We start from the raw sequence: 214,369 nt of genomic DNA on the forward strand, positions 1-214,369 counted from the left end.
AAGATGGACATGAACTCAACAGAATTATTCAAGTTAGTCAAACTTGATGGCTTTCTATCGAAAGTGCCGTTGTTAGAATATTTGAACAATGGCTTGAACTTACGACTGTTTGGTATAGCCAGGTCTAAAGAGAGAGAGACTATACAGCTGCTCAATTACATAGCATATTCCTTGATGGAAAAAATTTGCCATTTTTCCTTTTTTTACGGCCAATTATGAATGAGGTTCAAAGAGTAAATAAATTATTTCAATCTCAGATGGCGGATCCATGTAATCTGTTGAAAGATTTAACACTTTTGATCGAAGGTGGTGTCAGGAAATTTGTTCTTCCAACATGTAGGAAAGATTTCCTTACTGAGAATCTTGAAAGTTATGTACACTGGCATGCATACTTAGGATATGAAGTAGAAGAGAAACTGTATGAGTTAAAATTGCCTTCCAAGGAAGAAACTGAATTCAGGAAGTGATACATCACTTTCCTTTCAAGCTAACACAGCTTCAGGCAAGACAACCTGATAACGTTAAAGTTCTAAAAAAAAAAAAAAAAAAAAAAAAAAAAATGTGTCAATAATATCGACTTCAAATTCTTTGCACGTGGTAAAAGATTCTCTGATTTCACTAAAGAAACACTTTGAAATTCCTGCTGAGAAAATAAGAAAAGCCGAATGGCAAAATTTAACATCTGTAAAATGGAAGGAAACATCAGAGACACTGCGCTTCTGGCATGAGGTGGCAAACTATAAAGATAGTTCGGGTGTTAATCCTTTTGAAGATATATCTGAAATTGCAACCTCGTTCTTTCCTGGTCAAATGCTGAGGTGGAGACTTTTTAGTGTGATGAACATAGTGAAAAGCAAATTACGCAATAGAATATCACCAGAAGTGTTAGACACAATAATGACAATAACATCGGGACTTCGTCATATTTGTGAAGCAGAATCCAAAGAAGCATGAAAAATAAATTTTACAATGTTCAGGTAAAAATTATTGTGTACCTGTTGCTGCTACCATTATCCTATAGTCACTTACCAGTAATGCGCATTGGACACCCCGTAAAATAACAGAAGCAGCAGATATTGAGATTTTAATTTTTTCTGATATTTTATACGGGTATCGTATATTTAAGATGCATCTATTATCTTTATGGAGTAGTGAAGGAAAGGAAGTTAGTGTGCCTGCCCCCATGGTCACCTGAAGTGCTATCATGTTGTAGCATTGATGATCTACGTCAAAAAGAACATATCTACCAAAAGTAAGTCTTGTACATGGAGCCTTAAAAGAAAGGCAGTGAATGAACAATCTAGTTGCTGCATAGCAGAAGATATGTTTCCAGCACGAAAAACATTGCATGCAACAAATTGTCCAGTTCAGGCACAGGACAGAGAAGAATTTCATTCACTTCTAAATAAATGCCAGTATAGTTCAGGTTTCACGTAGCTGCTTTCACCAGAACCAGATGTATCATCTGTTGCATCCGCAGTTCCTTCAATGGACAGGGTTTTCTTCTGTGAAATATTCCACTCTGCTTCTGATAAGGTGAATTTCATTCACTTCTAAATAAATGCCAGTATAGTTCAAGTTTCACGTGGCTGCTTTCATCAGAACCAGATGTACCATCTGTTGCATCCACAGTTGTCCCTTCAATGGAGAAGGTTCTCTTCTGTAAAGAATTCCACTCTGCTTCTGATAAGGTGAATTTCATTCACTTCTAAATAAATGCCAGTATAGTTCAAGTTTCACGTGGCTGCTTTCATCAGAACCAGATGTACCATCTGTTGCATCCACAGTTGTCCCTTCAATGGAGAAGGTTCTCTTCTGTAAAGAATTCCACTCTGCTTCTGATAAGGTGAATTTCATTCACTTCTAAATAAATGCCAGTATAGTTCAAGTTTCACGTGGCTGCTTTCATCAGAACCAGATGTACCATCTGTTGCATCCACAGTTGTCCCTTCAATGGAGAAGGTTCTCTTCTGTAAAGAATTCCACTCTGCTTCTGATAAGGTGAATTTCATTCACTTCTAAATAAATGCCAGTATAGTTCAAGTTTCACGTGGCTGCTTTCATCAGAACCAGATGTACCATCTGTTGCATCCACAGTTGTCCCTTCAATGAAGAAGGTTCTCTTCTGTAAAGAATTCCACTCTGCTTCTGATAAGGTGAATTTCATTCACTTCTAAATAAATGCCAGTATAGTTCAGGTTTATGTGGCTGCTTTCACCAGAACCAGATGTACCAACTGTTGCATCCGCAGTTGTCCCTTCAATGGAGAAGGTTCTCTTCCATAAAGAATTCCACTCTGCTTCTGATAAGGTGAATTTCATTCACTTCTAAATAAATGCCAGTATAGTTCACGTTTATGTGGCTGCTTTCACCAGAACCAGATGTACCATCTGTTGCATCCGCAGTTCCTTCAATGGACAGGGTTTTCTTCTGTAAAATATTCCACTCTGCTTTTGATAAGGTGCAATATTTACAAGAGAAAGCAAGGATCACAGAAAGTGAAGTGAAAAGAGTGGCTGAAATTACAGTAGGTCAAGTGAATAATCCATTGTGGTTCCTTGCAAGAAAGCATAGGCTTACTCCCAGTAACTTCGGAAAAGTGACTGCTTCCAGCAAAAAGAACAAATTTCCTTCTCCTATTTTTAAAAGACTGAAAGAATACAATTTAGGTAAAGTAAGAAAATGGAAGGAAGATAAAGGAAGGGCTTTGGCTCTTTGGCTGCACACTTCAGGTTTGCTGGCTGCAAGTCCTGATGGAATACTCCCTGATGGCAATGCTATGGTGGAAGTTAAGTGATCATATTTGTACAGGAATAGTGCTTCAATAAAAAAAAAAACACTTAATGTTGACAAGACATATGTGGTGTTTGTGGATGACAATGGTCAATTTGTATGGAATACGGAATATGAATATTATCACCAAATTCAGGGAGAAATGTATCTTACAGATACAGAAAAATGTTACTTGATTACTAGTGGTTCCATTGCATGCTTGGCAATGAAGGAACTTAGTTGGGAATCAAATATAGGCATTTTAAGAGATTTTTATTTAAATAAGTACTTAAAAGAAATAGAGTAAGAATAGGGTCATGACTTTATGACTTATCAAATAAAGGATTTTACATTGCATAATCTATTATTATTATTTCCAGAGAAAAACCCTGCAACTCAAATCAAACGCCGTTCCATCTATATTTCAATGGACGAGATCCACAGGGCAACCACAAGGGAGAAGACCTATCAAAGTAGGAAGAAATTCTTGAACAGATCTCCCATCCAAGAATCAGGAGAAATAGAAATGGCAGGATATCAGACATCTGCCTATGAAGAAACTGAATTGTCATGCGAACATGAGAAGAAACCTTCTGCAATGATGAAATATCAAAATATGGGAACGCAGAAAGACCAGGGTAGTATCCTGGACATTGATAAGGTTATATGTAACCCAGCTGCTGTGCTGCTTTTCACTTTCTTCGTCGACAAAAACCATTTTAATGTAATGTTTGATGCTCTTGAAGGAAATCGTTTCCAATTGTAACTGTTGCTCCTTCCACCAGAACATTGCTTTTATCTGACAGTAATGAAGCTTAGAACCAACAAGTCGAATGTTGAGTTAGGGCTAGCATTTGGTACAAGTAACTGTGGATCAAATATTCAATGTCTGGTTAAATTTTATATACATTCAATTAAAAAAGCTGAACATATGGTTTAATACGAAAACTGTTTTGTCACATATTTAGCCTGCATTAAGGAAAAATATTCCACAATCAGGGTCACTAAAGATGCTACTGTGGTGTCTATAACGAAACCAACAAATCCAACAACTCAGCAAGCAACATTTTTTAATTATAAAAACTGTAATATTGTTAAAGTGTTAACAGGGATCAAACCCTCAGGTACCATTTCTTTCATTTCTGATGTATATGGGGAGGCTACTTCAGACAGACATTTATATGATCTGGCTTGTTAGATCTCTAGGAAGGAGACACAGTTATGGGTGACAGGGGTTTCATCATCCAAGATCCATTTCTTGTGAAATGGTGTGTCACAGAAGATTCTTCTGAAGAATAAAAAACAATTTTCCCCATCAAGTGGTATATTTGAAGAGTATGAAGAACATCGAAGAACTCTAACAAAAAAAAATTCGCCATGAAGTTACAGAAATGTCTGTGGACATGTTGCGTCATGCAATGGGAAACATACAACTTAGACTTTGAAGAATGTGTGCAACGAAATGGGTCCCACCTGCCACATGTAGTTTTCAGAAAATAAGAATTTCATGAAGTACAGTAAATGCTATTTTGTATACTTTAAATGTAAAGTGAAAGTATAGTTTAAAAGTAATCAGTGCAATAATTATTAAAATTTTTAAATCACCCTTTTCATTGGCTCACCCTTTATAAGAAATTCAGTGGTCGTAAAGTGCTAATGGAACAACAAAATTATTCTAATGTGGCATTGTTTCCTTTGCACTATCACCGGCGTAGAATTCATGTGATTTTCATGGACGAGACCTGGGTGAATGCTAACTATGGTGTCTTGCAGATAAAGACATTCCACCCTGCGACTGCCTGTAGGGATCATAGTGTGTCATACTGGATCACTTTATGGATTTTTGGAAGGTGTTTTATGGGCCTTTCAGTCCAAGACAAGCAGTGACATCATGAGGAGATGGATGCGACCCATTATATTACCTGGTTTTCTGAAAAATACTGCCAAATATTCCTCACAAACAAATTATCATCGATAATGCCAACTGCAATTCCACCCAAAATGACAAGCCCTCAACGATGTCATCCAGAAAGGCGGATGTAAGTAATTGGCTGCAACCTAAATAGATTTCATGTAACGAGGATGTGATAAAATTGGAACTACTACAGATCGTGAAACTTCTCAAACTGAGTTCCCCATATACCAGATAGACATCTTCGCACAGCAAGCAGGGCACACTGTAGTTCGCCTCCCTTCTTATCATCCTATGTACAATGCATTTTAAAAAAAATATATGGGGCCTACTTAAAAGAATAGTGGTGAAGAAAAACACTCTTCCACCTTTCACATCAGCCAGAGTTTTGACTGAAGAAGCTGTGAGAGAAGTGGCACCAGAAAATTGGCGTGCAACTGTGGAACAAACAAATAACATTATGTTTGAGGCGTGGGAGAAAGGTGTGGCAGAGCAGCAGATGGAGAACTGCATCATTATCCTTGAAGAGGAATGGTGCACTTACAACGATAGATAAGTGCTTGAATAAATGGCAGAATACAGAGATAAAAAAAACCTGTTTAATATTTATAGAGTTATTGCAGAATCGAAAATATTGTATAATATAGAAATTTGGGGTAATGATTTATCTAGTCAGCTTATTGATAGAATTAGATCTAAATTTTGTAAGAAATTTCTAGGAATCCTGTGGAACTCCTCTAACCTAGATTCGAAATGGGGGTAGATAGTATTATGGGAAAGATACTAGTAAAGAAAATAAAATTCTTAGGTTATATTATGGAGAAGGAGAACAGTGCTATTGAAAATAAGTGTTTGGAGTTTCTTCGGGACACGAATTTGAAATCAAATTGGTCAGAAGATTTAAAGAACAAGTTGAGTAGATTAGATCTAAGATGGTTAAGGGAGGAAATTGGAGTAATGAATTTAAATGTAATTTGTAAAATCGTAAAAGAGAGGTGTAATGAAAGTAAGAGACAGAAATTACATAAAAATATCAACAATTAAGAGCATTAAGTAACTATAAGGACATTAAAACGTCATGGTACAAGAAGAATATGTCAGAATAAATAATAGGAAAGTGAGGATGGGCTTAGGTAGGTGGAGACTAGGAATATGGAAATTGAAAAATAGAAGGGGTACCATAGAGAAGGATATATGCCCCTTTTGCGGCATGAGATAAGATGCTTTCCATATATTATTAGAATGTCAAGAAACAGACAATACAAGGAAAAAGTGGATAAACAATAAATTTTTGAATATGAATAGATATGTAGTATATAATAAAATATGTAATATAACTAACATAAGAGAGTTAAATAAATTGGGCAAATTTTTAATGATAGTGAAGATGAAATGGGAAGAGAAAATTAAAAGTAATGGTGTATTAAATTGATCCTGTAGTGTGTATGTGTGTGTGGCATGTCATGTGGCCACACGTAGCGACATTTGTAGCTAGTTCTTTTGCGTTTTGCAGCACTCAGCAGTAGTGTAGTGGAAACTTTATTCCGAGATGGAGTATGAAGCCAAAGTCGCTTTGTGTGTGTTGTTAGTTCGACGTAGATGCCGTAGACAAAGACGATGGTGGATTCATCCCATCATAAATGACAGAACATCTCATGGAAAATTTGTACTCATTCATGAGAAATTAAAACTGTATCCAGACAAATTCTTGGAATATTATAGAATGTCTTTGGACTCATTCAACTATCTGTTGTCTGCTGTGAGTGAAAACTTGATGAAACAAGACACTGTAATGCGACATTGTATCGGAGTTGAAGAAAAACTAGCCATTACATTAAGGTAAGTTTATTACAATATAAACTACAGAGTAAATTTCCTCTGCACACACAAAGTCTCTTTCGAATCTAAGCTACATCCAGTATGTTGTAACACCTTAATAACACTCGAAGTTAGTTCCGCAGCTAAGCTACAACCGTGATGTGAGTAAAATCGTGTGTCACTGTGTATGACTGGGGTGTTAGAAGACGTCAAATGCGGAGTACTCCATGCAGCTAGCATTGTCTTCCCATATGCCACATGTATGTCCATGAACACGTGTGTTGTATCTTCTGTTTCTTTATTTCGCAGTGTGCATTACTCTTTAAAAGATCTCCTTCTTCACCTCACCCTACTTCCATTTTTATGACATATCTTAGGACTGTACATTATTACGGTCACACACAATTGTAAGGTCATACACAATGTAATGCACATGAGAAGAAAATTTATAGCAGTGCCATAAGTTAACTTTTATTCCTGTGTCGATTTTACAACAGGCAATATTGTTCATCAGTAACAATCGGAAGTAGGTGTGAGTGAAGGGTTTGCTGAAAGGCTGTACGAAGACCTAATTTCTCGTGGTTCTGTAGAAGGGTCATTGGGATTGTACGACAGATTAGACATGCTCTTCCCTTGTCAATACATGAATTTCTGAAGCATCTCCAAGTAAAAAGGAGTTTTAAACATGACCCAAAACACAACTCAAAGAGGCAATCTGTTTGTAACATATTTGAGAGATCTGTCTTGTAAAAGAATTTTTTTTTTTTACCAAATGAAGTTGTTGTGAAGGGTTTACTGGAACGCTATTGTATAGATTTTATTATTGAAGGAAACCTTTAGTCGAAAATGAAAGAAAAAAATGTGTACTCTCAAAGAACGGTATTTCGAAAAGAGTATAAGTAAACACATCTATCATAAAAGTTCTCTTTTTCTTGGTTTTGCAGAATGCTTATTGGATGTTGCGGCAATTTAAACTTGACCCTTATATCCGAAAATACAACTCAAAGTGGAAATGTCTTTATAACACAATAATATTTATAAACAATACAGATTTGTGAGATCTGTCTTGCAAAAGAATTGTACGTTTTTTTACCAAACAAAATTGCTGTAATTGCTTTTGTATAATTTTATTATTGAAGAATTCTTTAGGTCGAAATTGAAAGAAGAAAAATGTATGTACTTTTAAAGGAAGATATTTTGAAGAGAGTTAAAAAATAGGGCAACTTATGGATCCTGAACTCCTTTTGGGGTACTTAAAACAGCCTGCAAATCGAATTCAAATGCCAACATTGTTTTGTCATTCTTTGCTTTCTCTTTATCAACGTCTTTCAAATTACAGGCAGCTTCTTTCCTCTCCACATGTTCTTTGTACGATTCTTTTTCATTTTCAGTTAATTCCCCTATTTTCTTTTTTTCCACGGCCGTGAAACCAGGTGTCCTGGGTTCGATTCCCGGTCGGGGCAAGTTACCTGGTTGAGGTTTTTTCTGGGGTTTTCCCTCAACCCTATACAAGTAAATGCTGGGTAACCTTCGGTGCTGGACCCCGGACTCACTTCACCGGCATTATCACCTTCATCTCATTCAGATGCTAAATAACCTAAGATGTTGATAAAACGTCGTAAAATAACCTACTAAAAAAATATATATATATATATTGAACAAGTTTTGCAGCGATCCTTCTTAGGAACATTTAAGGTAATTTTGTATTCACGGAAAATTCTCTTGTACTTTTCAATACTTGCACAATATCTTGTTTCTGAGTCACGACATTTCTTTTCGTACAGTTCATACATTTTTGTAATGTTTAGATTGGGTTCCAGATATCTGTATTCACTTTTCCTCCGGCAGGAGTGTGATTCTACGCTCGGGAAAGACAGTATGTGTTCCCTAATGAATGCTTCGTCTTCTGTATTAAGCTTGTTCTTTGGTTCATGTGTCCCTCTCATCTCAGGAAGTAAAATTCCTTGTTCAGTGACTTTACGTAGTGCTCCCCTGACTAAACCTTCGGAGATATTTAATGTGTCCAGAAAAAACTCGCGACAAACAAAAACCGCGGGAAAATTCTAACAATCACACAGCTGATCCGACACTTTCGTTAATTTGCTGTAGTGAATGTTGACGAGTTCCACAATAATGACTATGGTAAACTAACAACAGTGCAGATTCGCTACTTCTGCATAGTTTAATATACTAGCTTCATAGTTCGGTGAAAAAAGCACAGCTTATTGTAGCCATAAAGAAGGAGCTGCAGATACGATACTTTGCCAGAGTGTAGTTCTTATATAGATTGTACAATGTAGACCTTAAGTGAAGATTCGCTAATTTGTCACTTTTGCTAGTTTGCCAGCGGGGGGACGATATGTAAGACACCTGAATCTTATGTGTATCATACAACAAAATATTCTGCGATATGATACACAACCTGATCTGAATGAAAATGAGGAAAAGTGCCGTGCTGAATGTCTCATGTTATGTGCCCACTTCAGGGTTTTGAACATGACAACTATATTCAACAGTAGCTCAACAAGAAAAGTGTCATAGAAAAGAGATTCATAAATAATAGATCAGGAGCAGAATGTTTTCACTGTTTTATGAAACACAATCCTGAATTTGCAGCGAAATTTGCCCAGAACATTAAGAGGTCAAGCACTGCTTTGACACGAGACAATTTGAGCAGATGGTTTGATGCATCACGTTTTAGGAATGGTTTTCAACTGTCATTATTCCTTACTGCAAAACACTAGCTGGACCAAATCTAATGATAGGGACAATCTAGCCAGTCACCTTACATTAGATGTGGTGCAAGAATGTGAGCGGAATAACATCCGCTCTATCCTGTTTCCACCCAATTTCACACATTTACGCCAATCCCATGATATTGCCTACTTTTGGCCATTGAAAAGAGCCTGTCGAACACAACTGAAAAAAAAAAAAGAGTGAGAGAGAGAAATGCATAGCTCACTTCCGAAAATTGAATTTCCCTGGTTATTCAAGAAGGCATTTGATTATATTAACTTCACTTCTGCTCAGAATATTAAATCTGGTTTTGAGTCTTGATTCTGAAGCTTCATCAGAACAAATGCAACAACTATAGACTCAATCTGTAATTGAACGCCTCAAGAAGCTAGATCCAATGAAACTGCCATCCTTACAGCACTAAACAGTTGCATGTGTAAGCAAATCAGTAAACTGCAATAATTATTGTAAAACTAAACTCTGTCTTGTAAATGAACTTGAAATAGAAACCCAAGTTAAGAATATAATCATTATTATGACCGCTCGATAGACAGGATCTCAAATGGCTAACAGATTTTGTTTCATCACTGTCATTAAACACCAACTTTTTCAGTTTCTCATTTCCAAAATGTATTAGTTAGAAATCAAATATCATTAATTACTATATCTCAGTGTGGTTAGAATTATGTGCAAGTACAGATATTTTCTCTAAGTGTGATGCTTGTGGTGCAAGTAAGCATCTAGTGAAATAAAATATAAAAGTGGTGATAAACATTTTTTGAACAACTAAGTCTATACAATAATGAGAGTTCTATAAGTGCAGAAAAGAAGAGGAAATTACAGACTTACAATTAGGAAGAAATGCAGATAATTCGTAAGTAATTTACATTTGTAGTCTTAAAAATAATCAGATTACGGAAAATTACTTCCAATTTAGAAAGCATTGATCACTGAATAAAACAATAAAAGAATAACACATTTCCCAATATTCTAAGTAACGAACAAGTTGAATTAAGGAATAATTAATAGTTGTAATTATTTAAATGTAACAAATAATCAATTTATCTGCATGTACTTGAGTGACTATTTTTTATCATCTTGCAATCACTAGGTGACAGCTATCACAGTCGGTCGTGTGTTGTGACATCACCAAGTCAAGACTTCAGGTCTGTTACATACCGAGGGCATTGACGTGATCACGTGATCTGATGTTATTTGGGGTTGATGTGTTAAAACTATTATAATATCCTAGAGAGAATAACACATTTCCGAATATTTTAAGTAACAAACAAGTTGAATTAAGGAATAACACTGGCCAACACACATTTTGGTGTCTCCAATGTTAGATCTGTTCCTGAGTATATTTGACTCGCTGATTCCAAAAATGGCACCAGTTTTTCCCTATCAGCTCCAGTTCTTGAGATACAGCATAAATGCCATATACCTCTATTCACTCTGGTAGGTCATCAAAATTCAAGATATTTTATGGTACTGTTTTAATTAATCTCTTTGTAGCATGAGAGAAACACATTAAGAATTATAATAAACGTGAAATACATCTAATCTACTTATTTGAAACGAAAAGCACGAGTTTACAAATATTCCAGTCATTCGACACAGAAGGGGCTCCTTTTGTAGTAAGACTTCCGAGTGTGGAATCTGCCAGGAAAATCACGCATAATGTTCCAACAGTAATCTGCCATCATGTGTGCATCCCATTTTCCTTGGTATCTGCCTTCTATTGATTTTATGTACTGGTGAAATCTTTCAACTTGTTCTTCGCTAAAGTCACCAAGGTTCTCTGCAAACGATGCAAGTGTATGTGCAGAAAATTTACTTTAATGCTCATTTTACATCCAAGCCCATTGAAATGAAAGAGCATATCCTATACTAATTTAGTATAGTTGCCTGCCTTCTTGCTGCCAAGAAAGTTTTCACAAGAAGAACAAATGAAGATCAGGCACAATATTAGATTTCATTAATCGATTCTATGACATGTGGATCATTTATGAGCTGCCTCATAGTGGATCATCGAAAATTTCTGTTTGTTTTTCCGTGGTAAGTCCACGTGTGCTATGTATTCAAAACATGAACCATTTTTATTTATATTTATATTTTGTGCCTCATGGTGACAATGATTCTGTCTCACGCTATCAAAGGAGCATTTATTACAACGTGTTCTCCAACCACAATATCTTCCCTTGGAGGTCAATCCTTTCTTAACCAACACACATGTTTGGCCTTACTATCCCTAAGGCATAGAAAGTCTAGCCACTTTGTTGACTTAAGAGAAAAATGAACCATCTACAAGCCTGCACAGATGCTCATGGTAATTTACATTTTCCAACACTAAAGAGAAGGCGTTATACTCTTCTTTCATTATGGTGGAGTGACCGATTGGAATCGAGGCATATCTGTTGCCATTGTTTAAAAGAATCATTTCAAACTACGTTTTGCACTGTCAATTAAAAGGAGCCATTCACTTGTGGTATATTCTCATACTTTTTATCAGTGAGATCAGAAAAGATAATCATATGAATGCCGATTTTTTGTGGGGTACATTGAGTAGTCCAATTTATGTTTCAGTATGTTACTAAAGAGATTTCGATTTATAACAAATTGTTTGAGTTTCGATGACGAGCAGACCAGAGAAGCCAGAAAAGCTGGAGATCTTTTTTTGAATATTCGAGACCTATGGAATAAATTTTTCGTTCACTACCAAGAATATTACAAGTCATCAACAGAATTTACTATTGATGAACAGCTTCTGGGATTCAGAGGTCACTGCAAATTCGTTATGTACATCCTCAATTAACCAGTAAAATACGGCCTCAAACTTGTGTTCATGTGTGACTCTCATTCTAAATGTTTAGTCACAGGAATACTTTACAGAGGAAAAGAAACTTACAATGGGCCTGAACCTTTAGCACAGTACTTGGTGAAGGAATTAGCAAAACCAATTTATGGCACCAATGCCATTATAATTGCTGACAATTGGTTTACATTTTTCCCTCTCCCGTCAGAGATGTTGACTCATGGTATAACTTATTATGGTTGATATAACAAAAAGGAGATTCCTCTGGAAGCTCTTCAGACCAAAGGACAACCAGCAAATACAACAATGTTTCTCTTCGACTATAATACTAATCAACAACTGATATAATTTTCACCAAAGAAAGGTAAAATTATATTAGTAGCCTCGACCATGCATTATACACCAAGAGTATCTGAACAGACAAGGAAACGTGCAGCGATTGCTAAAGGAAATGAATTGGCAGCCATGGAAGCCAAACTTTGTGTAAGCTCTGTCATGTGAGGATTGTGATATCAGAATGGAGTTTGTGGAGTCTCTACTAGCATGGATTCAAGAGGAATCTAACCTTTTGCGACACATCCTTTGGTCAGTTGAGAGGAGTGCGGCCGGGTGCCAAATGAAATGCTTGTGAAAGCAGTACAGAACATTCACCCAGGTCTGGAAAAATGTGCAGCAAATACTGGTGCATATGTCGAATTTTAAGCAATCCTAATGACTGGACTATTAGTTCATGCTACTTTGATCCTGTCATGTTAATTCATTTACTTGTGATAAACGAATAAAAAGTTGGACATAAATATGGGTTGCCCTGTATAAAGCAGTCATAGAATCCAATCCATAGAAATTGGGTGGGAAAAGAAGGGTGACAGGGAATATTATAGACAAATTGCATGATTACTTTGTTATGGATCTGAGAAATAACACTTCCAACACTAATGCAATGTATAAGGCATTATGAACTAGCTGATAGGATACGATTGAAAGAGTTCTCTGCAGAGCACACCAGACCATAAACAGAGAAACTACCTCCGAGGAAGCCAAGGATCTATAGATGTCATTTGTTTCTTGCGACCTGCTGTATATACATATGAGAAAAGAGAGTGAGATAAGTGCCTCGTGAGATTACATCCACAACAGAGTACAATCCCAGGACCGGGAATATTGCTGTGGACAGTCTTATTATAACTTAAAAAGTGATAGAGTGCCAAATCTGAACAGTAATGTGTACCAATGCAACAAGTGATGGATTTTCTCAAAGGCAGCTCTATTTCTAGATATCATTTGTTTCTTGAGACCTGCTGTATATACATATGAGAAAAGAGAGTGAGATAAGTGCCTCATGGGATTACGTCCACAACAAAGTACAATCCCAAGACCGGGAATATTGCTGTAGACAGTCTTATTATGACTTAAAAAGTAACAGAGTGCCGAACAGCAATGTATATCAATGCAACAAGTGATGGATTTTCTCAAAAGCGGCTATATTTGTAGATGTCATTTATTTCTCAAGATGTGCTGTATATACTATGAGAAAAGACAGCCTTATTATGACTTAAAAAGTAATAGAGTGCCAAATCTGAACAGTAATGTATATCAATGCAACAAGTGATGCACTTTCTCAAAGGCGGTGGCTCTATTTGTAGATTCTTTGTTTCTTGAGATCTGCTGTATATACTATGAGAAAAGAGCATGAGATAAGTGCCCCATGGGATTATGTCTGTAGACAGCCTTATTATGACTTAAAAAGTAATAGAGTGCCAAATCTGAACAGTAACGTATACCAATGCAACAAATTATGGATTTTCTCAAAGGTGGCTCTATTTGTAGTGGTCATTTGTTTCTTGCGACCTGCTGTATACAGAGTGTGTCACGAAGTTTTACCGCCAGTAATAGAGCATGTTCCTGCCATTATTTGGAACAACTTTTCCTAATAAAATCTTTACGTATCTCAAATAATTACGGATTATTGTAGATTTGTATGAAAGTTGCAGTGTGAACAGAGCTCAACATACGTTGCGCGCATGCCCACGTTGTATTGACATCCAGAGCCACCAGCAGCTAGTTTAGTTGACTATCGTGCAGTATAGAGTGAACACCCGACTGTGTGTTGTTACTGTTTGTTGTCTATACATGCCATTCAAGTTTACAACGGAAGAATATGCTGATATGGTATTTATTTATGGTGCATGTTTAAAGCCAACATAAATTGAAATAGATATAGGATGGAAAATGAGGTATTAAATGTATATTTATTGCATATAATTGCTATTCGTGTACCTATATGTTATTTGTGATTTATTAAGTTTATGTACTTTTTGTGAACCATTATTAATGAATATCCATATCCATATTTATGGTATATGTGACGGAAATGTATCAGCTGCTGCAGCAGAATATCAACGCCGCTATCCGAATCATAGGAAGCCCAAACCTAAAACCTTTAATGAAACATTTAACACATTAAGACAAAGTGGTTCACTTCCCAGTGTTAAAATCCAGTATGAACGAGATCACAAACGTAATGTAGGGGAAGAAGAAAACATTGTCGACATTGTACATGGCAGCCCTAAAACGTCAATAAGACGTGTAGCTCGGCGATTAGATTGTAGTTATTCAAGGGTATGGAGAACGCTTAAAGAGAATGATATGTACCCTTATCATACCCAAACAGTTCAACATCTACAACCTGTCGATCTTATTCATCGCGTCGAGTTCTGCAATGGTTACAGGGAAATGGTAGAGAATTCTTTCATCTTATCATGTTCACTGATGAGTCACAATTCACATGGGATGGCATAAACAACTTGCACAACTCACATGAATAGACAGTAGGTAATCCTCACGCCACGGTGGAAACTAATTTTCAACACAGGTTTCATGTAAATGTGGAGTGTTACATGATCAACTCATTGGGATATTCATTTTGCCCGGAAATTTAACCGGTGGTATGTACTTACAGTTTCTACAAAATGAACTGCCATTATTACTGGAAATGAGAGGCCGATGTACTTCCAGCATGATGGAGCGCCCGCTCATTTCTCCCGTGCCATGAGAGCTCATCTCAACAGTTATTTTCCAGAGCATTGGATTGGCCGTGTAAGTCCTCATCAGTGGCCAGTGAGGTCTCCCAATTTAACACCACTGAATTATTGCATATGGGGGTGGATGAAAGATATGGTGTACGAGGTGAAAGTTGACACATGTGAAGAGTTACTTGTGCGCATTATGAATGCTGCAGCAATAATACGGAATAGTCCTGATAAATTACGGAACGCGCGACAAAGTGCTTGGAAGTAGGGGGAGGCATCTTTGAAAATCTGATGGCAAACTGAGATAAAGAGCGCAATGTATGTTAAGTATGTGAATTAAACCCATTTTGTTTGTTAACTTCGATTTCTGTGCCGATTTATTGCTATGTTGTCACGAATTTGTATATTTCAAACACCTACGACACCGTAACTATAAGTCAGATCAAAATTTTTTATTTACATTTTGTGTTCCAAATAACCTCAAGAATGCACTCAGAAAGTGGCGGTAAAACTTCGTGAAACACCCTGTATGCCATGAGAAAAGAGCATGAGATATGTGCCTCGTGGAATTACGTCCACAACAGAGTACAATACCAGGATCGGGAATAATGCTGGATACAATCTTATTATGACTTAATAAGTAATAGAGTGCTCAACCTTAACAGTAACGTGTATCAATGCGATAAATTATGCATTTTCTCAAAGATGGCTCTATTTGTATATATGAGAAAATAGCGTGAGATAAGTGCCTCGTGGGATTACGTCCACAACAAAGTATAATCCCAGAATCAGGAATATTGCTGTAGATGGTCTTATTATGACTTAATAAGTAATAGGGTGCTCAACCTTGACAGTAATGTGTACCAAAGTGATCAGAGATGCATTTTCTCAAAGGCGAAGGAACGGGAAGTGATATGGGCAGACCAGACAGATGTCGTATAGCATACGTTATCATAGACTGGACAGAACTTACTGCAGACCAAACAGACTTTACTGCAGACTAGACAGACCTTATCACAGGCCACATAGAAGTTATCGCACACCTGACAGATGTTATCGCAGGCCAGAGAGACGTTATCCCAGGCCAGACAGACTTTACCGCAGACCATACAAACATTATTGCAGGCCAGGTAGACGTTACCACAGACCATGCAAACATTATTGCAGGCCAGATAGACACTATCGCAGGCAAGACAGACTTTACCCCAGACCTGACAGACGTTATCACAGGCCAGAGAGAAGTTACTGCAGACCAGACAGACTTTACTGCACAACAAATAGACATTACCGCAGATCAGACAGATGATATAACAGAGCAGACAGATGTTATAGTGAATAATGGGACTTTTGGCTCACACTGTATGTTTTCAGTGAGCATTTGAATAGATGGAAAGCTAAATCACCACATTTTATTAATTACTTATTCTCCTAAAGCAAAAATAAATATAAATGATGCATTAATAATAATCGCAAGTTTTTTAAAAGTATTTTGTCTACAAAGAACAGCAAATTGTTTAATATTATTTCAATGAAACTGTTTAGGCATTTTGTGCAGAAGTTTAGTGAAGAGGAGAACTTACTTCTGGTGATAATTAGTGATACTGCGCGATATATCGTAAAGGCAGAGAAAAATCTGAAAGTTAGTTCGTGTGTATTAATTTAATCATAAGCAGTAATTTTGGTTGTCGTGAAATGGATCGATCATTCCTGTTGCGTTTCTGGTTTAAGTCTAACTACTGCAAAGCACCACATAGTCTACTACAGTTTTGAAGTTCCTGAAGAGAAAATATTAAAGGAAAAATGATCATTTCGAACCTAAGTTTGAGGATAGGGAAGATGCTTTCCCTGTGCAAAATGGTGAACCTAATCACGTTTCAAGGAAAATTCCAAACCTGACTAATGTTTATACCACAATATTTCCTATTCAAGCAATATATATCACAGCGAGATTTAGCAAAAACAGAAAAGATTCTGAAGAGCTTGTGCAGCAGATATTACAGAGATGAAGATAATTTTAATGAATAGTGTTAACAAGATATCATAGCATATTCTAAATCTTTCACAAGTGAGATTGAGGGAAAATATGTTAATCCATTTATAGCTATCATCAAGGAAGATCACAGCCTTTTCATTAAATTAGATGATGGTGGTATAGTGACGTTTTATCTATGTCAGTGAGTTTTAAAGTGTCGAGTAATTTAGATGTGAATGTTTTTGACAAAAATCTGTGCTTGTCCATAGGATCAAAGTGTTAGGTTTGCTGAAACTAAAATCTGCAAAGTTAGATGAATTTAATCTGAAGGATCTTGCAGTTACGATTAGCCAAGAAAGAGTTGCTGAAAAAAATTGAGACAAATTACAATCTACATTGGACAAAGTGCCACAAAAATAATTTAAATTTTCAAATCCAAAATTAAACAACTCATATGACAGACTTCCCTAGTTATAGTCTATGTACCATGTATTATGCCCCAGGGCTAAAGAGCGCCCTGTAGCATTATTTCCTGTGGAGGATTAAATGTGAAACAGGAACAGTGTCAGCGGAATACACAGTTAAGACGTGCAATGCAATCCCAGCTTGCAAAGTAAATAGATGCTTAGCCAGCGTTATAGAGTTTGTCGCGCGTGTGGTAAATCACTGGCTACGATAAAAGTATTCTTACGCCACAGATCATTGCTGGACTAATCGCATTGGTCCAGTAGAACAAAGCATGCATTTTAATTGGTTAAATTATATCACGCATTGTTCAAACTCTTTTCTTATGCGTAGTCTCATCAAAGCGACTTATCGCTATATTGTATTATATCAAATTAAATGTAAGAGATGTTTGATTAAGACGACATCTGTAAGCACGTGAAATCAAAAGGGGTTTTAAGCCCATCTCACCTGGTGGATGGCGTGGTCGGTACCCCGGGCGGGAAACCAATAACAAAACATAAAAAGTGTTGGTGAGGAGATTCCGGAGGTAGTGAAGATTTTCAGGGAGTGTTAATCGAGAGACTTGGTAGTGGCATGGCATCAGCCAACGAGATACCTTGTAAGTAATTAAACTTATATGTACATTGTGTAAATATTTAATAAATCTAGTAGCATTTTATTCGTGTGTAATACAGTCTAGACCTAAGTTCAGTAACCATGTAGTTTTCCTATAGTATCCTGAGAGCTCCAGCTCTTCAAGTAAAATAGTTTCCATTGTTGAATAAAATGGTGGTGTCAGAAATCCTGTTATGTATGAGCAGAAGTCGAACGCAGTAGCCATCCGGTTAGCAAATAGTGCGACCTAAGTGACGGATGCAAAGTACATGTATTGTAAAGCAAGTTTACTTCTTCCCTAAGTATATTATTACTCTCAATCTTATCTTTGTTATTATATCAACATTATTTACTACTAATTATACTAATAACAATATTAATTCATCACCAATCTCTACATCATCTCTTTTCCAATCTAAAATTGTGATATAGATTATCTCAGTTATTACTAGTATTATTGTTACTAACTTTATCACTATCATCTTTATGTAGCCTACTTTTTAAGTATCTTATTCTGGTGTTTAAATGATAATCTACAAAGTTGTATATCTGTGATTTATGTATGTTTTTGTCTATCTAGTCTTCTTAAGAATGTGATCCTAGTATAATAATTTTAAAATTTATTTTAGAAACAACAGAGACTTTTATTTTTGTGAATTATGTATAATACATGTAATACTCTGGTATCAGAATGGTAAATTTTAACTCAGAAAATAACAGATATGTTTATGAATTATGTAAAATGTTACGTCATTTTCAAGTCTTTTTGTCAAAATGAAACTGTCCCCATACACGAACTTTGCTCTTTCGGGGTACTTTCATGTAGCATTTTTATGTATAATATGTTATTACTAAATAAATAAATAAATTGCGTAGCTAGTTTCACAAGCATGAAAGTTTTGAAAAAGTTAGGGAAGAATGAGAAATGTACTGATTGTAAGCAAATGAAAATATGAAGATGTGATCTCCAACTGTGACAGGGAGAAACTTCTTTCCTACTTCGGTGAATTAAACAGAGGTGGATTGGAAGTGTCCTTCCTCTTTCTTGAGGTCTTCATGCTATGAAATTTATCAACTCATGTAAGTAGGCCTACTGATCAGCATCAGTTATGAGTCTGGATTAAGTACTGATCAGCATCAGTTATGAGTCTGAATTATTGGTTTTAAAATCAGAGGGATCATGTGATAACTAGAGCAGAGAATGTGAAGCACTACAAAATGAATGTTGCAACAGAGCATGGGTTTGAACCCCACCACACGCGTCACTTGTGTTGGCAGAGATTACTGTGCTGTGTAGAGAGGGTAGCTGGTAGCGTCAAGTGCAGTACAGTGAAAGCAATCGTCAATACAGACAGTTAATATCTCCACACTTAGACGTGCACTAATGAAATGTGAACATGACGAAAAGTTTCCTTGTATTTTGAGCCAAGTTTTCAATCAAGAAATGTGTGATGCATTGGTATCAGCAGATATACCACTTAACAAGCTTAATAACAAAACTTTGGGTAATTTTTTTTTTTTTTTTTAAATACACTGGGAGATCAATTCCAAATATTTCTACACTACACAAGACGTACGTTCACATAAGTTATGATAGATGTATGGATCATACACGACATGCATTAAAGGATAAAAAAAAATATATAGATCTCACTTGACAAGACTACAGATTCAGTTGGTCGACATGTGTTTAACGTCACTGTTGGTGCAATGGATACAAGTTGTTGCACAAAAGACCACACCTTGCATGTGAAACAGTAGATATGGTGAGTGTTGTTTGGATTAGCAGAAATAAAAATTAAGGAAATTTAGTGAATAAAAACATTTACAGCGTAACAACTCAACAAAGTACAATGCCAATGCTGACATAAGTTATAAATCACTTTCTTTCTATGATTATAAAACCGTAATTTTCTTTTGTTTCTTTTCTAATCTGCATTTGAAATAAAAATAAATCTTCTATGGACTGCTGCACAGCCCCTTCACTGTAAGTTCATACAGATATCTCATGTGGTAGTTATATGAAGAAGTTGTATTTTTGTCATTTTATTGAATGAAATAAATAACACAATTCAAGTGTTGTTTAACCTCACTTAGCTTCATATCTGAGATAAGGATAGCACACCATCTCCAGATGCACCATCAGAATCTCCAGCTTCATTTATAATTTTCCTTTCATTAGATCATCGAGCCAGTCAATCTCTTCTGCAATGGCAGATTTTTCACCACCCTTAATCAGTGTCTCATGATACTCCTTGATTTCAATTTTATTTTTCCAATCTCTACTTCAACACTGCTGTCAATACAAAACTTTCTTGCATGCTTTGATTAACGAAGAGGGCACTATGTCATTCTCTATGGCCACAAAATTGAAAATCATAGATTTGAATTTGCATAACTATATTTTGCAATGTTTTCCTGGCCCTAGCAATACAAACTACAGTATACGAAAACTTAAGCTTCATGGGACTACAAATATTTTTATATTTTCTACATCAAATTTTATTTCTTCAAAATACCTGTCCAGATTAAACAATATCCAGTTTATCAAGGTCCGACTTAGCAGGATCTTCTTCAGTTTCTGGAATTTCACGAAAACTTCGAAATCGACATTTATAGGATCACAATATCTAAGATGGGAAGTAAATTGAGAAAGCAAAACTAGAACAACATCAAATACTCTACTCAAACAATTTTAAATAATTTCATAAAACGATATTGATAAGCAACCAAAATTTCTTTCCATTATTTTCTCTGAAAACAAATGGGCGTACAGTCACACGCCACACACAGTTTTTGTAAACTGTTTAACTGTGACGGTGTACAACTACCATTAGACTCTGATCATGACCCAGTTCAATCAATTTCAAGCACCTTCTCAAAGGAGAAAGTATTGATCACAAAAACTGCACTACTGCAAACTTACACAAACTAAACACTGTACTATAATGTCTTTTAACTGTTCTCATATATTAGGCTATATGAGAAGTTGTAAATACATACAACTGCCACTATTAACACAGTCATTCAAAAGTACAAAAACAGAGACAGAACTGTTCGACATGGCAACTAAACCTAAATTTAGAAAACGAGTACCAGTGCTTCAGGCTGACTGACAACCTACAAGTAGAGGAGTATTTAGCAAGGAAATATGTTAGGATATGTGCACCATAATAGTTGATTTGCTGAAACAATAACAAAGAGCTTGCATTAGAACAAAGTTACTCAAACATCTCCTATTCTACTGTTCTAAGGTTATTTAAGTACATTCCACAGTGCCCTCTTATGAGCAGTGATATCTGTGACATTAGCAGTTTTAAGTAGAACAAATTATACAGTATTAATTTCAAACATTGGTAGATACAAAATGTATATCATATGAAGAATATTTTAAACCATGGTTCCCTTCAAGATTAATGTTAGTACATGTTCAATTTTGCAGCAGCTTCAAGACACGTTGGAAATAATACAATATTAAATAAGATAGAATAATAGAAAATTTCAGTTATAAGTAATTACAAAATTCAAGCATAAAAAATTATTTATGGACATCAGTTAAGAGGAAACATACCATATTTTATATTTTATACAATATTATAGGACTTAGCATCACGAAAAAACTATATAATGAATTAAAGGGTTACATAAACCTACATCTTTGGGTCAAAAAAATTTATCATTTTTCTTATAGTAATTGAACATTTAATTTAGTTTTAAGTGTGAAAGAAAATTTATGATATATATAAAATTGACCAAGTTACGATTCCTCAAACATATACTCTCAAGAGTCAAAAAATTGATTTTTCATTTTTCTTATACTGTATTAATTTACTGTAGAATGTACTTTCAGCTTTATAATTGTGAAAGTTTCATATATATCTGTAAAACCAACAAAGCTATGCAATACATGTCCTGTCATGCAACCATAATACCAACCAGTAATCTGTAGGTTTATTGCTCATTTTCTCCAAACTGTTTAAATCGTATCTTATACAGTTTTTTTTTTTTTTTTTTTTTTTTTTTAGATAATTGCGTGAAATTTTGTGTGGCCCTTTCTCTTAATTAAGATCAACAATGAGCTTCGTGACTGTAGCTATTTATCCTACCTTTAACAGAAATGTAGAAACAAAAATTTTCAATGAAAAATTTCTTTATAATTTAAATATATGAAAGAAAGAAAAAAGTCTCACCTCTTGCAGTGCAGATGTTCTAACCACTGAGCTAAGGCTCTGTTAATATGAATGTTATCTTTAAGGCAAAAAAGAATTATTACTAAAAATCTTGGAATTAATTTTTTAAAGAGCAATTTGGTACAAATTGCAAAATGAAAATTTAGAAAATTCACAATTCCAAAAACATTTTACATAGGCAAATATTATTTTTTTTAAATTGAAGAGCAATTTTCAAACATTAAGCATACATACAATCCGAGAACTAACACTATTACAAAAATGATGCAATGGCTCTAGATATATAACGCATGCATTACTCACCACACTGCAGGACCTCCCACTTCTCTGTGCACTGCCTCACAATGAGCTGCAAAGAAACACTTGAAGTCAGAAGAATACAGTTACTTCAGAACTGTTATTAGTAAAGACAGAATTTCCATGCAAATGCATGTTTTTTATATAAGGCTACTACTCTTCCCAAACTCAGACAGAGTTGCTCACATCTGTAACATTCTCTCAAGTTGCACGTGTCCCCTGGGTAGGGCAAAATGAACAATAATTCTGGCCACAAATAAAACTATAAGTACTTAGACATTAAGTATCAAAATTAAAACTAAGTAAGCATAAATATTACATAAATATAATCAGGAATCACAAGGGAAAAAATGGGCAGAAATAAATTAATTAAATAAACAGCCTAAAACCACAGTCTAGTATATACAGTCAAGAAGCTTGAGTTTATGAGGTTACTAGGAACAATAGGCTGTACAGTACTATTTCACATTGTCTGTAATGAGGCGACAGTAGCGATCCTAGTGGTTAGTAACTATCTATGGATGCATATTCACTACGTATTGAGCTTCGTGACTATATACTAGACTGTGCTAAAACCTAGAAAGGAAGCCATAGCTATTTTCAGGTTGAACATAGGACATGACTACATTGCATCATATTTTTGCAATATTGGAATTTACAACACAGAAGAAAGTCCACTGTGCAACATACCAAGATCATCAATGGACAAAGAACATCTGCTTCAGTGCACTAAACTGAAGAAAGAAGAGCAGCAGTGCAGAAATCTGAGCGCTCTTTACTGGGAGGCAAGAAAAAAAAATTGGATTAAATGGTCCCAAAAGTGGCAATTGAAAGCAACAATTCTTCTCAAACTTTGTAAATGTCCGTTTCATGGTTTAGTGACTTGGAATAACTATGCTTTTCCCATGCATATTGGCATGTTTTGGTCTTTTCAGGGATAAATACATGCATAGTACATGTTTTTAAGATCTTAGGTTTAATGACGCATATTTAGAGGTTTATCTTGGATATTATGTCCATTTTTTTAGTTTTAGTACTTATCTTACATTAAATCACATAAACATTTTATTTCAAAAAGCATATGACTACGAGAGATGATTTATATAATATTCTTATTGAATCTGGTATTCCCAAGTATTTAGTTTGATTAATTAAAATGTGTCTCAGTGAAACGTACAGCAGAGTCCGTAAAGGCCAGTTTCTGTCAGATAATTTTACAATTTACTGCAGACTAAAGCAGGGAGATACACTATTACTACCTTTACTTTTTAACTTTGCTCTAGAATATACCATTAGTAAAGTCCAGCATAACAGAGAGGGTTTGGAATTGAACAGGTTACATCAGCTGCTTGTTTATGTGGATGATGTGAATATGTTAGGAGAAAATCCACAAATGATTAGGAAAAACACGGAAATTTTACTTGAAGCAAGTAAGGAGATAGGTTTGGAAGTAAATGCCGAAAAGACAAAGTATATAATTATGTCTCGTGACCGGGGGCCATGAAAACCATTCTCACTGCAGCTATGGAAGCACTCTTAAACTTGACTCCATTAGACACAATAGTAATGGAGGAAGCGAGAATGGCTCTCTACAGGCTGCAACATTCTAAGCAACTGAAATTCTCAGATGTAGAGTCAGGTTTGCTGGAATTCAAGAGATTTATGAAGATGACACTCTGTGTAAGGAATCAGAACATATTAATCCTATTCGACATTATACAAAGAATTTCAGAGCCATCACTGATTCTGAACTTTGGAAAAACAAAACTCCAAAATTTCCTGAGAAGTCTTTGATGTGTGCTTCTCTTCCACTTAAGGCTGTACAAAACTAATGCAGCATACCATTACATTAAACATTTCAAATCAAGTTAAATATGTAATATAAGCATTCATTTGATCACAATGGCTTTGCACTTATTATAAATAGTCACTTATAAACTCCAGATCGCCTATACTGTTTGGTCAGGACGAGTCTGTGTATATTACGATGAATACTATTACTACATAAACGTGAAGCAGTTACGAGATGATACGAGATCCAAGACAGACTCAAGAACTGGATCAGGAGTCTATGGCATCAGATCATCAGCTTAAGCTTTCCCACTGTTTTTCAAACAGAAATATACGCCATTATTCAATGCATTCCTGAAAATATAAGAAGAGCTTATATAGGGAAGCAGATTCTTATATTCTCGGACAGCCAGCCTGCCCTTATGGCTTTAAACAGCCATATTGTTACTTCAGGACTGGTTTTTAATTGCCTCAATATACTTTCGACCCTGGCAGAACAGAATGAGGTTAAACTCATCTGGGTACCAGGACATTGTAGTATTGAGGGAAATGAAAAAGCTGACGAACTTACAAGACAAGGTGCAGCTACAAAATACACTGAACCAGAGCCGGTTGTTGGAATACATAGATGCTCTGTCAGTGAGGCAATTAAAAAGTGGTCCAAGGCTTAACACTACAAAACCTGGATCAAGACACCAGGTATCAATCATGGAATACAATTTCTTATTAGACATGCAACAAAAGAGCTGAAATATTACTTCAATGTAATAGATTTCAGCTAAGAGTAATTGCAGCTTTTCTCACAGGTCATGCTCCTGTGAAAAAGTATCTTAATATAATGAATATGCTTCAAGACAACCTAGACTATAGATTCTGCAAGAAGGAGACTGCAACAGCCCAGCACATCATTTGCTCCTGCGATGCAATGGCTTGCAGAAGATACTTTATCTTTGGAAAGAATCTCTAGAACCAAAAGATTTTGAGTTCTATATCCGGACTGTACACCTTAATCAAGGTAACAGGGCTGATGAATTGGTATTAAATCATTAACAAAGGTAGCATAATAAGCCTAAGACTGCAGAGTGTCCAGAGTAATGACAGTCCTAATTGTGGGGGAGGAGTCTCGTGACCAGAACATAGTACGAAATGGAAATATAAACATTGGAAATTTATCCTTTGAAAAGGTGGAAAAATTCAAGTACCTTGAAGCAACAGTAACAAATATAAATGACACTCGAGAGGAAATTAAACGCAGAATAAATATAGGAAATGCCTGTTATTATTCAGTTGAGAAGCTTTCATCATCAAGTCTGTTCTCGAAAAAACTGAAAGTTAGAATTCATAAAACAGTTATATTATCGGTTGTTCTGTATGGTTGTGAAACTTGGACTCTCACTTTGAGAGAGAAACAGAGGTTAAGGGTATTCGAGAATAAGGTGCTTAGGAAAATATTTGGGGCTAAGAGGAATGAAGTTACAGAAGAATAGAGAAAGTTAGGCTACACAATGCAGAACTGCACATATTGTATTCTTCACCTAACATAATCAGGAACATTAAATCCAGACGTTTAAGATGGGCAGGGTATGAGAATGTATGAGTGAATCTAGAAATGCATATAGTGTTAGTTGAAAGATCTCTGGGAAGACCAAGGCGTAGATGAAAAGGATAATATTAAAATAGAATTGAGATGGTAGGGACTGGATTAATCTTACTCAGGTTGGCGGCAATGAACCTTCGGGTTCCTTAAAAGCCATTTGTAAGTAAGTAGGCCTAAATACTACATTTTACAAATATTACCTCCTGAGCTTACAATATTTGAGTATATGTACTGAAACATATATGTGAAAGGACTAATGGTTTGCAGTGCTACCTGAGAACTCTTGGACCTTACCAGCTAATCCCTCTTTGTATTGTCACACTGTAATTCTAAACCTCAACTCTTGTTTTATACAAGCCTCATCCTGAGGCTAAACTATTAGAAGAATGCCTACTATGCATCCCTCTCATACTCAGTAAGAGTAGTTTGGCGACAATACCACTAACATACTTCCCCTTACATACCTTTAATTTGGACTGGTAGTATGTCTTTATATCCTTAAGTACATTTTATTTGTGAATTGCTGTATTAATGTTCTGTGATGAATTGTGAAGTATAAAGTGTTGCAGTGCCCGTGATTAAATGTTTGAATGGTCAAACTTTGCAAAATTGTCTATCTCAACAACTAAGTTGGAAACTCTGAGTCTATCACTTGTCGATTCCCTCGAAGTTATTGAAGACATTCAAAAGTCTTTAGGTTCGACTATTTGGATATGGGTACATCATCTGAGACAAACTGGACAAAATCATTAATGGAAATCCTGATTATGAACATGTGTTCAAAAAAAATCATTATTTGTGATGAAAATGTTGAAGACAAAGAATTTGACCTCACTTCATCTCAAATTTCATCATTCAAATATGCGTCTGTTACTCTTTATATTGTAGAAACATTATGACAGAAATGCATGAACTTGACTGCTGAAAATTTGGAAAGACTGTTAGTAGTACAATGTACCATTAAAAAATAAAATTTACGTTTCTATTTTGATAGTGCATATTTTTAGTATTTCTCCCCTCTTCATTGCACATATTTGCTCATTTGACAGTGCATAAATGCACGCATATTTTACGATTTTATAATGCATGATAATCTTGTCTCTAGTTATTAGTATTACTTTAGTTGTATTAATTCATCTATGACTTGAGATGGTTGACAGTCAAATTTAATCAATAACACTAACAACTTTGTTAAAACTTTGCAAATAGCAAGCTGTGGAAGATGTCTACCTATAGTGATTCAAGCAAAAGGGCCATTTAACCATTTCTCTATGCACTCACTGTTAAAATAACTAGTATTGACACTGGTGATCCAGCAGAGCCTCTATACTGTTGTAAGGCTGCATGCATCAGAGTTTCACCTAGTGTCCTGAAGAAATCATTCACAATGTTGTTTTAAGGTAGGCGCTCACTTGGCCATATCCCTCTGTCCGCAAGACCGGATTCCGATCAGAATTCTTGCCAGAGAATTCTAAATGGATTTTGATACAGTCCAAGATCGAAATATAGAATGTCATGACACATTATACAGATTGCAAGGCCTCCAATCGCGGTAATATTGAAGGTAAAAGTTATTTTATAGGTTCAACAGTATGAAGAGTGTTATGAAATTAGAATTAAAGCCATGTAAAATGGAGAACATATGGAATGAGATTGGGAAAATACTAAATTAACCAGGTATGTCCTTCATAGTTTATTTAAGTTACAGAGCTATTCATTTTATTTCCAGGTTCAGTTCAGAACACTGCAATGGAGTAATGTGCTTTAGCGGTAAATTACAACACTGTATGATTATTCATTCGAAAATGCGAACAATGGGCGATACTACAATAAAAATCCGAATTAAACAAACGAATCTTTTCTGGTAAGTGAGTGCCTACCTTTAGACTCCAATGTTATTCATTGGTGCTTCCAACTGGGAGCCTCTAGGTTTGCTTTTAGATGTTAAGCCGCTTCTTAGTCTAGCATCTTATTCGTGACCTGCCTGGCATGAGTAACTCCACCAGTGCTATGCATTGCCAGTATAGCTCATGAGTTCATTGATGCACTCAAGCTCCACTACCAACTTCAAAGTTTTGCAGCATCTAGAGGACTTTGTGTAGTTAGAAATGGTATACTGTGGTGTGTCAGTTTGCAAATTGATGGACAATACAGAATATGACATGTTTCATCATTTCCCACAAGAGGACATACAAAGAAAGAAGTGGTGTTCAGCCATTACTCAGTCTCTGTAGCAGACATTTCAAAGAAGCTGATTTCAGCATTGGCATAACAAAAAAATGCCTCCTTGCTATTGTAATACCATCTGTGTGAGTATTTCCCAAAACATGAACAAATTTCTTCAAACATAAATAGGGGGCACAAAAGAAAATCATTAATAATAATAATAATAATAATAATAATCTCTTTATTTATACTGGTAGAGTTAAGGTCATAGGGCCTTCTCTTACACTCTACCAGGTCACAAAGTAAACATGCAGTGAAAATTTAACAAAAAGTTAAAGAACAGAATACTAAAATATTTAATCTAAAATAACACTATAATATGCTTGGCATATAACCTTCGTCCTCAATCAGTAATGCCCAATTAATCAAATATTTTATGATACAGGGTGCTTCGTAACTGCATTAATTTTCATTTTATTACATCAGGGTAAACCTAGTAACAGAAATTGTAATGACTCTCCATAACCCAGTCGTGTTCAGTGTATATGGCTACCTTTATGGCTACCTATTATGTATGCAGTGGTAGGAACAGGCTGTAGAATACAGAATACCTATCTCAACAAAGACAGTTAAAGAATACATATTTACTATGTTAACTGTTGGATTGAAGGATTGTGTGTTCAGAACTGGTCGAAGGCGATAAATTGGAAAAATCATATTAAAGAAATTACTCCCAAACTAAATTCAGCATACGATGAAAGGGTAATGGAACGGAGAAAAATTCTCTCCGGTGCCGGAATTTGAACCCGGGTTTTCAGCTCTAAGTGCTGATGCTTTATCCACTAAGCCACACCCACCCCAGCGTCTGACAGAATCGTCTCAGATTAAGTTCCAACTCTTGTGTTCCCTCTAGTGGCCACCCTCTGCACTACGTCATAGATGTCTAGGAATGTAGGACTGAAATCCACACATGTGCATGGAAATATCAGATGTACTTCGGTACATTAAAATAATATAAATTCAGCCTGTTTTGCTATTAGATAGTAAATATCAATAACTTAAAAACAATATACTTTGCATACTTCCACTCGCTAATGAGTTTTGGAATAATATTCTGGGGAAATTCCACAGACAGTAACAGTATATTCCTACTACAAAAAAAGTGTAATTAGAATAATAGTAGGTGCCAAATCTAGGGGATCATGTAGGACTATTTTAAAAAGACTACAAATAATGCCCATGTCAGTATATTTTTTCATTAATAATCTTCCTTGTATGTAATCATGAAAACTTTGTAACTAATTGAACAGTTCACAGAATAAATACGCATCAAAAAATGACTTTCCTACTCCATTGGCAAGTCTATCATGCTATAAAAAACGAGTAAAAATGTTTAATAGCCTCCTTATCAGAAACTGAAACTCAGAACATAAGATTATTTAGGGCCAAATTAAAGAAGTATCTAATTTCTCAATATAATAAATGAAACTCAGAACATAAGATTATTTAGGGCCAAATTAAAGAAGTACCTAATTTCTCATGCCTTCTATTCTATAGGTGAATTCATGACATTCAACAACGCTTCATGAAATTGATACCAAAGCTTTTCTTGTACTAGTGGACTATACTGTAAACCTCTTCTGTTTATATTTCAACTAGACTGTGACTATAAATTAAGACTTTATAGTAGTATTAAGTGTTTTGACTTATTCCATATTCTAGCTATGAAGCAATGTATAAATACCATGGAATGTTAATAAATACAATTCTTAGGCTTACATGGTTTCTTCCTAAAGTGAAAAAAAAACTGTGAGTTCTATGTCATAGATCTGCACATAAAATAACCTTATCACTATTAGGGGGCTCAAAGGTTGTAAATGTGATCACAACAACAAAAATTTCTCTCAACATTTCTCCCTCTTTTCAAAATTAACATCTTATTCAAGTATTCCTTTGTTGTGTGCTATTTAAAATCTTTCTTAAAATCCATAGATCTATAATTTGTGTTGGGCAAGCCTGTAGTCCAGGCAGCATCTATGAACCACACTTGTAGAGTTGGGGTGAAAAAAGCAAGATAAAGATGCTGCCATTGCACACAAAAAAAATCTTTAGATCTATGATTTCTTTCTTAAACTTTTGAAACCCTCAACAGATAATAATTATTTACATATAATAAATGCGTCACTCAGTTGTTATTCTATAGTAACTTTCGTAATGAGTAGGGGCAATATTTTTTGGTAATAGCGATATGTGCGAAATTTTCCACAATAGCTTTCTTTGTTACATTTATCCTTCCAGTTACCTAAAATACTGTATTTAAGCAAAGCAAACTCGCCAAATTTGGATCATTGTGCGAAATATGTCAATAACCACGAAATATACTCCCTCTATCGCAAAAACTATGAAATATGCACCAAAATTTTATTCAATAGTATTAAAAAATGTGAGGTTTTTGTTTTAGTTAATTTGTCAATTGCTTGGTGGTTGTTGTTTAGTCGACTGTCCGAAGACAGGTTTGAACCTCACAAGTGACACCAATAAGGCATCATTCATGAGGCAACTAGGCCAGGAGATAATGGGGTAAGATAGCGAGTTCCTTCCCTCTCCATTGCATACATCACTGACTAGCTACATATTACGCTAGGCAGACTTCAGATTTATACAAATAAAATTGTTCTTCCTCTGACACATATCGTCAAGTGAGATGTACTGCCTGATAATAAATGTACTGTACATATCAGCCAGAATCTCAATTAGAGGTAACTTGGTAATGCCAATATTTCTGTATTTCCTCTATGGATATTGTGTACACTCACTTCTACTATCTCTTATGGCTATCGAAAAAAGGTCGATTTCTGTAGTTAAGTGTAGCAAAAATTGAAAAAGAATGTTATTTGCTGCAGTATATTATGCAATGGAGGCCAATTTTCATGCAAAGAGATTTGGGGGGGACTAATAGTGGACCACAGTGAATTTGGTGTGAATTGTTTGCAGGAAGAGTGTTTCTCAACATCTAAGGTGGACAGTAGGGCGGAGTGAAAATATGAAGTTTATGGAATCAAAATGTAATACCAGGGAAAAGTTGTGGTTTGATATCATAAAGAATAGTGCAAAATATTTTTTCTCTAGCTTAATATTTAGAGGTGCCCCAAGAGCATCACATTTTGAAATTTTCACAAAATTTGGCCTTTCAAATTTTTTAATGAGGGAATATTCTCCAGAGGTTTAATCTGAACAGGAAAATACTTAAAAAATACATGTTAAAAGACTCTGCATATTTTTGGTCCCCTGTTATTTCATCTTGAAGTGACTTAGAAACCTCAATTTATAAGAAAATTGGGCATAATCACAAAACTCTTAGATATAATATAATATAATTAATGAAAATTCATTTTTCTTATGTTGCAGGGTATTTAAATCAGAATAGTGGCTCTAATTAATGCAAGAACTCTGACCTTCTGCCCTGAATTCGGAATGCCGGAGGGGCTGAACCCATCACAATTACCTACCTATCATGACATAATGAAATATTATCTAGGGTCAAAAATGAATTAAAACCTGACTTAAAATCAAAAGAACCTACTGTTGGAGAGATTTCAGAAAGAGTTGCTATCACAAGTAAGGAACTTTGAGTAAAGGCATCTATTCCGACAGTCAGTCATATAAGAATAGTACAACTGGTTCGTGCTTACCATAATGAATGCAGAAAAATACTGTATTCTGCAACCCTAATTTAGAGTCTTCCAAATAAAGTTTAAATATGTGATCTTACAGCAATTCACTAGCTGTATAATGAAAAACAAAATAATAGAACAAATATAGAAAAAAAATTTCACATTCCTAAGTAAAGAGACAGATTTTTGCAACTATTACATTTAGAAAAAAGATTAAAAAAAAAACAACTTCATGTACAGATTCACTCCACCCTAGTGGACAGTGAAGGGGACTTTTCTTCATACACTAAGATATTGACTGCCACACAAATCCTGCTTGGTATAGAATTTGGACGCACGCACGCACGCGCGCGCACACACACACACACACACACACACACACAAATTTATATTAACCATAACATAATAGGCTACAATCGAAGAGCTTTCTCCCAAAACAAGTTAAGTCCACAAAAATTTAAAAAGACTTTGCTATATTCTTAGTATTCTTTACAATCATCAGAGATCTGCTGTATGTTTTCCCTCGAAACTCACTTCCATTATGTAGATATTGAGGCAGAAATATGACTAATTCATGGAAAACAAGTTAAGTCCATACCCAATTTCCATTGAAATACTGTACTTAAAGTCCTTCCCGCATTTGGTAAAAAAACAGAAGTCTTTTGCATCTTCACATTTGTTCAGGAAACAAAAGTTCTTTGTGCATGCACATTTGTTCAAGAAACAGTTGAGTAACTACTGAGAATTTAGAAAATGTGTAGCAGAGAGATGCAGAGAAAACACATGTATGCTGCAGACATGCAGTACCGTGAGGGAGTCCAGTGTGGTACAACATCGTTCAAACAAATGTTGCACCGCTGCTGTACTGCTGCTGCACTGACCCATCAGGGACAGCCCTTAGGCATCAATGCACCGAACTATTAAGGTAAGAGAGATTGATGTGTTTGTCAGATTGATGCCTAAGTCGAAATTTAGGTTAGGTTAGATTAGGTTAGGTCATCTCGCTATTTTTTTGGAGAAACTTTAGACAATTTCCCACTGACATCCGCCATGTTGCCTTTTCTTGTGTTACCAACAGAAGTAACTATACCATGCCAGTTTGAAATTAATGTAGGCCATGAAAAAAATTCCTATACCGGTACTTCATCTATCATTATTTGTTATCAGATTATTCGAATGAGAACAAGCTCTAAAAACCTTAACAAACCAAATCTAACCTTCGTCATATTAATCAACGTTTCATATCGAATTTAGTATTTAGAGAATTATTACATATTAGCATTACTTTTGACGAGTTAGTATTTAGAGAATTATTACATATTAGCATTACTTTTGACGAGTTGTTTATGTTGGCGACATTGCTTATATCCAATTGTGTGTAAAAACGGCATAACTGCAGTAGTGTGAAATGGTCTAAGGAATAGCCCTTGTCTTTCTAAGTTATTTTGAAAAAGCCGGTCAAAAATTGTTTAAAAAAAATCGATGGACTGGATCTCCGCAATTAGATTCATATAATGTAAGGCTTAATGTGAATATAGGCTACACTAGCGTGAAACTTTCCTAATGTCACCAAAGTTATAACGGTATGAGAGGTAAGATACTTGAATGTGCATAAGCGAAGTGGGGAAAGGAACTACCTCAGAGCTCATTTAACCAAAACTTATTACAACATTAACATTTTCAGCATTATAACAAAACATGTATCGTAGTTTAACTGCGCAGTTCTCGGCAAGGACCATAACGTCTTTGGCAAAGACCTGCGCACCGGTATAATATCCGTAAACCAAACCGATAACAACTCTGTTGCAATAACGAGAAAGACAACTCCACTGTTATGAATTACACCTCACATTAAAAAACAATTTTAATTATTTACCCACCTGTACTGGTAGTGCTAGCCATTCTGAAGAGACGACATCACAGTATCTGGAATTAGTGGACGTGTTCCATGGTGAAGCACACTGAAACAATGATAACATCGACAGTAAAATCAAAATGTCATACCATCATTCACTACAGTAACCGTTGCTAAGCAACTATAATAACAAACATAACCGCAAAAATACTTGGTAACTATGGAAACATATTGTCATTGCATCATATTGTTGTACTTCAGCGTTTTACGATTGTGTACTGTTCTGGAGTTTATCCGTCGATTTTCGCTTGCATCATTAGGCCTAAATAGAGGCAAACAATTTCAACATTACTTTTTTGGGTATATACTGTTAACTGTAATCGCTCAATCAACTTGATCACTGAAGTCCTTCTCTATAACGATTTGGGCAATTTTTCAACTCGATGACGAACACAAAAATTTTGGGTCAATGTAGAGTATCCACTGCCTACTGAACGAATATTTCACATTTTTATCACTGCCAATGCTGCGCTATAAACCAATTTTCGGCAATCTAATGTAAAAGACTGCCTACAGATATTTGAAAACTTTCAGAGAAAATACACAAATTCAATCTTCTAACACGATTTTTTTGTTTTTATGAATTAAGTAATTTGCTGGGAGACATCGTTAGATATAGACCACTCTTACACTAAACCTGGAGTAATTTAATCTTACTAATCAGATATGATTCTACTTACTGTTTTTTTATATGCTCACCTATATGTAATTTCTATTTTATACATATTTCATTCTTATTTTCCATCCAAAGATCATTAAGAACGCTGAATATTACTTCATATCTCCTATCTTTCTTCAAATAGTGTTTATATGCCATGTTAATTTTCATTTGTTTTCATAAGTTAACAATGATGCACATTGGGAGCAATATAGGCTATAAGAAATTATTTTCCTACACAATCCACGCTATATTCACGTTGTTTTGAAATGATTAATCGAAGATGGTTTGCTTATTGTTTATTACACGCACATTAATTGTATGTAATTTCTATGCCATACGTTTTTTTTCTATCCCAAGATCATTAAGAATGGTGAATAATATTCATGCTTGTTTTCTGTATTTCTTAATTTTTATTTGTCGTTATTTACGTAAAAATGATGCGCCAAAAAATAGTAATAATTTCGTACTCACTCCACATCCCTATATTCACATTTGTTTTTCAGTGATTTATTAAAGAATGTACCGGTATTTAAAAGACTAATAATTTAGAAACATGTTACATAAATGATCCTTGTGCCAAAAGAGAATGCTCCCTGGACCAAATTATATTAAAGAATGTACCGGTATTTAAAAGACTAATTTAGAAACATGTTACATAAATCATCCTTGTGCCAAAAGAATGCTCCCTGGACCAAATTGTCGTATTTTGCAGTGGTCGTCAGTACTCCTGAAATGGATAATAATATAATATAATTATGTTGTACGTAGGAAGATCGATTATTCAATTGATAGGATATTTTATGAGGTTGTCATGACTTGAAATATCTATTGTCTATTGCTTTTATTTGTCAGAAGGCCTTGACTGACGAGTAGACAAGGACTGGCGGTCTTAGGGGTGGAGGTCGGGGTTTGGGATGGCCCATAAGCAACACGTTATACTAAATATGTTTAGCATTAGTGTAAAACTGGCCTATGTCTCCTATAGTGGGTGGGACATAAGTAACATTCACCAAATTTTGCTATCATTATTTGTAAACCTTTTCCCCCCCAACATTTGCCCCCTGCTCAAACAGGAGCATATTGAAAAATATCGCTCACGTTCGAAAATGATCATAATGTATCGGCTTAAATTAGAAACAGGCTATATTATTCAAATAAGTCATTTGCTATACGTCAGAATACCGCGTACTTATGTACAATAACTGTACCAATTAAAAAAAAAAAAAAACTTTATTGCTGGTACAAGGGTAAATAAAGGTAATTTGCTAGTAGACATCGTTGCATATAGACCACTTTTACACTGAACCTAAAATTTGTTTTTGCAAGATATACTAAAACTCTAACCTAACCTAACCTTTTCTTTACTCTGTGAGAGGTTATGTTAGTGTTTTGGTATACGTTCTATCCTAGGGTTCTATACACTAAGGTTAGGTTTAGTATAAAAGTGGTCTATATGCAACGACGTCTCCTAGCAAATTACCAAATGTAATTACTTACGCGGTATTCTGTTTTAAGGCACGTTATTGCCCATAAATAAACTATCCATATTCACCTCTGTATGATTACATTTCGGTAATTTCTGCATGTGTGGAACACAAGAAGTCGATGACTAACTTATCACAGTGACCACAGTGTATCATACACACGAAAACTAACGTCACACTTTGTAATGCCTATTTCCAAATAAGAAACCTAAAACTTGTTTCATTCTTCCCGATTATTCCCGCGTTCTGCAAATTCAGCATGCCAAATGCGGGGTTGCCAACTAACTATGCAGCTAGGAAAACCTCGCGGCGTAGTGAATGAAGTTCTTGAAAACAATTGACTAATGATGGAAAAGTCAATGAATAATGTATATGTTTCAGTATACTGCTGAAGTCGGTAAAACGTTCAGTTAATTCGGTACGTATACAATTCTGATATAACGATAACGAACATCATAAGAAACTCCGAAACGTCTGCAGGAAGTAACAAACACATCACGCCTCACGGTTAAACACGCCTTCACCATCAGTGTTGCCAACTCAGAATTCCATTTACCGCTGCACAAGCTTAAAAAAAACCACTAAACTGTAGTTAAAAAGCTCCAGATTTTTCTTAACACATCTTTTCCAAATTTGAAATACAAACTATAGGGAAGACCAGGTAACTTGATACCCTAAGGGTGAAACCTAACCATTTTTCCCCCATTACTACAAATGCTAGTGGATTATGGTGATTTTCTAGTTTGAAGGTTGAATTTTCTTTTGCCAACTTCGTTTCGAATTTCGATACGGACAAATACTATAAATGGTAGTGATTTTGTAACCGGTATGTTGGCAGCTGAGGCAAATATCGACAATATTTGCCGGTACTGGAGTTCCATGAAATTAAAATTGTACTAGATTTCTCAGCCGGTTACTGGAAGATAGTGAAATTCGAACTTATTAATAATTAATTAATATTAGTATTAATATTAATACATAATAGTTATGTTATGTGTTGCGTTGTGGTTATAATTCAAGAATAGTCAGATAAGTACGAATGAATATAATATACTTGGGCGTGATAATGCACGTGGGTAATGGATAGAAATATTATTTCAAATTTTAATGAATTTCTTTCGTGTTTAGATTTTTATTACTATGTCAAAAAAATGAAATAGTGTTGCAGTGACTCCTCCAAGGAAGAAAATGTGTGGCATTCAGAGTACGCTTCAGAAATCTGTAGTTCACGTGTATAATGAGTTGAAGAAAGAAGATAATGAAGAAGGAATTATGCTAACGGAGACAGCAATTACAACCAGAATAGGACAATTATTAGGAGTAAGTATTCTTAAGCATACATTTCAAAGTGGTATTCAGTTTTAGGAGTTTGCACTAATAATTTCATGACTGTGGGCAAACAAAACAAATTTTTAGGTTAGGCCTAATGTTTAATCAAGTCAGTGATTTTCATATTGCCAAACTAAATACATTTAAGATACTGTAATACTGCAGTAGGTGATAGCTTAAATACATTTACAAATTAGACGAACAAGTAATCAAACAGCACGAAAGTAAATTTCCAGTTTTCTCTTTTGGTATTAAATTAACCGTTCAGATCACAATTTACATGCCACATCGGCCGAAGAAAATACAAGTCATATTGTAATTATTAACTTGATATTGCAGCAAATATTACATGAATGTTGGCCTGTTATGGTGCTTAAAAATAATTCAGTTTTATATAATAACTATATAACATACTCTATAAAGCATAGGAACGTTGACTCTGGCTGAATAATTTATTCATGACTGGTCTAAGTAATATTAAATATGGTGTTTCTTCAGAAAAGCTACCCCACCCAAAGTACTTGTTAAGATATAACACTCGAGAGGACGAGGACGCACTACTGGGAAACTAACCATTTCTCTTCGTCCTGGACCTCTCGCATGTTATATTGGTAATTAGTAACAAGTTTGAGGGAGGGACTACAACAATGCATTAGAATATACAGGTAAGTGTCAAAGGATTTTTGTGCTGAAAGTATTTGTGGCTGTGCACTAAAACCACGTGTTCATCACTATGTAAATATCACAGAAATCAATTAAACAAAATAAAATTATGCCTTCTTTGGTGTAGCTTTTCTGGAGAATTACCTAAATATTAGCCTACTTAAACCTATCGTAGACCCAACCTAACATGTTGATCATTTTCTATTCATATAGCTGTAAATGTTGGTATTATGCATGAATTTTATGATATAACAATTTTTAGAAGTATTATGTTATTGTTTGTTATTACAGCTTGGCTTAACTACAGCCACGAAAGTGATAAATTCACACAAGGGGACCCCACTCGTGACACCAGGAAAACATAGACTACGTAAACATCCAGTGACTGATGCTGATGATTTTACGAAAGATGCAATTGCGAGATTTATTTATGACAAGTTACATAAAGGTAGGGAAGTTACAGGAATTATTGTGTTGATTTATGCAATGTAATTCTGATATTAGTCATAGGCCTATGTATAAAAATATGGCATAATTTTCATTTACTGTTACAGGGAAGTACTAACAGCAGCAAAAGTTCTGGAACATATGAATGATGATTATGAAACATATTTATTTAGAGTATCCTTATCATCGGTGAAAAAAATTTTGAAAGAGATGAAATTTCTATGGAGCAAAGGGGATCCTTATACACATGTATGAGAAAGTGATGTTATTCGTTTTTAAGAGAATATATAAGAAATGTGGAGCGTGAGAACCCTAAACCCGTAGTATTCTTGGATGAGACTTGGATTTTTATGAATGGTAAATTTCAATGTATTGTGAGACATTGAGTGATTGAATTTTTTACTAACAAATAGATTAACACTTATGTGGAATATGAAATTGCAATTAATATAGGCTACTAGTAATGAATTCAGGTGGGAACAACATGTTTTGCAATTAATAGTTTCATATTATAACTAGAGGTTAGTTATAAAATTCTTGAACGGTTTTCCTGTCTTTAAAATTTTTGTGTCTCTTAGAGTGTCAATGTGAATTGCTTTTCTCTCTCTGTTTTTTTAAGTATGATCACCCACTTATTCATGAAATAAACCAGGTGAAGTTTCCAGTGACATGAATGGTGTTATTCATAGACCAACAAATGAGGGTGGAAGATTAGATGCCGGAACGAAAGGTGGATTTATACTCGGTAAGTTATATTGATTTATATTTTACATAAATTTGGCAAGAGTAATTTTTTAAATCAGGGTACAAAAATATAAAAATTGGTGACTAAATAAAAACGTGGGAAAGCCTTTCACCAAAGAGGATCTCATGTCATGTCATGTTATGTTATGTTTTATTTTCTTTATTTAAATGCTGTGAATTCATGTGACGTAATTATATGCCCAGGTATAATTTTTATTGCAGGTGCTGATTTAATTTTTTCATGCAATTGAAAGAAAAGTCAGGACTACCATAGTGCTATGAATAGCCCTGTAGTTGAGAAGTGGGTGCAAACACAGTTGTTGACCTGAGAACATTAGGGCAATGCGTTATTGTCATGGATAGTGCTGCATATCATAGCAGACTTGTGAAAAATCAGCCAACAACAAAATGGAGGAAAGAACAGCTACTGGTGATTGCAACTGAATATAATAGATTTGTTGTACTAAATGATAAGAGTTGTACTAAATGATAAGAGTTGATGGTGTGAAATCACCTTTTGATATTACATTGCAATATTAATTTCCATACTTTACAGTCATTATTATTATTATTATTATTATTATTATTATTATTATTATTATTATTATTATTATCTTTACTACTACTACTACTACTACTACTACTACTACTACTTATAGATGCTACTTTTTTCTTTCAGGTGAAATTGAATCTACATAAGAATCCTAAAACAACAGAGCCTTGCCAATTACTGTTCTGAAGCGGCCTTGTCTTATGTGTTGTGTCTATATACAATTAATTCTTTCAGTTTTTTTTCCCCTTTAATGTAATGAAGTTGTTGGTTGATTGATACCAAGTGTTCAGCAGTTGATGTCATTTGTTATCTTGCACTCCAATATTTAACCAGATGATTGAAAGCTGTGTAAAGTTAAACAGTCAAGACAATGATCCATATCTTCATTGAGATTTCAGAAATGGCATGGGGAGATTCTGAAATATCAGTTCTTTGTAAATATTTGAGACAATCATGGCCTGTGATAATATGAGTACTGCCACTGTAGATTTTCATAGAAGTTCAGTTATTAAATTAGGTGTATTATTTTTACTATGTATTGTACTATATTTTTGTTTCGCTTAATTGATGAATTATATATGCTGTAAATTGAATAGTAGGCTGTAGGTCTATAGCTTAACTGATGAATTGTATGTGCTGTAAATTAAATAGTAGGCTGTATACCACAAGTGATGAATTGTTTATGCTTGTAATGTGAAGTAATTTGCATGATATTTATTATCAGTTTCTGTATATTTCAACTGATTGAATTGTTTATACTTTTAAATTGAATTAACTTGCTTGCTATGTATTATATTTTATAGCTTAACTGATGAATAATTGTTTAGGTTTGTCAATTTAATAATCTGAGTGCCATGTACTTCATATTTTTAGTGGAGCCACCAATGTAGCTTAGTCGGTAGACTCGTTGGCCTGCAAATTCAGAGCTGCACTCGAGGGTAGTTTGGATCCCCCATTTGGTCTGATTAGTTGGTTTCTTCTGAGGATTTTCCTCCATTGTGGAGCAGACGCCGAATGGCCTATTGCAATTTTTTCATTTGCTTTAGAATCATTCCGATTTTTGTTACCACATTGTCATGTTCTGATCTTGTTATTCTTTTAACAGTGTGGTAAGATGCAGGTATAGATAACCTTACAGTAATTTTGCTACCTTTCAGCTACCTCATTACCTCCCACTCCATAAAGTTCATGGATCCACGGAACTACCAGTCGTCGATGTAATTCGACCATTTTGCTTAAAATATTAAAACACTGTAAAATATTGAGATTTCATGCTGTTACGTCCATTACTGCAGCAAGAACATCTGATTTTGAATCTGATAGTATGACAGCCTTCTCAGATTTATGAAGTCGATACTGGAGATTTTGTAAGCTTAAAAGTGTATCTAAATTTTCACTATCAAAATTAGTCAGTGTTTGAAGTTAGTTAGTTAGTTAGTTAGTTAGTTAGTGGCGTTTAAAAAGGACGCGTCAGCTACTATGGCTATTTGCGCCCTTATCTAAAATCTTTCACTAAACACAAACACAATACAATAACCAGAATGTTTAAAAAGCTAAAAAGCGTTGTCACGGTTAAAATGGGGCAAACAAGTATTTGAATATAATTCCCTGTAAAAGGGAATATACTGGTATTGTACTACAACACCACTACATCTATGGCTTGGTAAACAGGATCCATCTATAAAAAATACTGTATGTAGTCACTCACTGACCAGATCATTTATCGTTTCTAATGATTTTTAAAATGTCTGGAGAAGTATCACATTTCTTAACATCATCTGTTAAAGTTAACTTATATACTATTCATTTTGAAATAACTTGGGATTGTGTTTTATTAGTAAAGTTTCCCTTAATTGAGCAAGTTTGAGTTCTCCAAGTAGAGTCAAAAAGTCTGTTGGGATTTTGGCTCAGTTTATTAATATTTGTGGACTGTAATTTTTTGTTCTAGACAACCATATTATCTGCAAATGATGAGATTATCATAAGATCTATTTCTTTAGTTAGACCATCGACATTAATATTGGAAAATGTATTCCTGAAAACAACAATGTGGGAAGCCCAGATGAATCTGTCTCTATTTACATATTTGTGACAATGAATCAAATAATCAAGTCACTGACCCAGTGTAACACTTTATCATGGACACCCTAAGTTTGCAATTTCTTAAGTGATTTATATCTACAGAGCCATATGATCCTTGAAAATAAATTAAAATTGTTAAGTTGTTTTGTTTTCTGTTTAAAATATCTTTAATATCTTGACTAAAATTTAAAATCTGTCCATTTGTTGAATGCAATTCTCTAATGTCAACCCAATAAAATGAAAGTTAGTTACTAGATTCCAGGAACCAATTCAATCTATGAAATCATCTCTTCCATAATTTTGGCTATCATACTAGTAAGTGGTATCTGTCGATAACTCGAAAAGATATTAGTTGAATAATTGCTTTTCAAAATTGATGTTATGATAGATTTTCTCCAGACAGATATTGTATTTTAGATGAGATTACAAGATAAAAGTAGTGAGTTTGCTTGTTTGCCAACATGTTTAAGAAAATCAGCATGTGTATTGTCTGGACTTGGAGATGTTTTGGGTCTTATGTTATTAAATTAATAGTAATATTCAGTTCTTGATTAAATATTGTTATATAAAGTAGATAGTAGATTTAATATTTCTTTCAGTTTTTCCTTAATAGTCTGACGTACACAGATAAAACTAACAACCACACCACCAACTAATCTAATAGAAATTAAAATATAATTAAATGTAGAAAAAGTAATTAAAATTATAAATACACGTAATAAACCATAACCCCCTAATTTCAACAATATACTATTTTATTCCCTTTTACAGCTTGTAGATAATTATTAATTATAGTTATTACTTATTAGCATAATATTTATTGAACTTATTGGCTATTTCACTTCGTTTGAAAGAAGTTATTGTGTACAAAAAGCATTTTTTGATGATCGTTTCATGCTGTATGTTGTGTATAAATCTATGATTTCTGGCCATCTGTTCTGTGTAATCCATCTTTTGTATAGAATAAATAAAATATTCTTTTGGTAGTAATTATTTTATTAATTGAGTATTTAATTTTCACCAGCTCACATTTCTTGAATCATTTGCTTTTTCTTATTTAAATTTAGGACACAAGAGCCAAAAAGAGACTTCACAGTTATGTATCATACATTTTTTCAATGACAGACGTGGAGTTGCAGAAATAATAAGTGTAAGTGTAGCATTATTAAGCAATTTACAAACAAATGAAATCTTTAAAAAGGTATCTAGAAGTGAAATTACTTATGGCTTTTAAGGACCAAAATTATTTTTGTAAGTTGATTTATTATTATTTCAGTTTTAGCATAGTTGTATTATCCATTTCCTTACTAATTTCAAAAGATAATCAGAAGTTCATTCGAATTCCAACCAAAAGTCAATTGGTTATTAATTTATCTACCTTTAGGAAGTACAGTATATGTATGCTGGAATCTTTGAAGTGAAGTGACAATAATTTAATTGGTCTTGGAACAGATTTGATTCTTGAATATTATATACTATACTTTGTTGTATATTTACGTCTAGTAACCTATTAATGCTAATACTAATACTAATGTAAAGGAATAAAAGAATAGAACATAGCAATACATTTCTCATTATTATTGAAACTATTTAGAATAACCTTCCAACATTAAGGTAAAGTACGGTGAGTAAAGAAGTCATTCAGTACATAGGATCGTGATTTTACTACATGTGGTGATATCTGGTAACAGTTGGCAACACTGACAAGGCGGAAATATTTGCTGTTTGGGAACTGAACTTACGTGATCCTCACTATATATAGTTTTAGGAACTGGAGAATTTTAGGTTTCAAATTTTAAAAAATTCTAATATTTATAATACTCTGGAAATTGAAATAACACTTACCTCTGCCCAGAAGCTTGTTGTGAATGGCAATATTATGTTGTCGAACAACAGAAAAACACTCGCTACTCTTTTTGTGTGTATAATTATCAGCATGGGTAATTAAATCTGAGTATTTTGCATTTAATATCACCTTACACCATTTACACCGAGCTTTTGAACTATCACCGGTAACTTCTTCTACCCAATCATTCAACACATTGTTTTTTTTAAACACATTTCTGAACTTTTGTACAGCTGTCAAAAAAAAAAAAAAGTGGTCGCACTCGTGAACAGCGAATATTTTCAAAGTCCACTTCGGGTCGCGGCGATGTTACACGATGCATGTGCTTGTACAAGCAGTTCCGGAACTATGAAAGTATTCCATATCTGCTCCTCGCAGACCAGCGGTAGAGTGCTTGTTTAATGATTCAAAGGTTCTGGGTTTGCGCCTTCTTCAAGTTTTCATTTTATTTTTTAATCGTTCTTTAGCGATGTAAATGATATTCAAATTATCATTTATATCCAGTTATCGTTCTTGATGGATATCACGTTATTTATATTTTGTTATCGTTCTTTAGAGATATGAATAAAATTCAAGTCATCATTTGTATTCTGTTATCGTTTTATAACGATATGAATAATAATTATTACTATTGTAGCTACAGTATCTCCAATGGGGGTTAGCCTTATTTTACATATGTATGTTAGGGCTATAGTTTTATACACAAAAAAGATAAGCATAAAGAGAAATGGAAAAGAAAATTAAATTAGCTTACGCGATGTAAACAAAACATAAACAATCCGTAAATTAGGCATTGCGATTGCAAAACAAATATCAGTTATCAATTTGAAACATACAAAAACATTAACAACACACATACGTAACACTTCTATAACACAAATATGCAGCTTTCCGTACCATACATAATAAATTAATACACAATAGTCAAACAAACACAATCAAACTATAATTACGACATTGCGACGACATCAAGCATCCCATAACTGACTCACATACATAACAAATCAAGCATCCGTTGCAACACATACACTTCAACATAGTAACCACACTTTTAAAAGTTACAAATTTGGCTCCAAGAAGAATAAATAGGACACTGTTACTAATTACTATTCTTCTACAATTTCTTAAATACATGTGTAATAAATCTGTGAAATTCCGATATGAATAATATTCACGTTTTTTTATATTGTTATCGTTCTTTAGCGATATAAATAATATTCAAGTTATCATTTATATTGTTTTCCTTCATTAGCAATATAAAATAATATTCAAGTTATTTATATTGTTATTGTTCTTTCGCAATATAAATAATCTGTATTTTATGTAGGTAATTATTATAACACTAATAAACATCTTTCTTTGTAAAATGGATTATTTTATTTAGATAATTAAACACGTATTATATAATGTCTTATATTAATTAAACAAACCGATATTTATCATTTATATTCTGTTATCGTTCTTTAGTGATACTGTATAAATAATATTCAAGTTATTATTTTTATTCAGTTATCGTTCTTTAGCGATATAAATAACATAAATTTAATATTAGGTTTGGAAAAATCCAGTTGTATAATACTGCTATTAGTTTTTCTTTTTGTATTATTACATTATACTATCTTGAACCACAATAAAATGAAAAGGAGTAACGAGGAATTGAACCTGAGACGTTGACATCTAAATTCCGACGTTCGTCCGCTGAGCTACAAGGGCAAAAGTGTGGAAACATTTTCGGAAAAATTGGCCCAATCACACTCTAAGATTTTCTGATGATTCGTAGAAGCTAGTCCAGGATGCGGGGGGCAAAGGCTAATTGAGATTTCCCGATCTCTGATCGGGTCAAACATCCTGATAGAATTAATATTTAACCCTTGCCGTGACTTTCGGTGAAGTCCGGAGGGCCCAATTAGTCAAATCCACTCTCCTCATCTCCACGCTTGGGCCCCCTGGAATTTAATAAGATGCGAAAGAGATAGTGATGTGCGGAAAGCAACGGGATGTTACCGCATTTAGGCCTATCCTTCCCAAGAAAAACTGCAAACATGAACAAAGGAAGCTTTTAATAGAAGAAGAAGGATCTTCTGCGGACCTCTGGAAAAAGAACTAAGGAAGAGACTAGTGAAGTGCTTTGTGTGGAGTGTGGCATTGTATGGGGAAGGAACATGGACATTACGACGAAATGAAGAGAAACGAATTGAAGCATTTGAAATGTGGATGTGGAGAAGAACGGTGCGTGTGAAGTGGACAGATAGAATAAGAAATAAAATTGTGTTTGAAAAAGTGAGTGAAGAAAGAATGATGCTGGAACTAATTAGAAAGATAAAAAGTAACTGGTTGGGTCTCTGGTTGAAAAGAATAATAGACGACATTAGGATATGTGGATCATATGCGGAGACTAAGAGGAAGGCAGAAAATAGGAAAGATTGGAGATTGCTGGGTTTGCAATGAAAGACCTGCCCATGGACAGAACACTTATGTATGTATGTTCAGAATGCCTGGAATATCGTGTCTAAAAACAGTCGCTATTTGCAAAGACTAGTCAATTCCATGCCCACTCGACTGCAAGATGATCGAGATAAGAGGAAGATAGACTAAATATTGAATTGTGGCTTTTTGTTTTGTTTTTTGAACACTTAATTGTTTGAATGTTTTAAGGCCGACGTCAGTAAATTTGTTTTGTTTATGCCACGAAAGATATTTTTATTGAGAATAAAATCTTTTTTCTTTCCATTTGCAGCCACAATATCATAATGATAAAGTCATGGCATAATATATTAATGAACCTGATGTTAATTACTAAAATAAACGTAAAAGAGAAAGGAGCCATTATGTATAGTTTGTCTCTCACAAAAACAGAACAAAAAAGAACATAAAAAAGCACGTGGTTGTAATCGAACGCAGGACCTCATGAATAAGAGGCCTGAACGCTACCATTATGCTATCGATAACACACAGAATACTTCAATTATAACTGTAGATATCAGGCAACGTGGTCCAACAACAACATCACCTGTCTCCGAATTGTAGCGAAGATACCCGAAGGGAACTTTGTTTCAGGAGAGCGGCCACTTTTTCTTTTGACAGCTGTACGTATGTAGTTTTATGCGGCACATTTCTTCAAAATTGAATGAAGTAGATCAAGAATATACTGGACACTTCGGAAATAATCACATTCACAATCACACCAGTCGGTTCGAAATCTGATTTCACATTGAGCTGGAGACGTGCCTGCCAACAATGAGTTTGGTTTTAAGTTTTCAGTATGTCTGTGTTACATAAACTATAATGCGGAATATAAATTAAATAATAACCTATATAATATATCATAAATGAAAAATAATTATAATTCAGTTCATTATCTATTCTTTATGATTAAATACATCAATTCGTTTACAAGAACAATGCATACATTAGATTAAGAGGTTAACGAATGCGCAATACCTATTTGTACAACAACTATGATTGAGGAATGAAATGTACGTGCAAATCAAGCTTTCAGGTATAACTCCCTGTAAAGTTAATTTGAATAATTTCGAGGGAAAAATTGTTCCGTTAACTTTACAGGGAGTTATACCTGAAAGCTTGATTTGCATAATACACGTCCCTGTATGTAACAGAAAACCACAATTTAAGTCACACATAGTTAGTGTGCTCTCAATGTTGGTTGCTTGACGGTTGTCAGCCCACTTTGAGGTCTGTGGATATAGAGGGAAAAATTGGATCGGTGTCGGGTAGAGTTCCCGGGTAGCTCAGTTGGGAGAGCGTTGGTACGTTTAACCAAAGGTCCCGGGTTCGATACCCGGCCCCGGAACAATTTTTCCCTCGAAATTATTCAAATTAACTTTACAGGGAGTTATACCTGAAAGCTTGATTTGCATAATACACGTCCCTGTACTTAACAGAAAACCACACATAGTTAGTGTGCTCTCAATGTTGGTTGCTTGACGGTTGTCAGCCCACTTTGAGGTCTGTGGATATAGAGGGAAAAATTGGATCGGTGTCGGGTAGAGTTCCCGGGTAGCTCAGTTGGGAGAGCGTTGGTATGTTTAACCAAAGGTCCCGGGGTCGATACCCGGCCCGGGAACAATTTTTCCCTCGAAATTATTGAAATGGACGTGGTTGCACCAAATCGAGTTAACATAAAACGTTGATATTGTATACTCGCACAATGAAAAAGGTATGATAATACCATATTAAACTCTAGTTTGCATTTAATATCACCTTACACCATTTACACCGAGCTAACTAACATTGTCCGCAAGTACATATAAAAAAATTATAACAGCTTTACAGAAAAAGACTTAAAAATATCATCTCTCTCTGCATCATAAAAAACGCCAAATAAATAGCTAGCCGCTGACGGTAAAATTCTGTAGCTGACCATAGTCCTGAAAACACCAGATTTAGCTACAAAACCGCTGACTTAGCAACACTGTTCACCATGCCGGCCATGAACAGGCAGCAGCGTTGCCAGGTTGCTGTAACCAAAAATCCCTACTGCTCTTATAAAGTATCCCTACTTCACGCAAAAAATTTCTACAAAATTTAAGCCCGGTTCAAACGGTGCTTGTTTCTGTGACTGCGCTGATGGCTACCCTGCGTGTGCGCTTGCTGGAAGTAATGCGTTCTGGTGACTTGCTATTTTTCATGTTGGTTTGCAGGTGGAACCAAAGAGTTTGTAATATATAACTAGAGACACCAACGGCGCTAGTTTCGCGTACAAAATTGAACCGCTGTTCGGCCGCCATTAAAGGGAGTTGATGCTTATAAGTACACTTGAAGGAAAATAATATGAAAATGGTGAAATACTGCGTTGCAAATAATTGTTCGAACAGGAATAAAAAGAGAGGTTACTTGAAGGAAAAACTGAATGAGGTAGAAACAAATAGTAAGAATAAAAACATTCGAGATTTATATAAGGGTATAAAGGAATTTAAGAACGGATATCAGCCAAGGGTAAACGTGATCAAGGATGAGAATGGTGACTTGCTTGCAGACTCTCCATCAATCCTAAACAGATGGAAAAACTATTTTGCGCAACTACTAAATGTACATAGGCCAAATAGAAATGATCGGGACGAAATTGAAATACAAACTGCTGAGCCATTTATACCCGAACCCACGCTTTCAGAAGTCGAAATTGCGATAGAAAATCTGAAAAAGTACAAGTCTCCAGGAATCGATCAAATTCCAGCAGAATTAATACAAGAGGGTGGGAGTGCATTATATAACGAAATTTATAAACTTGTACTTGCTATTTGGGAAAAGGAAATTGTACCAGAACAATGGAAGGAGTCCATAATTGTACCTATTTTTAAAAAGGGGGACAAAACCAACTGTGGTAACTTTCGAGGAATATCACTTTTGTTGACGTCGTACAAAATTTTGTCCAATATTCTTTTGAGAAGATTAACTCCGTACGTAGATGAAATTATTGGGGATCATCAGTGCGGTTTTCGGCGTAATAGATCGACTATTGATCAGATTTTTTGTATTCGACAGATAATGGAGAAAAAATGGGAGTATAAGGGTACGGTACATCAGTTATTCATAGATTTCAAAAAGGCTTATGACTCTGTTAAGAGGGAAGCATTATATGATATTCTTATTGAATTTGGTATTCCCAAGAAACTAGTTCGATTAATTAAAATGTGTCTCAGTGAAACATACAGCAGAGTCCGTATAGGTCAGTTTCTATCTGATGCTTTTCCAATTCACTGCGGGCTAAAGCAGGGAGATGCACTATCACCTTTACTTTTTAACTTCGCTCTAGAATATGCCATTAGGAAAGTTCAGGATAACAGGCAGGGTTTGGAATTGAACGGGTTACATCAGCTTCTTGTCTATGCGGATGACATGAATATGTTAGGAGAAAATACACAAACGATTAGGGAAAACACGGAAATTTTACTTGAAGCAAGTAGAGCGATCGGTTTGGAAGTAAATCCCGAAAAGACAAAGTATATGATTATGTCTCGTGACCAGAATATTGTACGAAATGGAAATATAAAAATTGGAGATTTATCCTTCGAAGAGGTGGAAAAATTCAAATATCTTGGAGCAACAGTAACAAATATAAATGACACTCGGGAGGAAATTAAACGCAGAATAAATATGGGAAATGCGTGTTATTATTCGGTTGAGAAGCTCTTATCATCCAGTCTGCTGTCGAAAAACCTGAAAGTTAGAATTTATAAAACAGTTATATTACCGGTTGTTCTTTATGGTTGTGAAACTTGGACTCTCACTCTGAGAGAGGAACATAGGTTCAGGGTGTTTGAGAATAAGGTGCTAAGGAAAATATTTGGGGCTAAGCGGGATGAAGTTACAGGAGAATGGAGAAATTTACACAACACAGAACTGCACGCATTGTATTCTTCACCTGACATAATTAGGAACATTAAATCCAGACGTTTGAGATGGGCAGGGCATGTAGCACGTATGGGCGAATCCAGAAATGCATATAGAGTGTTAGTTGGGAGACCGGAGGGAAAAAGACCTTTAGGGAGGCCGAGACGTAGATGGGAGGATAATATTAAAATGGATTTGAGGGAGGTGGGATATGATGATAGAGACTGGATTAATCTTGCACAGGATAGGGACCGCTGGCGGGCTTATGTGAGGGCGGCAATGAACATTCGGGTTCCTTAAAAGCCATTTGTAAGTAAGTAAGTAAGTATATCTGATGGCCTACTTAGGTCTATTATTACCACTACTACTAGGTCTATTATTACCACTACTACTAACTAGGTCTCACTACTACTAGGCCTACTAATTCCACCAAAATTAGGCCTACTATTACCACTACTACTAGGCCTATTATTACCACTAATACTAGGCCTACTATTACTACAAAAACTAGGACTACTACTAATACTAGGCCTACTATTACCACTACTACTAGGCTTACTATTGCCACAAAAACTATACCTACTACTACCATTACTACTATATATCTACTATTACCACTACTAAGTTACTAGGCCTATTATTACCAATACTACTAGGCCTACTATTACCACTACTACTAGGTCTATTATTACCACTACTTCTAGGCCTACTATTACCACTACTACTAGGTCTATTATTACCACTACTACTAGGCCTACTATTACCACTACTACTAGGCCTACTATTACAGCTACTAATCGTATTAAAAAGTCTGTACTGACCTCAAACCTGGTGGTCATTAACTACACAATGAATAGATTGTTTTATGATAAAATTTGTTCTCATTATATTTTAAATGAGTTTCCAGAATTTTTATGATCTCATATTTCACCACTAAATATTTTCAAAGCACCATATACTTTCCTCTTTCTTTGCACGAAAGGACTGAAATATAGATCATTTTAAATATTACAGTAAATACCCATTATTGTGTCCTTAAAACAATACTAGTAATACTGAAAATTAATGTTGACATTGCCATTATTCAATATTTCACATACTTATCCCGAGTGTATATGGGTGATTTCATTTATTTTTTAGAATATCGCCAAAGATGATTCATTATAATACTTTAATAAATATAGCCCTCCTCTGCATTCATGTTTATTTCATCACGACTCATCCTTTGTAAAAGATTTTTAAAACAGTGTCTATCACCAGGCTACATCAATGTATTGTGGTACTGTTTTCGAATTTCGCGCAGCAAACACTCCCTTTAATGGCCGATTCTAGCCGATTCAATTTGTGACATTTTTCTTGCCTGCCACTTATGGGTATGTGTCTCTAGTAAGTATTACAAACTCTTTGGGTGGAACCCATGACAATGATACAGTCACAGTCTACTATATACAGTCACGAAGCTTGAGTTTTGAGGGTGCTAGAAACAATAGAGTGTGGCGGTACTATTTTGCATTGCCTGTAATGAGGCGATATTAGTGATCCTAGTGGTGAGCAACTATCTAATGTTTGCATATTTACTACGTATTGAGCTTCGCGACTGTATATACTAGACTAAACTATAAAACGTCTTTGACTAGATTGTGATACAGTATTACCACTGAAACTATGTCGCCATGTTCGTTGTTTTCCAACTAAACCTGTTTTTTCTATATTCTTTAGTTTCTAAGAAAGAGCAATTAAATATCAGACTTTGGCTGTTTTGCACTTATGGCTTAATTACCTTATTACGACATTTACTATTGTTAATGTAAGACTTTATACCTAGTAAGGTTTATCTTGTCTTGTCAGTAGCAATAAAACCAAGTCCCTTCAAATGAGGGTGGAGATTATAGGAGGGTTGTAAATTTTCAGGATTCCTTTCAAAACCTTGTTATTGTACAGGCTACCGGAACTCAATTTCTTGAAAGACAAGCTCAGTGACGGAACTATACAGTACAAAGAAAGATATTTTGTAATTTTATTTTGCGCTACAGAATGTATCAACTGGTCCCTTCCGCCACTGGATGGATGGACGGCATCGCTCCATTCCCCCATCGCCATAACAATACAGACGAAGTAAGACATAATTATTTCCTTTCTCTCTCTTTTCACAGTGAGACAAGATACATCACACAGACTCTAGTTGCTTTCTACTCACGGTTTAGTTTCTTTTTGACCATGAGTGTTGGCAACAGATGAAACAGCAGATGATTTTCCAATTTGAACTGTGAAAAGCAACGAATAGAAAGAGATTTCTAACTCGTTGGTGAGCACAACAACCATCACCGCAGTCAACATGGAAGCCAGCATCGTACCCACCACGGCACCCAGTTCGTTAGCCAACAAGGAAACACGCAAGAAAACAAGCACTGTCTGAACCGGGCTTTTTTTAAGTAAAATTGTAGTCAACTGTCCGAAGACGAGTCTTCGCCTCATAAGTGACACCATAAGGCATCACTCTTGAGGCAACTAAGGCAGGAGATAATGGGGTAGGGTGGTCAGTTCCTTTCCCCCTCCATTGCATACATCACTGACTATACCTATTTTTTCGAAAGATAGGACATGGCATAAGGGCTGCAATCGGAAAAACTATTGGATATCACATAGCGTGGGAGGCCTGTTGCTATGGTAACAACGGTTGAGTTGCTAAGTTACAATTCCCACATGCTAAATACCTCTCTTGGCGCATTTGTTGTGCAAAATCCTGTGTCCCCACATCATGCCTCCGGTCGCCAACGGACCGAGGACGAAGATTTCCCGTTTCTCCAAGGCATGCGTCGGCGGATTTTACATTCATGCTAGGATACTGCTGCTCGTAATGCGACGAGAGCTTAAGACGCAGATGAACAACGTACGGTGCGTGGTGTGCGCACCTTTATAAATGTGCATAACTCATAAACGAACTGTTTAGGGGTATATGTTCCTTAACAAAAAATTATCCTCTCTAAATGGAGTATCACCCTATCAGTTTCTCGGTGAGACTCTGTATAAAACCGTATTTTTATGTTGCATGCATTAATCTAGAATCTTACCAGGAAAAAAGGTTGGTTAGGCTTTCTAGGCTAATATTATTACTCTTACCTACATTTTAAGCTTGAGGAACATTTTTTTTTTCTGTGGGATGCAGACGCACAGCAATAATTGTTATATTATCTCAACAAGCAAAAAGTTACGACACCCTCTCCTCCCAAAAATGTTGGCCAGAAGCCGCCACTAAGAGTAGCCTACGTCTTCTAATTTAATAGTGTACAGTGTAAAATTTTATTAATGTTTATCTTTTTAATAATAGTTCAAGAAAAAATATAAATCGTAATAGCTGTCATTCGTTAGATGAGAAACATTTTAAGACAAAGGGGAAAGAACGTTCGTGGTGTTGTATTTCCCGGTATCACGTGAACATGGAACATCTTCCCACTGCATTGGCGGCCATGTGATAGTGCTCATGCTAAGCCGCTAGATGGCAGCATCATCTCCACAGTGACTGTACTGTTGCACCGAAAGCAAATACCTTACCATGGATAAATATATAATAGGATGCGAAACTTAACGAGTTTCCCGTAACACATACTAGAGGCGCTGTTGTAGAAATTGATCTTTCTGCCATCTATTTCTGGGAGGGGCGTTATTACATCTAGCAGCGCACCAAGTAGCGAAAAGAGTAATTACTCCATCCATTTAGCAGCGCACCTGGTGATGAAAATGTTAAACTGTGCAGAAAGTATTCCCTCCCACCCTCATCGAAATTCAAAACTAACCCAATTTAAAATAAAACATTTACGGTTTTATTCCTCACAGCATATGCTACTGAAAATTCTTACCGGAGCCAACAGGAAGATAAAAGAGACGATGTGTTTTACACTACCCGATTAAAATATAACCAGACAGAGACAAAAAATAAAGCAAAAGGTTAGATAATTGGGATTGTATTCTTTGGGTACGGAAAAGTCTGCAAGAACTACTTAGATAGTTCAATTTATTATATTACTATTACTTTACAATACATTCAACAACACTATTTTTACAACATCCATAAACATCACTGTTTAACATACACTGCTTATACACACACGTATCACTTTATGTTCACTTATTAGCAAGTTTCAGTCCGCCATCTTCATCTTCGACTCTCCCGTACAGCAATATCTCGAACGGATACATAGAGAACGCTCGGTAATGTACCCAACACGTAGTTCTAATATTCACCACCTACGACGTTGGGCGCTGATCACCTTATTTCAAACCCCCAAATCCAGATGGTGCTGACCGCAGTTTCGCATCCTATTATATATTTATCCATGACCTTACTATAATAATACCGGACAGCTAGCAGTTCTGGGCGCGAACGACGCTGGTGCTGCTACCTAGGCGGCCGGTGTGGCGATACTCGCGAAACAAGCTGTAATCAACTGCAATGTATGTTGTTGCTTGGCTAGTTAATAGTTTTATTAATTAGTCCTGCGTTAAAATGTCAAGAGTGTATATTATGTGTTGTTTATAATTGCTACAATTACAGCATTACGAATTGCTCCAAATCTTACTTTCGATTTCCGAGAGATCATAAAACGTGTCAACAAAATTCTTTATTAGGCCTAATGCCTTTGTCTCTGTGTTGATAGAACAATAAAAATTAGCTGTTTTATTTAGTCCTAATAAATGAATAGAAGTTAAAATACATATTGGAAATTTTAAGGTTTTAGCAAATTAAGTTTTATTGTTGTCCACATACCTTTACTAATTATTACAAGCATCAGATTATTACCATTTTTATCTTTGCAGTTGTTAACAATGGATATATAAAGCGTTATTGTAAATTCATTCTTAATGTCAGAATTAATGTTGTCTCACTAAAGCAAAGGAAAAAATACATAACAATTAATTACGGAAAATAAGGATCAAATCTGGGTCCACTTTTATTTTTATTATTTATAAATGACCTACCGAACTCGATATCAAACTCACTATGTTTAATGTATGCTGATGATGTCAAAATTATTAAATCTTGTCCTACAGCTAATGACTGTCACTTACTGCAGAGAGATCTAAATGAGTTATACAAGTGGTCACTGAAGAATAAACTGTATTTCAACTTAAATAAATGTCATTATATGATATATACTATGAAAAAAAAACGTATTTTACTTACAGATACTCAATGGGTGGGGAATTCCTGGAAATGACTGACAAGGTAAAAGATTTAGGCATAGTATTCACTTATAATATGGATTTTTCCAGACATATACTTGAACTTATCTCAGTCTCTTAAACTTCTAGGATTTATCTATAAACATGCCACAAATTTCTCCTCTCAAGATAGTTTAAAAATTCTATTTTTTTCATTAGTTAGATCAAAACTTGAATATTGCAGTACTGTATGGAACCCCTATCAAATTAAATATATTAACAAAATTGAGAGTGTTCCAAAAAGATTAATCAGATTTTTGTTCCTTAAATCATTTGGTTACTATCCCTCCTGGAATAATGAAAGTAGCATCTCGTTCTCATCTCTTTTGTCTCTCTTTAATTTGGAATGTTTGCAACACAGAAGAAATAATATTGATATAAAATGCCTCCATAATTTATTAACAAGTTCTGTAAATAGTCATCTACTGTCTAGGATAGCAATACATGTACCAAGAGAGAACTGTAGGACCAGTAAAACATTTAATATAAACTATGCTAGGACATGTTATTATAAGTACTCTCCACTTCTTAGAATCTGTTCCTTCTATAATAAACTGAGCAATATTGACATCTTTCAGGATAGAACCACACTCTTGAGAAAAATAAATACCGGTAGCGTTCAAAACACTCCATAAGTATTTTGCTAATAAATAGGTCTTAACTGGTTTGCATATTGTATTTTTGGTCTTCTTTCTTAAATTATTTCATATCAATTATCATACGAACTCACTCCTAATTCTGACTTAACGTAGGTCTAGTCCCTCATCAGTTATTGTATTATTGTTATTAATCTGTGACTAGTTATTTGCATTTCATGTTTTCTTCATACTGTAAATACTTTTGTGTTTGTTTACCGAGATTTACATGTAATATTTGCTTAATATCTTTTGTTGAGTAGTATTGGATTGTAACTGTTTAAGTTTAAATACCATTATTATATGTATTACTACTGTTATTTTCATTTTATCTACTCTGTAATTACATTGTTGAGTGGATTAAATAAATAAATAAATATGAAGCATGCAATATTTCTCATAATATGCAGCTTCGATATAAAATAATGTTAGATTAAATACTATTCAACATTTCTTAAGTGTCTCGTATATTATTCCACATTAGTACCTCACGTTTTAAACAATAGTCCTATTCCCGCTATGTTACATTTGTATTTGTAATTCCACGCCGCTCCACTAGATCTCAAGTCCGCAATATTTCGCACTCACGTCAATCCTGCTATTATACAGCTGTCCGGTATTATTATAGTAAGGTATTTGCCGAAAAGTCCTTCTAAGTTTCTCTCTCTTTCTCTAATTTTTTCTTCTCCGTTTGTTTTCTCTCTCTCTTTCTATTGGTAATAATTTTATACCATATGTAGTTACTGTAATTATTGGACCTTCTCCTCTGTTGTAGCACAGATTTCAAACAAACAAAACAAAACGAAAAGCAAAACAAACAGAAAAGAAGAGAAACAAAATGGAAAACAAAAAAACAAAACAAAAGAAAACAAAATGAATGAATGAATGAATGAATAAATAAATAAATAAATAAATTAAGAAGCGTTTTACCGCTTGATCTTCATTTCCTTAACATGGATGCACTAGCGAGGTCATCACGAAATACTTCAGCCCGAAGTCCTAATGGAGCTGCGGAGGTAAGAGAGCAACGCAGCCATAACATTACACTTTAACTTCCTTATTACATTATTGTGTCGTGTTATATAAGATCAGTCCTCTTAAAAATACGTTTGTGGTATTTTATGTTACTGTGTATAATGCAACTTTCCAGTAATCAGGAAATAAGAATATAAGCTTTGAATTTCGTGGTCTTGTGCTTTGAAATACTGTTTATAGCTGTTTCAACTCGGTTGTGTGTTGGTTATAATTTTGTGAAGAAAGATACGGGCTTGTACATAATTAAGAAGTTTCTTTCAATGCAGGAATCTCACACAATTTACAAACACAGAAGCCAGAAAATAGTATCTATAAAAATGCCGCAATAGACATATTATTTATGACGTAAGAACTTTAACTGAGAAAGTGAGAAAATGAAACAAGAGAATACTGTTTTGCGTTCCTTCTTCCGACTGATAATAAAGATCTCTATACGGTATTTCAATCTGAAATAAACTCACCTTTGTAATTATTGTAAAAAAAAAACTTTTATTTGTCATTATTATTCATATATGTCATCAGCAACATGTTTGTTCCTATGGACATTGTCAAGAAAGAATAATAATGAAAACATATCAGCTACAAATAAATAATACAATATAAAATAATAATAAATACAGCACAAATTAATCTGATCAAGCTGAAAGTATTCGTTGATAGAGTAGAAAGGATTATCAGAAAGCCATTTATGTAAAGTAGACAGAAGATAGCATCTAAGTCCGTCCCATTTTTCTTAAAACAATATCAACAAAATAATAACAAATAAAACTACGAGTATTATTTACTGGAAGGGTCAATTCAGAACAAGTAAGTGAATTTTCAACAGAATTTAAATGTTCTCTCTTCACCCTAAAGAAAGATATCGAGTAAATACGAGGGCCATTTTTTTTTTAAGTCCGATCGGCCGCGAAATGAAAACCACAGCGAAAATCTGAAAAAGCTTTGCGCAGATGTGTTGTCCAGTGTCTCTAGTATGCCCGTCGATCGCGTCACATCGTACTTACCAATTTTGAGCGCGTAATAAGCACGTAAACATGCCTACAACAATAGGGTCTCCCGCCAAATGTGAAGTGCGTGCTGTAATAAGATTTCTTTATGCGGAGGGGTGCAATGCAGCCGAAATTCATGGACGAATGAGTGATGTGTACAGTGAAACTTTCTTCAGTGACAGCAAAGTGCGGAACTTTGAAGCAGGACGTACGTTCATGATGCAAGCGGTCAGAGAAGGAAGCGAGTGTCAACCGATGATCTTGTTCAGCGAGTGGATCAGGCCGGTTCACAATTTCTGTGTTGAGTGATTCATTTCCCGAAATTTCAAGGTCAACTCTTTATACTATCGTGACTGAGAGACTTCATTACCGCAAACTGTGTGCGAGACGGGTTTCCAAGATGCTGTCCGACCATCACAAAACACAGCGAATAGGCGCCGCCTGAACGTTTCTCCAACGCTACCATGATGGAGAAGATTTTTTGAACAAAACTGTCACAGGGGACGAGACATGGGTCCATTTCGAAATTGAAGAAACAAAATAGCAATCCAAACAGTAGATGCATTCTCATTCCCCGAGTAAACCAAAGGAGTTCAAGAGAACCTTCTCCGTCAGAAAGTGAATGGCTACTGTGTTCTGGTACCGAAAAGGAATTCTCTTGATGGAATTCATGGAACGTGGCATGACCATCACTGCAGCCTCATACAGCGTAACTCTTCAACGTCTACGAAGGGCAATTCAGAACAAGCAACGAGGAATGTTGTCATCAGGCATTGTCCTTCTTCATGACAATGCTCGGCCGCACACTGCAGCTGCAACAAAGAGGCACTGCAGCGGTTTCGATGGGAAGTGTTTGATCGCCCACAATACAGTCCGGACTTGGCTCCCTCTGATTTTCATCTCTTTCCTCGTATGAAACTGTGTCTAGGAGAACAACATTTTGGCACAGACAATGAACTGCAGACCAGCCTCGTCATACGAGTAGAAGCCACCGCCTGTGATTACAGACAATTCTCTACGCTACATACCGGAATAGACAACAACAAACTTCTTTGCCGCAACTGACCAGCATAGAGAATTGGCTACGATGGATCTATCGAGTAAACGCCAAAAACAAACCAACTAAACAACATAGATACTTACAATATGTAGGAATATTACATTAAAACTACTAAATATGGAATAATATTTACTTTCCATATTAATATGTGCTAAATCCAGATATGAAACAATTTGTAAGTTAAATTTGTGTTATAATGTATCACAAATAATATAATTGATAAAGACACTCGTAAGTTAAAAAAATATGACTATCTTTGTGATAGAGATATACGATTTACGTGTTTACATATCAATCCTAGCCTTGATTATTATACTCTTCTGCTCCCTGTTATATTTTAACACGGATATTACAATTAAAGAATCGACAGATGCATAGCTTCATTATACTGCACATCATTATGTAGAACTACTACAGGTAAGTTACATGGCAAGGGGAATACAAGGAGAACAAGGGAGACAAGGAGGACAAGGGAAAGACAAGGAGAAAAGGGGAAAACAAGGAGAGAGGCAGAAGATAAGGAGGACATGGAGATTACAAGAACAAGATGAATACAAAGAAAACAAGGGGAGGACAAGGAAAACAAGAGTAACACAGAAGAAAAGGAGAAAGCAAGGAAGCAAGAGGAAGTCAAGAAGAATAAGAAAATACAAAGGGAACGAGGGAAATACAATGAGAACAGGGAAATACAATGAAAACAAGAAGAATATAAAGAGTGCACGAGGAATACACGGAGTACAAGGAAAATGCGAGAACAATGGGAACGAGGATAATACAAAGAGAACAAGGAGAATGCAAGAAGAATAAGGGGAATACGAGAAGAGCAAGGGGTGCAAGGAGAACAAGGGGAATGTAAGACGAACATGGAAATACAAGGAGAACAAGGGGAATGCGAGATAAGCAAGGAGGATGCATGGAAAACTAGGGGAATGCAAGGAGAACAAAGGAAATGCAATGAGAAGAGAAATGTAAGGATAACAAGGGGGAAAACAAGGAGAATACAAAAAGAAAAAGAGGAATATAAAAAGAACAATGGGAATACAAGAAGGACAAGGGGATTACAACAAGAACAAGGGGCATACAAAGATAACAAGAGGAATATAAGGAGAACAAGGGAAATACAAGGAGAACAAGGTAATACAAAGACAACAAGAGAGTTTTCATTTTTATGTGATGATCAATTTCAAAGTTATCCCCCAGTGAGGAGAAAGATGTAGTTCTAAGTAAAAAATTTCGCAAGTGAAGTAGTCACCATCATATCGTTATCTACCTCCAATGTCAGATTCCTTATACTGTTTTGTTCTCATTCGTGATAATGAATTTATTTTAGAAGCCCGTAAGTATCGGACTCATTGATAATGTGGCATGCATGGCGTATGACAGCCGCCAAGAAAGGAAAAACTAAAACACAAATTCATGTGAGAGGAAGATGTATCTCCACATTTCTATCAGGAATCTAACTCGGTTCCGCTGGATTTGAGCCAGCATCATTACCAAGAGTGAGGTCATAAAATATTTAAGTAACTGCATCTTTGCACGGTACCAGATACCTTACCTCTTGTTTATTTACTCGGTAAAGTAGAACGGATTTGATGCTATTCATTAGCGCATTTGTGTGGTCAACAGTAAAAGAGACTCAAGCTTGATGAAGTCAGCGGTTATAATCTATGTCAAGCATGAATGGGATTAGACTTCAATTTGTATTAACCGAAGCTCTCTCTACGTCTCTTGTTGGCTGTCTTGATATAGGAGAAAATGACCAGAAAATGAAGCGATTTTGGAAATTTTGGTCCCAAAACTAAAGTTAGGGGGAAAAGTAGACCTTTCACCAGTATAATTTTACTATAGTTATTTCAAAAATTTTTCTCCTCAGAATCTATACGTATGTCCTTTGGAAATAAAAATTGTTATGATTAATACATACTATCAGTATTTCACTAAACAAATTTTAATATTTTTGAAAACCTAAAAGATTTTTTTTATTAGATTTATGAAAATTTGTGGAATATTTTGTTCAGCCGGACAGTGTTTATCTTCTTCTTTTCTTCGCATTAACCCTGAAACTTGTTCCGTCCATTCATCATTGCTGTGTAAGCGTATCTTTCCAGCTCAATTTCTTCCATTTGATTTCCGATCTATAATTATTTTAACTAGTCTATTGTCCTCCATACGATCAATATGTTCATTTCAATTAATTTTCCTATTTCTTATACCCCAGATCATATATATATATATATATATATATATATATATATATATATATATATATAACAGATTGATCATCCCTATCTTAAAATCGTTAGCACTTTGAAGAGAACAACCGCCAGGATCGCCACCCGTCCGCCGTAAACGAACAAGAGATGGCAGTACAGTCGTTAATGCGATTCAAATGGGAGTTATGACGTGACTCCTTATGTAACAACTAGATGGCAGCATAGTAAACCTGACAAAAGTTGTTACCGTCAAAGTCTATAAGGCCGAGCAATCTGGGTATATGATCTAGGGTTATACAATCATTATTTACAGGTTCAATTTTGCATTCATCCCTAATTATGTCGCTTCTGATTCTATCCCTTATTGATTATTGTGTAAGGCAGCTTATCTACAATAAAAAATCATTTTTACTAGGGACAGACGAAACTTAAAAAAAAAAAAAAAAAAAAAAAAAAATCAGGAGCCATTTATTTCTATCCTGATTTTTAGAATAAGTGAAACGCATCTGGATACTTTAGATATAATTAAAGTTTGGAATTAAGAAATGAAAAAAAAAAAAATAATAATACATTTCAGTACAAACTTAAAATAAAAAAAAATATGAGTACGTACTTCACGAATCTCTACAAATTACAAAAAATCATTGTAAACATTTTAAGTGTTTCAAATGAAAAAAAAAATCCTTTTGATATAATAAGCTTACGTTTTATTTCCTAATGACGTTCTCGCTATCAAATTCTTCTATTGTAGCACTCATTTCAAACCGCCTTATTTTGTTTTCGTATGTTCACCGAACAGGAGACCTCAACTAAATAGATTTGGATGACGTCAAGCTATATCCACACTGTTGCGGATTACTTAGAGGTTTTAGGTAACCAAACGCAGGATTCTACTGATAACTCAAAGAGTATTTTAACAAAACTTTGCATAAACGTATAGTTCTCCCATGTAAACAACATTTTCTAAAATTTTAATGTAGAATGTATAGTTTACTTAGCAAAAGAATATTGATTTCATACTAAATAAAAAAAAAAGATCACCTATTTAGGTAACAACCACAACTGTAGCAAATTCATTTCATTAGTTTCATTTGAGGAAAGTCGTTAACTAGCGTTTATAGACTTGGAATACTGCATGTTAATATTAAAAGTATATTTCTCACATTTTTAGTGATATTACTGTTTTTTTTTCAATCTTAAGGGGAAGAACCTACAGGAATGATCAAATATATGGCAAAATTAACATTTATTTATTCACACGGAATAAGTATTATATGTCTTTTTCGTGTTAAATTTTACCGTATCTGGTTAATATGTTTCAGCCTGTTATGGACCATCTTCAGAACTGGTTGGTGCTGGTCTTGACGCCTTTTGTTTGTGTTTCCTGTTGAATTGTATTTTTTTTTGTAGTGTAATGTGGAGTCAAAGAGTGTGTGTGTTCTGAAATTGAGTTGTGTGTTTAACACGAGAAAGACAAATATAATACATATTCCGTGTGATATAGTGTTAAGAGTTGTGTAATCAAGATGTATTTATTTATTTTTTGTCTAAAAATACTTCATAGTATTGACTTCATTTGAGCGAAATTTCAAGGTCGTTAGGAAGAAAATAATTGCTTTTACGCCATTTTTAAATATGTGCTCAAACTTCTCCGTTGAATATCAGGCGTTTGTTTATTTTACATTTTTCAATATTTATTAATATGTAATATCTCAGACAATTATAGAGATCATTGAATAAAATTTTCAGGGCATATTTTCACATTATACATGAAAAATTCTGTAAGAGGAAATTGTCATATTGTAAGTTAAAGTATAAGTTAAAAATAGATGTGCACTTTTCATTTCTGTTCATGAAAATGCAAAATAAAAATAAAAATAAAAAATTCTAAAAATCATCAAATAAAATTGATTAGGAGTCTTTTAGCTTTCATTTAAGGCAAGATTTGTGATTCTGTGATACTCTTGAGACCAGGTACCGTATTTACGCGAATATAATGCGCACCTTTTTTTGTCCAAATGTAGTATTCAAAATTGGGGTGCGCATTATATTCGATGGCGTATTAGAGTCGAGTGCAAATCCGTTCCGTACGTAGTTCGCCGGTAAATTCATTCAAATATTTTATCGTTTGTTACGTCATAACGCATTGCTGTGATTCTCGACGTCGTTACAGTTATTCATTTACCGGTATTTATTCGTTGGCCTATTATTGCATAGAGCGTTTGAATGATTGTAAAAGTATTCAAGAAATGCTGCATTTAAAATGCTTTGGATGACGGGGAAAGAGGAAATGAATCGATTGACGAAGACATCTCCGAGGATTCCAGTGATGAAAGCATTAATGAATAGTGGTTTACTTATCGTATTTCACGTAACAATAGTCTAATTGTATAAATTCTGTGTTCTGACAGTTTACGTTCAGATGCATTGTTGTATTAAATATAAATTTAAGTAAATACCGTATATCCTGCCATTGATGCGAATTACATTCAAAACAAACTCTTTTTTTTATGATTTTAAGTTTCAAATTTGGGGTGTGTATTAGATTCGATGGCGCATTAGATTCGCGTAAATATGGTATTTATAATACTGCATTTTTTGCATTTTTTATGTCTGTGACTGTACCATAAAGAGCAAAAGTGAAAATGTATATAAAAGACTTCATACATTGATATGAAACTATGTTAAGGAAATAGACGCTCTACTTAAAATAATATGAGAAAAGAAATTTCCTGTAAGTCCTTTCCCTTAAATTTGGGGGCAATTACTCATCTGTTCCCCTAAGTGACGTCCCTGTTAAACTCAGAGCTCAGTATTGGTTTGAGATTGTATGCTAAAAGACATTCTTTTTATCGTCGTTATAAGTAACATTGTTTTGAAAGTAATGCGATTTCCCTTTCAGCAATCGTCTCATGAGCTATACTTGTCTGCGGTGAGTCATCAAAATACGCTTGAATGGTCCTCGCTGTTCCCCAGCGTAACGGTCGCCTTGTCCGCGAGTTACTCGTGCGTACTGTTTATCAACTACAAATGACTTGGCAGAATTGGGAATTTTACGACTTCACGCGCAAATACTTAGGTGGATTTAATGGTGTTATTATAGTTATCGTGAGCAGTGGCGATTCCTCCATGAAGGATATGAGGATGATCCTACAGTTTAATTTCGTGCCTCTGAGGATAGAAAACATTTTAATTACAAACTTTGATTTTCAATGCGTCCCGACGTAATAATTTCCTTTACGCTTCCACTTTTTGTTGTGAGTTGTCGCCACTCCACAGCTCAGAGGAACCATCCAAATATCTTACAGCAAACGGTATTTCTAACAGTGAAGTTAGCGGAGAGGGGAGGTGCGGAGGACGGGGTATGACTTGAGTTTAACCGCGTTTGAGGATATGACCGCCTATCCTAATACTACGACCTTTCTTTCTGGGTGATGGAGACCCTCTCAGAGACTACAATAAGAATTTTCAAGTACCCTTTAGCCTCCTTACATGCAGTTCATTGGTCATTTTAAAAGAATAGAATAAACGAAATAATAAATAATTTAAATTGATATAATATAAACAATACAAGAATTAACATGACTTTCAGATGACAGGACAGACGAAAGAATATCTGAAGTTGTATTTAATCATTTAGAAGAATTTAACTGTAGCAAGAAATTATTTGCGCAAAAGCACGACGGAACATCGGTAAATATCGGGCAGTACAATGGCTTAGGAGCCATCTTCGCAACTAAAAAGGGGAGGAGAATCGAACTTCACTACAAATAAACTGCCAGTTACAGAATGGTAAGTCAAAGACTAACATAAGCCTACTTGTATTGATTTTGCATGCTCTATTATTATTATTATTATTATTATTATTATTATTATTATTATTACTATGATTAATATTAATACTATTATTATTATTATTATTATTATTATTATTATTATTATTAATATTAGTTTCTATCTTGGTCATCAGTCGTCAATCTCATATCCTCCATACAAAAAATATCACGAGTCGCCACTGATTGTGAGATATGGAGGTGGCTTATGCACAGCACTTCTGCCCATATAAAGTTATATAATTTTCCGTACGTTTTTATTCCACTGCTGGAGACTGAAGTAACTGCTGAATTTAAAGGGCGATAACTGCCTTACAAGGGAAATACCCGAGTTGTCTGGAAGAAGTAACAGATATTTCTACGTTTGTATATCATTAGCAGGCTTCGAGACTTCGGACCCAATAGACCAGTTCAGTGGGAAATCCGCATAACGGCGTACTGAGTATAGCGGCAAAGCGTACAGTGAGTGGGGGTACTGTAGAATGAATGCCAACAAATACGCAAAGGAAAACGCTCTGGATTTGAAGGTTCTGACGAATAATATTTGGTTTTCATACAAACTGTGTCTGAAACTATTACACGGTTAGAGAAGTCAGAGCAAGAGATGCCGAAGCCCTCAAATTAATTTAGAAAATGATGCAGAGAATTAATAAGACATCAAGTACACAGGTTATTGAATGTATAAAACAGAAGTGGAAAGCAATTTTATGTAAAAATAACGGAAATGGAACATTGTGTAACATAAACAGCAAATTAGTGGACATAGAGTCACCCGAGAATAAAGGACTGTCTCTTAGAGATGCAATGATGTTAGGTTTTTTCGTTTTGCTCCTATCACGTCATGCGGCGTAGAGCGTAGCTTTCTACAGTACAAACTTTGGCAGATAACCGAAAAAGATTTACGTCTGAGACACTGAAAATGTATCTTGTAATAGGTACATTGCAATACGGTGCTGTAACTGCACTTCCAAAAGACGACCAATAGGATAAATGAAAAAATTAAAATTGCTACATGCTTATTTCCACCATTAACACTATGTATAATTAAACACAAATGCTTATAAAAGATAGGAGAATAAATGTTTTTCACATTCTTTTGACATTATCATTGTGTAATGTATATTTACTTTCAGAATGTACATATGTGTGTTTCCCCATTCTACCGTACTCTACTCTAAATAGCAACGTTGTTACCTCAACATATCTCTATCTACCTGCAGCGAGTCAACAACCTATAGTGCATACACAGTAAACTTATTGTATCGGGTCCAAAGTCTCGAAGTCTGATCATTAGCAAGAACTAATAACGTAGTTATCGAATCTAAAAAGATACATCTGATTTTTCCAGTGCGTTTATGCAGAGGCGACCTACACACTTGTTACGTTATACATCACAGCCATCATTTGTAACAGTTTTCATAAAGCACACTTACATAAAAAAAACTTTTTCTTTACTAATGACGAGTACTTAACTGTTCGTCATTCACCAATATGAAGTCAGTTGAATACTTCAATCTATCGACAGAATGTCAGTTGAATACCCCAATTTGTCGACAGAGTCACTGCTCACAGTGCGTCAAAGGAGACTGGTTTGAATGTCGGATTCGTGAATCGAATGATCCAGGTTTACTGGATTTTCGAAGTCCGAGAACGCCAAATAGCGCAAACCTGTTCAACAAATCTCCTCTATTGCCATCTCGAACGAGATGCTTTTCCCACCGATGGATTTGTTGCAAGCTACTTACATACTTGAATCGAGCTTGAATTGTTGCCACATTTTTAGGCCTTCCATCTTTTCTCTTGAAAAAAAAAAAACAACTTCTTTTCATCTCATCAATAATGGCAACAGTTGATCGAGCTTTCCTTTCTGATGAGGGTACATTGGGATGATTCATCTTCGTCTTCAACAGACTTGACTGATCGTGAAGGCAGTCTTGTATCTGTTGCTTTCTCGTTGTCTTCGTCGAATAGCTTTCCAATCGGCAGTATTCGTTCTTTAAACCAGACATGAGGTCAGAGGACTGTATTGCGTTCGAATCGCCTAAAAAGTTCGGCTTTCGATACGATTTGCGAGAATGTGTTCATTGCGAGTCACCGGCACGAATTAGATGTTCCTGGTTGTTTGGAGCAGTTTCTGGACAATGATAATTGGATGAGCCTAACGTCTCACTATTGTAACGATTGCATAGCATAATTCACATCAACAATAAGAAATGCCTACATAAAATATATTTCAGACAAAAATAGGAAATTAGCCTACATTTAAACATCGATTACAAGGAAATTTCATAACATCATGAAATGCTGTAGTGATCCTAGTCGTTTTCTCTTCGTTGATGAAGAATGTTTCTCCTTTACAACATGTCAAGAACTGTGTTATTATCAACCAAAATTTAGATATCCGACTCTTCACGCTCTCCACAGCCAAAAGTATAATTTAAATTATTCCGGAAAAAAATCAAATCATGCTGCTCTTTATCCAACATTCTGTTCTGCATGCTTCTTGGTGGACGTTGTTGGGTGTAGTTTTGCTCGTCGCCACAGTTTCTCATTATCTTACACTTATTTTGTATCCATTTTACAGGCGTATCATTTTTTTTTTTTCAAATTTCACAGTCAGATTCACTAGAAACTTCGTTAAGCTGGCGAGTGCTCTCCATTTTCCACAGTTGTCAACCCAGTTCTTCTACAGCAACACACGATCCCAAGTTAGCACTGTCGACAACGAAACAGTGACCGAAGTAATAGACTTGGAATACTATTAGATGGTAAAGAAGGATGAAAAGGTCACAATCATGTACAGGGACATTATTTTATTTTTACTTCAATTTTTATTGTACCTGAGTTTTTTAATGTACTTCCCTCCCATCCCTTGTCCTAGTCAACTTGCACCCGTCCTCCACACAGAACCAAGACCGCATATGCAGTCAAAGTCGCCTTACGGCCACAATATACAGTATTGAGTGAGTTTAGTACGTTCCAGAAATATGGTCGTATTTTCCAGTGAATAAAGTGCATCCATTATTTAATCACATTTTCGCACAGATACTGTGTCCGTTTCGTTACGTCGCTTCCCGGTGACCCCCACCCGTTTCTGCTCGCCCCTCTGTAAAGGCTAGTAGTTGGGCTGTCTTGTGCTTTTCTGAAAGCATTTGCTGTTAGGAATTGGACGTCTACGTAAATTATAAAGTGATTAAAATAATTTAAATAAAATTTCCTCATTAAGTAAGTAACTTTCACGTGATTTCCCTCCTTTCTACGACATAACCACTTGGAGTGCACATCGGTTAGTGCATCTGGCCGCGAAACCAGGTGGTCCGGGTTCGGGGCAAGTTACCTGGTTGAGGTTTTTTCAGGGGTTTTCCCTCAACCCAATATGAGTAAATGCTGGGTAACTTTCGATGCTGGACCCCGGACTCATTTCACGTCATTATCACCTTCGCCTCATTCAGGCGCTAAATAATCTAGGATTTTGATAAAGCGTCGTAAAATAACCTAATAAAATAAAAAAAAAAAACACTTTGACGGACAGTAGATAGCATAACTGGATAAATGTATCTGTGCGGATCGGGCAGAAATGAAGATTGAATTTACACTAGTAAGGTACTCTATTATAGAGAGGTACAGAATTACTTCAACAGGCGTAGGATTGTGGCCCACCATGTCGACTGATTTGAGTGCTTTGCATTATTTCTTTTGGGGTTACTATAAAACATCCTACAACAATGAAAAAATTAAAGAATTACATTCAATAAAAAATACATTAAATTTCAGAAGATATGCTTATAAACTTTTCGATAATATGTACAAAATAACTGAAGCATATATCGAAATGAACGTCTACCATTTTCAATTGTTTGTTTAAAATATCCAGATTTTGATTAATTTTCAATTTAAATGCACTCTTCATATAATACAGTAGAACCCCGATTATCTGTCACCCTTTTAACCGATTGGCGGATTATCCGACTGCCTATTTCTCGCTCTTTTTTTTTCTTCAGAAATAAATAACTTATATGAAGATCTGTTTTGTACATCATATTATTAAGTTATACATATGTTTTTGCTAGAGAGTGTTATTACAAGCCTTTATCGTTACACAGCACTGTCTACTGTTCCAATTGTCATTCTATAATATCACTTGTATATAAAATGTCTTCCACGGGTGTTAACAGAAAAGTGTTGTTTTAAGTATCGAAAAAAAAATGGAAATAATTGAATGGTTTGAGAAAGAGAAACTGTAGCTCATCTCGCAGCAGAATACGAGATTGGAGTTACAACTGCGCGATTTAATAAAAAAAAAACAAGGATAAAGTGTAAAAAAGTATGTAAAGCTACAGTACAATACAGTACAGACCTCCTTTATTCCTATCTTTTCTAGACGGTCATTACAAAAAGACTTCCTTGTCCCTTAAAAACCCGTTGTTGACAACCAGTCTTAAATTAGTGAACTTCTGCTTCTGATCCACTACATAGTAAGTTAAATACAAGACCATGGCGGAAATTACAAAATATATCATGGTACGGATTATCCGATTTTTTCGATTAACCGTTCAGTTCCTCCCCTTCATTACCACGGATAATAGAGGTTCTGCTGTATGCTAATGTGCTGTGGACAGTGTACTATACATTGCATAATGAATAGGTCCGCCTGGATAGTTCAGTTCGTGAGTAAAAACACTTATTGTTAAAAGTGTACTGTATTTTGATTAAATAAAATCCTAACGAAAATTATCAAACTCAAAGTCGTAACATTTCATAGTTTACGTAAATGGATGCACTACTTTTCTTCCCTCCTATAAGTTTACCTAGTAAAGTGATTTGTCTGTATTTTATACTAGTATCACCAAACTCCGGTCTTGGAAGGGGTAACAAACAGTCTTTCTGGTTCTCAACTGTTAACCCAAAGGTATAGCCAGGTTAATATTTGTAATGTTAGTAAAAACAAAATGATGTCCCGGTACAATGACATGGACTTGGGCTATTTCTTGTCGGTGGAAGGTCATTCTACCTTAGCAGAGCTAATATCTAACGAAATCTTGATTCGCAAAACAAGCTACTTGGATTGTTGTTTTATTTGGGTCCTATGACTTGTATAGCCTCTATAATAAGATGAAAGTAAATAAAATTTCAAAAGAAATAATAGTCAATTCTCCCCACTTCTAGATACCTAGTAGCACATGGTCTACTCCCTTGAAGAGTTACAGAACTGGGACGTGTACAGTAATATGTTGGGTTCATGTTTGAAGACGATATTTAAGTTGCAGTTTGTGTCTGTCAATATTAATTTAACGCAGCCCTCTTAAGTCCTCCGGACACCACGGAGTCTAAAATCTTTTAAGCACACTCTACTTAGAAATGTTTTTATTGAACAGAACTAGACTCTTGCGGAAGTTTCTAAATAGTCTTAAATGACCAAGTTGTTATTTTTTCTCTCCTCTCTCTTCTTCTTTTTTTTCTTTTCTTTTTTTTTATCTTGATATATTACTTAATCATTTGTATTTGTATGCCATTTAGTACGACTTTGCTAATCAACATCTTATGTCTTGTAATCCACATGTATTCTCCTATTAGTATATTAACTGTATAATATATCTCAAGTGAATTAATCGTCGAATTTATCTCGAGCATTTTAGGTCTTATAAATTGTGTGTTCGTGTGTGTGTGTGTGAGTGTGTGTGTGAGTGTTATGTAACTGATTTTGATTATGTGTAATTTTCTACTTTATTTTATATATTATGTAACAGATCTTGAATATTTGCAATTTTATATCATGTATCTGATCTTGACTATTTATAATTATCTACTATATTTTATGTAATTTCTAAGGTACCTTCTTTTGTGTTGTTTTGTAATCTAATTTTGTATTTCATGTATATTATTGAAACCTGGTTGAGTGGAAGAGAAGGCCTCATGGCCTTAACTCTGCCAGGCAAAATAAACCTACTACTAATACTACTACTACTACTACTACTACCACGGGTGCACGGAAAATACTTCTTGCAATGAAGCAGCGATGGGTGCACTTGGTTATTGGGCAGTGCCGAGGGAAGAACTAGGGCGGATCAGTGGATGGATGCGAGGTGGGAGCAGAGCTGTGAAAGTCAGCGGCGGTTTCTCTGACTGCAGTCCGTGTCATCCAGCGCGACGCGGTGCACGAAGACCGGGTAGCAAGTGGAGTATGCGGCACGTCTCCGCCCACGCGCTCTTCTGGGTTCTGCAGTCCCTTCTGGTCCAAGGTAAGCAGGAGCACCCGGTGAATCGTTTATATCTCATAGGTAGCGGACGGACTTCTAGTTTCTCACCTAATTTGTTTACTACGTCCTAGACGTATGTTATTCAGATATCTCTACGTTTCATGTACACAGGATCCCCCTATTAAAATTATATAGAACCTAAAACAGTTAAATGAACTACAAACTCCTACAAATGCCTAAAAACTATGTTTGTGCCTGAAAACCGTCTTTTTAATATTCTGCGTGTATTTAAAATAAAAATACCGGTACTAAAATGCAAAAATAACCAAAAAAGCCTACAAAAATGCTATTTAAAATGTAAAGAAAAGTATTTTTTTAGACAAACACTGGTCTGACAAATTCGTTCCATATTGATTTTAGAAGGGGAGGAAAAAAGATTTAACTTATTTCCTAGAACTGAAGTTCGTTTGGAATAGTTTATCCTAGCATAAAACGGGTGGCAGGTTGTTCAAGTTAAGCGAGAGCTTATAAATCAATTTTCGCGTCAGTGCACCTCCGTTTGCGAAATGAAACTGACCAATCTCTTTACTGATAGAATCTGAGTCTTCAGTTCAATATCACTCATTTTTCAGCACCAGTTCCTTGTACATAAATTCCACCTAAAATAGAATAGACCTAGTAACTTCGGTTGGTTGTTAATGTCTTTCCTTCAACGAGTGGTCATTTGTGAGTACTTGCGCAGGGGGGAATAAGTGACGACGGAGTATTGATATAGAGGCGTGATAATTTTTCTATTGAAATTTTTACAATATTTCAATTAGTGTAAATCAAAACAATATGTTAATATAATTATTACATTCAAAAAATTAAACTAAGAAAGATACTTTCGAAGTAATGGGCCGCCATGATGGTCGATTGGTTGGATCACTAGACCTATAATGCTTTGAACCCGTGTTTGATCCCCGAAGTACGTCACATTTATTACATTTGAAAAATTAAATAAAGAATTTCACTACATTGTTTCATTACAGAATGGTCTTCTTGTAATTAAACTGCGATAGACAGTCAATCCCGAAACTGTATGTCACGTGCATTTGTTTGTATGTGGAATCATTCCTACGTCAAATAAAGATCAATTTTATAGCTTAACATAAATGCAACAAGCAAGAAAAATTTGCACTGTGGTGCTAACTGGTCTTAATTTGCTTAACGATACAGGTACTTTAAAATATCGGTAAATTATACATGGACATCATTTTATTTTTGCTAACATTTCTAATATTAACCTGGCTATCTTTGGATCAACGATTAAGAACCGGAAACACAGCTTGCTACCTCCTTCCACGACTGGAGTTCGATGATACTGGCGTAATATACAAACAATCACTTTACTAGGTTAGGAGGGAAGAAAAGTAGTTCATCCATTTACATAAACTAGGAAATGTCGCGATTTTGAGTTTGATAATTTTCATTAGGTTTTTGTTTAATCAGAATACATACAGTATTAACAATGAGTGTTTTTACTCACGAGCTGAGCTTTCCATGCGGACATATTCATTATGCAGTGTATATTATACTGTCTACAACACATTAGCGTACACTATAGAAAATGAAGTTAAATTGAAAAATAATCATAATATGGATATTTAAACACATTTTTGAAAATGGTGGCCGTTCATTTCGATACAGGCTTCAGTTCTAATGTGCATATTATCACACTATAGACTACTGTACGTAATTCCAATTAATGCAATATTGAAAGCTCTTTCGTCACTGGAAAACGGGAACATATTTTTGGAACGTACTATTTACTATGACCGTAAGGCTACTATGACTGTATATGTGGTCTTGGATCTGTGTGGAGAACGGTTGAACTTCATTAGTAAAAGGAGTGGGAGTGAAGTACATTAAAAAACTCAGGTACAATAAAAATTGAAGTAAAAATAAAATGATGTCCCTGTATATTAGTACTTTATGTACAAAAATATTAACAAACGCAACAGATACGAAAAATCTGCACTGTGGTGCTGACTGGTCTCAATTTGCTTAACGATACAGCTAAATTAAAATACGTAAAATCATGTATTAGTGTATTATGTAAAAAAATATATATTAACATAAATGCAACAGACAAGAAAAAGTTGCACTATGGTGCTAACTGGTCTTAATTTGCTTAACGATACAGCTAACTTAAAATATCGGTAAAACATATACAGGGACATCATTTTATTTTTACTTCAATTTTTATTGTACCTGAGTTTTTGAATGTACTTCATTCCCACCCCCTCTACTAGTGAACTTGCAACCGCTCTCCACACAGAACCAAGCTTATACAGTCAAAGTCGCCTTACGGTCTTAGTAAACACAATCAGTACTGAGTTAGTGAGTATAGTATGTTCCAGAAATATGTTCGCTTTCAATATTGAATCATATTCTCGCACAGGTACTGTCGTCCGTTTGCCTATGTCGCATCCCGGTTTCCCCCACCCACTTCTGCCCATTCCTTTGTGGCTGGGCTGTCTTAGTTCTTTTCTGAAAACATTAATTTCTGTTAGGAATTGGACGTCTACGTAATATTATATAACTGTTTAAAATAACTTAAATAAAAAGGCCTCGTTAAGTAATTAACTGTCACGTGATTTCCCTCCTTTCTACGACCCTCGACAAAACCACTTGAACGGATAATAAATAGCATGTCTGAATAATTTTATCTTTTCGGATCGGACAGAAGTAAAGATTGAATATACAGTATGTAAGGTACTCTTTTATAGAGTAGGTACAGAATTATTTCAACATGAGTTAGTAGTACGAAAGACGAAACTGGTAATTGGAATTAGGTACAATAGTATATAGTGCGATAATATGCAAAAAAGAACTGAAACCTGTATAGAAATGAAAGGCCACCATTTTCAAATATGTGTTTAAATATCCATATTATGATTATTTTTCAATTTAACGTCATTCTCTATATTGTACGCTAATGTGCTATAGACAGTATAATATGCGCTGCATAATGAATACGTCCGAACGGACAGCTCAGTTCGTGAGTAAAAACACTTATTGTTAATACAGTACTGTATTTTGATTAAAGAAAACCCTAATGAAAATTATCAAACTCAAAATTGCGATATTTCCTACTTTACGTAAATGGATGAACTACTTTTCATCCCTCCAATACCTAGTAAAGTGATTTATTTGTATCTTACGCCAGTATCATCGAACTCCAGTGGAAGGGGGTATCAGACGGTGTTTCCGGTTCACAACCTTTAAGCCAAAGGTATAGCCAGGTTAATATTAGAAATGTTAGTAAAAATAAAATGATGTCCCTGTATTAGTACATTATGTAAAAAAAATATATATATATATTATCATAAATGCAATAGAAGAAAAATCTGCACTGTAATGCTAACTGGTCTTAATTTGCTTAATGATACAGCTAACTTGAAATACGGTAAAATCATATATTAGTATATTATGTAAAAAAAAATTAACATAAATGCAACAGACAAGAAAAAATTGCACTGTGGTGCTAACTGGTCTTAATTTGCTTAACGATACAGCTAATGAAAATACGGTAAGATCATATATTAGTGCATTATGTAAAAAAAAAAAGTATTAACATAAATGCAATAGAAGAAAAATTTGTACTGTGATACTAACTGGTCTTAATTTGCTTAACGATATCGGGAAAATCATATATTAGTACATTAAGATAAACAATATTAATACAGTACTTTCTATATAAATATGTGAGTATATTAATTTATTTATACTTATAGCCGCCGCGTCTGTAGCTAAAGGACTAGTGCGCTGATCTTCCATCCAGGTTCGACCCAGGTGGAATTTGTGGTGGACAAAAGAGACGTTGCACAGAGTTTTTCTCGGGATAGTCCCGCTTCCCTCTTTCATTCCACCAACACTCTTCACTTTTCCTCACTTATTCTATCATCTGTAGGCTAATAGTAAAAATAGGATGGGATGGTGATGCCCGGGTTTCCGATGCTTATTTAGGTTCTAAGGGTTCGGGGCTTGGTGCTCTATGTTCGGAGTCGTCAGTAGATTTTTATTTTAGAGGTTATTTTACGACGCTTTATCAGCAACTAAGGTTATTTAGCGTCTGAATGAGATGAAGGTCATAATGCCGGTGAAATGAGTCCGGGGTCCAACACCGAAAGTTACCCCAACATTTCCTAATATTGGTTTGAGGGAAAACCCTGGAAAAAACCTCAACCAGGTAACTTGCCCCGACCGGGAATCGAACTCGGGCCACCTGGTTTCGTGGCCAGACGCGCTAACCGTTACCCCACAGGTGTGGACTCGTCAGTAGATGATGGAATGCTGTTCACATGGAAGAACCATGCAAGCATATAGCATGCATTGAAAACTTAATTAAACTACCTTATATGCTCTTTTAGTTATCAGGTAAAGGCTGTCCGACTGAACAAAATATTCCAAAATTTTAATAATTAAAAAAAATAATAATAAAAATTGGGTAATCAAAAACACAAAGATTGCTTAGTGATATACAGGGTGTCTGACTCAAGCCGTTCATAAATTGTTTTAGGCATCATGCACAACACGACTAGAGGTAGACACTTCTCGTCGTTGAATTTCTCTAACTCGCAGCGCCTGTATTTTAATTTTGATACTGATTCAAAATAGCTATACGAGTAAACTGGTTGGCTAATTGTATTAAAACATTAATTTATAATACGCGGATCTTGCATGGCAGTTAATGGCTATCAACTAGAATATTTCGACTGCCTGTGAGGGTTCGATCCCCAGTTCTTCTTTTCGTGCTATTTAATGTCGAACTCTGATCGCTGGTGATACTAGAAGGTTGTTCTAGTTAATACTACTTTAAAACGGAAATATGTAATCGATGAAACATCCCGTGAACAAGAATTTTCCATGGGAGTAGCTATAAAAGCTTTAATCCTGCATTCGGTAATTATTCACGGTTCGAATGTCTGAAGATCGTGACAGATAAAGTAAATGATAGCGACAGAAGAACTGAGTAGGAAGATATTCCAGCAAGCAGTAGGCCTATACGTCGACATGGTCCAGCTTCATGCGGGTTGTTATTGATCTCGTATGTCGTAGACCATTTGGTATGTCATAGTCCTAATCCAACGTTTTTCATGGTCTATCCAAGTTGTGACGTTCTCATGGTAGTGTCGCTAAAACTGACATAGTCAAAATATTTTTAAATAAATGAATAAACTGTGTTAAAACTTTATCGTCTGTTCTCTACAAGTACAATACCTTCTTATTATTTTCGTTATTTATTCCGAATAAAACAAAACAAATTAATTTGAGAGATTGAAGATAACTTACGTATTACTAAATAAATAATATGAGAAGAGCAAATGGCTCGACAAAGCACTATTCAATGAAAGACAAGACTATAAGAAACGTTGGGAAAGCGAAAGAAAATAAATAACACTGGATAACAAATTTAAGCTTTGTTTCTGTCCTCTAGATAACATTATGTAATTTTAACTAAATAAGAGGTGCTGAGTTCATTTCCGGAAACCGAAACTTTCTAACACATACCATTTTTATGGTATACACACTTCACTTATTTACACAAATTTGTTACACTAGCATATAAAGTAACCTTTGTTTGGCCAAAATTCAGAAATTAAAATGTATTTTTTTATCTTTTACGTTTGTAGACAGCTTTTGCAATCTCTCCGATGAGTGACCAGCAATGTTCAGCCAGCATACTTGCATGCCACCTTCCACTGAAGCGCTTTTCGACGGTAGATACGAGTATTTCTTGATGAAACCTCTCCCCGTGTTCATCGCTTACAGTACCAAGGTTTTTTGGAAAGAAGTCCAGATGGCTGTCAGGAAAGTGTACTTTCAGTGACATGTTGCATCCCGTAAGATGAAAGCAGTGCAGCATTTCACTAACATTAACTTTTTATTTTGGAGAAACAGTACGTGCTGAACAAAAACTAACCGCAGATTCGTTTTAGCGACCACAAAATACATCGAATACACATATTTTCATGAAAAAGGACAAATTTCATATTGTGTAGTGTAATTATCATAACAGATTGACTGCATATGTTTAACACGAAGTTATCACACGAAAACTAAGCCCCGTAACATTCACGTGACGATGTCAGTGGACGTTATTCATATACCTGATTCCCCCTGCGAAACCATTAAATACCTCCCACATATCTGGACTGTTATTTGAGGTGCCTAAAAAAATGAACGCGCTTAAATTAGACACCTCGTACTACAGCCCGACCAACTACAAAAAGACCTTCGACTTTACCAATACTCACGTGGCCATGGAGGGGGAGATGTCACTAAACGAGCAGCTCGCTAGGCCGGGTTACACTAGTCGGACTCCAACTGTGGTAGACAATGACACTGCCCCTTCCTTCAAAACGTTTTTTTATCAAGCTGGCCGAAACTCCCGTAGCTTTCTTGTTGATGTGACAACATTATATTTCTACTTAAATTAATTTTTTTCTCTTGTAAGGGGTTAGGTACATCTTGCAGCAGTAAAATTTTGGAAATATTCAACATTTTCTCCTTCATTACTGTATCTTATACAATAATGAAAGTCTATATGTGTAAAACACTGTTCTGTTATATGAAACAAATATTTTTACGTTTTAAAAAAATTATTTACATTTTTTTTTTTTTTCAAAATTCATTTCACTGTGCAGTGATGAAGCATTTTCCACATAACTCAAAAAACCTTAAAAGATTCTGTGATGACATTTTTTGTGTGCATTTATGCTTGTTATATCTACAATATGATGCAAGATCACTTCTCTACCTTTGATAGATTGTCTGATAAATTTTACTGCTGTAAGCTGTACCTAAACCCATAAATACTTCGCAACGTCATAAATAATTTTACGCGCGTCACTTTTCAAAAGCTTGCCGCGCACATTTGGTTTCCCTTCCATTATTATAAATTACAATCTGTTTTAACTATACACAATACGTCGAAATGGAATATTAATAATTGATTGAAAAGTGAAAGATTGGACGCGGACACGAGTGCTGTTTCGAATAGTTTAGAACGTACTCGCTGCGAGACGTCGATCGGGGAGCGCATCTACAACACAACAGATCCCCCACTTTGACAACTTGCGCACGAACGAACACTGGTTTGTGGCGCAGATTTTAATGTCAGTGGTCGGGCTATAATTGTGTTTATTAAGCGTGTATTTTTTTATTTTCAAAGGACCTACAGTTGAAAAAAAAAAAAGTTGAAATATAGTAAAATTATACCTAGCGAAAGGTGTACCTCGCCCCTTAATTTATTAACACATCTTATTATGGAATTTATTACAGGACTATACCTCCCATCGGAAAGTGTGTGATGAGGTTATGTTTACATGATTTACGTATATTTCTTAGGAGTTTAGAGCAAACAGGTGGCCAAATGGAACGCGACTGTTGTTCACACTTGAAACTGGAACGAAGTCATTGGCATAATAGTCATAATATCAAAGATTCCCGTGCGAGTAATTAGCATAGAAATGTGACGAACTGTTTACGCAACAATTATGCCTACTGTTTCAGCCTTCACAGTCAGTATTCCTGTTGTTACAGCGTTCTAATTCGGATGTTGTAACTGTGTATATAAAGAGTCACTTTGTTTAGTTTCCTCCCTCTCTCTCTCTCCTCTTAAGTGGGTTTCAGGAGGAACAGGCTCTGAGAAAGTAGTAGATCCTACCACAAGTCTTTCACATTCCGTACTAGTTTTTTATTATCGTTTATTAAACAGTAAAATGAACATGAACTTGATTGTAATTATCCTACGATTTCTTAGGAATCTCATACTGATCAACAAAGCAGCTGTAGAACAAGCCCGATTCCAGTTTCTCAGAGATTTTGCTGCAGTGATTACATGCGACAGACAGCTATGAAGTAAGGAGACGAGGGAAAGGTACTTGGCATGAAAAGTACAACCAGTGGTGGTTCCTGTACTAATATCTTGATCAGTACCACGGATAACAATCTCAAGCTTTGCTGTATCAGTAATGTCACTGCTGTCATCAAGAGCCAGTGAATAATATACGATTTTTCTTGCTTCTTTTTTTAAACTTCCTCTTGAATAGAATCAGGAATATTCTAAATTCTTCTCTCGATTATTGGTCGATAAATTCATAGTTTTTCAAAATTAAAAACTTCTCATGGGCAAGTTATTTAAGCTATTCTAATCATTACTCTCCTAAGAAATTCTGTTCTATTAAAAGGCTTTAGAGCACGAGATATTTCAAACCCCATTAGGTAGCTGACTTCCTTACATTTATTTATCTCATCTTTCTCTTCCTGGCTAAGATTTAAGACATATCAATTCCTGGCGTTTAATAGTTCGTTGACACATAATATTAAATCAGTTTTTCTACAATATTATTATTAAATGAATAATTAATAAATAGTTACTCTCATCCAAAGATTAAGAAGATTAAAATTGAGATAAAACCTAATAATTTTATCCTTAGGGAGAAGATCTAAAAATATCAATATTCATACACGTACAGAAGAATTATAGAAACATATTCTTTGTGGTCAATAATAATAATAATAATAATAATAATAATAATAATAATAATAATAATAATAATAATACATTATTCAGTGTGCCAATTAATATTTCTATATATTCCTAGTTGAACCGCTGAGCAAAGTAAACATAATACATTTTCTCCGACAGAACAACAAAAAAGTTCTTCTCATTCTTTACGAAACCACCTCTTACTGCTTGCAGAGACAGAGTTTGTAGAACGACATGATACCGCCACTGCTTGACTTCAGTCAGTGAATGAAACACACAGCAATGTACAGGAAATTCCTCGTATCCGTTTGAATTCTGTGATTACACGATGTAATCACGACACCCGCTTTGGTCACCAGTGCTCTAAACCAGTATCAATAACTTTCACCAACGCCCATATTTTACCGCAGCACAAAATATTGAAGGCGTGCCGTAGCGTAACCCTGCAAGCCGGGAGGACGCGGGTTCGATTCCTGCTGGGTTCAAGGATTTTCTCCATTGATCTAATCCTTTTGGCCACACTATGGCCCTAGTGTTACTCAGCCTCTAACAGAAATGAGTACCAGGGTGTTTCCTTTAGTACTAAAGGGGACAAGCATGTAGGCCTACGACGGATAGAGATCAATCAAAATTGTCAAGAAAATGTGGGAGCCCTAACCTTCCACCAATCTGTGGACTTCCATGGCATATAATAGGGTTACCTTTACCGTTACAATACAACTTACTTTCAGAAGTTGGAATTTACAAGAAAATCATCCAAAATCATCGGATCGAACACCCCTTGAAAAATAGTAAAAGAGTAGCTACTATGAAGCAAAGCTCACACCCTCGGTCTGTACAACGGAGTTTCGTCCCTTAGTCACTCCAGTAGGGTTGCCATACTTTCTAATGACAGGAAATAACGATACATGTTAGTCTTTTTACTTAATTTGCAAGAAAACCGTCCATTTTATTGAACAACTGCAAAGGGATAAATAATTCCTTATCAGCTTCTCTAATGGTAAGAGTAAACATCAGAACACTATGGATAGTGTTTATCGAGTAAAATAGTGTTAACATTTTTGGAAAAAATATTTCTTCTAAATGAGTCTTCCAGAAACATAACTCACAATATCCAAAAATTTGTTTTGTGGCAATTAAGCAGAAACTCATATCAGACTAATTACCATTTGCCAGAATTACAGTAAAATGACACCGAAATAACATATTGACGTCAGAGTTACAGACAATTGCACGTTCTGACTGCTTACAGCGTCATATTTTCACCTGGTGGCAAGACTTGGAACTATTTTTGGCATAATTCGCGAGCGCATAGGTCAATTAGCATATCTACGATATGATGGTTGAAAATTAAACTGAAAACCACTGACAACACGTCATTCCCTCTGTTACCCGATCTGTTCATCTCAACAGACTGTGTCTTTAATGCTCAAACGTAACAGGTTTTTCAACATTTAATCACTGACCAAATGGACAAAAATTTGGCTAATATAGCTACTTTGTCTTCGACTTAAATGATAAATTGGCTATACAAAAATACAATTTTATAGTTCAATAATAATAATAATAATAATAATAATAATAATAATAATAATAATAATAATAATAATAATAATAATAATAATAACAACAACAACAATAATATCAGTGTTATAAAAGTGACAAATTCTGTAAATATAGTTTATTCATAATATCTGTTTAAAATTGTCAGATTGGCAACACTTATAACCAGGGTTAGGATCCGAGACAACTTAAAAATGAAGTGAAGTTATCAGTGCAATGGAGTATAGATGGAGTGAGTTGGCGCGATGAGTTTTGTGTACCTGTGCGTTGGAGTACAATCCGGTTCGTGATCAGAGGTACAGTATTCTTCCGTCTCTCCCTACGAAACGAACTCAGGTCATCACAGTGCATATTCAATTCACAGTGAACAGTTTTTTCGAACTAGTTGCAAGTATGTACATGGTTGTTCATTGTAACGCTAACAACTTCAATGTCGCCGAGGGACATGAAAACCTGTGAGGTATGTTTCCTACTTCATTTTCCACCATCACTAGATTGTACTATTAGAAAATAGCGAAGCACATTGATGTCGTTGTTTATATTCACAGTATGTCTGTCTACTATGTTCAAGGAACTCTATAGACAATTTGTGCGTAGCCTACATTGGTTGCTAAAGTGTCCCGAATCCTAAGCCTGCTTATAGCCAATTTCTTCACATCATTCCCACCGGAACACTCCGACTCAATGCGGCAAACTAAAGAACTTCTATGAGGACACAATAACATAAGAATTAAACCTTTATGATTACAATAATTCTATAACGAAAATATAAAAACGACAAATAATACAAACTTAATAAAAACGGTATCATTTTTTATGATATGATATGATATATTTGATGTTAACATTTACAACCATGTAATGTGGACCTCATAAGTTTTGTATCCGGTGCCACAATTACATTCGTTACAGATATACATTTTGTAGACGCTCTTATACTTGACTTTCGACCCATTTAAATTGATCAGTATTCTCCCTTTAAATCCTAACAACTTAATTTAGATTATTCAAAATTTACACTTTTACGACTCTGTTCTTGAGTTTCATTACACTTATATCGAACACACACTGTTTCAATAATACTTGTTACTAAAACATACTATAGCTTCGTTATTATGTCTGTTTCTTGTGTAGGGCCTATATTTATTTTCAGATCTCACTAATTTTCTACATGTTATACTTCACTATCCTAGCTAGCCTCCCCCGCCATACTCCTCACCTATTTTCATTATCTCTATCGTTTTACTTAATTCCTATTACACTTCTCTAGTTCATTCACAATTGACACTTTATCACTCTGTTCTTGATTTTCAGTTCACTTAGACTATATCAAGGACACCCTGTTTCTACTAATACTTGTTACTAAAACATATTACACCATTGTCAATATGCTCGATTTTTGTCTGCTTCATGCGTACCTTTCATATTCCGATCTCACTAATTTTCTACATATTATACTTCGCCATCCTAGCTAGCCCCCTCCACCATACAGTACTCATTACCTATTTTCATTAACTCAATCGTCTTATCTACTTACAATCTAACTTCCTCTTCCACTCCTCTAATTCATATATCACTTTATTTAAGTGAGTGCAAGAAAGTTAGGGGTGGCAAAAGTGTAAGAAAAGGAACAGAAAAAAAGTGTTAAGTGTAAGAAGATAGTGTAAGAGTGTAATAAGATAGACTATCAAACAATGAATACGAGAGAATTAAAGTGAAAAAAAAAAAACATCTGAATAAATGTGAAGTGGAATGAGAGAGAAATTGCAAGCGTAATTAAATGAATTAAATATTTGATGTTTTTAATGTTATGGGTTGAGAGTAGTATGAGGGGTACTATAACTGTAGGAGTATTATAGAAATAAATATATGGAAAGAGGAATAAAATAGGAAATGTAGGAGTGAAGCGAAGAGAAAGGGATCAATACGTAAATAAACAGAGGGTAGGAAAAAAAAAGTGATGTAAGTGTTGTAAAATAGAGTAAACGAAAAAGTCAGCAAGTAATGTAGGAGAAAATAGCTGGAAAACAATGATTAAGAGTAGGTAGGATTTGAGGGTAGAGAAGAAAAAAATAAATAACGCAAAATTATTAATGAAGGAATATGCAATAGGTGAGCGGGAAATGGAAGGGAGACAGTCTAGGTAGGAGGGAGAGAATAGAAGAGGATAGAGAGGGAAGGACATATAGCAATTCAGTCTTAACAGAACATTAGAAAGTAATCAAGAAATTCTCGGCAAAGAATACACTAATAGAAAAGAGTTGTATGTATTAAAATGTATTAAAGGGATGGTGGATCGAAAAACAGAAATGTGAAGGTCCACTATAACTGTGAATTGTAAAGTTGACTGACAAATAAATATCATATCATATCATATCATATCATATCATATCATATCATATCATATCATATCATATCATATCATATCATATCATATCATATCATATATCATATCATATCATATCATATCATATCATATCATATCATATCATATCATATCATATATCATTCATAATCATATCATATCATATATCATATCATATCATATCATATCGTATCATATCATATCATATCATATCATATCATATCATATCATATCATATCATATCATATCATATCATATCATATCATATCATATCATATCATATCATATCATATCATATCATATCATATCATATCACTTTATTTACTACAGGGACATAATTTTATTTTTACTAACATTTTTAATATTAACCTGGCTATACCTCTGGATTAATGGTTCAGAGCCGGAAACACCGTTTGCTACCCCCTTCCACGATTGAAGTTCGATGATTCTGGCGTAAAATACAAACAAATCACTTTACTAGGTATAGGAGGGAAGACAATTAGTTCATCCATTTAAGTTAATTAGGAGATATCGTAATTTTGAGTTTGATAATTTTCATTAGGTTTTTGTTTAGCCTAATCAAAATACAGTACAGTATTAACAGTGAGTGTATTTACTCACGAACTGAGTTATCCACGTGGTGTATATTACACTGTCTACAGCACCTTAGCGTACAACATAGAGAATGAAGCTAAATTGAAAAATAATCATAATATGGATATTTAAACACATTTTTGAAAATGGTGGCCATTCATTTAGATACAGGTTTAATTTCTTTTGTGCATATTATCGCACTATAGACTATTGCATCTAATTCCAATTACCAGTTTCGTCCTTCGTACTAGTAACTCATGTTGAAATAATTCTATGCCTATTATATAAAAGAGTACCTTACGTACTGTAAATTCAATCTTCACCTCTGTCCGACCCGCACAGATAACATTACTCAGACATGCTATCTACTGTCCGTCCAAGTGGTTATGTCGCAGGATCGTAGAAAGGGAGGAAATCACGTGACAGTTAATTACTTTTTTTTAATAATTTTAAACAGTTGCGGATGAGGGAATTCGGGATGCGACGTGGGCAAACGTACGACAGTACCTGTGCGAAAATATGATTTAATATTGAAAGCTCTTTCGTCACTGGAAAACGCGAACATATTTCTGAAACGTACTATACTAACTAACTCAGTACTGTTTGTGTTTACTATGACCGTAAGGCTACTTTGACTGTATACGCTTGGTTCTGTGTGGAGAACGGTTGAAAGTTTACTAGTAGAGGGTGTGGAAGTGAAGTACATTCAAAAACTCAGGTACAATAAAAATTGAAGTAAAAATAAAATGATGTCCCTGTAGTATCATTTATGACATGCTTGGTTACTTTATCATCATTTAGGAGACAAAGAAACAGAAGAACAGCGATACAGAACTGTAATATGAAAGTTTATTTAATAACTTTCTTAATTCTGTAAGATATAGGCCAAAATTAAGTCGTGTGCGAACAATGACGAAATGGCATAGATTGAGGGATTTCTATTTCCATATAAACACAGTTTCTTGCCGCATATTACAATTTCTGCTAACCGCAAACTGTATATAATTTTCTTCGGATGAGGACTGCTGAAGACATTAATTTGTCATTCTCTAATCTCTGCGACAGACGGCCTATGAACCGAGATAGTCTCATACGAGAGAGATAGTGACTTTTGTAACAAGAAAGCCATATCATTCCTCACTCCTTGTGTGCTGCACTTCTACATTCCGAGCTGTGTCCACTGACAAGTTATGCGTTACAAGGTCATGGTCTGACCGTAACGAGGAAACAGTCTGGCTGTGGAAGTGAAGTGGAAGTCATAAACCTCACAGAAAAAAAAAGAACGTAATAAAATTCCATTCATTCCAAGTTTCAGGATTTCTCTTCTTGAATCTATTTAGACCCCAGGAGAGCATTTGACTCTGTAAATATCGACTTACTGAAGAGAAAAATGATTGCTTCGATTATTTGAGGGCCCAGTTTCTTGGTTCTACTATTACCTCATCGAACGCCAGCAATGCATCTCAATACATTAGAAGTGGAACTAAAGCTGCATCTACACGATTCAGTTTTCCATGCGCTTACGCATGCAATTTGGGGACAATATTGAAAGAATCATGTTGAAAACACACGTGCAATTAAGTAGCACGCAGATTTTGTGTCTACATGGTACACTGTGTTTATTTTTTTATTTTATTGGGCTATTTTACGACCCTGTATCAATATCTCAGGTTATTTAGCGTCTGAATGAAATGAAGGTAATAATGCCGGTGAAATGAGTCCGGGGTTCAGCACCGAAAGTTATCCAGTATTTGCTCATATTGGGTTGAGGGAAAACCCCGGAAAAACCTCAATCAAGTAACTTGCCCCGACCGGGATTCGAACCCGGCCCACCTGGTTTCGCGGCCAGATGCGCTGTCCGTTACTCCACAAGTGTGGACGGTGCACCGTGTTGAACGTCATATATACAGGGTGTAAGGAGTATAAGTGCCGTCCTTTTCACAGTCGTCGGGGACTGCCTACTCTACAGGATCAAAAAATGTCCATACAACATAGGTCAAAACTTGATAGTTTTCCCAGAAAAAATATTTATTTTCTTATTTTATTTGCGTTATACAGCTTCTATCGTTAGTAAAATTACGAAAACAATTACATCAAAGGTATATCTAGCAAAGAGTTAATATTAGTTTAAATAAATGTGTGTGTGCATGCTTAAATTTGCTAATATTCTGACGTGAGAGACGTGGCAACGTTCAGCAGGCAGTACTCTGCACAGACGTAAGTACGAGTCAGCTGAGTTCAAGCTCCCTGTCCATAGCTCTACTGCCGAGCGGATGACAGTTCAGTACGGGTATTCGATAAACAATTTAGAATGTCATTCACAGTTTAGGAATATCATACGTTATTAATTTATGGAGAAGTCGTCGTAATTCAAGTGAAGCAAGAAGGATATACCGTCAACGTTTTCCTCAAAGAAGGTTACCTAATCGATGAACTTTTGTAGCAGCTTCTCAACGATTATTAGAAACTAGGAGTCTCTTACCCCGCTTCGAAAATCACACAACCAAAAATTTGTTTAAAATGATACTGCTTTACGGAAGCGGAAGAGATTAAAATGTTGCATTAGAAAAAAGTTGGTGTGATTTTGTGCAGTAAACCATTATTGTTTATTTTTTAGACGTACAATTAAAAATGGAGCAATATTTTTTATATAAAATGTATATTTACCATAATGTTCGATTAATGAGATTGCAAGTTTGTATTTGCTGCTCGTTTTATGTAAACAACAGTATTGTCATGGTCCGCTCCTGCATTAGAATAGAGCAGGCGTGGCGAAAATGCGACTCACGAGCACATTATAGCTCGCAATGATAGCTGTGCATTTCCTTTGCTTCCTATCTTCCCCAACCCCCACCCTCTCACTCAATGGAGTCAAACTCCGTTCCATTTGTATTTGTCTCTGACCTGCGAGTAGCGTATCGTCGCAATGTCTCTCTCGAAACCATGTACCTCTACAAAAACGAAAGTTTCAAATAGGATGGGAGGACGCATTTTTTGCTGACAATATGATGAGAATATTAAATGTATGATTTGTTCACGTTATTACGAGGAAAACGGTTATATAACATAAAACGGCATTATAAGTTACTACATGTTACTGATTAAACATTAAAAGGTTAAGTGTTATCATCATCATCATCATCATTATCATCATCATCTCTGTACGTCGATCCTTTTTCAGCAGATGTACGAATAATGCGATTAGATCTTCAATTTTAACTCACTGATTTACAATATGAGCAGGGAACGGATTTATATGGACTAAAAATATATGAAATATGTAAATATATATGTAGTTATTTTTACCAAAATATGGAATTAAATATGGATTTTTACCAAAATATGGAATTAAATATGGACTTAAAATTATAAAAAAATGACTATGTACGTTAAATATTGGTACATTTTAATCAAACTAAACAAAAAATATAATGGACGTACCTTATCTTCCAATGTAGTTTCAACAAAACACAATTTTTATTGTCTGTTACCATAACAATAGGTTACAAACATTTCTTTCAAGTGCTGAAATGTGAATCTTCTTCTATTGTCTCTGGGGATAGATTTATACTGACTAAAAGAGCGTTCGACGTCACAAGAAGTAACTGGTACATAATTCAATTTCACAATGTCTGCTGGGGATAAGTCCAAGTTAATCTTCACTGTTGATTCACCACTCATCACAGCAACAACCTTTTGTAGTTCTTCATATCCAGGGTTTTTTGAAAGTACAGTGTCCACCTTAGCTCTTACTGCATCTGCAACTTTACCTCTACCACGATTCAGTTGTTCCACAGTACTATTTATAATTTCAAAACTTTCAGATAGTGAAAGGTGCCTATTTTGGAGACTTTTGAGCGTTTTTATGATGCATGAAAATGTATGCTGAATGTGAGCTAAGTCATTCTTCACACTTATGTCACAGGTAACTGTTTTCGCAGTATCAATTGAGACTGCATCTTCAGAGTCCAATGCAAGGAGAACATTGTTAATAGAGTCTATATGTTCGGCATAATATTCAACTGCTTCTAGCCATGTACCCCATCTAGTTAAAATTGGCTTTGGTGGCAATGGAATTTCAGGGTACATTTCTTTCAACACGTTAACTCTACTGGGAGCTTTGAGAAATACTTTTTTCACTGATGAAATCAACAAATCTACTTTAGGGAAATTGTCTCTGACCACTTCTGCCACACGATGAAATGCATGCGCCACACAAGTAAAATGAGTCAATTTAGGATATACAACAGATAATGCTTGTCCAGCTTTGACCATATAAGGGGCAGCATCGCTAATAAAGAATAACACATTATCGTACATAATACCCTTTGGCCACAGGATACCCATAGCTTCGTTGAACAGTTTAACTATAGTTTTGTTATTGCACTTTTCTAGAACATCACAATGTAAAAGAATTCGTTCAGAATATTGTTCACTTAACAAACCGATAACTACATTACCAACAAGTCTACCTTCTTTGTCGGGAGTCTCATCAATGGAAACCCAAATTGAACTATCTTTAATTTCATCTCTTATCTTCTGTATTGTCTCATCGTAGATGGATGGAGCATACGTCTTCCTAAGTGTTGACTCATCCGGGATTGTATGTTGAGTATATTTTTCAAGGAATTCCCTGAAGACCTTATTCTTTAGTTTGTAGAGAGGAATATCAGCAGAGATGAGAGAACGGCACAGGTCGATGTTAAACTCAGATCTTACATTCGATGTTGTTGGTTGTGTTAAAAACAATTGTCTCTGCTTGGAATTTAGTTGTTTGTTGGCCTGATGTTTACTAGTTGTAATGTGTTGTTGCACCAGGAACTTTTGTGTAGATGATACTGCACACTGACACAAATTACAAAATAATATTTTATTGTCAGTTGATAAACCATCTTCTTTAAATTCTGAAATGTAACTTGTTAGTTTTGATTTTAAATTGACTGAATGACGTACTTTTGGCATATTTACCGTCTTTATAGTATGATTTACAAAACTGAACCTATGTGTACTCTGACTGGCATTTAACTGTTGAGCTGCACAACTGAAGTCTGTTAAAAATTTTAAATTAAATTAATACAGTTTTGTAACTTACTTTCCCATTGTTGATAGGACTGCTAATTTTCAAATAACTCTGATGTTAAAGGGATTACTGAACATGTGTTTAAATCTCTATTGTTGAAATGTATTTTTAAAAGTTAATGGAATTTTGTTTTGTTTTATTGTTAAACCTAATATAATATGGACTGTTTTATATGAAATATGGAAAATATATGGAAATTAACGAAAATATGTACTAAACTCTAAAATATGGAAAAATATGGAAAATAAAAGTAGGATTTTTCAACCCTACACATTGTGAAACATAAAGATAATGCAAAATATAAATTATATTAGCTTTATAAGTAAATATGTATTTACATATAAATCCTTTCCCTGAATATGAGATTAAATGAAAGCTATATGTAAGGACTTGACAAATGTTGAACTTTTCAAATTTTTGCCAAAAAATAAATATCCGAACCTTCGTTCTTTCGCTTACGCTGTTGAAGCCATTTTCGCTACAACTTACGTTTGTGAAAAGTTATTTTCAACAATGAAAATAGTAAAAACCAAATTTAGATTACGACTGACAGACAAATACCTTCGTGATCAACTACGACTAGCAGTAAGTGACATAATTCCTGATTTGGAAAATCTGTCGCAAAGACATTCTGAAGACAGTTAATTTTAGATTGTGATAATGTGTCTTATGTTTTCTTGTTCATTTCTTTCTTCGTTACACGTACTAAACATTAGTTTGTAGCCTTGTACTGTATAAAATTATATTTAAGTGCTTGACGTAAGGAAAATGAAAATCCGTTAATAAGTCAGACAGTTGCTTCACTTCCCCTTCGAGTGTCCGCCTTCCTCCATAGGTGCTATGCACGTTGCAGGTTACACAGTGACTCGGCGCACGATCACATTTTCGCCACGGCTGACATACAATATTGAAATAAATAACATAAATGTTTAAATGAGACAAAAAGACAAAACAGAACAGTATCTTGGTAATCAAAATGTTCTAATTCCATTATATGATATTACGTATGGTTATATATATATATATATATATATATATATATATATATATATATATATAAAACAGAAATTTGCATTTCTAAGAAACATAAAACATGACATTAATGTCTTTTTACTTGAGATTGCACACTTCATCTTAAACATATGAAAAGAAAATTCCTAGCCTTTTAATAAGGACCTAGTAATTAAATAAGGACTGGGGAACGGATTATTATACACTGAAAGGGAGAGATTTTTCAAATATACTACTTGATTGTTTAGACATGTATATAACAGTTTTTACTTATTTATTTATTTATTTATTTATTTATTTATTATTTTGCTAATAATTATAACATAACATATATTATATATAGAAACAACTTTAGCTCGCACCTGAAAGAGGAGAACTCGTGCTCAGGGGCGGATTCCTGAATTGAAATTAATAAGTATACAATACAATTTGTCTTATGTCTACTATGCAATTATAGTATATAAATTTACTTCAAGAACGCGACGTACAAAACGCGATGTTGTAGTACAACATTGTTGTGCGGGTTTTCGGCTTTACGGGCGCTGTTAGTCTCGTTTTCTCGATCGTTGTTCATCTCTAATGTACAGTAAACAAGAGATCCTGTATATATATTACTTGTGGATAGTCGTATAAAATTGTTGCCTACATACAGGTGGACTCCCATCAAGACTCGCTCCAAAATTTAATTCTGTATCTGTACATCCATTATCAGGCGGTACATCTCACTTGACGATATGTGTCAGAGGAAGAACAATAATTGTTTGTATACATCTGAAATCTGATTAGTGTACAGTAACTAATATGTAGCTAGTCAGCGATGTACTGGAAAAGGAACCCTAAACCATTATCTCCTGGCTTAGTTGCCTCATGAGTGAGCCTTATTGGTGTCACGTATGAGGTTCAAACCTGTCTTCGGACAGTTGACTAAACAACGATCATTCCGTCAACATTTCTCCATTTCATCATTCCATAGCATTCCCCGAACGCCGGTTGGTGACGCACGGAGGGGGCTGGCCTAGGGACGAGAGGGGTAGCCTGTTCGAAACCTGGATACGTAGCGGACCTTAGTGTAGTCAGCCGGTGTGGGTTTGAGAATGCGCCTACGTTCAGGGTTAGTGCAATAGATCGTGAAAGGTGGCAGTGCTAAGTCACAGTTTCTTCTCTCGAAAATGTCACTTCATTCTATTCCATTGCAATAGGCTAAATTGTTACATTTTTCACTTGCATCTATTGTGATTATATCTCTGTATTTGTATTTTTCCTTTTTTATTTATATTTGCATTTTAATTCTTTTTTTTACTTATTCACTTATTTAATATTGTATTTTTGGCAATGTGACAGATAGGCCCAAAATGAATGAATGAATAAAATAAATGAATAAATATATGAATGAATAAATAAATTAATGAATAAATAAATAAATAAATAAATACATAAATAAATAACTCTGTATCGATTATACGGTTAACTAGCGTTGATGGAATTGCTTTTGGTGGATGATATTTGACGAAAAAGTCAGACGGTTCGTCTTGGAATTACTAAAGATCGCCTTTGGAGTTGGGTAGGCTATAACTTGATAAAGAAAAAAACCCGTAATCATCCCAAGCGAGATTCGAAGCGACGTGAGAGAGCAGCCTCAGGGGAAGAGTCCCTCTACTACTGCCTTGATGAAAATGGTATCTTTTCTTGTTGAACATATTGTTGTTGAAATGCTTCTTTGCTAGACAAACTTCTCATTGTATTGAGGTAATGTTGACATGACCAAGCAAATATTAAATGAAATTAGTTCTCAGCTGTCCATGAGTAAGGTGAAAGCAGTCTTGAATTTTGTAATGCAGGTCATCTGCAAAATTCGCTGCACACAATGACTAAAAAGAAGCAAATCACGTTTTTAGTTCCATCAATCGGAGTCAAGTTTTTATACGCTCAAGAGATTGACGTTCCTTGCGGTTTCAAACTAGCAACGAAATATCTGCGGCATAGATTACCGAGCCACTGGCGTGGAAAAGGTGTTGGGACCAAGAATGTGATCGGGTGTGGGTTCGAATCCCGCTCTGACGGATTACCTAGTTAAGTTTCTAGTAACTGTAAGGCAAATGTCAGGTAAATCGCATGGATAATCCTCGGATTCATCTCTCAAAAATATTCTCTCCCCAGCAATTTTGGTGACTTTGGATAAAAGCGCAGTTAAAACAACGTCGTAAAATAGAGAATTCAAAGAAAAATACAAGTAAAACAAAGTGAAAGAATTAGTCCCGTGCCGTAGCTGCATGGTGTATAGCGTCATTCATTGGAATAGCGTTACGGTATGAGCGCTGGTTCCAGTGCTTATGGGAAAAGAAATTTTCTCATAAAATTTCGTCCAGTGTATGGAGTCTGTGCCTAGGGTTGCCAACTTTCTACAGTTAAAATAAAGAACAAGCAGAGGAGGAGGGATATTCTAGGCTTAAGAGACATTTATGATAACGCGATTTATTGGATCAAAACTATTGCAGTTACGAACTATATTGCTGTTATTATGTTTAGACAAACAAACCCGAATCACGTTAAGTGAAGTAGGTAGGCATTAGACACACACATGTTTATACAAACATTAAATGCACATTTACAATATAATTGTTTACAAACATTTGCACTGTATAACTTACCTAGTCTGCGCATATTATACACAGAGATGGTAGGTTTCAGTAATTTAAAACTAAAAATTTTAATATTAATAAAAATTTTAAACTTCAAAACTCAAATTTAGCATTTTATAGCATCTTTAATGCTGAAATTTAGCATTTTGTAGCATTTTGGAATTTAACATTTTTATAATAATTTATTATTTAATCTGGCCAATAGGCCTTCTTTTCCGCCCAGCAGACTTTATTCTATTTGAATACAACTGCCTTCCAGTAGTTATATTACATTAATATCTAGACCGTAAAACTACATGGAAGTGAATAATGAAAGTAAAAGTAAATAACGAAACTTACATAAGTAATGTTAGTGATACAATAATAAACATTGGTAAGAAATAATAATAATAATAATAATAATAATAATAATAATAATAATAATAATAATAATGAGATAATTTAAATATTTATTGTGTGCTATATATAACCATTAAACATTGAGAAACTAGAAACAGCTATTATTGTTAACAAGAATTGTTTGAAAAATATTTCCTTAGTCTGTTCTTAATTTTTATTCATCCACTGTAGGAGAAATATCGCGCTGGAATTGCTTGTACAGAACACGTTGGATGATGTCTTTAGAAATTTAAACATCATTCATAAATGCTTTTTTATTCGGTTTACGTGGATCAGGGCATATGTCAGCTATTCGAGCAACAGTTCTGTGGATCCCGAGCGTCATAGACACTGGCATTGAGATTCTTTACTGTTGGATTCGAACGTCTTTCATGAAATATTGGCCGTTTCTTGACATGAGACCACGTGGAATCCGTTCTGGACATGATGAATCTCAAGGTTTCCACAATACCATCACTCCCGTAATGCTTCACGTTCTAAAGTAGGCTATGCTTTAATTTCTGTTGGACTCATACTCTTTTTTTACGACATATTTAATGACGGCACGAAGCTCGATATTTTTTTTTTTTCCAATCTGTTCGTCGCACTAACTTCAAAATTAAACTACACAAAATGTAGTCAACAGAAAATTACGATTTTATTTGCTTGAACTAATGTAAAATGGCCGCTAACAATAGCGGTAATTTTGACACGTTTTCAATGCCATTTGTGTGTGTCAGACCACTAACTTTTTTCAAACGCACCTCGTAATCCGACCCTATCGGGAATCCGCGGTCTTCTGCCTTGAAAAGTTACATCTTAATCGCGGGCTCCAACTGTTTAAGTTCCTTTCAATATATTCTCGGAGTTATGATCCAAAAGTTACTAGAAATATACAAGTAACATCGTACGTTGCACTTGATAATAATCAAAAAGTTAGTCGTGCTATACCGGGTCCTTTCCGACTATCTCATGCGAGCTTATAGATATCCACACTGGAATGTTGACGAGCAACCGGATATGGAGCGCGAGATAACCACTTGCCGCAAAGCAGGACCAGCTCAAGACAAGATTCTATGTGAACAGGTACACAGGTATCACACATAGCATCACTGAGCCAAGGAAACAATTTCTCTTTATGGGATTTATTTAGGCTAATGTTTCAGGAGGAAACTATTTCTTCACTTTGTGTAATTATTTATTTATTTATTTACGCCTATAACAGGGCAAGCCGAAATTATAATAGACAGTACAGATATTCGTAAAAAAAAAAAAAAAAAAAAAGAAACCCGTAGGTAACATGAAAAAAAAAGAGATGAAACAGATACAAGTGTAAAGACAAATTAAAATGGAAAATGAGAAAAGGAAAGAAAAAAATAACAGACAAATAGATACTACCTAAATAAGAGATACAGATATAGATATAAATGAAAAATACAAAATAAAATAAATGAAAAATAGTTAAATATAGATATCATAGCCAAAAATGTAGAATGTAGCTATAATTGGCAAATTAAAGAGCAACAAATAGCAATATTACTACTAGGTTCAAAAAGTTCCAGGAATTTTACTACCATTTTTCGTATTAATATATAACAAGGGATATTATACATTTGTTTTGTTGGTAACATTCATGATGTCATTTCCTTAAAGTTTGCTGATAATGGCAATTATTGGTTTTGAGTTGTAGGCAATTGTTTATCATAGTGTTTTGTTTGTTCGTCGCATTTTGTAATTATGTCCACAGAGCAAAGTACAAACATCAAGTTCTGTGTTTTGCTGGGGACATGATCAGTATGGCTGATGAAGATGGTGATTTCTTAAACAAAATGAAACTGGTGCTACTTGTACGACCCAGTCCCTAAACGACAGTCATCTGAGTGGAAATCGAAAACATCTCCTCGGAAGCAAAAATTTCCTAGGGACACTTCCAAAGGCAAAGTTATTTTAAATGTTATGTTTTATTTAACGACGCTCGCAACTGCAGAGGTTATATCAGCATCGCCGGATGTGCCGGAATTTTGTCCCGCAGGAGTTCTTTCACATGCCAGTAAATCTACTGACATGAGCCTGTCGCATTTAAGCACACTTAAAGCAAAGTTATGTTGGAAGTTTTCTTCGACTCTCAGGGTCTCATGCACCATGAGTTCATTCCAGAAGGTCGTACTGTAACGAAAGAATTGTACGTAGAAACCCTCCGTCGCCTCTGGGACGCAGTGAGAAGGAAACGTTCAGAAAAGTGGGTAGAAAACAACTGGTTCCTTATGCATGACAATGCACCTGCTCATCGCGCAATTATTGTAAAGAATTTTCTTGCCAGGCACAACATAACTGCTTTGGATCACCCACCATACTCTCCTGATCTCTCACCACCTGATTACTTTCTGTTTCCCCGTCTGAAAAGTCATCTGAAAGGACGGAGATTCAATGCTGAAGAGGTTATCGCAAACGCGACGAGAGCACTAAGACGGGTTTCACAAAATGGCTTCCAGGCCTGCTTCCAGGAACTCTACACGCGTTGGCAAAAGTGTGTTGTTGCGGAAGGCAACTATTTTGAAGGGAATGCTGTAGAATAGTGTTTAAGGTACGTTGTTTCTATGATGCTAGCAAATTCCGGGAACTTTTTGAACCTAGTATGTATATAAAATCAACTACCTTCAGTATATTAATAAGAAAATATTTGTATTCCATGTAAGAAATGCAGAAATCTAGAGCCCATGTTTTACATATTTCAATGAAATTTGAACACATTTTTAACACTGGTGAATTTTTATGTGCTGAAGTGTTTGGTTTTTTATAATATAACAATTGACGATTTCTTAAATGTGATGTTCTAGCGTTAATCTGGATTTGTGATAATATTTCGCTATTATCCAGTAAACCGTTGAATATTTTATATAATGAAAGTTGTTCAGCAAGTAATCTAAGACTGGCAAGAGACATTAAATTAAATTCAGCAAGTAGATTGTATGTTTAACCTTCACTAATTTTTTCTTAACTTTTTTAACTGGCCTTGTTTTTCTTTTCCATTTCTTTCTTAGTCGTCATATTCCTCTTGAATAATATCTTCCCTTTCCCACCTCCTATCTTCACTTCTCCCTCTCTCTCACTTCTCTCTCTCCTCAATGAAAGAAAGAAAAGCTATTTTATGAAGATCAGCGTAACTGTGAAGAAAACACGATGACAAGTAATGGCGTACAGATCATAAGCTTCGACTTTAAACAAAATTTTCCCTTTCTTCATTTGCCTGCCAGTGAAATCTATTACATGCGACAATTTTGAGAGCATAGCTCTGCATTTATAGTAGCAAAGAACAAAGAGATGCTACGATTAAGCCAACAAAATTTAAAGCAGCCATTTTCAAACGGTGTACCGCGGCACACTAGTGTGCCGTGAATGATCCGTTGGTGTGCAGCGAGAAAATGAAAATAGTAAAGGTTGTCGTAAAAAAAATTGGAACAGTGAAAAAAAAAAAAAGAAGAGAATGTTGGCCTTAGCAAATGATGAAAGAGTAATGGAACGGAGAAAAATTCTCTCCGGCGCCGGGATTTGAACCCGGGTTTTCAGCTCTACGTGCTGATGCTTTATCCACTAAGCCACACCGGATACCCACCCCGACATCGGACAGAATCGTCTCAGTTTAAGTTCCAACTCTTGGGTTCCCTCTAGTGGCCGCCCTCTGCACTACGTCATAGATGTCTATGAACGTAGGACTGAAGTCCACACATGTGCTGAGGTGCACTCGTTACGAGTGACTAGTTGGCCGGGATCTGAGACGATTCTGTCCGACGCTGGGGTGGGTATTTGGTGTGGCTTAGTGGATAAAGCATCAGCACGTAGAGCTGAAAACCCGGGTTCAAATCCCGGCGCCGGTGAGAATTTTTCTCCGTTCCATTACTCTTTCATCGTATGATGACGCGGAATATCTGCATGGAAATATCATATGTACTTCGGTACATTAAAATAATATATACTTAGCAAATGAACTCTGAAATAATATTTGCACATTTTTTTCTTCATAGAGAAGCACTTGTTTCAAAGTCACTAGTTCCTGAGTTTGCAGCAAGTTATAAAAATAGTTAATTATATAAAAGAAAACCTCTAAAACAAGATTATTTTCATATCTTCGTTCTGCAGTGGATTCTAAATACACTCCGCTGCTCATTTACACATAAGTTAAGTGGTTATCACATGATTGCGTACTGTCAAGATTTTATCAACTGAAAGAAGAACTTTTACCATTTTTTAATCTGAAATCTGAATATGTCGATTTTCTCAGTGGTGAGAGATGATAGATTTATCTTATTTATGTGCATTTCCTCTTGAACCCTAAAAAAAAAACCCCTAGGGGAGAATCCACATCTGATTTGGAACCACCGCTTTAGATTATATGAGTGTGCCAAGGTATTTTAAATTACACTTTTTAGTGTGTCACATGTTGAAAAAGGTCGGAAAACGCCGATTTAAAGGAAAGAAAGACGTCAATGTGTTAGTAGCCTATCACGATTGGATTATTACATAATCAGTGTCACATAGCTCCACATTATTACCAATGTTTGTCTTGGGAAAGGGAATACGAAATAAGAGCAAAAATGCAGCATGAGATAGCAAAGGTGATGAAAAGCGTGTTTCGTTTCGGCTGAGCGCAGACCAATAAAGCAAAGTTACTTTTGTCGAAGGTGTTTTTGTTGAGAGCGAAAGCAATCTTGATTGTATGGAAAGAAATTCTGCGGCTCCAAGGCAAAATGTTATATCATTTCTTGCAGTTTTTCAGGAGCGATCATTAAACGTTTGAACGACTGTATGAAATCATAGTAATCATGTTTCATAACAACAAGTTAGAGAGAAAAATAATAGAGATATGCACGTCATCTTCACCCAAAATAAAGATACCATCAGGACACACAGCATATCGTAAAATCTAATATCTAATATCGTAAAATCTAATTTCGCCTTGGAACCACAGAATTTGCAATATCTTGTTTTTCCTAAGAGCAAAAACATTATACCTCAGTTCTTGCCATGACTGAGAAAGATGAGAGTATTGCGGTGCTATTGTGGTACTGTTTGAAGAACTCATACATACCACACAGTTTTCTACAGAAATTTAGACATTTCACAAGATTGTTTTGATACAAGTACTTTTTTTTATTTTAGGTGATTATTTAAGGACTCTGTATTAAAATTTAGGTTATTCAGTGCCGACGGAATTGGTGATAGCGAGATGATATTTTGGCGAAATGAGGCCGAGAATTTGCCATATATTACCTGACGTTCGCCTGACGGTTGGAGAACACTTCGAAAAAAAAAACGAACCAGATTTTCAGCCCAAAGGAATTCGAACTCATTCCCGAGCGCAGACACACCTGCCGCCTGATCTACGTCGATGGCTCAAGCTTTTATAATTATACAAAGCAGGTCTCTGTTCTGTCAGAACAATTAACTTTTCTGTATCTATTTCCATAATTGTTCAAAACGGAAAATTAATCACAATCACAACAGTCTAATGTGTTAAACTAGAAAACTGTCGGCTTGGGTAGCGTAGTCGGTATAGCGCCGGCCTTTTGTACTCGAGGTTGCGGGTTCGTTCCCGGCCCAGATCGATGGCATTTAAGTGCGCTTAAATGCGACATGCTCATGTCAGTAGATTTACTGACATGTAAAATAACTCCTGCGGGACAAAATTCCGGCACCGGCGACGCTGATATAACCTCGGCAGTTGCGAGCATCGTTAAATAAACCCTAATTTTTTACTAGAAAACTAATAATAGGCAGAGCTACCGGCGTAACTCAATTGACTGGTGCGTTTGTCTGCCGATTCGGAGTTGCACCTGGGCTTGAGTTCTATTCCCGCTTGGGCCCGAGATTTTCCAAAAATCGTAAGGCGAATGTCAGGTAATCTATGGCGAATCCTCTGCCTCTCTCGCCAAATACCATTTCGCTATCACCAATCCCATCGACGCTAAATAACCGAGCAGCTGATACAGCGTCGTTAAATAACCAACTAAAAAATTATGGGCGGCAGCTGACAGGTCAAAGACACTTGTAGATTGCGATCGAGAAGTCTCTCCGCAGTGCTTGTATAGCCGAGAATCCACTAGGCAGAGAATTCAAGTGTATTTGATAAAGAAATTCAAGTGGCAGCACTGGCCGCTAAGCATATGATGGACTGGGGAGAGGAGGTTGTCAAACCGGAATGAATGGTGGATTGCCAACTTTCTACAGGGTTGTATTCTAGGGTTACTAACAGAGTTACGGAGGGACTTTTCGATCGCACTGTACGTAACAAAATGCTTTACTAAAGAACTGCATCCTGGTTGTATTTGACAAGCAGAATTATATTTTGTTTAACAGTGTGAAATCCTGCAGGATAACACTTCTGCCTTTTTCTCTCGGTAGTAGGCCCTAGATGTGCGCTAGTTATATCTAAAACCACACGAAAACATGTTAGAGGACAATTTAGCAATAGTGCTTTTGACAAAAGCAGCTTTACTATACTGATCAGCAACTAGCATTAGAAATCAATTGCTCTGGTACACAAAAATAAAAATATTATAATACTGACTCTCTGGTCTGTTGAAAACTTCTAGATGTCTGTCAAATTCTATGGAAACTTGGTTCGGGACATTTAACATTGGATTGATCTCAACTACTGATGAGTAAAAACCAGATTTAAGATGGTGCCGCAAATAAAACATAAGTTTATCCTAGTGTGGGGAATGTGCTGACTAGATAACAGGCTGATCTTTTGCGACCAATCTCTTATTTGGGATTCAATTATCCATAAAGCTCCCATCTAATACTGGACTAAAATGAAGCGGACTACAATCGTGCATAAACAACATGCGATGAATTATTACAAATGGTACATTATCCAGCAACCCATTCACATTTTATCCCAACAAAAGCTGTAAACCAAGGAATCTTCTGTCCATTTCCTAGCCAGAGCAACGAACTTGATTAAATTACTGACAATTATTCGTGTCCATTCTTGGATACTGAATTGTTGTAGGTATCGTCATTCAACAATAGTAATGTAAGTACGAGTAGAATTTGTTCAACCGAGTAATAAGTGAAAACTGAGTAGGCCTACACAATTCCCATTGAATCACTTCCATCGAGGACCGGCTTTTCACACTAGAAACTCGGGTACGAATGCCAGCGGGTCTCACTGGAGTTTGGTGGTCAAAGACAATGGTATGTTTTCGAGAGGTACTCTTGTTTTCCCTATCAATACCTATTATTGCTCCATTAGTTATCATCATGCCGTGTTATATAGTTCACCTCTCATGGTGCACCGAGTGCGAAATTATGGTGGCAAAAATAACTACAGATGAGGACGCGGTCAAGTACAAGACGTTGGATAAAAAAATAACTTCCTTTAAAAGGTATGCGTTTTGTTACTAGGATAAAAAAGAACTGTAACTTGAAATAAGTTCGGGAAGCATATTATGTGTCTTTCACGTGTTAAATTTTATATTACATTGTAAACATGTTTCGGCCTCCTATTTGCCATCTTCAGAACTGGTTATTGCTGGTCTTGGTGCCTTTTTTTTGTTTCCTGTGGGGTGTGTTTATGTAGCGTAATGTGGAGTCAAAGAATGTATGTGTTCTGAAATTGAGTTGTGTGTTGAAAATTTCATTTGGATGTGTTTTTGTGTGTCTGTATATTTCGTATTGTTCTAGTGTATTTAGTTTCGGCTTTTTGGTTGGATGTGTAGAATTTCCATGTCTGTTTCATACGAACTATTGTATTACTTTTAGACCCCTAAAGTGGATGCTACATGCTATGGAATACTCTGTATAGGTACTTTTTATGCTTCATGGTATTTTATGATACAGATCTATGTTCTCTTACTAGAGATGTAGAGGATCCAATATGTCTGTCTCCAAATATATCTTCTTATGGAAGGCCTGAAAAGAAAGAAAGAATGACGATGAATTATAAAATACATGTTTTTTTTTGTGGATTATTAATGGAAAACAATATTTCAATATTTTTTTTAATGGAAGGCCCCGAGTCTACGACCGGGTTCATAGATGTTGCCAGTACCGAGAATTGTGGATCACTTAGTTTCTCAGAGACTATCCAGAGTGCACCACAGGCGGTGGGTCTGCATTACACTTGTAATGAATGATAACGATTATGCAGAACTGTTGGCATGCCACAGAGGAAGCGGAATATCCGGAGAAACACAAGTTACAAATTCAGAGTGGAGCGGGATTTGAACTCACGCCCCCTGGTTGTAAGCCTAGCTCGCTGAGCCACTGTGGCAGTCAAATATATAATATTAATAAATGGGAAGATATATTTTCTAGAGAGAGTATGAACGTAATAGCCGAAACAATTTATACTTCGGCTACAGAGATAAATTTCCGCTCCGTTCTACAATTATTGTTACAACAGTGAACGATAGGCTAAAATTATAAGTTAATGAAAGACGTCATTGGTGAAAGATAAATGTGTTAAATTTACATGAGAACTATATTATCGAGGAATAAGCTGAAATACAAAGATCGCCTTCCGATAAGAATTCTTTTTTATTCCCGGAAATGACCGCCCTCTGGACTTACTTTATCGAGGATGTAAATAAAAATAACTTATTTTGGTATCATAGCAGGACTAGTTGATTAATGACCTACAGCTACTCATAATATCAAAAAACAGTGGCTATCTCACCTAAAAAGGCATGTGTTTAGGCATTCGAAATGTAATGGCAACATATGTAGTTATTGTTTCAGACTAAATTTATTTAGGTTACTTTTTGCATTACATACTTCAAAATATAGCCTCCTACCATGTCAACAATTTGTTGCCAAATCCTTCGGAGATGGTGGATTCCGTCTGGAGCATCATTTCTAGATGTCTCTTTCACTGATTGATCTAAAGCTCTTTGATTGTCAACTCTGATTAAAAGTGATTGCCTCGCTTCCACCCATCTTTTAATAGTTCATTGTGGTAGGACTTCTCTCCCATAAGCTTCTTTTAATAACCTAAAACATCGAGTTGCATTTTTTTCCTCTTGCAACTTGGATTTTTATAGAGCATCTACTGAACATTTGTTAGGGCTGTATTATGTGCTACAAATCAGAAACAGTCCCTATATTCACAAAATATGATTATTTAAAGAATTTTAGTATTCTAAATTTATGCAACAATCGCACCTCTATTACATACCAAAAGATTCCGATGCTTACAGTATTGTTGCCACTTCTTATCGAATGTCCTAGTACATGAACTAAGGCAGAGACCAGTAAAGAGCTTTTTGTGGAGTATGACACTAAATGAACCAGAAACACGGACATTACGACAAAGTGAAGAGAAACGAATAGAAGCATTTGAAATGTGGATATGGAGAAGAATAGAACGTGTAAATAGACAGACAGAATAAGAAATGGAACTATGCTAGAAAGAATGGATGAAGGAAAAAAGTGCTGAAACTAATGAGCAAGAGAAAAAGATATTGGCTGGACCATTGGCAAAGAAGAAACTGCCTACTGAAGGATGCACAGGAAAGAATGGTAAACAGAAGGAAAGTTCGGGACAGAAGAATGTATCAGATGATAGATAACGGATAAATTAATATACTCGTACATGGATCATATGTGTAGACTATGAGGAAGGCAGAAAATAGAAAAGACTGGAGAATGCTGGGTTTGCAGTGAAAGATCAGCCCTTTGGTAGAAGACTATGAACGAATGAATGAGACATGTAAACTAAACAATCTTACAGAAAAGTAAAAATTGTGTTAAAAAACCAGTGATCTAGGCCATACATCTTACATTTTAACAAATATACGAGTATTAGTCTATTTCTTTACAAGTGTGGTGCCAAGTATAACTGTTATGAAATTAATCAATAAATTACATAATCATATGAAAATCTTAGTACGGGGGCTTCCATTTACCACAACATAATTAGATATCGCCAATACCATCCCGAACTAAATATCGCGTATGTAAGAGAAAGTCAATACCTCCTCTGAACTATGCCGGTAGTTTATCTGTTCTTCAACAGCTATCCATAATAACAATAAACACTACTGATGTAATGCACTGATGTAATGTTTTATTTTGACAGGCAGAGGTAGACCATTCGATCTTCTCTTCCACTCAGCTATACTGCGTTCCATAATGTCTGACAGGCGACGAAAACATTGCCGGCAGAGGAAGGGAGAAAGATAACTTACTTGTTAATCAACCAGTGGCAGAGGTCAGGTTCCAGGCTTATCTTGAAGTTGGGGGGCGGGGGAGGCTGAACGCTTCAGACCGTCCAACTTTAGTACAAACCTGGAATGTGACCTCTGCAATTGGTTTATTAGCAAGTATCTTTCTCCCTTCCTCTGCCGGCAATGTTTTCGTCGCCTGTCAGACATTTTGGAATGCAGTATAGTGTGATATTTATTTTATTTATTTATTTAACTAGCTAACTAGTGAGTACAAATTACATTTATAAAACAAAAATGTTTCCAGCCACTACCGTAAGAGCCAGCTCGTGTACGGTGTGGTCTTAGTCAATAATGTAATACAAAATTTACAAGGACAGTTTACTAAATACAATAAGTAACTTAATTCAAACCAATAAATACAATACAAGTGCAAGAATAAAGAAGAAAGAGAAAAAGAGAGAAAAATACACATTTAATATAAATTGACAATCCGACAGGAGCCAGTGATGTTCAATAAAAACATGAATATAGTCGACAAAAATAAAAGGTAAAATAATACATTTGTTAATATTATATATCATGGATAATTTCACAAATTTCTTTTTTAAAAGCTTCAATTTTAAAATATTTCAAATTTGGAAAATGGTTTGTAATTTTATTATAAAGTCTTGGGCCGAAACTAGCACCCTGTTTAAGAGCTACACTTGTATGACATTTAGACTCAATTAATAGGAAAGTAGACTTTTGTCTTCGAGTACGATATTCATGTCGATTAGATTTATGTTTTATTTGATTTCTGTGGTAGTAAGTTAGTAAACTATATTTATAAATTTCTTCAATAGGCACTACATTAAAATCTGTATACATAAATTTGTTGAGTAATCTATATTTTTGGTCAGACAAATTTTTATTAATCTTCTGCGTAATAAAATTAATGGATTAAGTACAGATGATGCTACTCCACCCCAATTTATTATACCATATTGTATTAATGATTGTACCAAGGCTAAACACATTTTTCTCAATGCCTCCTTAGTGATAAAATTTCGAAGTATTATGAATTTATGAATTGTCTTTCTTATACTTGTACACATGAAATCAATTTGTTTATCCCAACGTAAATGCTGATCTATAATAATTCCTAAATATTTAACTTGTGTGGAAGGTGTTAGATGTGGGCAATTACAATAATTATTTGTTAATTCATTACATGAAATATTATGTATTACTAAGTGATAATTATTCATAGGTGGAGGTAAACTTTTCGTTGTTAAAGAAAATGGAATATAGGTAGTTTTGTTCAATGGAGATTAGAGTCAAGCCAATTTTTCACTACTTTAATTCCATTGCTAGCATTTAAATAAGTGTTATTCCAATTTTCCCCATATAAGATTACTACGTTGCTATAGACGGAACATAATTCTACAAGTTAATATAATACAATAACAACAGTTCCTTTTATATTCCCAACACAGCAATAAAATAATAATAATAATAATAATAATAATAATAATAATAATAATAATAACAATAATAATAATAATCACATCTAAAACATAATGAAATGATTAAACCCAATCGCAATTATAATATTATAACTTCAATTTGATTACGTCCGTAAAAAATTACTTAGCCTTCTGGCAATCTCTAATCTTCTGAGGTAGAAAATTCCATTGATGGGAGAAAAACATGTTTTTAGTGTACATGTATAAATATAGTATATTTTATATAAAGTAATTATGTCCTAAAAATATGATTATTTGAGAAATGTACAACTGTCATTTTCCATTGAAATTCTTCATAACACGGAAATAGGCTTCGTTATCAGTTTAACAAACGCATCATGGTGGTGCCCACACAGGATTGTTTGTTTTCATTCTGTCTTCACTAAATCAGTAAACTTTCGTTTTTGTTGTGTTCACTATAACAGACCTAATCCAGAGCGTAAGGTGTCGCTCATACGTTAGGAATAACAAGGCCGTTACAGGTCGATGTTTCCACAGTACGTAGGTAATTGAAAGTTAAGTTATTCTCACTTACATGGAGGTCATTGTTCCGAAACAATTGCCTCCGTTTACGCGCTCAGTGAGTGTAGTAGCATCTGGTATTACACGCAGTGCTTCTGTAATGAATGATACGTCTAACCTTGACAAAAACTTGAATACAGTTGGTAGGCCTCCCTCAATAATAGTAATAATAATAATAATAATAATAATAATAATAATAATAATAATAATAGGCGAATGTTAGGTAATCTATGACGAATCCTCGGGCTCACCTCGCCAAATACCATCTCACTATCACCAGTCCCAACGACGTTAAATAACCTAGTAGTTGATACAGCGTCGTTAAATAACAAAAAAATAAAATGTCATATTATGTTACAGCGTACATCGCTGTGGAATAACGGTTAGAATGCCTGATCGTGAAACAAACGGGCCCAGGTTCAAATCCTGGTTGAGACAAGTTTCCTGGTTGAAGTTTTCCCGAGGTTTTGCTCAACCCATCAAGAGCAAATGCTGGATAACTTTAGACGCTGGACTCTGGACTCAGTCGATGTCAGTATCATCTTCATCTCACTCAGACCACAGCAGTTGATAAAGAGTCTTAAATTTATCAATTAAAAATTGTATATGTTATAAAATTATAACTTATAGGTTATTTCGAAAACAAATAAATATTTATTTTCAGTTTGAAATCTCACCTTCAGTATATAAAATAAATGTATATGACGTAGAGAAAAAGACGTGTAGGCTACATTTGAGATTTTAATCATTAATTTTTCTTCCATATTTCTTTTTATAATTTTTGTAATTTCTTTTATTTCCTTTTCTTTCATTCGTAGCTTGTTTATGATGACTTTTTTTCCTTTTACAATCTTCATATTTGTACCATCTTTCTTTCTTCTCTCTCTTTGATCTCATACTTTCATCTTTGTCATTTCTTTCTTTCAGTCTTTTACTTTCTCATTTATAGGATTCTTTTAGTTGGTTATTTAACAATGCTGTATCAACTAGTAAGTTATTTAACATCGATGGGATTGGTGATAGCAAGGTATTTGGCGAGACGAGGCCGAGGATTCACTATAGATTACCTGACATTTGCCTTACGTTTAAGTAAAACCTCGGAAAGACCCCACCAGATAATCAGCCCAAGCGGGAATCGAACCCGCGCCCGAGTGCAACTACGGATCGGCAGGCAAGCGCCTTAGCCGACTGAGCTACGCCGATGGCTATAGGAATTACAAGGGCACAATACTGTTATAGGTATTGCGAAACAATCGAACTGAACATTTAAAGAAAAACACACATTTTCAGCATTTATTAAACCGAAAAAGTGGTATTTGGCAAGCCATATTCTTTTGAACTGCAGGTCGAATTTTGATAATAAAATTATCAGTGTTACAATTTCTATCCGAACATGGAAAGTTCGACATCTACTTCAAGAGGCTAAATATTGCAACTAGGAAGAAATCACATGTTTGAGTATATGCCAAGAATCATCCTACAATTTACAAACTTGGGGTAATTTGCGTATGTTACAATTTATTGAATAAAACTTTACCTAATCTTCAAACAAATTCCAATTTAATTTATATTGTCTATTTCACAACTGCCTATCATAGAGTGTTAAAAATTTGAGTTGACACACGGCACTGCATGGTAAAAACATAAACTGTTTCTTGTTTACCAGTCTATAAAATGACCAATCACATTCAAAGTAATATTGTTGGCAAACCATTTGAGATACAGTAACCAAATTCATGTATGTGTACATTACACATGTAAAATATAACAAGTTTTAATACATTTTATGCTCGACCATGCCGAAATGTAGTAATTATATACCTGGTTACAGCCCTTTAATGGACCTCATTAAAGTACACCTATTCATTAAAGTTCAGGTGTTTCACCAATCAGAAAATACCATTGTAGAATATGAAAGCGCAAGTATCGATTTCACCAATTGCACAATAAATAACCTACATTTGAAATAAAGTCAGTTCTGTTACTATAATAATTAGCGTTGATTGTAAATAATATTCAAATAAATTCAATTTGTCCGCTCGTTTTTCAATGTCTAATTCAATTTCAAGGTTATATCAAGATTAATGTTTATTTTACTCTTTAGGTTATATCAAGGTCGTCGACATTTGTTTCTCGGAAAAAATCAATACTTTCGCGTCTGCGCACATCTCACAATTTATGAGGTAGGCTATTGCACAAGGTCAGTTCCGCTCCTCACTCAGATAACAATAACATGAATACTTATGAATAATTTCAAGTTATAAATATGGTCGAGCACAAAAAATCGTATGAAACTTGCCTATAATGGTAATTAAGACGATCGTATGAAAATTATGAATCGCTTGCGCTCGCTTCATAAACATACTCGCGTCTTAATTACTACCATTATAGGCTCGTTGCATAATGTACTATGATATATCGTTAATAGTTCGTTAGTAAATTACAATTTACAAATTTGGAGTAATTTGGGTATAAGTTACAATTTACTGAATAAAATTTCATCTAATCTTCAAACACATGCAAATTTAATATTTATATTGTTTACTTCACTATTGCCTATCAAGAAGTGTTAAACGTTTGTGATGATCTCACTGATACTGCTTGATAATAAAAAAGTTTTTTTATTTATCAGTCTATGAAATGACCCATCACATTCAAAGCGATATTGTTGGAAAGTCATCTGGGATGCAGCAACCAAATTTATGTATGTGTACATTACACATATTTATAATGTTTTAATACATTTAATAATATATCATTAATAGTTTGTTAATAAATTACAGTTTTTTACCAGGCAGACAATTAATATCCTAAGTATTTTCTGTCCCTGATTTTAATGGGAGATATTTAAAATGTACAAAATAAGAATTATCAAGAACTTAAGTATTGACTGAATTTTCATTTTTATCTTGTTGGGACTAATTAATGACCTCTACATTCTGTTCTAAGATAAACACACTAACCTATGGTTGGGATAATTTGATTTTATAAGGTCTTTAAAGCATGTTTTACTTCAATAATACACATTACACCCAAATTCCCCCTATCCATGGGGTAAATTGAGTACAGTTTAACTTAGGGTTATTATTATGATAAGAAGAGGCCAACATACTTGAAAATGCAATAGAATCATTCCAGAAAGTCATAGTACTAACATATAAAAAGTGAGGGGAAAATTTTATCATAGTAACAGGCTATGGGTCTCTAAACTAAAAAAAAAAAAAAGTTGATTTTATACCCAAATTACCCCAACCCACTTATTTCTTTACTGGCGTCACTTTTGTTCTATCGTCATTTCTTTCTGTTCTTCCTATCGCTTTCTTTCCATTTATCTTTTTTCTTTCTCCTTCATTATCAGCGAAAGCTGAACAATTTCGGCAATGCATGTCATTATTATGTATCAAACACTTAATGTGTTTGTGCCTGTTCCGAAAAGAAGAAATGTGAAGGGATTAGCAAATATATGCAGACAGGCTGCGCGGCGAGCAGAACGAGAAAGTCCGCGATTATCGCATTATTCATGGACTCATTTAATTCTGCATAGCGTGTGATTAATATCGTCATTATTCGCTTCAAGGTCTGCAGCTGAACGGTGGGTGAAACAGGCTACTTCACGGCTTCATAAAATTTCACCTTATCCACCAGGACAGAAAGGCGAACGCAATGCTTACCTTTGTTACACATATTTAATTTAATAGAGAGATGTCTCTTAATTTTATATTTTATCAGAAATTTCTTAGAAATTGTGAATGCTATTTCTCATTAGAGAAAGTGCTACTGTGATGCTACAAAAATCTATTTCGAGATTTTAACGAAAATAAAAGTTTTAGTACCGGTACACCTGATGCTGAAAAATGATTTTGAGAATGCCGTATATCAATCTGCTCGTCCGTCTGTGCACAGCGATTTCTCCTAAATTATGTGATTTATAGGGGAGAGTCGGATAGTATCGGACATCGGGTAATATCGGACAGTGAGTTTCTTTCATTTACCACACGATGATAGTACCTGATTGACATGGTTACGTTTCTGTGATAGAGAAACGTAACCATGTCATTCAGGTACTACCATATGGTGGTAGATGAAAGAAACGCACTGTCCGATACTATATATATATATATATATATATATATATATATATATATATATATATATATATATATGTGTGTGTGTGTGTGTGTGTGTGCATTATACAGAGTGTTTCAAAATTATAGGTCCAAACTGCAGGAGTGACACTGAAACAAGGCAAAAAGTCTTAATAAACATAGATCCAGAAATCAACAGCTTCCGAGTTATGATATCATGACTGAGGCCACCAACCTCTACATTTGCAACCTCATTTCTTACCTAAAAGACTTAATTATAGTGCATATCTCCTATTTCCAACATGAGTTTCGATGATGTACCTCTTTGGTAATGACAGCTGTTGACGGAGCACCAACTCACTTTCATTTGAACATTCGCACAAGCTTCCACAACAGGTGTCTCGGCCATGACTTACCAATATCATGGCCTCCTAAGTCCCCCGACTTCAATCATCTGGATTATTTTGTTTGGAGATATTTGATATGTTCTGTGTATTTCAACCTTGTAGATAATGTTAAGGAACTCCGGGAATACACTGTCAATGGTTTTCAACGCATTAGAAACACGCCTGGGATATTGTGAATAAGGAAAACTGCTTATGTCTGCCTTATCGTGAACAGTGACCATACTCAGCACATGTTACAACGCTCTCTTCCTCTACTGCCTATCGGGTATTGTTACTCCAGAGTATCTGTACTGACGAGATATAATAAAATCCCATACATTTCGGAAACGGCTGGTTTTCGGACCTATATTCATTACGATTTTTTGCCCTGCTTCACTGTCCTCTACTCACGCCTGCAGTTGTGTAGGCCTATATAATTATGAAACATTCTATATATATCTTCAGTTTCACAGTCGGATTGGGTAGCGTAGTCTGTATAGCGCTGGCCTTCTGTGCTCGAGATTGCAGGTTCGATCCCGGCCCAGGTCGATGGCATTTAAGTGTGCTTAAATGCGGCACGCTCATGTCAGTAGATTTATTGGCATGTAAAAGAACTCCTGCGGGATAAAATTCCGGCACCCTGGCGACGGTGATATAACCTCGGTAGTTGCGAGCGTCGTTAAATAAACCATAATTTAATTTCAGTTTCACATTAGAAATGTACAACACAATCACATTTCGAGTGCTTCTGCATTTCTTTTGAGAGAAAAAAAAAAGGCATGAGTGCAAAATCGGCACCTGAAGAATTTATTTTTTATTTTTTTTAAGTAGGTTGTTTTACGACGCTTTATCAACATCTCAGGTTATTTAGCGTCTGAATGAAATGAAGGTGATAATGCCGGTGAAATGAGTCCAGGGTCCAGCACCGAAAGTTAAGCAGCATTTGCTCATATTGGGTTGAGGGAAACCCCACCTGAAGAAATATGTGCAGTGGAAAGTGAAGGGGTTATCAGTAATAGGACAACATCAAATTGGTTTAAGGGAATAAATAATAGATATCTAAGTCTTGAACATGCACTTCGCTCAGGAACAGCATCTATTCTAGAGAATGAGGTTATATTCGCTAAACTGAAAGAACAGACTCGATAGAAGCAGTGTATTTTCAGAAATATAATAAGTAAAATGAAATGCAACTCTTCTGCAACATGTTTTTAACTCGCCTTCAATATTTGTGAGGACTATGAGGAAAAAGCATTCAGTGGTCGCGCATCACCTTTGGATATGAAACAAACAAAAAACAAACAAAACCAAAAAGACATACAGGTAAATAGGTAGATAATATATAGGTAAATAAATAAATAAACAAATAAATGAAAGCATAAATGAACAAACGAATAAACAAATGAGTTAATAAGCAAATAAGTAGATAAATATATAAATAAATAAACAAATAAATAAGTAAATAAATAAACGAATGCATGAATGAATGAAGGAATAAACGAATAAACACATAAGTAAATATGTAGATAAATGAATAAATAAATATATATATAAATAAGTTAAATATATATACGAAGGAATGCATAAACGAATAAACAAATAAGGAAATAAACAAATAAATAAATGGACGAATGAACGAATAAGTAAATAAATCAATAAATAAGTAAATAAATAAATGAGTGAGTGAGTAAGTGAGTGAGTGAGTGAATGAATGAATGAATGAATGAATGAATGAATGAATAAGTAAATAAATAAATAAATGAACAAATAAATAAATAACACTGAAACATACAATGTTCATCCTCTAAAGATTCTACTAGGTTGATTCGGGTTTCCATCGCCCAGTACCTACTACGTATTAGATAGTCTGAAAGTTTTTTTTTCGTAAGTTAAAAAAGTTAAAACAAAAGTATAAGTTTTAAAATATAAGAAAGAAATTTAAATCTTGTATTAACTTTATACTTAAATTATCACATTTAAACTAATAATAAAAAATAAATAAACCCTAATTCCCCCACCAAAATATAATAAATAATTTGTGCTGCGGACAAAATTGCGTCTGAGAAACTGTCTTATATCAGGCCTTTCTATCGTTCATTATTTATTTAAGACGCTTGCAGAAACTGGTCAGTTCACGATGAAATGAAATCGGGAAATCCAAGAATGGGTAATATACAGGCTACAGAGAGTCTTCATGAAGGCCGAAACTTAGCTAGAGAAAACATTTTATCAGTCATCAGTGAGCAGTGTATTATGATAATAAATGATTGAAAGAATTTCAGTTTTGTCCTTTAATTAAATGTGCAGAAATTTGATCCGAACAAACGTAACATTTTAAAATTCCTTTCCAGAACGAAAGTTACTATTGGTCGGATCAAATTTCTGCACATATAAAGGACAAAACTAAAATTCTTTCAATCATTTATTATCAAAATATAATAATAATCATCAATCTTTTTTTATTAACATATTCCCAGAACACATTTTCTTTACCTTCGTACCCCCAAAGTGTATTGCAAGTATATAAATAAATAACGAAAGATGATTGATGTATTCAAAATAAATTATTATTATTGTTATTATTATTATTATTATTATTATTATTATTATTATTACCACCGTATTATTATTATGATCATCACGGATACAGTAATTATTTATGCACTCATTTGGTGCAATGACAATTCCTTTAACATGTTTCTTAATTGTTATTACAGGATGCAACCATAGTTTAATGAACAATGACATCATTTAGATTTAATGTGTATACTTTATTTTACTTGCTATATGTTTCCATTGAATTATGGTAATAACTTAATTAAAATATTACTGAAGCAAGGAAAAACAAGAATTGATATTGTAAAAGAAAATATGTAACTGCAATAATTTACCAACAAGTATAATAAAATGAATATGTCAGCATTTTTACACACGTAGTCACTAGGATGCGTACCCCTGGGAGGTATGCAAACCATAGATTGTATAATAGACTGCTCTCTTAAATGGACTGAGCATATTGGGAATTAATTCAGTAGCTTTCCCAAAATACGCTATGAAATGTTTTTTTTTTTTTGTTTTTTGTTTTTTTTAACTAATGGCGGACACTTGACTGACGTTATTCACCCATGTGAAGCCAGTTATGTAAACCAATTTACCAACAGAGTCTATGATCGTTGGGTTTTGTATTCCTATTTCTATCGGAGGTTTAACAGGTGTAGTATTAGCAAATTCATCAATTGATATTGTATTACATGATACTTATTATGTAGTGGCTCATTTTCACTCGTTGCCCAGGGCGCGCCACAGGAGGCTGGTCTACGCTACACCCGCGATGAGATGATTATAGAGATTTGTTGGGATGCGACAGGGGAACCGGAGCTCCCGGAGAAAACCCCTGCGTTACTTGACCACGGACTTGTCAAACACAAGTTATAAATCGGGGGTATACCGGGGATCGGACCCGGGTCCACAGGATTATAAGTCCAGTGCTCTAGCCACTAGACCACCGTGGTGGCTGCTATGAAATGTTTCATACAAAATATTTTTTTTCTCGAAAAGGAAGCAAAAACGAGCAAAATTGTATTAAACTTTTTTGTTTGAAATATCTCAAAGAATAACATTTTACTTACGGTTCACTCTGTACACATCTATACTAATAATAAATCTGTAGCCGAAATTTTTCTGGTAATTTTCGATTTTCCAAAAATAATTGATCCTAACATATATAATTAACCACCCTGAAACCGAAAATCGCTTTTTTGAAATTTTTGTTTTTATGTCTGTCTGGATGTTTGTTACCTTTTCACGCGATAATGGATGAACGGATTTCGATGAAAATTTGAATATAAATTAAGTTCGTTGTAACTTAGATTTTAGGCTATATGGCATTCAAAATACATTATTTAAAAGGGGGGTTATAAGGGGACCTGAATTAAATAAATCGAAATATCTCGCGTATTATTGATTTCTGTGAAACATTTTACATGACAAAAGTTTCTTTAAAAATCATTTGCGATAAGTTTTATTCTTTGAAAAATTTTGATAGGACTGATATTTAATGAGATAAATGAGTTTAAAGAATTAAAATAACTGCCATCTAAGGCCGTGTACGAAATAAAAAACAAATGACTTGGTCTATAAGAGGTCTTGGACAACAACAATCGCAAGCTATGAAATATAGCCTACAGAGAATGTTTCTGTGTTCGTATGAAGTAATATCGGAAGCTAAATTAACCGATTTGTACAGTTAATTATTATTTCCCCATTGGAAAGTGTAGTTTCTCTAGATGGACATAATACTACAATGTTATTACAGTAACTTCTGATATAATAATGTAATGTAATATAATATAATATAATATCATATAATATAATATAATATAATATAATATAATATAATATAATATAATATAATATAATATAATATAATATAATATAATGTAATGTTAGTACATTATGCAACGAGCCTATAATGATAGTAATTAAGAAGCGAGTGTGGGTGTTTATGAAACGAGCGCAAGCGAGTTTCATAATTTTCATACGAGCTTCTTAATTACCATTATAGGCGAGTTTCATACGACTTTTTATGCTCGACCATATTTCTAACTTGAAATTATTCAGATGTATACATTTTATTTGTATCTGACAAGATCGGAAGTGACCTTGTTCTAGGTCGTGAATTGTGAGATGTGCGCAGACGCGAAAGTATTGATTTTTTCCGAGGAACAATAATGTCATTGACCTTGTGTAATCCCGTTAAACTTGGTATAACCTTGATTATTGAATTCGACATTGAAAAACGAGATGACAAATTGAATTTATTTGAATATTATTTACAATTAACGCTAATTATTATAGTAACAGAACATAACCTTCTGCGACAGTATTGGATTTCCAGTCTCCGTGACTTTTCGCTAATTCTCTTTCAATTGCATATCCGAGAATAATCGATACTTGCGGTTTTATAACGGTACAAAGCTGACTTGTTATTGGCTGAACATCTGTAAGCTGAGTTGTCATTGGCTGAAAACATCTGTACTTTAATGAGTAGGTGTACTTTAATGACATGCATTAAAGGACTGCTACTAGGTGTATAATTACTACATTTCGGCATGGTCGAGCATAAAATATAATATAATACTATATAATATAATATAATATAATATAATATAATATAATATAATATAATATAATATAATATAATATAATATAATATAATATAATATAAGTTATTTGAAGGGTTCAGAACCATAGTGGGCCAAGCGCCATTTACTGAATACGTAGAAAACAACAAGGGTTAAAATTAAGTTATTACCATAATTCAATGGAAACGTATAGCAAGTAAAATAAAGTATACACATTAAATCTAAATGATGTCATTGTTCATTAAACTATGGTTGCATGTAATAACAATTAAGAAACATGTTAAAGGAATTGTCATTGCACCAAATGAGTGCTTTCCGGACCAAAATTATCGCATTTTAATTATTTAAATACAATTTAAATTAAGTAACATATAAACGATTTATCCTTCTATCAAACACGAATGTTCCCTGGATCAAACGTCCTATTTTAATTATGTAATTACTTTATATTTATTTCTAACAGGTGCAGCGGAGCGCACGGGTACGGCTAGTTATTTTATAAAAACAAAGACTATTAATATTTATAACTGAAATTTAGGACGATACGAGCTATTTATAACATTTCACGGTGGTTAACTGTGTGTGAATATCTTGAACATTTGTACCGCGGCATGAATGTGACGTGATTATAACACTTAGAGGAATTATCTGCTATTGAAGTTAAATTAAGCCGATTGAAAGATAGGTGTGAAATCAGTCCATCTATATGAAATGTGATACGCACTGGAACATAAGCAACGTACATCCATTCACTTTGCAACGCGAAATAATCAGTGCACAACATGTTAAATATGTCTGCGTAATACGGATGTTGGTCACAGAGTAATTGGCAGTCTACTTGATATAACTCATTTTAAAGCTGTCTTAAATCGATGGAAGATGCCGAGTGGAATAAATTATATATTCTGGTTCTTGATATCAAGTTTTTCCAGCTATGTTGAATACTGCATTAACTGTTTGTTTCCTTTCCCATTTCATCTGCTGCTACTGCTACTACTATTACTGCTGGTGCTACTACACTGCTATAGTCCGGGTCAGCTTACTTCATACCTCAAGGGTGAAACCTAACCATTTTTCCCCCATTACTATATATGCTAGTGGATTGTAGTGATTTTCTAGCTTGCAGGTTAAATTTTCTTTTGTTAACTTCGTTTCGAATTTCGATACTGACAAATACTACAAATGGTAGCGATTTTATAACTGTTATGTTGGCAGCTGAGACATGTTGTCGGTACTGGAGTTCCATGGAATTAAAATTGTACTAGATTTCTGAGTCGGTTACTGGAAGCTAATGAAATTTTAACATAATAATAATTTATTAATATCAATATTAATATTAATAATAATAGTTATTTTATGTGTTGCGTTGTCATTACAATTCAAGACTATAGTCAGGTAAGTGTAAATAAATATAACATACTTGGGTGTGATAATGCAGGTGGGTAATCGATAGAAATACCATTTCACATTTTAATGAATTTCTTTCGTGTTTAGATTTTTATTACAATAATGTCAAAAGAGGAAAAAGCATGGCAGCGTAAAGCGTGCTGCGAGAATGTGGATAACTTCCCCTATTGTCGCTGTTCTTTCAGATTTAAGCGAAAGGAGATAATGAAGAAGGGAATAGTAAAATTATTAGAAGTAAGTAAGCCTATTCTTAAGCATACATTTCATGGTGATATTCGGTTTTCGGAGTTTGTATTAATAATTTTATGTGATCAAACAAAATACATTTTTAGGTTAGGTCTCGTGAATCTCGTGAATCTCGTGAATGAACTATTTAGTCAAACCAATGAATTTCATATTGCCAGACAAAATACCTAACATGTTGATTCCTTTCTCGATTCGAAAATATGTTACAAATTATTGAATTATTTAGAAGAACCTTCCAACATAAAAGTAAAGTACGGTAAGTAAATAAATCATTCAGTATGTAGGATCGTGATTTTACTTCATATGGTGATATCTGGTAACAGTTGGAAACACTGACAAGACGGCAATATTTGCTGTTTAGGAACTGTTCTTATGTGACCTTCACTATAATAGTAGTAACGGGTGTACGCCTGGAAACAGGTTTCGCTTAATATGGCGCGTTCGAAAAGTGAGACCGATAAATAACAGCCCTCTCTTCAATAAAGTTTTGTGATGCAGACATTACATTACAGATATAATTTATTGGCTTACTTTATAATACTAGTTGGAACTATCGACTGCTGGAAATACAGAACGATATTTTTGGCACAATTTCTTCACAAAATAGCCCTACGTAGGCTTGCAATGAATGCATATTCGCTGTTCTAATATGTACGGCATTGCCACGAACTAAACTGAACGGCAATGAATGAGATTCAGATGTATACTAGAGTTGGATCGATTCGTGAACGAATAGTTCATTCGAAAGACTAGTAATAAGGAATCGTTTATTTATTTTAGTAGGTTATTTTACGACGCTTTATCAACATCTTAGGTTATTTAGCCGTCTGAATGAGATGAAGGCGATAATGCCGGTGAAATGAGTCCGGGGTTCAGCACCGAAAGTTACCCAGCACTTGTTCATATTGGGTTGAGGGAAAACCACGGAAAAAAACTTCAACCAGATAATTTGCCCCGACCGGGAATCGAACCCGGGCCACCTAGTATCGCGGCCAGACGCGCTAACTCTTACTCCACAGGTGTGGGCAATAAAGAATCTTAAGAATCGATTCGTGATATGGACTACTCATCGTTCGAAAGAATCCTACGATTCGTAACGAATCGGCATGGTATCGTAACCAACAACACGATTCTATTTACTTGCTTGAAGTAACCTGTCAGCTGTCATTTCCGAACCGTGACGAATGCTCCCGAACGAGCAGAGGGGACGACGTAAGATATTTTAGCAAGGTCAACTCTATCATCAGATTTTATTAAGCACAGCCACAGCAAACTCATAACATTTGTGATGAAGTGCATGTAGCATTTGAAGTTTATAAGGAGTTATATGACAACGTTTCTTTAAAACTCTATCAACTGTTTTTTCGGAAACCCTAATTGTCGGGCACATTTACGAACTGATTTCATTGGACTCTGAACAATTGCTCTTCGGATGGCTTCTACCGTTTCATCATTTGTCGATAGTCTTCCAGTACGCTTTTTCTTCAATACGTTTCCAGTCTCTTTTAACTGTCAATTCCAACGACGAATGTTATTCTCGTGTGGTGGTTCTTCGTTAAACACGAGACGAAATTCACGTCGTACACGAGTCACAGATTCAAATTTTGCCAGCCACAAGACACATTGCACTTTTCTTTGGACATCCATCTTGTATAATTAATTATAACAATGAAAGAGTTTTATTTTTCATCTGGCACCAATATTATATTTTTACTCTATTCATTCAAAAAGTATAATCCTCTGAAACCCCACCATGACTTTTGGGATACAGTGTATTTTGTCTTATGAAGACTTCAGTAATTTAATATTGTGTATAACATTTTAAAATAATACTATATTATTTTCATTTTTAATATAGGCCTAATAAGAATTTCTAGTAGGTAATGATTAGTCACTACACAAAAGATACATTTGCGACTATCATGTAGACCGCATGACCGAAGTCAGTAGAGCAGCTCCGGATAGTAAAAGCACTTATAGTGGTTTAAAAAATAGGTATATTTCGTTCTGCTGTACTCCCACGTTCTAACATAATTATATCGACGGGCCGATTAAAAAAAGCAACAAATTCAAAACACTGATTTTTCAAGTTAGGCATATTATGGGAATGGCAGAAAATTACTCCTCCTAATTTAATACAACAACTCGTAACGTTGCGTATACGTAGCATGTAAGGACTAAATTCATATGGAACTGATTATTTCTAATGAAATAACCATTTCAAGAAGGCAACAACTCAAAATGTTTCCTTCTTAATCTGTGAGATTTCTACTTCAATATTTCAAAACGGTAACAACTCGAAATGTTTTCTTTTTAATCTGTGACATTCCTATTTCACCATTTCAAAACGGCAACAACTCGAAATGTTTCCTTCTTAACCTATGAGATTCCTACTTCACCATCTCAAAACGGTAACAACTCGAAATGTTTTCTTCTTAATCTGTGACATTCCTATTTCACCATTTCAAAACGGCAACAACTCGAAATGTTTCCTTCTTAATCTGTGAGATTCCTACTTCACTATTTCAAAACGGCAACAACTGCTGTGATAATTTCATTTTAAAAGTAGCTGGTTGGGCATAGTTATTTCCTTTTGATCTAGAAGACAATGAATGAGTTTGAAGCCTATTGCAAGGTTAGGGCATATTTGCGCCCCGTTTCCATTAGGTAGAGAAAAGGGGCATGGCATAGTTGCGCTCCGATGAATTAGGTAGAGAAAAGGACATTACGGGAACTCGAGCCTCGTAATCAACCACACTAATTGATTTCTTATTCCATTTAATATTCATTATCGATACCGTTAAAATGAACACCATGAAGTTGGCACTTCGCAGTACTTTATTAACTGTTTTTTTACTGTTTATGCAGTGATTATCGATAGCCTACCGTTAAAATGAACACCATGAAGTTGGCAGTACTTTATTACCCGACATATTCAAATGAGTGAGTGGTTGGAATATGGGGCCTTAGCAATCTTGATATTTTATTAGTGATTTTCAAACCGTCTGTGGCATATAGTGAGGTTAATTTAAAATGGATGTTATGTTTAGTGAAAAGGGTAAAGAGTTAATCATTCACAACGGTTTTAAGTTTCGATATGCGAAACCCTGTACCGTACGGTTAGGATATTTGTGTACAAACAAAAAATGCAGTTCATTTATTGTGTGTGATAGATAAAAAAGTGTTATTCTAAATACAAAATTGATCATAACCACGTTGCTGACTTACACATTGATAGACAAAGTGTATCGAACAGTGTTAAAAGAAAACCTACGAAAGACATTTCTGAGAGACCCATGAAACTGATAATTCGTGAAGGAAACTCAAATGAAAACACAACAAATTTCAATAAAACTGATATATATGTATATATAGGCTATATAATATTAGGAAATGCATATATACGACAAGACGAAAGGCGTTACCACCATTACCGAGGAACGTTGAAGAATTTCATTCTGCATTAGAAGCAATGCAAGTCAAATCTTGCAGGAATGAAGATATGGTTTTTAGTTAATAACCAAGAAAAACAGTGTTGGTGGTGTTCTCTTGTGAAAGCAACTAACATTTTTTGTGTAAATCAAGGAAAGTTTACATGGACGGAACACTTAAGTGTTGTCGTGTGTACTATGTCCTCTACATTGTGCTACCTGATTTCAATGCAGCTACCACTATAATATTTTAAGTAATTTATTCATTTTATGACAATCACTTCCGTGTGCACTATGCCCTCTCCATTATGGTACCTGATTTCAATGCAGCTACCACTATAGTATTTTTAAGTAATTTATTTTATGATAATCACTTCCGTGTGTACTGTGCCTATCGCGGCAAACTATGCTATGTACAGTTGTAAAAAAAAAAAAAAAGTGGCCGCTCTCGTGAACAACGAAAATTTTCTAAGTCCACTTCGGGTCACGGCGATGTTGCACGATGCATGTCCTTGTAGAAGCAGTTCCGGAACTATAGAATTATTCCATATCTGCGTCTCGTAGACCAGCGGTAGAGTGCACGCTTAATGATTCAAAGAGTGTGAGTTCGGGCCTTGTTCAAGTTTTCATTTTATTTTTTTAATCGTTCTTTAATGATATAAATAATATTCAAGTTAACATTCATATTCTGTTATCATTCTTTATCGATATAAATAATATTCAAGTTATTTATATTTTGTTATCATTCTTTTAGCGATATAAATAATATTCAAGTTATAATTTTTTATATTCTGCTATCGTTCTTTAGTGATATTCAAGTCATCATTTCTAATCTGTTATCGTTGTTTAGCGATATAAATAATATTCAAATTATAATTTATATTCTGTTATCGTTCTTTAGCGATATAAATAATATTCAAGTTATTTATATACTGTTATTGTTCTTAATAATAATCCGTGGCGCTACAGCCCACGAAGGGCCAAGACCGACCAGCCGGCTGCTGGCCTCACGGCCACATGCCGAAGCAGAGGTGGACGATCATCCAACCAGAATGGAGGTATCGTGTGGTTAGCACGATGAGCCCCCCCCAGCCGTAATAGCTGGTTTGCGTAACTGGATTTCGCTACCTATCGTAGCTCCCCAAGTGCATCACGATGCTGGGTGGGCACCATACACTGGCCGACATTTCATGAGAAAATTTCTTCCCCCATGAGGACTCGAACCAGCGCGCATTCCGTAACGCGAGTCCTAGGCAGGATGCCTTAGACCACGACGCCACAGCGCGGGACGTTATTGTTCTTTCGCGATATAAATACTCTGATTTTATATAAGTAATTATTGTAATATAAATAACCACTGTTCTTTGTAAAATAGGTTATTTTATTTAATAAATTAATTATATATTATATAATAACTTATATTAATTAAACAAACCTATATTTATCATTTATATTGTTATCGTTCTTTAGTGATCCTATATAAATAATATTGAAGTTATTTATATTCTGTTATCGTTGTTAACGATATAAATAATATTCAAGTTATCATTTATATTCTGTTATCGTTCTTTATCGACATAAATAACATACATTTAATATTAGGTTTGGAACAATACAGTTGCATAATACTGGTGTTATGTTTTTCTTTTTATATTATTGCATTATACTATCTTCAAACACAATAACATGAAAAGGAGTGACGAGGAATTGAAACTGAGACTTTTACATCTAAATTTCGACGTTCTTCCGACTGAACTACGAGGGCACAAGTAAAGAAACATTTGCGGAAAAATTGGCCCAATCCCCCTCCAAGATTTTCTGATGATTTGTAGAAGTTCGTCCAGGATGCGGGGGGGCAAAGGCTAATTGGGATTTCCCGGTATCTGATTAGGTCAAAAATCCTGATAGAACTAATATTTAACCCTTGCGGTGAATTTCGGTGAAGTCCGGAGGGCCCAATTAGTCAAATCCACTTTCTCACCGCCACGCTTGGGCCCCTGGGATCTATTAAGATTCGAAAGAGACAGTGGTGTGCGGAAAGCAATGGGAAGTTAATGCATTTATCCTTCCCAAGAAAAACTGCAAAGATGAGCAAAGGAAGCTTTTAACAGAAAAAGGAGCAACTTCTGCGGACCTCTGAAAAAAGAATTAAGGAAGTGTTTTGTGTGGAGTGTGGCACTGTATGGGGAAAAAACGTGGACATTACGATGAAATGAAGAGAAACGAATAGAAGCATTTGAAATGAGGATGTGGAGAAAAATGGAACGTGTGAAGTGAACTGACAGAATAAGAAATGAAGTTGTGTTGGAAAAAGTGGATGAAGAAAGAATGATTGTGAAACTGATTAGAAAGAGAAAGAGGAATTGGTTGGGTCAGTGGTTGAGAAGAAACTGCCTACTGAGGGATGCACTGGAAGGAATGGTGAACGGGAGAAGAGTTCGAGGCAGAAGAAGATATCAAATAATAGACGACATTGAGACATGTGGATTATGTGTGGAGACCAAGAGAAAGGCAGAAAATAGGAAAGAATGGATAATGTTGGGTTTGCATTGAAAGACCTGCCCATGGGCAGAACACTTATGTATGTGCAGGATGCTTGGAATGTCGTGGCTAAGAACAGTCGCTCCTTGAAAAGACTCTAGTCGATTCCATGCCCACTCGACTGCAAGATGTGATCGAGATGTGGGGAAGATAGACTAAATATATTGAATCGTGACTTTTTGTTTTGTTTTTTGAACGATTAATTTTTTTTTAATGTTCTAAGACAGACGCCAGTAAGTTTGTTTTGTATATGTCACGAAACAGATTTTTGTTGAGAATAAAATCTTTTTTTCTTTTCATTTGCAGCCATAATGTCATAATAAATAACGATAAAGTCATGGCGTAATACATTCAGGAGCCTGATGTTAATTACTAAAATAATTATAAAAGATAAAGGAGCAATTATGTATATTTTGTATCTCTGTCTTAAAAACAAAACAAAAAAAGAACATAAAAAGCACCAGGTTGTATTCGAACACAGGACCTCACGCATAACAAGCCAGTATTCTACCATTACGCTATTAAGTAACACAATGAGTACTTGAATTATAACTGTAGATATAAGGTAACGTGGTACAACAACATGTAACATCGCCTGTCTTCGAATTACAGGGTATTTCAAAAATATGGGGCATAATTTCAGGTATGTATTTCCCACATGTAGACAATCAAAACAGTTCATTACAAAATGTGTCCGGAAATGCTTTATTTCCGATTTATGGCCTTCACAACATTGAAATTCACCGGAACGTTTTTCTTTCCGCAGGTCGTTGCCGTCAAAGGAGACATTAAGAGGGCACTCTGACAGTTCATTCCGAGGCGAAGGTTACATTCAGTGTTGTGTAGGCGTTAGACTGTGCGACATGTATTCAAATCAAGAGCTGGCACTTCATGTACGGCAAGGCGGACGGCAATGCTGCGCTGGCTCGTCGTTTGTACCAGGAGAGGTACCCACAGCGACAATGTACAGATCGGAAGACATTTGTACGTCTCCATTACCGTCTGTGCGAGTATGGAAAATTTAACTCTCCTGGTTTAGGAAGGGGACGACCAAGATCTACAACTCCAGAAGTACAGGAGGTGATTCTGGAGGCTGTGAACATGACTCCTTCTATCAGCACACGAAGGGTAGCGTTGCAAGTCAATGTTCCTCATACGACTGTCTGAAGACTGTTGAAAGAGTATCAATTGTATCCTTATCATTTGCAACGTGTACAGGCCCTGTCACCAGCAGATTACCCTGCACGAGTTAGGTTCTGTCAGTGGTTCTTGCAGCAGGTGTAAATGCGAACTTTCCTGCCTTAGTATTATTTACAGATGAAGCACAGTTCACACGAGATGGCATAACAAATTTCCACAATGAGCATGTATGGGCGTATGAAAACCCACGCGCAACTGTTCCATCTCATCACCAGGTGCGGTTCTCCCTCAATATGTGGGCCGGTATCATTGGTGATCGATTAGTTGGACCCCGTGTACTTGTAAACAGACTTACGGGGCAGGCGTACACAAACTTCCTGGAAAACACCATACCTCATGTTTTAGAAGACACTCCACTAATCAGTCGTCAACACATTCACTTCTTGCATGATGGCGCTCCTGCACACTTCAGTCGTACGGCTCGCCGGTACTTGGGATCGAAGGTTTCCTGATCGATGGATAGGTAGAGGTGGCCCAATTGCTTGGCCTCCACGCTCACCTGATCTGAACCCTCTCGATTTCTACTTGTGGGGCCATTTAAAATCATTGGTTTACTCGTCTCCGGTGTCTGATTTGGAATCCCTTCGGAATCGAATTGTGGCATGTTCTGAGGATATACGCAATACTCCTGGAGTTTGGGATCGTGTTCGCAGGTCAATGAGACATCGATGTGAGGTCTGTATTCAAGCAGGAAGTGGATATTTTGAACATCTTCTGTAATGACAACGACCTGCGGAAAAAAAAAAAAAACGTTCCGGCGAATTTCAATGTTGTGAAGGCCATAACTCGGAAATGAAGCATTTCCGGACACATGTTGTAATGAACTATTTTGATTGTCTACATGTGGGAAATACATACCTGAAATTATGCCCCGTATTTTTTAAACATCCTGTATAGCGAAGATACCCGAAGGGAACTTTGCTTCTGTAGAGCGGCCACTTTTTCTTTAGACAACTGTACATTCTGCTACCTGATTTCTTCTATGCCATACCTAGGCTTTCCAATTGACCGAGGGGCACAACTATGCCATGTCCATTCTGCTACCTGATTTCTTCGGGGCGCAACTATGCCATGCCTAGGCCTCCCAATTGACCGCGGGGCGCAACTATGCCATACAGATTGCAAGAGGGCTGTCTTGGCCTATTGTTGACATTTGCCTTTATTCTGTTTTCTTTTAAATGCAATTTCGTCTTTGTAAATTATAGTGATTTGAAATTAAAATAAATATGAGTGTCATGTACACACTTACTGGTGGATCAAGGATTCAATAAATGGTACGGGTAACTTGGTTGATAGAGCTATAAGACAGACAAAACATTGTATGGAAAATTATTATTGTGCAAAGATGTAATTCCTAATGGTTTAAATAACATTGTCCAAAGACGGTTCAAATTTTTGCAATTGAAGATCTGAATTGAAGGGCTGTGTGTAAGAAGGGCATTTTAGATGATGTGCCCTTTTTGAGTAAAACGCTTTATTGTGTTCTTTGATCTGTTATGCATATGATCAGCAAGTTGTAGTTCAACGCTGTGATCATAAAGGTCAGGAGTACCCAAAATGTAAATGCGTGCATAGATCACATTATTACGGTTTGAATTTTCAACATCAATTTTCCCAAAACTTGCATTTGAGAGAAGTGCCTTTCTTGCACCCAACCCCTCAATTGACAAACTTCCCAAGTCCACTGTAGTAAAGTTTTCAGGAGAGCATGAAAACTATGTAGGCTTGCCATACGAGTATAAGAGTATTACATTAAATATGTGTATGATTAAGAAACACAAGCTTAGAGTGGAACTTGGAATATTCTTTTTTACAGGATGGTAGCCTATGCAAAACACAACATATTATATTATCAGGTAAAAAGTCAAATTCGGTAATTGGACTTGGGATGTTTGTCAGTTATTCAGGTCTTCAATTGAATGTTATGTATTAAACCATTAAATATTAGGCCTATGTACTATTATTCTTTTAGTTGGTTATTTAACGACGCTGTATCAACTACTAGGTTATTTAGCGTCGATGAGATTGGTGATAGCGAGATGGTATTTGGCGAGATGAGGCCGAGGATTCGCCATAGATTACCTGGCATTCACCTTACGGTTGGGGAAACCTCGGAAAAAATCCAATCAGGTAATCAGCCCAAGCGGGAATCGAACCCCCCGCCCGAGCGCAAATTCAGACCGGCAGGAAAGCGCCGGTGGCTTATGTACTATATGTGTGTATGTATGCCATTATTAACACTACAATTGGGTATACACTCAGTGGCAGTGATATATGATATACAGGGACATCATTTTATTTTTACTTCAATTTTTATTGTACCTGAGTTTTTTAATGTACTTCACTCCCACCCCTTCTACTAATGAAGTTGCAACTGTCCTCCATACAGAACCAAGGCCACATACAGTAAACAGTCCTGAGTTAGTGAGCATAGTACGTTTCAGAAATATGTTCGCGTTTTCCAGTGACGAAAGAGCTTTCAATACTGAATCATATTTTCGCACAGGTACTGTCGTCCGTTTGCCTACGTCGCATCCCGATTTCCCCCACCTGCTTTTGCTCGTTCCCTCTGTAAAGGCTAGTGGCTGGGCTGTCTTAGCTCTTTTCTAAAAACATTAATTTCTGTTAGGAATTGGACGTCTACGTAATATTATACAACTGATTAAAATAACTTAAATATAAGGGCCTCGTTAAGCAATTAATTGTCACATGATTTCCCCCCTCTCTACGATCCTATGACAAAACCACTTGGACGAACAGTAGATAGAATGTCTGAGTAATTTTATCTGTGCGGGTCGAGCGAAGTGAAGATTGAATTTATGGTACGTAAGGTACTCTTTTATAGAGCAGATACAGAATTATTTCAACATGAGTTACTAGTACGAAGAACGAAAATGGTAATTGGAATTAGATGCAATAGTCTATAGTGCGATAATATCTACAAAAGAACTGAAGCCTGTATCGAAATGAACGGCCATCATTTTCAAAAATGTGTTTAAATATCCATATTATGATTATTTTTTAATTTAACATCATTCTCTATATTGTACGCTAATATGCTGTAGACAGTATAATAGACACTGCATAATGAATACGTTCGTGAGTAAAAACACTTATTGTTAATACTGTACTATATTTTGATTAAACAAAAACCTAATGAAAATTATCAAACTCAAAATCGCGATGATTCCTAGTTCATGTAAATGGATGAACTACTTTTCTTCCCTCCTATACTTAGTAAAGTGAGCTGTATTTTACTCCAGTATCGTCGAACTCTAGTCGTGGAAGAGGGTAGCAAACGGTCTTTCTGGTTCTCAACTATTAATCCAAAGGTATAGCCAGATTAATATAAAAAATGTTAGTAAAATAAAATGATGTCCCTGTACAATAACATACAGTATATGTATATATGAAAATTGCAGCTGAGCAGAGCATAGGTTATCATGAAACTAAGAAAAAGAAACCATGGTTTGATGAAGATTGTTCCATTTTAGTGGATAGAAGGAAACAGGCAAAATTGAAATTCTTACAGGATCCAATTGTGGAGAATAGAGATAATTATTTCAATGAAAGACGGGAAGCAAGTCGTACACTTAGGAATAAAAAGAGAGATTACTTGAAGGAAAAACTGAATGAGGTAGAAACAAATAGTAAGAATAAAATAATTCGAGATTTATATAAGGGTATAAAGGAGTTTAAAAACGGATATCAAGCAAGGGTAAACGTGATCAAAAAGGATGAGAATGGTGACTTACTTGCAGACTCTCATTCAATCCTGAACAGATGGAAAAACTATTTTGGGCAACTACTAAATATACATAGGCCAAATAGAAATGATCAGGACGAAATTCAAATACAAACTGCTGAGCCATTCATACCGGAACCCACACTTTCTGAAGTCGAAATTGCGATAGAAAATCTGAAAAATTACAAGTCTCCAGGTATTGATCAAATTCCAGCAGAATTAATACAAGAGGGTGGAAGGGCATTATCTAGCGAAATTTATAAACTTGTACTTGCAATTTGGGAAAAGGAAATTGTACCAGAACAATGGAAGGAGTCCATAATAGTACCTATTTTTAAGAAGAGGAACAAGACTAACTGTAGTAACTTTCGAGGAATATCACTTTTGTTGACGTCGTACAAAATTTTGTCGAATATCCTTTTGAGAAGATTAACTCCATATGTAGATGAAATTATTGGGGATCATCAGTGTGGTTTTAGGCGTAATAGATCGACTATTGATCAGATTTATTGTATTCGACAGATATCGGAGAAAAATGGGAGTATAAGGGTACAGTACATCAGTTATTCATAGATTTCAAAAAGGCGTATAACTCGGTTAAGAGAGAAGTTTTATATAATATTCTTATTGAATTTGGTATTCCCAAGAAACTAGTTCGATTAATTAAAATGTGTCTTAGTGAAACTTACAGCAGAGTCCGTATAGGCCAGTTTCTATCTGATGCTTTTCCAATTCACTGCGGGCTAAAGCAGGGGGATGCACTATCACCTTTACTTTTTAACTTCGCTCTAGAATATGCCATGAGGAAAGTTCAGGATAATAGACAGGGTTTGGAATTGAACGGGTTACATCAGCTTCTTGTCTATGCGGATGACGTGAATATGCTAGGAGAAAATCCACAAGTGATTAGGGAAAACGCGGAAATTCTAGTTGAAGCAAGTAAAGCGATAGGGTTGGAAGTAAATCCCGAAAAGACTAAGTATATGATTATGTTTCGTGACCAGAATATTGTACGAAATGGATCTATAAAAATTGGAGATTTATCTTTCGAAGAGGTGGAAAAATTCAAATATCTTGGAGCAACAGTAACAAATATAAATGACACTCGGGAGGAAATTAAACGCAGAATAAATATGGGAAATGCGTGTTATTATTCGATTGAGAAGCTTTTGTCATCTAGTCTTCTGTCAAAAAATCTGATAGAATTTATAAAACAGTTATACCATTACCGGTTGTTCTGTATGGTTGTGAAACTTGGACTCTCACTCTGAGAGAGGAACAGAGATTAAGGGTGTTTGAGAATAAGGTTCATAGGAAAATATTTGGGGCTAAGAAGGATGAAGTTACAGGAGAATGGAGAAAGTTACACAACGCAGAGCTGCACGCATTGTATTCTTCACCTGACATAATTAGGAACATAAAATCCAGACGTTTGAGATGGGCAGGACATGTAGCACGTATGGGCGAATCCAGAAATGCATATAGAGTATTAGTTGGGAGGCCGGAGGGAAAAAGACCTTTGGGGAGGCCGAGACGTAGGTGGGAAGATAATATTAAAATGGATTTGAGGGAGGTGGGATATGATGGTAGAGACTGGATTAATCTTGCTCAGGATAGGGACCAATGGCGGGCTTATGTGAGGGCGGCAATGAACCTCCGGGTTCCTTAAAAGTAAGTAAGTAAGTAAGTAAGTAAGTAAGTAAGTAAGTAAGTAAGTAAGTAAGTATATGTATCAATTTTCTAGAATTTAATAGGTCTATACTCATTCCTGTCATCTTTAAGAAGTCTCTCACTGCAATTATTTCTTTATTTTTCCCTATTTAAGATTGCTCTATCTCAAAACAATTCCTGTCAATTTACCTTAAGTGCCGATTCTAAAACGCTACGACTCAAAGTATGTCAGAAAAAGCAAACTTTCAAGTAAAATTCTGGGATCATAGAAGTTACTCCAAACTCTGTTGATGATGTTTTGTATAAATATGTTTCAAATTAAAGTGAAGTTAATTGGATTTTTCACAGCAACATGAAACTTCAAAATGCAATGTTTTCAAAACTTTACATTTTTAGTTGTTTCCCTTTTGAACTGGCCCGTCGATATAAGCTATTGTCAATAGAAACATTAGATGCGGGTTTAGCTTTCAACTTACTCTGTACCGGTAGTCACAAACTGGTCGTTTTATACATGACGGTTAGTGGTCTCCACAGCCTGAAATGTTATGCAACGGAATGTTTTGTCCGGAAACATTGACCATGAAACATGCATCAAGAGCAAATGTGATCTACTTCTCCCTTTCTTTCTCTAATAGCTTATTCGCAGTAAAACGAAAGCTGTGATGACATAACCGGTCACGAGACGTCGGTAACCGGCTCTCTCGTGCTAATTCCATGAGCCTGCAGGTGAATGCAGAGGACGTCGGCAGCTGAAGTGGCCACCGCATAATAGCAACTGAACCATCTTTATTTCTAACTAGGGAACGGATTCCTACTTCGTACCTTTTTTTTTTTTTGCTACATCCTAGACTATGTTATTCAGATATCTCTAGGTTTCATGTGCACATACTGAAATAAAATTTGATGCTCCCTTATTGTACAAGTTTCGCTTACAACATACTGCGCATGTGCAATAAACAAGAGCCCTTGTATACATGCTACATGCGGACAATCGTGCGAAATTGTAGTCTACATACAAAGACTCGCTCCAAAAGTTTAATTCATTATCTATATACAGGCTCCCCCTATTAAAATCCTATAGGACCTAAAATGCATAATGAACTATAAACTCCTATAAATGGCTAAAAACTATGTTTGTTCTTGAAAAGCGCCTTTTTAGTATTTTGTCTATATTTAAAATAAAAATACCGGCACTAAAAATAAAAAATAATGCCCATAAAACTATAAAAACGCTAATTAAAATGTAAAAAAAAAAAAATTACAAACACTGGTCTGGCAAGTTCGTTCCATATTGGTCTCAGGAACGGGAGGAAGAAGATTTTGTCAAATTTCCTGGAACCAAAGTTCGTTTGGAAAAGTACATACTAGCATAAAATGGATGGTAGGTTGTTCAGGTTAGGCGAGTGCTTACTAATTACTTTCAGCTTCATTTGATCTCCGCTAGGCGATATTTTACAAATTAAGTTTTCGCATCGATGCATCCCGTTATGCGAAATCAAACTAATCAATCAACAATCAGTCTCTTTTACTAATAGAATTTGAGTCTGCAGTTCAGTAGCACTCATTGTCAGCACCAGTTCTTTGTACAGTTATCCTTAAAAGGAATGAGACGACTCTTGGTCGTCGGAAGTTAAAGTTCTACAGCGCGGTTCACTCGATATCGACGTAACGATACATAACATGAGAAATACAGCAAGAATTGTTACGAGGACCACAACAAGGACAAGGACCAAAATAAGAATCACGAAGAAGACAGCCATTTAAGGCCACGATTTCACAACATAGCTAGGGTCACAAGCTATCATTGCTTCTCTGTACCGAATGGCAAATGCCTGCTATGGGATCTACATTCTAGACTGCTGTTGTCACTGTCTTGTCTCGGTAGCTCATATAGTAGCGTGTCGGTTCCACTGCTTAACCGAAACGTCTCGTGTTCGGTCCCAGGTGAAACTTTTTTTATTGAGGTGTAATTAATTTCTTCAGAGTTCCTAGACTATCTAATTTGTCGAAAAATATGAATAATTTATGCCCAATTTCTGGGTCTTACGAGTGGGCTGAACCTCGTCAAAAAAATAAATCTTACTTGAAAGTTAAGAGTATTTTTCCTCAAACAAAAATCCCAAGAAACAAAAAGAGACCTGTCAACTTAAAATCTTGTCCACATGCCATCAGCTTCTATTACAGCTCTAAGTCGGTCCGGCATGGATGTCACGAGATTGTGGAATAAATTCTAATCCCCGGCGAGATCTTCCCAGGTTTCAAGAACTTGATCCCACAATTCGTCTCGATTTCGAGGGCGTCGGTGGGCATAGGTGGCTATGCTTCTCTTTTTCAATTCCGCCCATAAATGTTTGATGACATTCAAATCAGGTGACTGAATTCCTATTCGGCAGCACCTATAATCAATGGCTTGTATGAACATGATAAACAAATCCTGTTTCCAATGTTACTGAACAATTTCAAAATATTAATTTAAAAACTAAAAAAGGGTCGTAAATGCTGTATCTAGTGATTATTTACATTTATGTCTACAAAATGAATCTTGGAAAAACGTTTATGTTACTGGTACTACTGATATTAAGAGTAAATGTATTGTATTTTTCACTTCATTTCAGAATCACTTCAGTGGATGTTCTCCACTCAATGTTGTGAAAAAATTGAAAAGTAGGCCTAAAATCATGTAGATAATGCAAGGGCTTACAAATCTCATGTATTAAAAAGAAGAATCTATATGTAATGAGCTGCAATGTAACTATCCTCATATTCTTAAATACTACAAGAAGTACAGTGTAATTTATCAAAAATTATGAAAGAGGGAAATAGAACACACTTGAATAGAAAAGCACAAAATCCAGATAATGCAATTAAAGCTATTCGGAATATTATTAAAGTTAAACTTGTAGATATCCTAAGAAAGAAAATATTTTTCATTAAAATTAGTGATTATAAAGTAGAGGATCCCAAATCTATTGCAAATTCCTTTAACGTCTTATAGTATATAGTACAGAAATATTATTGACAACTTAAACATTCAAGATTTTGCAAAAGATACTGCAATTAGTTACTTAACACGTGCATTTAATAGTTAGTATTAATATATGTAATTAATCAATAACTGCAACAGTGCTTATACATTCAATCATAACATGAATTAAATTGAATGCACATTAAATTAAACACGTAGATAAAATAGTTAAAATCAACTGAAGGGGTGAGAATGAAATAATCCAAAGCCACGCTTTTAACAAAAATTGTTTTGTGCGAGTGCATTTATTACACATATGGGAAAGCTACTAATAAAATATTGTAATAATTACTCAACAAATGACATGGCCTAAGGACTCTAAACCTTTGTAATCGTTTGTCCGTGTGGCTTAGGAATATATTTTTAATTTCATTTTAATGGTTAGTTTTTTAATATATATATATATATATATATATATATATATATATATAAAATGCATTTACATTGTATGTGTGTGTATATAAATGCATTCATTAGATTAACGTTTATAATATTATAACTTGTAATTTTGTAATTTCTGTGATCATTAACACTTAATCTGAGGACTATGTAAAACTCTATTTCAACGTTATTTATAAAAAAAAAATCGTTGATATAGACTAAGAATCGAACTCGCTCTCTTCTACACAACACGCAGAGATCTTAGCGTCTGAGCTATTGCAACGACACGAAAGCTTTACTTTCTGTGCGGAGTGTCGATCTAGTCATGAAGGTCCATTGTCGATTTAAATACACGATTTACGTATATATTTATCTCTTATTTACGTAATATTATCATATTTTTTGCAGTTTTTGAAGTGAATTCCGGAACGATGCTAGTAACAAACCAAATAGCTTGAATCTAAGTAACTCAATATTCGTTATCTTGTGTATCAGTGCTCTGGTCTCCGATCATGCGCAGTGTTTTACATGTGAGACTTAGGAATATTCAATCGTCTCATTCCTTTTCAGGGAAACTGTACATAAATTCCACCTAAAATGGAATACTTACTAAAATTTAAATTATGAATTGTTAATTTTATATGAACTCCTAAAAGTCCCAAATTGGATTTTGTAAAGTCCTAAATCTCTCTTTTTAACACCTATAAATCCGTTCCTTATTCATAACACTGAAGACGCGAAGTGCTAGCTGGTCTTTCATCCAGGTAGCCTGAGTTCGCTCAGCTTCCAATTCGTTGTGAATTTTGTGGAGGACAAAACAGACGTTACAAATATGTTTTCTCGGGTTACTGCCGTTTCCCTCTATCATTTCACCAACACACTGCACCTCCCTCTCATTTCATCTTATCATCTGCAATACTAAACATAGTCTGGAGTGATATAGGAAGTGCTCCGAGTCACTGGGGTTTACCAGGCTACTCGTCCTCGAAATGGGACCTGGTTATAACAGCGGCCAAGGCAGAATGGCTCACCTGCCAGCGTCGGATTCACGAATGTCACCCAGGCTAGCTGTCTGACTTGGACAAACGTCGCATATATCACAAAGTATAAAGTTCCTCGAAAAGCCAAGTAACAGTACGACTAAAAGTTTGACAGCACTTTCGTTTCTATGACCGGATACTATCCATTATAATTAGACTTCGGATTTTAGGTAAAAACCTATTTTAATCCTTAAAAGATAAGTTCATAAAACTTGCAAATACACATTTCATATAAAACTATGCATAAAATTGGTATTTTAATAGCACCTAAAATGCCTATTTTGACGAAAAAGCCTATTTTGACCTATTAAGTATATTTTATCTCTAATAGGTCAAAACACCCATTCTTATTTCGAAAATTTGTATTTTAAATTCGAAATGTGTTCCTGATTCTGTTGGAAATAAAGTACGGGATAAACTGAGCAAGTTTTGCAGAGAAATGTAGGACTGAAGGAGCTACGTACTGCTTCAGATATCCTAGCAGGCGCGGCTCCTTAAGGTTGTAGCAAGTTTGCGCTACACCTAAAAATATTTACGGATATTTTGGTTTAAAATACAAATATTTACGGATATTTTGGTTTAAAATACAACAATATGAAATATACAGACACATAAAAACACACCCCAACGAAATTCTCAACACACAACTCAACTTCAAAACACACACACTCTTTGACTCTACACTATACCACAGGAACACACCCTCACAGGAAACAGAACAAGTGGCGCCAAGACCAACAACGACCAGTTCTGAAGATGATCCATAAATAGGTCGAAACATGTAAACGAGGTACGTTGAAATTTAACACAGGAAAGTCTTACCATACATATTCCGAAGCGATACAGTGTTAAAAGTTGTGTAATGAAGATGTATATTAAAATACAAGTTAAATTATTGTGGTCTAAGTACACGATTGGTATGATCAGCTGTAGTAAGTTTCTCATCCAACTATAATCGTTTGTAGGAGCTAATCGTTGACTTGCCAAAGTAAACGACCGTACTTCTTATGGAGACTGGCTTGATCTTTGGTATCTCTTCGGGGCGAGGGGATGAGAGTTTCAGTTGTTGATAAACGAACAGGGAGGTAAACGAGCTTTGAAAATTGAAACAGATGGCCAGTGTTGTCAGATCTTTAAAAAATATTTCCGGAGGTTGTAATGAAAAAAATCCGGAGATTTGTCCACAATTTCCGGAGGCACTTTCGAAAATCACATAAAATGTTATTTTAACCTTCTATTACAAAACATGAACCTATAATAAAAAGATTTCTACTTTAATTTTTTTAATCACCAATTTGATTAGTAGTTACCACCTTCTTCTCCTCATAGATGTTTCTCCAGACCAGATATGTTCATTTTTACGTGTTACATATTTTATATTTAGGGAAACTTTAATAGTCAAGTTATAAAATATTAACAAAACTTTAACTATATAATGTTCATCTATCAGTTTTAATGTATGCCAAAGATTGATTTTCTAAAATAGTAAATAATTTCCTACATTAAAAAATCCGGAGATTACAACATTATTTCCTATTTTTCCGGGAAGTTAAAAAATTCCGAAGATCTCCGGAAGTTTCCGGAGACCTGACAACACTGCAGATGGCAGTAGCTCACAGAGCTACTGATGAGTGGCAATGAATGAGTCAAAGACAGAACATGTCCGCCCTGCGACTGCAGTTAGGCGCGAAAACAAGCTTTTTTTGTAGGGTAGAGGGTGAGCTTGTATTTTATTGGTGTTTATGCTTTCCGTTTTACTGCAGTTACTCGAATCGAGTTGGTTGAGAGCACGTGGTGACGCGTAAGAAGCTGTTTTAATAAATTGTGTTGTTTGTGTTATTCTACTATTTTAAATAGACCCTAGTTAAGATGAATACAATTCAATCTTTAATAGAACATCCATTTTCATCGCGCAGCTTAGAAGAGAAGTGTGAGATTAAGCGTCTTGGTAAATCGACTCCGAAGGCGAACCTTGAAATTTCGCATTGCGTGAAAACCAAAACCAGGTCGTTTAACAGAAAATTCAATTCTGGCGCGTACGAGAAGTTTCAGTGGTTATGTGGCTGTGAAATAAGAAAGCCTTTGTCCCTTTTCCTTGTGTTCTGTTCGGAGGAGAGTAGGAAAACACCTTTCAGCCTCTGAAGTCGTCATAGGGATTGTTGGTAAAATTTCTAGTAATTTTGTACATTCTCCGAAAGTTGAACATGAATTGTTGTCTCTGAAAAATTCCATTAGAGACACACAGCCTGAAATGTTTCTGAACTCGTCAGTCCCATAAATAACTGAAAGTTCAGTGCGAATATTCCTGCGATACGCTCTAATGACACTACGAAGATATTCTTCTGGGAAAACATTGTGGAAATAAATAGGTGAGTTTTTGCAAATTTTACGACTGCAGCATGATAGGCCTAATATTTTGTAGTAGGAAAGTAAACGAACAAAATTTTGAAGCACCAGCCGCCACTGTATCCTAGCAGGGAAGAACACGGATTAACAAAGTAACATTCCTGTCCAACTAGTGTCAAAATTGAAATACGTTCCTGTTACTTCAGTGGATGTGGAACGTTCATTTTCAGCATACAAATTTGTGTTGAATGACAGACGGCATTGCTTTTTAGTTGACAATTTAGAGAAAGTATTAGTAATTTATTGTGATGCTAATTATGGACATTAACGGACAATGCTCGGTAAAAATTGATTATATTTGACTTGTTTGTGTACTGAGTTTGTGTCTAAAATTTATTTTTCACATTTAATTGTTTAGTTTATGTATAAGTAGTTAGATATTTGTTGTTCTTGTACTTTTTATTAGTAGTGATGGTAACGGTGTATAAGTATTTAAAATTATTACATTCTAGAAGTGAATTCCTGATGATTTGGTACATGTTTTCAAAGAAAACATTATTTTTTGTTAGAGGCTATTTTCATTTCTTTAGGACTATTTCCTAAGCTTTCAATCCTATTTTAAGCACCTAAAATTACATTTTAACGACCTAAAAATCCGTACCCTAAATGCTGTCAGAGCTGTAAGCGAACATTTAGTTTTTCCGAGTAACTTATTTAGAGACTAGCATAGATTGTGGCATAGTAAATATTTTGTTCAATGCGTAAGGCTTTACTGTACACGTATTATATTATATTATATTATATTATATTATATTATATTATATTATATTATACATGTATTATATTATATTTGCCAAATAGTTAAGGCTGGAGTGTAGGGTTTCCACGCTGGTAACTCGAGTTCGAATTCCGGCACATCCAAATGCAATTTATGGTGAACAGAAACGGTATTCGATGGTAGGTTTGTTTCGGAGTACTTCCGTTTCTCCTATCTGCATTCAATCATTGTTCCATTAATAATTACACTGTAGCGCTGGGCTGTAGACCACCTCCATGTGATGCTACCGCGCTAAAGAGTTGACAATTATTATTAGTATTACGGAGCATCCCTTATAGAGGGGGATGACTGCGTGAAAGTCATTCGCCATTGAGTACAATATAATATTATGTTATTTGCTACATTATGTATCATACGCTTATGTGTGGATATATTTAATATGTAGGCTACATAAACGTGTAAACACACATATCGCGCTAGGTCCAATACAACTTACAACGTATACGAAATAAACAGTAGGTCTAAATACATACCGTCAATTGGGGTGAATTTGACACTGAGTTTTATTCTGTTATTTTAGCTTTTGAGTGTCAAAATCACCCTATAGATACTTATTTGGACGCCTTATGTAAAATTTAGGATGCATGCGTTAGTGACTGCAATTTGAAACATGTAAAAAAATAATTTATTACGTGAGGCTTTACGCACTGAGAGGTTAATTCTTTTCCACAGAATCTGGTCCAGGAAAGTTATCCTTGTATTTGAAAACTCTAACACTTTTTCTGTCAAGATACTTTTTCACCACAGAACGAACTTCGCCTTTTGTCAGCGGAAACACTCATTTAGCGACTGACGCCAAAGTGCTAGGAAGGGTCTTTTCTTCTTCATTTCTCAGAACTTGTTGGCTACCTGTTTTTTTTTACTTTGTTATTTAACGACGCTGTATCAACTACGAGGATATTTAGCGTCGATGGAATTGGTGATAGCGAGATGATATTTGGCGAGACGAGGCCGAGGATTCGCCATAGATTACCTAATATTTGCCTTACGGTTGGGGAAAACCTCGGTAAAAATCCAACTAGATAATCAGCCCAAGCGGAAATCGAACCCGCGCCCGAGCGCAACTCCGGATCTGCAGGCAAGCGCCTTAGCCGACTGAGCTACGCCGGTGGCTCTCATGCTTTCCAAACATCTTGTTTATAAGGGTAGTATGTGGAATTTAAACAATTTTAGATGCTGTTTTTTAGACATCCCACTTCTTATAGCATTCAATACTTTTTTAAGTGTTGCCTCACTGTAGTTGCGGCAGGGACTTGACCCAGGCTCACGTCCGTAATATATCGACATCTTCACCTTCTATTTATCTGAACCGAATAGTATTTGATAACAGTTAACTAAAAATAACCTTTTAAAACAATAAATAAGGAAAAGCAAAAAGACAACAGAAGTGTCAAAGTCACCCCAATTGACGGTACGTATTAGGGACAAGCGTACAAACACACGCGCGCGCGCACACAAGGTCTCAATAAAACCAAAATAGTGACTGATATAATGAAACTTTGCAAAAGTGCAATACGTACGATGTTTGAACTGGATTAGTTTCCTTATTAAGATGAATAAAAAGTGCACCACTTTCGAGTAATTTGCGGCAGACTAAGTAGGACAACAAGGTACAAGACAAGAATCGCGACTTCAGAAGCAGATCTCAAACACTATAATCAATTGCCATTAATCTTGGAGATCAGACAGAATCTTCTCGGAATGAAACAGAACAGGTGGTTTAATAAAATGAATGTACTCTTGCTCCAAATATTAGATAGAAATTATTTCACATATTTAGAGGAAATACTGTATGTGTCGGTGAAATTGTGAAAGATATCGGTTTACAATCTTAATCAAAGTCGTGGTCTTAACTAGGATTGCGGTGTCTGAAACAATCGCGGACGTAATGGTTCCTTTTTTCAATTTATCTTTCGCTCCTACATTCAGTTTTTCCACAAGTTTTTATTTGGAAAAAAAAAATCCGTAACTGCTAAGATTAATTTAATTTCAGAAAATAACTCTTGTAACTATCTTCCAGTTCTAAATTTCTGCCTGCAGAAGTTTCGGTTAGATGCATAATGTACTGTACAGATACGGAATTAAAATTTGGAGCGAGTCTTGATGGTATTCCACCTGTATGTAGGTAACAATTTCACACGCCTGTCCACAAGTAGCATATCGTGGTTGTTCCTGCAATAACTCCTATGTGCAAAATATAAAAATTTTCAGTAGGAAAAAAAAACACACATTTAATCATCCTATAACAGCCGTACATAGGAGATTGTGAATTCTTACATTTTCGAAAGAAAAAAAATATATAATTATATAATTATAGGAGATTTTATTATTTGCTGTATCACTTTTTAAGTTATTTAATAGAGAAAAAATCTGAAAATCGATAAATATGTGACATAGGAGTTACTGCAGGAACAACGACGATATATACAGGGGCTCTTGTTTACTGCACATGCACAGTGTGTTGTAAGCGAAACTTATACAATAAGGGAGCTCCAAATTTTATTTAAGTATCTATACATAGGCTACATAGGCCTAATCATTGTTTCCTTGGTCAAAATCATTTATGCAAGTATAGTTTCTATGTTATTTTACTTATCACTAGAGACCGCACTTTTCCCAGAAGGCTACAAGATTAAGTATTAGGCCTACTGAAGTTTTTAAGTGGACGATGTGCGTGCGTCAATCAATCAATCAATCAATCAATCAATCAATCAATCAATCAATCAATCAATCAATCAATCAATCAATCAAAGGACATTATGGAGCATGTCGACTCCATGTCGATTTCACAAAACGCTTCCACTCTGTTCTGTCTTTTGCTAGTTCCTCCCAGTTGGTAACTCCCATTTCCATGCATTCCTTCTGAATTTCATCTTTCAATCTACACTGAGGTCTTCTCAGTGGCCTTCTATTGTTGAAGATGTTCATATAAATTTGTTTTGCGCTGCTGCAGTCATCCATACGTATAACATGTCCTGCCCAATTTAATCTTCTGATCCGTATTATATCTAAAATTGACGGTTGATTATAAAGTTTGTGAATATCATTATTATGTCGAATTTTCCACTTGTTTTCAAATGGTTAAAAAATTGGACCAAAAATTTTCCTCAACACTTTGTTTTCAAAAATCAGTAATTTGAGTTTTTTCTTTTTAGTTAAACTCCATGTTTCCGATCCATATAATATTACAGGTTGGATTAGTGTTTTGTATAAAATTATTTTTAAATTTCTAGTTAAAAACGGGAAGATTTGTGAACAGCATACAAAAGTTTTGTTTGAATTATGTATTCTGTTAAGTAGGTATTTCATGTTTTCTGTCATTAGAATTGTCTGTCAAAACACCAAGATATTTGAACTGGTTGACTGTTTCAAAAATATAATTTTTTATTTTAAGGCTATTGGGAATCCTTTTTGTTTTTAGTGATTACCATATATTTCGTTTTATTCTCAAGCGAAGTGTAATAGTGAAAATAGCGTATTTTATTGTGCATAGTCTAAAGAGCTGTCAGACATTGACTACTTTCAAAAGTCGATTGTCAGAAAGACTCTTTTTGTCTCTAGAACAATCTTTCTTAAAATATTACTTTTATAGAATATTTATTTATGATACAGATATATCAATTTTCCTTCATTATGTCAATCATTCCTTCGATCCAAATTGTGTCAACGTATGTCGGATGACATGCAGAACGGATGACTACTGCGTTTGACTCCCGCTCACACTTATCAGAATTTCTGACACCACCATTACACTTATAATGGAAAAGAAACGATTTTAGTGAAAGAGCTGGCGCTCTCAGGATATTTTAGGAAAACTACATGGTTACTGAACTTAGGTTCTAGACTGAATTAGTTGTGATTGAAACTATACTTGATTTATTAAATATATACAAAATATATACACAACAAGTTACTCACATGGTATCTCTCTTTTCGGAGCTGACGCCATTATGACCTGGTCCTCGATCCCTGCCTGACCGTGTCACTATCCATTGTACTACTGTCTGCCGTCAATCCTCTCACCATCACTTTTTATGTTCTCTTATCGGTTTCCGGGCCGGGGCACCACCCACACTATCCACAAAGTGAGATGGGCTTTAAATCCCTTTTGATTATACGTGCTTAAAGATGTCGTCTTAATCAAACATCTGTTACAATTCGATTCAGTGCAATACAGTGATAAATCGCTTTAATAAGCCTACGTTCGAACAATGCGTGATTTAATTTAACCAATTAAAATGCATGCTTTCTTCCACTGGACCAATACGGTTAGTCCAGCAGTGATTCGTAGCGTAAGAATACTTTCATCGTAGGCAGAGATTTACCGCAGGCGCGACATAACTCTATAACGCTGACTAAGCATCTATTTACTTCGCAAGCTGAGATTGCATTGCGCGTCTTAAGACCATGTATTCTCCTGACACTGTTCCTGGACCGTTTCAAATTTAACACTCTACAAGAAAACATGCTACAGGGCGTTCTTTAGCCCTGGGACATATCATTTATATTTGCTATGTATTTTTATGCCTGTCGAGTGGAAGAGAAGGCCTTATGGCCTTAACTCTGGCAGTACCGGTAAAAATAAATGAAATAAACAAATAATTTAAATTGTAGGAAAGTTCATTGTAGTATCAATTATTATCACTAAAATGCATTATCAACAGTCCCCAAGGTGAAGTTTCGATTCATTAATAGAACATCAACTGCAGAATAACCAAGATGCAAATGTTCCCTCATAGTAGGCTACCTGTGCCACGCACCAACATGACGTCACGCCAATATAGTTTATGAACAACTAACCTTATCCCCGTACGCCCTGGGCAGAATACGGTCCCTAACTTGTAGCCGATTTACAGTAAATCGCGTCATAAACAATTAATATGAAGGGAATCTGTCTGTAGGAATGCTGAAAACACGTTTCTCAACAGTAATATCACTAGTGGTTTTGATTTATCTAGAGAAAATCAAAACTCGAGTGGGATTTAATTGACTATTACACGAATATAAGAAATTATATAAAGATTAGAAAAAATAAAGTACTCTAATACAATAAAATATTAATTGACTTACTGAAATTCTATTTCACTAATGTTAGCTTCACGAAAACGTTTGAACGGAGCCGCCATTTTCAGTTGACTGTCTATGCTGTAAACAAATGACTATCGCAAAGCATGTTTTATAGTACCGGTACCCTCTTTTTATCTTCTCAGATAGTACCGTAAAGAATTTGCAGTTTGAAATGTTGGCACACAAAGAAACAAATGGTAGGGAGGTGATAAAAACAGAAGAAAGTATATAAAGATTAGAAGAAATAAAGTACTCTAATACAATAAAATATATATTAATTGACTTACTAAAATTCTATTTCACTAATGTTACTTCACCAAAATGTTTGAACGGAGCCGCCATTTTCAGTCCACTATCTATGCGGGAAACAAATTACGATGGCAAAGCATGTTTTATAGTACCATAAAGAATTTGGAGTTTGAAATGTTGGCAAACAAAGAAACAAATGGTAGGAAGGTGATAAAAACAGAAGGAAGTATATAAAGATTAGAAGAAATAAAGTACTCTAATACAATAAAATAGATATTAATTGACTTACTAAAGTTCTATTTCACTAATGCTACCTTCACCAAAATATTTGAACGGAGCCGCCATTTTCAGTCCGCTATCTATGCGGGAAACAAATTATGGTCGCAAAGCATGTTTTATAATACAATAAAGAATTTGCAGTTTGAAATGTTGGCAAACAAAGAAACAAATGCTAGAGTAGTGATAAAAAGAAACAAATGCTAGGGAAGCGATAAAATTGTGTGATAAGCACCCATGAAAGACGTCCTTTCGTACCGTTTTATTGATCAAAAGCAGTATGACGTAGTAAAAGTGTAAATAGTCCGTAATAATCTCGAAATAGTTTTCTGCAGCACCGCAATACATTACTTTTAAAAGATAAACACATAAACATACGCCTATTTCGCTCCAAGATCACTCGATTACAGTAAGAAGAATATTTTATTGAAATCTAATACAAATATGTTTTTGACCAATCTTTCGTTACTGTAGCATCATCTGACCTGCGTTTCTCCCCGAGTTACGTAACTGAAATGCGAAAAGTAGCGTCACGTTAACCGAAAAAAAAAAATTGTTGAATATAGTTCCATTTTTCTAGTTCATTTCTCGCTCTGAAAACAGGAGAACGAGTTGAAAGGTATTTTGTGTAAGCTTTCTGGGCTGTGGTTCAACTTTCGCTGAGAACAGGGTAAATTCTTAAAGAATGACGACACGGTCACGTACAAGTTACGACCTCCTTCACTACCACCGATATCAAGTTCAACCGACATATGCTTCAACCAGTAAAGAGACTCCTGCACTGCAGATGTAGGACTATTTGTTTTCACTATTTGTACCATTCATTGACTTTCTTGGATATTTGCGGAACTTAAAGGTCAGGATGTCAAATCATGCAGTGGAAACCAAGCAGCTCATGTGAATCATCGCTAGAGAAACAAAGGAATTAGATTTAATTCCAGGTGAATTCTGTGAGTTATAAATTAAACGCTATTATTACGTTAAAAGCAACCCAAATGAGCCATGTGTGTTTCGTACAACGAATTTTGCTTCGAAAAATTTTCACATTCGAATATGCAGTATCCTAAAATGGGTTATAACTTACGATAAATATTCATCATTACAAGCAAAAAATTATAATAAAGAAAGGTCCAAAAATAATACCTACGGAGCTGTAATGTTTTCACTTTTATTTCTGTAGCAAGAACTTTATGTGGTACGATTGACAATCGTTTCATATTTGAAAAGGAAATCCTGATCTTCGCACTTTTCCGCCTCATAAAAAAGCAGGAAGGAAATCTTCACGACATTCATCAAGCACAAGTAAATCAATTTATTCTCTCTTTCCAGTTTCTGCCAAAGAAAGATTGTTTAATTTGTTTTAATTTCTTTATTTTCAAAGGACTAAGATTTTGAGACATGTAGCAAGATGGTTTTCTTTAAAACTTGCAATTTACAGGCTACTTGGATGACAGATTTTTATTACAGAATACTTCCAGTCCTCATACATTCGAACATTCTAAGAGTGCATTACTGGAAATGTTCAACGAAAGCAGTGGCGTACGTAGAATTTTGTCAAGGAAGGGGTCATTATTAAAATTGTTTACAATTTATATTATCTGTATTTTAAATTTTGTGTATTATTATTATCATTATTATTATTATGATGATGATGATGATTATTATTATTATTATTATTATTATTATTATTATTATTATTATTATTATTATTTGGTTTATGAAGAATTAAAAGCAAAAGCAGAATAAATATGACTAGAAATTAACATAGAGAAAACAAAAGCAATGATACAGAATAAGAAAAAAATAATGCAGAAATACTAACAATAAACGATCATAATATAGAAATTGTCAAAAGTTTCAAATATCTTGGAACAATAATAATAATAATACCAATGATGAAACAGAGGAAATAAAAACCAGAATATTATCAGCAAACAGAGCATATTATTCGCTCCAAAAATATCCACAGAAATAATAAAATAGACTACAGTTGTATAAAACCCTAACAAAACCCGTTCTTTGTTATGGATGTAAAACTTGGACATTGACGCAAACATTGGAGGAAACACGCAATGCATTCGAAAGGAGAATCCTGAGAAGGATTTATGGACCAGTACTAGATAATGGACGCTGGCGTCTAAAATATAACAAGGAACTGTATGATTTGTGATGATATAATTGTATATTATAGTCGATGACATAAAAATCAGAAGACTAAGATGGGCAGGTCATGTTGTATTAGTATTAGTAGGCCTATTTATTTATTTAACCTGGTAGAGATAAGGCCGTCAGGCCTTCTCTGCCCCTCTACCAGGAGATTCCAACTATAATATGGAGAATAAAATTACAATTAGTATTAAATTTATAAGTACAATTACAAATAACATTACAATTAGTATTAAATTTACAATTACAATTACAATAAAATCAAAGTACGAAAAGATTACCTGACTAATTAAAGCTAGATAATTTATCATAGAGAAACAAAGAATATTTTATATTTACTGAATTACAAATTAAAGCTAGAATAACAAAATTGTATAGCGATTAAATTACTGGATATTGAAATATTTTGTGATAGATTAAGGAAACTATTTACAAGAAATCAATTACTGACCAAGTGCCTAGTAAGTTTGCGTTTGAATTCCATTTTATTTCGACAGTCCCTGATGCTAGCAGGTAGCGAATTTCAGAGTCTTGGCAGGGCTATTGTGAAAGAAGATGAGTATGAGGAGGTGCGATGGGATGGTATTGTTAGTAAGAATGGATGAAGGAAGAATACCAAGGAAGATAGTAAATGGGAAATTTTATAACACCAGATCAGGCCGACCAAAAGCAAGATGGGAGGATGCAGTTCAAAAGGACACAAGAGAACTGTTGGGAGTGCGGGGATGGAGACGTCAGGCTGGAGACAGAGAAGAATGGAGGCGCCTTCTAAAGGAGGCCAAGGCCCAGTAGGGGCTGTAGCGCCATATAGATGGATGGATGGATGGATGGATGGATGGATGATGATGATGATGATGATGATTATTATTATTATCATTATTATTATTATTATTATTATTATTATTATTATTATTATTATTATTCATCGTAAAATAATACGTTTCTGGCTCAATCTCAGAAACGGATGGACCGAATTACTTTTTTTGGTACCGGTATCAATCAATGAATAATATAACACGATTACAGAGGTTAAAAATGAACAGGCCTACAAGCCAGTATTAACAATTGACAATATAAGCATAATCACAACAAAAGTTCACGGCCTACTGATAAATACCCAAATATTCCATTCAAGCGATATGACCTAAGATGTTAATGCGCGTATAAATAAATCTAAAAATAAAACCCGCAGGACAATTCAACAACAGGAACTCTAGTCATCCCATGCAAAAAAGAGATTTGTTTTCTAGTACTCACAGTAAAGCACAGTATCTTCATAATAGTCGCCTCGGTAGCGTAGTCGGTATGCTCGAGATTGCGGCCCAGGTCGATGGCATTTAAGTGTGTTTAAATGCGACAGGCTCATGCCAATAGATTTACTGGCATGTAAAGCAACTCCTGCGGGACAAAATTCCGGCACACCGGCGACGCTGATATAACCTCTGCAGTTGCGAGCGTCGTTAAATAAACCATAATTGAAATTTATTCATAATATGGTCTATCTGACTGTGAAACGAGCTGGCCCGGGCTCAAATCCTGGTTCGAATAATTTACCTGGTTGAGATATTTTCCGGAGTTTTCCCTCAACCTATTAAGAACAAATGCTGGGTAACTTTCGGCGCTGGACCAAGATCGTCTTCAATACTCAGACCTTAATGCAGGTATCGATAGTGACCAAAATGGCGCCAGTGGCGATCCAAGAATGATTACCATGTGGTTTTGTGATGATGATTTTTGTGCTAATTACGTCGTGAAATGAGCCATTCGTGTTGTTTACCGGGTTGTAATTGTAATTATGGATCTGTGTCTGATATTTCAACGTTTAAGTTCCCGAAAAATAAAACTTTACGAGAGAAATGGTTAAGGTGTATACATCGTGACAATTTTCAGGTTCAGGAAACTACAGCATTACACTTCAAACATTTTGTACCAAGATTAGTTATTAGGTAAAATATTTTTCCTATAATGATGCTTTTCGTGTTCCCCGGAAAACTTCGAATCTCACCAATTATGCCTAACCAACCATATTTCTTAACCAACCTTCATGTCTTAATGTTAGTCTTCTAGCTACCAGAAAGAATCCAGATCAACGGAGAGAGGAACAAATGTAGAGAGAAAAAGATGTTTTCAGAGAATGCGCGAATGGTGCGAAAGGGACATTATTCACATTTTTTATCAGTTTCAAAGTGAGGTTTAGGAAAGAAGTGTGGCTTCATATACGACGTATAAAAGATGACAGCGCAGAATAAATTCCATAACTATCTTGAGGATTTAAAATAACAGTGTTCATTAATAACTATACAAAGGTGTTAAAAGAAAAAAAAAAAAATCAAAGCAGTTTTCGGAAAAAGTGAAAAGAGGTGATGAAGAGTTAAGTCTAAAAGTGACAAAACGCGAAGAATTGAAATTCAGTCAACAATCATCTATTAAATATGTAAAATGTAAACTGATTTATTATTATTATTATTATTATTATTATTATTATTATTACTACTACTACTACTACTACTACTACTACTACTACTACTACTACTGTTACTGTTGCTATTACCAGTAGTACCAGTCGTAGTAGTAGCAGTGGCACCGGTAATAGTAATAGCAGCAGTAGTAGTTGTATTAATAGTAATATTGGCTGACCTTGTTTAAAATTGTGTTATTGATTTCGGTTATGTGTTATCCTTTTTCATGCCCAACAAATCTTTGATGGGCGATCATAAGAGTACAAGCCAAAAAACCTTATTTTACAGGAGAGCAAAAAAACTGTTTAACATCGTACATGATTTTGAAGAGACTGTTATGCGCATCACAGAATGCGGCGTCCTACAGCAGGTTTTGACTTGTTCTCTTTTTAAAAGACATAGATATCGAGCTGATGATGACAAAACTATACATATCTCAATTTCGCCAAAAATTGACCTGTACTCTTATGATCGCCCATCAAAGAAATATTAGTGAACGTTTGCATTTACTGCAGTAACTTATACGGAGTTCAGGGTATGATTTTCAATTTGTTGAAAACTATTTTCAGACTGCGTTTGCACTGTTAAGTTCATAAGATTATAGCAATGTGTTTCTACTTGTACTTATGTAGTTGTTTTTCCTTTGAAATTGAACCTAACATTGTTAATAAATTAACGCTTTAACATATAATTTGTAATTCAACATAATAAATAAGAAAAATATAACTCTTCTGACACAAGGATATGGTGAAACCGTCTATAATATATGGGATTAGTTTGACCTCTGTGGAAGCTATCTTTATTTCTATGGTCTGAGTATTGAAGACGATCTTGGCTGGACCTTGAGTCAACTCGCTAGGATTATCACCTTCATCTCACTCAGACGCTAGATAACCATAGCAGTTGATAAAGCGTCATAAAATAACCAACTAAAGAAATACGGTCTATTATCATCTTCAATTCATTAAATGATACGTTTCTGGCTCTGTTTGAGACGGATGGACCGAATTAGTTTTTTTGTTGACGGATACTGTTCATCGTCCCCTACGACTTACAAATATATATATATATCTCTGCACCTACACCGGCACTAAATTACGCAATAAATGAAGTTAACAATGACCTAAAATCAATTATTTCATGGACGAAAAAATTTGGACTAAAATTGAACTCGGAGAAATCACAAGTAATTATTGTGGGACAGCAACGACTGTTAAGTAAATTAAACACAGGTGACTTATCTCCTGTTAAAATGAATGAAACTATTATCCCATACAGCGATAGAGTAAAAAATCTAGAAATTTATATGGACAAAAACTTAAGTTTGAATACTCAAATCAAACATATATGTACAATAATTTTTATAAAAATTCACACTCTAAAAAGAATCCGAAATTTCCTTCCGTTGCTTCTCAAGAAGAATTTAGTGCAGTCGCTCTTGATGCCTAATTTTGATTACTGTGACACTCTCTACACTGTTTATAATGCATGTGCTCGATTTATTTGCAACGTCCGTAGATCTGACCGTACCACACCTTCACTAAATATGCTGTCCTGGGTCCGTCTCAAAGAGCGAAGAACTATTCATTCTCTCACTTTACTCTTCAATATTCTTCAGAACTCTAACCCTAGCTACTTAGCTTCTCGTTTTCAACATTTGTCCTCATATCACGAAAAAGATACTCGCTCACAACACCATATCACACTCTCCATTACTAAACACAGAACAGCCTTCTACTCTTCAACTTTCACCGTTTCTGCAGCTCATCTCTAGAACTCTCTACCACAACATGACAGAGATTGTCGGACATTGTCTAGTTTCAAAAATAAACTAAAATTGCACTTTTTCAATTCAGATTCCTTTCAATTAAAAGCCATTTTCTCTGCGATAGTTTTGTAAATATATATATATATATATATATATATATATATATATATATATATATATATATATCTTTTCATTCCTTTCCTCTTTTTTGTTCTTTTGATCACCAGATGAATTCATTATCGTACCCTTTTTATTGTGAATTTTATTTAATTTTCGTATTTCTTTTCTTCTTTTTATTATTATTTTATTACATTCCATTTTGTTATATTCTTCATTACGTTTTCCATATTAACTATTTGTATTGAGTTGCTTTTATTATATTACAATGTATTTTACTTGCTTTTTTCTATTATGGTATTATTTTCATGTTGTGTAGTGTCGATTTTGTTATGCTATTATTATTATTATTATTATTATTATTATTATTATTATTATTATTATTATTTGTAGTTAGTATTCTGTTCTTTAACTTTTTGTCAAATTTTCACTGCTTGTATAATTTGTGATCTGGTAGAGTGTAAAAGAAGGCCCTATGGCCTTAACTTTGCCAGTATAAATATATTATTATTATTATTATTATTATTATTATTATTATTATTATTATTATTATTATTATTATTATTATTAAAATGTGTCTGAAGATAGAGGATGCAATCTGAAATTCAAACTTGGGAGATGGGGGGAGGTGAAGGTGTGGAACAGAAACTTCAATCGGCAGTGGTTTTGAACTTTCCCCTCGAAAACTAAATCGACATGTTTTTCCTCTAAATCGTGTCTCCTGCACATCTAAAATTAGTCAAGATGGGAAGTTCTGAAATGAACACATGGTATGTAGGAAGGATAAACGGCCATTTTACCTGTAATTGTCATGTTGTTCTAAATTTTGTAATGTAATGAACTATTATTACAAAAACTGTTAAATCGTTTGCTGACGTAGATCCTGTCGCGTGTCTCTTCGTAATGCGTTACCGCGGTGCTTTACTGTCACCGTGAAATTGTCGCGCGATTCAGAAACAAGAACTACGAGGCGCGACGAAACTGAGCAAGGATAAATTCGCAGTATTCAAGTCGTGACAACGTTTGTCCTATTCACTTTGTTTGTAAATAAAATTGCAGATATAAATTGCAGCATCACACTTTCTTAGAGACAAACTTTCACACAACCCACTCCAGCTTTCCATGAACACGATAATGAAAAAATTAATAATAGAGGGATAAAAAAAATAGATACTTAAAAAAAGATGCACGTCATGCATCTGCTTCACCTAATTAGGGCGAAGAGCACTAACAATTCGTGTTCAGTACCTTTCACTCATGTTACTTCTTTTAGAATAATTATTTTCATAACTGAAGAACTAGAATAAACAGTATAACTGTTCGACTGATAAGGTCAACAGTCCGGAGTCCGGCGCCAGAGAACCAGTAACTTATCTATTTTTTTTATTTTTCGTCATCCATATTGCGATCCATAATGTCTGATAGGCGAACAAAACATTGCCGGCAGAGGTATATCTCGCGCAAGGAACGATTACCGAAAAACAGTGGTGGCGTTACTGTCTGTTTTGACATATGTAGGCACGCCGAGGGAGCGAGAGTTACGGGCCGATGGAAGTATTGGCTCTTCCAAGAAGACGAACAGATGGGGACATCGCCTGTGGAAATGAACGTAGCAAGAGAAAAATCCGAAGAGAATTAAACGCCCAACATTATGTTTACGAATAAAATAATGATACTCTGCGAGAGGAACGCTCCATCACTACATAATAAAATAAACGCACTTGAAACAAGACACGTATTCACATGCAGTGGAACTGAAACTAAAACCGTAATGTAACTATCACAATGCAAGACTGATTCTATCGATTCGTTTCTCTTCCGATTGTACTCTCGAATATCATTCAAGTTATCTCGTGACCTTTCCTACCGCCCGCTCTTCCTTATCGAATTGTTTCGTTCGCATTCCTGTCGTCGGTAATTCTTGCTTGCGAGACCTTAGGCCGATAATTGCTAAACAACCAGTGGCAGAGGTCACAGTCCACTCTCATCTTGATGTTAGGCGAAGGTAGAGCGCTTCAGACCGCTCAACTTCAAGATAAGCGTGGGATGTGACCTTCGCCATAGGTTGTTTAGCAATTATCCACCTCCCTACCTTTGCTGGCAATGTTTATGTCTCCTGTCAGACATGGAACGCAGCATAGTGCAGGGGTTCTTAAACTGTGGTAAGCGTATACCGCCTTACAAACAAACGCACAGTAAAGGCCCATTCACAATGAAAATTAAACACAACCGTTCACAATGGAACACGTAAACATAAACATAAACAAATAATTTCAAGAAAAAAAATTGCGGGGCCGGGTATCGAACTCTGGATCTTTGCCTGAGCGCACCAACGCTCTACCGACTGATTTACCCAGGAACTGTGCCAGACACCGGCTCAAATTTTTTTTCCCCTTTATATCCACATACTTCAAGTGGTCTGACAAGATGTCAAAGATCAAACACTAAGTGCACATAAACTCTGTGTATAACTTGAATTGTGGTTTTCTGTAAACGAACAGTGACGTATATTATGCAAATTTGTCTTTCAGGTATAGCTCTCTGTGAAGCTGACTTGCAGAATTTCTAGAGCAAATTCATAGATACATATTCGATTTATTGCCTCATGAAAATTGCTTTCCATCTTATGGTCAACTTTACATTATAGATCCAGCCCTGACTAATCGCATCGGAGGTGAACATTCCAGAAATTCTTCTCTAAAATTATAAACATTACAACAACGTCCTAACATTTTAAGTACCAATCCAGATGCAGTATCTTATAAAACAGCCGGAGAAATATTACGGAAAGAGTTACACTTCCAGTAGGCCACGTTCAGTTGACTTATGTTTTGTTGACAATATTATTGAAAACCAGCGTCGGTAAAATACACCAACTGCTGATGAGATAGCTGGAGTTTTTGTTTATATGAATGGTACTTTCAATCCCTATCAAGCAGCAGTTGCTAAACACACAAACATACACTCACACACCTACACCCACACCCACAACCTCACCCCTACCTCCACCCCCACCCCCACACGCTCACACACACATATACACTTACTAATGGCTTTTGAGAAACCCGGAGGTTCATTGCAGCCCTCACATAAGCCTGCCATCGGTCCCTATCCTAAGCAAGATTAATCCAGTTTATACCATCATATCCCACTTCCCTTAAATCCATTTTTATATTCTCATCCCATCTACGTCTCGGCCTCACCAAGGTTCTTTTTCCCTCCGACCTCTCAAGTAACACTCTATATGCATTTTTTGAATTCGTCCTTACATACTTACATACCCTGCCCATCTCAAATGTCTGGATTTAATGTTCCTAATTATGTCATGTGAAGAATACAATGCGTGCAGTTCTGCGTTGTGTAACTTTCTCCATTCTCTTGTAAGATCATCCCTCTTAGCTCCAAATATTTTCCTAAGCACCTTATTCTCGAACACCCTTATGCCCATGTGCATCAACGTCGGTTAGTGTAACCACCGGTTAAAATTTCCACCTAACCCCTGGTTAAACATTTTTACGGTGCATCGACCTTGGTTGGGACTTAAATACGAGGCTAACCATGGTAATCTCTAACTGGCCACATTCGAGCGGTTAAAGGAGATAACCAGTGATAAGTAAGCCATATAAACAAAATGGCAGACAGATCCACAGCTGATTATTTCGAAGACGATTACTATTGTGCAATACTTGAATTACTTGGATAGAGATGATGGTGAGCGTGAAGTTTCTTTAGTGGAACGAGAGAATTCTTACGAGGAATTAGGTGACAGAAAATTTCAGGAGGGATTTCGTTTATCAAAATATACAGTGTCATTTCTGCTGCAACAAATGGGTCACTTGAAACAACACAGAAACAGTCGTATTTCTCCTATGGATCGGCTGCTTATATTACGATTCTATGCAAGTGATATTGTCAGTATTTTAAGAGGGAACACACTATCAATACTTCAAACTGAGTGGGATATAATTATTTTTGCAATTAATTTTCCATTTTGTACGATTTTAACTTAACAACACTCAAAACAAAGAAATGTAACTCGCAAACATAACAGCCCCCAAAGGCAAACAAATGCAACGCGAACATATAGGACACGTTCGTTTCGATGTAGAACGAAGTAAACGCAGTCGTTTTTAGACTTTGACTATTATATTTGCAGAGGAATAGATGCTTTCCTTTAGTCATTTTGTAGAAACAGTGTACCATCATAGACTTTACGCTGGTTAAATGAGATGTCAACGTTAACAAATGACTAATATTGTACTTACTGGCTTTTAAGGAACCCGGAGGTTCATTTCCGCCCTCACATAAGCCCGCCATTGGTCCTTATCCTGAGCAAGATTAATCCAGTCTCTACCATCATATCCCACCTCCCTCAAATCCATTTTAATATTATCCTAATATTGTAAACTTTAATAATTAAGTATTGCAATTAGAAAAAATTGTAAGGACATATTTTCTTCCTTATGGCATGAATAATCATCAATTAAAATAATGGCACTTATACCTCTTAAACCCTGTAACATAATGACATAAGTGTGGAAGTAGGCAGGTGATAATGAAGGTTATGTTGGTGACAATGAAGGCGAAATGAGCCACGGTCCGACAGGCAACTTGTCTCAACCAGGATCCGATACGCTGATCACAACTTCAAAGCGGTGAACTACAATTTTATTGTCATAAATACTTGAATTTTTAACAATTTTGTGACTAATTATTGTGACATATGAAGTCGGACAATAAAGTAATGAGACTGATTTTTTACACCTGTTGAGGCAACCCTGCACCTTCCTACCAGAGATATGTTTGACCTTGGTCTTTCCTCCACCCGAATTCCAACTAGCACCACCGTAGAAGCCGTAAGTGTGAAGTAAGTGATTTGTGAAGTTGTGTGTTTTCTCTTCGTCAATACAATGGAATCGCATAATATCGCGCAGCGGTATGCCATCTTGTTTTCTGTGAATCTCGGTGAAAATGCCACGAGAAGAAACTTTCCTCTGGCATAAACTGTTTCTGAGGGCAGAAGCAACGTTGGAGATGAACACCGGGGTGGGCGGCCAACAACTACACGGACAGATGACAACACTGCCAGGATATGTGAAGTTGTACGAACTGACAGGCCATTAACAGCCAAAATGATAGCACAGGAATTGAACATGAATCGGGAAGCTGTTCGTCGCATTCTCACTGAATACCTGGGTATGAGAAAAATTTGTGCAAAAATTGTACCAAAAAATCTCACCGGCAATAGCGAAATGAATGGAAAAATATGGTTACTGATCTGTTTCAGCACTGCCGCAGCCTCCATATACACACGACCTTGCTCCATACAACTTCTTCTTATATACTCAAAAGTGACATCAGTTGTGAAAGGACGGCATTTTCAAACAACAGAAGATGTCCAAACGGCTGTAACCCAGGCATTAAACAGTTTCTCAAAATAAGAGTTTGACAGCTGCTACCAGCAGTGACAGCAACGTTGGGATAAGTGTGTGCAGTCTCAAGGGAACTACTTTGAAGGTGATCGATCACAATCATTGTAGTTAGTTAAAGATGTAAGTAGGCTAAAAGTGTTTTCTTAAACCAGCCTCATACTTTATTGTCCGACCTCGTATTGCTGGACTCTGTATTAGTCCGTTTTGTAATCTGTAACTTACGCATCATTTCGTCTACAATAAACATCTTTGAAACTAAAGGCACTAAGATGTTAAAGCTTATCCACTACAACTTACCGGACTTAGAAATTCCAAATTTTAATTGTGCAGTTGACTCCACGGTTACGCTACAATGCTCTTTTATATCTCTAGCATTTAACATTGTTGCCAATTAGCTATTTTGTAAGTGAATCTAACTTTTTTTTTAGATATCTATTTAGCTAGTACTACAATTTCTATATTTTATATTACAAACATAGTGATGAGCTATATTTTCCGATTAATTTAGCTAATAAAATTAAACCGTTTGACATTGCTTTTATTTGTTTACCAACTACTATGTTATCGATGGAATTGGTGATAATCAGATGAGGTCGAGGATTCGCCATAGATTACCTGGCATTCACCTTACGGTTGGGAAAAACCTCAGTAAAAACCCAACCAGGTAATCAGCCCAAGCTAAGACCGAACCCACGCCCGAGTGCATCTCAGGATCAGCAGACAAACGCGCTACCGCCTGAGCTACGCCGGTGGCTTTTTAGCATTATTAGTATAGGAGTTAGTACTCGTATATTAATTATGCTTAGTAATTTTTTTATTGAGAGTTTTGGCAGCACTGCTAGCATATCGGCTAATATGATAGACTACTTCATCCAAAGAAAGATCGTACCTTTCCTCGTTGTGTGAAATACTATAGCCTACAATTATTAAGTGTACAACATTGAAGATTACATGTTTTCAATGATCATTACAATTAACGCGTTTACTTTCAATTTTTTTACAGATACGAATTTAGCGGTTACAGAAGAAAAGGGAATTATTGAAGGTCGGTGGAATCGTAAGAAAATAGAAATGCACTTTTTGTTGCACACTTTCATTCACGCGCAGCACAGTCACTTTCAAGTAGCTGAAAGTTGCAGTAGTGCTATTTGGGCGGAGACACATTTTTTATATGTAGAAGCAATTTGGTGTGGATCATAGTAAGAACATATTAAACGCAATGTAATGTAGGTCGAATGTTGAGTGGGAATCAGTGAACGGAACATCACCTCAACGACAGACATCGGACAAAACAGAGAAAGCACAGACACGATATGAAGGGTTCACAATAAATGTGTTGCAGTATTATTCGATATAGTCATAACCACCATAATTTCCGTCAACACCATTATCCTGACACTCTTCATTAATATAATTTCTGTTAGATCGTCAGACCATCACTACCATAATCAAAGGAGCTTTTATTTTACCACTTACTAACATCATAAATAAGAAGACCAACATTAACACTATTATCCATCCAGCTCACGAAAGAAACCTCACAAAACAGTGTTGCCACCAAGCAAAAACTTTCGTACAACATTTTTACCTATAATGTTACCAGGTCAAACAAAAACGTTTGTCTAAGCGTATACAAGGTGGATGGTAACCTTTGCACCAAAATGAAACTGGTAATAGATCATGAGGAGAAATTTGAAAAATCTAAATAACATCATAAATACTTACTAACTAACTAAACTTACTAACATCATAAATAAAGAGACAAACATTAACATTATTATCCATCCAGCTCAAGAAAGAAATCTCACAAAACAGTGCTGCCACCAAGCAAAAAATTTTCGTACAATATTTTTCCCTATAATGGTACTTGGTCAAACAAAAACGTACTAAATTAATTTTTTGTCTGAGCGTATACAGAGTGGATGGTAAACTCTGCACCAAAATGAAACTGGTAATGATTTCATGAGAGAAGATTTGAAAAATGTAAATAAGTTTGTTACCTAACATTCACCGTTTTAGAGGAAATTGTTATATTTCTATCAAGTATTTGGCAACATCACGGATGCTGCAATAACTCTAAGCAAGCGCGGACTATATTTCTTACCTTCCCCCCCCCCTCTCTCTCTCTTTGCTGTAGTCAGTCGGTAACACGCTACGTGCGTTGTGTTGTAAGATTTATTTCAACGATTTTTTTCTATTATTCAATTTAAATTCATGGCTAAATGATGTAATTTGCAAAAAATGATTAAAGACATTAACTGTTCACATTATTTTTACCTATCTGCTTGTATAGCAACGAGCCTTTTCTCTCAGGCCATTACCGCAACAGAGCGCTGTAAACATTGGGAAAAGGCTGTTTTTCTCTGATTAACGACGCTTTATCGAAGAAAAAGTGTAATAAAACTTTTGCTATATTTAACATGTAGAATCATCTCTTAAATTTTGGTGCAGAGGTTATTATCCATGCTGTATAACACTCGTGTTTATAAAACAACATTTTTACACAAATTAACATGCAAAACCCGGATAAATTATGCATGTGTGAAATGCGTAATGAGTAGATAATAATAATAATAATAATAATAATAATAATAATAATAATAATAATAATAATAATAATAATAATAATAATAATCTGTACTTATCAATTGGCCATCCGTGTTGGGAAGTAGCTGAACTGAGGAAATCACAAATTGAATATTGTATTTTAACCAAAGATACCATTTCTTACTCTTAAAAACAGTCAATGATATAAAGCCAAATACAGCAGTAAAAAGTCGAGTAGGCCTATATCACTTTATCTTGCACTGGAGTGTAGTCATTCACATTATTCACTTTTGCTGAGTCATGCATTTTCATAATTTAATTTTACTTTAGACTTGAAAGAATATTAACAAAATTTATGACTTCGAACTTGAATTTAATTAAATTCATAATTTGGCCTTCAACTAATTCCTGGAGGATTTTGTCAAAGCAATAAGTTCTTTGGAAATATGAACATTTTGGGCAGATGAATATTTTTAGCTTTTACCCTTTGTTAGGAGAGTTCATTCATCATGGGGATTTGAAGTTTGTTTCTGAATTTATTTTTGTTTATTGTAACAACAGAAAACACACGCTCTGTTGCTGCACAAGAATGTGAGAGACAGAGCATTGCTTTCGCAAACTTTCTTAAATTTGGAAAGTGTATTAGAATGTAGCATTTTTCATTTGAGACGGAGTTACAAAATTTCATAAATTCCTGAAATCTCCGGAAAGGTATTAGATTTCCATAAAAAGTACTAGCGTACTAAAAATATTCATAAAGCACTAGCAGTGGCAACCCTACACATAAACAGAGCAATTTGTATCACTCCACGCTCAATAGTCATGCATGCTTCACATCTGTCCATAGCGTGTTAACCTCAGCTGGATTCCACGGCTCTTAACGCACGTGTTCTTCCTAATGGAGTTTCTTCTTCCGATCCTGCAGTCAGATCCTCGAAAGTTCCCCCCCCTCCCTTCCGTATGTGGTTAGCTAATAGGTTATGTCAATTTTCGGCTTCCCTCCCCCCCTCAAATTGTCTATAGTTCCTTCAGTGGAGCAGCGAAACCCGAGTGAAACAAGTGGTCAAAAGGCTTGGAGCTCACATATTCAGTTTTTCTCAACCCGGAATCTCCCTTGTAGGACGCGTTTTCAAGTACCTTTTAAAGTTTGTCCTCCCATTTCTCTCTCTTTCAATTCAATTAAAATTGACTATACGGAGTGTTAAAGAAATGCAGTGCTCTTATTCAAAAACATCTTATTTTAGTTAACTCGCACAAGGGTAGCGTTTAAGAAAAGTACTGAAGACATACAAAACAATGCTTTTCTATTCAGTCTTCAGAGATTTGCCACATTTATGTTTGACGACTACATTTTGATCTGCTTGACAGCTTGTCATAATGTCACAACAGTAGCCTATGACGGGTTGTGATACCTTCTGAATGAAGTAATTCTATAGGCGGTCGTTAAAAAGTATCGGTGGCTTATGAGTTATGAATAAATAATGTATGGGGATCTGAGTTTTTCGTTTTATTTTTCGGTGGAAATCGGTATTGTTTTCAAAAGGATTTCCTATTAAGTTCTTGAAAGAATTTCGCATCTATTTTAATGGATTTAGGTGTTTTTAAACGATGTCCGTGTTATTATTTTACAGATTTTCGGTAATACCATGATACATTTAAAAGTTTCTGAGATTTTTAGAGGTTTTTAAAAATATTTAATGTGCGAAATATTCTTGCTGCATGTAGATCAAATACTAGAAGAATATTGAACTACTATCCCCACAAAAAGAAGTCAGGAGCTGTTAGATCTGGGGATCGAGCCGGCCAATTGATATCTCCAAACCGAGAAATTATGCGTCCTGGGAAGACATTTCTAAACAATCGCAGTGTGTCTCTGGCAGTATGGGCCGTAGCCCATCTTGTTGAAACCACATGTCATCCCTGTTTAGTGCGCCTCTAAATGTCTGTAACATCTGTCGTTCACCATTCACCGTAACAGCTCTCTCATTTCCATCTTCGAAAAAATAGGGACTAATTAAGACTGCAGCAGAAAGCACACCATACGGTCCCCTCAAAGCAAGTGTATTTTCAAACCAGACCACACTATCCAGGATCTGATGGACAGGATACAGGCTGAAGTGCACGATATCAACGAAACCCCAGGTTTATTGCAAAGTGTCATGAACAATTTTCGTGTAAAATTACAACAGGTCATAGGATACCAAGGGGGTCACTTGAAATGTGTAATTTAAAAAAAATGAAGACATTCCAATAAATTGCATTGTTCAAGCTACATACTATGTTATTTTTTTAATTTTTAAACCTTATAGTCCCTTTACAACAGCATATTGAAACTCGTCAGAACCAAATGGCGGACCCTATAGTAACTTATACAATATTTTAAGCCTGCCCAATAATCTTTAAACATAAAGGACAGTTTATTTACATTTACTTTAAAAATACTTTATTACATGAGTTAATATTTAGGAAACAAGTGAGGCGAGTTTCCTAATTTTGACGAATGCAATAATATAACATTATAAACGTGTTTCACACGCTATTTTTTTTTATAAATCAGCATTATAAAACAAAATAAAGAAATAACGTCTATTTGTAAAAATGGTAGCCTGATATCATGGTCTACAAAGAGTTAGTTGCTATGACAGCAGTAATGCATTAAATATTATAGCACAGGAAATGGTTTCATAACATAATTTTTTTGTACTTTAGCATTATAAACAGTCTTTATTGTTAGTGAAAATCGTTCACAATATGCCACATTATTATATTAGTCTGGTATTCATAGTCGATACTTTCGATTAAAGTGTCCTTTGGAAGACGCAAAGTATCACTTTTCCGTTGTGCAGTCGACACTTTGGTGCAAAGGAACACTTTGGATGAAAGTGTACTTCCAACTACGCTTTGAGCCGAAAAGTGTCACTTTGTAGAAAAATGGCAGACGTCTTGGAAGTTGTCGAATTATTTATTAGAACGTGCGGAAGAGGTGGCACAATTAGTGGACAGTGTACGAAAGCGCTACATTAGGGATAGGCCTAAAGACAATCCCGTGGAATTTTATAATGTCATAGAATTAAAAAAACGGTTCCAATTTGACAAATAAACTGTTATTGAGACTGCTCATCTTTTCGATGGCCGGTTGACAAAAATAAATAATAGAGGTTTGCCAGTGCCTCCAATAATACAGTTACTGACTGCATTAAAATTCTATGCTACAGATATGTACCATACATTAATATCTATAATAGGCCTATTATACTTTAGGTATTTCTGTAGTAACATTCGTATATTTATAACCTCAATTCAATGAAGTGATATGTAAGTAGATATGCCTATATAACCTATTTTTATTACTGAAACGAATTTTTTAACTTAAATAATATTTAACATCAATGTAATGTATGCGTAACTATCTTAAAAATTAGCATTGAGAAACCTTACGTGCCTGCTTTCTAAGCAGATTCCATAATTATATTGGGTTTAAAATGATTTTGATTTTTATTGACTACCTGTATTTTGAGATAAGATTCATCTTGATGTTGATATAATCATTACTGTTTTGATAATATATATTTTCATGCCGGTAAGAAATACATCTGATATGGCTGCTTTTGCTGAGAAATTGTCTCTAGTTCATGTGCAGTCATAACCTCACCATGAAAAGAGATCTCATACCATTAAGCCTAGGCCTATTTTGTTTTGCATTGTAGAAAAACTTGGCAATCAAAATATTCCTGAAGAGCAGGCAATAATGGACAAGAGAGAGAGAAATAATAATAAGAATAGCTGTAGTAATGTGTTTATTTCATTCTTATGACTTTTATTCACTATTCACGAAAAAGACAAAAATGAAAATAAAGGGAATAAAACGATGAAGCAGATACGTATAAAACCTAACCTCACGATATAAATTATATATATATATATATATATATATATATATATATACCGGTATATATATATATATATATATATATATATATATATATATTAACCTACTCAGTCCAACTTAACCTAACTATATAATGAAAGAGTAATGGAACGGAGAAAAATTCTCTCCGGCGCCGGGATTTGAACCCGGGTTTTCAGCTCTACGTGCTGATGCTTTATCCACTAACCCACACCGGATACAACCCCGACGCCGGTTAGAATCGTCTCAGATTAAGCTCCAACTCTTGGGTTCCCTCTAGTGGCCGCCCTCTGCACTACGTCATAGATGTCTATGAACGCAGGACCGAAGTCCACACATGTGCTGAGGTGCACTCGATATGAGTGACTAGTTGACCGGGATCCGACGGAATAAGCGCCGTCTTAAATCACGAAGTGATTTACGCATATCATACTAATATATATATATATATATATATATATATATATAAACCAATAAAAGATATGTACAAAATCTAACCTAGCTATATAAATCAATGGATCAGCTATGTACTGTACAAAACCTAACATAATTTCACCAGCAGTATCACTACCTATTGAATAAAATATCATTTAACTGAACTGACTGAAATAATCTAAACTATCGGCAACAAAAACTAGAAACAAATAAAAGAACTTTAAATATATATTTTCTTTCTAGCTCGATCAATTAGGTTCCCAACTCAAATCACAAGCATTATAATCTGTGGGTTATACATTAATTTGTTATCGTTTGTTCACTTGTTTTGAAAGGCATTGTGGGACTTCTGTTACCAACCACATTGTAACTCTACACTTTGCTGGCGTAAAGTGACACTTTGTAAAGTGCACCTCTTCAATCGTCTATGAATACCACTAATATGAAAGAACCACTTTCGTCAAAAGTGTCACTTTGCAAAGTGGTGATATAAAGTGCCGACTATGAATACCAGCCTTAGAGCTCTAAAATTTTACCATGCCAACTAAAACGTTATGACATCTGTTATGAGGGCATAACTTGTGCCATAAAGTTACCATTATGAAATGATTTGCCGTGCTATAATATTTAATACGTCAGTGTTGTCATAGCAACCTCTTTCTTCATAGACCATGATATCAAACTACACATCTTTACAAATCTGATATTATTTCTTTATTAGTTGTTTCATAATGCTGTCGTACAAAAAAAAAAAACAGCGTAAGAAACACGTTTATAATGTTATAAAGTTATTGCACTCGCCAAAATGAGGAAACTCGCTTCGCTCGTTCCCTAAAAATTAATTAACATTATGAACTTGTTTCGTAATATACCATTATGGCACAAGTTATGTCGTCATAATAGAAGTCATTATGTTTTAGTTGGCATGGTAATATTTTTTTTTGCACGATCGTGTTTTTCGTTGTATTTACAGCTATTGTTATTAGGTCTTGAAAGTTAGAATTTCCACACAGAAACTTGTTGCTAGGGAAACCATTATTCATAACATAGAACTACACTGAAATAGACCAATTATAATGCACCTATTGTTACCTAGTTACCATTACAGTATAGTTTTGCGAAAGCTTTGGAATAACATTGCTCTAAATTTTCAATGCAAAATACGACTATATTGTATTTGCAATTTTAAAAGTATGATCGTGCAAGAAATGTTGTACAATACACGTTTGTGAAGTGCATTACAAAATCTCGGAAACTGAAAAACTCGCTAGTCTCCTCTGCTACTATTACGGCACTGATACAATAATGTGACATATTATGAACTATTTTTACTAATGATAATGACTTCATAATGATACACAAACATATTAAATGTCGGTTTCTAAGTTACCAAAATCGGGAGAGACATAAAACATTTTCTCCATGTGGAGAGAAAGTAATAATTTTCTCCCTATGAGAGAGAAATATTAACAATGAATCATATCAATCGTTGTTGCTATGACATTTCCTTTGCATCAGTGCATATGCGCTGAATGAAATAGCTCCATCGAACTTCAATAAGAATTTCAGAAAAAGAAATGCTACAATTTACTCCCTGCCGTGGAAAAAATAGTATATACACCACGGAATCGAAACACAGTTTTTTGCCCTCGGTACATTTGTGGCCCTAGAAATAAATCCCTCGGGGAAAAATCATGCGTTTCTCTCCCTTAATGTATAATATACTATTTTGTTATAAAATAAATTATAAAACAATTCATTTTAGGCAGTAGCACGTCACAGAACTATTCTGCAACGTATCATTCACATGCGGAAATACCGACGAACTAATTGGAGCGTCTCAGGCATAGTTTATGCACACATTTGTCTTATTTTCTTGTTTGCATTTTTTTCCTTTGTTTCGCTCTATTGCGAAAACACATTCTTTTAACTTTGTAGGGAAACGCAGTGACAGTATAACAGTGATCTTTACGTTACCGGCCGAGCACCGACTCTTATATATTCCGATCTAGATGGCGCTAGGAGCGTAGGAAAGTCTTTGAAATCTAATAGATGTCAGCACGCTCGAGGAGGTGGCGCGTATACTGTCCAGTGATGCCAACCTGTCGACTGCATCGTTGTAGTTAGCCACTTGTAGCTGGTGTACTGGTGTTGACAAGAATTTAGTTCTGGAGTTGAGCGACAATTAATATAGCGACTTTCATGGTACAAATCTTAAATCTTTTTAAAAATATATATTAGTTGATTAGATAGCAATAAATAATTTTTTTTAATATTCCATTACAAAATTCCTAATCATTACAAAATTAACAAAAATATTAGTGAGTTTAAACAATACTTTAAAACCTAATTTAGTACACTAGCGTTCAAAGACATGTCACCTAGGTTTCTGATCGTGTAAACGAAGTAAGTTAGAATCAAAGATTAAACAAATATACAAACTTTGAATTCTCAATAGGTGACATTATTATTGCGACGGGTAAAAATGTGTTTGGGAAAAATGGTAAATGTAGATTAAGTATAAATTACCTTATCAATGAACTCTCCAAACAGTTTATCTATCCTAATGTCAACTTATTGAAACAAGCTGTATTTATATGGTAGCCTTTTGGTTTTTCATTGAATAGTAAAGTTTAACATAACTACTGTACTTTATACCATAGTTTACCATCATTTCCTCTGTCTCTTTTAATCATGCACACCTTTATTTTATACAAACCTCTCCATGATGAAGTCACTCGTAATGTGCGCAACGTTACTTGTTATTATTTATAAACTCGACTAATATTCTTTGTAGCTTGTTAAATATTAGTGCATACTTTTGAAAAATAGGACATTAATCGTCAGCAAAATTAAATATGAAACGTTAACCATTATTATTTTATTTTCAGATAGTCTGACCACCATTTGGAATGTGATGGACATTCGCTACTGGAAGTGCGTGTTGAAGAAAACAAACATATGCCCCGACCCCGATATTAAATACTTCATGTACACAAGGTAAAGTTAACGTATTAACAAATAATATTTTAGGCTCTTTTCCTAAATCAAATCAGTATTTTGTACATGCGTCTATTTCATAATGAATGCAAACTGAACTGAAGGAAACTTGATACATGTGTAATATTAATTAAAATTATTCAAGTTTTAACGTTATGGAGTTACGAAATAGAAAAATGAATATTTTAGGCTATACAGGATGTTTCAGAAATACTTTGACAAATCTTGGGGGCATGTTCCTCACACTCAAACAAGACAAGCTGACAATATCTAATAGATGTTTCATTATGTTCTTTCATTAATAACTAAAAAACAAAGGATTTTCGGACATATGTTTATATTAACTTTTTTTTCTTGTATTGGTGTGAGGAACATGCCTCCAAGGTTTGTCAAAGTATTTATGAAACACCTTGTAAAATTTAGAGTTATACACTCACTGGATATTATTTATTCTGAATGCAAACTAAGTTTAAACTCAAACATAGTTTACTAACAAAGGCAAATAAATTTAGAAGAAGATATATTACTTTTCATATACATACCTTTATATGTATTTTATTTCATAAGTATATAAAAAAAAGTAAAACAATCAAAGTACCCAAAGAAGTTATCGAAGTCAATTTTTCGTTTTTTTTTTTAATTGTATTCCGTATGAATATAGGAGAGGTAGTAGGAGGAAGAAAAATGCAGATTTGCTGATGATTCAGCGTTATCAGAAGAGGGAATGATACTAAGGGATATGATAGTGTAGCTAATGACAGCTGTCAGCAGTATTGGATGAAGATAAATGCTAACAAGATGAAGACCATGGTTATCGGAAGAAAACTGAAGAAGGTAAATGTGCGAATTCGAAATGAGGCAGTAGAGCAGATCCATGCACGATAGCGTTCTAAGGACAAAAAGTAGTAAGAGCGCACGCGTGGCAAGTTGTCGGGCTGCCTCTTGTGACGTCGGCTGCCATGAGACCAATGGAGTTAAAGCGTTAACCACTACATCAGCTACAAGTGCACAGAGGAAGAAAACGTCTTAAACAAGTTCAAGCGATAAACGGAGATTCACTACACGTACTTTTAAGTGTGATTGGTAAAAAATGTTCTTTATTGAATTTGAAGCATGTGCGAAATGTTTAATATGTACCAAGACTTTAAACCAGTTTAAGAAATTCAGTCTTAAGAGACATTATTCCTTACATCACAGTCAAAACAATGTAGGTGAATAGAAAAAGAAATTAACAAATGAACTCAAAGAAGCACTGCTACAAAGAGATTAAATTAGCTTATAAAGTCTTCGAGGGCGGGGAGATATTCGGTCACAACGATCATGAGTAAAATTACCACACGAAAGAAGTGACTCAGTGTATCTATTAGGCTACATTTCAAATATATTTTGCGTTTTAGAGAGACACCGAGAAACAAATATACAGCGAGCCTAAGTTACTGAATATGTTTACATTTAGCACAGCCTCTCAAAAATCAGACATCATCAACGAACGCTTTATTATCTCAACAGAAGAATTTTACCCTACTTACTTACTTATTTACTTACTTACAGATGGCTTTTAAGGAACCCGCAGGTTCATTGCCGCCTTCACATAAGCCCGCCATCGGTCCCTATCATGAGCGAGCAAGATTAATCCAGTCTCTATCATCATATCTCACCTTTCTCAAATCTACTTTAATATTATCCTTCCATCTACGTCTCGGCCTCCCCAAAAGGTCTTTTTCCCTCCGGTCTCCCAATTAACACTCTATAGGAATTTCTGGATTCGCCCATACATGATACATGCCCTGTCCATTTCAAACGGCTGGATTTAATGTTCATAATTATATCAGGTGAAAATAAAGTACAATGCGTGCAACTGCGTTGTGTAACTTTCTCCATTCTCCTGTAACTTCACCCCTATTAGCCCCAAATATTTTCCTAAGAAAGGATTTTACCCTAACCTAATAAAAATGTATCAGTCCGTTGTCATGTCACATAGCACTGTGAGAGACAGAAATATATTTTTCTAAAGAAATGTAAAATTTGTTTTACGAGCAGATAATTATATGCTGAAAATGTATTGTAATATTATATTTATTAAGAATTTAGCATTAAAAACGCGTCACTGGTTTGATCAGATTTGTAAATTAGTGGTAATATTGTAGTTTATGTATGAACTTTAAAAGAGTCCGTGTTATTAACTTCTACAATTATGCGGCGAGATTTGGATCCTAGCCTTGGCGTAAAAGCTGATGCAACACCGGGTCGACTAAATCAAGTTAGATTTTTAATTAACCGACCCGGAGGGCGGAACTTTGAACTCACTTGACAGAGGGGCAAGGGCATGCTCGTACGGGCAAAGCGTGAATGGGTCTGCAGAAGAGCAAGTGAACAGCTTCAAATATTTGGGGAGTACTATAAGCAGTAACATGAGCTGTTGTCAGGAAGTCAAAAGGAGGATAGATATGACAAAGAAAGCTTTTAATAGAAAAAGGAGCATCTTCTGCGGACCTTTGGAAAAATAACTAAGGAAGAGACTAGGGAAGTGCTTTGTGTGGATTGTGGCATTGTATGGGGGCAGAACCATGAACAATATGACGAAGTGAAGAAAAACGCTTAAAAGCATTTGAAATGTGGACATGGAAAAGGATGGTGCATGTGAAATGGACAGACAAAATAAAAAATGAAGATTTGCTGGGAAGAGTGTGTGAAGAAAGGACAATGATGAAACTGATCAGGAAGAGAAAAAAGAATTGACTGGGCCACTGACTAAGAAGAAACTGCCTACTGGAAGGAATTTAAGGATTAGATTCGTGAGAAATGAAGTTCATAAGTGTGGTGGAAGAGTGTTCAAGAGCAAAAAAAAAAAAAAAAAAAACCAGGGTATAAGAAATTATCTTACAAATATTTCAATAACCAACAAACTAGAGGAATGACGAAACATGTGGTACGAAAACACGCAAATAATCGGAGGGTTGAGAACCAGAGTGGGCCAAGCGCCATTTACTAAAACCGTAGAAAACAAGGGTTAAAATAATTCAATGGAAACATATAGCAAGTAATATAAAGTATACGCAGTCAAACTACATGATATGTCAATCTTCATTAAACTATGGTATTCACTTAACTTTAACCCTTGCTTTCTTCGTTTTTAATAAATGGCGCTTGGCTCACTATGGCCCTGAATCCTTCAGTTACATTGAAGTTCTCTCTCTAAACCCGAATATTCTAATCTAATATACAGGAGGGAAATGATATAACTGTGCAGATTGAAGGGGGAAATGGAATATCCGCGAATGCACACACAAACTCAGGTCTGAATACCAGCATTCCGTCCCTTTGTCACTGCAGCAGCATTGCTAGACTTCCTATTGGTAAGAAATAACGACAAGCGTTAATATTATTACTTAATTTGAAAGACAACCGCTCATTTTATTGAAAAAAAAATTGCAAGAGATAAACAATTGCTTATCACTTACCAGTTTCTTTAACGACAAGAGCAAAAATCAGAATCGTATTGGTAGTGTTCATGGAATAAAACAATGTTAACATTTAGAGGAAAATAATTTCAATTTCTGACAAAATATTCATTTGGGACTAGTATGGTATTAGAATTTTTTGTTGTACTCTATCCAAAGAGTACGCTTTGAAATCTGCATAGTCATATTACTTCCACCCAACAGACAGAGATTTAGGCACTCCTATTTAGATATCGGAACAGATTTCGTGGACTATTTCTTAAAGGAATGAGTGAAGGAATATGATTATGATTTCTGTATTAAATTAAATTATCATTATTATAATTCCATTTCTTCAAGAACTCAGGTAATGCATTTATTTTATTCGAAACAGCACAGATAATTCAGAGATAAATAGATAATGTGACAATAATGATAAGCTTTTATAGCGTAAAAAATGAAACAAGTAACGTCTAGCTATGGTATGTTGCAGCGAGAAACCATACCGCAAGCAAATCGATGTCCGAAATCCAAGTTCTCTTCGATATGGTGGCTGGGACCCGGGAAAGCGTAACGTTATCATCATCCACGGTTTCAACGAGACAGAATCAAAGACACCCACGACATTCATCACCAAAGGTATGACATGCAACGTTGAAATATTCATTCATTAATGACCAATCAAACCGGACACGGTTTTGGCCTCATTCACTAAAGCTCTCCAGCGACTCTCGTCTTCAGCTGTGTCTTGATGGCCTCTAACTAGGAAAACATAGGCTAGCAGGGACGGGAAACTCGTATTGTAAATAGAACAGTCTGTATAACTAGGGTGACCAGACGTCCTCTTTTATCCGGACATGTCCTCCTTTTCAGGCCTTTGTCCGGGATCTGGGCGGGTTTTTAAAAAATCAATAAATGTCCTCCTTTTCGTAACATGTATGTCTGATATTTTGAAATTATCTGATTTGACGCCTTTTTTCAAGTAATTTGCCTGTAGGTGGCAGCAGTATCGACAGAATATACTCTTCGCCAACGATAATAACTCTCTTTGCATACAAAATAATATTAAATTCCCATTTTGTGAGATCTTCTTATGTATTTTGATAATAATTATAGTTCCCTTGGCTTTCATATGTAGCTAACTGTAAAATCATTTTATATTATTAAGTTTTATCATAAGTACGGTGTAATAAAATAGGTATTAACATAATTTTAAGTATAATATAGGCCTAAGCCTAAATCTAAATAGGGTAGATATGTTCTGTCCTCTTTAATAATTATAATTCCCTTGACTTTCATATGTAACTAACTGTAAAAGCATTATTATTAAGTTTTATCATAATTATTTTTGTAATAATAACATAGTTTTAAGTATGATATAAGCTTGAATCTGTACTGTAAATATTTTGTAAGAAAATAGATATTGACGTATTTATAGTATAATATAGGCCTAAGCCTAAATCTAGGTACATATTTTCTGTCGAACAATGTCCTCCTGTTTGAAGCTTTGTGTCCTCTTTTTTATCGATGTGAATCTGGTCACCCTATGCATAACAGCAACTAAAGCCCGGTTCCCACGGTACTTGTTTCTGTGATGGATTCCAAGCTGGGAGAGCTGATGGCTGCTCTGCGTGCTCGCTTGCTGGAAATAATGCGCTCTAGTAGCTCTTTGGTGGCTAGCTTGCTGGATTTCGAGATTAGGTTGCTTCCTATTTTTCGTTTTGGCTTGCAGGCTGGAACCAAAGATGATGATGTAGTATCACCGCTGAAACCATGTCGCCATGTTCGTTATTTTCCAACTAAATCTGTTTTTTTTCTGTACTTTTTAGTTCCTAAGAAACAGCAATTAGGCCTAAATATCGGACTTTAGATGTTTTACACTTCTTGTTTAATTATCTTATTACAACATTCACTATTGTTAATGTAGGACTTTAGTTGTTTTCCATTTAACGGTTTAGTTTCTTTTTGATCATGAGTCTTGGCAACAGATGAAACAGCAGATGATTTTCCAATTTTAACTATGAAAAGAGCCAGCTGCGTGTGAACAGTAACCAACATCACCGTACCCATCATAGCACCAAGCTTGCTGGCCAGCAAGGAAACAAGCAACGAAACAAGCACTGTGGGAATTGGGTTTAAGGTAAGAGGAGAGGCTAAGCTCTGAGGCTGTTTCCCGTCCCTGCATTATAGTCTGTCTACTTCAGTGGCGGACAGATTCTTGCACTGCGTGCATGCGGTTCTGAGGAATAGCGAGTTGTTTCGATGGTGCAAACTAAAGGCCCATTCACAATGAAAATTAAACTTAACCGTAACATAAACACAGAAGTTTGCGCCCAGGCTACCAAATGGGATCATTCACAATGATTCACATAAGCACTGACATAAACATTACCGGTACCGTAAGACGTTAACATGGAAGTTTGCAAACTCCAAACTTTCATGCTTATGCTTACGTGATTTGCAAACAGAACACAATCGTGGAGCGCTGAAGTATACGACAGAATATGAGGAAATGGCGTCGTTGTTTTGTTTCCATGGTTACCAAGTATGTTTGCGGTTATGTTTATGTTCCCATCGTGAATGATGGTATGACTTCGTGATTTTGCCGTAACGTTTATATTCTTAAGTTAACGCTTACATTATGTTTAATTTTCATTGTGAATAAGCCTTAAGTGAAATAAATCACGTACATAATAACTAAGATTCAGATAAAGTAGCCGTATAAGAATAGGCTGTATAGCTGTATAGGATAGGGTCTTGATTTGCTTCAGCTTAAGTAAACACTACCCCATTCCACTAGGTAAAACTCTACCTGCTGGGAAGAGTGTTCCCCACTCCAGCTAAAACCAGTGGCGAAGCGTGAGCGAAGTAAGGCGGTAGACAGATATTTATTTTTTTATTTAACCTATTTCAATCATATTATTATGTATGGAATTTTGTTTTCGACGCATACAGATCTGTGTTCAATATTATATTAATGACTGCTGTTTAAAACTAGGACAAACCCTATAACAACCTATAACCTATACTTTTAGAATACAGATAGTAATACAATTCACTGTTATGTGGATTTAATAAGAGAAATAAGATATAAATAGATTTTCTTACAACTCACCTTAAATAATATTCTTGTAAATGAGTTCAATCCACCTGCTCTCACGTCTTACAGCACACTCGTAACTTTGAAACTCTCTAAATAAGAAACTGTTCGTTTCCGTTATAACACTGTAACTAATATTGGAGGGTTTGATGCTATAATTTATTACTTGTAAGTTTGCTATACTTCGTATTTGAATATTATTATATCATTATTTTATTTTAGGTGGTCTTATAATAAAATAAATTCAAAATTAATTACATTATAAGCATGCCTGAGATAGTAGCCAATAAGGGCACCTTTATTACTGAGATTCGAATACTAGCCAATGAGAGTAAGAAGAAACGCTCGTGCGACTGTCTACTGGGTGGAGAAATCTCGCTATAGGAAAGTCATAGTTTCACAGCCAGATAGCGTTAGTGTTGCTCTATCTGAAAGCTTTGAAATTCAAAGGGAAAATAGACAGACCGGTCAGCGTCTACTTTCGTCTACTATAACAACGTGCTTAGTGTAAGGCCTATATTACACTATCAAATTTCTGTGTCACAGAATATGATACAATTTTTGATCAAACATATATGATCAAATGTAAGATTTTGACTATATTACACTATGTCAAAACTTTGATCATATCTTTCATCACAGTTCTAATAATGGATCCACGACAGTTCCATGCTAGTTGTAACTGTAAATTCAGTAATGGTTATTGCATTAATACTAAAGAAGAACTCAAAGAAAAAATGTATTTCGTCGGCTTAGAGTGTAAACCTGCTAACCAACAAAAAGGAAATTTTAGAGGGGAAACAAAAAAAACTGAGTATAAATTAACTCTGAAACTTTAGGACCAAACCCTAAGTACAGGTGGTAAAGTTTCAGAGTTAATTTATACTCAGTTCTTTGTTTCCCCTGTAAAATTTCCTTTTTGTTAGTTAGCAGGTTTACACTCTAAGCCGACGATTTGGGTTAGAGACTGGAGTAGGGAGAAAAGATACAAAAGGAATCCATCAAACTCTACTGAGAGAACTTCAGTATGAAGATGTGAATTCTTATATAGCCTTTACTAAGTATTTAATAATGGATGATGAAACATTTCATGTGACTTATAATGTGATATTAAAAGTTTTGTGGTTTTTACAGACCATGTGTACTTAATGTCCGCCATTTTCTTTCTTCTCAGTCACAGATTTTATCAAAGGTATGATGATGATCATAACTTTGATCATAGAACTGTGTCACAGCTAGATGTGATGAAAGATGCTATATTACACTGTAAAATATTTTATCATATATACAATTTATCAAACTTCTGTGACACAGAAATGTGATAGTGTAATGTAGGCCTAACACGCGAGCGCGAGCATTGCCGAAGTGAGTCGAAAATAGGTAAAGCGGGGAATACAATAATGTCATGTATTTCGAAATAATTAATATTCTAAAAGAATAATTGAATTAACTAAAAAATTTTTCGTTCACAAAATGTTAGGGTACACGCTGTCTACCTGTCTCCTCTGACGCTTCGCCCCTGGCTAAAACATCAGTGAATGAACAGTACAGCCGATAGGAACTGAATATAAGTCGTCACTACTGCCGGCTGAGGGATACGCGACAACTAGTTAATGTTTATAAAGAAAACGTACGGACCAAGGATGCCTATCCTGATACAGCTACTTTATCCCAACCTAAATAATAAGTAGTTTTAATGGTTTAAATCAGGAACGGCAATAGGCGCGCGTATGAGCAAGTTGCACATAGGAGTCAGTAGTTACGCGCTCCACCCCAGATCACATATAGATTGCTCATTCCTATGTTAAAATCGGCAGCACTTTGACGAGAACAACCGCCAGGATCGCCATCCGTTCCTCCGTAAACGAACACGAGATGGCAGTATAGTTGCTAATGCAATTCAAATGAGAGTTATGACGTGACTCCTTATGTAACAACTAGATGGCAGCACAGTAAACCTGACAAAAGTTGTTACCGTCAAAACCTATAACGCCGAGCAATCTGGGTATATATGAGTTAGGGCTCTATTGATAACAAGCGCATCTGACGAGAGAATACTACTGGCGGAACGAGCGGGAACGGCGTTCCAACACCTTTCTGTTGCATTTTTCATCATGAAACCGAAATATGTGTGAATAACTATATTTTTTCAATATAATTTTTCTTTGAATTCCGCATGAAAATTATTTTTATATTTAAGTATGACTTTCCTATTTTTGTCATTGTTTCATTATGTATTTTACTTCTGGTAGTGTGGAAGAGAAGCACTCATGGCCTTAATTCTACCAGAATAGATAGATAGATAGATAGATAGATAGATAGATAGATAGATAGATAGATAGATAGATAGATAGATAGATAGATAGATAGATAGATAGATAGATAGATAGATAGATAGATAGATAGATAGATAGGTAGGTAGGTAGGTAGGTAGATAGAATGATAGATAGATAGATAGATAGATAGATAGATAGATAGATAGATAGATAGATAGATAGATAGATAGATAGATAGATAGATAGATAGATAGATAGATAGATAGATAGATAGATAGATAGATAGATAGATAGATAGATAGATAGATAGATAGATAGATAGATAGATAGATAGATAGATAGATAGATAGATAGATAGATAGATAGATAGATAGATAGATAGATAGATAGATAGATAGATAGATAGATAGATAGATAGATAGATAGATAGATAGATAGATAGATAGATAGATAGATAGATAGATAGATAGATAGATAGATAGATAGATAGATAGATAGATAGATAGATAGATAGATAGATAGATAGATAGATAGATAGATAGATAGATAGATCTTGAAAGTTTTATTTGGAATAAAAGGAGGCTAAAAACGAAAAAATTCCCGTGCTGTGAACAGTAATCATCTCCCCGTCCGTTATAAAATATTCTACACAGAGTTCCACCATCTTTTCCTCCGGAAGAAAAGCACTGGTTGTTATTATTAATAAAAACAAATAAGTGTGTCGCAATATCGTGGGCGTTCAGTAAAGTGTGTCATCAGTCAAAATAGGTTGGGAACCACTGTCTTAACGGATGAAAATTAGCTTAAATATGCATTTTAATTTAATTCAAGCTACACAACCTGGGACGGTTCCCTTGTCAGTACTGTTAAAATATCAGTATCTGCTTTACATTACACGTTTTAAAATAAACCTAACCAGTACCACAAAAAGAATAGAACACTAGTTCTAGCGATGTGATTTAATGTTGTGCTTATGTTGCAGCGTATATGGAACGCGGAGACTACAATGTGTTCACGGTGGACTGGGAACCTCTGACGGAGTTTCCGTGTTACTTGTCAGCGCTAAGCAACACACGAATAGTGGCTCAGTGCTCAGCACTTCTCTACAGCTACATCACTCACAATGGGGCCCGTGCCACTGACATACAGTGTGTGGGCCACAGTCTTGGTGCACACATCTGCGGCATGATGAGCAACCACCTCACCTTCAAGATGCACAAGATCATTGGTAACGTTAAGACAACACTAATCCAACTCTTACGAATATTCGAAACTATAGTGTACATCCACCGCAGTGTTTTCGGCGCGTGTCTTTCAATACAAGCCGAGCCAGTGCAGCGGGGAATGGTACCACCCAAATACACGTCACGTCAGCAATCTGCCAATTATAGTCGTCAGTCTTATCGTCCACACACTGTGACAAAGGCAAGATACTCTCACTTTGCGCTTCTGGAGTGTGCCCTTGTGTACAGTGCCCAGCCAGTGGCATCTATTACCAATTCAGCTGAGAGTAGCACCACCTTCTAGACACAAGTCACCTCAGCAATCTGCCAATCACATTGTCAGTTTTCTCGCTTACAGACTGCGGCAAAGACAAGATATTCGCTCTTAACGTTCTCATTACTTATTTCACTCGTCAAAAACGGTGGCTTTGGTTATAAGATGTACAGACAAAAAGTGGGCAAAAATGAGGTAGGCTACCTACATCAATAATTTGTTATTTTTTAACAAAGAGCGTATACTGTTCCTCAGATGTAACGTCATCTTTAATAGAACAAGGTTTACTGCATGATACTGACACTAGGAAAAAAAAATCTTTCCTATGTGGATCTTCCTGGTCTCCAGGCGGGATTAAAATTAGGCTATGTATGAAATCACGACATAGAACAAAAAGTATTCCAAAATATGGTCGGAGATTTTACACACGTATATGAGTATGAGTAATTCAAAAATCACTTCAAACTTTAAAGTGTTGTAAATATAGTAATACTGGGTCATCCAATTATCATCTGACCAGAGCAGGGATTGTGCCGGCAATAGGTAGGAAGTTCGTACCAGAGCAGTAGATTTCAGTTGAGTACAGCGAGGAGTATAGATGTCACCCGCGCCTCGCCCTGCTGCCGCTCGCTGCAGACAGTATGTTCACGTAAACAACGCATAGTGGCATTCTAAGGAGCTGTGTTGAGTCGTGAATAGTTTGAAGAATATTGTTAATTTATATTAATATTTTAGATTCTGAACAAAGTGAGCTATTCTGTTATTATTGTATTATTTATGTAATGTGAATATTATGCATGATTCCAAAAAAAGTAAACCCAACTGTTATTAAATAATTATGCAAACAGGAGTATGTAACACGTTTATTTGTTCGTTCCCCCGATTATTCTTCGTTAAATGTTGACGTCTCGTGCTGTTATGCATTCGGTTGCGCTACAGTCCAAGTTCAACATCAGAATTACGATAATTTTTCCTGAAACTGAAAGAAAGGAGTATTTCTTTTGATAAAATGAAAATGTTCATTGTACTCACGGTGGACTTCCTAGTTACCATTACAATGGAAACGTGAAACGAATATATCTTTTAACGACAACACACATTAAAATTTAAAGTCGAAACGTTTCACTAACATTCTTTTATACTTTAGCCTACCCTGGATGCATTTAACTCATTTTTTTTGGAAATGTCGCTTGCACCCATTTGTTGCTATCCCCGTCATACGTATATACACCTGTATATGTATGTAAATATATAAGATCCACCTTAGTTAGATCGACAAACTTTGGAATTAGATAGGGAACCTATTTTCAGACACTTTTGGCACTGAACGCAAAGTAGGAATGGGAGATTATTCGAAAATAACCGGTTATTTTAAAAATACTTTAATCTGAAGGAAATTAACCGATCAAAAATAACCGGTTAACCGGTTAATTTCCGGTTATTATTTTTTGAACATTTTAAAGTCAGCAAATTAGTGTGGAAAACAAAATGAGAGGTTATTTACAATAAAAATCAAGTAACAATTAGCAATCAAATGTAAACCAACCAGAATATAGTTGAAAGAAAGTCATAAGTGCTGAAGATCATTAATGACGTCTTTAAACAAAATACAAAAAAATAATAAGAGGCTATGAAATTGCATTTAGTTAATTATTTCACTCACATTAGTGTCGTAGGTAAGATAAACAAAAAAATACACAAATTCCATAATTGTTACAATAATAATTTTAAGACACATTCCGACGGGAAATATATTCTCCGACGAGTATAACCAATAAATATTGAAGTCAAAATTTCTCGCCGTTTCAAATGCTCCAATAACCGCAGATATAATATAAGCCAATAAGAGAAAGTCGGCGATTAAAATAGGCATAGGTTATTGACATTAAATAGAAGTTGAATTTCATTTTGCCATCTATGGACAGATGAAGTCAGTGAGGTAGTAACTCCCATCCTATGTGTCTGCGGGACAATTTGTATACAGAGCATATTACATAGAGTATTGTATTGTATTTATTAACATTCCATGGTATTCATACATTGCTTTACAGCTAGAATATGGAACAAGTCAAAAAACTTAATACTATTATAAAGTCTTAATTTATAGTCACAGTCTAGATGAAATATATAAAGACGAGATTTATAATATAGTCTACTAGTACAACACATAGTTTTAGTACAGAATAATAACAAGAAATTATGTTCGACTGATGTTAAATTTGAGATAAGCTTAAAATATATTTGGTTCAGAGTTTTCTTTCTTTCTTTCTTTCTTTCTTTCTTTCCCCGAGTTTAACCTCTCCCTTGTACGTTCATTTACACGACTCACGTCACACGGGCCTTACAGGGCCGCGACCTGTCGGGAGAGGAATTAAACTGTGGATCACATACATACTTTTTTGACCATACAAGGACATGGAGGGCCTCCCCGGACGAAGGATCAGCTCAGTGCCAGGGCCACCTCCGATACAACACAAACATTTAATACATTACACATCATTCACTCAAACATATGAAAGGATTAAGGGAAGGATCGCCGTCCATGGCCGGACTTTCAAGAGGTACAATCCCGGCATTTGCCTGGAAATAACTGAGGAAACCATGGAAAACCTCAGTTAGGATTGCCGGCCCCTGGGATCGAACCCCGGACCTCCCGAATGCAAGGCCAGCCCTCTACCACTCCGCTAGCCCGCTTGGTTGATTCAGAGTTTATTTTTAAAAATGACAGGTCGTTCAGTTATTGAGGAAAATAACCGGTTATCAGGTTAACCCTATGAAAATAACCGGTTATCGAAATAATCGGTTATTTTTCCCCATCCCTAACGCAAAGACACTGGCTGATTTCCATGTTACGAGGAGTATTTCCCTCTGACTGTACTCGCTATATACTGTATCATACTTCTACGTAGAATTTGTTGATCTCCACATACTAAAGTACATCAGGTACGTTTCGTATGCGGAGGAGTTAGCGGACATGCACATGGCTTAAGGAGCAGCATCTGGTTCTGGTTGTGAGGCTCAAAGATTATCAGCAGACTTTGGAAGTTATGAAAAAAAAATATCGCACACAATAAGTATGCAATATGTAATAAAAATATTTAAAATATGCAAAGAAGGAAACAAAATATACAACACTTAATATAAATTGGACGGAGTTACGCAATAAAAGACCAAGCGCCAAAAACCCGTTTCGAGATACTGGCCATTGAAATAAATCTGTTTTTTTTTATAAAACTAAGCAAGAAGTACTATAACATTCATACTATTACAAAAAATAGCACAAATGAAGAGTCCACTGCAAGAATGATGGATGTCATTTTGAATACATTTTGCAGAAGAAGCAATTGAAAGTTTGAAATGCTTAGCGCTCAAAGCTTAACTGAGATTTTCCGATCATTACTGGACAGTGACTATCAGTGTTAATGCCATATAACTCTCTATGTACATTCTATATGTCTTAAGCTATGTATTGACAGTCTTGGTTCATTTTCGACAAGAAAGTGACATCCATCATTCTTGCAATGGACTCTTCAAATAATACCAAAAAGGGCTAACCGATTTTTAATAAGCAACCAGCAATTGAATTAATATTTCAAAGTAAAATAAATAAAAGAATTTTATGCAATAAACGAACTTTTGCTTATAAATAGTAGCAAAATTCAGATGTCGCATTCTTGATTTTTTCCGAGTTAGCCTGCCATCAACAGATTTGTGAAAATATCTCTCTTTTTTTTTTTAATTGTTGGTTGGTCTGTTATTGCGTAACTCCGTCCAATTATGAAAATAATATATGCTACTATTTAATTAATAATCAATTATGTAACTAACTTCTCGTTAAAAAGCACTTAACTGTTCATACTGTTTTATAGCCAATGTACTGTATTATACAATAAAAAAGTTTACATAGTATGTATAGCCTAGTTCAAATTGCAATGGGTAACTTATGCATCTTCTTTTGAGAAGACAGTGGAGTATGTAAATCCTGTGAACGACTGTTAACTCGAGTGTTTTGATTGATAAATGAACTGAACTGTCTGTTGCAGGTCTGGATCCCGCGCGACCGCTCATAGACCAGTATGCGTCCCGCGCCTTCCGATTGACAAGAGACGACGCCCACATCGTGCAAGTAATCCATACAAATGCAGGGTTCCTCGGGGTCGAGGCCCCTGCGGGGCACATAGACTTTTGCGTCAACAATGGCCAATTCCAACCTGGATGCAAAGGACACCGGTTACGTAAGAAATGTTTATCACTTTATTTCGAATATTACGTGGATATTTATTTTGTAAAACAAATAATAATAATATGTGGAACAAATAGAGATCGAATCGTTGGAAATGAAGTGATTTTATTCATTCATAGTTTTCTATCCAAGAGTAGGACCTTCACTGCAAATCCAGTATTTTCCAATCTTCCTTCTTTTCCGCCTTCCGTTTAGACTCGCATGCGATCCAAGTATCTTAAAGTTCTCTATCTTCTAATATCTTCTTCTGCCCCGAATTTTTTCCTCGTTCACCATTCCTTCCAGTGCATCCTTCAGTAGACAGTAGCAGTAACTCAGCCAATTCATTTTTCTCTTCCTGATCAGTTTCAATTTTGTTCTTTCTTTAGCACAGCTTCATTTGTTATTCTGTCTATGTATTTGATACACTCCATTCTTTTGCATTACACATTTTAAATGCTTCTAGTCATTTCTCGTCACTTCGTCTACTTTCCATGTTTCTGTACTATGTATAGCAGTGGCAAAAAAAAAAAAACCGGATCGACGGAATATTCAAAGTCCCCGAAATGAGCCACTGCGCATGCTACGCCCGCATTCACAAGATAGCGAGTAATCTATTGAAATTGTTGTAGTTTCGACTGCTGGCGTAGCTCATCTCAAAAGCCATTAGAAAATAAGCTGGTAAAATTCATGTTCTGGGAATAATAAGTTAATTAAGCAGTAAAATATCGCTGCAATCGAAAAGTATTGGGAATAAATTTGAATAAGGAACAAAAAATGTTTCCTTCCCAGAGAGGATTCGAACCACGAAAGTCTTAGTTACCAGTCTATCGTGCTGTCACTGTGAACAAGGCTCTGAAATCAGCTACAAGAGTCGGTCCGGTTTTTTTTTTTGCCACTACTGTACAATACAAAGCACTTCACTAGTCTCTTCCTTAATTCTTTTTCCGTAGAAAATGCTCCTTTCCTATTAAAAACTTCCTTTGCCATTGCTATTCTCCTTTTGACTTCTTAACTGCAGCTCATGTTACTACTTATTAGTAGGCCTAGAATCCAAGTATTTGAAGCTGTCTACTTGTTCTACTGCTTCATTTCGAATTCGCACTTATCTTCACTATTTTTCTTACGATAGCCATGGTCTTCGTCTTGTTTGAATTTAACTTCGTCCCTAATTTTATCAAATTATAACTTAACACGGCGTTATTTTTTATCTTTAGTTTATATACCTTCTTATTACTAATAGTTTGTTATTACCTCCTTTGTTTACTTTTTTTCCCAAGTATTATGTCTAAAAACTGACGAGGATTGATTGCGTGAGGACGTTGTAATATTGGCCCATTATATTCTTCCAATTTTACAATACTCCTCTTATATGAGATGGAGTCGTCCTATGCTTTCATTTTTTTGAAAATATTCTCCTTATATGATAAGGACACTTTCTATACACTTTCGGTGATTAATAAAAATTTTTACACAAACGTTTAACTGTCTGAAACAGTAAATAGCTCGTTTTTAAGTCGTGTGTAAATTCCTGACTCATAAACACTATATTATACGTCATGTATAGCAATACAACTGTTATAGAACTACGTATTAGTGTCGTCATTATTTTATTACGAAAGGTACCAGAATAACTGAGATTCTTTATTTCATCCGATTGTGTGTGCTAGTGTGCCGCGCTAAGTATCGAGAGTGCAACTGGGCCTAATCGATTACCACGCTATATTTCGATCAGAGAGTACAGCTACGGCAATTTTGTTCTAACTATTCTGTGATCTTTGATTTGTTGTTCTGTGGTTACAAGGCAGCCATCATCATAAAATGACAATCGATATGAACATCTGTTAGAGAGGCGGTCATTTTTTCTCTGTATGCAATGCTTAAAAAGGGACTTTCGTGTGTATAACTACAACAAAGAAATTCCCATGTATAGTTACACACTGCTTATACATCCATTACTTATGCATGTTTTATGAGTAACTTTTATGTTCCAACGCTGTATAAGTATCATATAAAAATTATACATGGTTATTGATAAGACAGCATTGTAAGATGATGTTTTCTCGATGGTACAATCATTGCATAACGTAACTGTTTCCTGATATGCAGATAATAATAAAGACGTAGTCACGTCAAAAATATCAACAGAGAAAAATTGCTTTATCAGTCAGAAGTGATTGGTGACGTTTTTAATTGCAATGCTTTTTACTGCTATTTTCATTCAAAATCTCAATATCATCATATCTTTGTCTCTAATAAGGCTATATAATTTGGAGAAGGATGTTAAATAGTTACCATTACCAGTACCAATCACGTAATAGAGTACGAGTATACCAACAGTTGACATTCCACTGATATATTTCCAGGTCAGGCCCGGTGCAGTCACTTTCAAAGCGCCTGTTATTTTGCGGAGACAGTAGCACGCAAAACAACTATGGGAATTCCATGCACTGCTGTGTGCCCAAGAAGAAATCGTTACTTGGGTTTTATACATGGAGTTCCAGTTCCAATGGGTGAAGAAACTCCAGATGGGTATGTATACATTATTCTACCGCAGAGGAAGGATTATAAAACAGATTATTAACAATTCATTTTTTCCAGATGAATTGCTGGATTGCATTATACAGAGTGACCCAAAAAAACTCCCACATTTGAAAGGCGAATAAAACAAAAAGCATTGTAGATAGAAACTTATTTATTAAAAATATAAAATGGTATTGAAAACAGTTTGTAAACTAAATACTGTGTTATGAGTTGAATTACTCTGTGCTAATGTGTGACAATGACACTACGATTGTTGTCAATAAAACTCCATACTACCTATTAAATCTCCCACGTTTTGATCGGCTGTAGCGCTGTAACAGTAACGGTCATGTCACACCGATACGTTGTCATGCTTGAGAATTTCTTACGGATTCAACTTCAGAACTTAGAACTGGATAACCGTGATGTGTAGTTCCAACAAGATGGCGCTACAGCGCACACCGCTGGGATATCAATAAAAGTGCTCAGAGACCTGTTTCCTGGAAAACTGATCTCGTTTACGCGGGGATGTTGCTTGGCCACCCCGTTCACCAGACTCCGCCCCAAATTAATTTTTTTCTTTGGAGTAATCTTAAAGCTAAGGTTTACAAACATCGGCCCCACACTCTTGCGGACCTCAAGAGAGTAATTCAGACATCGTCTTGAAATGTGTATTGCTCGCAATGGACAACACTTACCAGACGTCATTTTCAAAACATAGTCATTACAACTGTTGACATAGCCATTGCATATTTTCTCTCTGCAATCCTTTTTGTTTTATTATGCTTTCAAATGTGGGAGGTTTTTTTATTCATCCTGTAGGCCCTACATATAGTATCATAGATCTGTAGGTCTACAGTCGTGGCCAAAAGTTTAGAGCACCTCTTCAAAAATTGATACTTTTTTAAATATAATATTTATATAGAAAGTATTTCCTGAATATTTATTAGTACTGAAAATATACTGGTTGCAGCTGAAAATGTATAAAGTTTTAATTTTTTATTTAAAAAAATGATTGTTTTAAAAATATATTTGTGTTTTTTAATTTTTTACATTTTTCAGATAAAATGAATTTCTCAATAATAAAAATTAAATTCAAAAGTAACGAAAATATGGTTACGAAACAGTTTAAGAATGGGTCAATTGTAATATCAAGAAAAATAAGAGGTTTCTTACATTTTCTTCAAGCCACAGAGTGACAACTGTAATTTATTGCCTGTAGTAAACTGTTATTGTTAGGAGTGGTCCTTTTATTAGGGTTGGTTGACTGTAGTTTGGGTGGAAGATGTTTTGTTTACATGTTTCTTCAAGCTGCTTGTGTGTATTGTAAATATAGATAGATGAAAGGTACTTTTAAAATATATGAGAGCTTCAGTTGATTAGTTGTGTTCGTCAGAATAAGTTCTTATCCAAGAAAGATTTGGTCATATCAGCAAGATAATGCCCTCTGCCACACTTCTCGAAAATCCAAGGCATGGTTCACCGAGAATGGTATACCGCTACTGTCTTGGCCTGCTAGGAGTCCAGATTTGAACCCCATTGAGAATATCTGGGTATTCTAGGGAAGGAAATACACAAAAAGAACGTAAGAAATCTTCAAGAATTGAAATTGCAGTTAGCAGAATGTTGGACAACCCTGAGAAAGGGTTATATATAGAATCTAATAAACTCAATGCTAAAGAGAATACGTGCTGTTACAATGCAAAAGTGGTCCTACAAAGTTCTAAGTGGATTTCGGAGAGAAATATTGTGTTATTAATCAAAATATGACTTTTAACTCTTTATTTTTTAATTGGAAAATTGTGTTAATTTGTGTGTTGTTTGAAAAAATGGCGACAATTAATTCAAATTTCTTTTTTAAGTTGTCTCTTTATATTTTAGGAATATTGGAAATTAATATTAATTATTAGAAGCGCAAATTAAAATTTACAGAATTTTTTATAGTATTGGATTTGTGTTTTATAGAAAAAATAAAACTGTACACTTCCGCCCATTCCATAACATATAACTTTTGATTTGTACATATCATACATAAAAAAGACTATTCTTTTCAGCTATACTAAAATCATATAATTATTTAAAGTTGTGACATGATATACTGAGTAAAATTGCCTTTTTCAAGGGGGTGTTCTAAACTTTTGGCCACGACTGTATTGCTTACGAGCAGCATATAAGGTCATTAAAAAGTCACTTCACACTTTAAAGCATTATAAATATTATATTGGAGGTAGGAAGAAAACGTCATTGTGTTGGGAAAACAATACAGCTTTTAATTTCTTGTTTATGCATTTACTTACATTACATTAGAGAAGAAATGGATGCAAAGAAAACTGTTTTTGACAGAGTATAAAAAAGAGACTACTGTTATGGACATGTGCAGCGAATGTCGGAGGAGAGGTGTTCTAAATTACCATGAGCTGAGATGCTCCTGGTAGGAGAAAGCGTGAAAGGACTCGGAAGACTTGGTATGGAGGAATAAACACAACCATGTTCAAGCGAGGTTTGGAAGTAGGACATTGATGGGATAGGAATATCTGTAAAACAGAATTAAAGGCAAACTGCTTTGAAGTGGAAAGTTTTGAAAAGTAAAAGTAATTTATGCTTTCCCTGTTGATTAAAACACGAATTATTTTATTACCGGTAGTACTACTACAAGAATTTGAAGTTTCGAGCTAAGGTTACCACTAAATGTTAGGATACAGTTCATCCAATGCTATTATGAGAGCAATAGAATTCTTTTTAAGGGTCTGAACAAAATTAGAATACTGAACAATTTCAGAGAAGTCCCATGTTCCATTCCTAATTACCAACATTTAATCACGAGGTTTGAGAAAACTGATTTTGTTGCTTATAAGAAGAAATCTGGAAGACCAAAGGAATAAATGAAAATAATTACAATAGAATTAGTAGTATTAGTCAGGTGTCCATCATCTTAAGGGGTTAGGTACAGCTTACAGCAATAAAATTTTGGAAATATTCAACATTTTTTTCCTCCATTACTGTATCTTGTACAATAATGGAAATTGGTATGTGTAAAACACTGTTCTTCTGCTATATTAAAAAAATATTTTTACTATACAAATTATTTACATTTTTTTTTTCAAAATTCAGTTCACTGTGCGTTGAGGAAGCGTTTCCCCACATAACTCAGAAACTATCCAACATTCTGTGATGAAATGTTTTGTGTGTATTTATGCATGTCATTCTACAGTATGATGCAAGATCACTTCTCTGTCTTTGATAGATTGTCTGATAAAAAATATATACACTTAAAAATGGTCAAATATCAGTATTTTTTTCTAACACAAAATAAAAAAAATATATATTATTTATTAAGAAATTTAGTTGAAACAGCATGATATTATAACATGCGTTTCAGCAATAAAATAAAAGAGAGAAAACATGGAAAAGTTAACAAGTTTATGAGTTATGAGTTATGCTTCATCACTGCACAGTAAACTACATTGAATTTTGAAAAAAAAAAAACAATATATATATATATATATATATATATATATATGTATTTTTTTTAAATCGTAAAAATATTTTTTTTTCATAAGCAGAAGGACAGTGTTTTACACATATCAATTTTCATTATTGTACAAGATACAGTAATGGAGGAAAAAAATGTTGCATATATCCAAAATATTTACTTCTGTAAGCTGCATCTAAGCCATTAAATCAGTTCTAGCACAATACGGAGAATTTTAAGAAGACATTTCAGACTGTACCCATATCAACCAAATTAACCAGTGATCGCATTAAAAGAAAATGACAATCAGTTAATAGGCCTTACAGTATATGATTTTGCTTTCTTACTGCTAGCATATTTTCAACTTACACACTTCTCCCTTAATGGTGGAGTTAACATGTAATTGCAAAATGTTGTCTGAAAATGACCCCCCCCCCCACCTTTTTAATCCAACAAGGTGTTCATGAATTGAAAGTTGGTGTGCCATCACTCCGTAATTCATCATCGGTCCATATTTCTTCGAAGAAGACAACAAACAATGGAATAATAGAGGTTGTCACAGTAAACAGAAAGCGCTTTTACAGTACGCTACAGAACTTTGTCACATCTAGACTGAAGAATCACGACCTGGGAAACAATCTTCTTATAAGGCGCACTACTCTACATCTGTATCCCTACATTTGTGCAAAATTGTTAATTACACAGATCTTTGGGGATCGTGTTATCAGTAGGAATTTCCCAATAATATGGCCTGCACGATCACCAGATATCCTGCCGACTTTTGGTTGTGGTTTTCGTGGCACACTCAACAACTCTACTTGTATAGCAACTGAATGATACTATCTCTCAAGAAATTAGGAATATTCCAAAACACTGTATATGGTATCGCAGGAATAATAGTGTTTATTGAACAAGAGAATGGCGAACATAATATTCTCAATGTTTTGTGTAAACCAACTTCCATTTTTTTTCTCAACAAAGTGATGTTTCTGTTTTTCGATTTCAATTAATGTAATATTTATAACGCTTTAAAATTTGAAGTAACTTTTGAATGACTTGATATATAAAGATAAATTTATCCTCATTACAGAATATAAAAGTCCACACAGTGACATAATCTTATATGTATTTGAAATTAAAATTGTTCCTGTCTGCATTTTATTATTAAGGGATTTATTAATGATGCCTTTCGTGTGATTAAATTTCTCTCCTTCTTTGTCTAAATTTCTTACATGAGAAAATGTAACTCCTAAAATATGAGTTTATCGTGCTGTATTGGACTGTTCTTAATTCTTATTTAAGATCTTATACTGTCTTTGTCATAGAAAATAGGTGTTTTTTTTTCAATGGATAATTAGAAAAACTATTTTCAAATATTTAGCTTAAATAGTAACTACTTCACTTAGGGACGATTTCACCAACATGTTACTAATCCGCAATTAACTAATTATGATTTAACTAAATACGGAAGTTAAATCATATTTAATTCGTTTGAATTTCACCGAACTAATACGCATTTAAAATGAAGTCAATTAATTCAATTCCAAATTAAGTCATTACAGCCTTCGGAATCATAGTAGATTAGTAATTTCGAAGGCCATGTGCCTTGTTAATGCAAGCAGTGACCTTTATATTGAGTTTATTTGTTATATTAAGACAATAAAATGACGTCATAAACAGAGATAACCTCAAAACCTATTAAAATCATCGAAAAAAAAAAAAGAAGTCAGTGAGCTCTATACTAAACTGGAAGCACCACCGCAATGCTCTTTCCTATTTGAAAGCGTGACTGTTGGTGAGGGTATTGTTCTCTCTTTCTAACTAATGTGCTTCAATGAGTCTTTCGTGAGGTTCATGTTGCACATGCGCAGTAAGCAATATAAATACCATTATTGTGTACGATAGCATTCTCTACAAGAGAGACAAGGAGACCACTATGTTAGAAAGAGATAGCAATATGCTCAAGCGCTCAGCATTCGCGTCACGTTTTTAAAGCATTGAGTTGTGCCTCCAGTTTAGCATAGAGCTCATTGAAAGAAGTATGGGCAGAATTTAGAATACAAGAAGATTGGAAAAAATAGAAATAGATTTCAATGGAAAAAAACTCATCCCAATGTCTTCAGCAATATTGAAGACAATACGGGGTAATATGAAAATGGATACAAGGAAATGTCATGCAACAAGCAAAATACAAAGACTTCATGGATTTACGTAATTCCAGTGCCTTCAAACGTAACATTAGGCTTACATGACAAATTTGTTAATCGTACTAGGCCTACTTTAGTTGCCGTATTTTAGGCAACTGAAGATTGATTAAACGTTTCTTCAATAAATGTATAATTTAAATAATATTATGAAGTACTTAACTATCCGTTAGAAATTTTAAATCACCTTCTGTATTATTCAAAATATGCATTGCTTCTATTTTGCTTAGCCTAAACCGCATTTGCTAATCTTTTTCGTTGTTTGTATTAAAATAATCTTCTCTTTCGAAAATTATCCTCTCGCCCGTCTTGGTAAGAAATCATCATTCTCCTCGCCATGATGAAAATTATTGTCGTTAATACAGGATTAATTATTTAAATGACTAAATATTGACCAATTAACTTAAATGTAGTTTAATGAGAGCTTAAAGCCCAATTTGTATTGGTGAACTGCATTGTCCCTTTAAGTATAATTAAAAAGATTTTAAGTGACAAAGTTAAATAAGCTTGGTGAACTCGGCCCTTTTTCTTTTTTTTGTCTTGAGAAGGAAACAAAATATTATGCTATGTTTAGAATCAACGCCAACTTATCAGTTGGATTTTTATACTAATATGTGTTAACGTTTGTAATGTTTCAGGGCAACTGGAACGTATTGTGTGTCTATAACTCATGGACGTGATTGTCCATTCGACTGATTCCCCTAATTTATTATCATTGTTACCTGGAAGAGTTTGACGAAGAACAAACATTTATGATACGAGATCGAGACCGTATGGAAAGTGTTGCAGCATGGAATTCCAGTATCCTCTCTCTACGGAATGATGATTATAAAACCCAAGAAGGAAAAGAAGAAGAGTTTTTTAATTCCTCTGAGACTTAAGGGCAGATTATCATTAGTTGTTTCCAAGTCAGTCGGAGATTTTGACGCTTCCAGTCAAGTAGAAGCTTCAAAAGTAGTTCGAGACTTAACGTCATCATCAACTCGACGTGCTTCAAAGTACAGAAAAGCATACCTAAGCTCGCAAGAAATGCAGTAACCACAAATTTCTTGTGACGAAACTCTTCACGCTGATATTTTACCTCTTCAGATTCTCGGTCTCATGCATTCTCAAATAAAATTGATGACATCGCACTTTAATAAATAACACAAAAAGCAATTTTATTTCAATAAAATACATATAAACTCTGTCATCTAAAATGAAGATTATGTACATTTAAAACTTTGGAATACTAAACCTATAATTTCAAAGGAAAAATGTCATGGGTGTTTACAGGCGCAAGACATAGAAGTATTTGTATTTTGATGGCTTTTGAAACGCCGCCAGTCAGTGGTGCTTCTCAGCATGGCTTTAACTTAATTTAAATATATACTTTCCAATAGCCATAGCAGGTAGAGTAGGCTGAACGTATAAAAGCTTCTATTCAAACTAATGCCTCGAGAGACGTAGTAAATCTGACAAGCAAACATTCTCATGGGGACAGATAAAAATTTACATTCGAAGGGTTCAGAGCCATAGTGGGCCAAGCGCCATTTATTAAAAACAGAGCAAGAGAAGGTTAAAGTTAAGTGAATACCACAGTTTAATAAAGATTGACATATAATTTAGTTTGAATGTGCATCCTTTATATTACTTGCTATATGTTTCCATTGAATTATGGCGATAACGTCATTTTAACCCTTGTTTTCTACGGTTTTAGTAAATGGCGCTTGGCCCACTATGGTTCTGAACTCTTCATTTTTTCCTTTCGCCATGTTAATAATATCAAAACAAATGCTTATAAAAATTTTGGCTACTCGAACACAATAATTACAAGGGCCGACTAGAAAGTAAATTTCCCTGGGGCCATTTGCAGAAAGAAAACACAATTTCATGGAAATATTTATTGGAACAGATAGAAGAATGTTGTTGAGCTATTTTTCAACATATTCCCCACCGAAATTGAAACATATATCATATGTATGGGATCAACAGAGAGGTGCAGATGGTTGTCACACACTTGTTCATGACAAATGTCTGGGGAATATGTTGAAAAATGGCTAAACATTTGCTGTATCTGTTCCAATAAATCTTTCCATGAAGTTGTGTTTTCTTTCTGTAAACGACCCCAGGAAAACTTACTTCCTGGACGGCCCTCGTAATTGCGTTCGAGTGGCCAACATTTGTGTAAGCATATGTTTTGACATTATTAACATGGTGGAAGAAAAAAAAAATAACTTTTTTATCTGCCCACGTGAGAATGTTTGCTTGCGAGAAGCACCGTTTTGTGGCGGAGTGTGAAACGTAACTTAGAATTTGAAATTTTTATATTTCTAAGGTAATCATTCTCATCCATACACATCTCATATTTCCTTAAAATATGACTCTGAACTTAGGTATATTGTATTGTGATAGATACATATTTTATTAATCTATGTGATGTAGATATAATATAATTCTGAATTGTTTGTTGACTATGCTCTTATAACTGTACAAAAACTAGTTACGATAAGAAGGATGAGCATAAGTTTAATACATTTTTAATATGCAATATTTTAGGATATAAATAACTTTAATTTAGCTTATTTCTCAACCAAAGATTCCTGACTTGTTTTCAGGAAGTGGCATCGGTGTTTCTTTCAATATAGCCTACAGTATTAAGCTCATTGTAACTTAAGTGATGCACCACGATATGATTTCGATATTACATTTGGTATGCTTAAAGAAGATCCTTAGATGTTCATAAGATGTTCAAAATGGAGTCAAAAACGTTAGGAATTTAGTTCACGATTAAACAATAATTATCTAACGAATTCTATTTCAGATTAAGTGTGGTAAGCGTTTGTCCTTCTTACCTACGTTTTGTGATGTGATACTTTTTTCAATTAAGTGTTTCCGAATTTTTTTCGGGTTATTTTACGACGCTGTATCAAAATCTCAGGTAATAATGCCGGTAAAATGAGCCTGGGGTCCATACCGATAGTTACCCAGCATTTACTCATACTGGGTTGAGGGGAAAGCCCGGAAAACCTTAACTAAGTCACTTTCCACTACCGGGATTCGAACCTGGGCCACCTGGTTTCGCAGCCAGACGTGCTAACCGTTACCCCACAGGTGTAGACCCGAAGATGTTAGGTAGGCTAATTTTCACGTATACTTGTGATAATAATATTGAAAGGTTCTGCCTTTAATTTACACAATATTGTGACATATCGGAGCTTGAAAATATATTTTCTCACAATTTTATTTCACAAGGCATAAAAGAATAACCACTATTGTAAAAATGGTTCTGTTGTTTAACTGGTACATTAATTATTCTTCCTGTGGAAAGCAATGTACTCAACAGATTTAAAAAAATGTCACTTCTCACTTCAATATCCTAGCAGCACGTATTTAAATCGAACGGGATATCTGCTGATTGTAGATCACATCTGCCTCTGATCTGAATACGATGATAAAGCTGCACACCCGAAAATAACATAGAGATCCACAAAATTTCGATTACCAATATATTGGGCCTCATACTATTATTAGTAAGACATTTGCAATTGATTGTAAGTTTTGAGAAAGTGTTGTTATGTATGAGAAATCATCATCTCACAGAGTTCAGACCAATAGATGATCTGTACTTGTTCCAAGTTTAGTTATTAGATCCATATTGTAACAGGTCGCAGGATCGCAGCTAGGGTCTATGTCACTCGAAGCAAACGTAAATTCCACACCCCTCCCTCATGGAGAGTAAGGGAGGTGTTAGTAAATTTTATTATCCTATTATGTATTAAGTTATGAATGATTTTAAATTCGTTTGTAATTGTCTTAAGTTTAATACCATAAGCTACAGAAATATGTTAGTCATGATTGGCCTAAAATTTTTCAAGAGTCGATGGTGATGTACACTTCGCCCGAATTTAACGCATGCTGCTTTCTATCGGAGATCAATGTCAACCCGACACATAGTATTCAACTCCGCCACTAGGTGGGGCATGTGCCCCACTTTCCCCCATCTAGTTGCGACCATAACAGGTCGTCCTCTATGTTTATAGTTTAACCACAGTCTAGTCAGTATTATACAGTCACGAAGCTTAAGTTGTTGAGGGTGCTAGGAACAATAGACTGTGCCGGTACTATTTCGCATTGTCTGTAATGGGACGATAGTAGCGATCCTATTGGTTAGCAACTATCTATGGATGCATATTTCCTACATATTTAGCTTCGTGATTGTATATACTAGATTGTGGTTTAACACTCTGTAATATACTCAATAGTCATTCCTACAAATATGTTCATAATTTACCAATTTCTTCTCTTTTATTAGATACTTCAATATCCTTAGTTCTGTACAAATATCTTCATTTCTTCATTTATTCATCAGAGTGTAACTTGCCGAAAATTGTAGGAACTACATTCTCAAAGTAAAACATCGCAACAATACAACACAGGCACTGCTAATATTTATAGAATTTATTTTCCTGCGGTATTTTTCTTGCTGATGTCCATATGACTGTGCCACGTTTTTGTTGGGTTAAGTATATTTTTTTATTTACATCTTCAGTTCTATCATTGCCTATAGAACACCCAAATATTAAAATCCATTGCTTGTTCAACAGGAATATTGACTGTGCCACGTTTTTGTTGGGATAAGTATAACGTTTTATTTACATCTTCAGTTCTATCATTGCCTATAAAACACTCAAATAATTTAAATCCATTGGTTGTTCAATAGGAATGTTGACTGTGCCACGTTTTTGTTGGGATAAGTATATATTTTTATTTACATCTTCAGCACTATCATTGCCTATAAATCACCCAAATAATTAAAATGTATTGGTGGTTCAATAGGAATATTGACTGTGCCACGTTTTTGTTAGGATAAGTATATTTTTTTATTTACATATTCAGTTCTATCATTGCCTATAAAACACTCAAACAATTAAAATTCATTGGTTGTTCAATAGGAATATTGACTGTGCCACGTTTTCGTTGGGATAAGTATAATTTTTTATTTACATCTTCAGTTCTGTCATTGCCTATAAAACACTCAAATAATAAAATCCATTGCTTGTTCAATAGGAATATTATTAACAATAAGTGCTCTTCTGACTGGACTTCTTTTTTTCCATAAAATGTCATTAGTGTACTTCCTGTTTTCTCTGATACTTCCAAATTATTTTCAGCAGCTTAAGTGATTGAGTAACTGTTTGAAGATTATCTTCTATAGATGCTGTCACTACTTAATCACCTGCGAAAAGTAATGTCTAAGTTTTTATTATTGATTTAAAAATTTTCCAAATAAATACTGACAATTTTTATGACCTCGCCAATACACATGTTAAAAAGAGCAAGTGAAAGAAAGCACACGTCTTGTCTAGCACCTTGGTTAATTTTAAGAATGATGTTCTCAGGAATAAGCCCCCTAAGTATCAATGTAACTTCGTGAATTGTCTTGTAAAATGCAGAGAAATTATTTAATTGCTGCAAAATTTCTTGTGCAGTTGTTGCTAAAAATGTAATATATTATATGATTTTACAAAATTCCAATATTCTAATTTTTGGTTGCACTTACCACACTTCAATTTATTAAAGTCACGAGCATACCGCAAATTGAAATATCATCTTATCTCTGCAAAAGGTGCTGCTTATGTACAAAATATTAAAAGCCACAGTGGTACTCAGAAACTACCTCCTAAACCTTTTACATTAAGTAGACATAAGTTTGTACTATATCTGTATATGAAATATATTTTACAAATTTTATTATTAAATGCTGTTTTAAATAAATTATTTTCATGCAGAAAGTCATTTAATTATTAATTTAGAGCTGACCAACTATGATTAGTTTCAGAAAGCGAGTGGAATATGAAGGTGACCAATAGCCATGGTAAATATTGAGGATGATAACCCATAATATTACCATCGTCATCGTCGTCATCATGATCATGACTAGCATTGCCGTAGTAGTAGTAATAATAATAATAATAATAATAATAATAATAATAATAATAATAATAATAATATAATAATAACAGAAATATAATAATAATAATAATAATAATAATAATAATAATAATAATAATAATAATAATAATAGACACCATGAGTTACACCTGTTAATACAGAGTGTCCCAAATTGATGTATACACTCTTTGAAATACTATTTGACAGCAAGGAAATGAGATAGAAATACGATTTTTGCGGTTTATGATTCAGAAGGCAGTGGAAAGCATGGCAACATGTTCATCTGTTTATAAACAAATATGGTGGTGCAATTATCGTTCGATGAACGTAAGTGGATACTGAAATGTTATTGGAAAGTGGAGAATGTTGTTGAGGTTCAACGACGTTGGAGGATTGAATTTAGAACACAACCATCGTCAAGGTTAACTATCACAAGAATCCGAGACAAGTTTGAAGTCGATGGAACGGTGCAAGAAGTGTTGAAAGGACGGTGCGGAAGAAAGAGAAGTTCCACCGATAACGAGAGTTTTGATGCAGTCATGCAGGCTTTTGCACAATCCCCAAAGAAGTCAATGAGGCAATGTTCTCGTGAGATTGGTATCAGCAAATTTTGCGAGCTCAAAAATGGAAGCCTTACATTCCGAGACTTGTCCACGCACTAAATAAGGGAGACCCAGATATGGATAGAACGAAGAGGAAGTGCTGCGGAGTTCCTGCCTCTATCTCCGGATTTAGCCCCTCCAAGCTTCTATCTATGGGGAGCTCTAAAAGGACACAATGTAGCCTACGCCACAAAACCACAAACACTGGAGGAACTGAGAGTTCAAATTGAACATGCCTGTAATGATATTCCATTAGCAACAATCCAGTTTGCATGTCGCTCTGTTGTACGTCGTTGTTGGGAGTGTACTGTGGCGGAAGGAGGCCATTTTGAACATGTACGGGCTTAAGGAATACAAAACCGCAAAAATTGTGTTTCTGTCTAATCTCATTGCTGAGAAATAGTGTTTCAAAATGTGTATACATCAATTTGGGACACTGTATATCTGGTTACAAGCAGTTTCTATTCTTTGTGACTAAATATTGTAATATAATTTTACATGCTCATAATTTTAACGGTTTCTCTATCGTTACTATTTAATACGAGAAAAATTCGTACCGGCACCGGGAATCGAACTCAGGACCTCTCAGCTCTGCGCGCTGAGCGCTCTTTCCAACTGAGCTATGCCAGGACACGATCCACGGCGCCGGCCGAATCCCTCTCGTAATGCTTTTTACGGCCTTACTACCTGCATTTGAGACGATACACGTCATATATATGCAGGAGCGCATATTTAAATGACTTTATGGCCATATTCAACATCAGTTTATGACAACTGCTAACAGTTAATACATCACATATTAATTTGTATGAGGTCTCGCCCACCTCATTGAATATTACACGACTGCTATGAAGTAGCCAATATGTATTATTACTAAAGTCATTTAAATATGCGTTCCTGCATATATATATATATATATATATATATATATATATATATATATATATATATATATATGACGTGTATCGTCTCAAACGCAGGTATTAAGGCCGTAAAAAGCATTACGAGAGGGGTTCAGCTGGCGCCGTGGATCGTGTTCCGGCATAGCTCAGTTGGAAAGAGCGCTCAGCGTTGAGAGGTCCTGGGTTCGATTCCCGGTGCCGGTACGAATTTTTTTCGTATTAAATAGTAGACTAATAATACATATTGGCTACTTCATAGTAGTCGTGTAATATTCAATGAGGTGGGCGAGATCTCATACAAATGAATATGTGATATAGGTCTATCGTTTTGAACAGATTTTTTTTTTTATATTCAGGACCTAACAGTAAATTTATCCGAGAATTATTTTCATGAAATATAAAAAAAAAAATGTTTTTGAAGTAGTATCGGAGACAAACTTACGAAGTCCTACTTCCACACCACGTGGCTTAACTACATGTCTCTCATATGAGGCCATCCGTGGCTCATACGGAGAGAAAATGTTGAGCAAATAATATTTTTGCTCGAAGATAGTATAACTCAAAGCAGCTATAGTTTCCAATATTACAATAAATTACTCTACTGTATTTCTATACAACCTGCAATAAGTAGAAAAACAGCTTTTTTGTACAGATAAACAGAATGTTGAGTATTACCAAGTCTGATAAACTGATTACGAATATGTAATCAGATTTTGTCCATCACGTCAGGGTTTTGAGTACTTTAACCAACTTATATTTTATCAATGGTCATGTATACTGTACTTTAGAAAAGTTAGTGGCTTTCTGAAGATTATTCCTCATAAATTTTAAGTCACGGAATTTCGCATATTGATGGTTATAACTTCTTATTTAATGAATGCTGTCAATTTGGGAAATATCATTGTCTGAGTGAAATGTTAGAGATGATGTTAAAATGTTTCCATTATTACCAACTATCACACGTTAAATTAATTTTTTATTATTTTCATCAATTAATTAAGAGTCATCATTGCTTTACATAATTCTTTTTAAATTATTGTTTACATAAACGGATAGCTATGAAAAACCTGCATTATGAGAGCAGAGGATTATTTCCTTTGTGGTTTCTGGCATAATAATTAATAGGATGTGTTTTAGACGGTGTGTGTAACATTCTGCTACTCTCCTAACGTAATGTTGGGATGACTATTATGTGACGTGTAGAGAGATGATGAAATTGAAATAAAAGCAGGTGATTTGGTGATTTAATTCACGAAACAGCGAGCTTCTCCCTCTAAGCAATCGTCTATCCAATATGACGATACAGACAAGCTTTGTTAGAAAAAACATCCTCATTTCCGATATTACATTTCGCACGTCTGCTTGTACGCAAGTAAAATGAACGATTTCGTCTGCTTTTTGATGTCTACGTTCGAACTGAAATTTCTCCCTGAAGTACTAAAATCAACTTACAAGATCTTCTTCGGTGAGTAATACGAATGTCACCCAAAACATATACATTTTATATTAGGAATAAGGATGAGGACGTATATCACAAGAAAGGTCATCAAGACATGGTATAAACGTGTGGTAAGTAATTTCTGAAATATCAAATACATAATAATCTCCATAAGGAACAAATTTTTATTGCTTACTTAATTTCTACTTATTGTTTATTATATGTTCAACGTTACGTGGTTTTTATTTTCTACATACTGGTACTTTATTGTATCCCAAGATCGTTAAGAACGATGAATATTATTCATTGTTTCTTTCCTGTATTACTTGTCAAACTTGGGCACGCCATTTTGATTTCTTTATTTTATTTATTAATTTTGCTAATAATTGTAACATAAAATATAATATAAACAGAAAAACTTTAGCTCGCCCCTGAAAGAGAAGAACTCATGCTCAGGGGCGGATTCCTGAATTGAAAGTAAGAAGTATATAATAGAATTTGTCTTATGTCTACTAGCAATAAATATTATATAAATTTATTTATTTTAATTACAAAAACTGACCCCCACTGAGGGTAGCCCTTACGGACTCAGTTATAGGCCAACATATGTAAACATAGATATTGAATTAAAAAAAAACAAAGAAAAGGGCATGAAAATTCTTCAATTTTTATAAAATCCATACATAATTTTTTAAATTTAATACTAGAACTATTAGAATTGACAAGATTAGGATATTTAAATATAAATTTGATATATATTCTTGGGCCTAAAGTACCACTATGATTAAATACTGTAGCAGTGTTGCATTTTGGTTCAAACAATCTTAAATTATTCATTACCTTTTATTTCATAACTATGAGATTACAATTAAAAATTATTTCGATTTTTATGTCTGAATTTTATTAATACAGTATAATAAATTTGTTTTATTTTAAGAACATTAAGGTCTAAAAACAATTTTCGAGATGGAAAATCAATAGGTTTATGAAGACATATTTTAATTATTTTCTTCTGTAATAAAGTGGATTAAAATTGGATTTAAATAAGCTACCCCATCCTAAAACTCCATACATAATTACCGACTGAAATATAGTTAAGTATATTGTGCGTAATAAACTTATTGACAAGTAATTCCTCAATAAAACAAAATAATACAGGAACATCATTTTATTTTTACTAATATATCTACTATTAATTTGGCTATTCTTTTGGATTAACGGTTGAGAACCTGAAACACCGTTTGCTACCTCCTTCCACGACTGGAGTTAGATGATACTGGCGTAAAATACAAACAAATCACTTAGGTATAGGAGGGAAGAAAAGTAGTTCATCCATTTATGTGAACTAGGAAATATCACGCTTTTGAGTATGATAATTTTCATTAGGTTTTTGTTTAATCAAAATACAGTACAGGATTAACAATGAGTGTTTTTACTCAAGAACTGAGCTGTCCATGCGGACGTATTCATTATGCAGTGTATATTATACTGTCTACAGCACATTAGCGTACACTATAGAGAATGAAGTTAAATTGAAAAATAATCACAATATGGATATTTAAACACATTTTTGAAAATGGTGACCGTTCATTTCGATACAGGCTTCAGTTCTAATGTGCATATTATCGCACTATAGACGATTGTACCTAATTCCAATTACCAGTTTAGTCCTTCGTATTAGTAAGTCATGTTTAAATAATTCTCTACCTACTCTTTTATAGAGACGTCCAATTCCTAACACAAATTAATGTTCTCAGAAAAGAGCTAAGACAGCCCAGCCACTAGCCTTTACAGAGAGGGGAATAGAAGCTGATGGGGGAAACCGGGATACGACGTAGGAAAATGGACGATAGTACCTGTGCGAAAATGATTCAATATTGAAAGCTCTTTCGTCACTGGAAAACGCGAACATTTTTTTGGAATGTACTGTATACTATGACCGTAAAGCTACTATGACTGTATATGCAGTCTTGGATCTGTGTGGAGGACGGTTGAACTTCATTAGTAGAAGGGGTGGGAGTGAAGTACATTGAAAAACTAAGGTACAATAAAAATTGAAGTAAAAATAAAATGATGTCCCTGTATTTCTCGTAATTTATTATTATTTTTTATCAGAGGTAAATTTTGAAGGAGAGTTTTATAAAAGCGTAATGATCGAGGCGGCTGAACTAATTTGTCCAATGAAAGTTGTTAATTAATTTTGGAAAACTGCGCATTTCTCGACTAAATATCCAGAAGAGAATTCAGGAAATTTCTGATTGTGTTATTGAGGAATATAAAAAAAAAAAGAACAAGAAAATTTGACAGCAAAGCTTGCTATTTTTATTCGCGGGGTTGGTGAAGAAATCAATGTTAGTGCACGGACAACCACTGGTTGTAGTTTTTATGCCATGTACCTCTCCCCCATCTCCTTACTTCTTAGACTCTCTCCCGTGTGTAGTCAGCTAATCACTGCCGTTCGAGTTTTGGTCACCCCTACTGTACGCATACCTTGGCTTGTACACGATCCCAGTCTGGAGCGTGGTTTGTATATTCCGATGGTTTCTACACAATCCTTAATCGGCCAATATAAATGGTAACCATAAAACTACATTATTTGCGATAATTGAACGTAGAAACTAACGCGTTTCGTTTTAGATCTGTATTTAGTAAACATAAAACGTTTATGACTTATATTAATTTTTCCCACCTCATTCAGAAATTGTAAAACGAAATTCTTCACTCTAATTTAAAGCATACTGCCCAAAATAGAGACCAAAAGAGATGCTGATACTATGGAAACAGTTAAATATTATTGCTGGATACACAGATTATAACGAAAAATTTGCAAAACTTCAGGTACGGATTTCTCATAGGTACAGAAGAAAAATTGATTATATCAACATGGATCAGGAAATACTTGTTTTCTGAGTCGGACTTACAAGTATGATCACTAGGACCGTGACATCAGCATATTTGTATTAAATTGAAGGTGAACACACGACGCCGGACAGAATGTAGTCGATGTGTTTCAAGTACAGGCAACGGAAGCGAATTTGACACACGTCCAAGCAAGCACGTTCTGTGTTTTATATACGATTATTGCTTATTATAAAATCAAGACAATACAATCATTGTATATAAGGGTTAATATCGGAAAGGTCTAAAATGGTGATGAGGTTGAGAATAATTGTTGGAAATCATACTTAAATTGTCACAAATGTGGTAAAACATGTCTGGAAAAATTTTTATTATTTTAATATTTAGAGTCTTGCATTACAGTTTTAGATTGCCAAAAACGTATATGGCGTACAATTTTGCTTTCCCTATATTTAACTGTTACATTAATTTATTTATCACATCCATTCCGTATCTTATTTTTCTTGCATGTTGTGTGCCTGGTTTTGGTTCCTACTGCAATAAACAACAACATTCATTTTCAAAGTTTCAAATGAAAATGACCGCCGAGTGTCGGATAGTATAAGCTTAACCTTTTATGCGGAAAAACTGCGTTCAACATCGGCTGAAACCAAGGGCGCATACGTAAAATATTTCACGTCATCTATTTCTACATCAAGTTTATAACAATCGCACTTGTCATCTGACAAAACTCTTGCAGTTTTGCATAATGAATTGAAACCACCGTTTTTTTTTGTAATGCTGTGTTCATTTTCGCACACACCTTTTCGCTTATTAATCATCTTGCAGATAATTCACTTTTGAGATGAGATTATTTAGTACCCACAAGTAGAAATCGAGAGGGTTCAGATCAGGTGAGCGTGGAGGCCAAGCAATTGGGCCACTTCTACCTATCCATCGATCAGGAAACCTTCGATCCAAGTACCGGCGAGCCGTACGACTGAAGTGTGCAGGAGCGCCATCATGCAAGAAGTGAATGTGTTGACGATTGATCAGTGGAGTGTCTTCTAAACCATTAGGTATGGTGTTTTCCAGGAAGTTTGTGTACGCCTGCCCCGTAAGTCTGTTTACAAGTACATGGGGTCCAACTAATCGATCACCAATGATACCGGCCCACATGTTGAGGGAGAACCGCACCTGGTGATGAGATGGAACAGTTGCACGTGGGTTTTCATACGCCCATACATGCTGATTGTGGAAATTTGTTATGCCATCTGGCGTGAACTGTGCTTCATCTGTAAATCATAATAAGGCAGGAAAGTTCGGATTTACACAGGGCCTGTACACGTTGCAAATGATAAGGATACAATTGATACTCTTTCAACAGTCTCCAGACAGTCGTATGAGGAACATTGACTTGCAACGCTACCCTTCGTGTGCTGATAGAAGGAGTCATGCTCACAGCCTCCAGAATCTCCTCCTGTACTTCTGGAATTGTAGATCTTGGTCGTCCCCTTCCCAAACCAGGAGAGTTAAATTTTCCATACTCGCACAGACGGTAATGGAGACGTACAAATGTCTTCCGATCTGGACATTGTCGCTGTGGGTACCTCTCCTGGTACAAACGACGAGCCAGCGCAGCATTGCCGTCCGCCTTACCGTACATGAAGTGTACCTCTGCCAGCTCTTGATTTGAATACATGTCGCACAGTCTAACGCCTACACAACACTGAATATAACCTTCGCCTCGGAATGAACTGTCAGAGTGCCCTCTTAATGTCTCCTTTGGCGGCAACGACCTGCGGAAAGAAAAACGTACCGGTGAATTTCAATGTTGTGAAGGCCATAACTCGGAAATAAAGCATTTCCGGACACATGTTGTAATGAACTATTTTGATTGTCTACATGTGGGAAATACATACCTGAAATTATGCCCCGTATTTTTTAAACACTCTGTATACATTGATTGTATTGTCTTGATTTTATAATGCGCAATAATCGTATAAAAAACATGAAAGGTGCTTGCTTAGGCGTGTGTCAAATTCGCTTCCGCTGCCTGTACTTGAAACACGTCGACTACATTCTGTCCGGCGTCGTGTATTCATCTTCAATCTAATACAAATATACCGAAGTCACGGTCTTAATGATCACAGGCCGCAGCTCGTCGTTTCATCGAGTTTGGATATATATATACACTATCTGTGAAAAAGTAATTGGGCACTGTTTTTGCTCCTTTAGAACTTCGTGGTACTACCTCTTGTTGCTATAACAGTAGCCACCTGTAAGGCATGTTCTCCACCAGTTTGTGTAGGATATCCACTGGAATGCGTCGCCATTCCTCTTGCAGTATGGCTCTCAGTTGGACAATGGAAGTTGGCCGCATTTCCCGAAACCTCACTCGCCGGTCCAAATCGTCTCAAAGGTGCTCAATTTGATTGAGACCAGGACTCTGTGCAGGCCAGTTCAACCGGTGAACATTATTGTCTGCATACCACTGCATAGTAGCCGCCGAAACATGGCATCTAGCACGTAAAATCCTGGGTGCCCAATTACTTTTTGGTAGATAGTGTATATAAATATCTTGGGTTGTGTCGCCCGCGGTGGTCTAGTAGTCACTATGCTAGCTAATGTTCAAATCCGAGGGACAGTGATGGATTTTTAAAAACGATAAAACCTGAGAAGTAAATCTGTGTACTTCTAATCGTTGATACAAGGTACGTAGAGGGCTCTAAGCAAAATGTGTTGGTTATTTTCCGCCCTCATTGAATTTCGACGCTGAATAACCTCTGTAGTTAAAAGGGTCCTTAAATAAACTACTGCTATTACCACTATGACGGGTTGTGTCATATCAGAATGAGCAAAAGAAAACGCTTATTATAGGGAAAGGAAGTGCATGCATTTGCATATTTGTTCTCTATTGTTGTGTGAATATGCTGAAAGATTATCTACATGAATCACAAATTTCTGAATACAATGACCACTTTCATTGTGCATAAAAGTGCATATTTTGCCTTTATTTATAAAAGCATCATATTTCACCATTTATGCAGGAAAACTGCACATTATGTATGTTTATTTGTCTTTTCCTCATTTTTAAAAGTGTATAACATCTATGCACTATCACCTGTACTTTTTAACTTTGCTCTAGAGTATGCCATTAGGAAAGTCCAGGATAATAGAGAGGGTTTGGAATTGAACGGGTTACATCAGCTGCTTGTCTATGCGGATGACGTGAATATGTTAGGAGAAAATCCACAAACGATTAGGGAAAACACGAGGATTTTACTGGAAGCAAGTAAAGACATAGCTTTGGAAGTAAATTCCGAAAAGACAAAGTATATGATTATGTCTCGTGACGGGATTATTGTGCGAAATGGCAATATAGAAATTGGAAATTTATCTTTCGAAGAATTGGAGAAGTTCAAATATCTTGGAGCAACAGTAACAAATATAAATGATACTCTGGAGGAAATTAAACACAGAATAAATATGGGAAATGCCTGTTATTATTCGGTTGAGAAGATGTTATCATCCAGTCTGCTGTCCAAAAATCTGAAAATTAGAATTTATAAAACAATTATACTATCGGTTGTTCTTTATGGTTGTGAAACTTGGACTCTCACGTTGAGAGAGGAACATAGGTTAAGGGTGTTTGAGAATAAGGTTCTCAGGAAAATATTTGGGACTAAGAGGGATGAAGTTACAGGAGAATGGAGAAAGTTACACAACAAAGAACTGCACGCATTATATTCTTCACCTGACATAATTAGGAACATTAAATCCAGACTTTTGAGATGGGCAGGGCATGTAGCACGTATGGGCGAATCCAGAAATGCATATAGAGTGTTAGTTGGGAGGATGGAGGGAAAAAGACCTCTAGGGAGGCCGAGACGTAGACGGGAAGATAATGTAAAAATGGATTTAAGGGAGGTGGGATATGATGATAGAGACTGGATTAATTTTGCTCAGGATAGGGACCGATGGCGGGCTTATGTGAGGGCGGCAATGAACCTCCGGGTTCCTTAAAAGCCAGTAAGTAAGTAAGTATAACCTCGTAAACACAACTAATTTATGTTTATGAATTTTGAACATAATGATGACGCCCTCATAGGGAGTCTCTCAAGTTAGCAATTGGTATTTCTTTACTGCAGTCTTTAGCAGATTTTGACAGAACAATATCCAGTTTAACATCAGTTCGTCCACACCTGTGGAGTAACGGTCAGCGCGTCTGGCTGCGAAACCAGGTGGTCCGGGTTCGAATCCCGGTCGGGGGCAAGTTACCTGGTTGAGGTTTTTTCCGGGGTTTTCCCTCAACCCAATACGAGCAAATGCTGGGTAACTTTCGGTGCTGGACCCCGGACTCATTTCACCGGCATTATCACCTTCATTTCATTCAGACGCTAAATAACCTAGATGTTGATACAGCGTCGTAAAATAACCCAATTTAAAAAAGAAAACATCAATTCTAGGAATTGTAGGAGATAAAGTGAACGAAAAAACAAAACATATTCTTTCCAAAAACCCTGGCTATTATCAACGTAAAGAAATTCAAGATATTCTCGAAGGAAAAACACCCCCAAAACCAACAAAATTTTCTACAGAACAGCTCACAGCTTTTGTACAAACCCCTCTTACTTCTTGTGACGTAGAACGAAGTTTTTCGCGCTACGAAGCTATGCTGAGAGACAACAGGCGAAGAATGACAACAGAAAACATACGTCACTGCTTAGTTGTGAACTGTAACAGCATCTAAATGGAGCATTCAGCAATGAGGCAAGCACTTCAAAATCCATAGACTAAACATAAGTTACCTATACCTTATTATTCTGTTAAAATAATCTCAGACTGATAATGCATATTTTGTAGTATATTTGTCTATTTTTACGGCATAAATGCATACATATTCTTCACGTTTTTAGGGCATGAATTTCCTTTCCCTGCTTATTACATTTCTAAAACTAAACCAGAAACACATTTCATAACAAAATTTACACTATTGAGCTGTAACTCAACACACCATTATATTGCATTATATTACATCATGTCGCATAATTACAGAGAAGAATCGAGGCAAATACGTAACACTGATTTCATCGCAGCTTGAAAATGACAGATGACCTGTGTCGTTTAGTAATGAAAAATACCTTGAACTCTGTGTCATCCTGATGAACTAGGTCGAACTGTTTTGCTAATACCTGTATCAGAAATAAGTGATAATCTTAATGAAAAGTCATTGTGCAACAACAGCGAAAGTATGGCCCGCATCGTGATGCAATTCATGTGACCCTGGCAAACCCCACATAGCGTGTCCACAGGGAAGTCTGACATATGGAGAAAGCAGTGCCATATTACACGCAAATATATTTCGTGACTTGATAAATGTGTACATTATCGCTGAGGTCATAGTTTACAAACGCATCAAGTCCGCCTAAGGCACGCATGGATATACGCCTAGTGCGTTCGGCAATGCACCCCGCATAGTATATTTCGAATATTTTGAGGGTTAGAAAAGGACAAAACACATCTGTGGGGTGCAATTAAGGAAAATAAAAAAGAATGAAGTAAAATAAATTATAATTTTTAAAATTTCAAGTTTTATAATTCTCACGGCCTTGCATTGACTTATAAAAAAAAAAAAATCAGCGAAAAAATGTAGCGATTCCTTGAAATGAAACCCGGCTATCGGTAATAGAAAGAAAGAAAGAAAGAAAGAAAGAAAGAAAGAAAGAAAGAAAGAAAGAAAGAAAGAAAGAAAGAAAGAAAGAAAGAAAGAAAAAGAACGCAATGTCTAACGTAAATTTCTAAAATCCCGGAACAAAAAAATTAAACTAAGGGGAATTAGACTTACAGATTTAAGGAAAGAAAGAAATCAAACTTATTGCTTAATACTCACCTCAGTTTTCAACACACTTCTTACACTGTGACAAGAGGTAACGGATATCGCCTTCATAAAATCCTTATGACCTGGAGGTGAACCATTGTTTAACAGCATTTTGCACCTCTTTGTCCGATGGAAATGTGTTTCCATTTAGTCTTTCCTTAAAATTTCCAAATATATACCAAGTACATACAGTGAATGTAAAAAGTATTCGCACGACGATTTGTTTACTACAAATTGAGACCTAAATGAGGTACTATTAACTCTTGGTATGAAATAAACTGTTCACGTATAGTAATAATGCATCACATAGCAAATACAGACAAGAAATTTTTATAATTTTGCGTGTAGGTTCTGTCATAGTTCAATAAATTGAATGCCTAACAAAATTAGAGCGTAAAAAGTATTCGCATACTCAAGTCTGTCGACGAATAAAAGAGCTCATGCGGAACGTAGTAGGCACGTGTTACTAAGAAAACACCCGTAATGCATGGTTCAAAGTCAGTTTGATTCTAGAATCACAAGTAGTATATAGCTATCACGTCAAATGGGACTAAGAGGGAAAGAAGCTTCTAAGAAAGAAAGGGCTACTATCATTCGTCTGCATAATCAATGTAAAACACTGAGTGATTGTGAACAGAGTTAAGTCAACCATCAAGGGAATCACAAGCTGATACGAGGAAAGAAATTCGAACGAAAATTTAAGGAGAAGTGGCCGGCAGAGAAAAATAAACGAATAGAGTGGCAGAGCAATCATACGAAAAATAAAAAAGAATCTGCATATTAGTGCGGTAGAGCTTTAATATGATCTCGGTATATGTGTATGTGACGGTACAATACGAAATTACCTAAAGAGCAGCGAATGCCATGGTAGAATCGCCCATAGAAAATACTACATCAGTAAAGTTAATAAGAATAAAAGATTAGACTTTGCTGAAACAAATCTTAACCGGCCCCAAGAATTTTGAAACAGAATGCTTTTCACTGATGAAAGTAAGATCAATATATTTCAGTCTGATGGGAGAAGTTTTGTGTGAAAAAAAAATGCTGAACTGGAAAAGAAAAATCTTCGTCTCACAGTGAAACAAGGTGGAGTTTGAGTACTAGTATAGGGTGCATGACTTCAGCAGGAGTGGGGTCGTTGGCTTTTATAGAGGGCAATATGTATCACCAACGTTACATTGATATTCTGAAGGGTCATGTACTGCCTAATGCCCAAAAATTGAGTATCAAGGACAATTTCATGCAAGACCCCAAACATACGGCCCACAATACTCGACTGTGGATTCTATATAGCAATCTTGCGATGGTGACTAGTAATTTCGAGCGAGAGCTCTTTTATGCCCGCTGCGCGCGCGCGGAGCTCTTTACCTGTAAACATTGCTAAAGGATGTACAGATCTTAGAACACAGCGCATCATGACGGAACTGAAGCGCTTAAAGCTTTCAAGGAAGCAGACAGTCTCGCTTCAACCACGGCAGAGTACGGTCGAGGTTACGGGAGCGGTTATCTAGTGAGTTCGTGTACGCGGAGTGTGTGCATGCTATAAGTGTTGTATTAAACCGAAGTATTTTCGTGCAGTGTTTACATTCTTACGAATACTTTCGCGTGTGTCTTTTCTTCATATTTGAGAAAAGTGACAACAGGAAAACCAAACATGGCTACAATTCGACGACTTAATACAATTAAAGTACAATTTGACGGTAGTGCTACTCGTCCTATGGCAATGGTTCTTTGGATACAACAAACTCTCAACTTAACCACGGAACAGGTAGATATGTTGCAATTAAATACACAAGAAAAATCATTATATATAAAAGTGATATCGCCCACGATATATGAAAAACTAATACACAAACATGAAAGTACAACAGATTTCAAATATAATAATGGTGAACAAACACAAGTGAAAGTAAGCAAGGCAGATGTTCCTTCCTTAACTGTCCGAGTGTTTAATTTTCCCCGGAGGTGCCGAGTTCATTAATTCAAACAGCGTTAAATACGTATGGTGTAGTTCATTCAGTGAGACAAGAACAGTGGAGCACAGCTTATCCTTTCCCAGTTAACAATGGCGTTCGTGCGGTAAAAATGGAAATTAAGAAGCATATTCCAGGATCGATATCTATTGCGGGATATAACGCACACATCGCGTATGTGGGACAACCGATTTTATGCTATGTGTGCCATGAGCCCAATCATAAGAAAGAAGACTGCCGTCAGAGGAAAACCACCATGAATGTTAATGTCAAACAACGACAACTGTTATTAAGTGACATTGTTTCGGGAACAGTCATACAGCAACGTGAGGCGCCACGTGATATGCAAACGATGGATCGTCCCACGGAACGTGAAGCACCTGTAGAAGAAGAAACTGACACCGCATCAGAGACTGAGGCCATAAAAACAGTGAGTACCGAAGATGAACAAAATATTATGGACACCACAGCAAATGATGCAGCTGAGGTCGCACAGGATAAGGAACAACTTACAGTTATCGATGATGACATGGAAATAACAAATACTTCATCTGGAATAAAAACACCTTTGGATCTTGGAGAATCCACAATTGATCGCGAAGAAAACAAAAAATTAGGGCAACCTACTGAAACACCACCTAAGAAACTTAAACCTATGGTGCAACATGAGTGTGCACGGGACCCACGTCTAAGAAGTCGCGATGATGGGGCGGCGAAAAGAACACAACAAACACGTATACTAGCAATAAGATCAAGAATAGTCCAAGACCTCACCCCTACGCAATCTACGGTCGTACCAAAGAGGGCAGTAGAAAGGACGGTGCTGATGGAAAATCTCTTCCTAAGGAAGATAAAACCAATAGAACTGGAGACTTCCTTACCGACTGTGAATCATAAATATTTTTGGACGTAGAATATGCAGACAGGAATATCCATATCGTACTGCAAGTCAATACTTGCACTACTTTATATACTTCAATATATGGTGCTACTACGAAATTATGCGACACTAAATATAAATTGTTTACAAAGCAAAAATAAACAGTCGTTACTAAATGCATTCATAAAACAAAACAATATAGATATGCTACTATTGCAGGAAGTGAATAGAGAAAACTTTGATTTCATAGGACCGCAATACGATTACGTTGTTAATACTGGTGATGAAAATCGTGGTACGGCAGTTATTTATCGTTGTGGACTTGCAGTAGATGCCATTGAAAAACATCCAAGCGGACGAGTGATATCCATGAAGGTTAACAACATTCAGGTGCTCAATGTATATCTTCCTTCTGGAACCAATCATCGCCAAGAACGAGAAAATTTTCTAAGTAAGGAACTCCCTTTCTTCCTTCGCCACAGATATGACTGTCTACTGATAGGTGGGGACTGGAACTGTGTGCTTCACGCGAAAGATCAAACGGGGCAGTATAACCCATCTCCAGTTTTGACTAATATGACACAAGACCTACAATTAGTAGATACTTGGGAGCTTCTCCATGGTAATAGAGTAGAATATACGTTTCGCCGACAAAATGGAGCATCTAGATTAGATCGATTCTATATCACCAGAAAACACAGTAAATATGTCTACCGTATACAAGTTTTTCCCACGCCATTTTCTGACCATGACTGTGTCCTCCTTTCACTCAAGACTGATATTCCTCTTCTCCTGTACGGTAAGAGCTTTTGGAAACTGAACAATACCTTACTATATATTCCTGAAATCAGTGAACAATTTTCTCAACATTTTGAAAAATTAACAATCAGAGCCAACAACTCCAAACTCAACAACCTGCAAAAGTGGTTAAATATTATAAAACCTGGAATAAAAGCCTATTTTCAACAAGCAGGTATCATTCGAGCCGCAGAAAATAGGGAAACATTGAACTTTTACTATCAGCTTTTAAACGAATTGTATGATGCACAACAGACAGGTGGTAATAAGTGGCAAGAAATTTTAAACATTAAATCGACTATTTGTGCTCTTCAACAAAAATTCATGGACGGTGTAAAGATACGTGCGAGAACGCCAACAGTAAGCGAAGATGAAAGATGTGCCCTATACCATCTTGTAAAGGAAAAACGCAACGCTAGGACTAAACATATATCCCACCTCCAAACAACGGAAGGAACAGAATTAACATTTAACTCAGACTGTATTAAAGAAGTTGAAACTTTCTTCAAATCCCTTTATTCTGCATCTCCCACCTCTGTAACCGAAACAGAAACTTTACTCAAGCATGTGAACAGACACTTGAATTTGCAGCAGCAAAGCGATCTTCAGTTACCAATTACAAAAGAAGAAATTCTCATGGCAATAGAAACTGCACCCAAGAATACTGCCCCTGGACCTGATGGACTTACATATCAACTGTACAAAATACACTGGACTTTAATTAAAGACACATTAGTTGAATTGTTCAATTACATTTTTGATAGTGGGATTGTAGTCGAGGGTTTCAGTGATGGGATTGTAATACTTCTCCCGAAAGTTACACAGCCACGTACAGTGTCGGACTATCGTCCAATCACGCTCTTGAACACAGACTATAAGTTATTTATGAAGATACTAGCGAACAGATTAAAACCAACCTTTCGAGATATTTTTGAAATAGGCCAAACTTGCAGTGTACCGGACAAATCAATAATTCATAACCTTGTCACCATTCGTGATACAATTTTACATTATGAAGAATTCCCGGATGAAAAAGCAGCACTGTTATCAATAGACTTTAATAAGGCCTTTGATAGAATGAACCATCTCTATCTGCAACGTGTTATGAAACACTTCTGTATACCAGACAAAATTGTTAATGTTGTAAGAAGCTTATATGATAGTGCTAACTCCAAAATTCAAGTGAACGGTTTCTTTACGAAACGTATTTCTATTGCATCATCAGTACGACAAGGTTGCCCGTTGTCAATGTGCCTGTTCGCTATTGGTATAGAACCACTTATTAGAATGTCACATAACATTTTACAAACTGGACGAGCCACATGCTCCATGTTCACGATCAGGGTATATGCAGACGATGTTGTAATCCTTCTCCAAAATGAAGAAGAGTGTACAAAATTACCACAGATTCTACAAACATATAGTAATGCATCCTGTGCACAAATAAATACACAAAAGTCATCATTAGTACCATTAGGTAATTGGCCTGCTACACACACCGTAAATCATATCCCTATAAAAAGAGAAGCAAAGATTTTAGGAATAACAGTATGTGCATCCTTCAAAGAAATGGTTGACATCAATTGGTCCATTACATCTGCAAAAACTCGAGCGTCCATATTTCAGCATATACACAGAACCCTCAATCTCTTTGAGAGGATATGGCATATAAACGTATTTTGCCTGTCCAAATTGTGGTATGTAGCACAGATTTTGTCTCTTCCGACAAAATACTCCACAGTGCTAGACCGAGCAATAAGATTCTATGTTTGGAAAGGATATTTTTACAAGCTTCCGAAAACACAACTACATCTACCAAAAACGAAAGGAGGTTTACAGCTGACTGCAATTAAAGAAAAAAGTCAGGCTCTTTTGACACGGAATATTCTTCGTGCGAAACAAGATGAAAGCGACCCCATGGACAACAAATTCTGGCAAAAACACATTCCACTACTATGCAGTAAAACACCATCTTACCGCAGTCGCTGAAAATGATTTGGGAAGCAATAGAGTCATATTCCCCAACAATAGCCACGAATGACAAGAATAAAAACACAAAGATTATCTACACTTACCTCATGAAGAAAAATGTGCAAATTCCACGTGTTGTGGAAAAGTTGCCAAACCAAAGATGGGGGAATATATGGCGCAATATGCATATGGCGAACATCCCGACTGCATGGAAGACAACAGTGTATTGCTATCTCAACCAGATTATACCAACTGAAGAAAAGAGACATCGTCATAATTTAACAGATTCTCCTGCCTGCAAAAAATGTGGGTGTTTGGACACACTGAAACATCGTGTCACAAACTGTGGTGCTGCGAAAACCATATGGGAAGCAGCAAAATTCTTACTAGTAAAAATATGGCCAGATTCGCAAATACATGATTGTTTCCAAACATTATTGGTATTAGACCCACCAACAAAACAAAACAAATTTGTAACTGTATGGCTTGCTTCAGGTTTCCTGCACTACCAGTTGACAAAGCCCCTACACAAAATCGAAGAATTCTTACATATGTTGAAAGAAGAGGCTGCCAAACTGGAAACGAAGAACGATAAGTCATCCCAAATACTAAAAGAACTCAGACTATTAGAATTGAATAGATAATAAGATAAAAAGAAAATTCATGGGTCAGGTAGCAAACATTATGTTGTACAATTATATTGGTTTGGCTTTACTAGCTCTTAATATTCTATACAGTATAATATCTTAAAACAATTGTGACATGAGACTGATTAAATGGACTGTGCACTACTCAGTATCATTCAGTATGTATCGCTCTTTCCTTTTAATTTAGCATTATGTAAATATTGAGAAAATAGAGGGATAATCATGTGTATTAAAAAAAAGCGTTCAATAATGATACAATTGAATGTGGTGTAACTAGTTTCATCTGATATATTTGTTAATATGATGTGATAGGAATTATATGAAATGATAAATGTGATATATTAGGATACCGTGAATTGAGATATTGTAATATATTAATGATAATATAGGTTGGCAATTTTTGTGCTAATATTTAAAATTATTTGCTATACTTACTTCAAAATGATGTGAAATTATGGTGTATAATTAGTATTTAGGTTAAAAATAAGTTGACTTATTTGTAGGCTGTGATTTAATGTATGGTAATTAGAGTTGAATAAGATGAAATAGGATAAAAGTGACTGTTTTGTATTTATAGCAATGTAATAGGATCAGAAAGGAAAGCAACCTTAGGATAACTCGTTGTAATGTATTGTGATAACAGTAGGGTAATGATGATGACTTTGTGTCATGTAAAGAATTGAAATTAATGTGATGTTATAAGATAATAATTTGTAATGAATTAAGTTCTTTCTATTTCGGTGTACCATAAGGTGAGGTCTTTTAGTTTAATATTCTGTAATGAAGTGTGAGGCAGCTAAAATAATGTGAATGAAATAATATGGCTGCATTTCAATTAATATGATATATTGCATTAGAAATAATCAGATTAATATTGTGATGTTAAATATTGTGCCAGATTGAGATAATGCATTGTGAGTATAATGTTATGTGTATCTGTTGATGAAACAATAATGAATTGTTGACGTATTATTTACCAAGCTTAGTGTGATGTAATTCGAGGAATTTAGTTAAAGTGAAGTAAAATACTACAGTGCATATAAAACAGCATGATGTGAGTTACGAATAATATAACATAAGGTATATGTGTGTTATGAAAGAAGGTGCTACATCAAGTAATGCTATGTTTTTATATTGCATGTTTTCTGTTCATATGGTTTGATGTCATGTTTGGTTTACCTTCATGTTCATATGATATGATGTTCTAGATAATTTTAAAATGTCTCTTGTCTAGCCTCTATTTTTGTACATGATAGCATTTGTATGCAGTGAGTTGTCATATGTGTAATTTATTCAAATATTAATAAATGTGGGAGAAAAAAAATAAAAAAAAATTAGTAAAAACAAAGAAAAAAAAAAGGAAGGGTGGAGGATACAATATTTATGCTTCGAACATGGTTATGAAGTCCAGTGTTTGTTGTGTAAAAAAATATCATTTGCAAAAAAAGCAACATAAAACGGCAACATGAAAAAAATAGGCATTATTCAGAAGAAGAGAGAAATAAATTGATTTCGGAATTGACATCGAAGGTAAATTAATTTACATTTGGGTCAGTAGATTGTATCTAGATTCCTTTTATTTCTCTATTTTAAATGTATTGTTGATGTTTTATTTGTTGCTTGTTTCTGGATATTTACTTTTATTAGACTACGTGTTTCTTTAATTTAGAAATAATATTTTATCTTTGATTGCACTTTAACTTATACTATTACTAAGCTCAAAACGCTAATTCACTTTTATTCCGATAACTATTTTCAAGATTTTGAGCAAATATGAACTAAACATTTTGAAAACTTTGATGCAAGGAGCTTTTTTAGTAACGGCAATATAAGATATACTTAAAAATATAATTTCAAAACTATTAGACCTAATTGCACCAAATTTTGTACAGATGATATTATTATACATCTGTTTATATAGTTTAAATTTCACAAATTTTGGACGAAAATTGTGGAAGTTTTAAAAATCATACACATCCCCTTAAATAATTGACCCCAAAAATTACGATGGCTCTCAATATCTTAATTTAAACAATTTGTTTTTTTTTTGTGTTACTCGCATCTCACAAATCACTCTAAGAAAACTCATTACATAATCACGACTGGAGAGTAAGGACTACATTTTCACAATCACACAATCAATATACTCTATTTCAAACAATATTGTCATTATTATTTTTTCAACAAATACTCAAAAGTACTTAGAGATCACACACGTCGAGCAGGTAGACCCTATTAGTTTCTCCTAACCAATGAAGTGAAGTATTTACATAATAAATAATTGCTTTCAACAATGAAATGGTTTACATAAATTAACTTTTCCTATTTCTCTTTTTGTTCCTATAAAACCCTTCCCTTTGTGTTTTGTTTATATATGTACATGGTATATTAAATAACTTAGTAATTAGCTCTATTACATAGCCAGAAATTTAGTAACGCAAGTTATTGTAATAATTGCTGCCTTTATTCGCTGCATGTGCATGTACATCCCTGTGTCTACGTTACGACGCTATGTAGTGGATGCGCTATGCGCTCGTGATCAAAGTCGATCTCTTCTACCATGATTGGGAGCAAATAGTCTCATCCCTGCTCTATAGCATCCCTTCATATCTTCAGACACCTCTCCAGTTACCAGACATCAACCCAATCGAGACCTTTGAGATTATTTAGAAATAAAACTTAGAACTAGGCATATTACCAGCAAAGAGTCTCTAAAGACTGCAATCATAGAAGAGTGGAACAACATTCCAACTAGTATTACTTTAAATTTAGTTAATTCTATCCCCAGAAGGTTGGAGGCTACTGTAAAATGCAAGGGCTACCTTACAAAGTATTGAAATTGAAAAGGAACTGACTAAAGTGTGACCAGTGTGCGAATACTTTTTGTTCGTATTTTTGTTTGGTATCATTGTCTTTTAATCACACATAATTGTTTATTTTGAGAATTGTGCAATTAATTTTGTTTTTATATGTAAAGAAATAACAGGGAATGTACACAATAATAATAATAATAATAATAATAATAATAATAATAATAATAATAATAATAATAATAATAATAATAATAATAATAAACTAACAATAAGTATAGCTCTTGTATTTAAAATTCCTACTTTAACTTTTTCATTTTTATGCTCAGTTTCTTAAGAATTCTGTTAACTTCATTGACTACTCTTCGTAGTTTCCTATCGTGTGACTACTCAACATTTATAATTCCATCTCCGTTAGAGCTTTGACTTTTCTTCTCATCTAATTTCAACTCTAAAAAGAAATTTTCCTAATTTATGCAGACTGCTGGCGTTAAGGGGACCATTCATTTTTTATGAGCTACTATAGCGTTTAGTTGTAGAAATTTTTTATCCACCCAACTGTTTCTCAAATCATTCGTTGCCTGATACTTTAACGCAAT

The 214,369-nt window shown here is 35.2% G+C and overlaps 1 protein-coding gene and 2 long non-coding RNA genes across 5 annotated transcripts; 2 read left to right on the plus strand and 1 right to left on the minus strand.

Moving 5' to 3' along the window:
* Window positions 1-17,866: 17,866 nt before the first annotated feature.
* LOC138703405 (uncharacterized) lies at window positions 17,867-36,397 on the minus strand. The gene is made up of 4 exons (XR_011333153.1): window positions 35,960-36,397; window positions 33,712-33,792; window positions 22,610-22,655; window positions 17,867-21,301 (listed from the first exon to the last, which is right to left on the minus strand). It is a non-coding gene; the product is annotated as an uncharacterized lncRNA (long non-coding RNA).
* Window positions 36,398-36,547: 150 nt separating this feature from the next.
* On the plus strand, window positions 36,548-42,710 carry LOC138703406 (uncharacterized). Of its 3 annotated transcripts, none has more exons than XR_011333156.1 (5): window positions 36,548-37,211; window positions 38,175-38,331; window positions 38,438-38,687; window positions 38,950-39,504; window positions 39,754-42,710. It is a non-coding gene; the product is annotated as an uncharacterized lncRNA (long non-coding RNA). The 3 variants fall into 3 exon arrangements; XR_011333155.1 differs by lacking the exon at window positions 36,548-37,211 and having other exon boundaries at window positions 37,760-38,331; window positions 38,950-39,075; window positions 39,297-39,504; window positions 39,754-42,709; XR_011333154.1 differs by lacking the exon at window positions 36,548-37,211 and having other exon boundaries at window positions 37,760-38,331.
* A 28,085-nt stretch (window positions 42,711-70,795) lies between these two features.
* LOC138703407 (phospholipase A1-like) lies at window positions 70,796-192,844 on the plus strand. Its single transcript, XM_069831232.1, has 7 exons — window positions 70,796-71,130; window positions 164,254-164,362; window positions 168,296-168,441; window positions 174,161-174,406; window positions 178,719-178,910; window positions 181,264-181,429; window positions 187,735-192,844. Exons 1-7 carry the CDS (start codon window positions 70,908-70,910, stop codon window positions 187,790-187,792), a joined length of 1,140 nt encoding a protein of 379 aa, XP_069687333.1. The 5' UTR covers window positions 70,796-70,907; the 3' UTR covers window positions 187,793-192,844.
* Window positions 192,845-214,369: the final 21,525 nt, after the last annotated feature.

The sequence above is a fragment of the Periplaneta americana genome, chromosome 7 (genome assembly GCF_040183065.1).
Source record: "Periplaneta americana isolate PAMFEO1 chromosome 7, P.americana_PAMFEO1_priV1, whole genome shotgun sequence".
Classification (NCBI taxonomy): Eukaryota; Metazoa; Arthropoda; class Insecta; order Blattodea; family Blattidae; genus Periplaneta; species Periplaneta americana.

What these genes read in the sequence shown, in the direction of transcription:
- LOC138703407 (XM_069831232.1), top strand. Translation starts at nt 70,908, where the DNA reads ATGGGTGCACTTGGTTATTGGGCAGTGCCGAGGGAAGAACTAGGGCGG. An exon ending in AAATACTTCATGTACACAAG is followed by an intron (nt 164,363 to 168,295) that starts GTAAAGTTAACG and finishes GGTATGTTGCAG; the next exon opens with CGAGAAACCATACCGCAAGC. An exon ending in CAAGATGCACAAGATCATTG is followed by an intron (nt 174,407 to 178,718) that starts GTAACGTTAAGA and finishes TGTCTGTTGCAG; the next exon opens with GTCTGGATCCCGCGCGACCG.